The 288358-nt window shown below is 37.5% G+C and overlaps 5 protein-coding genes and 1 long non-coding RNA gene across 21 annotated transcripts in view; 3 read left to right on the plus strand and 3 right to left on the minus strand.

The window, feature by feature from the left end:
* The window catches only part of rxfp1 (relaxin family peptide receptor 1), a 230813-nt gene extending 203022 nt beyond the window's left edge, over window positions 1-27791 (plus strand). The window contains 7 exon segments of the mRNA XM_030146263.1: window positions 8984-9055; window positions 10963-11034; window positions 13176-13247; window positions 14904-15133; window positions 21300-21710; window positions 23734-23952; window positions 26378-27791. Of these exon segments, the coding sequence (XP_030002123.1) occupies window positions 8984-9055; window positions 10963-11034; window positions 13176-13247; window positions 14904-15133; window positions 21300-21710; window positions 23734-23952; window positions 26378-26778 (1477 nt within the window). The 3' untranslated portion in view covers window positions 26779-27791.
* Window positions 27792-35955: 8164 nt separating this feature from the next.
* On the plus strand, window positions 35956-59978 carry etfdh (electron transfer flavoprotein dehydrogenase). The gene is made up of 13 exons (XM_030145248.1): window positions 35956-36175; window positions 36896-37054; window positions 39102-39331; window positions 39629-39710; window positions 40123-40241; window positions 41142-41219; window positions 41370-41516; window positions 43965-44105; window positions 46259-46402; window positions 51350-51518; window positions 53599-53781; window positions 55016-55237; window positions 59227-59978. Exons 1-13 carry the CDS (start codon window positions 36145-36147, stop codon window positions 59388-59390), a joined length of 1869 nt encoding a protein of 622 aa, XP_030001108.1. The 5' UTR covers window positions 35956-36144; the 3' UTR covers window positions 59391-59978.
* Window positions 59787-69835, minus strand: ppid (peptidylprolyl isomerase D). The gene is made up of 10 exons (XM_030145249.1): window positions 69653-69835; window positions 67645-67785; window positions 67009-67115; window positions 66448-66636; window positions 64736-64858; window positions 63657-63763; window positions 62193-62334; window positions 61921-62007; window positions 61676-61718; window positions 59787-60431 (listed from the first exon to the last, which is right to left on the minus strand). Exons 1-10 carry the CDS (start codon window positions 69735-69737, stop codon window positions 60343-60345), a joined length of 1113 nt encoding a protein of 370 aa, XP_030001109.1. The 5' UTR covers window positions 69738-69835; the 3' UTR covers window positions 59787-60342.
* Window positions 69836-72988: 3153 nt separating this feature from the next.
* Window positions 72989-80614, minus strand: spmip2 (sperm microtubule inner protein 2). Its single transcript, XM_030146129.1, has 4 exons — window positions 80554-80614; window positions 78708-78937; window positions 77184-77245; window positions 72989-73049 (listed from the first exon to the last, which is right to left on the minus strand). The coding sequence occupies exons 1-4, from the start codon at window positions 80612-80614 to the stop codon at window positions 72989-72991; spliced, it is 414 nt and encodes a 137-aa protein (XP_030001989.1).
* Window positions 80615-83619: 3005 nt separating this feature from the next.
* Window positions 83620-217266, plus strand: rapgef2b (Rap guanine nucleotide exchange factor 2b). 16 transcript variants are annotated; one of them, XM_030146381.1, is made up of 31 exons: window positions 84254-84322; window positions 115255-115325; window positions 119175-119231; window positions 132509-132592; window positions 144864-144939; window positions 149256-149423; window positions 157037-157054; window positions 173894-174025; window positions 180826-181003; window positions 183008-183144; window positions 184365-184523; window positions 185432-185584; window positions 185720-185884; window positions 186589-186696; window positions 186803-187006; window positions 189220-189328; window positions 190154-190430; window positions 191411-191568; window positions 192500-192514; window positions 192991-193231; window positions 196198-196581; window positions 197829-198040; window positions 199377-199500; window positions 199950-199973; window positions 201305-201528; window positions 202470-202637; window positions 204816-204965; window positions 208893-209091; window positions 209786-210303; window positions 212135-212555; window positions 214476-217266. In XM_030146381.1, exons 1-30 carry the CDS (start codon window positions 84254-84256, stop codon window positions 212506-212508), a joined length of 4956 nt encoding a protein of 1651 aa, XP_030002241.1. In that variant the 3' UTR covers window positions 212509-212555; window positions 214476-217266. The 16 variants fall into 16 exon arrangements, with proteins under 16 accessions (XP_030002252.1, XP_030002246.1, XP_030002248.1 ...); XM_030146390.1 differs by having other exon boundaries at window positions 212135-212425; XM_030146385.1 differs by having other exon boundaries at window positions 209786-210288.
* On the minus strand, window positions 111954-135270 carry LOC115427708 (uncharacterized). Its single transcript, XR_003936534.1, has 3 exons — window positions 135009-135270; window positions 112272-112406; window positions 111954-112077 (listed from the first exon to the last, which is right to left on the minus strand). It is a non-coding gene; the product is annotated as an uncharacterized LOC115427708 (long non-coding RNA).
* Window positions 217267-288358: the final 71092 nt, after the last annotated feature.

Consider the following 288358-nt stretch of genomic DNA (forward strand, 5'->3'; position numbering starts at 1 on the left):
TTCTTCCGAACCAGGTCCAGGTGTCGGGGTCATCAGCCTCAGCAGAGGAGCCCAGACAGCCCTGTGCCCACACACATCCACCAGCTCCACAGATAGAATCCCTCCAGTGTGTCCTGGGTCGGTCTATTCCACGCACAGATCCTCCAGTTTAAATAGAACTGCATGTGGATCACTCATATTAACGTGGTCCATGCACGCACACACGACTGATGACTGTCACTGACTTACATTGGTATCACTTCTGTGGGCCCAGATACCCAGAAAAAAAAAAAAAAAAAATATATATATATATATATATATATATATATATATATATATATATATATATATATATATATATATATATATATATACAGGGTGGGAAACCAAAATTTACAATGAACATTTAGTTGTTTTTTCTCAGCAGGCACTACGTCAATTGTTTTGAAACCAAACATATATTGATGTCATAATCATACCTAACACTATTATCCATACCTTTTCAGAAACTTTTGCCCATATGAGTAATCAGGAAAGCAAACGTCAAAGAGTGTGTGATTTGCTGAATGCACTCGTCACACCAAAGGAGATTTCAAAAATAGTTGGAGTGTCCATAAAGACTGTTTATAATGGAAAGAAGAGAATGACTATGAGCAAAACTATTACAAGAAAGTCTGGAAGATACTATTAAAGAAGAATGGGAGAAGTTGTCACCCGAATATTTGAGGAACACTTGCGCAAGTTTCAGGAAGCGTGTGAAGGCAGTTATTGAGAAAGAAGGAGGACACGTAGAATAAAAACATTTTCTACTATGTAAATTTTCTTGTGGCAAACAAATTCTCATGACTTTCAATAAATTAATTGGTCATACACTGTCTTTCAATCCCTGCCTCAAAATATTGTAAATTTTGCTTCCCCACCCTGTGTGTGTGTGTGTATATATATATGTATATATATATATATATATATATATATATATATATATATATATATATATATATATATATACATACACACACACACACATATATATATATATATATATATATATATATATATATATATATATATATATAAAATTAATTTAGTCCTCTTACTTGCTAAATTTTTCATTCACAAATGTAAGTTCTGTAACACAAAACCAAATATTATTTATTTTTTGAAAGATGTTGAACTTTATTTAAAGCTGTTAGATAAATCTGGAAACAAAAAGGCTGTAAAAAAAAACCATAAGTATTTGCTCTGATTTGGACATTGTAAGATTTCGTTCTGACTCAGAATCACACCTGATGTTATTTATAGATGTATGCCTCATTTCTTCAAACCAGAAAGGAGGCCATGTTCTTTACTTCTGATGTTTTTGTCAGCCTCGTGAGGATTCAACAGTATGATCTTTCTGGAATGTTTTGCTGCAGTGACGCTTTTGTAGCAGTTAAAAGCCACCTGAATCACTTTAGTGTCTGAACAGCTTTTTTCTTAAGGTCCTCTAACTTCTATCGTTATTGACTTTTTGCTGCAGTGGGTCTCTTTTGTGAACATTGGCGTTTTGGCTTGTCTGTCAGACAACACAGACAAAACGGCTGATGAAACTATTGCTTTGTCTTTGATTTACGTAATAGAATAGACCAGAACAGGACGCAAAAGGACAGAATAGAACGTAATAGGGTAGAATAGGATACTACAGAACAGCTGGTCTCTTTCTGATGCTTTGATCAAACGTAACAAATTCAAGGGGCCCAGCATTTGTGGGGGGGGGCATAGAGCAGTGGAGGGGGTCCAGTGCATACAGGTTAGAAGTTGTGAAAATTTTGTGTAAGATCCGCTGTATAATAGAGGAATAGAACCTGGGAGATGTCTGTAAAGTTTCACTTTTGTTTCACACCAGCGTTAGTTACATTAGTTATGGACCACACCCCCATGTATATAACTACTGCCCCCAACCGAAAAAAAAAAACCCAAAAAAATACATGCCCCCCTCTGTTTTTTTGACAAATCATATATCTCTACAATCCAATACATTGCCATCTTTGGCTGAGCTTCAGAGTTGTTAACTGTAATACAACATGCAAAACAACTAATATTACTATGCTTTATGTCAGTGTTTTTCAACCTTGGGGTCACCTGAAATTTCTAGTAATTGATAAAAAAAATTCATAAATATTTAAAAAAATATTTTTAGTGGTTCAGTATATATTTCATTATAATTAAAACACCAAACACTTTTCCTAATAAGAATCAAGTTCAATAAAATGCAGGATAAAATATCTGAGCGGGCATATCTTGATTGACCCGATCATATGACCACGTGCATTACTACGCTTCAACCTGCCTGGACATAGAGACCGAACAGAGATTCAGAGAATGGAAAGATTTCTTCACCTATCTGACCCCGCTGAGACATCTCCAAGAGAAAAATGTGTCAGTTTTGAATGTCTGGGGTTGCCAGAAATTTGTGATGTTAAAATGGGAACCACTACTTCATGTAAAACAGGCTGTAATACTGCAGTAGTCATCACATAAAAGGGGAAAAGGGGATTGATTTTAGCTCAGTCTCACACACTTCACTGTGACATTTTCAATAATAAGATGCAATTCAAAGTCATTGGCAAGAACGTGATATGAACTGCTTATCAAGTTCAAAGAGCAGCATAGATTAGCATATGTGCACAGGATAGAAGGACCTGATGAGGGGTTACTGTCATGTGACAAACACTGCATTGAATTTAACGTGTTTGACACAAAAACAAAGAGAAGCAGCAGATGAGTTTTCTGCAGTATGTTAGAACCAGTGACACAAGACTTGGACCCAAATGCACAACCAACAGACAGGAATAAAGTTAAAGAGTGTTTATTAAACACGGACAAAATTAACAGTTCACAAAAAGGTTTCGTTAAGGAGTCTTCGCAGGTCAGACTGTGTGAATTCGTCACGGCGTCCGAGACCAGCAAGGGAAACTCTCTGCCCGGGTCGGGAGCACACGAGGGTAACCCGACTAGGAGGAAACAGAGGAGAGTCAGGGGACAGACCAGGTCATACACAGAGGATCCAGAAAACAGGCAACGGTACATGGGGATAAAGCAAAGCACTAACCGTGAGTCCAGGCAAAAGTCGAAAACCAGTGAGGCAGAATCAGGCAGAGGTACAGACAGGGATCAGGCAGGCTCAGAAGACGAGGAACAAACCAGGTCAGGAACGAACAGACAGGCAGACGAACAGGTTCAGAGAATCGCTGGTAAGTATACACAACACAAGGAAGGAATACGAACTGGCACAGGACAGGGGAAAACACAGGGCTTAAATACACAGAAGGGAGGGAAGACAATGAGACACAGGTGGAACAAATCAGGGCGGAGACAGGTAATCAACACAGGTGAAACAATCAGGGAGAGGAAGCAAAGACACCAGACATGACACAAGAGGAGGATTAACAAAATAAAACAGGAAATGACACACAAGACAGACAAAACATACAAGAGTCCAAGTACTGATATGACACAGTAGAACTGAAGGCTGGGGCACTGATAACGGGGGGGACATGACAAATTCATGGGGCCCAGCATTTGTGGGGGGCCCATAGAGCAGAGGAGGGGGTACAGTGGATACAGGCTAGAAGCAGTGAAAATTTTGTGTAAGATCCGCTGTATAAGAGAGGCATAGAAGTCAGGAATTGGACGTTGAAAGTATGTTAAGTTTCAGGTTCGTTTTGACATTAGCGCAAGTGACGTTATGTATGAACCGCACCCCCAACACCACCACCACCACCCCCCACCCCATCTCTGGCAGATCAACAAGATACTGAATTTTATGAAAGGGTCTACAACGTTTAGCTTTCATGGGGCTCACAATTGGTAGCGACGCCCCTGACTAGAGCTGATACTAAATGAATGTGAAATGGTGGCCTAAAATATTCTGCAGGATGTTAATAACATGCAATCAATAATCAGTCTGAAATGGAGGACTTGGAGACATTGAGGACCAAGGTTGTTGAGTAATCAATTCATTAATACAAATAAAGATAGCTTCAGTTCATGTAATCAGTGTAATTAACATGAAATTACAGATACGGAAGAGGACATTTACATTTACATTTTACATTTACATTTATGCATTTGACAGACGCTTTTTTCCAAAGCGACTTACAGGTGAACACCAATCAAATCAATCAATCAATCAAATTTTATTTATATAGCGCCAGATCACAACAAGAGTTATCTCATGACACTTTATATATAGAGTTGGTCAAAACCAGACGCTAAGCCAATTTACAGAAACCCACAGAATCCTCCAGGAGCAAACACTTGTGACTGGTGAAGTTTCATAGTATCATGTATGGCCACCATTGGAAGGAAGCAAAACACTGTTTGTACAAGGCTTAGAGCTGCAGCAGGTGACAAGAACCTGTCCTGTAAATGTTCCAGGTAGATGTGGTGGGTCTTGAATAGGTGTGGTAAAATATGGTCAGCCACTGTGAGGTCGATCTGTGATGCTTCCAGGCTGTAAAGTCTATTTAGTGTTGATATATTCTTGTGATGAGCCCCTTACTACAGCTGTGTCTGTAAATCCTGCTAGAAGCTCCTGATGGTCTGTTCATGTTGGTTTGTATTTAACCCATAAAGACCCAAACATCCACTGGCGACCAAAACCATGTACTGATATAAAAAGTTTAATGCCTGTTGATCCACTAATCCTATCAATACATGTAAATAATTGATGTAAAATACAGTTATTCATCTTGTCATGGTCATCAGATATGACCCATTTGGACGTTCAGAGGCTCCATAGTTACCATCGAAACACTGTCATCTTCTACAACGTTGATTCACCAGTAAAACCCATGAAATTTGATCAATGACAGTGGATGGAGACACTTGTTTTATGTTCAGTTGATAGATTTTACTGAAAAAGCCACTTTTTGGACTCTGAAAGATTAAAAAAAAAAAAACTGTTAATACTTTTTGCAGCAAGCACAAAGACTATCACTAGAAAATGGTTAAAGCCTGAAACACCCACAACTGAAGAATGGATTGATATCGTACGTTCTGGAGAAGCTGACATTTTGTTTTAAGGGTCAAAGGGACTCTTTGTTTTTTCACTATTTGGTCAAAATGGACAAACTATGTTAAATCTGTAATTGATATGAATTGAATACATCGGTCATGTGATAACATTTATATGACATACATTTTTGTTTAGGTTAATGCAAACATACACACCTTATTGTAGCTTAACGTGTTGATTAAGAAGCAAAGCAAACCCTCTCCTCCTGCCCACTTTTTTTTGATTTGTATTTTTATATTTGTTCTGTATTCTACTAAAAAACTTGGATTAGCATCTTCGTTCAATTTAATGTGTGGCTACTGAAATGTACCCGAAAGGGAAGTGTTTGTATGAAAAGTGACTTTTTCAGCAATTATATCTTTAAGTAAACATAAACCCAGTGTTTCCATCCACTGTCATTGATCCAACTCCATGGGTTTTACTGGTGAATCAGTGTTGTAGAAGATGACGGTGTTTCCATGTTCACTATGGAACTTCTGAACATCAAAATGGGTCATATCTGATGACCATGAAAAGATGACAAACTGCATTTTACACCAATTATTTACATGTATCGACAGGATTAATGGATCAACAGTTATTAAACATTTTAGATCAGTAGATGGTTTTTTATTGCTGTGGCTGTTTGGGTCTTTATGGGTTCAGTATGACACAGTGTGGACAACCTAGGCCAAGGTCCAACCTGTAAAGACATGTCTAGATCACCATGGTGACAATGTAAATACAGGTGAGGAGAGGCGTGATTATGATAAACCATCCACCCATCATCTCTGACAATCCCTTACAGCACTACTTTATGTTTTTATTCACATTTGTCTCATTTTTCTATAACAGTTTTTTTTTTTTTCCCATGAGTTTGCAGTGATGTATTACTTGCCTACGTACATTTTTATTTTTGTCTCTGTTTCTTTTATATAAACCTGTAATGGAAAAATGTAAGCTGTGTATTTTCTTCTGACACCCTTTTATCGTGTTCATTGAAATGTTGTGAGATGCACTAAAGTCTAGACATCAGTGTATTGCCGCTGCTTTGATAGAATCATTGAAATGATCCCTGTGTTGATTGTTTAAAGTGATGATAAAAGACTGTTTGGTTTTGACTGAAGCGTCACATGAAGAGTGAGATGTTTATTTTCAAGTGTTGTGCATTATTGAGATTGTCAAACTAGTGTGTAAGCCAGGGGTGTCAAACTCATTTTCTTTCACGGGCCACATTCAGCCCAATTTGATCTCCAGTGGGCCAGACTAGTAAAATAACATAATAGCTTATAAATAATAACAACTCCAAATTTTTACCCTGCCTCCCAAAGTGGAGGCAAGGGGTATTGTTTTTGGTTCAGTTTGTTTCTTTGTTTGTTAAGATTCTAGCAGCAAAACTATAGGTTGAATTCATACCAAATTGGGTTTATAGATTGCCAGTGACCCAGAATAGATGTGATTACATTTTGGGAAATGTAGGTCAAATTCAAATTTTTGGTGAATTTTTAAAATCTTTTTTCTTCTCCCATTTACTTACAATGGGTGAAATTTCACGTCTATAAAAACATCAATTTTGTTTCAGTTTATTTTAAACTTGGCACATATATAGAGGCAATTGATGTGCTGACATCAGCACACACATAGACATGACATCAGTTGGATCGATGCCAAAATAAGCTACAATACATGTGAGGGGCAGGGTTTGTTGTGCCTGGCACCACTTGTTGTCTTTGTTTTAGTGCAAAACAATAAGATTAAATTATGAAAATATTTATATTTGCAAATTATCCAAACAAAAAAGATGTGAATAACTTGAAAAAACTAGAAGCACTCGGAGAGCGCAGACCTCCGCCAAGGCTGATCAGTGGCCCCCCCCGTGGGCCCCCCCCACCCCCGATCACCACCAAAGTTTAATCATTTCTTCCTTATCCCATTTCCAACAAACCCTGAAAATTTCATCAAAATCTGTCCATAACTTTTTGAGTTATGTTGCACACTAACGATCAGTGCCCCCCCCCCCCCGTGGGCCCCGCCACCCCCGATCACCACCAAAATTTAATAATTTCTTCCTTATCCCATTTCCAACAAACCCTGAAAATGTCATCCAAATCTGTCCATAACTTTTTGAGTTATGTTGCACACTAACGGACAGACAAACAAACAAACAAACAAACAGACAAACAAACCCTGGCAAAAACATAACCTCCTTGGCGGAGGTAAAAATTCTTAAGAAAAATAAGTGCAGTTTTAACAATATTATGCCTCAATTTATCATTCATACATGTCAGTTATGAAATGGCTCTACAAAGGCACACAACATTTAGTAACAGACATGTGGAATCTGAACTAAAATCAGATCAACTGTTAATATCGTCAGGGTAATTTTTGCACTTTACCAATTCATGCCATGGGCCAGATTGGAACTTTTGGCGGGCTGGTTTTGGCCCGTGGGCCGCATGTTTGACACACCTGGTTTAAGCAATTGGCAAATCAGGAAAAAAATACTTTATTTAAACTGATGGTTGTATTTTATGCTTTTTTTGGAATCAGACCGTTTAACTTAATGTGCACTTGTTGAGCTTCCTCATTAGTAATAATGATATGCATCTACGCTCTTTTCAATAATGACTTTAAGTTGATATATTCAGAGAACGCCTTCCTCTGTCCTTCTAAATACATTAACATGAGTGAAGAAAACTGACCCCTCTGCCCGTAACTGTCACAGCAGGCGCAAATGGCTTTTTTTTCACCCAGCGTTAAATAATAGCAGAAGTAGAAATAAATGGACTGCTGCAAAATCCACCAAGTTTGTTCACTGAATGGGAAACAAATGCATACACAATTACACCAGTCCCTTTGTGGTCTTTTGTGTTTAGTGGTGGTTGTAAAAACCTATAATGACTAAAGAGACAACAGAAAAAAGTTGTGAAATGTGATAAATGGGACTGAACCACTTTTCTTTTGTGAAAACATTTAATGACCAAAAGTACGCTGTGTATTTGTTAGAAAGCTTTTCTTTTCTGTATTCATTGAAAAGTGATTAGATGTACTGAACACACAACAGGTAAAAGGTACAAAACAAAGGGCTAGACAGGGGTTTTATGTGAAGTACATCAGTGTGCTTTGAAAGAGACAAATGGTGCATTTGTGGATGGTTTTGACAAAGGAGCGTCAGATTTTTGTGGCAGGGTTTCATGCTGTGTTTAGCTCCAGGTCTGGGATGTATCTTATTGGACTTTGACACAATGAGACAAATTTCATAAAGCAATTGGCAAAAACTGTAATATGACAGAAGATTCAGTTATTTTAGAAGAGAAACAGCCTCCATCAAAGAGCTGTTTTTAACTTTGATTCACTTTTATTGCAGTAAAGAGTGAGTATCTGGACTTATACAAGAATAAAGAACATGACTTCAATTTTTACCCTTCAGCCAAGGAGTATTGTAATCGTTTTGTCGTCTGTCCGTCCATCTGTCTGTCTGTCCATCCATCCGTCTTTCCATCCAACGGCACAATCACATTATCTGAAGAATGCATTGAGATGTCTTCACCACATTTATACTGTGGATGCATCTTGGCATGGAGCTTAAGAATATTGAAAATAGGTGGCCTTGACCTCCTTTTTTAAGGTTAAATGGCCTTGTGCAGTTAGAATTTAATGAGTACTTTCAAATATAAATATTTATGTAATAAGTTTTGCACAAAGACAATCTAATCTAAATCATAGGGCAGCAACTTTAACAGAATCTTACACTATATTTGGCTGAGGGGGATTAAAACTGTGCAGCATGTTATGGTATACTTTTGTTACCTCTATACATCAGAAAGTTGAATAATACGTTTCTAGACATAAGGTTTACTACGTGGCTGTATTTTCCTCTGATCAGTCTGTCAGATGTCCTGTTTTCTGTGTTGGTATTTGTTTTGTACTCTTGGTAAACTGGTGTGGATTTGTCTTCCCATGCAGAGATTTGTCCAACAACAGACTGGTGTCGATCCCACCCAATCTCTTCGTCTTACTGGGGGATTTGCTCCAACTGTGAGTCCTGTTGACATAAACTATATTCAGATGTACAGTTATCCATGCAAGCTTACTTACTCCATGAATATTTAGTATGGGATTTATGACCTAATGCAGGATGGAAATAAAGATGTCATTGTCGATGATTTTATATACAGCTCCATTAAACATACAGAAAGTTGATTAAATTAAATTAACTACCTGTTGTCTCAGATATTTGAGTGCACACCATGTGATCAGATGTGAACATTCAAGTGGATTTGTGTTTCTGAAGAGCTCTCTGTAGAGATTTATCCATTATACAGTCAAGACACTCAATCTCAAATATTAACATCATAAACCTGGACGTCGCATGAATGATAATGTCTACCAGACTCTGATGTGAAAGGAAGGTGAGAGTTATATTCATGATAAAGTAAAAACATAACATGCCCGCACTTGAAAACCCTCGGCCTTCAGTCCACGCTAAAGTTTTTGCACATGCATGTGGCAAAGGCTGAGGATAACAAGAAATTTAACATTACAGGACATGGTAATAGTGGGGTAATGGTTTGGTAATACACAGGTAATAATTTGTAAATACCCAACTAATGACCTTTTAATTAACTCCTGTAATAACCAACTGAAAATCTTGGAATGAAAATTTTTATTTTACCATATTATGATGCTGATGTTCCACATAGTTCCACTTATTTGAGGGTAATACTGTGGAAATGATATGTTTGGTGCTGTGATGCATTACCTGGGAATACCAGAGACAGTTTCTGTGTAATAAGCATGAATTAATTCATAAGTTGTATGAAAAACTACCTCTGTCTATACAGAGTTAAAGTCCTGTCACTTGTTTTTATCTGTTGTACTGTGTTTTTGGTGTGTTGGGCTGTTTTTAATGCCTGGGTGTGGTTTTTAAATGGTGTCTAATACCCCTTTTCCACTAAAAAGAACCTGGTGCTAGTTTGGAGCTGGTGCTAGAGCTGGTTCCAACCTGGTGCCTCCAAAGAACCGGTTTGCTTTTCCATAGTCCAAGAGTCAAGCGGAACAGAGTCAGAGCCGCGTCATTACGTCTTCGTAAAATGTGATCACATGATTGGGTCTGCTGCAGGAGACACTCGCCCAGAAGCAAGCGCTGCTCTTGTGTTTACAAGCCTATATCTATCTAGCCTATATATCACCATTAAATAGAAACAGGTATAATAATGAAACAATGCCAAATTAATGTAACTATGTGTTTTGTAAATGTATGAATTGTAGTACTTTTATATTGGGAATGGACCCCAGGTAGAATAGTCTACACTTTGGTAGAGAGAGAGAGAGAGAGAGAGAGAGAGAGAGAGAGAGAGAGAGAGAGAGAGAGAGAGAGAGAGAGAGAGAGAGAGAGAGAGAGAGAGAGAGAGAGAGAGAGAGAGAGAGAGAGAGAGAGAGAGAGAGAGAGAGAGAGAGAGAGAGAGAGAGAGAGAGAGAGAGAGAGAGAGAGAGAGAGAGAGAGAGAGAGAGAGAGAGAAAGAAAGAAAGAAAGACTTCAAGGTAACAGCATCAAACATACTCTGTTGCCCATGAAGTTGGAATAATTTTGTTTTCAGGTACATTCCTCTTGTTATTCCTATTCATACATATCAGTAATCACCTTTGGGTGCAATGCTTACATACTGAGTCCTAGTTACATTTTATTTATCAAGGACAAATCACATTGTTCCAATCATTTCATGAAAAGAGGTGAAAATATTTTATTCCAACTTTATAGACAACAATGTATTATTTCTACAGTTACCTTCAAACTACTACCATGTTATTTCTGGGTTGTAAAATAAATCACTACATGATTTTTTTTTTATGTTATGTAGCACTGAAAGATACATAATGTGTAATAATGTTATTAAGCCTAGTGTTTGTTTTATTTATACAGTTGTCTCTCTTGTCTTTTGTAGGAATATTTCATATAATCCTATCTTGGAGCTACAGGTTGACCACTTCGACAAGCTGCATAAACTGAAATCTCTGTAGGTATACTGTACTTTGTCACACACTGTGCCAGTAATCAAAAATAAAGAATAAAAGACCAAGAAAAAGAAAACAAGAACCACAAGAGGCACCTCGAGGGTTCCTTTGTAGTCTTTATAGGTGTGGAAGATGAAAACAAACATCCCATGATGCCCATGGGTCATGGGAAAAAATAATACAAAAAAAACACTTGAGATGCTTTAGGGAGCGTGTTTTTTATTAATGTTCTGCTCAGTCAGGATATTTTCTGAATGACGGGTTTTTTGCTCTGTGTTTTCATGTTGGGTGTAAACAGTGAAGCTGCATTTATAGTGGTAAATAAATGTGTATATAGTCTAGTGTAGGGGTAGGCAACCGCTGGGGCCCTTTTCTATTGGCTCCATGTGGAATGTCAAATACATATGGAAATGAATAACACTAAGGCTTGCTTGCTTGTTTGTTTGTTTGTTTGTTTGTTTGTTTGTTTGTTTGTTTGTTTGTTTGTTTGTTTGTACACATTTTGCTATTATTGTCGGAACCATAAAGTCAATCTGATGTTATGCGGCTGTAAAAATGTAGACTATACTCCAAATAAATATAGAAGCAGTAGAAGTAGTAATAGACTACTTTTTATTTTATGACACAGATGGTTTTCATCTGTATTCTCCATTGCAAAGAAAGCATTCACATACCAGTACATTTTTCTTGCACAACAGCTTTTTCTTTAGTGCAATTCTTTAAATGTACCAAAACTTTGATTCATTCTCAACATATTCCATGAAAACTAATCCTTAAAGAGCTTCTTAAACAGTCACTACTTTGAGGTAAAATATATAGGGATATGTTTTGGCTCAAGAGAATTTAATTTTTCTATTTCTGCTCTAAAATGGCTCTTTTGATAGTAAAGGTTGCCGACCCATGGTCTAGTCTCTGAAAGCCGGTGAGGGGAACCGTGTCAAGTAAAGGCTGAAAACACAAAACACTGGTCTCCAAGTAAAATGCTTCCAAAATAAAAGGAGTTTAACTTTCCCAAATTTGAGTCACCAATAAAGAAAAGTCCAAAGTGCTAGTTGGTTGTATTTCTAAGAAACAGCCTAGGGCCAAATTGTGAAACTATGTGAATAAATGAGAAAATGGGTTTTATTCAAAGGGAATGTTTGATCAGAGCTATCAGATCTACCTCAAAACAATATCTGCACATTACAATACATTCACTTTACTGTTCTATCTAGTAGAACATTTATAAATCCATTGTATAAATGTACATAAACCAACATATACTTAACGCCATTAAAAACCCACAATCCAAACATGTGATGCAATTTCCATAAAATGATTTGCTCAGGTGCCTGTTTTGTACATGTTGTTCACAAGATGAGTACAGCTGTGTTTTTTTCACCATTCCTGACACGTGTGATGTTGGCATTTGGACTTATCCCTTAATGTGGGACATTGAGTCAAATCTCTTGTACAGAGTCTCGTTTGACTGATAACTGTAGGTGTGGTCAATAGTCTATAGTTAAAAATGCCACGACTTTTAATACAACAGAGAGAACGTGCCATTGGCAGGTTACGAGCAGGTCTGAGCTGTGGTGAAGTCGCTCGCCGTCTGCGCTGTCATCGCAGTACAATCAGTCGTCGGATTAATCGGAGTGATCGGATCCCTCAGGACAGAATCATGAGACTTAGTTCTATGCATCGACGCTGCACTGCTTGTTTGGAAGCCAGATGTTGAATGATGACACTTTTAATTTCTGAGCGTATGTATTCAGTGACTGATTAAACGTGTTAAGTTGATCACAGTTTATCCACAATTCATTCTCTAATGACCAATGCTACCCTCTTTAACATGAAGGTAACCCCAAACCAATTAATTTAATATATCTCCAAATATACATAATATTCTGACCCGTGTTTTTTTAATGGCACTAAGTATATATGTGTAAAAACACCATGATATATATTGAAAACATGAGGTAACCAGCACTTTTGTCATTTGTTTTCTGATTCATCTTATTAAAGTATGTAAGATTTAGCAGATTTAGCGTCTGAAGCAGATATTTTCTAAGAAGTTGTAGAGCAGTGAAATGAAAACGATGAATAACAGATTGATTTCATTAACAACAATACGATCTGACTTCCTTCCTTTTGTTCCCTTCAGGAGCATAGAGGGGATAGAAATCGGAAACATCCAGCGGAGGATGTTTGAGCCTCTGAAGTACTTGACTCATATGTGAGTACACGTCATCCATGTTTCTGTTGTCAGTTCCTATCATTTGCTTGTTGTGGTGCTATATGGAAGACCTGTGAAAATAAGTAAACAGGAATAAATTATCTGATTAGACGGTAAAAACTAATTAATAAACATGGGGAGAGTAAATAGGGCAGCTAAATTAATAGTAACAGCAATAGAACAATCAGGTACATTGACATGCATCAGGAATACAGAGCTCCCCTTTGAAAGACCTGATTGAAAACTATATTGTTAATTTATTTATGAATTCAGGTATTTATTTCTATTGTAAAACTCCTTGTTCAAATACAGTAGCAAACATTAATGCCACATATAAAAAAAAAAGATTGAATTATTGTCTGCATTGTGTTGTGGTTATATAATCAAATCCCTTTTTATTCACCATTAAAATTCCAACTAATTAAATACTATTTAACCCTCAAAAGTCGAGACCGTATATATCTGACACTATAAAATAACTGCTGAACCTTGAATCATATTAATGTGGAGTTTCTCTGCTTTTTGTGTCATTTGGACAATCAAAGTTTCCATAATTTATGCAAACATATGTTTGACTGTTGGCATTAGTATAGTCAATATTTTTTTTTTTTTTTTTTAATATTTACATAGTCAGTTAATTAAATATGATAAATACCTCAAAAAACACCCATAACATTAAAGTGAAGGACCGTAATTTGTTAAGTAAAGATTGGATGTGGAGAAAAAAAAATCATCTGGAAGCTAAAAACAGTGACTTTATTTAGTGTGCACTGTAAAAACATAATTTATTTAAATTAATTTGTTTCAGTTTCAGTACAGTGGCACATTCTCAGACAAAGAAAATGTTAAATCTGGACTTAGAAAGAATCAGATGAAACTTTGGGTTCTTCTAAATCAAAAACAGCTACTAACGACTGATAGAAAATGACAGAAAAACAGAATAAATACAGAAGAAGTTGAGATCTGAAACACTGCTGTGGTCCTTTGAGGGTTAAATGTAGCACAGTGATGTAGAAATAAAACATAAAATGTAAAAATATTGTCAAATAATTTATTATATCTGTGTTTATACTACATTTTCATTTATTCTTAGATATCATTTCTGTATATTTTATTATCTCAGTCTTTTTTTAATCATTTGTATTTCTTGGTATTGCATCTTTTACCTGGAACAGAGTAACTCATTTCATTCCCCATATGTATAATGTATTTGTACAGAATGGAAATAATGTCTCCATGAATCCTTGAATCCTAATGATTTTAATTATTGTTGTGGAATTAAAATTTCAACATCAATATCTGGTGCCAATAACAATGTCATGAGCCATTTATCCTGTTCTGTTTCTAATTCTTTCAGTTATTTTGCTTCTTTTTTTGGCTTAATTCAACTTTGGATGAAATGTCAAAGTAATTTACAGACAACTCTAAAAGATTTGCGAAGAATTATCTCTTAAAAACTTTTTCAGTCTGCTTACCATTGGCCTGAATTCACTTGACCTTTTCTTATATTCATTTCTTTTAACAATCCTGCTGTTCCTGAATTTCTAAACAGACCATATGTGAGTCTTGAAGCGGAGTTTTGTGAGGGTAGAGCTTTGGATAAACTGAGCGCCTTATTCCTGACGTCATCCTCCTCTTTCTTCTTTCATCTGTCAGCTACTTTAAGAAGTTCCAGTACTGTGGCTACGCTCCTCATGTGCGCAGCTGTAAGCCCAACACCGACGGCATCTCGTCCTTTGAGGATCTTCTGGCCAACATCGTGCTGAGGGTGTTTGTGTGGGTGGTTTCTGCCACCACCTGCTTTGGAAACATCTTTGTCATCTGCATGCGCTCGTACATCCGCTCAGAAAACAAGCTCCACGCCATGTGCATCATCTCCCTCTGCTGTAAGTATTAAAAACAGCAGTGAAAAAACTATAAAACAGTGGTTGCATTGTATTAAAAACTATCAAGAGCAGCGAGCAAACATGTACCAGAATGCACTTGACCAATACCAAAACACATCCTTTACATACATCTACTTTGTGGGTTTAAGTTTTCTCCTTCTCATAAAAATTCAGCTGATACTTTACATTATAGCTCTGTTAGCTTAGCTCTGTTTTGATGGATACCCTTCACTTAGAGAGGATCAGATACACACTTGTTTTTAAGTCATTACATGGGTCAGCACATTCTTATCTCTCAGATTTTTTATTTGTGCACACTCCTTCTCGTTCACTGAAGTCAGCTGACCAGTTGATCCTGGTTGTTCCAAGGTCCAGACTGAAGCACAGAGGAGGGTGGGCCTTTTCTGTAATTGCGCCTAAACTACTGAACAGCCTACCTGTCCATATCTGGACTTCATCTACAGTTGATGCTTTTAAAACTAATTTTAAAACCCATTTTTATTCTTTGACTTTTAAACCAGACTGAGAATTGACATTTTGGTATGTTATTTATTACCCAGCCCTGTCTATAAACCAAATTTGGTATGAATTCCACCAATAGTTTTGCTACTAGAGTGTTAAGAAACTAAATAAGAAACAAACCGAACCAAAAATAATACCCCTTGCCTCCCTTCAAGGGGCGGAGTAATTAAGTTTTAACCTCTCAGCTTTCTTCTTTGATTTACATTGTGTATACTAGGGATGGGAAGATGATCCGATACGTATCAATACGCCAACACGCATGTGCACGATCCGAGTGCACCTGTAGAGAAGCTGCAAGTGAATGAAAAGTTTGGAATGACATCGCGATGCATCATTTATTGAATGTTTGTATCGATAAAATTCAATCCATTCAATAGAATATATTTTTACTTGCATTTAAAAGTGTTACTCTTTATTTGGGTAAAGTTTTTCTTTTCTGCAGACCCACATTAATGTGCGATGCAGATTCGCAGGTGTGTACACTGCACACACCAGTATGAGCTCCGTAGATGTACTGCAGCACGAGCACAACCGCTGAATATTATCATGTGCAGTATCTGAGTCTGACAGACACAGAAGGGAGGTGACGACATGTGGTTTTTTAACGTGTACTTTTTACTATGTAAGCTGTATTGAATACTGTCGTACATACCAGAGATACTTCCGTAAACAGTGACATACATATTGAAATGCACATCCCAGAATACCTTGCGCAGGTATCTCTTAAGGGGACAGAACCTTTTTCTGTATTACCTGCATTACAAACACATTACATAAAAAAAAAGAAGAAAAAAAGAAAAAAAAAAAAAAAAACATTACAAATTGATTCGGCACGGGAGCAAGAAGTTGAGTGTTAAAAACATGCAGACAAACGACTTTGGAAACAAAGTCTTAACTTTTTCATGTGATTGTATGTGAGGCACGTGTTCTGAAACTGCACAAAAGCCACTTTGTGAAAAGTCATGGTGTTATTTAGTTTAGTTTATTAGTTTATTGTATTATGGACAATCCCAAATAATTAACTGTATCAATAACAGTAAAAAGGGGCAGAGTTAGCCAAAATGGCTAGTATTGTGCTGTAGTCCATGGCCTGATGACAATACCGGTAGGCACCCAAAAAATACAATATATTACAGCACATTAATTAAAAAGAGAGTTAAGACAGCTAAGAGACCAGATAAATCAATGAAGATAAAAAAGATAAAAGAGAACAGGGAAACATCAGTACAATCATACAGAGACAGCATATATAATCCAATATATATATAATATAATCCATACAATATAATCATACACTATACATCAGCACATAATCACAGACAGGGATGTAAACAGACATCATATATGGACAGGCATAGGTTAGTGTGTAGTTGCACTGCATATTTTTTTTTACCAGAATGAATGTGTTGAATGAGAATGTGCTTAACCACTCTCTATTGTGATTTGGGTATGAATCATAGCGTATCGCATTGCGAGATGCCACAGACGTATCTGAGATGCTGTATCGAGATTCGTATGGTATCAGCCTGACAACTAAGATTCCCAACCCTAGTGTATACTGTGCCGACTATATAGTACAATTTGTATCTACATTCACATCACTTCATTTTTTTATAGACTGACTTAGTTGTAAAATATGTCTGTGATGTAATAAAGTAAAATAACAAATCCTTCAGTCCTTTTAACCTCTTGCCTCTTTAGAAATTAGTTTCTTATCGGTGACTTCCATCTCTGTTGATTTATTCTTACTCACTGTTAGACCCATATGAATAAATCTGATCTAAAAGTAATGGCATTCATCATTAGAAAGCCTGTCACCTGAATAGGAAACATTCACATAAAGACTGGCGCTATCGCCGAGTGAGAAAATGGGAAGATGATGAATTATTTGTATATACTAGATAACACAGACACGGGTAGAGCCTCAGTATTTGTGTAGAGGAAGATAGAATACCATAATTCATAATTACGATAGGAAAGTACTTTGTAGCTGAGTTTTATTGAATTTTGCATTGAACATACATTGTGGAATAGTTTCCTCCATGATGATAATAAATTTAATTTCAAGGTGTGATATGAGTTGGGGCAACTTATGCTAAAACTGGTGATGCATTTTCACTGAATCTATCGCATGTGACATCTTAGATTCTGACTGACAAATGGATCCAGACAGGCTGTTTTACATCAAATGGAAACACAACGTTCAATGCATGATGTAGCTGAGCGAGAAGAGTAAAGAGATCTAATTTATATACCTGCTGTACTCATATGCATGGAAATAGGTCGATGTAGTTTAATGAAGAATCACAACAGACAAAAGGGAAGATACTTCAGAACACATTTAGCATATGCTGACATTTCATAGCTGTAAGAACAAAGGATACTGTGCACATTCACCATAATTATCAAGGCTTCTGACATGAAACAGCTCTAAATATGCAAAAACACAAATTCATTCATGTTAGAGCATATACCTGCTCTTTGTCTGGCTCCATATAGAATGACAGCGATGCAGAGGATGTTGTTACCGTATTCGGTCACGTCGTATGCTGACCTTTTCCTACGTTATTATGAGAATGTCAGTGAGGATTGTGAGCGGTCCAACAGTAATTCCTGGTGTCTAGACCAAAACAGAGTCAAGGTAATTAAGGCAAGTGCAATATTGTACATATTATCCTTTGCTAGGTTAAGTGGATTTCTTTAATAAACAGGATTTGTCTGCTTTGTAATCCGACTATTAGAGGAATGAAACAAAGTCTGGAAAGAAAGTTGTGAGTCATAGACCAGACAAAGACTGGCAAGCAGTTAACTGATGGTTCGACATGAAAGTACAGTTGCCGAAAAAATTATTAGACCATCAAAAGTCATCAGAAACAATGGTTATGCAATCAAGTACTAACTCCTGTGTGTATCATGTGACTAAAACAGACAGAAAAGAAAACATGGAATGCCCAAAAGCACTGTTTTTGTCAGTACAATGCCCTAAATATTGATGTAAGAACCGAAGTGATTTTGGTTATTATCAAGAAAAGCACGGAAAATGGCTAGATATCAGCTCTGAAATTAAACTCTTATGAGCTATTTTTGTTGTTATTATTATATTTGTCCAAACAAATGTACTTTTAGTTGTACCAGGCATTAAAATGAACAAGAAATGGAAGAAAATAAGGGTGGTCTAATAATTTTTTCTGTGGCTGTACAACTTTATTCTAACTTAGTTTACCACAAGACTTCATTTCCATTTCAGATGTCAGTGACTCATTTTCCTTCTATTGTTTTCATGCATTCAGTGCATTCTTCAAGCATACGTGATATTTATCCCCTCTTGACACACAGCTGACATTGAATGCATGTACACATAATACACTGTAAACATCAGATATGACAAATAAAGTAATTACAGTTTTTCAATAGACACTACAAGCAACTGTGGTGTTTCTCTGTCACATATTGTCCTTGTGGAGACAGAGAATATATTTATATTGATTTTATAATTCATACCCTTGACTTGTTTGTATTTGTGTTCCATGTTCAGCTTTGAAAAGGAAAAATGTACACAGCATTATTTGAGCTCATAAGAAAAGAGTTTGTCCATGTCATGTTCCACTTACCTTCTGTAGTCAATACAAGCTTCTAACACAGGATGAATGAATGGTTGATTTCCAGTGATTATTGGCTACTGTCTACAGCTATTCATCACTTTACACAAAAAGCCTTTCACAGAGCCATTTCTGCACTTGCATCAAATATGTTCTAAAAACAAAAATGCTCAGTGTTTCCTTTGGATGTGGAGGACATGCTAATGGATTTGTGATATTTACTGTTAACCCTATAACACCAAAATGTATCATATTTGATATATGTGTTTTTCAAGCCCTCTACATGATCAGTGTGATATTTTATTTCTTGAAAAACCTGCAACACACAGATAATCCATCAGGGGGGAGGAATTCGTTCACCAGAGGCCTTTCCAATGATACTACAAGATTATCATTAATGACAAAGGAGGCAGAACTTTGCCAATTTTGAAAAGGCAATTTGTTAGACATGTTTGTTTTATATTATGTTTTTGTTTGTTCAAAAATACTAATATTTGAGCATTGAGACCCGATCTACCAAATATGATACAAAATTGAAAGTCACACATGGAAATTGACATTTGAAAAAAAATATATTTGGGTTGTTCAGAAGGACCAATAAAGGCTCCAGTTTGAAAGAACTGGAATTTTCTGTCAATGATTTAATGGTTCAGGCTTTACAGGGTTAAAGGAGTCCATCTGACATTGTGCTCACGTACAAACATTTTGTTGCTTAACCCATAAAGACCCAAACAGCCAGTGGCAATCAAAACCATCTACTGATGTAAAATATTTAATAACTTATGAACCACTAGATCTATCAATACTTCGAAATAATTGGTGTAAAATACAGTTTGTCATCTTTTCATGGTCATCAGATATGACCATTTGGACGTTCAGAGGCTCCGTAGTGAACATGGGAACACTGTCATCTTCTACAACATTGATTCACCAGTAAAACCCATAGAGTTGGATCAGTGACAGTGGATGGACACACTTGTTTTTACATTTAGTTGTTGACATCTTTGCTGAAAAAGTCAGTTTTTCCTAATTTTTCATTTTCCCACAACTTTAATCTGAGCTTTTATGAACATCCACATTTTCAGCAAATTAAATACAGAAAAATACCTGATTTTTATGGAAAAAAAAGCAAAACACAGAGGATAATATTATAATAAATGGTGATAAATCACTTAACAAAGGTTGAATATGGAGAAAAATTAATTTGGGAAGTGACATAAAAGTAGCACTGGCTCTTTATGGGTTAAGAGGGCGAATAGTTGATTTTCAGATTAGCTCTTAAAGGGGTAATATTTTTCTAAACCCACTTTTATTAGTCTTTGGTTCATTTATTTGTGCATTTGGACCCTAATAGTTCAAAAAGTTTGAATTTGAACCCTCCAGGTGCTGCAAAGCTATCTTTATATTCATTTTGCCAAAAATCGAGTGGATTTCTACAACCTGTTTTAATTCCTTCTTAATTTGTTACGTCTATACCTATTTATGTCACGACATTTGCACATGTAAGGTCAAGACTTCAGACGAATGTTTGTCTGAGTACGCCAAAACTGTTTGTCAGCAGCAGTGGTTGTAGTAAAAACTGAAAATATGTCCAAACTTGGAGCCAATTACCTAAAATGTTCAGTTGTTGGTTGTATTAACAAACTCAAGTGACTGAACGAGACAGAGCAGCACAGCCAAACACCTGGAGAGGGTGGGGCCTGAAGTAGCTCATTTTCATTTAAAGGGCCAGCGCTCAAAACGACCTTTCTGGTGTCATTACTCAGAAATAGGGTTGAAGATGGACCTGTGGAGTTGAATTAATGAAGAGTTCAGACCCAAGCATAGCATTAACAGTTTATGTAGACCACAGGGAAATGTTTGAAAATGCATAATTCCATTTAAAAAAGCAAATTATCACTCCTTTAAAATGAGTATAGGATAAATGAATGGATTCCAGTTATTCAGAGAGACAATAAACTGTATGCCTGAAAAGAAGTCTTTGGTGCTCATGGTAATAAATCTGAATAATTTTGAATGAAAATGCAGCTGATTCTATCTTCCAGGTGCAGATGGACTGATGGGAATCTACCTTTTCATGATTGGAGCATATGACCTGAAGTTCCGTGGTGAATATAACCGCCACGCTCAAGCCTGGATGGACAGCAGTCAGTGTCAGGTCATCGGCTCCCTGGCCATGTTATCCACGGAGGTGTCGGTCCTGCTTCTCACTTACCTCACCCTGGAGAAATACATCTGCATTGTTTACCCCTTCCACTACTTAACCCCTGGTTGGCGACGAACTGTAACCATCCTTCTGGGAATATGGCTGTTTGGTTTTGTTATTGCTTTCCTGCCGCTGGTTTGTAAAGGACTGTTTCGCAACTTCTACGGAACTAATGGTGTTTGTTTCCCACTGCATTCGGAGCAGCCGGAGACACTGTGGGCTCATGTTTACTCCATTGTGATTTTCCTGGGTATGGATTTACTTTTTCATATCCCTATTACTTTGAAATGGAATACGATACCAATTACCAGTTGCCATGTTAAAAATATACTGAGAAATGGAATTGTTTTAGGTGCTTTATTAATTACATATGGTTCCTTCCATGTTGTAAAATGGGCAATAAAGCTAAGAAAAGGCCAAAGACATATAGTAACTTAAGGCCGTAACAACCGCCAAAATAAATCACAAGTATTTAGATCACAACCATCAGAAAAAGAAAAAAGTATCTGTTTCCCAGAGGACTTTGCATAACTTCTACATCAGAGATGTCAAACTTAGTCGAGGAAAACAGTATTAGACCACCCTTGTATTCTTCAATTTCTTGTTCATTTTAATTCCTGGTACAACTAAAGGTACATTTGTTTGGATAAATATAATAATAACAACAAAAATAGCTCATAAGAATTTAATTTCAGAGCTGATATCTATCCATTTTGCATGGTTTTCTTGATAATAACCAAAATCACTTCAGTTCTTACATCAATATTTATGGCATTGTACTGACAAAAACAGTGCTTTTAGGCATTCCATGTTTTCTTTTCTGTCTGTTTTAGTCACATGATACACACAGGAGTTCGTACTTGATTGCATAACCATTGTTTTTGATGACCTTCTAACCGTTCTAACTTCTGACCGTCTAATAATTTTTTTGCGACTGTATTGTAGTTCGGGGGCCACATACAGCCCAATATGATCTCAAGTAGGTCAGACCAGTAAAATAATAACATAATAACCTTTAGATAATGTCAACTTGAAACTTTTGTCTCTGTTTTAGAGTGAACTAATTGAAATTACATTATGAAAATGTACAAACAATCCTTTAAAAAAGTGTGAATGACATGAACAGCCAACTATAGTATGCCTCAGTTTATCATTTACACATATACTACAACTTACAGATCATAGTGGATCTACACAGGCACCAGACATTTAATAACAAGCATAATGATGTTAAAATTGTACCTATTTTTTTTAAGACATTTACGGTTGTTTATATTTGGTCAGGTTATTCTCATTTTTTGTGAAAGGATAGTTTGTAAATGTCAACATTTTCATGTCATTTTACTTTTTTTACACTAAAACAAAGAGAAAAATTTGGAGTTGCCATTTATAGGTTATTATGTTGTTATTTTACTGATCTGACCCACCTGAGATCGAACCGGGCTGTATGTGGCCCTTGAACTGAAATGATTTTGACACCATCGACTGTTAACATCTTCAGTGTAATTTTTGCATTTCACAAGTTCATCCCATGGGCTGGATTTGACCCTTTGGTGGGCCAGATGTTTGACAGCCCTGTTCTCAAGTATTACATGATTGCAAAGCTGCAAAGCGACAGAATTAATCTTTTATTATACATATGACTTTTTTTTTTTTACCCTAAATTATATATTTAGATGCAACCTATTTCTACTCACATACATTGTGATCAGTAACTTATTTGATCCTACTTATTATAACACATTATAATTATAAAATCCTTATATTTATTTATTTGTTGTTGTAGTTGCATAATCCATCACTGGTTGTTAGTTTGGCTGTATTTTCCTAGTTTTCAAATACTGTTTCCTTTGGTTTTACTCTGTGCTTGTCATTCATGAATCTACAAGAACCATAAGATCAGTCAGACAGATCCACTATCCTTGTATTAAAATCCACTCATACAGTTCTGTCAGTTACTAGAAATTATGGACAAAAATGACCTTTGAAAAACCAAACTGAATCAGTTCATCCTTGACTTCGAGTAAATCTTCGTGCCAAATTAGAAAGAAAAGCATCCCTAAAGGTGTTTCTGAGATGTTTCATTCATAAGAATAGACAGCAACCTTGATCTTCAACTAAGATCATATTTTCAGTTCGTCCTTCAATCCAACTGAAGGTTTGTGCCAAGACATTTTGTCAAAACAATCCTGAGACATAAATGTGACAGTCAGACCTTTTTATAGAGATGCAATGGAGATGCATCAAAAAACTGACTTTATCTGTCTCCGTAGGTTTGAACTTGGTGGCGTTCCTTATCATCGTCCTGTCCTATGCCAGTATGTTCTATAACATCCAGAGAACGGGCACTCAGACCACTAAGTACAGCAACCACATCAAAAAGGAGGTGACCATCGCCAAAAGGTTCTTCTCTATCGTCATTACTGACTCCCTCTGCTGGATTCCCATATTCGTCCTCAAGATCCTGTCACTGCTGCAGGTGGAGATTCCGGGTATAGTATAATACTAGCACGTTGACCTGTGTGGATCCACAGGTTCTAGATGTGGTAGTTTTTATGCTGTTGCATATTCGTGCATGATCTACCACATTTGCCTAGCATTCACCTCCAAAATGTTCTGGCCATAGCAACGTGATTGTAAGGCTATTATATTCCAAAATTACTAATATCTCCCAAAATATTGGTTCTATCAACTTACCGTTTTCGCTAGTCTCTTCCTCGACCAAAAATACGTAAGTATGCCAAACTGCAGAAGTCAGGTCTTTCTGGATTTTGTGTGAATCCCCAGACACACACACAAACACACACATGTACATAGAGGCCACTTGGCTTTTAAAATATAGATAGTGTGACCATTTAGAGGAAGTCCAGTCTTGTACTATCCTCCGGCCATGATGCAAGACTCTGGAATCTGCCAGCTATGATTCACAGCATTTCATTCCAATTATGAGTGTAAGTGACCATAGAAATATGCTTCAAAGGGCTTTAAAATATCTGGAATTGCTGCTGCTGCTGCTGTTGATTTAATTCCCTAATAGTGTTCTTTATTCTCAGTATGTTTTCAATAACTGTTGCTTCATCACGTAATTACTAGATTTCCTGCTCTTTACAGAAAGAAGCTGAGACACTAGAAGACTGATGAAAGTTTAATTATTGGCAGATAAGTGCAATATGGTCAAAACATGGCTTGAAAAATTTCAGTTACTTTCCTCATTTGATGTACACTTCTGTAAAGCTGCCTTTATTATTTATACAAAACATTCCAGATCCATCTTTCTGCTGTACTGGGAATATTAAGTATTGATTCCTTTTTAACTAACACTGTTCATGCCTGTTAGACCATTGTGACTGCTTTCCAGTAATTTGTGCTCTCAGATGGCCTTTTGTGTCATGCAGAATCCATTAGATATATAATACAGTGAAGTGTGTCTTCCTAATTAGATCCCCTGTAGAGCTGCAAATGTATTGTCATTTCAAAAACAATTGTGAATAAGAGGCTTCTGTGTTCAAGTGTTCACAGAATCATTATCTAAACCATCAAAAACTCATAACCCATAAAGACCCAAATATCATTTAGTGACCAAAATCATCTATTGATCTAAACTGTTTAATACCTGTCGATCCTTTAATCCTATCAATCCATGTAAATAATTGGTGTAAAATACAGTTTGTCATTTTTTCATGGTCATCAGATATGACCCATTTGGACGTTCAGAGGCTCTGGAGTGAACGTGGAAAACTGTCATCTTCTGTATTGATTCACCAGTAAAACCCATGGACTTGGATCAATGACAGTGGATGGACACATTGGGTTTATGTTCAGTTAATGATACAGTTTACTGAAAAAGTAATATTGCCTTCAGTTTTCTCTGTTTCTGATATAATACCCTTTGGATTTAGGTGCTTCTATGAAACTGGTCCCTAAAAGCTTGACAGAGGGGCTAAAAATTCAGATGTAGACTGATGTTATGAAGCAAATTTGGAAGCACTTTGGGTCCCTTTTAAAAATAAATATTTCCTGAGATAAAAGAAACAATTTTTCAGATATAACACATTTTTATGTGATGCGCGCATACAAAAATCTGCATGTAACACGGTAAAAAGGACACAAAAATTATGCACTACTATTTTTTGAATATCTTTTTATTTTCTCACAGGTACATTTTGGGAATTGAAGTAAATATGCAAGGCAGAGTGTTTCACAAAAATGACCACTGTTGCAAAATCACTCTCGATTTCTTTGTGTTTAAATGGGCAGGTTCTGCATGTAACGCAAGTGGACACGATGGGTTCCATACAAAACCTGGAATGAGACTGAGATTCTTGAAAAACCTGCACGTCTGGATTAGAAAAACCACTAGAATCATCAAATTTAACACAGTGTCTTTATTTATATTGGTATATAAGATCATTTTAAGCCATGTTTTCCAGATCAAATGCACTGACACCTAGGTAGCTTTCCCTGTCCCAATTTTGGTCCCATTTTTGGCCCCAATATTTTATTAAAAATTTATTTATTTTGGGATGGCTCAGAGCAAGAGTATAATTTTTTTGCATTTATCTGAGGTCCTCATTAGTTACATCCTAGGGGGAAATATGTCAAAATTTCTGTTTTCTAAAAAGCTGGCAAAGTCTCAGATACCAAAATAAACCCAGTTTCATGGAAAGACACATTTACTCTGAGTTTTCATGAACATGTAAATTAAATATAGGAAATTAAATATAGGAAAATACATGATTTACAGAGAAAAATGTAAAATACAGAGGATAATATTTTAACAAATGATGATAAATCACTTAAAGAAGGTTAGATATAGAGAAAAATTAATTTGGGAACTGCCACAGAAGTAGTGCTAGGTCTTTATGGGTTAAACCACTGCTGCAGCTACTGAGGCTTTGTGGTCTTTTCTCTCTTCAGGTACCATCAGCTCATGGGTGGTCATATTTATCCTCCCCATTAACAGCGCCCTTAACCCCATCCTCTATACACTGACCACACGACCTTTCAAAGAGACTATTCTGCAAGTTTGGGCCAATTACCGGCAGAAGAGGCCACTGCTGAGCGGTCATCCGGCCCATCACCCATCACTTACCTGGCAGGAAATGTGGCCCCTGCAGGACAACAGCCAGGGCCTCGCCGCAGGGCAACTCCAAGAAACGAAAAACACGCAACCGAAGCTCACCCCAGTGGAAAATGCCAACGACGGATTTAACGACATTCCCACATGCACGCAACAAGAACACAAACCACCTACAGTCGTGTCCGTATGTGCACAGAGTCAAACAGTACCACACACAACCACACAGAACCACACATGAGGTCTAACGGCACATCTATCATTACCTCAACCAATTATGTGAGAATCAGGTTTATCTGGTGTATTACATGACTGTCTTTAATTTGTCTTTGTGTTGTGTTTATATTTCTCCCATGAATACTAAAGAAATGCTCTGATTGTGAAGATCAGATGATGACTTCAAATTAGTTGCCACACTGATGTCTGGGTTAGCATTTGTTCCAACAACTTTCTTTAGTCATAATATTGAACTTTTATGGTCATATTAATTTTTAATAATTTGCCAAGTTAGTGTACTGTGTCCTCAGTTGGCCACTTCATGTCCTGCATTATTAAAAGCAAATCCATGGGAGCTCTAGCCTCCTAATTAGGTTCCCTGCAGAATTTCTGATGGATATTAATTTACTAATTTTCTTCACCACCTCTGTGCTTCTGCTCATCTGTTTTGGTCTGTTTCCTGACACTTGGCCTCTAAGGGACACTCTGTTTAATCCCTTAACCATACTAGTGCCTGAATGTCAGTACACCTCACTTTTCCAGACTCAGTTGTAGAGATTCACAAGAAGAACATAAAGACATTACCAACAAATAACACTGACTACACTGTCTGGACAAATATTGCATCAGCCACAGGTAACCCAGTGTTACATCAGTCACAAGCAACTCCAAGATTCAAAGCTTTTTTTTTTTTTTTTTATTGTCAACTCACTAGATGCACAGGACATACAGAGAATTGAGATGCTGTTTTTCTCCCACTTTGTTATTAAAAAAAAAAGGGGTCAAAAATAGAACAAGAATAAATAAGAGGTATAAAGAATAAACTAATAGAATCTAAAATGTATACATCAATGGTAGGGCAAAACAGTAATGGTTATGAGGTGAATAATAGATCAAAATTGCAGCAGATATAACGGTAGCAGCAGCAGATATGACAATAGTGCAATAATTCATACATTTGAAGTGACTTTTAATAGTGTATGAGGCTCACAGGGTCATGTGTTTTTTTCTACTTCTTCTATCCTATGTATTAGAACCAAAAAAATGTCCCACAACTTTTGGTTGTCTGATGCTGGCAGCAAAACACTGTCTTACAGGCAACATTTCCAGCATTTCAATATGTGCATTAACTTTTTAGGGAATTAAGGATCAAGCCTTTTGAGATTTGGTAGCACTTTACATTACAGTTCGGTAGTAACATGGTAATAGTGAGGTGAGCGCTTGATAATTAAAGGCTCAATTTGTAAGATTTGAGTGAGCTGATGTGCTTACAGGAAGTTTATCTTTATACCACAGAGTTTTATAAAAAAAAAAAAAAAAAAGGAATGAAACCAAGATTTATTTTATTTATTTATGTATTTATTTATTAGGAACAGTGCGTATTAATAATGAACATCTACAACAATTGTAGCTGTAAATACGCCAGATTGTAGCAACAGTGCTAATTTCCCTCTGTAGTCCTTAGATGTATTGTCGTGATATGGGACCTTTTAAGTGTAATATCCCTGATGACCTGGCTCCCATACACTTATATTGCACTTGTCAAGCAGTAATTTCAGTCCGGTTTCTTTTGTTGAACTCATGAGCATTTTTTACGGTGGTCCATCTTTAAATTACAGTTGTGCTAACTGCTTACTGTAAACATTATTGCAAAATTTACCTCACAAGTCAAAACTACCAACAAGCAACATAGCATTTGGAACTAAACATTTTGCCTGTGTGACAAAGTAAAATTCCAACTACAACCAAAAATCTTTCCCCAAAAGAGTACTTCAGTAACAAAATGATCCACACCTACACTAGTTGAATGGCTCATTCAAAGCAACAGCAACATACAGTGGTGCATTCTATAAAACTGGTGTCTAGTGCATGTGTTTGGCTTTTTACTTTTGTTTTGAATTCAGCACATCAAATCATATTTCAATGAACTCAAAGGCAGAATGGATTCAGTAAAACATACAGTGTACTTTTGCTCATTTACAGGAGTTTGACAACAGAAATGAAGGACGAATGAATAATACACAAATCAATATGCTGCAACAGGCAAATTGTGCAATGGTAAATAAAAACATACAGCACTTTTATATGGGATCACAAGAGAAGACTGTAGGTGGATAGTTTTCAGATCAGCCTTCTATTAGGGTTTAACCACAGTACTACTACTACTACAGTAATGTCATCCTAGATAGGTAACAGCAAATTATCCACCCTGATATGGTAGGATGTGTGTCTTCTCCTATTGCCATCATTGTTTTCGTCCTTATGGTTCTCTTACTCCTCTCTCACTTATTCTCAGCCTTACTGCCTCCATGTTTGCATATTTCTCCTAGTAGAGGTGAGCTCAGGCCACTTCATAACACTTTGACTCACTTAGAAAATGACTGCTCTTCAGTTAGTGTAGAAATTCTTTCAAATATCTCGAGTATGCTTTCGTTCATTAATAGATGTGTTTTCTAAATGATTGTTGGGAGTTTTCAAGCACCTAATATAAGAACCAGCATGCAATGTGTATCAGAAAATTGCAACTCCTCCTTCTGGTGCAGTTATGTAAGGTACATTTACTAATTGTTAGGGTTTTTTTTCCTTTTTTCAAAGTGTTCTTGTTTGTTTGGAAGTCTTGCTCACCTGCTGAATCTGACTTGTTTTTACCTGACAGACCGCTCTACTGTAATTGTGGTTAATACATAACACTAACAAGAACATCACGACTTTGTTATGCAAATATTGGAGGAAGTTTTACTATGTCAGTAAATTAGCATTTAGCATTAACTTGCCCATCACCCTTTGCCTGTCCACAGCTGCACCCTTTGTCTAAATTGACTGTATAGAACTAGTCAATCAAAGAACCATGGAGTTTGTGATTTGACCATTGCCATGTTGGATTTTTGGAGCCAGAAAGAGCCAAATGAGATGGAATTGCAGGAGCATGATTGGGTCAGAGCTGTCTACGAAGGTGTAAAAAGTCATTTTCCAGTCTTATTTGTCAAGCCTATTAACCACAACCACAGTCAAACTGTCAGGAAAAAAACGTGTTGTTCAAGTAAAAATCTCCAGCAGTCCAGTTTCATATAGACTTGTTGATCAGAGCCTAACAGAGCAGACATTAAAGCCTTATATTCAGCCTGGGATCTGATTAAGGTAATGGTTTAAAGATGGACCACCAGATTACTTACTACAGGTTCCAAATAAAAAGGAAGAAAATGGAATGAATCCTGGAAAAAACGATTGACATAATAGAGAAGTTCAGTGTAAGTATGTGAGAGCCAGAGCTTTTTGGAGCCACATCCAGTTATAGTTTAAAGTTACTTTCACATTGGCTTTGTATTGGAGCTGAGGTTCATTGAGGTCACTTCTGGCACCAAGGAGGAAACATGGTGATGACCAAAGTAGAAGCATTTGGCTTCAAAACAGCACTTCACCAACCAACGTGTAACATCCCTGTAGCTCAGACCATGGGTCGCTGGTGTTGCAAACTGATGCCACTAAAAAGGAGCAGAGGAGCAGCACTGAAGAACTTGTGAGTGAGGATTTTTAGGGAAAGACCAACTTAAGTGGCTGTTAATGAGGGATGTAGATGACTAAAGTCACTTTTACACAGAAATCTGGGGAAAAAGGTGAGATTGTGATCCCACCTTTTTGCCACCATTGACTGATTTCCACAGCTGAGCCAAAAGACTAACAGAGGTGAGACCGGCTGGACTTTTACACAGCAGACCTGCGTTCCGAAAGTGCAGCGCAGCATATAATGTGACATACAACTTGCATGTCAGAAATACCCCGAGCATCGCGGTGTTGCTAACCACAGTCTTTCACGTTCCCACAAATGTTAGCATGGATAGAGTCCACCACCCAAAGTGACAACAGCTCGCAGATCTCAGCGTCTACCCAGTTTGACATCTTTCTGGTCGCGTTGATACGTTTGTTTAATGTACACGGCCCACACTCATTTTTAAATCCCCCCAGCCCAGGGGTCATACACTCAGTACAGCACCAAAACGACACCTTGGTTGCAGAACGAGAGGTATTCCTATTACATAGCGTTCTGGAATCATGATTCCACCTTTATCATGGTTCTGTTACTACCTTCAGGAGCGTTACAAAGCTAAAGGTGGGACCAAATGATCCCACCATTTTGTTTACCCAGATATAGTTCGGAATAAAGGTGAAATATTCCCAAAACACAGGGGTGTCAAATATGCGGCCCGGGGGCCAAATCCTGCCCACCAAAGGGTCCAGTCCAGCCCTTGGGATGAATTTGTGAAATGCAGAAATTCCACTGAAGATATTAACAATCCTTTTAGTTCAGGTTCCACATTCAGACAATTCAGTCTCAAGTGGGCAGGATTCAGTAAAATACGATCATAATAACATAGAAATAATGACAACTTCAAATGTCTCTTTTTGTAAATGTAAATATTTTCATGTATTTGCACTAAAAAAACTACAATTTTGCAAAAAAAATTTGAATAACCTGAAATGTCTTAAGAGAAGTAAGTACAATTTTAACAATATTCTGCCTGTTACTTTTGTGTGTTTATAGATCCACTGTGATCTGTAAGTTATAATATACATGTGTAAATGATCAACTGAGGCAGAATATTGTTAAAATTACACTTATTTTTTCAGTTTGTTCATGTTATTCACATTGTTTGAAAGGATAGTTTGTAAATGTAAACCTTTCATAATGTAAATTAACTTTAATCGCTCTAAAACACAGAGAAAAGTTTGGAGTTGACATTATTTATCTATTATTATATTATTATTTTACTGGTTCGGCCCACTGCAGATCAAATGTAGCTGACTCTGGCCCCTGAACTAAAATGAGTTTGACACCCCTGCCATAACAGAAGTGCTGTATAAACTTAGAGGTTTGCGAACATCAACAAATAATACCAGACTCTAATGTAAAGTGCTACCAAAATTTGAGCCGACTTCATCTTTATTTCAGGTTTACAAGTTTGTAGATAATTTTAGTTTGTTTCAGCAAATCAAATCACATAATCTAAAAAGAAAGTCAGCTATAGAAAATCTGTAAATCCAATTGATGAATTTCATTGAACTGACTAAATCATTCTGTTGATTTAAAGGCTACTTGTGGCAATGCTGAGGTTTAATGTTTGAGGCATATAAATGTGTCTTTGTTTTACTTTATGAGGCCAATGTATGAGGCATTCAGATTGATGCTATTGTCTATGATGCCCTACAGGTTTAGAGCATAACCTGTATGGAACTATATTTTTCTGTCACTTCCTAATAGTCAGTTGACCAGCATTTTAACTTCTTTTCATGCATTTCCTGACGAAATTTTGCCTCATTAATGTAAAAACTCTTGTTTGATTTTTTGGGTTTAATCTTTACAGCAGCAGCTGGTTTGGTTGATTTTGGAATAACAGAGGAGAACATTGTATTGAATATGAATGTGAATATGAATATGAATATTGAAACAGCCACTGTGGTTAAACAGACGTCGATGAAAGCAGAAGTTCAAATCACAGCAGCAGAAAATTTCAGTAACAAAGAGCATACTGTGTCTCTGATGAGAAACTCCTTAAACCAGGCACAGCACATATCGTCCCACTGCAGACGAACAATGACAGCAGCTGCACTCCCTCTGCCACTTTTTGGCAATAATAATAATCACAGTTCCCATTGAACAGGTGTACTACCCGCAGGCAGAATGGGTGACAGATGCACCTGTTTTATTTCTGTTTGTTCATTGGCTATTGTGATTTTAAAGACTGCATTTGAAATCCTCAAAAATAGGAAATGCACTGCACATTTTCACTTTTTCAGATGTTTTGAACCCTAAAATCCAACAAGTTGCATTAGTAAAAGCAGATGTAAAACAGAAATGTATCCAATCAAACACTAGAACTCATGATAGCTTTAATAAGAACATTGCTGAAGCTGGAAAAATCATCGCATCCTGTTGGTTTAAGTGTTAGATATACATCAGCTGTTCATTTTTGGTAGTAGTTTATTTGGAGATGTAGCCATGTGATGATTGCTTCTCTGAGTCTAAGCTGCTGCTGCACTTATCTCCTGGAGCTTTGATGTGGGTTGAAGGCATCAGTCTCATCCACCAGTACCTGAACAGCTCCTTCTAGTGGATAATCGGCTCACTTACCCCCCTGAGGGGTGCCACATCTGAAAATACACTTGGCATGCAACTGAAAACTAACATTGATAGGATTTTTTAAAGTAGATAATGTCTCGGAGTGCTTAATCTTCCTTTAATAGAGGTTAAACTTGTTTACTTAGTCGTAATTAGAAACAGAGCCATGCTATTTATGTTTAGTTGAACCTGTTGAGTTGCCTCTGAGGATTTTTTGTGGTTCCTATCGATAAAATCTGTATTTCATTAATGTTGTCACCTAATTGTATGTAACATTCATAGTGTCTATGTTGGCAGTCCAGACAGTTTAAGTCTGTAGCTGCTTTCCATCCACAGTCACATGATGTGAGCCAGGATGTTCAAGTACAGTACTGCTGACGTCTCTCCAACAGGATTTCTGGGAACTGCAGAGCATCACACAACAGCACTGACCTCAAGGATTTGTTAATTAGCCAATTTTCACTGGTGAAAACCAACATTGGTATCATTATACAGCTCACTTTGGATTTAAATTGCATGAAACACATTAATTACTCACCAGCCTTAGTAGTTATTCCCTTTTGTAATCCTGGCCCACAGATGAAAAGGGAAATTGCAAAAAAAAAAAAAAAAAAAAAAAGAGAGAGAAAAGGTGTAGCCAATGTTTTCAAAGGATCATCAGTCCAATAATCATAGCCATTTTGGAAAACATACTTGAAGACTGGAATGAAGTTTTTTTTTGCCTCTTTGTTGTTTCTTTGTTTGTTTTATTAATTTTTCACTGAATCAATCTCAGCTTGTGCCTTTCTGCTTCCAAGCGTGAAATGGCACGTCAGAATTCATTTCATGCTGTACTTTGCTCGTTTCATGATTAAATGCAATCATAGTGTCTGAAAAGAACACATTTCTCATCAAGGTCACCACAGGGTTTTAAGATTTATCCAGGAGTTTTAATTAAAGATAAAATACATTCTTGTGTTTTTCTGTGTTTGTTTGGCTTTCAACCCACCAAAAGGCACTGTTGTTTATCTGAGACGTTACATTAAATTTGAGAAATATCAATGTTGCTGTGTTGATATACGATCAAGAATGTATTTGTGATTAGAACAAGTGTAAATGGGCGTTTTGATGGGTTGCAGCTGAAATAGTCAGACAAAGCTAACATATTTAGAATGGTTTTTAAGGCTTAAAAGTGTCACATTTTCCATACATCCTGTCTAAAATTTCCCAGCTGGCCTGGGAAATTAAACTTGTCGCACCAACCTTTTCACCCACCAAAAACTTAGATTCAATGATTTATACAGTGAGGACATTTGTCATCTCCACTGTGAATACTTAAATCAGCAAAGCCCAGATTCATGTGGAAAATGATGACTTCAGATGTTGTTGTATAAATGTATGAATTTATTGAAAATACCACATGAAAATAAGTTATTATAATTTGTAAATACATATGTGCCATTATATACATAGGTGTATTGTTTACATTTCCATTGATGCTATAAAGACATAAAGTCATTAGTTTTTTAGATACATGCATAAGGTGTGCATACGTACATTAAATGTTTTCAATGTTTTATTGTTTAAATTGTTGTACTGACTTTGTCCTACAGTAAAATTCATTTTGAGTAAAACTGCTTTTGTGCTTTTTTTTTTCTCTTGAATTAAATATTAGGCATAAATCCTATAGTTTTTCTTTAATTTGGCTTGTAACTGTTATCACTGTTATTGGAGTTTCATACTTTTGGAGATTTTCAACAAACAAAAGACAAAAGTATTATTAAAAGTTAGTCATCTAGGTCAAAAGAATCCTGACCAGATCTGTAATTGGGTTGAATCAAAAAAGTGATACTTCAATTTTAAAAAAATCTATTAAACTTTAATGTCCCACAGAAGTAACCCAGTGCCTGAAATATTAAACAGGCTGTTCTTGGTTTTGTATGAATCTTAATTAGTGAAATAACTTCAGGGATTTGAATGCCAGAATGCATTTCAGAGAACAAAACTGCATGATTAGATCTCACTAAAAATTGTGATACGCTATGTTAATGCCTAACGAATCTGAATTAGGGCAGTACATTGGTAGTATGTTTAATTAAAGTTTTTGACACTAATAATATGATGCTACAGTTTTTAGGCCAACTTTGAATGTCAATATGAATTGGTGATCTGAATTGATTAAACATGTTCATTTCGTACTTTATCTGCATATATTTTAATCTACTTGGATTGTACAGTTTCAACATGAACAAATAAATAAACTAAGATAAAATAAAACCCGATTGTTAACATAGTGTATTTTAATCTTTATGTTATAAAGAAATCCAATTTGATTCAAATTTAGAGGGAACAGGACGTTGATCTTTCATGTCTCACTCACAAATGACACAAATTATAGTTTATTAGTCAGTTTATGTTAAAAATCAAGGTCAAGGTTACTTTATTTGTACCCGTAGGTTGATTTGTTTTGCAGTCTAGGTGATTGCTTTGGTATTACAACAATACATACGTTGAACATGTAAGACAGGTACTTGATCACGCTTACAGACAGGACAGAAAGACAGGACAAAAAGTGTTCAGTGTTCCACCATTCATCAGTATAGCAGCATGGATACGTAAAAGAATAAAATGAATAAATAAGATCAAATAAATAAAAACAAGATGCCACGGAACACAATAAAAACCAGAAAAGATAAGAACAATCCGGGATAAAAAAAAAAAAAAAAAAAAAAAAAAAAAAAAAAACAGGATAAGAACATAAAATTAAAACATTTAAAAATTCGAAGTCACAATAATAATAAATAGAGCAAATAAATTATTCTCAAGAAGATGAAAATTTGATATACAGTTGGAATACAGTATCCTTCACAAACAGTCCTGTATGTTTGTTGTTGTTGTTGTTGTTTTTAATTTAACTTTTATTGATAACAAGTAGAAAAAGTCCTCTATGTTTTTTTAGTGAAGTGGCCTGAAATGACATCCACGTCTACTGTTGGACAATGTCTGATTAATATAATCTGTTAAATATCATTTCCCCTGGTGTGGACAGTACATCCAATGTATAGATCCACTCTAACGCAGTTATCATACGCAACCGCCGCAGCTGCGCAACTTTTTGATGCTGTCTACTGCCGGTGTTATGAGACGGGTTTTGTAAGGTGCTATTTGGGTTTGTTGTTTGCAGAGCGGGAGGTTACACAAGCTTAGGCTGGCGACGAACTGACGACACTGCAGCAAACTTCACTTTGGCCGATTCTGACAGAAATTCGCTAGTGATCTTTCACTAGCAGATCCATAATGCTTCCAGCTAGCAGATATTCCACTAAGGGTATGTAAGCTAGTAGCTCATTAGCACACTGCTAACACACTGCAGACTGACTGTGCTGGACTTGTGGCAGCTATTTTTTTTGTACTTTGTCATCGGTATCACCAGCTGTTGCTAAATCGCTGACATTAAATTTTTTCAGTGCCAATCAGTTTGTTATGTGCCTTGTTAAGTTTTTCAGTGACAGACGCTAGTCCTCGTGCTAGCATTGCCAATAACAGTACAGTATGGTGTTAGCATCGAGCTAAAATATAGGGCAAAGTTGAACCAATATATAGGTCACTTGAACAGCGTCCTTGTCTTGGTTTATAGACGATTTAACACCTCTTCAGAAACAGTCCAGTATTAGTAACTTCCAATAGTAATCACCGTCATGATACATGTATTTTTGTCTGTTTACGAGGTAGCTAGCTTAAGTTAATCAAATCTGTTGGTGTGTAACTTCAGCTAGCATGGTGCTACAACCTTTCAACGGGACAGCTGCTTCTTATTCTTACTTCATTTGTTGATTAAAGTGTTTTCAAAAGTTCCTCTGTGTTTTCTCACCTTAATAAGTTTGTTAAACCTGTTTTTTGTAGTGGATTTGTGCTGAACCTAAACAGCCTTTTTTTTTTTTAATAAAAAAAAAAAAAAAGTAGGATATACTATCTATTCCTGAGGGTACAGTAACATGCCCACTAGGTTAGGCTGGTCCTGAATGGAAGCTGTTTTCTGTTCTTGCAGCCCACAGGTGTCTCAGGGCACTGAAAACGGCCCAGACAGAGCATGTGTCCCCTCAGCTGTACACAACACTACACAGACGGGCTTGTTCCTCAGTGTCAACTCCCCGCATTACAACACACTACACCATCCATCCCCGAGAGAAAGATCCACGATGGGAAGGTATGACTAAGATCCACTTTGAATTATCTGTGTTATAGAGGGAGGTGAAAGTCTAAACATTTCATTGAGCAGTAAACTTGTTTTAACAGCATCAATGAGTAATCTGAAATAACATCTTCACATGAACATGAGTATAACTGATATGAGTCAAAGTCTATTTTGTAAAAGTAAGTAAAATTTCTTTATATAGCACTTATCACAGAGAAACCTCACAAACTGCTTTACAGATTAAAAGGATACACGACAGCAACACACAAAAAATAAAAAATGCTTTACAGATTAAAAGACATAAGATAGCAACACACAAAAAGAATACAAAGCGCACAAAGATAAAATATGAAATTCTAAAATACCCAGTAAAATCAAGGAATACCCATAAAAGCAATAGAATAAAGGTGCGTCTTAAGATGCCTCTAAAAAATGTCCACTGAGGCTCCTACCTGTAGCTCAGGTGGAAGGACATTCCACCGTCTGGGAGCCACTGCTAAAAAGGCTCTGTGCTTTGGTTCACATTTAGAGTATGAAGCTCTTGTGGAACACCATGACCCTGTGTATTTACCTGTTTCTAGCTTGATGAAGCTTTCTTGACATTAGGACATGTTCACACATAAAATTAACATGTATTTTGGAGTCAATCTCAAGTACAGCTTTGCATGCACTTTAAAATTCATTAGACACTGTAGCATGTATATACTTTATTACATAAAAGAGTAAATATTGAAAAAAGCCAAAATTCTTAATAAGCTGTTTACATGGAAAATTCTGCTGACTTTGCCAATTACACATAGTCATGCAACACTTAGTTTGTGGTTTTATTTTTGTTTAAGTTTTCCATTGAATATCTCCCACTGTCTGAACACAACCTCCTTCTTTCTGTCTTCAAACATGTGTGGAAAAGATCAGCTTTTGTGATATTTGAGCATTTCTTAAAACCCACTAATATCCTCTTTAACAAGTGGTGCCAGGCACAGCACACCCCACCCCTCACATGTATTGTAGCTTATTTTGGCATCATTCCAGCTGATGTCAGCATGTCTATGCGTGTGCTGATGTCAGCATATCAGCTGCCTCTATATATGTGCCAAGATTGAAGTAAATTGAAACAAAATTGATGTTTTTATAGACATTTGACATTTCGCCCATTATAGGTGAATGGGAGGGGGGGGGGAGGGAATTTAAAAATTCATTAAAAATTTGAACTTTGACCTACTGTTCCCAAAATGTAATGAGGTCTGCTCTGGGTCACTGGCAATCTATAAACCCAATTTGGTATGAACTTGACCGATATTTTTGCTGCTGGAGTGTTCACAAACAAACAAACAAACAAACAAAATGAACCAAAGACAGTACCCCTTGCCTCCCCTTTGGGGGGCATGGTAACAATAATACATTAAAGTAGGTATATATCTCCTTCCAGTCAGAAAAGTAGACTTTTCTATAGAGCATCGCTTCCAGAGAGGATCTTTATCTCTGCTCTAGCTGACCTTAAACAGCGACTGTCACAACATGGACAGAAAATAGCTGATTAAATCACTGATGTCATTTTTTATTTTGTGTTACGTCCCTCATAGTCAGTAATAGTGGCTGCGAAGTCTTATAATAAAGAAAACTAGAGCAGCTGTATGAATATCACTTACATAATATCTTTAAATATTGAGTCTAAATGCAAAACGGTAAAGTTGGTGGAGGCTGTTGGATGCTTATTGAAGTTCCAACAATACTGAAGGTACCTCTACCTTTAAAACATGTCAAAACTAGAAATGATTAGAGGTATTTTGCTATGAATTTCCTGTAGCACAAAATGTACAAACCTTTCAACACCAGTTTTGTCTCCTTGTTTGTACTTAATCATCGTAGTACAGTACAGATAAACTTTACAAATCTATCTGTGGAAACTCAGTAGTACTGATATTGTTCCGAACACTGCTGAGTTCATACAGTTTCCACAGTTTAAAAGATGATGACATTGTTTATTTCCTGCTGTTTTCATGTCCCACTTCTTACCCAGTGCCATATAATTCTTCCTGAACCTTTGTTCCGTTCTCAGGGATCGAAATGGAAAGGTTTGCTGATGAGGCTGATGTGGTCATAGTAGGTGGAGGACCTGCTGGTCTTTCAGCAGCCATTCGCCTAAAGCAGCTTGCCAACGAACAGGAGAAGGAGTTGCGAGTGTGCCTGGTTGAAAAAGCCTCTCAGATTGGAGCCCATACGCTGTCAGGAGCCTGTTTGGAGCCCAGCTCCCTCAATGAACTCATCCCTGATTGGAAGGAGCGAGGGGTAAGATTCTTTACTTTAACGCTAATATTTAAATTGGCTTTTCCAAAATTACTTTTACCAGATGGAATTATATCTGGTATAATATTGCCTAAATGTTGTATTAAGAGTGAAACTACACAGCACAGTTTTAATAACTAATATTAGCATAAATCTACTCAGGATGTTCTCTTTGAATCAAAATTGCAGATTTTAGTGTTAATCCCAGATGATATAATTTAAAAATGTTTTTTATTCATACAAATGATTCTCATTAAAGTCAGACAGTTTATAATAGAATCGCACATTGTGCTCCTTCAGGCACCTCTGAACACTCCAGTGACTGAGGATGTTTTCAGCATTTTAACAGAAAAATACAGAATTCCTGTCCCCATATTGCCAGGTAAAATGCATCTTTTATTCTATTTTCTGCTAAGAAAGTTTACTGTTATCTTAGAAAATGTTGAATATATAAAATTTTTTTAAAAAATCTGATTTGCACTTACATTTTAAGTGAATTTTTGACGTTACATCAGATGTATCCTTATGGTTCTCTGTTTTTTCCTCTGACATGCAGATATCTTTTGACATAATTATTTACAATCTGGAGAAATTGTTCGATACACAGGCAAATGATACAGTGCTTAAGCATGCATCAAGTGTATGGGTTTGGATTGAGGTCATCCACTTAACACATGGTTCTGTGTTTTCACACCAACTTGTCACAGCTAAACACTAGAAAGTAGGTGCTGCATGATCCCTGCATGATTTTTCTCGCTGCCTGTTGCATAAATCGACTTCCTCCCTTTGACCAGGTCTGCCCATGGTAAACCATGGTAACTATATTGTGAGGCTCGGGAACTTTGTACGCTGGCTGGGGGAGCAGGCGGAGGAGCTTGGGGTGGAACTGTATCCAGGTTATGCTGCTTCTGAAGTAAGAACACCTTAAAATTCAGAATACTGTATTAGTTTTAGAAGAAATTGCTTAAAGAACCCTTTGTTAGTCTTCCATGCAGTCTACTGCAGCTAATTAAAGACTATGGTTTTATATGCTGATATGTTACACAATGTGAACATTTGCATATATTTCTTTCTTTTAAAATGGTAGTTAAGCAGTTTTCATACAAGTTGTAACTTGGATAAAAAAACTTTTCAAGAGTTCACATCAAACCTGTAAACAGAAATAGCTGCAAGTATCACACCACCTGAGAGAAAGACTGATTATTCAACCAAGTAAAGCTAAAGAGGTCATAATAATGATCTAATCAATATGCACTGTGTCCTGTAGAGACATTATATGACTCTATCAGAAAGTGAGAACAGAAGTATAAGTGGGCCCTTTGCTTACAGGGAGTTGTTCACTTCAACTTTCCAATCAGATGTATGAGTCACTGGTCTCATATGTATTGTACAGCGGATATTCTCATGTAAAAGTGCTATTGAAAGCAACACAATGATGCATTATCCAGACAAATGTATAAAAATCATGGCAACAAAACAGTACATACTGTTTGTTGGTGACAGTTTTGGCCAAACATGAAAATTTAGAGGTTGAGACGTTAAGATATTCAAGTACAAAATGTATTCACTTGTGTGAGCTGCTGTGCAGTACACATGGGTCATAATATGGTCCTTGAATTTTTAATGTGAGCCAACACCTGATTCGTAATAAGTGTATCTCTGCTCAAACACATGTTAATTTTTCTTTTCTTTCCAAAAGCAGTGTCTTCCACAAATTAAACTTACAGTTTTCCTGTTAAGCCCATAAAGTTACAACACAACTGCAGTTCGTTCCCTCTCACTTTAGGTATATATTATTTTTTATTGCCTCTAGGTTTTGTTTCATGAAGATGGAAGTGTGAAAGGAGTTGCTACTAATGACGTGGGCATCGCCAAGGACGGCTCGCCCAAGGTACTGTATTGGTACAAATGTATGTTAATTGTTATAATAGTTTTGTTTGATAATATCATATAAAAGCAATAATTGTTACCATGCTACTATAAATATACCCTGTGTTCAGTCGGTTGTCATTTGTATTAACACGTCTTTCCTCTGCTTCAGGATGTTTTTGAAAGGGGAATGGAGCTTCATGCCAAAGTCACCATATTTGGAGAGGGCTGTCATGGCCATTTGGCCAAGCAGCTTTACAAACATTTCAACTTGCGGGAGAACTGTGAACCCCAGACCTATGCCATTGGCCTGAAGGAGGTAGATAACACACACCAGGCAGAATGCTTATGACCTACATTCAGTCTATAATCTGGTTTGACACAAATGTAACGTCTTTTGCTCTTCAGTCTTGTTTATTTAGTTTTTGTTTCTGTGGTGTTTCTTTAGATTCTGGTGGGTTCATATTATATCATGAGTTCGGCTGTTTTTTTCTTGTTATTTATTTTGAACTGGTTCTTTATATGGGTTTGTGACTTGCACTGTTATTGAGTGATTGATTGATGTATTTATTTTTGAATATGAATGTCAAAAAAGAAGAACAATAAATAAACAAACAAAAAATTTACACATAAGACATAATATATATTCGAAAAGGAGTAAGAAGTACAACTTATAAACTCCCACTCCTTCTCTTTAAATAGATAATAACAATAATAAGCTTCCTAGTCTAAACATATCTATACTCTAACATCTGATACTTACTGTTAAATAATTTTGTTTCTGGCTTCATATTATTACAAATAAATATAATATAATTTATATAAACACATAATACAATAACACATATGTATGTACATACATATATGTACACAGGTATATATACATATACATGCATAAACATATACACAAACCACATGCTTGCACATCTTTACACCTCCCTCATCCCTGTACCTCTGAAAAATTGCATCTTTGTGCCTCCTTTTAAATTGTTTCATGCTTTTAAATTGTTAAATAAGTTAAATAAATATGTTAAATTGTTAGGAATTTGTTTCAATTTCAGTTGAATTCAATTCAATTTCATCATGTCTATTGAAGGCTTAATTTTGCTTAGCCTCACAAAATAGTACCACATCTAAAGTAGGCATTTATCAATCAACTGATCAATCTGTGTCAATAGGACATTTTACAAAGCATTTATATGAGCATGACTTATTTCTGTTCGTAGCCAATGGATGATATTAATTTTCTCAACTTGAGTGACGGATTTTGGAGGAAAATAATAGCTAAAGATGCAGCTTGAATCACACAGGTCCTTTTTACAGTTAGATTGATTTTCATTTCAGGATTATTCTTTCACTACTTTGAATTTTTTGATTATTCATTCAGGTATTTATTATTTTTAACTTTATCAGAGAATAATGACTCAACTGAACATCCGTGTCAAAAATAGTAAATTCCAAATCATGATCAGTTTTCATCAGGGTGTGGTGATATTCAGCATTTAATCTGTCATTGTTTTCTTTCTGGTATTATATCAGCCCTTTAACAGAGTGTCTGTTGAGCCTAGAGTGATTTTCCTAAATTAATTATCCTTAAAGTTGAAAATCTGTCACTGTACGGTCTCAAGAATTCCACAGACGCAATAAATGATATTGCTGTTTGGAAATCTTTGTAAATAATTTATCAAATATGTAATTAGTGTTGATCATTTTATCCTAATGGGCATGGGAATGAGTGGAGCATCAAACAATCATTCATGGGTGGAGGGGTTCAGGTATGAGCTTTAGCAGCTTGAGCATCACTAACGGAAACATTAGTTACAGACAAATGGAAATGTAACCTTAGCTGGACTGAAACATGGTTAAGCCTGGTTGAAGGAAATGTTGAAAAATGTCTTGAATGTCAAAATTTTGGCTTCCTCAAACTTTCAGATACATTGTATAAAAGTCCACTACTGTTCCACCTTTTTATGTCAAGGAACATGAAATGTGAAAGTTTTTCCTGCACAAACTGCAGCATAGTAAAAAAAAAAAAAAAAATCTAACAATTTTGGTGTGATTTTTGATTTGTTCTTGATGTGAAGTTGGAGCATGTTCTTGTGTGGGTGGATCATTACTGCGTTTGTAATGACACAAACTGGACAGTTGTGTTGTGAAGAAATTCATGCAGTATGGAGAATTATAACTGATATACTGTTATACTACTATTTAGTAACAGGCACAATCTTGTAAAATTTCCACTTATTTTATTAAAATAAAATAAACTAGAAATGAAAAATTTCAGGTTGTTCCCAGTTGTTTAGATAATTTCCATTTTTTGTGAAAGGATAGTGTGTAAATGTAAACATCTTCATTATGTAATTTTGCTTTTATTAACACTAAACCCCCCCAAAAAAGAGAAAATATTGGAGTTGCACGTTCAGGCTGTATGAAACACATTCTAACATAAGTCCTCTGTGCATTGTCATTGATAACCAAGTAAATAAAAACACAATCTTTATCACAAAAATCACAAATTGACTTAATCATCACATCATGCAGCTGTAGTAGCAGCTGTAGTAAACAGCTGAACCTACTGTCATCCTTCCTGTTGAGAGCTTTGAAACTAAAATAATGTATAATGATTAAATATTTATTAAGGCAGAGCATTTCCATACTAACTAAAAACAAGCTCACAGTGTCATAATACTGAATGCAGTTGTCATATATGAATATGAGTTTGCCTTGGGGTGTTTTATTCATTCTTTTTTTTCCCTCCATTGTGAAGGTGTGGATGATCGATGAGAAGAAGTGGCGTCCCGGTCGAGTGGAGCATTCTGTTGGCTGGCCGCTGAACAGGAACACATACGGAGGCTCTTTCCTGTATCACCTGAATGAGGGCGAGCCATTGGTGGCCCTGGGTTTAGTGGTAAACATCTTTGTATACATTCTGACAGTGATGTGAACAGACTTGACAGCAGTATCTCATGTGGGTGGTAAATAACCCAAGGACAGCCTTGGGCAGTTTTCTGTTGTTCAATATTCTGTGTCCCACAGAAGAAATACTAATACAACTTGAATATATTAAATGCATTTATTTATTTATTTATTTTGCACATTCATAAAAAGCATCTTCCCATCTTTAGATTTCTATCTGTAGGATTAGTGTTGTGTAGGATGAGTTCAGTTCAGTGTAGTTTATTTTGAATATGCAACATAAACAAATAATCTTACCTACCTTGAAAACTTATAATGATTTTATTGAACAGGAGTGTTTAGATGTAATCTGTGTGGAGTCTGCATGTTCTGTCTAGCTGGGTTTCCATTACAGTTTTCTGCAGAAGAAAAGCGATATTTCTACAATTTCGACAAAGTATAATTACTTCTTGTAGGTGTTTCCATTGAAGAGTGTTTGGCTTCTGATGCGTGATTCTAGTAATGTCTCGTCTACCCGTTTTGCGATATGCCGTAGTTTTTGCAAGGGGTGGTGGTGGGGGGGTGTCTGCGCGTACCTCACAACTTCACTCTACAGGCGCACCTGATGGTCTCAAGGCAAAGTCCTTTTCTATGGCAGCAGCCACGCACAATGGATTTCTGGGAGTCAGTTGTACAGAATTCACCAACGACTTGTGAATCCAGAATTTCCAAATTACCCGGGTAACATTAAATGAACTGTTATGTTATTGAACCTCTCGTGGCACCGGACTTGTCATGCCCATGACGAGTGAAAATGCGTAGAATGTGTTTCCATCACACTTTTGTGCAATACTTCTATATCGAAACATCTCAAAAACCGCCTCATGAGAGCGTAAAAACTTTTTTGCAATCTTGGACAGTTTTTGCAACATTTCTGTGTTTCCATTACCAGTTTTCTACTGCGCTTCTACATTTTACGCATTTCTGAGGGTCATGGAAACCCAGCTACTGTGTCTGGAGTGTTTTGTTTTGTTGAATTTACCCCCTTTCGTTGCTTGGAAAACAAAAAATCTCCATGATTTGAAAAAAAAAAAGCTGTAAAAGTGTTTATACTTCTTCCTACTCCTTTTTGACCATGCAAGTTTCGACTTGTTTGTACTTGAAGACAGATTCTGTTCATTTAAATGTTATTTTGTGTTTGTTTTATTTTGTTTCTTTGCATGTTTGAAATAAATAAAATAAATGCCTCCATAGCTGAAGATAAGATAATATAATCTTTTATTAGTCCCACATTGGGGAGGTTTGTAGTATGAAGGATAGCAAGAATAAATGAAAAATTAAAGTAAAAGAGTGTAGAAAATCAAAAAATACATAAAGTGTAATTATAAATAAGTACAGGAAAATATGTAAAAGAGCATCTCTGATATCCAGAAATGCACACGTCTGACCAAAGGATTTCTGACCGGAGGAGTCCTGTTGGTTTCCATTTTGACATTCCATCTCTTAGCAGTGCTTTATGAAGTAAGGCTACCTCTGGCTTTCACTGTGACATTATCATTCCCAGAAGGAAATCTCTCCCTAGCATACCTCTACGGTCCGTGACATTTCATAAAATAAACTTAATACCGACAAGCACCTATATCTGTACCATATAAAGCCACATTTATCCCTTTCATGTTTATGACTTTCAAGACTTATTCCCTAGAGAGCAAAGATGTTACTTACCATTGCTCACCAAAGTGTGTATAGAGGTCCAATAAACAGGTCAAGGACTTGAAATATTTCCAAAGCCAGTTATGAACCCAGTCTTTACATCTATGTTTTCTAGTTTGTTTACTTTTTGATGCTCTGCTAAAGGCCTTGTATTGTTACCATGAATGGATGGAGGTCTTGGCTGATTTGTATACTGGGTCATGACACCAATCTGCAGAAACGGCCAGGATGTTGAATGACAGAAAACATGGTATAAATTCAATAAAAAACTGAATTCTATCTATTCTGAAAGTTTATATCTAAATCCACACATTGAGGGAAAATTGAAAATGGTGAAAATAAAGCTTTTTAAAGTCATAGTGGCTTCAGAGAATTGCACACAGCAGTCCTTTTTTTTCACTTCACTCAAAAAGTTTTGGGCCGACTCAGTTAATCCTTTCACTCTCTCTCCAGGTTGGTCTCGACTACACCAACCCTTATCTGAGCCCGTTCAGAGAGTTTCAGCGTTGGAAGCACCATCCCTTTGTAGCTCCCACCCTGGAGGGAGGCCACCGGATCGCATACGGAGCCAGAGCCCTGAATGAAGGAGGATTACAGGTATGTGTGCAGCAACCGCAAAGCACTCTGGGAACATTTACACTCCAAACATCAGCTGTATTAATAATTAACTTTTAACCTAATTCAAGCTTATCAGATGTATGGTATGTATACAATATTAGGAGTCGACCAGTAGGTTTTTTGGGTTTTTTTTCCCAGAGCACTTATTAGTAATCAAGTTAAGAGTAACTAGCATGTCAAACTGAATATTTGCAGTAAAAAAACATTAAAATACCTTCAAGAATATATTACAAACAAGATTTGTAGGGAGCTCACAGTGGCATTTCTTTTTTCTTTTTTTTTTTGTTGTTTTTTTTTTGGTTTCTTTTTATTATTTTTTTCAGTAAACATAATCTTATCAGCATTTTACATCATGTACATAACTTCTATGTATGTATCACACTGGCATTTCTGATCAAATAAACTAGAAATTTTTATAAATATTCAAAATATCCCCCCAAGGTTTCATAAAGGAACACTAAAACTACCAACCCTTGTATTTAATCTGAAATTTTTGTTTGGTTCATGGTTTATGGGTAAAAGATTTGTAGAAAACCTGTGACATTCAAGTGGAAATGGAGTTAATTTTGCTACTTATCATGTGATTGGAATGGGAGAGGACAGGAGGAGTAATTAGATAGATAGATAGATAGATAGATAGATAGATAGATAGATAGATAGATAGATAGATAGATAGATAGATAGATAAGCTTTATTACAGACTCATGGTTCACATTAAAAAGCAAAGAGAGAAATACAGATACAATTTTAAAAAAAATAATAAAGAGCAAGATGTCAGCTTTTTATTTCTTCTTCTTATTATTATTATTATTATTATTATTATTATTATTATTATTAAACATGTAGTTCTAATATGAACAATAGAAAAGGAGTGAATAACACTTAAATTATGTAGAACTTTCCAAAACAAACAAAAACAAAGCAGATTACACTCATAACTTATTTATGTTTGTAGTTATTATATCTACCATATAATTTATTTAATTTACCTCTGTCTTACTGCTTTTACCTTCCATTACTTCTAGTTTATTGGTTACTTCCTCTTTTTACTGCCGTTGTCACTGTAATGTAATTTTTTGGGATTGGGTGTTGATCTTACAGATTTTTTATTTCATTTTTGCTTAATTGTTTAAAGTAAGTAATTCTATTTTTACCTGTATAATTTTCCTTTGTGACAGTTCTTTCCCAGTTTTTATCTAAATCTTGTTCATTCTCTACTGTTCGGTTATTTAGTAACGCTGTTGCACTTACTTTTCTGATTGTCCCGTTTGCTGTCAAAGCACTTTGTAAACTGTTGTTTTATTATAGGATAATTCATCACACAAAAGAAAAGAAAAACAATTAATAACCTAACACTAAAAATATCAGAATAGTCATAATCAGAATGCAGCTGCTGCTCAAACATGCCAGTCCCTCTGAAAACATTGTCAATGCATAAAATCTGATTGAATAAATAAAATACCTATATAAAAAGCAATTGTAATCATAAAACTAGTACAGTATAAAGGGGGGTAACCTGCCTGATTTCTTTTTTTTTCTCCACTTAAGTTTTTAAAGAAATTTTCAACACACATATTTAACAAAAACAACAAAAAAAACCAAACAAACCAGCATTGCTTGGGTACATTACACACATTTCATTATATTTGCATTATCCAGTCTTTCCACCATTCCGAGCTCTTTAAACAGTCCATTTATTCCACTTTTTGTCCATTTGAGCTTCCTGTAGTTGCAGTAACCTGCCTGATTTCTAGTGATAATACATTCCACATTTTTAGAGCAGGTGGGTTGATGTTAGAATACTTGAACTAGTTTTTTGGAGAATATGAAGTGACTGTTAACACTATTCAGCAATAACAGTTCAGTTTTATAATCTGGGCCTTTCCCATTAAATGCTTTAAATGTATGGAATTTTAAAAACTACATAGTACTTAACAGGAATCCAGTGATCAGCAGCTACAACTAGACTGATGTGCTATACATTCAGTCTCTGTTAGAAGGTGAGAAGCTGCATTTTGATGTAGCCGTGCAATGGAAGCTTGGCTCAGACAGTTATGCAGTACATCCGAAAAGATACAAAGCCATTTACCAGGACTCTGCATAATATTCCTTGCTGAATAATATGTAGTGCAGCAGAACATCACCTCTCTTGCTAAATGTAAGGTGTCAGAGGTGTTCCAAAAGCATCACATTGCCTAAAGGCGAGTGCCCTGCTTAGAAAAACCGACAATAACATGGAAACAGGACAGGACAGGGGTCATTATTCTGGGATTGGAAGCAGACTGGATGTTTTTTTATGCTGTGATAGGACTGGGACAGGGTAGGGGTATTTTATGTGGGAGTGGGATGGGACAGGAGTGGTGTGTCACGCTCTAATTGTCGTGCAGAGAAGAGTTTCAGAGTTACTGCAGGCAGAAAGGATCAGCTGGTTCACCCCCAGAATAGAACATGTTGAAATTCACATATTGGAGGAAATCTTTATCTGTTTGTAACAACGCTGAATATTGATCCAATTCATGTTATAAAGTAATCAGTAAAACAACCCTGGAGCATTTCATGTCATGGAACTGGAATGACATAAAATTAATCCTTCCTTAAATTAAAAGACAAAGTTAGAATGTAGTCATGTCACAGGGGATGTTACGTGATGTTCTCCTAAATTTTGCATAATACGGATCAGGCTGCTGTGCCTGACTACATTTAAAAGGCCAGTGTCCCCACAGGCAAAGTATTAATTTATTCCAACTCCTATAATTAATTGAAGTTATCAGCTTTACTCTATTTTTAGCATCTGTTTTACTCAGTGAACACGTCAGTACTGTTACATTTCCCACTGAAATGAGCTACTATTTAGCCACATTTAAACCAGTTCTTTCAGTGCTGCTGATGCATAATGGTATGCTGTAATTTCTTTCCTCAAGGAAAGATAATGGGAGATCTGTTCATAAAGACAGACAAAATGGAACATGACAAAAATGTACAGAATCCAACATACTAAAACAGACAAGCAAGGACTTAAACTCATAACGATATATTTTTTAAATGGGATTTTGAATTGACTGAGGAAAACAAAACTATTAACCCTTAGGAGTCTGAGCCTATTTTGGTCATTTTTGAGTCCTTTTGATTTTGCCTTTACATACTACATAAAGAAATGTTTACTATACCCATGTTTGGTATGCTTTTTTTTCCGGCGCAACTTCATTTATCTCATCTGCCTATTATTTTTTCACTTTAAACTACTATATCAACACAAAAGGCCAAAAAACACACAAAAAATATAAAATCAGATTTGAAAAATGTATATAATTTATTGCATAAGTAACACAAAGATGCTTAACGAACCTTGTCAAAGACTTTAAAAGTGAATATTGGTTCCAAATATTAGGTATATAAAATCCAAATTGCAATAAATTAAAACTGTACTCAAATATTTGATATGAAAGCATATCTTTACATCGGCATTTTCTCCGTTTTTCTCATCATTCAAGTCCATACTTTCAAATGCAGTTGTCTCCAGTGGTCTACGTAACCGACTTCCGACGCTACGACGTGTTGAAAATGTCATGTGATTCAGTCACAGGGCCGTGACCATGGACCCCTAAGGGTTAAGTTACTGTGTGTTCTGGAGGTTAAGATAAGGCAAGATACACTTCATTGATCCCGCAAGAAAGAAATTCAAATGTACAGCAGCACAAGATGGTAAACATCAAATACAGTAGAAAAACTAGAAGCACTCGGAGAGCGCAGACCTCCGCCAAGGCTGATCAGTGGCGCCCCCCGTGGGCCCCCCCACCCCCGATCACCACCAAAATTTAATCATTTCTTCCTTATCCCATTTCCAACAAACCCTGAAAATTTCATCCAAATCTGTTCATAACTTTTTGAGTTATGTTGCACACTAACGGACAGACAAACAAACAGACAAACAAACCCTGGCAAAAACATAACCTCCTTGGCAGAGGTAATAAAGAGAAGATAAGAAAGAATAACAAACAAATTTGTGAAAGTGGCTGAATGACACAAATGGTAATAATAATAGTAAAACTAGAAGTGCTCGTAGAGCGCAGACCTCCGCCAAGGCAGATCAGTGCCCCCCCCCCCCCCCCCCCCCCCCCCCCCCCCCCGTCAGTCACCACCAAAATTGAATCATTTGTTCCTTGTGCCAGTGTCAACATTTCCTGAAATTTTCATCCAAATCCATCCATAACTTTTTGAGTTATCTTGCACACAGACAAACCAGCGCCGACAAAAACATAACCTCCTTGGCGGAGGTAAAAATAAAGTAACGTGTGCAGTAGGTGAGTCTTTTGAGTAGTTTGAGGTTGGCTGGGCATCAGTCGGTTCCACATTTGTCACTATTCACCTCCATCTCAGCCTATTTCTGACTTTGTAGTAACGTTCAGAGTCATGCAGTAGGTAGAGTAGAACAAGGGTAAAATCACACTTAAATGCTTCATTGTCTACGGTGAAGATTTTCCCTTATTTTTCTGATAAACCTATGGGGGTTGGGCACTTTCTGTACATGGCAGTCAGTAAAGGAATCAATCAAGTGTCAAAACTGGGAGGAGGACCTGTGGCAGACTGTATGGATCAACAGGCCCTTCTCAGCTGAAAGCTCTTTAGGTTCCCCCAGGGTGAGCTGGAGGATGGACACATTTGAGCGTCCACAGCCTGTTGTTAGTATGAGGCGCCACATCAAGAGGAAGCAGGAAAATGACAACTTAAGCCAGTCCACACAGAGCACATTCTCATTCAGGCAGTGCAGTATAATTTCACAGGATTAAATTTGCATTGAGGTTGATGATACCCAGAATATATGTATCCGACATAAGTCTACTGATGTGTTCACATACAGTCAGAGGTTTATGGTGAAAGTGGAACATGCGGTTTAGTCCTGACGTGAACTCTCCTGTTTCTCCTCAGTCCATCCCAAAGCTGACATTCCCTGGGGGGCTACTGATTGGCTGCAGCCCCGGTTTCATGAATGTCCCTAAGATCAAAGGGACTCACACGGCCATGAAGAGCGGCATGTTGGCCGCCGAGACCATCTTCGCCAAGGTCACTGCAGAGGACGTGGAATCAGAAACAGCAGGTGTGCTATTTACCTACCATTAATGCAATTCAATTTCCTCCTAAAAAGTCAGAGCGCGGTTGATTTCCAAAACCAAGGCTTAGGTCTAAGGGAATACAGAATAATAATCACACCTCATGGAGAAATTATTTAATTTACACAAGCACAGACTAGAAAGTCAGGTCATATCAGGTTAAATGTCAGCTTGTAACATTTGGCAGGTGGAAAAGGTCAGTGGATAAGCTTTTTCATTGAAATTTTCAAAGTTGTGTCAGAAAGTCCAAAGGGATTCAGATCAATCAAACGATTGCTGAGAGTTCAAGCACCAGCGGGGACAGGTTTAAAAGTCATGAAAGAGTTTCTGTAAGAAATGGGCTGCTCAAAGAGGGATCAGTGTCTGAAAGAAGAAGTAATGTTCTGTAGTAATGTGGTGACCTCACGACTAACCGGGTGCAGTAATGTTTATTTAATGTGTTAAGTTATTTAATTTCACTTGAATTTGAAGAATAGGAATTTACTATTAATTAAATGTTGAGTTTAACTCACTTTATTATTAGGGAAATTCAGTCTTTTTTACAGTCTTTTTGCATTTTACCCATCCTAACACATACAGCATTAGCACATTATGAGCAGTGAGCTCCCACTGAAGGCTCTCAGGGACCAACTCCAGATGTTCATCAGTACTTTGGTCGAGTGAAAGGACAATTAACCAATATGTACATGTTTTTAATGGTGGGGGAGACCAGAGGACCCAGAGTATCCCCATGTGGTGCAGAGAAAACAGGCCAACTCAACATGTCCCAGATGATCACCTCAAGATTCAAGAAGTTTAATGTCATACACACAGTAGAAAAACAGTGGTTACACAGAGTAATGAAAGTCTTACTTTGCAGGCTCCCTCCACAAAACTGGATAACAACTTAATAAGACTAAATAAAGTTGTAAAACTTAACTCTAAATTAAATAAATTACAAATGGCATGATGTAACAGTTTTTTCAGGTATTTTTTAATGTCTTTTGTAGTGGACAGTTTTTTTTTTATTTTTATTTAAATAAAGCTGTGAAACTTTAGTCCCCTACAGAGGACAAAAGTGCATTACTGGTTCTTAAGAAGATATAAAATTGAAAGACTCTATTGTGCAAAAATACTGTCACAGTCTAGTCTATAGAGTAGATGACAGAAAAGACAAACCTATATTAATGGATCATTCACCAACATTACTTAGGTCTTGTTTGTTCTGCCACCTCAACTCTGTTGTAGCTTAGCTTAAGTTAAATTAGAATCAGTTTTATTGTCACTGCAAAGTACAACAATGAAATGCATCTTAGTGTTCAATCCACAGAGAAAGCTTGGTTAAACCTTTAATTTAATGGATTATCCAAGCTACATCAGATTTCTAAGTTTCTTTTGTAACACTTGTAATACTGCACTCAACAATGTCAACTTTGGCATGATAGGAGAGATGAACAGAGTCCAAACTGCTACCAACTAAAGTGTTTAACAGTCATGGCAGACACTACAGTTAATCGTCCTCCAGCACTTAGGAAAAGGGACAAAATAAAACAGAAATAAGACAATCATGTAAATCTGCATCACTGTCATTATTTACACCTGTGTTCTTACCACAGCAGCTGATGCAGATAAATTGTCAAAGCCTGTACATATAAATCCAATCTGATTGTGTAGATTGGATTTTTGTCTGTCTCAAAAGATCTGATTTGACAAACAAAACTAATACAACCAATTTGTCTGCAGTCTGAAGATAACTGTAGTCATACTGACATGATGCCATGTACATATTTGAACATTTTCCTTCAAAAAGTCTGGCCTAATTCCACTCCAGTTCAATTCAGAACAGCAATGAGTTTAATCAGAAGAAATATTGAAGCTACTACAGCTAGTCCCCAGACCTTTCAGTGCACCAATTTTTATAAAGAGGTTCCTCTTAATCCTCTTAAATATTCTTTTTAAATAAAACTACATGAAATTGCTTGGAATAACCCATTTGGATGAAGTGAACAGCAAATCAAATGTATAGGAAATTAAACAACAGCATGGCAGCAAAGAATCACCTGTCTTCTTGAATGTGAATCCTCCCAGGGCTTCATGTACCTGAATATGCCGAGGCGTTGAAGAGTTCATGGGTGTGGAAAGAGCTGCACGCTGTGAGAAACATCCGGCCATCCTTCCACAATTACTTTGGCTTGTACGGAGGAATGATCTACACCGGCATTTTCTACTGGATCTTCAGAGGAAAGGAGCCATGGACGCTTAAACACTGTGGTGAGTAACAGTGTGTGGAGTTTAGATGACAGTGGTACAAAGCACAGGATGAGATGTGATGAGGGTTGTTTACATTAGCCTCTCAGATTCTGCATTAAGAGATAACAGACTTTACTGTCTTTGTGTTTCCATACAATGAAGTTTGGGTGCACCTTCATAAGCCTTTAAACCAGTGGTTCCCAACCTTTTTTGGCTCGTGACCCCATTTTAACATCACAAATTTCTGGCAACCCCAGACATTCAAAACAGGCATTTTTTTTGCTAAGATTAATTTGTTTTTGATCATGTAATAGTTTGCTATACTATGTTGTAAATAAATGTTAATTTTAGACAACAGTTAGGCTATATAATGTACATTATTAAGGACAGAGGCAGAAAAGCCAGGTGGATATTACTGCACAAAGTGAGAATTTTATTTAAATGTCTGATACTTAATATCAATAATTTATTTTTTTTTTATTAGATTACATTAATACATATTTACATTAATTAAATGCATGTTGACTGTTATTTCTGCTCCTTTTAATTCATAATGTGGGCAGTCTGCTGAAATGTAAAAGCAAATTTTCTTTTTATTTGTATGAATGAAATAAGTACACTTAGATAAAATAAAAATCTAGAACTAGTTCTTGCTATAAATCTGTTAGTTGGAGGGGGTTAGTGTTTGATAAAAGTAACTTATGTGTACTTATACTACTCTTATTACAATACATTGGTTATTGTGATATTCTTGGATGTGTAAAGTCAGTTAATAAAGTAGGGTTTTCCACATATCCTCCAGCAGAGTGGAGGAAAATGGGGAAAAAAGGGGAATCGCACCAACCGCTTCAGAGCCTTTTTAATAATCCAAACACACTGATCTTTCCTGTTCCATCTTCAAAGAAACTGAGTTCATTTCCATTCCCAGAATCATTTTGTGTGATACATACAGTCAGCCACCTGAGATGTCCATCTGTGTTAATATCAGAGGACAGTTTCCATCGCCTACTTCTTTATCTATGGATGAACCATGTCACAGCTGTGTGTTGCCTTATACACATGTTTGCATTTGTACAATGTAATGTCTGTGTGTATAAGAGTATTTGATATGCAGTGAGGCAGTATGGGTGGTTAATGCAGGACACCAATCACACAACGCCAGAGGTTTTACTTTAGGTGAGCTCATCTTATCTCGACAGAAAAATCAATATTTGGTAACTGCAATGTTCTCTGTCCGTCCGTCTGTCTGTCTCAGGCCTTGACGCACACCAGCTGAAACCGGCTAAAGATTGTACACCTATCGAGTATCCCAAGCCTGACGGGAAGATAAGCTTTGACCTGCTCTCCTCTGTGGCCCTGAGCGGCACCAACCACGAGGGGGACCAGCCCCCACATCTGACCCTCAAAGATGACAGTGTCCCTGTCAACAGGAACCTGGCTGTGTTCGATGGCCCCGAACAACGCTTCTGCCCTGCAGGTAATGCCACGAGGCTCTCAGCAGAGCTCAAAACACACCATCGATCAGATAACAGCAAGTCATTTCCCTCCATTCTACTGTGAGAAAGAGATTGTGGAGAGCACAGGTGTCAAACATGCAGTCCGATGGCCAAATCTCACCCACCAAAGGGTCCAATCCGGCCCATAGGATGAATTTGTGAAATGCAAATATTACACTGAAGAAATTAACAATCAGTGGCATAAAATCAGTTTAATTCAAGTTCCACATACAGACCAATTAGATCTAAAGTGGGTCAGACCAGTAAAATATTATCATAATGACAACTGCAGATTTTATCTTTTAGTGTAAAAAAAAAAAAAAAAAAAAAAAAAAAGAAAGTAAAATCACATGAAAATGTTTACATTAACAAACTATCCTTTTCCAAAAAATGTGAATAACCTGAACAAAAATGAACATGAAATGTCTTAATAGAAGTACCCTCTGCTGTTGAGAGTTTGGAGTATTTTAGATTTCTCCAGGTAAGGTCAATTCTAATTAAACTCCTGTGTTTCAGAATGTGCAAAATAGTTTGTCTTTTGCATAATTTAATACTAGTTCAGCGAAGATACAAATAATTTAAATTATTATCAACAATTTTCCAGTTATATAAATGGCAAAATGATAGTTTTATGGAAAAACTTCATTAATACTAAATTGGGATACCAAAAGACATCTTTTAAATAATTGAATATCTCATTTTTTTCTGTTCAGTCAATGTCTAATTAACGGTCAAAACTAAAATTATAGACACAAGAAGTAAGAAATGTCTGACATCAAGTTATTATTTATGTTTTAACTAAATTGCTGTACATCAGCAGATCAATGCCAATTATGAAGTTATTCCTAAAATGAAAGTCATACTCCAATTTTCTTTTTGACAGATATTGCTTTTCTAATATGTGACAGTTTTAATGGAAATGTTTGTTTTTAATTTCATGGTCACTCAAAAAATATAGAAATTATTTTGGTTTAAGTGCGAACATGTCATGTTTCTTCATCTATAATCCTGCTTGTATATTTTCAGACCCAGGCTAAGTAACAAATGTGTTAACACTCACACACACTTATCACTGTCTGTCAAAATAAAACACAGTACTTTGAGGACACAGTAAATGACAGATATTGCAGCGTGTATCTCATAGCCTTAAATTACCAGATGGAACAGCTTTAGATTCTGCACAGAGGAAACTGGCTGTATGTTTGTAGCTGCTGACTTGGATTGCTGCCACAATATTTGTTTGAAACAGCCATTTTCTTTCAGTTTTACAGAAAATATGGTGACACTTTGATCAGCACTGTGTTTATGATAAGTTGATGTATTCTTGTCCGGGTTATTATCGTTAACGAAAACTAACAATGATGAAAACTAGAAAAAACATTTTCGTTAACTGAAATAAATTAAAACTATAATTAAAAGAAAAAATGATAACTAACTGAAACTGTATTGCATGCTTACAAAACAAAGTAAAATGTATAAAAAATTGTGGATAAGATTCCCTTTGTTTTCGTCTTTGTCGGACTGATATGAAGATTTATTTCACTCGAGCAATTATAGCTCGTGGCACCATATGGTACTTCATGGTCCATCACTTGTCGTCACTTGTGGTTTAGAGTTGTCTTCTGGCCCCCACTCTACCTGGAAACATGGAGACTAAATCTGGGAAAACGCAGCAGAGTACTGTATGGGATTTAAAGATATGGAAGCTAAAAGATATGATAAAACTAATACTAAAACTAAGCATTTAGAAAAAAAACAAAACTAATATAAACTAGCAAACCCACTCTAAAAACTAATTAAAACTAACTTAATTACAGAAAAAAGTCTAAACTAAATAAAACAAAACTATAATGAAAAATCCAAAACTATTATAACGTTGATTTTTTTTGCTGGATGAGCTGCCATTGGTGGTGAAACGGTGACAGATAACCACAAAGGTTGAACGAAACAGGACCACAATTACAGCAGAAACTCCTCTTCCACAGCAGCTCTGGGTTAGAAGGTTAATCACTTTTATAATTTGTTACGGGGTTGGCGTCGTCGGCTGAAAAGGTTTATTTTCCAACATTTTAGAAGGGATTCCAGTGGCAGAGAGGTGCGGCTGGTTGTGGCAGTCGGGACATGATAAATCTTTAAGACATTCTATTAACCCCGACCCCCTTAACCTGTCACGTGCTGTATACTGTGATCAAAAGACTAATCCACAGAGTCACTGCAAGTAACCGAGATTACTGTAGCTTTTCCTTTTGTAAATCGCTCTCCAACACTGAATAGAAATTACTTTTCAAAAGCTTAGAAAGCTGTAAAATAACCACTCAGTCCTTTAAAAGTACCTATTAGTCGTTTTATTAGTGGCTTTACCGTTAAAAAAAAAAACCTAACTATGCAGAAAACAAAACCTGACAAACACAGAATAGGTATTTAGAGAGAAGGAGCTAATGCAAGATATTTATTGACAAAATATGAAAGCAGTGCATTTATACAAACCTGTTAGTCGCAATGAAACCATGTGAAGGAAAGCATGCTTTTAGAACAAACAGAGCATCCAGTTAATTAAACCGATGAAATGTTTTTGTTTTTTTTTGTTTTGTTTTTTTTACAGTTTACCATACGCAGTAGGTGAGTTTATGTATAAATGAATCAAAAGTTTAGAAAATCTGTCAAATAAAATGCTCACGATGCCATTAGTGGGCATTTGTTCCAAAAAGGTTGAGAACACTGCTCTAATTACTAGCCACTCTCCTACTATTCATCATATAGAAATACTATGTAACTGGTCTATGAATAAAAAAAAAATCTCAACAGCTTAAGTCACTAATAAAGAAAAATTAAGTCAAAATGCTAGTTCATTGTAGTTTCCAAGATACAGTTTTGGGTCAAAATGTAAAATTGTGAGAATTGATGAGAATGTGTTTTTCTCCAAAGTAATGTTTGTGTCAGAGCTACCAGATCTACTCCAAAACACTGGCTGCACATTACATTATATTCACTTTACAGGTTGTTTCCAGTGAAAGATCATGAATCAGTATATATGTGTTTACAGATCTACTTTATCATGTACATTGAAAACATCTCACCAGCACGTTTCCCATTTGTGTTCCAATTCATCTTATTAAAGTATGTAAGATTTAGTAGATTTAATCACTGAGGCAGATAATGTTTTAAAAAAAAAAAAAAAAAGAAAAAAAGTAGACCGATGATATCAGTGACAATATTTGGTAGTTTTGAGCAAAGTTGAAGTGACTTAAGCAGGAAAAAAAACACATATATTAATGTATGACGATTTTATAACAGGTTTTTGTGCATACATTTCTGGCTCAAGGATCACCGGAGGGTAATAAATTAGAAGGATTCACTTGAAACTTGTTCCTCAAACCAAACTGTAGATCTAGATCTTGGTTCGGCAACCTTTGCATGACAAAAAAAATCTGTCTGGAGCCAAAAGACATCTTTATGTGTTTTACCAAAATGAAAATTTCAGTGCATTTCCAGAACTACAAATAAATTACAGAACTAAACTAAAGAAAACTGTGAAATTTGTCATTGTGTTGAGTATACAAATGAATACCTTCAGTATCTCAGAATAAGAAGTAGTCTTGTTTTACTATTACTTTTTGATTCATTTGGAGTGTCGTCTACATTTTTACAACTGCATAACATCAGAATAACTTTACGGCTGCGAAAATAATATCAAAATGTGTTAAAGAAAAAGAAAGAATTGCTTCCATGCTTTTGACAAAGCTACATGGAGCCAAATGTGGCCCGGGAGCCATAGGTTGCCCACCCCTCATCTAGATCATGGGACGTTGTATTAAACCCTTTGTCAAAGCCTTTTGTAACATTTGTTTCTGTAGCTCCTCATCCACTCTGGGCTTTAAATGTGAACATCTACAAACATCTAATCTTACCGTTACTGCTACGCTGATTGCTCAAATCCTTTTTACAGTGTCTCTTTTTTTCTAACCAACAGGCGTGTACGAGTATGTTCCTCTGGAAAGTGGGGATGGGATGCGGTTACAGATCAACGCTCAGAACTGTGTCCACTGTAAGACGTGCGATATCAAGGACCCGAGCCAGAATATCAACTGGGTCGTACCCGAGGGCGGCGGCGGACCAGCGTACAATGGAATGTAAATGTCTGACTTTGGTTTTTTTATTGTAAAAAGATGAATTCAGGGTTTAAAATGTCTGCCGGCGAGTGGCAGTGTGCCTAAATGCGGAACTGAAAATAACTTGTGGAGTGTATGAAAAACATTTAATCTGCTTAAAGTTAAGTTTTCAGAAATAAGCCAATGCACGCATAATCTTGGACCATGTACGAGTTGAGATTAAGCAGGAGGCGGTACTTCCTGTTCAGTAGTTTTTACATTACTGCCTTATTGTCCACGGGCATTCGACACAGATTTTATTACTTGACAAACTGTAATAGTTAATATATGTCTTTCAAAAATCTGTAACTGAACAAAGAAAACAAGCTGATGTTACGTCAAAGTTCGTTTCATGTGTGTTTATTGCAGGTAAACATTTTTCATCTGCACAGTTTTGTACATAATGTCATTAGAGGGTAACTTTTTTTAACATGGTATATTTCTAATAAATGTGGCTCTACCTCTGTAAAGGTTGCGACTTCACGTAAAACATCTGGCCAATATGCACATCTCTGGTCTCAACCTTAAGAGCCATAAAAGCTACATTTAACGGAAATACTCTGTTAAAAAAAAACAACAGCCTCTTTCAAGTAATATCACAGTATTGAGTAAATTACAGTTGACGTTTTTTTGATTTGGTGACCTCTGTAAAAAAAAAAACATAAATAAAAAATTGATCTACTGAATGTTTTCTAGACAATTGTATCAAAATCCCTAAGATAAGACAGGATGTGATAAGACAACTCCACAACAAACAGCCAAGTGTTCATTTCACTGAAAAAACAGGTCACGGCGTGTAAATACAGGAAAATGAGGTGTGACGTGTGCCCGACTAAAACAACTGAACTGTGCAGCTTTACCTGGTTACAAAGTCCCAACCTGGACGAATACAGCTTCATACGCAGAGACGTGTATTTGACGTGATTAACCGTTCACTTTCATGCAAACATTTTGGCATAGATTTTCTTCTCTTTCTCCTTCTCCTCCTGGATTTTAAGCTGCACCCTCTTCATCTCGTTGCTGATCGCTGTCGAAAGAAAACGGTTTAATTTAGTTTGTTACGTGATCATCTGTAGGGTTTATATCCTCGTGTCTGTGGTGCCGTATTGAAATTTTAACATTGTTTTTGATCCCCATGTGTCCACTCGGGGATGCATTTCGTGTCTTTCTGTAAACTGTCGATAAACTTTAAAGACACCACAGTCCTGGAGGTACAGGGAAAGCGTGAGGCGCACCGATAGCGGTTATCTTCTAGCCTCCAGCCAATAAACTGCAGCTTAAAATATCAAAAGCGCAGTCAAATCCTGTCAGGAGTTTCCAGATTTGTAGAAAGGCCAACTTGCACCGCGCCAGCTTTTACTCACTGGGGGTTGCATTGATCCAACAGTCAGACACTGAACTTCTAATACTGATGTTACAACACAAAGACACACTGAAGACATAAAAGGAAAACGCACATGGAAATCAGGTTTACAAGATAAATTAATATCTGATATTAAATATTCATCCTTCAATTTGAACTTTCTATTACGAGTTTCCGCAGTTTTACGGAACAAATTTCAGAACTTTCCGACAACATTTCAAAGACCAACAATCCAGTATGTCTATGACTAGTCTGGAAAAATAAAATGTCCTTTCTCTGATTCTCAGAAATTTTCATATTCCCTTAACTGAACAGAAACTAAAAAAAAAAAAAAAAAGCAATGTTTTAGTCAGCTGACCTCAAGGATACTTTTTGGTCGTCACCATTTTTAAACTGCTCTTCAGTGTCCCTGTTCGAATCGGCCTTTTTTGTGAATTTTATTACAGACAAGGTTTGGGAGTTAATGAAAGTATCAGCTTTAAAATGGATTTACAATGAAGAAAAATGTAAGCTATTAAGTTTCACGACTGTTACAAATATTTTCAATCTTTTTGTTAATTTCAGCATTACTACTTATTTACAAACTTGGGTTTTATTGTTATTATTTTTACTCAAGCTTATTTCTTCATTAAAGTGGCAAAGTATTTCATCTGCCTTTTGTCAGACTGCTGACTCGTATACAAGAAACCCTGAAGTCACAAATCATAGAGGTCCAGCAATTATTTCCCAAGCTGTATCCTGACGGTTCCTCCAGATAAATCTGAATAATGTATATGAATGTGTGTGAAATGTAAAACGAAATAATTAACATGCAATTGTGGAAGACGAGACGTTATTTGCTGAATTTGTGCCATGATTACAAATCATATGGCAGGTTTGGGTGAACAGTGAATAGATGAATGTCTCACCTTTGTCTTCCGGAGTTATTTCCTGAGCTTTCTTCAGATCAACCTGTAAATTAAAAAAAAATAAGTCTGTTCAGTAGTGGATATCATCTAATGAAAAACAAGTGAATTTAAGTTTTAAATACATTTACATCTACTGTACTCAGAAAATCTGTTCAACAGACAAAACTGCACAGAAGAAAATAGTAAATAAAGCACAAGATCCTGATGTTGTGGTGACATTTAAAAGATGTTTTTCTGGATGTTACCATTGCTTTGCTGTACTCCTTCATCCCCTGCCACGCCTGAGCCCGACGGAAAAGTGCCTTAGTGTTCGTCTGATTCAACTCTAGAGCCTGGAAGACACAAGGCAAGTTGGACTTGGATGACACCAGAAACACAACTATGTTCAACATATTAAATGAGAACACAAAATTTATACTATATATAATGGGATCAGTGTAAAAATTCTATCTAATCTCAGTTTCATTCCGTGCAGGACAATCTAACTGACAGTATAAAATGTGACTGGACTTGTCACCTCGCTGCAGCTCTCCAGAGCGTCCTGCCACAGCTGCATCTTCAGGTTGCAAGCTGCCGTGTTAAGGAAGCAGCTCAGGGCTGTGGGCTCCAGCTTCTTCTGCTGTTCCTCCTCTACCACCTCTCCACTCACCTGCAAGTACCTGCACAAGTAACAACCAGGGTCAGTGGTGAATGATGTCAAAACATGGTCATCCTCTGCCAGATCACAGGTGAATCACAGGTGGATTGAACTGTCTCTGCACCAGGATATGACCAATCTGTAGTGTAAAAGCCAAGTGGCCTCTGTGTGCGTGTGTCTGGGGATTCACACAAAATCCGGAAAGAGCTGACTGCTGCAGTTTGGCATATTTATGTATTTTTGTTCAAGGAACAGACTAGTGAAAACAGCAAGTTGATAGGACCAATATTTTAGGAGATGTTAGTAATTTTGGAATACAATAGCCTTACAATCACGTTGCTATGGCCAGAACGGTTTAGCGCCAACTCCTGGACAAATGTAGTACAGCGTGCACGAATACACAACACCATAAAAACTACCATGGGTCAACACACCAGTATATGTTGTCACCATATGTGCATTTCTATGCCATGGTACTGGCATATATCACAATATATTATTTGATCTCTAAATTCTATTAAGATTTTCAAACAACCACACTGTAATTCATCATGTGATTTTTTTTTTTTTTTTATTCTATTATTTGGAAACTCATACAAAGAACTCAGAATTCACCCATTCTGTATCGCTTAAATATTATTCAATGATGATTCAACCATAGTTATTTGTTTTGCCGTTGTGCAACTTTTCTACCTGCGATTGTACCATGTGAAGGAATGTGAAGCATCCAGCTGCTAAAACATGAACATAATATGAAATCATACACATATTTCTGTAGTCGCAATCATTCGGTCACCCTTCCTGATCTCCAACAGTTATTGCCTGTTAACGTGGTTGACTGCATTTACACACACATCGTCCTTTTTGCCAAAATGTAGCGTAACACGAACCTGATCATGATTTAATTGGATTGTTTTACTCAGTAACTCACTCAACAATGCGTGTTTTTAAATCTATTTCGATCAAAAGTACAAGGAAAGGTTAAAGGCTGAGTCACTTTATTATGCCTGTAGGGACATTTGGTCCCCGCATTTTACCCACAGTACCTAGCATTAGCATGAGCATTAGCAAGTAGTGCATTAGGGGCAGTGAGCTGGCACTGAAGGCTCTCGGGGTCTAACTCTGATCTTCATCAGGACCGTGGGTAAGGCACTGACGGAAGAATTAACCTATTTACAGGTTTTTTTATATTTCAATCATTATTGATCAAATCCATGACAAAGTAGAACATTACGGTGCTGCTGTGAATCCAAACCCAGAGGAGATATGATCCTGTTTCTATCAAAGCGTGCTTCTCCAATTCAAACTCACTGTAGCTGATAAATGCTCAGATTAAATGCTTACCTGAGGGCTTTGTTGTACTTCTTGACTGCAGCATTCCAGTCTTGCCCCTTGAAAAGGTTGTTTCCAATATTCTTCACATCCTCAGCAACAGCCAGAACTTTGTCAACCTGAAACCATGTACGGAGGAGAAAAAAAAGTCACACTGGAGACCTCAGCACAACTTCTCTCATTCTGAAAACATGAAGGTAAGTCAGTCATTTTAGAAACAAGTCCTTGAATTTATTTATTTTCACATTTCCACTGATTAAGGTACATTTATTAATTTTTTTTTAATAATTTTTATTTTTACTTACAAAATCACAACAAAAAACTACAAGTCACCAGAAATAATAAAAAAAAAAAGGAGCAAAAACCAAAACAAACAAAATTAGAAGCACTCGGAGAGCGCAGACCTCCGCCAAGGCTGATCAGTGGCCCCCCCCATGGGCCCCCCCACCCCCGATCACCACCAAAATTTAATCATTTCTTCCTCATCCCATTTCCAACAAACCCTGAAAATTTCATCCAAATCTGTCCATAACTTTTTGAGTTATGTTGCACACTAACGGACAGACAAACAAACAAACCCTGGCAAAAACATAACCTCCTTGGCGGAGGTAACAAACAAACAAACAGAAAAACAAACAAACCCTGGCAAAAACATAACCTCCTTGGCGGAGGTAATAAAGAAAATCGCCATGAGGGAAAAAAAAAAAAAAAAAAAAACCTAATAGATGACAATAGACAAAAATCACAAAAAAAAGACAATTGGCAAAATATACACACACTAACATACAATAGACAAAAAAACTGATCAAAAACGATGAAAGACAAAAGCACCTTGGAGTCCTAAAAATACCCTCACAACATTTTACGTAAAAATAAATAAATTCAAGGACTTGTTGAATTTATTTAGTAGCTGCTTTACCCTTGTACCAAATGTTTCCAAGGCTTAACACATCCCACAACTCAATATCGATGGCACTTTTTTCCCCAAAATGTCAGAGCGGCTACTTCAGCCAAGCCCAGCAGTGCAGTCTGATGTTATCTGACAAACTTCACCCGTGTCCTTGACGATCAAAGTGTTTGCTGATACTTACATCTTTGAAGTCAATGTCGGAGTCCTCAGGAAATTCTGGGTGGGTATCCCCTGATCCGTCGATTGGTGCAGGCCCCCAGCTGTCCCCGTCCTTATGCTCACCGCAGTCTGCGATGACACATGGCTGCGATGGGAGGCATTAGAGGAGAGATTAAATGAGAAAAATCGAGCACAAACTATGTTATGATGGGAAGGAGGAGCGGGGGGGGGGCATTTCGACTGCTTCCCAAGATAAGATGAGGGGTCAAATCTTCTCTTACACATAAACAAATATTAACTTTAGCCGTATTTTAACCCTAGTTTTACTGTGAAGCCGTTACATCTTTTACAAATTAAGTATCCTGACATCGTGGTTGACCTGTTTAAATGTTTCCTGTTGACTGACCTTATATGAACACAGAGACACAACAAGGAAAACACTGTTTAACCCTTGTGTGGTGTTAATATTTTTGTTATTCAGCCAGTGTTCATGGGTCTGGTGGACCCGCTGCATTTGTGGGTTTTTAATTCAACATAATCAAACTATTTTATGTTAAAATACTCAACAGATGTTTACTTCATCACAATTACAAGCAATCTAAAGAGCACATATGTTTAATATTTGCCTTTTGCCTTTGTTAGATCTACTACTCATTTTTAGTTGCTGCATTTCATTTTCAATAGCTATATACTCCAAATGTCTTACTGTGCTTTCATTGAAATGTTCTTCTGTATCATCACTTAGTCTGCACTGCTACTGGCTCAGAAAAACAATATTAGAACTGCCAGTAAACTGTTATGGATTAGCTCACAAAGTATGGATTGTATCTACAAGAACAGAATGAACAATAGAGAAAATAGCATTGCAGGTGGTAACAGATGTCATCTTTTCTCTTGATTTGAGTTACTGCCATCTGGATGATGACAATGCTCTCTTCTATTCACCAAAACAGACCTTTATTTTTCCTTTTGTTCTTATAGAGGCCACTAAGGTCAGTGCATGAAGGATGTCCAGCAAGTCTGTATCATACTTGTGTGAGTATCTATATGAAAGATATTATGAGGAGTTTTATGAATGTTCAACAAACCAATTTCACTGCAGCGTCACAAAGTTTCTATCATTTTAGTCTTCTTTTATATCAGTGACTGTTATTTTCATGTACATAAAAACAGGATAATCATTTTGTCTGTCACATCATGGTTATAAGAACCCTTCAGTTTTTGCAGAGCTATAAAAATAACTGCATTATTATTATAATCAACCACATAAGGTCTGGTCATTTTTAATCCATGCTAATTATTAATATTCAATATCTAAGCCCTGACCAATATCAGCCTATTATAGATATATCAATATCGGTCAATGTTTTCATTCATGAACTTATATTAAAGCAACATTACAAAGCGAATGATGCAGAAAAAGATGATTTTCTTAATTCAGGTTATATCTTTTGCTGTATTTTCTTATAGTTATGTTTCATAAGTAAAGTTTAATGTTGAGTTCACAGATGTCAGTATTGTTCTGAATAACGTGTATTGTTAAATTATAGAATATCCTTCATCCCTTATATTTCTTTGTCATGCAGGGTATAAATCAGCAGAAACCTTTCACTTGCTAATATCAGAATTGGACCAAAAATCCAGTAAGAGCATGTGACTGTTTTTTCCAATTAAATCATTCCTTATCATAGAAGGAAGTGGTTCAGTTTAAACTGTATTTAATGCATTATTTACCTCTACAGGTGCATCCTCTTTCGTGTCAATCGATTCTAGCATTTTTACGACTCCCATCCCTTTCAGCACTTGTCCAAACACCACATGTTTGCCATCTAAATGTGGCGTAGGGACGGTAGTGATGAAGAATTGTGAACCGTTGGTGTTTGGCCCAGCGTTGGCCATGCTCAGCAGACCCACTCTGTCATGCTGCACAAAAAGAACACAAAAATACAGTATTAGTCTGTGGAAGTTCTCTTTTGTCCGAGTCATCGTTCATTCATAGTTGATTTCAAAGTTTAACTGGAATTAATTTCTTCTTGAAAACAATTTCAAAGACAAATCCAGTCCAGTTGAACTTCAAAAACAACAAAGGATGCAGCATTAGTACACGACATGAACAGAATATAAAACACACAGGCTTAGGACACAGTAAAGGGTTTTGCCTGTTAAGGTACTGAAGTGCAACACTAACGCTTGTATTTCAAACCGAGTCACATCCTGTTTCCGTAAAAAAATAATGATTACATGTAAACTCTAAAGCAATGGAACCTGACCAGGAGATGGTTAGATGTCCTTTACCTTGTAGTGGAAGTTTTCGTCCTCAAACTTCTCACCGTAGATGCTCTCACCCCCAGTGCCATTATGGTTGGAGAAGTCACCTCCTTGGATCATGAACTTCTTAATAACTGAAAGAAACACATTTACAGTCAAATTATTTCACTGCCTGTCAGCAGTAACTGACCACCTGTTTGGTGTGATTAACAGTCATTTCACCATATGTGGTGACACAGTCTTTGACATAATGTAACTATGTCCTCAAGCCTTCGATGCAGTAAGAGGGTCTATAAAAGAGACAGGTAAACAACTTCTACAGTAATCTTCACTAGGAATGAATAAGTCCGTGCAGCTACAGAACAGTTCCTCATTAGAAATGTGATATTAATCATCTTAAGCAAGTGTTCTTTTAAATATGTTCCTGGCTCCTACCTTGGCTTATTCCCTTTCTTTCACTAATCAGATTAACATAAAATTGTCTTCATTTCTTTGATATTTTGAGAATCTGGATGAACTAATTGTTAAAACAGACACACTTGTTTACAAAGCCTTGAGGATACAGGCTTTGTGTGTCCTTTCACTTCTTAATCTACATACAGGCGTGTGTATGTAGTGAAACTTTTCAAGTGTCCTTTCTATGTAGATATGAACACTATTTACTTCTGTGAAACGGGCATCCTTTGAAGTGCAGTGGTTTCCCGGTGGATTTGCCGGTGCCTTTCTCTCCGGTGCAGAGCGCCCGGAAGTTTTCAGCAGTCTTGGGGGTGATATCGGCAAACAGCTCCAAAACAATTCGGCCGACTGCAGACAAGTCAGAGTAATGTTAGTACACAAAATGCCATATTCAAAAGAAATAACCAGTGTTTATGAAAAAGGTCTGGCCAAAGACATCAAATTGCTTTTCAACAGAACTAAATTATTGATGTGGAATGTAGCACTATTCATCTCCCTTTGTATTGACCACAGTCACATTTACCTAAGTATGTCTATGCACTAGTCCTAAATACCATTAATTGTTCTTCATCAGGCAGATGTACTGTATGTGTATTAATAAACTATTATTAGGATAATACTATGTTAGGGGTTGTAGAAGCCAATAATGTAATAACAGCCGATGATGTAATAATGGCCGATAACGTAATAAATTTGCCATTTTTAAAATGTAATAAGCCAATAATGTAATATCTGGCCAACAACGTACTAAAAGTCCTGAACCGATGACGTAATAACTTTTGGCCAGTACCGTTATAACTTATTGGCTGGTTATTACGTTATTGGCCTGGTAAAAAAAAATTCTTGCAAATGTAATAACTGAGCCAATAACGTAATAAGTTATAACATTATTGGCCAAAAGCTAGTACGTTATCGGTTCAGGACTTTTTTTACATTATTGGCCAGATATTACGTTATTGGCCTATTACATTTTAAAAATGGCAAATTTATTACATTATCGGTCATTATTACATTATTGGCTTCTACACAGGTACAAAATTAGCAATTATACCATTAATCCTATTCACTGCTGTGATAATTAACCATCTACTACAGTGACACTATTAATACTACAAACATATGTGTTTTTGTTAATGTTATTTATTGATATTGCATATATTCGGCGTGCTTTTTTTTTTTTTTTTAAAAAGCAACTTATTTTTAATAATGTCTTGTCTTGAGTTTATACAGAAAGAAAATGTATGTGTAAAACTATAAACTGTATTGTAAAACTGAAAATCAGTACTAATTTTTGTAATTTTGCTCAGCTTGACTATGAGTGTCTGTTTTCCCAGGAAGAACTGACAAATTTTCCCAGAAGAAAGTGTTTCTTAAAAAACATTTGGAGACATGGAGAAGAGTTTTAGGATTTTCCAAGGCAGTATGAGCGCATTACAAGTTTTAATGTGAGACTTTTTCTCCCAAGAAATGACAATCATGAAGTGAGTGGTTCATATGGTATGGCCTATATATAAACCCAATCAGTGGAAAGGTAAAAGCAAAAACTGAGTTACATCAGTGATTTAGAGGTGCATAAAATAGAGAAGCAGCACCATCTACGTGCAGCACTTTATATATCTCTATTTATAGCCTAGTGGTTCCATTGAGATAATAAAAACGGGGACATAAGAGCAAGACATTATCTGTACAGACACAAAAATAACAAAAATGCTGCAGAACATACAAAAATATGAATAAACGACAGTACAGAATAACATAGCGACTTGCAAGCCAGGGAGAATAGGTGCGCCTCATGTTAATATTCACTGATTTAGTTGTTATAAGTTAATACTCTATCTATGAGTATAATAGAAAATTGTTGGCGCAATAGATTATATTAATAAGTAGGATTTATTATTTTACTGGTTTGACTGATCGAAACACACGTGGTTCATTCATTGAGAAGACGGGAGGCGAGCTCTGTAAATGTCAACGTTCTTGTCTCAAAGCTAGACAAGGTTTAACTGATTAAATGAAATGGCAGACAACTATGAATGTGCGTCTGTGTCCTTTAAAACTAGCCCGTTATTTAAATGTAATTTTTCCAGCAGCGTATAGACGAGTAAGTTTTTAGAAGTTACTAGAATGAGCCAGAATGTTGCTAAGCTAACAGGGCTAACGGCTAAACTGGCCTGAAATAACGGGCAGCGGAGGTGACAATTAAAAATATCCTGACCTCTTTCTCCGGCAATGTCTACATCGAAGAAGACACGAGGGTTTGCAGCATTTGAAGGCTTGTCGGAGGATGTTGGGTGAGACATTTTAAGCACAAGGAGGTTTGAAGCACTTCTGTCAGCTAACGGAACCTAGCAAAACCCAACCGGTGGATTCAGGACGGAAGTCACACGGAACTTCCGGTTTCCGGTTAAAATAAAGGTCCATGAATTCCGTATGGAAAAAAATTTAAATCTCTGAAAACAAACTGGTGAATTTGCGACAAAAAATGTAAAGTTAGTAATTTCTGAAATTATAAAGGTATAATTTGGTACAAATATAAGTAAATCTTACAAAGTTTATCAATGAAGTTTGACTGGGTTATATAGTTATAGTTTAGTTTATTTGAAAGGGGACAATGCAGTTTCATAAAACACATGGTTACACATGGTTTAAAAAAAAAAAAAGCCAGAATTAGCCAGAAGGCTAGTTTTCATTTGTAGTCCCCTGGCCAAGTTTTAAAAAGGCAGTTAAAAAAAAAAAAAAAAAACATTTACAGGAGAAAGACATGGTTAGACACTTGATAGGGCACTAATGTAACAAATAACATATACTTAACAGACTGTTGAGGAAGCACAAAACACACAATACCTGTACAATATTATACAAGATACATATTCGAACACTTACTATACAATTAAAAGAGAATAAGACATCACAACATATCAGAACATTTGATCACAACATCAAGACATCACAACAGGCTTGTGTTTTATGTCACGATGGCAGCAGTCTCAGTGACAAGAATGCATATGATTGTATCCTCTTGAATGCCTCTTTCAAAGCATAGATCTTGAGACAGCTGCTTCTATCATTTTAAGGACTAAACCTTCTACCACTTCCATAATACCCTTTCAGCCTATTGGAATTTAAGTGGTCTGGGATCTATTTGGAGTCTGCTAAGAAAGATCACAACTGTTGTTCAAACTAAACTCATTTTAACAGTCGGTCAAAATAACACTGTCTTATAATCTGTATGTGCTGCATCAGCTGATAGTTTACATTATAGCGGTTTAGCTCTGTTTTTAGACAGAAAACAGCCACAGTAAAACCACAAATCACCTCTGTTTTCTGTGCGGTTTGTGTTGTAAATAACTGAACTAAAGATCTGTTTGGAATCGAACAAACAAGGTCAGAACCGTCACAGTTTACTCTGAACCATAGCTCAACAAATGACAAAAGAGCAAAGATATTAATGTCACATAATAACTATATACATGTATAAGTCATATAATCAAACTCACCTGTGTAGAAGAAACGCTGCTATTTCAGCATCAAACTCCATTCTTTTCATCTAGAGCTGTGTCCAGTGGTGAAAATAACAACAGTGTTTCTAGATTTTATCACTTTGTCACTTTCCTTGGCTGTAAATATTGTTTTTTAGAGGTTCTCATCCCATCTGATCACTTTTGATGCTTTGGTCACAGGCCTCATGGTGTTAGTTTTCCTCACCATGGGAGAGTGACAGAGCGACTCACTACTCCCTCTAGTGGTCACATAAATCCCCAGATTCTTCTGAGTGGCTATATTTAGTTAACTATTTAAGCACCAAAGTTGCAATATTGCGACAATCAACATAACTGAATGAAACTGACCATAACTCCAAATAGAGTTGCCAAATCTTATTACCACCTCCCACCAACAGGTGACGGACATGTGCCCCTTCAATCCTAACATCATTTCAGGGCATGTTTTTCTATTCAAAGTCAAGAAGAAAATCCAGTTTGAAAGGCTGGTCCTGAGCTGGTTTAGTAAGTAAGTATGTAAAGTTTATTTAGTTTTCATAGAAAAGGACAGATTTGGCTACTCTGCTACTTGGCTAAAAAGCTACTAAAACTTTCTGCATTTTACTTTTGACTAATGTTTAAGTTTATTTATTTGGATGATAAAAATGACAACAAAACAAAATCACAAAGAAAACATCCATGTAAATATGTTCAAAATTCTATTTTACTAAAAGTTACAAAATCCAACATGGCTGCCACACTGTGACGACACAATGTGTAAATTAAATGAGTACATTTACTCCTATCATAAACTTTGGGTTATACCCAGTATTTTTTTCTCATTTACAGTATGACTTTATCACTCACTACTTCCAAGCTACAGCTTTTTGAAATCTTGATATCAAAATTTTTATATATTTCGGGTGAAAAAACTCCTGCGCCTGAAGGGTTAATATCTCTGCAATGCAACACATTGGCGTCTTTGGCATAACTTCATAGCGCTTAATTCTAAATTCTCTAATAATAATTTTAGTTCATTTTTTAATATTTGAAAGTAGAATTACTGCATATAACCTCTTAAAGATGATCCACTGGTGGTTTATGAGCTTTGAGGGGATTGTATTCAGACTGAAAATGCATACAAATCTTTTGTTTTTTCATATTTTAATCTCATTGTGCTTTAGGATGGATGTCAGGATGAGGGCTGCTGGAGGGGCTTTTCATTTATATTTATCATTGAGTTTGATTACATTAAAAATTGTTCGAATCATGTGCATCTGTTGGGTTACTTAACATTGCCTTTGTCTTGTAGATATATACAATGTTTTTTCGGACAATATACACCTTTGGTATGCCTCAGGGTGGATGCCAGATTGAGTACAGGCAATTGCAGAGACACTGTTCCCAGGAAATTGCAACTGACCTCCAACAAATGATGGTCTGTGTGACTCATTACATGAAAATGGGTGGTTTCTCTTGAGGTAAACAACCTTTATTGTTATCTTCACCACACGTAAGTGGATGTGATTGCTGTAGCCCAAGGGGTGGATTACAGGTGCTTCTCATCTGGGAAACAAACGGCTATATCTATCGATTCTGTGAGAGGGATAGAGAGGCCTTCTCGTAGTAAACACCAACTTGGTTATTATTGTCAGATTATTTTGGGAGAGGATCTTCAGTCTGAGGAATCAACACCACATATGACAACTTAATATGAGCCATAACTCCTCAAGAACTTGTCAAAACTTTGACAAACAGATTAGGCCATCACTTTTTCCCATGGTTGATAAAGCCAAAGCTGTGCAATTTCCAATTCCATTGTGTAGAAAAATAAACTCAAGTTACATACTTTGAAAGGCCATGAACTTTAACAACTTCATTTTGTAAAAGATTGACCTGAGAATGTTTTTTTTTAATTCATATCTTTTGCCTGTTGAACCATGCAGGCTGTAGAGTATTAGAAATGGAACTGTTGAAACATCATGGTGCAGATAGACTGAAAAATGTTTAATTAAACTTCACACATCTCATTGAGTGTCAGATCATAGTGGGAGGGAAAATGCCATCAGCTGTTATCTCCGACTGTTTCTGTGAACTTTGGTGTCGACTTGTGAGTCATCTGTCATGTTCTTTCTAGAAAAAAAAAAAGACAAGTTATCAGAGCTCATGTAGAGAGGGTGACAGGAATGAATCAGGCGTGAATCAGCTGACATAACTGGACTACATGCATATACTGTACATACAGAAGGAGATGTTCTGAAAGGAGTCATTTCTCACATATCCCAATATTACACAACCTACAGAGATTGCAAGAACCGGTCACTAATGAGGCTGATGATGTGCAGTGACTCATTTTGGGGGGGGGGTTGTTCAGTAATAAGAGTGGGGTTTAACCCTCAAAGACCTAAACAGACACCAGTGAACAAATACATCTAATGATCTATGCTTAACCCATATAGTCCCAATGCTACTTTTGTGGCACTTCCCGAATGAATTTTTCTCTATAACCTTTCTTAAGTGATTTATCACCATTGATTGTAATATTATCTAAGTTATTTTGTGTTTTTTCAGTGTAAATCATGTATTTTCCTATATTTAATTCACTGATCATGTAGATGTTCATAAAAGCTTCGATTACATTTGCAGGTTATTATATCAGAAACAGAGAAAATCGAAGAAAAAGTGACTTTTTCAGGACAGATCATAACCGAACATACTAGAAGCACTCGGAGAGCACAGACCTCCGCCAAGGCAGATCAGTAGCCCCCCCCCCCCCCCCCCCCCCCCCCGATCACCACCAAAATGTAATCACTTGTTCCTTGTACCAGTATCAATCAGGTATCTTGTATCAGTATCAAAACACTGTCTGCACATTAGAATACATTCACTTTACAGGTTCTATTTAGTGGAAGATTTATGAAACTATCATATAAATGTACATAAACCAATATATATGTGTAATAACACTTAATCATATACCTTGAAAACATCAGCAAACGGGCACTTTTGTCATTTATTTTCCAATTAATCTTATTAAAATATGTAACATTTAGCACATTTAATGTCTGAAGCAAATCATTTCTAAAAAATTGTAGACCCAGTGTAACTTCTGATCCACTAATCCTATCAAAACATGTACATAATTTAGGTAAAATGCAGTTTCTCATCTTTTCATGATCATCAGATGGGACCCATTTGGATGTTAAGGGGCTGTGTAGTGGACATGGAAACACTGTCATCTTCATCTATAGCAATAATACATCAGTAAAACCCATGTAGTTTGGTATGTTAGTGGTTGAAAATGCTTTTTTTATGTTAAATTAATGATATATTTTGCTCAGTCTATTTTTCTTCAGTTTTCTCTGTTTTCATATAATAATCTTAAAATTTTCTCTGAGCTTTTATGAATATCTACATGATCAGGAAATTAAATAGAAGAAAATGTCTGATTTTCACTGAACAATGCAAAATGTAGATGTTACTATTATCACAACTAGGGATAAATCATGTAGGGGTGGTTAAAAGTAACCACAAAAGTACTTCAAGGCTTATTATTGTCAAACTGTTGATCTCCTGTTTGTGTCCACCGTTAAGAACGAGGTTAGAGATCATTTAGTTGGACAGCTTCAGTCAGTTTTTATGGTTAGATGATTTTACTCTTTCATTCACAAGCCATTTTCATTTGTCAGTATACCGTTCAGTGTTATCATGACAGATATGGAACTGCGCCTCCTTCTTCCAGCCTTGAGAAAAACATTATTCTTGAGTGAGATTTAATGCAGGTTCCTTGTTCTCTTCCACCCCTGAATAATGTTTTTCCAAGTGATCATATAACCTCACTCCTTAAGCCTCAGCACGGGATACCTGGTTTTAAAGTTATTTTACTTGTTAAGTAAACCTTAAATTACCTTGCTTTTTCATGCATTATATATGTTTTATTTGATGCTGTGGCCAGAACATTTCAAAGCTCTTCTTCATCATCATCATCATCATCATCATCATCATCATCATCATCATCATCATCATCATCATCATCATCATCATCATCATCATCTTCTTCTTCTTCTTCTTCTTCTTCTTCTTCTTCTTCTTCTTCTTCTTCTTCTTCTTCTTCTTCTTCTTCTTCTTCTTCTTCTTCTTCTTCTTCTTCTTCTTCTTCTTCTTCTTCTTCTTCTTCTTCTTCTTCTTCTTCTTCTTCTTCTTCTTCATTTATTTTTCAGGTAATGTTGAAGCTGCCTTCAGTTTTATGCCCCTAAACTGGTGAACATATCACCTCTGAATATTACAATACTAGCCTCTACTGATATATTTTGAAAGGAAATGTAATCTAATCTCTTTAATCTGGCTTTTGGCTAATTGCTCTAGATTTACAATTCTAATCACAAATGAAAATTAAAAAGCTAATCATTTTAATGCAGAGGAGGAACCTGTCATATTCAATTACTCTAAAGGCTTTCACCTGGTTTTCCCTCCTTGTATCCACATCTTGTCATGAACTGGGTTGTCACTGTACACTTGTACCATTAATGGACTCTACCTCCATCGTGTGTCTGTGTTTCAGTAAGATCACACAAAAGTACCTGTGGTAAGTTTGTCTTCGTATGAGGTTAATGCATCTGCAAAGAATGAATACTTTACTTTTTGGAGCATATCTTTTTAACCCATAAAGACCCAAACAGCCACTGGTGACCAAAATCATCTCCTGATGTAAAATGTTTAATAACTTCAGCCCCACTAATCCTATCAACCCATGTAAATAATTGGTGTAAAATACAGTTTGTCATCTTTTCAGGGTCATCAGATATGACCCATTTGGACGTTGAGAGGCTCCGTAGTGAATGTGGAAACACCGTCATCTTCTTCAACATTGATTTACGACTAAAACCCATGGAGACTGATAACTAACAGTGGATGGAGACACTTGGTTTATGTTTAGTTATATATATTTTTACTGCAAATGTTACATTTTCTTCAGTTTCCTGTATTTTTTGATATAATAACCCTCAACTTTGAACTGAGCTTTTATGGACATCTACATGATCAGTAAATTAAAAATATAAAAATACCAGATTTTTTTTTACTTAAAATTGGTAAAAACTGAGCATAGTATTAGAATAAAATGTGAGAAATCACTTAGGACAGGTTAAAAATAGAGAAATTTTCATATGGGAACTGACACCGAAGTAGCACTGGGTCTTTATGGGTTAAAGAAAAAACAAAAACAAAGAGGCATTCTGACTATCTGAAAGTGACTCGTGCAGTTATTTGCTTACATCACCTCTTTTAATACTGAAATAGTTCTCTATAAGTTAAACTTATAGAGCACCTCAGCTCATAAATGTATTTATTTTTTTTTTTTGCATTCTTATCCCTGGTACACAAATTGCACTTGAAAACTACTAGACAGTTTATTAATATTTGAGTCCATTTACACACTAGCACTGCAGTATACATATTTTTCGATATATGTTGTGTGTCTGTTTCCTGTATGTGATTGCTTACAGTTGCCTTTTTAAACATAAATGGTCATCTGTGATGCAAACCCTCTCCTTGAGATTGTCTTCATTTTGCGTGTTCTCTATTTCCTCATCACTGGAGAAATTACTGCTGATGTGTTTCCTTCTCAAGAACTATCTAATCATTTATCAAGTGTCTATACTTGACAGTCATCGTGTTAAATTTCCACAGATTGTGCATGAACTCTTAATGTATGTGTCTCTGCTTTATATGTTCAAAGTAGTGTACAAAAACACCCCACAAAATTTCTATTAATATTCTCTAATTTTATTGTCCATATTTGGAATTATGTGCCTCTGTGTTGCTTGTTTTAAGTACCTGATAGTATTAATATTGGGGTATTTTTAACATCAGTATTCTTCTATTTCTTTTCATTTTTTTTTACACATATCTTTGTACTAAGAAATAGATACATATGGTACTTATAACGTTGCTGAATCAACAAACCATAGTTGTCACCAAAGATTTGTATCCTGTTCATAAACTCAGTAAAGCGATAAAGTGCTTGTTTTTATATACATTTTGTTTCCCTGTTCTGATGTCTTATTTTAAACCATCTGTCAGTGTGTTCCTGTAAAAGTGTAAGTGTTGCATTATGGATGGAGGAAGCGGATAACCTTCAGACACTCAACACTACACAGCCCTCTCACTTATCCATTTGACTCAACACACACCTGTAACATGATTCTGAGTGAAGGCAACACAAGACAGTCAACAAATACAAACTAAGCGTCGCAAAAGCTGTCTTACTGTTTGTTTGTTTGGAACATGTGAGATATTCTGTCTTCCACCGCTGCACGTATGTCAGTTTTCTGTGAGGAAAGAGCATTTTGGTCAGTTTTATTTATCTGATTTGACAACATGTTATAATAATAATGATTAAAAAAAAAAAACACAAGAAAAATAAAAATGTGAGATAGATACGCTTTATTTATCCCCTCAGGCGCTGGTGCAGGTTTTGTTTTTACTTCTCTAGGTGATATATTGGGGTTGTAAGAGGGTCAGATAGTGCTCCTCAGGGGAAATTTGGAGCATTTAATATTTAATTTCCTTCGTTCTGGTGAAATGTTATTAATCTAATTTGTGCCTTTTTTATGATGGAAAAATGTTATTTAGGTTAAAGCAGGGGTTCTCAAATTTACAACCCAAAAGATAATAACCCAAACTGACAAAAATACATCATGGACAGACATAATATCTACATTTATAAACTATGGGGGAAAAACACAGTAAATAATTAATTTAAAATGTATAAGAAATTTAATGAATAACAGAAGTGAACTGGTAGATAAACATGTACCATAGTATAGTATAGTATAGTATAGTATAGTATAGTATAGTATAGTATAGTATAGCATAGTATAGTATAGTATAGTATAGTATAGTACAGTATAGTATAGTGTAGCATATTATAGTATGGTATAGCATAACATAGTATAGTATAGTATAGTATAGTATAGTATAATATAGTATAGTATAGTATAACATAGCATTGCACAGTATAGTATAGTATAGTATAATGTAGTATAGTATAGCATAGTAAAGTATAGCATAGTATAGTATAGCATAGCCTTGCATAGTATAGCATAGTGAAGTATAGTATAGTATAGCATAGCATAGCATAGCATAGCATAGCCTAGTCTAGCCTAGCCTAGCCTAGCCTAGCCTAGCCTAGTATTTTACTTATTTCATGTTTTCTCAGGAAGGGCAAATGCATATTTTCTTTATATTAAGGGGGATGTACAAAAAAGAGAAGAAAATTTTTTAAAAAGTAAAAAAAATAATAATAATGATAATAATAAAGAAAATGAGATGATAATGTAGAGAAAAGAACAGAAAAGAAAAGACATCATTAATTCCTTAAGTACAAGCAATAAATGTGGTAAATCATAGTAGCAGTAAAATAATTTGTGAGATATTAAACTCTAGTTCAAGGTTTTTCCATAAATCCATATTAATGCTGCCAACTTATAACTTTATCTACAACATTATCTAAAAACTATGTCTACAGGTATGAAACTATCCATCATAATGACATGAACAAAGTTTTCTAGACTAAATATTAAAAAGTTCAAGACAAAAATTAAAAGTAAGACAGCTCTTAATCTGATCCAGACTTGTCTAATTCTCCATATATTGGTATTTTCAGTCAAAATTGATGAAATTCCTGTTCTCTGTCACATCCAGCGACTTGTAAAAGCCCATCCTCCATTTACCTACACTGGTCTGTTGGTGTGTTCTTATTTGCTTATGCTGCTCAGTGGACAAACGTACCTTTATTTGCATGTTACTGAGCAGCGTCCCTCCGTTCAGCTGCTGGTTATACCGCCAACCCCAGCCTATTTCCCCCACGTAGCTCTGCTTGGGCGTCGACAGAGGGGCGAGAGGTGCAGCCCGGAACAAATAACTGAGGTCACCTGTGGCCTCAGGTGATCCAGAACCCTCACTGATGTACTGGGGGAAATAATTTGATCTAGGCCTGTAGTCTCCGATCCCATCTGGGCCTAAAACCAATGAGCGGTGACCAAAAAAAGAGGAAATTAATAATAACCAAAAGGACTTTCTTAGACTTTTGGCACATTTATTTAATAGAGCATGAAAATGTGCTGCACAATGAGTTTATAGCACTTACTCTTTTACTTTGGATGGTTTTACATACATAGGTTTAGGTAAACATTTCAAAAACATACAGATTTCAGTTTTATAAAGCTCCAGATATGGATGTAGAAATACACTGAAATTCTTATAATAAAATGAATAGATTTTATACCCACAATATAGAGAAATAAGCATGACAATCATTAAGAAAAATATGAAATATATTTTACAAATATTCAGCAGTGTATCATGAACAGCTGTTGAAATAACCAGCTGGAAAATCAATAAAATGACATACCTTGCACAAGTCTTGGGCAAATGTAGGTGTTTTAGAAAAATTATGTCAACACATGCAAATTTCCATAACCCTGAAACACCAAGATCTATTTTTGTAGCAACTTTCATCAATTAATTAACTGTTGTCTACATAATTAAACCTTTCCCAAGTGATTTATACCCAATTATTATAATATTATCATCTGCATTTTGGATTTTTCAGTGAAAATTACATATTTTCCCATGTATAATTTAATGATCATGAAGATGTTCACAAAGGAACACAGAAAACTGGAGGGGAAAAAATGTTCGGCAAAATATATAAATATATGTATAAATCAAATTAAACAAGCACCTACAACTATTATTTCTCAAACTCCATGGGTTTTACTGGTGAATCAGTATTGCAGAGGATGATGGTGTTTCCACATTCACTATAAAGTCTCTGAACGTCCAAATGGGTCATATCTGATGACTATGAGAAACTGAGAAACTGGATTTTACTTGAATTATTTACATGTATTGATAGAATTAGTGGTTCCACAGTTATTAAACATTTTAGATTATGCTTTTTGTCACCAGCTTCTGTTTAGGTCTTTGAATGTGAAGATACAACCAGAAAACACCGGAGATATATACAGCACTAAAAACAATACTTTCAGGATAAGAACAGCTTTTACAAACCCAAAGTGGAAAGTACTAGTCTGATGTCCTTTTATACTTAACTTGTGTTAACTGCACTAATACTCTGCTGTTTTCATCAAGTATCCACTGTGTTGGCTGATACGCAACTAAAACAACAAAACCCATGAATATATAAGAGAACAGGTGTAGAATAGCTGTCCACTGTAGTGACCGCTATGCATGATAGGGTTAAAGTCACTTTTAGGTTCAGTTTAGGTGACAAACTTACGCAAATCCACATTTATTTACACAGTTAAAGGCAAAAATAATGCAGGGCAGTAATTTAAAAAAAAATAATTTATTCATTATAATCTTAAAGAATGCATTATAATTTGCATTTAAAGATAAGTGTTCTGTAATCTCAAGGGAAAAACATTGTTCTAAGTAAACCTCCAAACACTTGAAGTATCATAATACAGTACATTCCATCACTGTGTTATCAGCTTTAGTTTGTTAGCTACTTAAGTGGTAACTGAGATAAAATATAAGCTGTTTGACTCTATAAGATGAATCCACTGTGCACAGATAACGTAAAAGCCTTCTCTCGACACACTTGACATACCTGTAAAAATCATTCTTTGTCCGTACTGTGGCTTTTCCACAGCTGCGTCACTGGTGGGCATTGTTCCTCTGACTTCTGCTGATATATGTGCAGTCGTCACTGGATAGATAACCCTATATAATGGGCACCCTTGGGTGATAACATGAGCCCGGCGGTCGGCTCTGTCCATGGGGTCATGCTCAGTTGTCATGCAACCACTGGTTGTCATGGCGGCAGTGCTCTTGGCCTAGTTACATTCTAAAACTATGGGATGGTTCACCTGTGGAACCAACATCTCACACTGATCTCAGTTCATTCAAAGACAAGAAGTTAACAGGAAAGTAGAATATCCTGATGATTTTATTTCATCATAGAGTATTATTTTATCTCTATATGGAATCGAACATGTCTGGGAATCAGATACTTTGTCCTGTTGCTCATCACGGTCCTCACTTTTTTTTTCTCTCTCTAATTCGGCTGCAGTTATAGATATTTATATGTATTTATATTATTACTAGATTAGATTACTGAGCTGCACTCTCCAACTTCTCAGGGACTGCGACTCTTTTGCACATTAGTCTCTGTCTCTAGAGGGGACTGTGAGGTGCCATCCAGACGAACTGAAACAGGTCAAAATACCATCTCTGTTATAGGCAAGAAAAGCTGGAGTAGTCTCCCAACAACTATTCATGAAATCTACACCTTTTCTCCATTTAAAAAAGAGCTAAAAAAAAAAAAAAGTTTCAAATCAGATCAAACCTGTGAACACCTGTGATGTCTGAACAGCATTTCATTTCCATTTCAGTAGTTATTCTTCTTGGCAGTTTTGTATTGTATTTATTGTATTAATAATGTATTGTATGATGCACACTTTTATGTAGTAATGTGTTGTATACATTGTATTGTCTTGTTTGTATGTTTAGTCTGCTTTCAGATGTTGAGGACTACGGGTGGAAAATAGTTCCCAGCTAAATCCGGCATATTTACACAAAATAATGGTTTTTTTTGTACTGAGCGTTCATTAATATGCACTGTCCTCATCAAATAAACAGAGAAAGAAAGAAAGTACCTTATTGCACGCAACATTGCACACATTTGCATCCTAACAGCACATATTGTTTGCACTGTTACTGCACTGGACTGCACATACTGTATTTTAAATTTCTTTCTATATACATTGATTGGAGCCTTTCTGGATACATTCATTCTTTATTGTTTCTCATGTTTATGTACATATTCTTGAGTGTTTTTATATTTTATATATATATATATATATATATATATATATATATATATATATATATATATATATATATATATATATATATATATATATAATAAATTATTTTTATCTAGCCGAGAACTGCCTCTAAGAAAAATGTTGTTATGTGCACATAATGACAATAAACATTCTTGAATCTTGAATTACATTAGATTAGATATGTGTTCACTGTATGTACACATCTAAAGAAGAATTAGAAGATAAAAAGGAGCAGAAAATAATAATAGCAATAACTATAAAAACAGTTGTAAAAACACACATGCGCAGTAGAAGTACTTGTAGTAATAACCAACAAAGGCAGTAATTAATAATACTGATCTACCAGACACCTCACATGCCTTGGTTTTGTCACTAGGTGGTGCCAAAGCATCATCCAGCCACGTCGCGCCCCCCTCCCCACACCCAAGGGTTTTTTCCTTTTTTGTTTTTTTTTTTTTGTTAAATGGACTCGCCCATGAGCCGTCCCCTTGTGACTAAATCTGTGTCAAGTCAAACGGAGATAACAACAGCGACACAGGAAATACAATGACCTTCCCTTCTAAATAAGGTGAGAACATGTCAAGAAAAAATGTCAAATATATTTTGTGTCACATTTGTATTTATCATATGTTTATGTTTTTGTGTGTTTTATCTTCTTCGTTGCATTGTGATGGATAAATATTTGCACAGGGCCAAAGACAAATTTCTAACAAAGAGTTGACATTCTAATATTCTAGAATATTCTACTCAATAATGGAATTCTAGAATAATTTGTTCTAGATTTAATATAGTCTATTCTATTCTATTCTATTCTATTCTATTCTATTCTATTCTATTCTAGAATTTACTTCATACTTTTTTCTGTACTTAGATACTTGATATATATTTTTTTTATATTTTTGAAGTACTTTTTATATTTCTTATTTAAATGTTTATTTTTTTATATTCCTATTCATATGCTGCTGTAATACTGAAAATTTCCTCTAATCTTCTTTCTTTATTTCTTTTTTTTTTTTTTTTTTTTTTAATCTATGGCATATCTGTATATAAATTGCATTGTTCTGTGTTTTTCAATTTTCGTAACGCTACTTACATAACACTAAATTGTATTCTATTCTATTCTACTCTAGTCTGTTCTATTCTATTCTATTCTATTCTAGTCTAGTCTAGTCTAGTCTAGTCGGTTCTATTCTATTCTATTCTATTCTATTCTAGTCTGTTCTATTGTATTGTATTGTATTGTATTCTTTTCTATTCTATTCTATTCTATTCTATTCTATTCTATTCTAGTCTAATCTAGTCTAGTCTAATCTAATCTAGTCTATTCTAGTCTAGTTTAGTTGATTCTATTCTATTCTATTCTAGTCTATTCTATTCTAGTCTATTCTATTCTAGTCTGTTCTATTCTATTCTATTTTATTCTATTCTATTCTATTCTAGTTGATTCTATTCTATTCTAGTCGAGTCGAGTTGATTCTATTCTATTCTAGTCTAGTCTAGTCTAGTTTAGTTTTATCTAGTCTATTCTTCAGTGTTTTTGTATATTTCTTTTTGTATATTGTTGTGACATCGGTTTCTTCAGACCTTTAAGTATTACTTATCCATATAACACATATGCATTGGGATGTCCAGTTATTTTATCTGGGTATTTAGGTATTTTAAGATTTTTGGGAGTATTTTCAAGATTTTGTGGCTGTTTCACGGTCTGTTGTTACATTTTGACTTCTTATGTTAAACCCAGACGAACCAAATTGAACATCGTTATAATTGTCGTATCTTATTATGAAAGTGTGTCCCGGAAGTGCCGGTTGTGTCGCGTGCGTCTGACCGTGGCGTGTCAGTCACCATGGTGGCATACAACAGAGTACAGCGGCGGACCTCTCCTCACTGTTAGACCCGTTAAAAAATGCTCATTTAAGGCGTTTTCTAAGTGAGCGGACCGGGGTCTGCCTCTGGTAATGGGCTCCAGGCTGCCGTGGACCGGTTAACCATTAGCTGCTAGCTTACTTTGTGTGTTTCGGCGGTTCTCCATGGGATTTCTTTTCGTCGCTAGCAGAATGCTGAAGAGACAAGGAATAGCTTTGATGAACGCTGTGTTGAATAGAGGGACAGTTTTACATTTAAGAGAATAATTCTAACAGCGTGTTTGTGGGACGGCTTTTTTTTTTTTTTTTTTTTTGACAGAAGTTGGGACCGGTGCTAGCGGCGGTGGCACTCCCCGTCTCGGGCCGGGCGTTAAGAAAGAGACACCCCGAGTAGACTCCTCGGCTGTCGGGCTCAAGTCGTGGCCTGGCTCCGGGCACTCCCAGCTCATCCGTTAGCCTCGGAACACAGCCGACAACAAAACACCAAGACAGCAGAGGACTTCTTTTGTATTTATCTCCACTTGTGGATATTTATAACTGAGTATTTTGTAGGTTAACGGGTCCAGTATCCCTTCAGGCGGCGTCTTCCAAAACAATGGCGTCTTATGTGGATAACAGCTTTCGACAGGCTGTGATGATGAATCCGGCTGAGAGGACGCAACAGGTCAGAGAACATCATTTATTCTGTCGAACTAGCCATTGCATCTTCTTGTTTGGGTTTTTTTTTTCCCCTGTGCACTCAGTTGCTGCCTTCGATACTTGCAGGGTTGCAACATCCCCTGCAAGTATTTCTGTGCAACTGTTGCCATTGAGCTTGTCCCAGTGTACGTGTGGCTACATCCCGCTAAGCCTCTATCAGCACAGATAATCATGAACACTTAACATAACAGGACCTACGGCAGTGGTGGGAGCAGGAACACGACGAAATCTGTGCGTTGTGGGTTCTCATTTAGAGCTTGTTCAGTCAGGACTAACCAGGGAGAAGCATCATTTCAGTTTCATGCAGCTTGAATCTGGAATAGTCTCTGTGATGATGATGTTGAGGTGCAAGCTGAAAGCACCTGAAATGGTTTTGTCTGCACTCTTCTCTTTTTTATCTTAACCATTTTATTTATTTATTTATTTATTTATTTATTTATTTCCTAATACTCTATTTAAAATTCTCTCTTTTATTGTTTTTTAATCTTTTGTCTTACGTATGTGTTTAGAACTTGTCTTGCATTTTTATGAAGCACTTTGAGTATGAATTGTGCTATTGCTACAAATAAAATAAAGAAAAAACAGCCTACACGATATCCCATATACTTCTGAGAGCCTGCAGTGCATTTTTGCTCTGTATAGTGGACAAGTGTTACATCTTTATTAAAAAAAACAAAAACATTATTCACTGCAAACAACATTCTATAAAAAATGCATCTGAAATAATATTGCATCATGTTGTTTCTAATCAATGCAGGTATTTATTGTTAAAAAAAAAAAAAGGCAGAATTTGTACTTTCCTGTCTCTCAGGAGGATATGAGGCTAATTTCCACATTAAGACATACCATTTCTGACTGGCGCATGTTTCCTGCTATTGCTCTTTTATCTATGGCATCACCCATTGTCTTAGCACATGCCAGCTCATCTGATCCATGCAGTAGCTTCCCCTAGTTAGACAGCTTCTCATCATGCAAATCCAATGGGCTGTGGTTATTACGCTTGCTGTACTAACACACCAAATCTTGCATGCATGGGTTTAGTAGCCATGCTTTGCAAGTGCACTTACTAAATCCATTCTGGTTGCAAAAATGGCATCAATCATTTGAGCTATGCTTCCACTTTGGGTGGATGCTGCAAAGGCTGTGCACACAATGGGGGATCAATAGACCACTTAAATCTGTGGGCTACAGTTGGTGGCATGGTAGTCCACTGGTCTATATGGCATTGAGTTAACAATTATTCTGTCACTGAATGCTTGTTAGGCTCATGGTCTTTGCAGCTTTGTGCTGGCTGTAATTTCTATGGATGACAGGTGCCTTCATGGCTGTGGCAACAAATACCAGGATCTGTCTGGCAGCTGTAGCAGCAGTCCTCATCCAAGACAGGACTAAGCATTAACAGGGACTTTTAATAGTCAGTCAACAAGTCAGAATGCTTTTGGTGATTTAACCTGTAGACTTGTTTCCCAAAGCACTCTGTGTTCTCCTCAAATTTGCTTGTCATTACATCCACCGAGGAAGTAATGTGATCACTCCCGTTTGTCTATCCGTCTTTCAGCAGGATGCAGCAATTTCCATGAAATTCGTAGGAAAGGGAGGGCATGGGAAAAACTCAAACCCCTTAAGTTTTGGAGCAGATCCATAAAAAGGGGTGGAGGCTGGGTTTGTTTTTTAGTCGCTTTAACACGCGAGAGTCCCAGGCAAATGTAGAATGGTATTAAAAAATTAAAAAATCATGACCAGGGACTATTACTGACAAATTACAGCATCTGTTACCATGGTTACAGTCAGTTAAAATAACCAGTGGCGCCAACTGACAAAAATGAGGGAAACTGGGGTCGTAATTTGTGGTTTGTTTGGACATGAGTAATATTGTGGAACGAGAGAGTGGACTCTGATTTGTAAGTGTTAGTAGCCTAAGTGGAGAATCATATGTATTGTTGCTAGTTGCAGCTTCTGAGGTTCTTAAAAGCTTACAGAATTGGAAAATGAAAAAAACCCAAAACAAAACATGAAATTCATGAGCTGCAAACCAGTCAGATGAAAAGATACTGAGGTGTGGATGAGATGTACTAAAATGTAATCGCTGGCATGATTGTGGTTCCTCAAAAGACTGGAGTAGTGGTATGAACGCATGCTGTGTACATATGCATACATGACTTTTAAAAGTCATTTAAAATAAAAAAGACAGAATAAATGGAGTAGAGGGAAATGTAGGTCTCGCTGTGGCTAAATGAAATGTTTAACAATTGATTTATCATGTGACTGTGCTTTGATTGGCCTTTTCTCTGAATAACAGCACCTTTCCCAGTCTTCCTTTCAAATGTCTTAAGACTGCAGTGGCTGACACAGTTTATCCTAATGGTGTTGGCATGGCCTCTCTGTCAGGATTAGCTAACGGTTAAAGGGATCTGTCTTTATCGCTCAAGACTGACCACAGTGGGATTTGACCCTCTGCTTCACCCTATTGTCACATGACAGGTTAAATAACTGACCACTTGACAGCTTCTGACCTCACTGCCTTTGTCAGCCTCCCTTGCATGATTTTTTTTTTTTTTTTTTTTTTTACAGTATCTAGCAGAGTCCCGGCTAATTGAACATGGACAAAAGACATTCACTGCTTGCAGACGCAGTAGGAGGAGGATACAGTTTTGTCTGTGAAACGCTGCTCCACATTATTGCAGTTGTGATAAGAATTAAGATGACATGGCTATTTTTCATTTGCAGTTGAAATTCTTATATTCCAGAAAAAATGCTGCAGTGTTAGTCACGATATAATCCGTTTGAGTTGGAATAAAAGCATAGTTTCAATATCTTTCAGTAGTTTGCAATAGCAGCAGAACACAAATATCCTCTATTTTACATGCTGAATCTGAACTTACACAGAAAACTGGTTGATGGGTTTTATCCTTTTACCTTCATGAAGGTTGATGGACTTTTAACTGAGAGGAGCTTCTCCTCTGCTGTCTCCTTTCAGTGATGCCCTTTTATTTTCTCTACAGATAACTGCAGGGGACAGCCATATTATCAGTTTTGCAGATGACATGGTGACAGTGAGCCTCCCTCAGGAGGGACAACTTGTGGTTGTATTCAGCCCAATGAAATGTTGCAGAAGGTAGTTCAGGGTTTTAGGTGCTATGATAGCTATTTGCTGTTGTTCTTCTTGTTGTTATTTACTAAAAACAGTGCATTTTTGCATTTGCACTTGTATTATAACAGTATTTAGAGATCCGCTCAAAGCAATGCAAACAATCTTCTAATTGAAGCCAATTTCACCCTCCCAATTCAAGAAATAATAGATATCCCATAAAACAGTCTCTTTTGAGCTTATATTTCTGTTGCTTCAGTTTTGGCACTATACCAAAAACACTTAGGTACACTACCGTAAATTTCTGATAGACTGCTTAGATTATTTTTTTGCCTTGTGAATAGGTGTTTTTTATTTATCTAATATCAATACCTGTTGGCCAGATAAACTCAACTGTTTATATTGTTATTTTAAAATCAGGCAGTTGAGACTGTTTTTCAACATTTTATTCCTATATTTTATTGAAACTACCAGTGTAAACTCCATCTTTATGTTTAGGATTATAGCATTGGCATCTTTGACATCCAATTTGAAAATGTAGGTGTTGAGTGTGAATTAACATTGTTGTTTCAGCTGATGCTAGTGAATATTCTTTCTGTCCTTTGTGTCATGAAGTCAATACACCAGCCTTTTTGTACCTTTTGGTGCAGATGTCAATACTAGGGACTGCATTAAGGAAGACATACAACACCAACTGACAGGAGGTAATGTGTGAAATCACTCAGACAAACAAAAACCTGACTCCCTGGCCATCCAGCTTAATAAGTCTGCTTTCATTTGCACAGGCATTTTTCTGCAGTAAGTAGCTGGATTCAAGATGAACATGTCATCTTCTTTAGCCAGGTGGCAAAGCTGAAGTTCACGAGCACCAGCCCCTCAGTGTTATGACCCTGCTTCATAGTCACATATCTGGAAGGACATGCAGTCCACTTTGTTTCAACATATCCTACACTAGACTCAGTACTGGGTTGTTATTAGAGTTCACACAAACAAGGGAGAAATATGTGCATTTTGGGCATTTGTTGGACTTTTAACGAGTGAGATAAGAAAATGATGAGAGTCCAACTAAAATACTAAAACCAAAAAATACTAACATATTCCTTTGTCTGCAGAATGGCCATGGCATTGCAGAGACGAAATGGGGTAAAGAAAATCACTGAAATGCCAACACAGCAGGACTGTGCCCTTTCATTGTATAATAATACAATCAGAGATGCATTAGCTCTTAAAATTATTTTAAAAAGAACAACATTTACTTGCAAATGAAGTGGAAACTGGACATCCAATTAGCATAGATGTGTGTGATAGAAAATAAGAGCTCTGTAAAAGCCATTGTTTTACTCATTACATTAAAACATCAAGCAATATTCGATGATTAATCCAGCAAGCATGTGTACATTCCTAACAATGCAACAGTAAACCTGAAGGGGAAATGGTTTCAGTGAATGATGAGCACAAAGCTGCCGGTCTCTCAGCATCCTGCTGTGTCCAAGCAGGAAGAGGAAAGGCGTCAAGATGCTGTTTGAACTGAAGCAGGAAGAGTGGGCTGACAACAGCACCCCTTTCCCCTCCGAAGTGGTGTTTTTATTTTCTGAAGCTGGGTGTTGTTTTGTGACTGCCTTCCTATTTTTGTCATGGCGTCAGGAGCATGTGGACATCTATTTAAAAGCCCTGCGAATCACTGGCTCAAAAAGTAGGACGGACTTCTGCAGCAAGTGTCTTCTGGAGTTGTAATGGTGTAATTTTCCCAGGAAACGGAGGGTTTTGTCCAAAACTCCCATGCATCCTGTAAATATAGGCGCTGGTTGCCTTTTCCTTGCAGGCTGCCGCTCTTGCTCCTGGAGAAGTGATGTCACATGTTATTCTTGTATTGAAAGTAGAGGCTGAAGCGGTTACACACACCGTGGTCACAGTGACGTATTCCTCCTGGTTTAAATACAGGGAATGATTTCAGGAGGGAAAAAAGAAACAAATGCACCAGTGTAAGATGCCTACACAAGCAGCGTCTCTGCACAACATCAGCTTTTTCATTCACAAAACTTCCAAAAGGTATTGACTCTCCTATTGAACTTTGTCATTGCTAAGGCTGCAAAAACTGAAGAGAAGGGCTAATCTCAAATATGTGACCTGAGTGCAGGAATATGACATTTATAGCTGATTTATGGTTAAATTGTTCTACTAAATGCCTGATATCATTATCGTTGTTGACTGGAAGCCAAAAAAACATTTACATTCCAGACGCTGTTGCGTACTACAAAAACAAGGATATTTTTGTAGCCCAGGCGCCTGGTGGCTCCTGAAAATCTAATAACGAAAAGACCAATCCAGTGTAGTTTATGTTTAAATGCACCACCAAGATTGTAGAAAGTTAAATGCACAGTGGCCTTTTCACTGTGTGAATCATGAAGGGAAACACTGGTGGAGCACAGAACCAGGCTAAAGCTCTTGATTTGTGACTAATGTTGGTGTATTTCTACTTTTCTCATTGGCTGGTTATCTCTATTTTTAAGCGCATGGCCACGGTAGGTGTATATATGCATTACTTCACATTGAGTTTTGTTGATTTGTGTAGACATAAATATTTCATAAAATGAGCATCATCTTCTATCAAGTAGTTTACCTTTTAATGCCTTGACAATTTTTTATGCTTTTGCTTGTGAAGTAACGATAAGAAGGATTTATTTTCAGTAAGAATGTGTGAGTGAATGAATAATGGATCCATTGTATGCACTTTGAGGATGCGTTAATAGAAAAGCGCTATATAAATCTAATACATTATTATTGTTATTATTATTTTCCCATTTTTTATTTCCACTATTACCTATGTTATACTCTTGAAGACGGATGCGCAAAGACCTTGGCTTGAAAATGAAGCTAATGCAGAAGTATCTTAAAGTTGTTGTACAGTTTACAGCCACAGGGTGTGGCTTCCAAACATTCTGTGCCATGTAGACTTGTAATGAACTTCTCTCCAAAACTACTAAGTGAGCAGTTGTTCTTTGCAGGAGTCATTCTGGTCTCATCAATTTGAACTGAAACCTCTAATAAATGATCTAGTGGTCTGTGTTTATAGTTTTCCTCCATTAATTAAATCTCTGGGCAAATAGTAGCTTTGATATGTCGATATGACTGCTCATTGGCCAAATTGGGCTTTTGCAGTTTCGGTTTATTTGATAAAGCATATTTTTTTCTTGACCGACAACTTGACTAGTTGTTTTTAACAGGCTGCACTAACAAGATGGTACAGTGACTCTCAACCAACGCTTGATGTAATTTACTGTTTAACCACCTCGTTAAACTAGCTTTAGCATTAGCTTCCCTCTGACCCCTCGCGCGCTTATAGTTGCGCCCTTTTTGTCCATATATGGTAATTTCTAGCTTCTGGTAAAATCACAAACTACTGGCTTGAAAACTGTGGGTCAGAAACTAATGTGTGACATCACATTTACGTCATTCACTAATTACATTCAGTCTATGGTAAAGACACACTAGACTTCTCGTGTTATTGTCCGATGAATGGGACTATACAGAGGAATATAGGAATAAACAGACTGACTGTTAAATCACATTGAACGTGTTGTCTCTTAATCTTCATTGCTTATTTACAATATTTTCCCTCCGTTACAGTGGTGATGTGCAGCAACGAAGCTGAAAGAAAACAAATGAATGTATGGATACTTGTGCTCACTTCTTTAGAAACTTTTTATTTTTTTATTTTTTATGTTTATTATCTGTTCCAGTTTTTCCTCAATTTTTCACAAGTATGGTAAAAGTAAGACCCCAGAAACTGGGGAAAACCCAGATGGTTATTGTTGTTGCACTAAAATGTTTGTGTGCAGCGTTTCAAACGAATATAAAAAAACATTATCAGTAGTACATTACCAGTACGACATTTGTCCTTAGGAGGTACATGAAAAAACTGTACGTTTTGCTAAGTGTGCAGAAGTATCCTAGATATCCTTTAGCAGAATCACACCAGTGTTCCTTTTACAGCATCAGAGGGTGAGGAGAAGTTGAACTAGCACAATTTCAAAAATGTTTATCAAGAGACCACAAGCTGAGGTGCTTATTTTGCAGTTTTTTCTCTCTACTGTACGTTCCTGTTTTGGTCTTTTTATTTTCCTTAAAGTGTGCTGAGAACTCACTCCAGGTTATGCCATTTATTCGGCACTTGCTTTGATGTATTCTATTATTCAACAAATCTTGAGAAAAATAACAGAATCTTTTACCTCCTTTTGTTTCCATGTCCATAGCTCAGTGGACCCCTCAGTCCACCCCTCTGTAATTTTAATTATCATATGCCTTGCTGAGGTTGCGTCGCTTCTCGCCTTTTGTCTTGTCAGATGGCCTGTTATGTTGCAGTCAGGGTCACAATGTACATTACTTGCTGCTGAATGACACACAGTATAATGCAGAAGACATATTTCTTTTCCTTATGTTCGCATTCCATGAGATATTTTTAAGACAAAGAAAAACAACTCTGGAGTCAAGGCTCCACAAATTCCATTGGCCTTCACAGCAGAACGCAACAGACCTCATGCCACTGAGAGACCACAATCTTTACATAACTGAGCCGGAGACCCACTTGGCTGCACAGTGAGCTTAGAGAATAAACCATTCCTGACGTGCACTATTTACATGACTGCTATTGAGTTACGCTTCTTGCTACGTCTGTCATTAAGAGCTTCATTCCAGAAGGAGATTTTGGAAATTTCAGCATGTGGAAAAAGTGACACCTCCATTAACAGGAGAGACTGAAACAAATGATGGTACTTTTTGAAGGAAACCTCTAAATCCCTCAGTGACATAACCACAGCCGCAACAGCTAAATTATTAGTTGAGTAATAAAATGGGCAGCTACGTTGATAATTGAGATAATTCACTGGGTTTTCAAGCAAAAATGGCAAACATTTGCTTCTGAAATGTGATGATTTTACCAGTTTTCTGCATTTTTTGTTTTACTTGGGTAACACAAGAGCAAGGTAGGCAGAAAAAATATAATGAAATCACTGTGGATGTAAAGAAAATTATCATTGAATAGTCGTTGTTATTGGGAGTTTAAGATTTTGTTTTTGCTTTATTTTATATGCACATAAACATAAATTTTCATTGGAAGCACAAGATATGAAACTGTAATTTTACTTATTTGAAGATACAGTAATGTAATACAAAATTAACATACAGAACTTTAACCTCAAAGTATTAATCCCATAATACTAACATTGTCAATAAAAATGAAGGATTCTTGTATTAATTAACCTTTTTATGTGTTACTGTTACAGTTAGGTTATCAAGATAGACATCGAGCAAACCACTTCGAGTGAATTTGTGTTTCAGTCTCGGTCCCACATAGTACAAGCTCAGTGTGGTGTATAATCTGGTGCATAATCCTCCCTCTTGGTGAACAGCTCAGACATGACGTGGATCAGATGGAGAGCTGATTAATTTGTGTGATTAGAGATCTCTAAATCTAAGTATACGGGTTCACCATGCAGCTTATGCTTGTTTACACTGCTCATAACAATGGCACTTAAAGATGGCTGCTGTTATGTGAAAAGGGTCAAGATCAGGGCAAGGGTTTTTTGGCAGAGCTGGATATAAACAAAATCGAAATGTTATTGTCCGTGAGGGTCCTTATTTGGAGATTATTATATAAACTGTGCTACGCAAGAGTCAGTGGTCAATCTTAGTAGTAATTGAAATTCTATGTTTTATTTAATTAATTTTCATAGACATGAAATGTTGCTGCATTGCATACATTTCAGTTGAAGACAGAAATAATTTTGCATTTTGACATTGTATAAGTCACAGGTGCTAAATATCCTGGTCTTTATTGTAGCCTGGCTTATTATCTGTAAGGTTTATGTATCTGTAGAGCCAGTTTCATTAACACTATTCATCCACTGAGTCGCCTGCTTAAGTTAACGTGTTGAAATATTCATAAGGCACTGATAGTCTTTCTCTCTGCCCTGAAATGCTTCCTGCTATGAACCCCGTTAGGAAATGATGCAGCGACTACAATAGTTTTCATGTCTACAGTACTCTGCAAAAGTCCTAGTCTGACACTAGGTTTTGTGTTTTAGTAAAGTTCTAATGGCCACACATGCATTTGTCAGTCTCTGTATTAAAATCCAACATGGATATAAGTGAAGGATGTACAGCAGTAAAAACAAAAGTTTCAGGGAAAAGAATTCTATAAACCAAAGTGGTAGTATTTAGGATTTAACATGTCTTTAACCCTTTTGTTCAGATAAAATGAGATTTACTCCATTAATTGTCTAATGTTTTATACCATGTTTCATTCAATACATGTCAGATGTGTAGTGACTTTAACCTTTACAACCCATTTAGTTCAGTTTTTTTGTGTCTTTTAAGGCTGTGCACGTATTTCCTGTACTTTTTTTTTTTTCATCTGAAGAAAACGGAATGAGAAATCATTTCAACTCTGCAAAAATGACAAAATTAAGGCAGCTCAAGATTTTTGCACAGTACTGTAAATATTCCAGTTTTTGTCCTCATTCACAAAAACACATGGGTATCATGCAAGAACATTTTAGTATTTAGTGTGCTTTATTTTTGTTTAGCACGATGAGCTTGTATGATCTGCGTCAGATTCAGGAAATGCTTGTATGTTTAGAAAACCTTGTAAAGGATTTGCATTAACATGATGTCTGGCTGTGTCAAACAGAACAGCAAAAAACTACAAAGTGTGTAGGGGTTTCACAGTCAAAGTTGCTTCTATGTAATGAAACAGTATTATAGTGGGGAATATATTACAACAAAGTAATTCCTACAACAGGACCAGATCACTTGCCAATTGTGTGTCAAAATCCAGAAAAAGAGATAACAGTGAATTCAGCATGTTCTCATCACTTGTCATGTATACAAATCACTCATATGTGGCATTTAGGAATGCATAATTTAGTACACATGGTTCCTGTATGAAGCCCATTGTTCCCACTAAGCTGTATTTGAAATAAGCATTCCACTAATATTCCTGTTTACGTTCATGCTTGCATAACATAGCGTTGTTACCATGAGGCCTGATAAAGCTTTTACCATTAAAGACTTACTCTTTCATTCCTTCATCAGCATTACTTGATATCATGTCAGTGGTGTTGATATCTTAGACCCTAAAAATGTTTAACACGGTGGCTTGGGGGGACGGTACTTGGGAATCCCTGTATGTGTCAATGATTCAACAAAATATTTATACTGTTATTCATCTTTTATTTATTGTATTTATCATGCCCTTTATAAAAACATCACCCAAGTGTTCCTAATGCATAACAGGAAGAAAACAGTGTTCAAACAAAACTGGGCAGCCGTAAAAGATATTTATAGTAACAGAAAATGTTTAATTAAAAGTAGAGTTCTGTGTAAACAAGTACAATAATTTCCTGTAAGACATTGTGGAGTAGAAGAATATTATACTTCTTAAATCCACTTTGGTCAATTTATTGTTTGTCTCAATGCTTTAAAAAGCATGTAGACATAGTTTTGTGGTTCAGTGGTTTCTATTTACAAGTACACTTTTTTAAGAACATAAAAGTTAGAGGGGGCAACTGCCCTTCCTTGCCCCATTGTAGACCCATCCCTGGAAATATGATGAGAAATGTGGGTTTTCCTTTGGACTTACATGTGCACTCAATTCTGAAAAATGCTTGGCTGGTCAGTTTGGATGTTACACGTTGACCTGACCATAAGGCTGTAAGTCACAAACTGCAGGAAAATGCTGAACTGACACTAGTCGCTGTTCCATTGACCCTCAAATTCTGCAAATATAACTTGTGCATAAAAATTTACCTAATGGAAAAAGAACAATTTTGCCAAAACTCTTGTTTTTCGGTTAAACATTTTCGTGCGCTGGCAAGAGGTGGTTTTTTGGGCGCAGCACAAATGGTATATCACGCAAAACTGCAATGGAAAGACCTTTTTCCGCAACTAGAATCATGTGAATAAAAAAAAACGGAGGTTGACAGATGTTACAAGAACTGAAGAAGAAGAGTCTTAAAAGAAACATGGCACTGTATGTGTGGACACACCAAGAAACTGAATCATTTTTTAATTTAGTACGGGATAGAGGGGTAATATGTTATAATAATGAATAAATCTGTAAATCAACACAATATTTATGTTCATCGCCATGTTTATGGAATGACTTCTCGTCATCTCACATTAATAAATAAACAAATCATCGCATTTGTGATTTAATGGGAAAACAGACATCACGCACTTCTGTTTTTTCGACATTTAGTAAATAACGGTAAAGTTTTGCGCATATGTCCAATGGAAAAGCGACTACTGAATGTATGCATGTCTACAAAATTATCCTAAATCCACCTTAATAATATTAGATCGTCCCATGTTTGATCTGGAGAATGTATTAGGCTTAATTGAACATACAAGATGAATATAATCTATATCAGATTTGGTACATTATCACAGAGCAGCAGCTGGTTATTCGTGATCATGTAAACACAGTGAATGTGTCAGTTGTTTTTAATTTCTCTTTTACTTGGCTTACACCTTGTGGTAATGTATTTAGCTGTTATATCTTTTAGCCTAATTCATGTCGTTCCTCTTTGATCATTGTACAGTGCTGGTTAATTATGGTAATAATTATCATAATAATTATCTTGGTGGAAAATACAACGTAATTACTCTGCTCTTCAGTGCCAGAGGGCAAGTGTCATCTTTACAGCCAATCAAATCCCAGTAATACGTTTAACCCAATTCTAACAGCCAGTTGTGTGCTCTTATGTGAAGGAAATCCTCCCCGTTCCAGTGTAAACAAATACACACAAGGGGGCAAGGGGACTGGAAAGTGAGAGTGTGTGTTGATGACAGATTGGTGAGTAGTTTTCAGACACATTAATGGTTCCTCTGTGTGTAACTGCACATTTTTCGAGGTGATACTCATCACTCTGATATCCGCTTCATGTCGAATTAAATACATATTTTTGACCTGATGGAGTGTTTTACATTCTTTTACGGAGGCCTTCTAGTAGATGTCATACTGTAATGTTGAGTCATAAGGCTGTTTTTTTGGATCTGCCACTGAACCTGATGCAGCTTGTCATGCTTCATGCAAACTGTGGTTTATTAACATCTGCGGTGGGAGGCAGGTGATTACTTGCCATGTCAGCCAATGGAGGTGATTTATTTCGGCGCTAACGTGAACAAAACAGCTGTCTTTGTTAATGGATGTTGTTGTCAAGAGTGAAAACTGCTGCAGAAGCAGTCCTTCAGCAGTGCCAGAAGGGAGAGCCGGAAGAATCGGGCAGCCTTAAAAATAAAAGGAGAAAAAAAAAAAAGAAAAAAAGAAGAAACCTACACACATTTTCCCCTTTTATATCAATCAGTGATTAAGAATACTGTTGTTCCACTTCCTGTGTGCAGTGGAGCGGATTGGTGTACGATATCTGACTTGCTGAAATCTTATCTTTGTAATTGGTCCCTCAGGGGTTGTCTAACCTGTAGCTGGTCACGTTTCCAACTCTGCAGCCCTCAGTCCCACCGTTACCCATCAGGGGAAAATGTCCATTCGCTGGTGAAGCCTGAACATAATCTGATTCTCCCTGGAATGTTTGACAGTTTCTCCCTGCTTCCTGCTTTCAGTAAGAAGACGGATAATTATCTTTAGCTTCTCTGAACTGAAACACAACGATTATGTTCTCTTTCTAAGGCCAATGAGTCCAGATTACTTGGTGCCAGTGGAGATTATCAGATCACTCTGTCGTTCTCTTAAACCAGAAAGTTTGTGTGTGTTCAGACTTGTACAGATTTCACCTCTGGGACAATGAATGTTTTATTGCGGTGATGCAACATTTCTTTTTGTAGCCCAGTTGGCATTGATTTCAGTCTAATCGTGACTTTGTATTAAGCTTGTCTTGCACCATCAGAGCTCATACTTTTGCACTAAATGCCACAAGGGCACTTGCAGCTGAGCACTATTTATTGAATAGCATTAGCTCATCAGCTCCTTGGACTTTGCCCTGGCTAATTGACACTTGCCTTGGCTGACCTCAAACAGCCATCCACTGCCAGACGTTTTTCCCATATGGCCATATATTTCACTTACACTTCAACCATTCTTCCTCAGGCCAAACCCTTCACATTAATCATTTCAACCATGATTACCATGCAGATCTGCTTATGTGTTATGTAGCCTTGATGGAGTAACAAACAAGTCTCTAAAATAAACTTGCATAATGTCACATTGGCAGTTGCTTTTATAAGCTAATTCTTGATCTTCTTATAGCATTGTTTTTTATTTGTGGTTGAGAAATTTGTAAGCAATGTAAAAAGCTTCAGGGGAATGTAAATTAGAGAGAGGGACCTGAGTTTGGGCAACAATTAATCACAGCAACTAAGCAGTCATAAAGATGAAGTGGTTTTGAAAGTTTATTTACTGTAAAACCTGTTGTGTTCTCCATTTTCATAATAGCATCATACCATTCTTGTGACTCTGTGTCAAAAGCGAATAGTTGTACAAAGCAACTCGTCAGTTTCTGCTGCCGTTTGAAGTGAACTAAAGATGATTCAACTCAAGTGAGTAACCACTGATACTGGACTCTTTTATTGTGTACCACTTGAAATCCACTTCCACAAAGGAAGTCTTTGAAAATATACATTTTCTAAATGATTGCATCTTTTTTTAATTGTAAGAATTTGACTTTTTTTTTTTTTTATTTATTGAGATCTTTTTCCTTTTTATTATCAACTGAAAGATTTTCTAATGAAGTTTTTTTTCCTGACTATTGTCAAATTGTTCACCCTTTGTACAGTGTAGCAGCATAGTTTCACAGATCAAGACTGAAATCAAGTTTGCAGTCAGTGGTAGAGAAAAGCAAATACCACTACCACATTGTAAAACAAACATGTGTCACTATGACCCAAGTGGTGCTCAAAAGGTTCTCTTGTTCCTGGTATGCATTTGTTTTGGAAACTAAATGTTTTGTCATCCATGGAATTTCACCAGTGTGCTTAACTGTCAAAAAGGAAGGACTGATTTGGACATTTAAACAAATCTAAACAGCTTGAGAAATAAATTTTATATGAAAGATTTGTTTCTTATACAACATCAGTATGTCTATTTTCAGAGCAGATTTAACTGTAAATAGCTTACTTGCTGGTGTGAAAAGTGCCATGAAGTCTTTGCCTCTGAGTGTGGCTGTGTTCTCTTAGGATCATTTTATTGTCCTGCCTCACTGTGTAAGTTTGACTGCCTGTGGCTATGTTATTATTGGACTTAATGAAGACTGTATTTGATTATAATTGGAGGGAAAGATGCAGGCTATTCATGCATGCTTCCCTAAAGGTCTGAGTGCTTTGAATCCACCAGTAAGTGGTGTGGACCCAGTACAATGACTCCCTATTAGACCCAGCTTCTGCTTGTCAAAATGGTTTAAATCACAGCAATTATATTGTCGCTGCACTGGAAATAGCTGTTTTAGTTAAATTGTACTGACTGCAGTCATACACATTCCAAACTGACTCAAACAAAGAGTTGTATTATAAGCCTATAACCCGCTAGTGCATTTATTATTGGGCCTTACTTTAGATATTGTACAAAAATGAAAGAAAAAAAAAAAAAAAAAAAAAGAATCTTGTTGGATAATGGGAATTAAAGAACCAAGCGGTACTCATATAGGCTTTGTTCTAGACACTGTATGTACAGGAGCATGAGCAGTAAAATGATAGAAACAGTTTAATAAAATGTATATATTAAAAGTTGTATTACAACAAAGATGTTAAGTGCCACAAAAACGTGAGGGGATAGCAAAAAAATTTAAATGGGTTTAGCAAATGTCTGAGATGCTAAAAGAATGAAATGAAGATTAACTTTTTGTTTTACTTCGTCCTATGAAATGCTACAGAAGGCAAAAAGCACCTAAGTTGTGGCCTACAAAGTCACAATGGCATGGTTCTGCATGCTTCTTTTGTAAAACATCCTCAGGATATAGCCCTAAATCCCTGTCCGTCTGGAACTGAGGCCTATTTTAGTCTGAGTCAAGTGAAAGGCCTTGGGTGGGATCATAAGGCAATTCTGTAAACAGGAAATTTCCATTGAGGACTAAGCGAGCCGGGCACTCCAGTGTGGTCTACAAAAGAAATTTAGGTAATTCTTTTTTTGGGTTGCAGGTAGGGTTGGGCACTGTGGCCAGTAGTCATACTTAGAGTATTTTGTCGATAGCAATTACAGTTTGATAACACTACACTAATTCTTCTGATAATGCCTGAAGAAAAAAGGTTCACTGGCAAAACTTTTCAACACATTTGCATTTTCATCACCTCATTGTAAAGACAGATGTATTTTCGGGTATTTAAACAAAGCAAAATAAGAAAAAAAAATATGTACAGTTTAGTCTTGTAAGGGGTGCGGTTACATAAGTACAGATTTCTGAATTCTTGGTGTACTTGAATGCAACATCACACCTGTTTTACAGGACAAAACAAAGGAGATTTCATATTTCACAAGATGCAGTGAATACCGCCTTACATTCTTTGCTCAAGTAAAAATGTCCAAAGGTTAAATAGATTACATAAAGGTTATTGTGATCCTATTTTTTGTGTCATTGCCCAACCCTTGTTTCAAGGCGGCTGCAGAATAGTGCTGAATTGGATCAGCGTAATGTTTAAGATTGCACTCAGAATTATTAGACGCGATCTTCACAAAGGACGTCTTAGTTGGCTTTATACACCTAAGTGGCTGTCATTGTACTGCTATGTCTTTGTAGCTGTTGTGATCTTACTTGGCAGCCCACCAAAAACATCATTTAGAAACAACAGTGTCATTGTCTGCTTTGGAAGGTTTACAGTGTGACTATCACAGCCTTTGAGAGGAAAAGGTGAGGAGTCACACCTAACACGGGCAGGCGCTAGACCTTGTCACATTGTGATGGCAAACCATGAAAAGCATAAATTACAACGTCATTTAGCTGCTAACAAAGACAATGCTGCTGGCTCGCTCCCAGCTCTCAGAGAACATGCTGTTCATGTGCTGATACTGCATCACCGAGAGCCTCTGGAAACACTCCAGACATGCGACCAGCCGACCACTGGATTGTGCTTGAAATTAATTTAGGAATTTAGTGGACCAGATTGTCAGATTTAGAGCAAATCACATTTACCAAAGCCAGTTTGGTTTTAGCTTTATGAAGAGTCATGCATGCCATGTATGCTCCGTTTAGATTTTATTACTTTACAAGCTCTCTAATCTGTTCTGTCTGACAGGAATTATTTTTGTGCCATTTATAGCAGCTAATAATTTTTAATACAAGTATTGGCTGTTTATGGCTTTTCTGCTTAAAAGGTTGGGTGCACTTCCTTTTTATCATTATTTGCTTAAAGCTTTGGTCAATGGTCGCTCTTGTTCTCACACTAAAAGTTAAAAACAAAACAGGTTAAGCACAACAAGAGGGAAAAATGCAGTTTATTTGATTAAAAACATGTTTTTTGAAATATTAAAAGATTTGGGAAGAATATTATTAATAGTTCTTTTAATAGCACAGCATGAGGTTTTACAGGTTGAGGTTTTACATAAGATTTCTCACAAATTCCAAACTCCCTCTGATGATGACCGGGGACTGTTTGTGGCCTTGGGTCCTAAAAAGAAAATTCTGGCTTGTGTGAAAGCCTTTCTCATCGTGAAAGAGTTTCTCGGGTTGTTTCCTAGCAACCGGCAGTCAGAGTAGCATTGTAATGCAGGAATTACTTTATGCACAAGGCCATAGGAGATGCAGCAGCGATTTCAAAGATTGATTACTGAATTCAATAAATATTTCAAATGCACCAGGGGGAGGTTTGGGATTAATGGCTGCACAGTTTCGGAAACAAACCAAATGGATATGGTCACAATATTGAACCTAAGCAGTGGGGATTCAGTGTTATTTTTCTCCCATTGTGGATCTCAGGGGGGATTTCATTAGTAACCCTCCTCAAGCTTTTGGCTTCTATTTGTATCAAGTTAATTGAACAGAATAAAGCTGGAACCAAGTGTTTTTGGATCATTTAGGCCACCAAGCAAGCCATTTGCTTTGGGAAGATTAAAGCATACCCCCACCCCTATTTTATCCAGCCTACCCTTTTCTCCTTGTTGTTGCTTTGAGCTCTCCCATGAATTGATCTTTATATGTTGCGTAACGTTGTGATGATTGCGCTGCTCCTCTTTGAGGCCTTTGTTTGAGCGAGATGGAGCGGGTTTCATTTGGCCGGACAGTTGGCTTTGTTCCCGGGTACGGACCTGCGATGATGAGGTTCAATGACAGAGCAGAGAGATCCCTTTGTGTCCAGTATTGGTCAAAGTCCATCATTGAATCCACAGGGCTATTGTTGTGGTTAGCGCTGCATGTATTTAAAGCAACAGGATTAATAGTAACACAATGATTTTTGATTCTGCGCTAATGATTTTATTATGAGTATTTGTAGCTGAAAAGTGACAGTGATTATACAAAACAGGACTTGACAACTATGGCAGCCATGTGTGGTACAGTACTGTTTACAAATCTATGTAATGTTCCTCTTGTTAAATTGAGGTTTCCCCAAATTAAAACACTATTCATTGTGTTGTTGTTGATGCAGTTGATGTACTAAGCTGTCTGTAGTGGTTGACTGACTGAGGTTGTGGTCTGTCATTGTGGTTACATGGAGGCAATTGATTGGTGGTGGTTACTTAAATGCAGTCTACATTAATGCAGATGGCTCTGATTTCAGTGGAGAATCATGACTAGTGTTAAGTAAGAATGAAGTTATCAGTCATATCAGGTCTGACTGGTGATAAAAGATAAGCCAGACCATATTAGGTGGTAAAAAGCAGCTGGGGAAAACGCATTCAAACATGAGGTATATGTATCAAATAATATAAAAAAAGAAACACAATAGCTGAACTGTTTACTTCATGACTTCTGGAGGGTGGATCCGGAAAGTCTCCATATTCTGACAGAGGTTTTCCTTAAGTTTTTAGAGGTTGCGTCTGGGTTCCAGCATTTTTCAATACAAAATATAAACAATCAAAGACGTCAGACCCTCCTTTTATCATATGCACCATGCTGACTTCCAGGATTTGGATTCATGTTTCTGTGATCCATTGTTCTGAAGTTACTTGGGGTGGAGTGGATGCAATTTCACTGTCAATATTGTCAGTTCTATTTAGAGCTGAGTTTGAACAGCCCTGGTTCAATGACAAAAAATGAATACACTTCGTGAGCTTATGTAATAAATCTGAAGTTCAAGTGTTCAACTAAAAACTGAGGTCAGGAAAGCCAGATTAAGAAATAAAATGAAAATATGATCTCAGTTCTGGACCTTCTGGATCAGGATTCCTGGATTACTCTTTTTTTTTTTTTTTTTTTTTTTTACAGAGGAATAAGTGCCTTAACATCAGAGGCTATCACAAAAAAAATCTCCCATTGATGAAAAATTACTCAATAGAATTGCCAGTATCTTCTGGGGGCGGGGTTGAGATATGTAAATGGGGCAATTTTAAAGGCAAATTGTTTCAAGGCGGCTGCAGAATAGTGTTATTTAGTTTTTGAGCTACAAGTGCAGGCAGACCTGATTGCGATATCCTCATGGGAACAAGAATATTAAGTTTATTTTAACATCACTTTTACACCATTATTAATCCATCTGTATAGAAATGTTGAAAATCTGCAGCAGATAATAATAACAAATGCCCAAAAGGCTTAAAAACTGAACTTACATAAGTCCACCAGGGACCAACTGCAACCATTAGACTTGGGTAAAGCCATTTAGTACATTTTGATGCACTCCACATTGATTTTTACATTCATTTGGCTTAGGTGGTGCTTAGGGAAAACCCTGACTGTTGACTCAGATTTACTCATCAGCGGCACTGCTCCATTAAATGTAGTGGCAGTTAGATTGTTTATCTGGACTATTAATGGGCGGTAAAGTCCAATCTGAGGTCTTTAATTTACTTCCAATTTATGACGTTGGCTGTACGGTGACAGCTTTGACTCTTCGCCCTGTGTGACAGTTATAGGGCATTATGGGGCAAAACTGAATCAGCAGTTAACATTCAGTGTTAATTAGCTAGCTGCGAGTTCCTGCATCAGTATCTGTGTGGATGAGTAATGCTGAGTGGAAGATATAAATAAAGCAGCACCACTTTGATGCAGACAAGTTTATAAATACTTTGTACAACTTCAGTGTGAGCAATGCAGTTGGTACCTAAATGCTGAACATAGGTTTCCTTTCGTTATTCTCAAACTATTTCCTACCTAAGGTTTTAGACTTGATTCTTGCAAAAGTTTCTTTACTGTCATTTGTAGAAGTGGTTCCAGGTCCTCTAATTACAGCAGGAAGGGAACTGTCAGTTGCTACAGGCAGGTCAGGATTTTATCACAAATTCTACTTTTATTCATGAGGAGCATATATTACAGGAGCTGCAACAGCTACATCTTATGGTTGGTATATTCAGCGTTAAATCAGAATATATCAAAATCCAATTTGACTAAAAGCAAAAAGGTAGTAAAGTTTTTTCTTGGAAGGGTTTTATTCTTACAGTTAGTGCTCTCACAGCCATCAAGCTGCAGTTCTAACATTTCTTTCAGCCATTTGTCATTCTGTAAGCTGCATTTTGACATGGCATAAATGAGGCTCTTTATTTAACACAATCTTTCGCTGTAGAAGAGGTTGATGAAGGTTTGGCTGCACTCTTCTTTTTTGGGAAATGGTTGGCGAAAGATACATGCACACACTTCCAAACTTTCAAACATCTGTGTCAGCTGGCTTTAGTACTGATCAAAGCAGATTGGTTGGAGAGGTTAGTTACCCCTAAGCATTCATATATTACATGCTGAAATCAAGACAGATCTGCTGCTTTTAGTGAAACGTGCACATACTATTTATTTATTTATTTTCTTTCTTACAAATATTGCTTGAGTTTCTCCACTTTCTTAAAACCTCACTGATTTGTCGGTGTTGATAACTGGGCAGGCATCTTGATTTGCATGCCACAAGAGACTGAGTGCTTTTTAGTTCTTGGAGGGTTTATACTGGCAGCTCAAGTAGGTGCTGTTAAGCTCATTCACATGCCTCCCTGATTCCTGTTCCAGCCAGTCACCATGTCCACCAGCTGCCCGACCATGGTGGGAAATAAACAGCAGCTCCCAAGCACTTTTAAATTGTGTCTGTGACTGCTTTCCCATCCACTTCAGCCACCCACTGTCGTTCAGAGGTTTAAGTCTATTCAATAAATGCCGGCACACTGGTGCAGTAGTGAGAGTGGCTGGTGGTTAGAAATATTAAACGCCTTTGTGCCGAGTAGAAAAAGCATTTTCTGTCTTCTTACATGTCTGAACAGGTGGCAGTAGAAGTGGAAGTGTTTGTCCGGCACTTAATGCAGCATCAAAAGGGAGAAAGCATGGAGAAGGCCATGTGCTTTGCTAGCTTAACCTGTTGAGTTAACACCAAGCGCTTAATGTTAATCAGACCGTTAATTAGCTTTGTGTAGTATGTGCCAACTTCATTCAGGTGGCAAATGGTTTAAATGTAGCACTAAAACATGAAGGACATCCTCATGAATTTGCAAAGTATTCCTTGTCCATTAAGCCTTAATTTGGAAAATATATGTTAAGCTGCATAAAATAGATTCAAAGAAGCTCAGTTACATGGTGGAAATCTTAAACCCTATCCGGATCTTTTTGTTTTCAGAGGTTCTTTACATGACTAAGCTTTCAGTATCCTCAGTTCTCCCAGTGTCGCCCCTTGCCGTCCCTGCATGCTGTGTCTTTGTAACACAGACACTCAGATCTCAGCGTTTGTCCAAAGCGGCCACAGATAGCGGTGCAGCGTTGCTTGTTGCTGTGTGACCTTGTTGGAGCCCACAAAGCCTCCACCTGCTCTCTCACACAGACTAATGGATAAAAATACCCAGCAGATCCCACACTCTCTGTCAATAGAGATTCAAGGACAGCTGCTGGCCACCCTGTTAACACGGGGAATGTACAAACAAAGGCAAGGGAGTATACACATACACACATACACTAAGACAAACAGAGACAGACATGTTCACAGTGGCACCCACTGAAGCATCGTAGTGCAGCCCCAGAGGCGCACGATGAACATGGAGCACATTTTAAAATAAACTGCCATCGCTGCTGTTTTGTCTGCTTCAGGGGGGCGGTCCTCCTCAGTCCCACTTGGCATACTGACACAGACATGCTGCGGCATTTGTGCTGCGCAGACAATATAATGCAATATATTGCCATTAGCAGATACTGCACCGTAGGCAACATGACCTTCCAACCTTCAGCACTGGCTGTCTGACTCCCAGTGGTCTGTTTACCTCGTTACACTGCTACAGGCTGTTTATCTCCTCATACACCCACTCTGTCTGCCTCATTATGCTCAAACACTTGCCTTAAATTGTTATTGGGGGATATATCACTGATGGGTAGGCATATGCTCTTTATTAGACAGCCCGACTGCCTAAATGCTTTGACCGCCTTTGTGTTGTTTGTAATGAATATGACATTTAGCTGTTAAACTAATGAATCTCTTCTGTAATGAGGTGGCATGTAAGCTCTATAATATCCAAGCCTATGTCTGTCTTTTGTCTTGAGCATTATGAACGAATACAATGTAAAGTCATTTGTTTTATCTATTCATTATTTCACTTTATTAGATAAAAGAAAGATAGTAAGTCTTAATGTTTATATATATATCCAGATATTTATTATTAATTTTAAATGTACTGGTTGGAAATGTATCACTCTACTTGAATATTTTCATTAAACTGGGTAGTACTGTGATATCAGACTTTAATCCATAAAGACCCAAACAACCACTGGCGACCAAAATCATCTACCAATATAAAATGTTTAAGAACTTCTGATCCATTAAACCTATCAATCCATGTAAATAATTAGTGCAAAATGCAGTTTGTCGTCTTTTCATGGTCCTCAGATATGACCCATTTGGACGTTCAGAGCCTCCGTTGTGAACATAGAAACACTGTCATCTTCTACAACATTGATTCACCAGTGAATCCATTGGAGTTGGATCAATGACAGTGGATGGAGACACTTAGTTTATGTTCAGTTAATGATACATTTTGTTGAAAAAGTTAGATTTTTGTCATTTATTTCTTTTTCTGATATGACAGTTAATTTTAATTTGAGCTTTTATGAACATCTACATGATCAGTAAATTAAATTTGGGAAAATACCAGATTTTTATTGAAGAAATGCAAAATACAGAGGATAATATTATAATAAATGGTAATAAATCACTTAAGAATGGTTAAATAGAGGGAAAAATTCATTTGGGAACTGCCGGAAAAGTAAGACTGGGTCTTTATGGGTTAAAACATTTTTTCCATTATTTTTTAGGGCAGTATTTTTTAGGCCAGCAAGATATCATGGCTTGACACACTAGAGTCGTATTTATCATGACTCCTCACCTCGTAGTGTAACATGATAAAAACTAAAGTATGTCAGTGTGATGCAAAATGCCATCGGTGGTTCTCCTGTTAGATTACAAATCCCTACAGCTACTACAGCTCGGTTTGGTTATACTAGTCTGTAATGCATACTGCCAACATTCATAAATTGGCTGATCTTCTTAAAGGCCAGTGTCCTCTGGGTTCTGCCTGTATAAGTCCCATAAAGCTTCTACAGACGGAGCATCCATTTTTCAGGTTGTAGTGGTATTTGACACCTGAGAGAGACTGCACGCTCCCTGTGATTGGGCATGGTTTCAGCACCTTCAGCGAACATGTGCCCAGCATTTCAGACCTGCAAGCCATTTCAGGCACAGCTTTTCAGATCTAGAGAATACTAGATGATTTTGAAACCAGATTTTATATACTTGGCATTTTTCTTCTCGCGCTCCAGTTTGTCTGGGTGGTGGTGTGACAAATCCAGAACACATTTATTACAGCTTTACATGGACTTTAAATAACCTTGCAGACGTGAAGCAGTCGTTGGGTGCAGAAGGTTCTCCTAATAGCTGACCCAGATGGTTCCTGGGCTCGGTATGCCATATAGTACCTCGCATAGGTTAACAAGCAGCAGGGGGTGCAAGGCATGACTAAGATGGCCTCTTTAGGCTTCATGTCAGTGTGTGTCTGCTGGCAGCGTGGACACTGAGACATAATCTAACCAGTGTCATCTGAGGAATGCAAGCCTCACCCCTGCCTGACACACAAGACGGCCCGCCGCTGTCACGGTAACGGGATCCAGGAATACCGACGCATCACTGAGTGAGGGGTCGCAGGCAGAGAGGGGCTAACCTGGAAAAGGTCACAGCTTCAAGGCAGTTTTCTGTCCAATTATGTGTAACTGCACAAAAATGTGAAGTAAGTAATGAGTATGAATAATTAAATGAAAATGTGATACACTTTTCTGCAAATGTCAAGCAATTTCTTTATGACAATAGAAGACCATTAGAGTTTGCTTTTGAAATTTGTAAAATGAGGTGTCATTGGCATTTCTAACCTGAAAAGCAAGCAACCATTTATTTTCACAGCACTTTTCTAAAATGAACAAAGGCACTTCACATCATTAAAAAATACAGAATTTGTAAAAACAGATTGCAAGACAGAAATCACAATATTATAAAAGAAAGAGGAGAATACATGAATAAGAGTCAGTAGAGTGGTAATAAAATCAAGTCACTCTTAGAAAAGAGGATTTTACCTGGTTAAATATGTAATAAAAAAAAAATACGCTCAGGCCACATGAAAATGACAACAAATAAAATGCATAGTCACATACACGTAAGAGACGTAATTTAGAAACATTATCTTAAAAATGTTATTATATAATAGAATATTTTGAGAGGATTCTAATGATTTTATGTCGACGTGCCTATTTTAACAGGAGTTTTTAGTGAGTTTGCTCAAGTTAAACGTTTTAAGCAACTCCATCCTATTTGATTCCAACCTTGTCACAGCCACAGGACGGTTCAGAGGGTGAAGGTTTGGAGTGAAAGCTCACCCCACAGTGACAAGTGAGCAATTGTTATAAAAGTAGGTCGTCCTCTCTCCTGAGTCGCGGGGGATTAATTTGTGCTTTTCGCAGCTATTTTCTGAAACAGAACGACAACAAATCCTCCGTTGCACAAAGTGCTGTGATTAGAACGGCCATTCCCTTCTTTGGCTGCCAAGGATCAAGGTCGTAAGCATCTTAGACGGGGATGGTGTAATGAGCAGGCTGGGAAAAAGATGCAGCTTGTCTACTGAATGCAAACTCGACTACATGAGTCAGTACTGAGGGTTTAATTGCATCACTGTTTTTTGATTCAAAGCCCATGAATTCACTGAAGTTTGATGTGCTTTGTCAGCAACACTCTTCACACTCATGTACTTGTTGACCTGGAAAAAACTTTCGGGTTGTCTTCTTTTCATTGCCTCAGGAGGATCCAAAGTGGAGCTGATGATAGAGAGGCTTCTGTGCTCCACAGTTAGTTCCAGATCGTTAGATTGTAACCTGCAGCCCTCTGAGCCCATGGCTGCTCATCTGACTGCCACCACGGACAGACGGAGTGATTATAATTTGCCAAATTTCGCGATTTGCCAGTGAGATGTTATTCGGTGTGAAAGCTCATTCAGACAACGTCTTTACAAATTCCCTGGCATTGCTGATGGAAGTACATATGCCTCACAGTAGGCGGTTGCTTTCTCTTTCACTCTGCTTCTGTCTGTTCCTGTCTCTGCTGGCGTGATAAGAATAGCTGTCTTCTCATCCACTGTTGGCAGAGACTCTGTGGTTTTGGGAGAAAAAGTTCTTCATCTTAGGAATTTCATACTCATTTCTCACATTAAAGTCTGAAGATTAATTACTGCAAAAAAGAGAACTTCGTGCTAAAAATAATAGACCGAATTTAATTAAATCAGCCTTTTATTGCTGAGGGCTATATAGTATTCTCAGTGAAACTGCAGAGAAACAACACTAAATCTGATCTGTGAGGCAAAGAACAAACACATTTCTTCCAACTTCATTTTTGAAAACTAGAGAAGCCAGTTGCATTCATTATGAGTAACATTTGATGATACAACACTGCAGGGTGATACCACAAATACATGCCAGCACCTGAAACCTCACCACAATAATATCTTATGAGGAAGCAATCAAAGCCACAAAAAATTCTCTTTTCTGGAACTTAACAAAAGTCATACACAGAATTGCACTCTCATGTAAGCATTTATTCTGCACCCGTAACCACTGTGCATTTAAGAAGCATCAACAATACTCAGAATAGTCCAGATGGAGATACAGGCAAATGAATTAGTGTAGGGCGTGTCAGGTGAATGTCAGAAAATGCTTTGCAGATTGACCAGAATGCACCAAACACTGAAACACTTCGTGGAGGGATTTCCTCAACAGCAGTGAGATAACAGGCAGGCTTGCTCTCACAAAGGCAGACCGGCTGGAGATGTTAATGTTGTCAACAAAGGAGACACGATCATTGATTTACTCTACCGGGTGCGCCAGTAAGGGCAGCCTATCGCTGAAACAGCCATCATGTGTCTGGTTTTATGAGGCCATATCACTTAATTGGTCGTTTAGACATGATATGAAAACATAACATCACCACTCCCAGTTTGCAGCATCGGTCCCTTGACACGGATTAACAGGTCTGTCTTTCTTTGAGATACTGCCCTGGTGTCTGTTTGCATTACACAGAATGTGGAGCTGAATTAATTATGACTAGACCTGTCATGATTACACGTAATGGTCTTATTATTTTAGCTAACGGCAATTTGTTTTTATAGTTGTCAAAATCATCTCCATTTACCTATAAAAACACTGAGAAGTAGCTTACATGTAATATTTTCACATATTTTTCAATTATATGAGATTCAAGTGGCATTTAATGTCATCATCATGTGCCATTTATTACTCTGTATCAGAAATAGAATCAGATTGTTTAAATTACTTGCTTTTATGCTTACAAAACCTAAAAACACACAAAAAAATGCTATTTCTATGTATGTTGTTCAGTGTTTAATGCTACTTGGAGCTGCTGATTAATCAATTAATTGATTAATTGATAATCAAGTAATTTAAAAAATGTTTAAAATTCTCTGATTACATACTCTTTAATAGAAATATTTTGTGGTTTCTTTTCACTTCTTTCACAACTGCATATCTTTGGCCTTTTGACCAAACTATGACACTAAAAACTAAAACATTTAATTTACAAAGTAATCATTAGCTGCAGCTCCAACAGAAATACACAGCTTTGTCCTCTTAGGTGTTTCCTGTGTTGTGTAAACCAAGTATTGTTAGATTTATACTGTACCAAGTGCATAACATGAACAGAAAAAGACATATTTCACGACAATCATCAACTACAATTTCATTTTCGTGATAGCCCCAGTAAGAGTCATGGATAATTTTAGATGAAAAACAGGTGATTGTCGGCTCTCACACATGCTGAAAATTGGTCTTTTCACATCCAGCAGATACAAAGGCAGTGTAGATTGTCCTCTCCCCCTCTGCTATCTCTCCCACAGTGCACCATTGTTTTTGAGAGGCTGCAGTCCTTTTCTTTGATGCTTGTCTACAATGGGTGATAGATGCATGCAGAGGTCTGCTATCTAAACTCAACCAGAGCCAAATGAATAAATGGATTGACCATTTGTGCCTTTGAGAAAGCTTCCTATCAGGCTAACAGTCACTGTGGTGTAAAGAGATAAGAAAAGCAGAGTCATTTTCTAACCCGACTTCAGAATGACCCTGAGCCGTTGAATTCATTACAGTATTGACTCTTGCAGTGAAACATTGGATTTGCATCTCTTTTTGTCTGTTGTCATGGAGTTTATAGCAGCAGCCGTTAACGGGAGTGTTCACGACGATTTCCAAATCATGTTTACATGTCATGCAAGATTTACTCTGTTGGACCTAATTATATCACTCCCCGTTTTTATTTAAATCAGTGCCAAGCCAATCCTTTTACATCTCTGCTTGTAACCACAGCTTTGAGCATTTTTAATCCTACACGAAATCCAGCCTCTCCATTTTGTCATTACTGTAAGAAGCAAAACAACCAGCATTTTCTCATGTCAGGTTACCGATGTGGATCATTGCAGTGATATCATTTCACAGAAGACTGGATTTTCTTTCAGTGAAACCTGAGATTCTTTATTTTCATAGGAGTCTCAACTTATACAATGCAGGAAAAACATCACAACTTCCTTGACCTCTCCTTACCCACTGAGTGCTTTGCCACTCAAATGGCTGGCAGCGGGCCCAACACAGCACCCTTTTCCTCTGGGCCTTGCATAATAGATGGAAAATAGAGGACGCCTTGGTCAGTACGTGTTTTAGGGCCCAAACAGGGAACACAAGGCACGCTATTGTTTAATTTGTATTCTTGAGAGGAAATGCCTCTGCTTGTTTGGCTGCATTGTACTGCTACCATGTGTCTTAAAAAATGAAGGTGTAAAGTGATGTCATATTGTGTGTCATCAAGGAAATAACTGGAGATGTTTCCAAAGAAGTTCAGTTGACACTATTTAAGTGGTATGTGAGGAATGTTTGTGTCACCAGCTTTGAAGTATTGTTTTTTTTTTCTTTCCTTGTTTTTTTTTTTTTTTTTTTTATCAAGAACAGCATCTTGGTATGTTTTTCCTCTTGCAGGGGCCACCTGTATTCCTGGAAGGATTAGTGTAGAAAAGGAAGGGGGAAGGATTAGAATTAGATGGCGTCACTGGTGTGGCCTGGGAGTTTGAGCTCCCAAAAAGCCCAAAAGCCAGGTAGTTTATTTAAAAAAAAAACAAAAAACAAAAACGGACTAGCTTTGTCTTAATTCAGTGCACACAATAAGCAGAATTTGGCTGGATGCAGACCTCATCAGGATGTCCTAGTTTTAGCTACTCTTGGTCAGATTGCCTTCCTTCTTTCCTTCCTTCCTTCCTTCCTTCCTCCCTCTATCACTTCTGAGCCCCAGCTTGAAGGAAACAGACTGCTGGTTCTTGGTTCAGCTGTCGATGTGAAAGAACATGACACAGACATCACCTAATGTTGATATCAAACACCTTATGTATTAGAATAACTGACATCACACAAGTCTGTTGTTGTTTTATGCTCAACTGAAGTAAAGCAACTCGGTCACTTTCATAGAAAAGGTTGTGGGTTTAATCATTAGACTCGTATAATAAAATGTTCCTGTATCTTTACAAGACAGAATTTAGCAAATTATTTGTGGTAATGCAGTTTGGCTCTTACTAAAAGGAGATCGGAGAAAAGGAAAGAAACTCAGACCGGAAAATGTAGGGCCTAGGGAGTGGAAAAGATGGGGTCCTTTACATTCTTTCCATACAGTCAATCTGAAATATTTGAGACTGAAGCCACAATTGATGGTTTTGCATATTTCTCCCTGTGAGGCTGCTGTTTGAGTGGCGCTGTTTTATTCACTGTGATGTCACTGTGGAAGTGGAAAAAAAAGTCTACAAGGCTGACACCTAGTGGCCACTTTGTGTATGGATAATTGGTTGATAGTTTTACATAAATAAGTTGTTTCTCGTCAGCACACTATTGGAAAACACGATCTGATCTGTCCGTTTGTAGTGCAGTGTACTGCCCTTGAAAACGTTTTTTTTTTTAATTTGCCGGTACAGAACAGGACAAAAGTAGGTGAAGGTGATGACATCCAGATCATGTGGTTACAGAGTTACAAGACAGGAGGGTGCAGTTACATGGTTGTGTCTTTGACCACAAAGTCAACAGAGACAAAGTGGTGACGGGATTTCACTTCAGCCTCTCTCTTAGTATAAATAACTTTTTTTATTATTTATGGACTTTCCGTGTGAGAAACAATGCACAAAAATCTTCTTATGTCGAGTTCAGAAGATGGTTAAACAGAGTTGGACCATTTATTTATATAGCACCATTCACACATAAGGCAGTACATTATGAAAAAATAGCATTTCAAAACAAATACAAAAATAAATTATTGAATAGCATGTCAATAAATAGGTGCAGATTAGGAACACACTTTGTATGTAAAGTCTGTGAACACTAAAGAGGGTGTTGTCAGAGTTCAAGTACTCAGGAAGCTTGTGTATAGGAAGGAACCATAGAAACTTAGAGCTACTTCACCATTGTGATCCTTGGACCCTGAGTCTATGACCTGAAGGATCTGGATGCCTTGTAATATACAAGTAAATTTGAGACGCATTTAGACTGGAGAACATCAATGGTTTAGGACAGAATCATATTTTGCAGAAGCCACGGCATCAGGATGGTGTTAAAAATACAACATATTCTACACATACTCTACTGATTTTTTCCATGTATTACAGATCTGTTTCTTTGGATTGATAGAATAATGTCACTTTACTGCATACAACCCATTTTGACCTAATATATGAAGGAGATTGTATGTTACCACAATCCTGCCGGTCACTGTGTGTGTTCATAATGTACCAGGTCTGTTGAGACTGCAGTTAGAAGTGCGACCAGTAGGTGGCAGTAAATGTCTAAAGATTGCTTCTCTGTAACAACAGCTCCTGTGGACAGTGTTTGTGACCACAGACACTTTGAACATAAGGATCTGGTTAGTGAGGATATAACTGTATGATGTAACCGAAGCCATTCAGCCCCGAGGAGTGTGGGTTTTTTCACTTTGTTGTTTTTTATTGGAAAATGAATTTTCCCTTGACCATGTTTTAGCAAAGTTGCGCCTCGTGCTGCGACTTGAGTTGATTTAACATCGAAAGCGACATCATAAATACGCTCTTCTATTTGTTGAATTCTAATGTGCATAATTTCTTCCATATAAGCCATAGCTGATCATAGAAAGGTCCCAGATTCAGACACTGGACACCAAATCTGCACAAATAAAATGTTATTTAACTTTTTGTGGTGAGCATTTCATATATAAGGTGGTGATTATTGCTGTCAGAAACATAACCCAGAGACTGTGTGGCCGGTCTGGGTGGTTTCTTTGAATGTTTGTGTGTTTTTTGTGTATGTCTGGCGGGTCTCACACAGAGTCTGTGTTGTCCCTCCACTCTGCTGTCGCCACATCTACCTCCAGTCGCGGCTCACAAAGGCATCCCAGTTGCTGTGACCAGTGCACTCACACACACAGTCAGAGCTCCAGTGTGCACCAATAGACAGTGGAGTAGCTGTGCTGGCTGCCAGCTCTCAGAGAGGGCCACTTTGTTTCACCTCTGACGTGGACTTATGCCAAACAATCTGAGAGTCGCTCACTGGGTCACTTGATGAAGTAATTGAATGGGGAATTTATAGTTGTGCAGTGGAGTTCCTTTATTTTTTCACTGTGAGGTGCTTTATTGCTTTCAATTCCGATACTTAGTCACATAAATCAGTGTCATTGTCCTTGTAAAATGTATTTTGTCGTATGAGTAGCCAGTGTGTCCACTGCAGAATGAATAATAAGCATTTAAGGGATCAATGCGAGTACAGTCCAGCATGTTTCATCCTGGTTTGGATGGCATTTCTTTGCTATTTCTGTAACTTATTGATTGCTTAGATCAGATTTTATGATTTGCTGCTTTTCTCAGTTTTGTGCCAATACTTAACAATTCTTGGTGGTGAATGTCTTAACCTGTCCAAAACCCAGAATATAATCACTGACTGTTAAAATGTGCCAAACACGGACACTGGACAAGCTGAAATCAGACAGTGTTGAGAATGTTCTGCTTTAAAAACTGACTGAAACAACCAACCATATAAGAAGGCAGTTAGTGGTTCTGTTTGTTAAAGAGGTAACATTCCCAGCTCTGGTTAAAAGTACAGTCTTTGCTTGGATTCTTGCTTCTAATCTGGTATTCTGTGTCTAAACAGCTTGTTCTTCTTCCGCAGGACCTGGAGATTGTCTACTCTTATCTCCATGGAATGGAGGCCTTGTCCAACCTCAGAGAGCACCAGCTGAGGTGAATGTCTGCACACACTCATACTCCTTGATTAATACAATTTACAGCTTGATATTCCAGTCACATTAATTTGTAAATACTGTTGGAAAGGGAGAGTCACTCCAGGAATTGTAGTAATAGTTCTTTCCTGGACACTAACATTCTCTGCAGCTGGTTATACAATTTTTTTAAGCTTGACCCAAGTTAAAGACCTGTTTTGTCGCATTGAATTTATTATATTTAAAGTGTCTGACCTTTATGTTAAAGTTTTGTTTTTTTTTGCTCATCTAATCCTCAAACTGAATCAGCTATACAGCTCTGGAAATAAGTAAGAGACCACAGCAAAATTATCACTTTCTCTGATTTTACCATTTATCGGTAGGTGTTTGAGTACAATGAACATTTTTGTTTTATTCTCTAAACTACCGACAACATTTCTCCCAAATTCCAATTTAAAATTTTGTTATTTAGAGCATGTATTTGCAGAACATGACACATGGTCAAAATAACAAAAACATGCAGTGTTTTCAGACCTCAAATAATGCAAAGAAAACAAGTTTATATTCATTTCTAAACAACTGATTTTCAGTGACAGCTTTCATGTGTCTTGGCTCTCCACCTTTGCTGTTGGATGACTATACAGCTCCTGGCATAGAAATTCAAGAAGCTCAGCGATGTCCCATGGCTTGTGACTATCCATCTTCCTCTTGATTATATTCCAGAAGTTTTCAGTGTCGGTTCAGTTTGGGAGAATGGGCTGGCCATGACAGGGTCTTCATCTGGTGGTCCGTCATCCACACCTTTATTGACCTATCTCAGGCGAGGAGCATTGTCCTGATAGAAAAACCAGTCCTCAGAGTTTGGGAACATTGGCAGAGCAGAAGTCGAGTAGTTTTCAGTAGTTATTTTTGGATTCCAATTACTTTTGCGGTGCTAATAGCACTGTTTTGCCACCCAGCTTGTCCTATTGCAAAAAGATAATGATGGCCACAGTAGTGGTTTTTACTTCTTAAATCAGACATGGATCCGGTGTTTATTCAGTAGAATAAGGTGTGCTTGTGTTGGAATTCAACAGACACAGGAATGGACTGGCTGTCGTACATGCACACATGCTGATTTCTGAGGAAATTGCAGTGGTCTCTTAATTTTTTCCAGAGCTGTATATTTCCACCCTATTTCTCTATCATTGTAACAGCAATGTAAGTTTATTGACTAGTACTGTGTAATTAACATTTAAAGATGCTACATTTGGCTTTGAGAAATTGTGAAGGCTCTTTAGAATAATGGATTTGTTTTGTTTGTTTTTTTTATAGACCAGATGAATAAAGTATGGCAGATTAAATGAATAATAGAAATAATAATCTGTTGCAGCCCCAGTTTCTGCCCTCACTCTCCGTCTGGTTCTGTTCATAGTAACAACAAAGAGCAAATTTTTCGGATCTCTGTATTATGTAACAGTTTTCCCCTGTCGGAGCACTGTTTTTAGATTTTAGCTGAGAAGTGTTTTTTCTCCTTAAAAGTTTCGGGACTTCAGACCAAACTCCCAAACCTGCACTGATGAGAACATCCGGCCCTTCTGTTCGTACACGACTGTACTTTTTTCTCTCCTGTCACCGTGCTGGCCCACCCGTCTTTCCAAACAGTGCATGTCAGAAGTCTGTTCCCAGCATGCCTCGTGTCCATACATGTGGATTATACTGGCGAGGGAACAATGTAGCAGTACATGACCCACGAACTGGAACATTCCACTGAGTGACCCCTCAGAGGCCTCCCACCCCACAGTAACCCCAGTCCCTCCTCCCTGTGTGGATCCTGAGGAATGTCCCCGTGGTCTCACAGACCAATGCACCACTCCTGCCAGCTTTTTTTTTTCCCCCCAATGTAAAAAAAAAAAAAAAAAAAAGAGAAAACACCTCCCAGCCAGCCAGACATCCCACTAACTACAGGATTATACCATCCTTCTTTTTTCTCATCATTTTGTTTGGGAGGAATGTGTTGTTTTTCTTTTTCACATCAACTTGTTTTTTTTTTTTAACCCATATTGTTTTGCAGCGCTTGTGCAACAGGGCTACAACACAATGACTGCCCCCCAGCTATTTTTGAAGCCCTCAGTGTTTTCAGCTACTGTTTACTACAGTTGCTGCCTTTTGTCTGTAATGTCCCTCTGAATTGAGAAAGCCTGACATGGATCAATTTTTCAAACCTGGGGTGGAGTACGGGGCTTTATTTCCAAATTCAGAGGTTGAATTGATGAAAGATGTGGCTGCAAAAAGCAATAAAAAAAAGAACAGGTGGTGATTTTGGCTGAATGCTAAGTGTATTTTCTAGTTGCTTATTTAAAATTAGAGCTACTATTTGTAATTGTTTTCTCTTTTTGTTTTTGGACACTTATTTTTTATTAGTTAGTTACCATTTTGTCATATAGAACATAACAAACGACAATTGGCAACAGATATTAGTCACAATTGAATAGTAATGATAATTTAGGGTACAGTTATGAAATAGCAATCAAGTTACCTAATTAATTACATTTTTGGAGCAGCATTTTATATAGCATTTCACAGGACTATCAGACAAATCATGCATTAATTGTATTTAAAGAAACTAATCCATTTGCCCCATCTTATAATCTAAAGTTTAGCTTGCAGCCACAGCATTAATGTTAATCTCTCCATTTTGTGAAATAATTGTTTTCATTGTTGATTATTTTCACTGTTAATCACTTGATCTTGAATTGTAGTTCCCAAGCTCGAGATCCAAAAAATAAATGAAATCCTGTTTCCTGTTTCTACATTTCTGAAAATAATCCATGTATTATCAGAATATTTTACTTACTGTTCCACCGTCAAAACAGTGCGGAGTAAATGCACATTGCTGTTGGAATCATTGATCGAAAAATAACATAATAACAAGTGTAAAAGAGGCAACAGAAATTATGTTGCCTCTTTTACACTCATCTCATTTTATTATGTTGTGACTCTTAATTAACATCTCATTATGTCTTTTACAACTGTTTCACACTGGCTCTGATGAGGTCAACATTTATGAACACATTTTCCATCCTAATTGAAACTGTTTCAATTATTGTTTTATTATCATTTTCACTCTGTTGGTCATCAACCCAGTTTAACAAAACAACTCCTTTTGTGTCCCTACGTTATGTTTTGGAAAGGCAGTTCTTTAAAATTGTGAAGTATGTTGATCAGTGTTTCCCCAAATGTTTCATTTGATCCACAATCTATGTATGTTCATCAGTTATTGTTATAGTTAAATAAAGAAACCAGAAAAATATTAACATCTTAGATGGTAGAATCAGAGAATTTAGACCATATTTAGTTACAGACTGATTAAAGAGTTGACACGATTAATCATTGCAGCTCTACCAAAGGTTTTCTGTGGTTCATAGTAAACACTATTTCACCACTGAAGGGTTTGTACATACAAATTGAACATACATATGATCCTTTGGAGGTGAAACTGTTAGAATAAATGCTAGTACATGTCTGACACTTGTTTGTGATTTGGAGGCAGAGGCAGATTTGTGACTCTGTTATTATTTGTTCAAATCCTGAGAGGATCTTCATAAATCAAAATGCATTTTATGACATTTCACAATAAGACGTTAAACCATCAGCTGCCACAATTAGTGGCTGAATCTTTTGGGCGCCATGCAAACAACATAAAATGTTGTTGCGTCAAACTGTTCTCAAGTACCTTGACAGTAACACACATTGGTATTGTAATAATTTCCCACTTTGTAACTTATGCATAGAGGTAAATATTAATGTTTATACAGTATCAGTACTTGTGTGTTACTTTTATTTTTTCTTTATTAGAGCTGTTACAGTCTGTACTTTTCTGTCCCTGCAGGATAATGTGTGAGACGGTGCGCTACGAAAGACACGAGGCCAACGAAGTGCTTTACTAGTAAGTACCACAAAGTCTGGGTGTGAGCGTGGGCGTCTTTACAGGAATTGATATTGATGGCACTTTCTCACATACTTGCAGTGCTACCAGTGTATTACCACATAAAAACCATCATGGCGTTTAGTATATTATTGTTATATACAATAATATTTCAGTTCAGTTTGACCGAAACACACTTTACCTTCAGAGTTGTTGATGATCCGCAGCATGTCAGCTCAGCACGGTACAACGACCTGAGCAATGTGGATTAAATCAAATGTCCATGAAGCACAGATAGAGCTCGATGACGCAGTTGTAAAGGCGTGTACATATGTGTGTTTTATTGCTACAGCACTGTTGCACCTGCAAATGATTTTTGGTAATTTCATTTTAATTGGATAAGTAACGGTGTACTGACTTGACAAATGTAAACTGTAGCCATAATAGCTCTAAAAGCATTTCTTTCTCTGGGGGCAAATTAGCAAGTGATGATGCCTTCGCCTCCATTGAGCCATTTGTTGTGGTTAGTGACAGTTTGATTGGATAGTTGTATTGACAGCGTCCAGACAGAGTGTTTGCATGCGCGTTTAGACCCGCTCTGAAAGGCTGCCACAACCACAATAAGCAAAGAGCACTGTTTGACTGCTGTCACATGATGACGGCCTCCAAACACCCATGGTGAGAATTAAGACAGTTAATTAACTCTATCAGCATCTCAAGGGGCTGGAGAGGGTGGATTGTCCCCTCTCTACCTCCTGATCCCCTGTGTGTGTGTGTTTGTGTGTGTGAGAGGGAGAGGGAGAGGCACAGAAAGAGTTGGGGGATGAAGACGAAGAGTCAACACCTCATTAGAAGCCTACTTGGCTCTGTGGGAGCTGATTAAACAATAGGAATGCAGATTAAGCGGTGGTCGTATAATAGACTCCAGTTTCAGCAAGATTCCCTCAGGTCCCCCACGCGAGACACCACACACACACACACACACACACACACACACACATACACAGACACAGAAATAGAAATATAGACTGCCTTTGCATATTTGTTGTTAATAAGCAGTCTCAGATATCCTCACCAGATTCCTGTATGAAATTGGGTTTTTTTTTCGTTAAATGGCATATCCACAATCTTCATATTTTTAGAAAAGGTCAACACTGAATCTGGAAACATCTTTGCCAGCATTAAGCCAGCATGCTTAAACTGCAGGGTTTTCCTCAGACTGTGCAGTGAAGATGACTTTGTAGTACAGTCATTTTTTTTTTTTTGGCTAGGTCAGATGTGGACAGAGATTTTAGTGTACGCACAAAACTATTAATCTTTGTCTGGTTAATGCATACTATAGCATCTGCAGTCTTGGAAAATTACTAGATCACTGTAACCAAGTAGTGATAAGTCAACTTTTGTCCTGAATGTGACTTTTAAAGTCACTGGGATTTTCTTGTGTGCAGATGTCTACAAATCTGCTACTGGAGAAAAAAAAAAAAGATCTGATCTTGACTAAATCCAGTATGCTGATCAGAATCTGAATTTCTCCAGCAGGCCAGGATTTTGAGTGATGTGAAAATACAAGAAAAGACCGATTTTCAAATCTTGCATCAACCTCTTTTGTTTTGTAGAAGACAGTATGTGTAATTTGGTCAAACTGACTTGTAGATATGAACATCAAGCCCAGTGAAGAATAAACCACAGTATCAGAGCCATTCAGCTTGGCTCCACATTATTGTCGTTCTTTTGGTTGTGACGGTCTCCTGCTGTAGAAGCCACAATATTCACCATCATGTTAATGTTGAATCCCCTTTGTACCAGGTTTCTGTTTCAGAAATATCTGGATGAAACTGGTAAATATGCTCATCACTTACATCATCCAAACAGGGAGTACATGATCCCCAGTGAGTTCTATAAATTGGAGTCCAAAATTCCATTTTTCAGCTTTGCATCACTCTGGACTGTACCAAACTTTTCTTTCTGGTCTTAAAAGCCATCTGAATTGTGATGAAGTAGAATCTATACAACTAAAACTCTAGTATACTACATTGCCAATAGCTGTGTATTGACAGATAGCACAGTCATTGCTGATTATTTGATTATAAAAATCCAATTATCCTAATAAATGACATATAATTTAACTCATAAAGACCCAAACCCCCACCAGCGACCAAAACCATCCACTACTGTAAACTGTTTAATACCTGTTGATCCACTAAACCTATTGATGCATGTAAATAATTGGTGTAAAATGCAGTTTGTCATCTTTTCAGGGTCATCAGATATGACCCATTTGGACGTTCAAAGGCTCCATAGTTACTGTGGAAAGACCGTCATCTTCTACAAAATGGATTCACCAGTAAAACCCATGGAGTTTGATCAATGACAGTGGATGGACACACTTGGTTTATGTTCAGTTAATGGCATATTTGTCAAAAATGTTGCTTTTTCTTCAGTTTTCTTTGTTTCTGATTCAATAACCTTAGAATTTACTCTGAGCTTGATGAACATCTACATGATCAACCAATTAGATATGGGAAAATACCTAATTCATACTAAAAAAAAAAAAAAACGTTAAATGCAGGGGATCATATTTTAATAAAAGGTGATAAATCACTTAAAGGTTAAGTAGAGAGAAAATGTAATTTGGGAACTGACATGAAAGTAGCACTGGGTCTTTATGGGTTAAGAATATTCTATCTAAAACCAAGAACATAAAAAAAAAAAAAAAAAAACAAAAGAAGAAAATTTGGTCTCTTATATTGAATTTTTTTAGAAACTCACAGGAGATCCAATAATTATTTCCAAAGCTTTATAAGCCACAGTCAGTTACAACATTATACACAGTGAGTACAGACTGAGAACAGGTAAGTCGTGCATTGTGTGTAGGTGATAACACAGAGCAGTGTGGGTACCGGCATGGATTGGACATATCCTCGGGAGACCCAGGTCATTTGCATTCATCCTAAAGACTGGAGCTTATGAGAGTAGAGAAATGCATAACAGTTAAAAGTTCTTTGAGTTTTGCCTCGGGCTACAGCTTCAAAACAGCAGGTTGTTTTCATTTGCTTCATTTAAGTTCTTACGTCGTCGCTAGATGTCTTTTGTACAACTATTTGCATGCATTTGTGTGTATGTGTGAGCCTATAAAAAAGCAGCTGTGACACTCCTCAATAAGAGCTGGGTGTTTAACAGCAGTAGATCAGATTGAGTTTCCTCTTCTGCAGGATCTTAATCAGCGTTCTCTTCAAAAAATAAGGGCTTTAACAACCTGTCTTCATTTCGTTGTCGGTTTATAACAATGGCAGTAATCTGAGGGGAATTATAGTGCTCTAAAACTCAATGGTGGAGTGTAATTGTGATCATATCTCTTAGAAGCTGTAAAAACTGCATTTGAGATTTCATAATACTTCATTTTCTTTGAGCTGCAGGGGCTGAAATTAGTGAAACAAAAACACCAAAACTGGAAAGCGCATCTTCCTCATGCAGCTCTTTTCTCTCTGTCCAAATTGAAAGACTAAATATACACATATGTCATGATCTGAGGCAGTTTCAGGCCACTGTGGAAAAGTGAAGACACTATTCTAACCCCCATATCTGTCTGAAAACACCTTTAACCAGAGTCAGTATCATGTGGTAGAAGTGAGGAATGCATGAAAAATAAAAAGGGCAAAAAATGACTGTTGTATATAAAAAAAAAAAAAACATTAATCATCAATGTTCAGAAAGTAAATAATGCAAAAAATACAATAGCCAGAAACAAGTCCAAGGTACTCTGGTACATAAATAAAAGTAGTATCACCTTTGGGATACCATTCACCATGTGTTTCAACTCCACAGAGTTTTCATCAGGGCATGAAACAGAAGACAAGCTCAATTTTAAAACCCCAGTGCATTACAAGATGCTAATCAATTTGATCGTGTGACAAGACATGCTTTTAAGGATGAATTAATAAGTGGTAAAGGAAAAAAAAACTGTAAAAAAAAAAAAAAAAAAAAAAAGGGGGTGGAGGTGATACTAATAAAATAAATGAAATATAGGGTGGAAAGACAAAGGTTAAAAAAAGAGAATTCTGATTGCCTTTCTGACCACTGAGATTATAATATGGTCAAAGGTAATTATAGGATTTTTATGTGCAGTAATACCAAAAAACTGTTAAGCACTGCATCTTTAAATCATAAAAGGGGAAGATGAGGTGCATATAATATAATATATAATAGTAAACCCTGAGAAGATTTGTTTACAGGGTATTTTTCTAACAGTCATCACGTCAAGTCTGTAGCAAGCATTTTTGTCACTTTTCATCACGAGAATAGGATGGATTGACATGTGTATGTTTATAATTAAAATGTAATGTAATGAATGGACATCCCAGCTGATGATTGTAAAGAGCATTATGTGACTTTATTGTACATTTCTTTGATAGACTTTTTTTTTTTTTTTTCTAGATGTTTCACCCCAAATGTTAAACCAAATCCACTTGAAAACAGAGTGGGCCGATTGTGTATTCAGTTGTTTTATTTTAAAAACACTAGCAACTTGAATTCACACAAATGGCAGACTTAATGACCCGTTTGCTCACAATCTCACTCCACCTATCTCCGACAGCTGTGCCAGGGAGATGAGGATAGGATAAGGGTAATAGTTGGTAAAGCACTCATTTTTTCCCTGCCGGCGGCTTTAGACTTTGCACAAGTGCTAACACTACATGTATGCTCTCTCGCTCTTTCTCACACACACACACACACACACACACACACACACACACACACACACACACACACACACACATACGTAACACACACATACAATATCTTCTGAAAACATCCCTTGCAGAGTAAGGATGAACCTCTCAGGATTTACCATCCAGAGATTACGGCGTTAAAGCCCTCCTGAGATGGAAGCTGACCCAGCACATTTACACTGGATGCTAGAGAGGGTTAGCATCTTTGGTCAGCTTTTAACCTCTTCCATGTCCATTGGTGTAAAATAAATAAATAAAGGTTTATTTATAACCTTTATAAATAAAGGTTGATTGAAGGTTGATGTCAGCTCCATCTAAGCCACCCGTGACCTATGACCCACACTAAAATGTAATTTTACTCTGAGTATTATTTAGAAGCATATCGATCCAGTAACCCTGCGTCTAATCAACAGTAAAACTGATAATTGATAAAAGCATGCAGTTTTTAAAGACTGTGTTAGATACATCGACAGAACATTGGCCGATATTTGCAGGTATCGGCTGTTATTAGTTTCAGCTTATATGATGCATTTCACCAGTGGCAGTGACCAATGCTTATCTGCTATTTTAACTTAAAGGTTTATTTTTCATGACTTTATACAATTGAATCATTCTAAGATAATTGGGTCCCCTATCTGTGGGCACTCTTGCTTCTTTGGGGTTCCCTTTTATGTACATCTGTTGTAAACTGCTCATGTATAAAATATTTTTCTTTCTCAGTGCATGAATAAAATATCTGAATCTGATAATTTAATGAAAGACTTAAGACTTAAATAAGTTCCTCTATTTTTTTTTTTTGTAATGGTAAAAATTTCTTTGAGTTTCTGGCACAAAAGAGGGGTCAAATAATGAATAAAGAAACTAAAGAAAAAGAAATAACATTGGTATTGGCTTTTGGCCCAGAAACAGTGCATCCCTACCTAATATGCTTCCAAATTACCTTCTTATTAATCAAAGTGTCTTCTGCAACAGTAAACTGATTGTGATTACCCTTATCTTTGGAACTGTTGTCGTATAACAGAACAAATTTGAGATGCATCAGTGTTTACCCGTGGAAATCCTACCATTTTTGGCCAGTCATTGAATTCAGAAAAGAATCGAGTTGTAATAATGACAATGTTGTTTGCAGCACATTTTATGTTGCTTCTCATTTTACTTTAACTATTATGTGCTGATTGTAGTTGGCTTATTTTCTCTGTTAACTGAAGGTAAAAACAGGTGCATAGTTTCTCTTTATTTGCTGAAAGCTTAGTTTTTCCAAGGGCAATACATCGAATTAACTTGATCAATCAAGGTTTCGCTCTCTGAAAATTATGAAAAATTACTAAATCACAAAATCGACATTGTTCTCCTCGAATCTTTTCGTGCTCAACAAAATTCTAAATGCTGATGTTTGCTTCTTGCAAAATGTTAACTGTGAATGTGTTTTCCCAGTTATATATGGCTTTGGTTTAGTAAAAAGAGTAGTTTTGAATCAGGTCATGTCTTCACTTCCCGTAGCCATACAAACAATCCAGTTTTGCTTTTTACTCATGCTGATATCTAGTTTCACCATCAACCTCAGGATGTTTTAGTGACATTGTTGATTTGTAAGGATACAAGTCACAGTGTGAAAAAGTCATGAACCAAATCTCAGGTCACTAAACAAACAATTGACTAAACCCAGATTCAGATCTGACAGACAGATCAAGAAACCGGAGTGACAGTTAGGCATGGCAGCCTGCCTTTCATTTACTGTATACCATACTTCCTTGTTGGCCTGGACTTTTTTTTTTTAGCTATTGGCCTAGATTAGTGTTAATGTATCATGACAATACTAAATAAGACCAGTTTGCTGACGGTGATATTTTAACCCCCGACTGAGGTTTAAATCCCATGCAGCTGTCGGAAAATCGTCTCCCTCACTCTGCTCCAAGTCCACGTGACACTGTGAAGCTGTTGGCCTCTGCAGACCTCAGAGCAGGGTTGATGAATAAAAAGCACTGGGAGATGAAACTGAAAAAGTCATCACATACCGAGGAGTGTGTATAATTATACTGCCCATACTGTACAGCGTGTACCCTACACGTTAGAGACCTGTAGTTATGTGACAGGACCTGGTACAGCTCTGTTCAGTTGGAAGTAAAGAAAGCATGAAATGACAGAAATGCATTGGACTGTCCCTGTCATAGAAGAAGGAAACTTTCCAAGTGTTTCAGTATTGTGCAAAATCCACAAATTGCTGGTCATATTTTTCAATGTGTGCAAATAGTTCATATTAAATAGAAGAATCTCTGTCATCTTCCACCCACTCATTGGCTTTTATTTTAGCTTGTGTTCGTGAACAATTGAAAGTGAATGCTTCATTTCACAATGTCACCACCACAATGTAACACTGAGAGCCTCTAGAGAGTTTCATGGTGAAAGCACAACAATAACAACTTAAAATACTTTTATTTTGGGGAGGTTGTTTATATTGAGGCACTCTTTTCTCAACATCTCAATGGAGAAATCCTTTTTGTGTTAGAATAGACATCCCAACATCCTGTCAATCCAAACACAACAACCCATTTAGCAACAGTTCACTTGATCACTTATGGATAGTGTTGTGGTTTACAAATCAATAAATGGCAGTAAAAAGTTATACATTTTTAAGGTGAACATTTTATGCTAGTTAGAGCTGACCAAACACAGCCAAACAGCCACAAATGTTCTGATGATGAACATTTTCATACCAGTCAATATCACTACCTTTCACAAAAAATATTAAATCATTGTTTTGTTTTGTTTTGTTTTGTTTTTATTACTAATTTAAAGAATAATTTTTGGCTCTGAGTCAAAGTTGATGAAACCAGAAATGTATTTGTTGTTGTAAATTATTTGTAAAAGATCCAACAAGGCAAAAATGATGTGGAAGATGAAATTACTTAATGAGCAGTAACACAAAAATGCACGTATACTCTGATTTCCTTATTTGCTGCTTATTTTGTTCATTTTTTTATTGAATGTACAGTGGTTTTAACAACTTGGACCATTAAAGATCTAAAATGTTTAATAACTTTTTAACCGCTTATCCCATCAATACATTTTAACAATCCATGTACAGTTTCATAGCTTTTCATGGTCATCAGATATGACCCATTTGGACCCATTCAGAGGCACCAAGAAAACTAATAAAATGGTCAAATGTAGCTTTACAAATAACAGTGGTTGTAGAGGCTTGTTTTTATGTACAGTTAATGATATATTTGTTTACAAAGTCACCTTTTTCCACTTTTCTCTGTTCTGTTATAATAACCTTTTAATTAACTGAGCTTTTAAAACCATGTACTGTACATGACAAGTAATAAGAAAATTAAATATAGGGAAATACCTGGTTTCCTCTGAAAAATGCAGAGCATAACTGTAAATACTGATAAATCTCTTGGGAAAGGTTAGATGCAGAGAAATTACAATAAAAATTGTTGTAAGTCTTTAAAGGGGTCTTATTTTGATAAACCCACTTTTATTAGTCTTTGTCACATTTATTTGTGTATTTGGGGACGCTAACAGTTCAAAAAGTTTGAATTTGAACCCTCCAGGCGCTGCAAAGCTATCTTTATATCCATTCCAACAAAAAACGAATAGATATCTGCTACCCACTTCAGTTCCTGTTTAACTTGTTACATTTTATAACTAGTTCCGTCACAACATTTGCACATTTAGGTCAAGACTTCCAACAAACATTTCTCAGAGTACGACATAATTGTTTATCAGCAGCAGCGGTTGAAGTAAAAACTGGAAATAGTAAAATTATAAATAAATATATATTATAAATTCCATTAATAAAAGCAAAATATCACTCCATTAAGACCATGTACATGATAAGTAATAAGAAAATTAAATATAGGGAAAGACCTGGTTTCCACTGAAAAATGCAGAGCATAACATTGTAAATACTGATAAATCACTTAGGAAAGGTTAGATGCAGAGAAGTTACAATAAAAAATGTTGTAAGTCTTTAAGGGTTAAAACAAAACAAATACTGAGCGCAATTGATGTTTTACTCACTTAATTGAAAACATTGAAACAGTCGGTGATTTAGCTGACAGTGTAAACAAAATAAACCCCAAGAAGACAAAAAAAGACACATCTCACAATAAAGTATCTGATGCAAAACTAAATCACAATAATGACAGTGATAATGACATCACCTTACCCTAAAATGAATTCACAGGCGGCCAAATTTCATTCGTAAATACTCCATTTCTAAAGAATCAAACCTCTTAATGCTGTAATTACCGTTTCTCTGCCCATGAAACCCCGTCCATCACCTCGATGACACTCGTATAACCCTATTTCCTGCTGTTAAAAGCTTCCGTGGGGGTTTTGGTTGATGGTGTTTAGCGTTTGACGAGTACACCTGACCCAGTTCAGTCAAGCTGTCGTGGCACAGAAAAGCCTCCGATCTCCAATTTTTTTTTTTTTTTTTCTTTTCTGGTGTTGCATCTTTTTCTCCCCCATATGCGGGGCTCCCCTCGCTCAATGCATCTGTGTGCCAGTAATTAATAATTGAACATTTCAGTCGTGTCGTCTCGGGATACAAGGAAGAGAGGATGGAGCGAGGGTGGTGGGCGTCAGATGAATCAGTACAGAGGGGGAAGGATGCTTCTGGGTGCAGAGGAGGGGGTTTGCACTGTGTCAGTAGGGTGTGCTCTCTACAGCCTCATTAGCTCCGCAGGGAAAGTGTGCAGAGAAGGAGGAAGGAGGGGTGAGACTTTGTTCTTAAAAAACTCCGTCAGCACATGTGATGTTAGGTGTGAATATATGTGTCTGAGTGTAGGCGGTATCTTATTTGTGCACCCATCCTTGACGTTCCTGTAAGCAAAAACCAGGCCCACCTTGCTTATGTCAGGATAGTCATTAATTCCCCCTGTTATTCCCCCCCCCCCCCCCACATCACTAGGGTTTCAATTAGACATCTCACTCAGACCAAGTGAAAGCGCTCGCCGATAATCACACAAACTGCTGCCTTATCAACAGCAGAGCACCTTCAAGTGCAGGGTCTAATTTCAGCTTGATGAGTAAGCTTCTGATGTTTTTCATTCACGCTTAATTATATCAGAATTAGAGCTTTTGTGTCTTCATGTGAGGTTTGTCAGTGTTGCCTATGGTGACACTGGCTGATAATTCACCTTTTCGAAGTGTTTTACAATTTACTACTGCAGAGTATATGAGATAACAATGAAACATAATATGTGATGATGGAAAAATTTATATATTTTCATCTCATGTGCTTGTTGTTAATGTAATTACGTAGCAAAGAACGCTGTTTTTCATCCGATTGACTTTAGCTGGAGCGTCTAACACATTTGAAAAGACGTGGACTCCTTTACTGATCTATGTTAATAGTACAATCTGTCACGTTTCTCTTGACTGAGAGTTGTATTATACAGTATTGGTGTGCCTTAGCAGATTTGATTTATCATTACTATCATTATTATTATTATTATTTTTATTTATTTATTTGGTAACATTTAAAGTGGGAATTTTGTACTTCTGTTTTTTTATTTATTTATTTATTTATTTATTTATTTATTTATTCCTTTATTTATTTATTTATTTATTTCTGTCTTTCCTGTGATCTGGAGGGGATGTGTGCCAGGGGAGGGGGGTTTGTTCCGCATGTTGTTTGTTTGTTTGACTTTTGGATCAGACAACAGACAACGGAACTATGCTCTTTGCTTTTACATGTGAAAAAAAGAAAAACAATAAACAGAATGTTAAAAAAAAAAAAAAAATCATCATTTGAGTGACCATTTTCTTCAACTGAATATACGGAACAGTTCTAGTGGTATATAATATTACAATGGTGCAATGTACGGTAACATATACTGTGAGCAATGATTTTAGACATATCAATCACACCAATCATGTCATATTAAAGCATGTAATAGTCAGGTGATACATACTTTATTAATCATGCTCAGTTGTAGTCTAGGCATGGATTTAATTGAAATCACTGAACTCTAAATATCCAGTAGCAGGAGCTGCAATGTTTTGATAAAATATGTCACAACATGCCATTATAAATGAATAATTGTGGTGCTACATAGACGCCCCAGCTCTACCAGTCTTAATCTCCAGCTATAAGGGAACTTGAATGTTTAGTACACATCACATCATTGTCAGTTTAATGTTTTTTTCCAGTGAGAATAAAATGCGAAAATGACCATCCCCATCAAAATCATATCTGTCAGAATACCCTCAAGGTGATTTTTGCATAATATTCAGCCGCAATCGGGAGTCTGGAGTAAGAAATTAAGGTACTAAACTGAGGCAATAATGCGTAATATTTATTTAAAAATAGAGCAAAATGAACACCATATGCCATATTCCATCCCACTCCTGAACCAGAGAAAGATCACATGAACACTAGGTTTTCACATGAATGCTGAATGTTAAATGTTGGTTGTCTACGTTATGTTTTTGTGTATATCTTGGGCTGTCTTTCAGATATGTAGGTCAAATCTCTGTTTTTTTGCAGACAATAAAGGTCTGTCTTATCCTATCTTTTCTTAACACGGTTGTCTTTACTGACTGGTGTTTTTTGTGTCCACTGCCAAAACATGAAAGTGTCATGTTCTTGTCAAATTCCCAGCACAGGAGAGAGATGCTATCAGTGTTACATGTCATGAGAATACTTCCTTTATTTGATTTATGCTTCCTCTTTACTGTCAGAAGGCTGTATTTAATATTAAATCGTATGTTAAACTTGAGAGCATACACTGGCACTGTTTTATTTTCAGAAAAATACACGCAGAGGTCTTTATTTACATAAATCTTGGTAAAAGTCAGACTTAACAGTTGAACTTTCATACAGTTTAATACAACAGCTGTTTTCTCAGAGCTGTATGACCTGACCTGCTCGAAGATTATGTACATTACTGTGTCCTTCAAGCCTTCTGGCCAGCTGCCTGGGTATGAAACCCAGTATTAATGCTCTTATCCCTCTTTTCTGCATTTGTTTACATACTCTGTAGGTTAACATGCATGGCCTCTTCAATAATCCTGCATGTACCGAACACAGAAGATTCAGTGTATCTCAGCCTTGAGAGATTATCTCTGCAATCCTATGAGTAACCATGAAGAGCCAAGGATAAGCGATGTGGACGAGGAGGCAAAATAATGCAACAAGAAAATGTGCAGTACGACTTAAATTAACTGCACTGCTTGTTAAAACTGCCCGCTGTAGTTAAATCTAAAATGTATTCAGTGAGTTATTCATCCGAAGACTTAATCCTCCTCTGTTTTTGATGTTTCCTAATAAGGCCCTGACTCTCTTGATTTACTTCTTATTTCTTTTAAAAACCTGGGAAAAAAAACATCTAAATGAAATTGCCAAAAGTGTAATTTGCGTGGTGTGTTTGTTTACCAGTCATGTTGTAAAGACTTGACAGCCTGCTGCATCATCCAGGGGTCACTTTGAGTTTACTTCGTCTTACAATGCCCGATTTCCATGTCTGTGTTTCAGAGTGTGGGAGGATGAGAAATGATTCCTCGGTTCATTCATAGTTCTCTCTCTCTCTCCACAGCGCGATACTACTTTTTATCTCTTCTCTTTCTTTTCTTTTTTTTTTAGAGCTCTGATCTTTATTTAGCACAGAGAGCTGTCTCTTAGTGCTTTAGTACAATTCAAAACAACATGGAGAAAAAAGCATCAATATAGAAGCATCTTAAAATCGAACTTCTGCATGTTCATCCATTTTTTTTCTGTTGTTGAGCAGTGGAATTTTTGGTTATGGATTGTATTTGTTGGCATCATCTTAACCTATAAAGGCCCAGTGCGACTTTTGTGGCAGTTCCCAAGTGATTTTTTTTTTTTAAGTTTTCTTAAGTGATTTATCACGTTTTATACTAATGATATGGTCAGTATTTTGCATTCTTAAGTGAAAATTTGGTATTTTTCTACATTTAATTCACTGATTATGATTAATGTCCATAAAAGCTCAAATGAAAATTGAGGGGTAATATGTCAAAAACTGAGAAAATGGAGGAAAAAGTGACTTTTTCAGTGAAATATATCATTAACTGAGCATAAAAACTAGTGTCTCCATACACTGTTATTGATCCAACTCCATGGGTTTTACTGGTGAATCAATGTTGTAGAAGATGACGGTGTTTCCATGTTCACTACGGAGCCTCTGAACGTCCAAATGCATCATATCTGATGACCATAAAAAGATGAAAAACTGTATTTTACACCAATTGTTTACATGTATTAATAGGATTAGTGGATCAACTGCTATTTAACTTTTTATATCAGTAGATGATTTTGGTTGCCCTGGTGTTTGGGTCTTTATGGGTTAATCTATATTTTTCACTATTTGCTGATATTTTGCAAAACAGTGAACTACCCGAATAATCAAAGAAATAGTCAATAGCAATTGATATTTGGTATCTTAATAAACAAGTCATGTGTTGATGAATTGATAAAACTGAGCAATCATTAGTTGTAGCCATAATGATATGATATTTAATTTTTTCCTTACTCGCACATCAGCACGTGTTAATTTCTGATCATTGTTCTCTTTCTATCTTTTTCCTCAGCCCTGACGACATCGGAAGCTGTTGGTACATCCTGTTGTCCGGCTCCGTCTTCATTAAGGAATCCATGTTTCTGCCCAGAAGCAGGTATGGTTCATCCGCCACTGTGGTTCAAGACACTTTGAGATCAATTCAGAACAACCAAAATGAAGATAAATGCTAATCCTCGACTACCAGGAGAGAGTTAAATTTACTTTTTGGTCCTTATTACAGATGCTTACCCTCTTATCAGGATTGTAAATGGTAGTGGTTCCTTTCAGTCCTCTCCACTGTGATTATTGAAAGTTAAAAGGGTGGCACCAGCTTTTTTTCCTTGCACAAAAGAGTAGTTTCCTTTCATATAAATACTCTATTTAATGCTGAAATCGCTCAACATTTGTTGCAGAAGTCTTCAAGACAGATTTATTCAAAGTATTCGCCATTCATCCAATGTTCCAACCACTGGACAAAATGTGAGCGCATTGAATTCTCATGTTTCTGGTCGCAACTCGGTACGACTGATGTCATTTTTCAATTACATGGTATTGTAATCGAAAGTCCTGATATTTCAAGCCTTTTGTGGCTGCTTCTCTAAGCTAAAAGACTTGCCATGTAGTGAACAAACACACACAGTTTGGATTAACTCTATATTGGACAAGATCCACACCTCCCAGGATGGTCTTTAAGTGTTCAACTGCAAGACACCAGACATGGCATCAGCAACTCCCCTGCAGTTATAAAGAAACAAAGCTGTCACAGGGACGAGTCTGGAATGAAACGGCCAGGGGCGGAAGGCTGACGAGATGAAAAAGTAGAATCCTGTATGTAAAAATGTTCACCGGTGTGGCAAAAATTGTGGATTAGGTCATGTGCAAGTGCCCAAACAACTCTACACAAATATATGGTGCTGTGTGCAACATTATATGAAATAAACAACATGATGGCCTGAATACAAAGTGTGAGAGTCCATCACCTTCCATTGAAATCAACAATATAACAGTCTTTTGTCACCCTTTAGTCACCCTAAATCTTATACATGTAATTTAGTCTCCTATTTGACAGTTTAGTTTTTGCTGTGACAAAAATATGGGTTTTCCAAGAGTAAAGAGAGGAAGACCACGTTTTTCATCAGGGCTATAATCAGTGATGGAGAAAATATATATACAGTTTATTCTTTATTTAACCAATATATATATATGTATATATATATATATATATATATATATTTTTTTTTTTTTTTTTTTACTTATATTTTGTTGTTTCATTTTTGAGATTTTACAACTCAGACATTTCAAACATAGTGTCAGTTGTCGTCCTGTATATTGTCCACTTTTTCCTATCGATCTTCGCATGTTGCTTGCTGTAGTCTTATGGTATGAGCAAGTCTCTCCATATTGTGAATTTCTTCCACAATGTCTCTCCAGTTATTTAGGGTAGGGGGTTCTTCTTTACACCATTTTCATGAGATGGCTTTTTTAGATGCTACCAAGAGGATTTCAATCAAATATTTATCCTTTGTTGGTATGTCTTTTCCTGTTAAATGACCCAAAATGTAGCACACAACATGTTCTTCGTAGTCCGTGTCCCAATATTCTTCGCCAATATTGGGATAATTTTGTGAACCAAGAGAGATTCTACTTGAGATTAAAAATTTGTTTTCTATGAGAGACTGACCAACAAAACAGCATAGATATTGTTAGAATACTAAAGACAGAACAAACAAGCCGTTACATGTTACAATTAAAGACTGCAGGATCTTATTATATACAATAAGATAAAATGAAAAATTTAACAGCGATTAAAGTAACAAGTCATTATATGAGATGCTTTTGAGGATGTTTTTGAAGATATACATTTCCCCTCTCAAGCACTCAGCCATTAGCTCACAGCAGTGATCACCACCTCTACAGCCAAGATCCAAATGTTAAAAAGCTGCAATTTCACAAGTGGATCTGTTACATGAACCATCTCTGTGGGGGCGTCCTGAAAACAATGAGCTTTTTATCCATTATAGTTGTGTAACGCACACCTACGACCACTGAGAGCTCTGGGCCATCGCTGTAGCCCGTGGAGCAGAACTGTCCCCACAGAGCAGCGGGGGTCGCACTCGGCCATTCTTGGGATTCACACGGACGCCGGAGGCATTTAAAGCAGAAATCGGAAACATGCCAAAAACCTCACCCCTCTTAAATGTAACCTTTTCGGTATTGCCAAGGTGAAAGTGTGTGTCGGTGTGTGTGGGACGCTGTAGTGGGATTTGCAGGTATTGGCAGATTAAAGTTAATGCCCGACCGCAGTCGCAGGGGAGGAGAGGGCTCTGAAAATGTTTAGTAAGCATATGTTGTAAGGAAGCCTGTGAAGGGATTCACTCGTGTGGATGATGCCGTATAGGGTTTATAATTAGCTCCATCGTTTACAGTGATACCACCCATGCCATGGAAGACTGTCATGTTTCTGTCAAGTGCACTGCATTTTACAGAAGGTGCAAACTACACATAGAGCAGTGATAATCTGAATTACTGACCTCTCTAAAAACTTCATCAGTAATTCGTCTTGCCACTGCTATGAAAATATAAACAGCTTAATCAACCACAAAACAACCAGCAATAACAGAGGAAGACAACGGCATCCCACGGTGTTTTCTCCACCAGTGCACGTGTAGAAAATGTCTGGACAAGTGGACTCGGACATTATCCCGTCCTCACTGTAATCCGGCGTCTTGGCAGGCGACGAATGGAAAGATGCAAAGACACTCGACCATCAGTCAGCCTGAGTTCACCGACAGACAAAACAAAGCTCGCACCAAAGCGGGCTTGTTGTCATGTGCCTTCTTCTTGTTTCCTCGATTTCACCCATGTGATCTGTTTGGATAAAAGGCTGTATACAGAGATGGAAAAATGAACCAATATCCAGGGGTCACAGGAGTTTCCATGTTGCCAAAGTGATGCGACCTTGGAATTAGGAGACATATGGAAGTCATGTGCACTGGTTGGCTTTTTGCCTGATTGATCCCTGGCTGAATGTCTGAAGGTTTCTGGACTGTGATTGATGATTCCAGCTGTCAATCACCTGTTTTAATCACATCAGATACCTTAATGACAAAGCAGAAACTCAAATCTACATAATGAAATCTACCCAAAATGTCCAAAATCAGCAGGGGAGGGGAATAGATTAGATTAGATTACTTTACATTACATTAGATTAGACTTTATTGATCCCACAATGGGGAAATTCAATGGTCAAGGCAACAACAGAATAAAGTGCAAGAAAAAGAAGTCTACATGCATAAATATGGTGCAAAAAGCAAGATACTGAAAAAAAAAAAAAGTAATAAAAAAAAAAAAAGCACTATACAGACTATATACATATATATATGAATGTGTAGCTTGACTTTGACCGAAGTCTTATTGAATAAGTTGGGCCAGGCACAACAAACCCTGCCGCTCGCACATATTGTAGCTTATTTTGGCATTGATTTTTAAAATTTTTTTTATTTAACCTTTATTTAACCAGGAAAAAAACATCCCATTGAGATTAAGAACCTCTTTTTCAAGGGAGTCCTGGCCCTCGATCCAGCTGATGTCATCATGCCTATGCATGTGCTGATGTCAGTGTAGACATAGATAGCATAGGCAAATTTTGGCCATTATAAGTAAATGGGGGAAAAATAAATACATTTAAAATTCATAAAAAACTGGAACTTTGACCTTTTTTTCCCAAAATGTAATGACATCTATGCTGAATCACTGCCAATCTATAAACCCAATTCGATATGAATTCAACCAATAGTTTTGCAGATAAAGTGTTAACAAACAAACAAACAAACAGACCGAACCAAAAACAATAACCCTTGCCTCCCCTTTGGTGAAGGGGTAGTAACATCTACTGCCAGTCAGGGGGAGGTTGAGCCATTTTGACTTCATTTTGGCTTTGAATTGCTCCATCTTTGCATACAATCAGTTCATTTGTAGCTGTTGTCAACTAAACTCACACAGACAATGTGGTCTGCTTCATATGTGAAGTACTGTATAACTCAGAGCACACTCCAAGTATTTTCCCAGGGTTCTTATAGGAAAGGGGACCTGGTGGGTGGTGGATTGTGGTTTTTTATCATTTATTTCACATTAGCTGTTTTCGTTAAATCATGACTAACTTTAAACCATGCAGACTTAAACCAACACCACATGATTAGCGTCATGCTGTTTTATCTCCAGTGTTGCTTAATCAACTTCTCATGAGAAATAATTGTTTTCAGTATTTGTGATTGAATTACAGAATTACTGAAACATGTATGATAAAAATATTATAATAACTAATTTGATAAAGTACATGACTGCTTGGTGAAAGGCATGACTTTTAGGGAACTTAAGTTATTTCCCAAGTGACAGGAAGACATTTTAAAATGACATGTTTTTTTCCACGTTTCAAGGACTTCTGGGTTACTCAGAAAGTGAACAATAGTGAAACTTCGTCATTCCTCAAAAGAAAACAAGGAGAAATGGTTTCTATAGCAATAATATAACAACTGTATGCCTGTTATCAGGAGATTTCTGCATTTTAATACCTAAAGGTTGTTTATTTTTAGGCTTTTTTGCTCTTGCAAACATTTAAAACCCAATGTATTATTTTATCACTTCAGAGTGAGTTTTTTTGTTTTTGTTTTTGTTTTTTTAGACTTCCACCTTGTATACAAAGAGGACAAATGTTGAGGGTTAAATAGCTCGAAGGGGAAATTGATTGTGACACGAGGAAATGAATGAAGTCCAGCGGGACTTCCTGAAGCTTTTAAAGATGTGGTGAATTGGGTTTCAGACAGACCCTGCCCAGAAATGGCTCTCTATATCTACCCTGGCAGCAAGGTTGAAAACTTGATACGCCTCCATCATTCCCCCAGTGTTTGTCTCTCCACTCCCTGGTAGCTGTAGTGAGATGTGATCCAGAGGAAGATGAATGACTCAGTCATTAAGTGAAGAATCTGCTGCTCTGTGCCTCTCAGTCTTTAACACAGGGCAGCAGGAAATCAAATACAGCATGACATACAACATGTTAAATGGGTTACACAGATTTCAGACATGCAAATGCTGTATATCACATCTATTTAAAACACCTCAATTATACGGTGATTATTTTTTATGTTTGTGGGTGGGGATACTATTTCTAATTGAGTTAATAGCTGTCATATGAATGAAATATTTTTAGATACAGTTTCAACAATATCTCACAGACTGAAACCACCTACTTCCACTTTTATATACACTTGAATGACCCTGGTTAGTTCCACTTCCTTTGCTGCATTAGGCTGCTTACTATCAATACCAGTTGAATCCTATTACAAGTTACTTCTGGTCATGCACAACTGTTTTCTCACACGGGGTGCTCAAACCACAATTCTAAAAGAATCAGAGCAGTATCAGCACAGAGGAGTGTCAGCCTCTTCATTTTTGTACGTGTGAACCGCTGTGGAAAAAGGTCAGTAAAGCTCATATCATTTCTTTGACAGTCAGCAGCAACAGAGACAGACTCATGACTGTAAATGACAAACTGACTCACTGGTCATTTATTTTGTACTTGCGTAAATACAGATTATATTTTCTGGAAAAATTACTCATTCAAATTTTGTGAAACCCGATGACAGTGATGTGTCTAAAAGTTGATTTATACTCCTGTCATGAACATTTACTGAAAAGTGTTATTTCAAGAACAAAAACTTACATGGGAACTGCATGACTTATCCGATTCAGGATGAAATGTAAACAAGTAGGATCATTTTAGCAGATTCTGCAAACACCAAGAGTTATTTTCTTTTTTTTTTTTCTTTTAACTAATCCTTAGGTATTACAATAAGTATTAGTATAAGTAGTAGCAATAAATCAATTAACACTGAGTACTCTAAACAACCAGGCATCAGGTGATTTTTTACATCAAAATACCAAAATGTAATTAACCATTAACTATTGATTGTATTTCACTAGCTGTAAAAATGAGACATTCAGAGAAAACTAGATTTCGGCACACAATAATTTATCCATTAGTAATTGTTTACTAGTCACAGGTAGTGTACACAGTCTGTTAAAATGGAGAAAATGCATGTGCTTTAGTTGACAGTCATTACAAACAAATACTGAGTTGCATTATGGTACTGTTAGATTCCCGTTTTTGTGATCTAGCTATATTTGTAGCCTAAAATTGAAAGTTCAGTTTGACCATCCATTTTTAGGTCTTTTTCTCCCAAATCCTCTAGTTTGTGGACACTAATTCTGTCTAAGAATGAGGTGGTTATGCTCAGGAAGTTTAACAACTTATGCAATTAAATATTGGCATTGCTGGTTCTGTGTGGTTTTTTTTTTTTTTTTAATGTTTGTTTTTTTGTCAAATCCTCCATATTCCACCGTCCACATTAGCTGTGCATTACAGCTTTATATTCGGACCAGGACCAGAGCTGATTTCTGAAGCTGTCAATTAACCTAATATTAATTTTCCAAGTGTTTCAGGTTTTGCTGAGTCCTGAAATATATTAATATATAATATTGTGGATTGTGTTTAAGCTGAAGTTTTTAGTTTTAGGACGTTTCTGCTTTATTGAGTTATTAGAGAAGAAACAAAAAAATAATTAAAATGTAAAAAGTAATTTTTTGAATAATTGAAACAGGTTATTACAGTTTTAGCAGTGTAACTTCTAATCTGTAGCCTATTACATGCCAATACTGTGTGCCTCTGTCCATAGGAACTTACAATAACTGTATTTAACATCAGTAGGAACATGGTGTTAAATTGTTTAATAACAATTTACATGGTTCATTGAATACATATGTAAATAAACATATAGCAAACCTCTGTTATGTAACTTCCAAAAAACATACTAGAAGTCTAAGTAACAATCAACAGCTCAATTTTTTTTACCCATTAAATTAACCCATTAAAGTAATTATGGCTGTTGAATGAATTTAAATTCTCGAACTTACTTATTGAAGACTGATTTTTAATTGAGTGTAATATTTAGCGAACTCTGTCCGCACCTCACCAGCCCTCCATAATATATGCACACACACCCCACCCTTTCAGTTAGTTGTAACTGTGTAGCAGGAAGTGAGTCGTACGCTGGAATGCTGGCTGTAGTCACCACACCGCATTAGAGGGAGGGAGACGGAGAGAAAGGGGCAGAGCCATTGGACAGAGGCTGATCCACGCGCACTTTCACAACCACACAGACTCATTCTGACACACAGATCTCAGACAGAAGCACTGGGCTGTGTTTGCAGGACAATATACCGCAGTCAAACCAAAATGTCTGGACTTGGAACATGCTTGGACGTACTGTGGACTAACAGTGGAGGGATATTTTAGAGGGAGTATCGTCTTATCTTATCAGGTGGCAGTGTCACTCTAGGAGCAGTTTGGAGTACTAGCGGTAAGTGTCCAGAGTTTATCAGCACTTAACTCCTTCCACCTAAAAAAAGAGACAAATATGTTACAGGCACAGACACTCCAGTGTTTTTGGTTGGAATTGAAAAAGCTGTCTTGCCTCCAACTCAGGAGCTGGTTTGAGTAAAAACTTCAAGTCTGGAATGTGAAGCATGACTTTGATGTTATTTTGGATTGTCAGTGTGTGGCGTGTGCTGCCAGTAAAAGGGGTGTGTGAGCTTCATGTTCAGGGGCTAGACACAAGTTTGGCAACTTTGAAACCGAAACAAAGATGGAGTCCCTGCTGTGCAAAGAAAATGTTAGAATTGGATGATAGAGACGCGGATGATTGACTGATGCTTTTAGAAAAGTTGAAGAGGCTAGTCTATTCTGTTTCTTAAAGTCTGCCTCAGTACCCTTTACTCTTCACCATTACAGTGTCGGTAAAGTTGTATTTTAGGAAGCAAAAGTCACGAGTCAATCGCAAATTCTTGGCTGCCATTTCAGCTTCTATTTCAGAAGTGGCAGGGCAAAGGTTCGGGGTATGTGTGTGGTGCAGCCATGCTGTTACTCTGAGGAATTCTGTTTATGTTTGCAAGGTGAGAGGTGGTCAGCTGCAGCTCTGAGGGGATGTTGGTAAACCGTTCAAGCCTGGATGCTGTTTTTATTGACTTAACAGTCATGGCCAATCATTCCTTAGACTCCCACTCTCCTCCCTCCTCCTGTCTGCCGGGTCTCAAGTCTTGCATAACCAGGGGGTTTAATCTTTGTCCTTCCTAAGAGTCTGGTGTGTTAAGAAAACCGGTGCGCCCTCTTACCGCTTACTCAGTTAAATGGCTTAACAGAGAGGAGACCCCACCACCACACACAGACGTCCACCCTCCTCCGGCTCACACCAAGGCTGCAGATTAGGGATTGCATTGGTTCAGTCAGACGGCACAGTGGATCTGAGGCTTTGGCGGTGGGCTGCCAGGCTCACAGAGTGAAAGGCTGGTGATGCATGTGGAATGACATTCCAGACACTCAGACTCGTTGTATAACGGGGGGAATGCGAGGCCACTGAGGCAGGGGAGATGTCAGTCAGTCAACTGAGAGAGGACTTGAGGGTTTAATTTGAAAATGAGATACAAGCGGACTGTCTGAAACCCACAGCTCAGAAAGTCTGGGAACTTGTTTCCGGTATAGAGTTAATTATACAGACACTCTACTTCTAAAATTAAATGTTTTAATGAAAACAGTAAAGCACTGGCCTTTACTTTCATCACTTGGTTATCTGCGTGTAGTTGTTCATCAAATCCCAGTTCAGTAAAAAGTGAGTTGTAGATCTTTTAGTTCCAACCCAAATTTAGCTTGGATGTGAGAGACATTCTCAGCGAAATAAAGTTGTACAATATATAAAGTAAAGTTAATGGTAATGCTTGTGAGTGAATGGTGTTTTGCATTAGGACTTCTCTAATACAGGAGACGAGAAATTTGTATCAGGAAATATATTTGTTTTCAATCCACCCTGTACCTTGACTTTGGCAGCGTCACCCATGTGTTGAATGGTTTACAGGTTATTTTTATTATTAAGCACCAAGATTTACATATCTGAGCTTTCAAACTGTTTCCTCATTAAAGATTGCTGTTATGGCTCCTGGTTATACTTACCTTGAATGTTGAAGAGTTAAAAGTTGACATGTGACCTGAAAGCTATTTTAATGTCTGAAATTCCCTTTGTACATCACCATAATTTAATGTTTTTTGCTGCTATTTAAAAATCTACTTTGTTTTCTTGTTAGTGACTAGATACGTGCCCCCCGGTCTGTTGTATTTTTCCTAAAGGGATAATCGAGTAGAGTTATTTTATTTTATTGACTACTTATATAAGACAACTCAGTAACATATTATGTAAGCAGAGTTTGACAGTAATGTTCTGTTCGGTTATAAATGAGTTCCATACCTGCCCAAACATCTGTCACCTATTTATCTTTTTTTATCATCAAATCTGGTTTTGTAGGTTTGTCAGTCAATGCTCTGTATTTCTCAGGAAGTAGGCTAGAACTGAAACAGTACAAGAATGGGGGATTTCTCTGAGCTGAATTATTCATAGTGAGTAGATTGTGTACGCATTTTGGCATCAGTAGTTGAGGTAATAAAAACATTATTTGCGTGGGTCAAACTTCAAAGTGTGAGGATGTTGACTGCTGCAGAGATACTCACATCCCGTTCCAACTGAGCATCTGTTGGCAGAACTAAATGTTTATCCAAAACATTAGATTTATTGTTTAATATATGTTCACCCACACAACAGGTCTGGTACTTTAATACTTGTTCAGGACTAGTCATAGTGAAATAGATGCTTTAATCTCCGAACAGTGCACTTTTGTGTTTGTGAGGAAAAAAAAACCCTACCCCCTCACTCTCCACTTCCATAATCCCTTCTTTAATATCTCACATTGCCAGTGGCATTTGCCTCCTGCAAAATGGAGGATTGGATTACTAGTGTCAGGAATGTAATGGAGGAACATGATTGAACATGTCACTTTCTTGTGCTTTTGGTAGCCTGACGTGTTTTGCGGCGGGTTTACGGGTGGAATCACTAGTCCCTTTTCCACAGCAGAGGGAGGCTCAACTGGATCATAGCTGGTACCGGCTCCAAATGTCTGTAAAACCAGATCAAAAGGGCCCGTTCAGTTCTATGAAGCTGCTACCCAGCTGATAAATCTTTTCTGTAAAAAAATAAAGAAGTTGTGAAAGAATTACAGTACTTGTCTTCATGTGAGACTTAAAGCATGACTACTAAATAAGCTCCCCATGCTGTAGCTATTTAGACCTATGGTGGAATTCAGGCTGCTGTACATCTGGAATACAAGCGGAGTTAAAACGCATTAAACTAAAGCTCCAGCAAAGCAAACAGCAACCATCAGCATTAACCCCTCACTGCCTTTGTTCAATCAGCGCGCTGTGGACGGGCCACTCAGTCGTGCTTTCTTTGATTTCAGTTTACGCTTTTCAGCACCTAACTCAGACTCACGTGGAGTTATTTGTCAAACTGTTGTTCTAAAGGTATCAGAAAGTTGACAGAGGAGTCAAGTAAAATTGCCACACGAGCACGGAAACAACAGAACAGCTGACAAAAGAGGTAAAAAACACAAAACCCGACAAAGCCTGTCTGTGAAAGAAGACAGAAAGAGAACGGCAATGCCAGCTAAATCGACTTTTAGAACATAAAAGGCCCCAGAAAAATCATTATTTTCTCTTTGGTGAAATGGCAGGTCGAGTATCTCACTAGCCTCAGTCAAAATTCATCAGGTCTTTGCAGCTGGCTGTTATTTATTTTCCACACTGGCCACCGCTGTACCCACAACATGTAGCCACAAGCCCAGGGCTCTAAAGCATTTAGACCATGCTGAGCCAGAGGTCTGCACCTGTCTGGGTGATTGATGAACACTGCCCTCTCCTCAGCCTCCATGCAGGTAGCCACACAACACCACTCCCCGCTCACTTCACAGCAAGCGCTCAGGAACTTTTACCCTGGGAGGTATTCACTTCATCTCAGTCATCGTGAACCCCGAGGCCCTGTTCTCATTCCACAATATTATTAGACCACCGACAAACCACAGATTATGACCCATGTTTTCCTCCTTTCTGTCATTGGTGCCACTGGTTATTCACAGTTACAGTGGTCTTACTTCTAATTAGTCTGTTATTGAGAGCATTAGTCTTATATTCTGCTGTTTACACATACATTTTGGTTTTAAAGTATGAAATATACGTTAAGTTTACATTATCCACACTAACAAACCATCAGCCTTGACTATCAGGCAATTCTGTCAAGGTCTCTGGCTGTTATTCAACTATTTGTGATAATTCCCGTGTCAGGTAACATTATGAGGCTCCCTGGTCATGTGATATGAATTACAGGCATGTTAGAATGGACACAGACGAGTTTAAAAACACTCCTGTGGTCAAAGAGGTGTGGATTCACCTAAGTCCTACATTATCTTGGGGCTTTCCACTGTTGAAGATAGTGAAAAACAATTCCAGGCTCTGTTCCTTTTTATGGATCTGTTCCAAAATGTACAGGATTTGTCCTTGGCTCATGCTGTACCCTTCCAAGTGTCATGAAAAGGATTGCTGTAGATGGGCAAACTGGAGCACATGAACTTAGCTTATAGTAGAAATATCGAAATAGAAATCATTAATCAGATGATGTTAAGTTATGAGTATATGTACTACTACTTGTCCTGCATGAAAAATTAAAAAGTAATGTCTCCTTCTGGTATAACTTCCCAGCTACTGGATCTAAATAATGCAAACATTCAGGCGGGCACACAAACTCAACAGCAGTCTGTGCTTTCAGAGTCTCGTGAGTTTATCTTACAAAACAATCAGAAAGCGAAGTAGATGTGGGTCACATTCTCAATCAAACCATGTTAAAAATAACAAACAAGGACGTCCTTGTGTCTCTGCATTGAGATCGAATTCTGGACAAAGGCTGCATTCTTCACCAAACCCACAAGTTGGATCTCCTCATGCTCAGAGTTTCCATGGCTGCTACCCTCCTTTAAGACATTTTGGTCTGTGCTGCTGCTGCTTTTTATATTCCCTGGTTCCCCCCTCCGTAGGAACGAGGCATACTGTATGAACTGTGACGTCATGAGAGTGGACTTTTCCAGGAGCGGGTGTTTCCTATCAGGTGGGAGGGTTCATAGCTGAATGGAAGAACTGTCCCTTCAGTGCTGCTCTGTAGAGCGTTTTAATACAGGGATTCCACACTGAATATTTAAAATGTGCAGCAGAGAGTTTCATATCAGCTCACATAGACACACAAACCAACTTTCTGCACTTTCTTTACATCACTGTCGAAACTGAGACGGTAGATACAAAAGAAACAGACGAATCAGAACCAGCGTAAACAGGACAATAACTCCACCTGCTCAGCTATTGTTAGATGCACTACGTCTACATTTATTTGTTATTCCTTTTGTTTCAGTTTTGGGAAGCGATCGGCAGGCAGCCTACGACGCGGATGTGAGTGTATTGTCCTGGAACCTTCAGAGATGATTGTGGTGAGTCCCATTTTTCAGACTTTTTGCATGAAAGTGGCAAAAGGATTATCTGCCTCTCAAACATACAAGTACACACATACTAACTCATTCACACAACCTGGAAAATTGGTTGAGTGGCAGATGATTTCCTGTTTAATCATAGAGAAACAGGGGAATTAGAGGGTACAGCATCACTCAGATTGTTAATTTGCAGCTACATACTCGTCATATTATCTTCTGTTGACATGTATTCCTTAACATATGGTTTCATGACTTTTCATTTAATATGAAACTCTTTACATTGATTATATTTTTTCATACAATAGCTATGATTTACAGTGGAGCCAGGATTTGTTCTGTACTTGTTTGTGTCAATAGTGAAAAGCAATATTTATTGAAAGAAATCATTTGTAGCAGCACTGAATGCATAGAAATTGATCTCGTATCAATTCAATCAAATCACCCATGTTATGTTTCTCTAAACCTGCTTTAATATCACTTACACATTAATTTCTTTTGCAGAATTGCTGACTGAAGTTATGACCAAATGATCAGTATTAAAATAATGTGCTGATTCAGTGTAAAACCGCTACACTTCTGTACACTTAAAACTTCTTTAGTTGTGTCTAATGTTAGTTTGGTAGAAATATATCACAATTATTCATTTTTTATTTTCTTTTTATGAAACCATAAAGTAAGAGATAGGTGTACCCACATGAACTGCAAGTAGATTTAAGGTCTGGTGATGCTTAAGACTAATCTGTGTAAGTGCCTCCCATTGATATTTCATCACAGCCTTAAAGCGTCGTCGTATTTAATGCTGTGTCTTTGCTGGAGTCCTTCCAACGAACACGGTTGTTCGAGTCCAAGGCTGGTGGAGACGCTGACCCAGTTTCATATCCAGTCAACTGCTGGCTCACAGTAGAAGTTGTTTAAGACAAATAATTTCTGTCTCTGCGGGACACGAGCAGAGGTAGCAGCACAATGCAATCGTGTGTTCAACAGAAGCCCTCTGAGGCCAGAAGATATGAACAGATGCAGTTTGGTGGTTTTTTTTCTTCTTAAAAAGGCCACAGTAAATACACTCAACTTTGTGTGGATCCGAACAGCTGTTGATGACAATCATAAATGAATACTTGCATGACATCGCTTATAATCAAGTTCAGATCATTTAAGACATTTATGCCATTAATTACCCATCCCCTAGATTTAGTAATAATTCTTATACATTAGGGCTGCAACTCACAATAATTTTAATGATTGATTAATCTGTAGATTATTTTAATAACTAATCAATCAATCGAATAAACACAAAAGACTCAATTCACAAAAATCAGTATTTAACCAAAGCAATGTAGGCTGCAGACTAGTCACTAATGATTATATCCCTGCAATGGCTTCTGGTATAGTTACCAAGCACTAGCCTGCTACCTAGACTTGTTATGGCTAGAGACTAGCAAGATATAGTCTTCAACCAGCTCTGGTGGGTAATGTTAGGCTGGTGGCCTGATAAACGGAGATGGATGAAAACATTATAATTATGATGATAGTGTTTAACTAGCTAGTGGGCTAAAGTAATCACGACACGTAAGCTATCTTAAGATAGGTCTATGTTCCCGCTGGCCACGACAGCCCCATTTGCCCAAATGTAGTGCGCCGGGGGATTTTGGCCATTTTTTCTCCATATTCAAGTTTTGTTACATTAACGGCACACTTTGTTTTGAGCAAACAGCTGCCGTGGCCTCTGGGAACATAATGTAAACCTAGCTTTAAAAATCTAGCCCGGTATCCAAAGCCTCAGCCATGCTGCTCTGTGTTTTCCTCTATTGCACCACACAGTGTGTGGGTATGCCTCAATATTAACATGCTCAAGACCCAACAAATCGACTGCTGAATTTGTTGCCAACACTTTTAAGAATCAATTTGGATCGATTTTATCAATTTGTTGTTGCTGCACTATTATACTACATTGATGACAAGACTGGACATACATGAAAACCGTAATTAAACATCAGCAGAAACTGTGTTTTACGAACATTTTACTCCTCTTTTTACTTTATTTCTGTAGCAAGTTACACGGCATTTCACAAAATAATCTTATCAGATTATGGTCCAAAAATAGCAAATCATCAAGAAATAAAACAGGGATGTTCAAAAGTAGTAAAACAACAATGAAATAGAGATAAATTGAGGGAAATATTATAATATCAGTGTTGGTTTGGAAGGTATTTCTAAACTGTGGTACTGACTCAGCTGGTCTGATGTTTAGGGTGAGTTTATCTGACATCTTCTGAGTCAGAACATTAAAAGTTTCAAGGCTGGACTGTGGAACTTCTAACAACATTTTGATTAGTTCATCTGAGGAGTCTCAGAACTGAATGAGGGGTTGGGGAGTTGTGAAATGTACAGCTGAGCCCAGACTATGGAGGGATTTAAAAATAGTCAATAAAATCTGTAAGAGATAGAGAGTACTTCAGAGCACTTTAAGAACTGATGGACTGATATGATACAATGATCAAAGCTGTGCAAATGTTTTTGGTTTTTTTTTTTAACGCTGGTGATGTAGTCAGTAAATGCTGCATTCAATGGCAAAAAGAAACCTGCTTGACAGACCATTTTGTTTTCAAATTGGCAATTTGTACTTGTATCAAGATGCCAGCTTTGATTAGGCTTCCTCTATTGGATTCTGCAACTTAGAAATCAAGTGTATGCATAGTGTACTGACATTACACACATACAAATGGACCATCTTTAAACTCATATTGCCCATCAGATTAGCAGCGAGTCAGTTAAGGGCTTTTTAATGTTACATTTGAGCCACGTTGATGCGGATTGTGTTTTAGCCTAATGCTAAACACATAAAATGCACACTGTTCCCATTCAATCGAACACATGTACTTTGACATTAAACCTCTTCTGTTGTGAGGATCATGAAAGTTTGCTTTTAGTTGGGGTTAAAGGAAGACATCAAACCTTGCCTGCATCTTGCCAGAATAAAATAATAACCGGTTGGCTCAGCTGCAGCCACAGCATGTCTCAGTTATCTCCCTGTTGCATGCTGTAATTGCTGTGTGTCCATGAATGTGTGTCCTAGATGTGGGGGCTCGATCAGCTCCACACAAACCCCCAGTAATAACAGCCTCTGCCACTGCTACTGCTGCTGCTGCTGTTGCTCCTTCTGCTTCTGTGAGACACTTCTGGTCTCACTATTTCACTGTAATATACAAAAATAAGCTGCAGCGTGCCTTGTAATTATTGAGAATGATTTTGTACTCCTGGAATATTGATACATATAGATTAAATCTCCCTGCCTGTCATTTTCAGAGGCACACACAAAAAAAAAAAAACTGAGTCGTGCAGATTCACACTTAATCAAGCAGAGGTGAACTTCAAATAAATAAATGAATAAATAAATAAGCTGCTCACGTGGTTCCACTGTATGCACACACTTGCATGCACAGAGATTTGCAATTAGACACACAATCACACTTATGCTCTCACTCACACACAGCTCCCCTGCTGTTGTCATGGCAGCAGTTGGTACGGCAGAGAGAGATTTTAGTGGTGTAATCCCAAAGGCTGAGGGCTGTGAAATGTGAAGCTGCAGCGAAAGTGAGAGAAGAGGAGAAATGGGCCAAAATAAAGAGGAGAAAACTTAAATATGTCATACCATCATGACCCAAAGCCTGCAGACAAGAACGGAGTGCTCCCAACGTGAGCAGCATTTAACCAGAAATACTTCAGAAAATGCTCTTGAATATGACTTCACTGATTGCTATGCTGAAGTGGCATTTTGTGCCAGTTTCCACATGGAGAATGTTTTCTTTCCCTCCTCCCACTTCATTAAAAATGGAAACATGGATTTTATCTTGTGTTAACGTGTAATTTTATCGTGGTTAATTCATTTAACAGAGGCAGAGTGCAGTGTGTCTATTTCTGTGAGTTCCTTTGACTCCATCAGGCTCAGTTGCTGTTTATCTCAGTCAATCAATCTATTTATTCCCAGTTTTTCTACAACCTCTCCCTGTGCCTGTCTTCACTCAGCCCTGTGTTTCTCTCTACCTTTCGCTGTCTTTTTCTTTTTTGTACCACGAGCACCCTTTGACGTAGGTGTGCAGCATCGTGCAGCCCACACACACTTCTATTTTTACGCAACGAGCGGGGCAGGAGACAGGGAGGAGGTGTAGGAGGAATCAGAGATGGAGTGTAGCAGGGTGGGCTGATGGGACCGTGTTGTATGTGTGTGTTTTTTCGGAGGGAGTTAGGAAGGGCGTGAATGAAGATGAAGACACTCACTCCCCACTCTGTCTCCCTTCCTCCCTCCCCGTCATTTCCAGGTGGACTATATGGATGAAAATGAGGAGTACTTTCAGCGGCAAGCCTCGCACAGACAGTCCCGCCGGCGCTTTCGGAAGATCAACCAGAAAGGGGAGAGGCAGACAATCATCGACACCGTGGATCCGTACCCCACCGGAAAGCCGCCTATAGGTCGGGGATACCACACGGTGAGTTGGCAGCGCCGCGCTACAGTTTTGTGTTTACCCTCGCTGCGGTGGATCGCTGTGCGCTCCAGAGGAGGCTCAGTGTTGCGCTGTTGCCATGTTGTGCTCTGTTTCTGTGTCGTTTCCCTTCAGAACCTGTTGTAGTCCCGTTTGAGAACTTAGGTGAATATTTGTGTTCTTTCTCACACTTACTTGGTGTTGTCTCCCTCTGTGCGGTGCCCTAACTGACACTGGCTGCTGTAGGTTGTTGTGTTGTGATGTTTTGTGTCCTCAGGAAGGATGCCCTTGTTCCACACAGGTGCCCTTCGAGTATGTTTTTGTAATCTCCCCACCCTTGAGCTTTCCTCCCTGTTGTGCACAATTGTTGTTCTGGACTGTGGTTGCTACACTTTTCCGTGATGTTCAAAGCTGCTGCTGGCTTGAGTGTGTCCCTGTGCTGTCTCTTTAATAAATGTTTAGATTTTTGTTGAGCACCCAGAGCACTTTGTCTGCGCTATATCTGCCTCTTGTCTTTTTTTTCTGATGATTAGAACAGTCTTGCAATGTGATACTTCACAGTTTTTGCCCTTTTGTGATCAGTGCATGCACATCAGCACACTACTACGCACAGAAACATCACTTGCAATCATCTACAAACCGCCTACTCCTCAACAAACTTCACAGAACGCTGATACATTTTGATGCCTTTAGAGGTAGCGTCCTGCTTGTTTTGAGCCTTCTATAGTTCTGTCTTCATTTCAGTTGGGTCTGTCGATGCATCTCAGTGCTGATAACATTCAGCTGATAGAAGAAACTATTGTTAATTGCAAGTTCTTGAGCTGTGTTTGGAGAAAACGCAGAGGAATACTCTAACTGTGGGTCAGATGGCTGCTTTCCTGACTGTTACAGCTCGTATATTCTTATAATCTCTTCTCATAAACTCATTTACATAATCACGCCGGTGTTAGTTAACTCAGAAACCACTGCTGATGCTTCGTATTTGATGCAGTTTTTAACATATTTTTTCCTGATATGCAGTATGAATGAGTGAACGCCAGAAAGACTAGGTGAGTGCACTGTTCGGTCCAGTTCAAGTGCCATATTTGTAAAAGAACACGCAGTTATTTCCTCAACTACACTAGGCAAAGCTTCTATACAGCTTCTCTTTGACAGCACTGACATGACTTTGGTGTTGACTTTGACTCTTTAAGGTGATTTAACTCCAGCAGAGGAAGAGTTAGTTGCCCTTCCTCCCCTCTGTGCTTTCTTTTCCTGGGAATGGGGAGCAAAGCATTTTCACACTAATGATGCCTAATACTGAGCGTGCAGACGGTGCACTGTTTTTCCTGTTCTGCACAATTTCACTGCATTCCCTTCATTCCTGATGCTCCTTTGGGAGGTTCTGTCAGTGTAGTTCTTCTTGGGACAGTAAAACAATCGCACTAAAAAAAAAAGGGAAATGCGGCAAACGTCATCTTCCTCCTGCCTACATCCAGCCCCACCCGCTTTACTAAATATAGACTGTTTTTGATTCAGGAGACTGCACTGAACTTTCTCATGGCCCGACATCTTCTGTCACAGAATCAACTCTTCTCGCTCTAGTAGCGTTCCTGTGGGAAGGATGGAACGGGCGCCATGGCAACCAGCAGTCCCAAATGGGCTCTGCTCGAGTGCACTTAGAAGTACAGTAGAGAAGGGAGCTAACTAAGAAAGAATGCAGCACATCGCGGCTGCTGAGTAGCTGAGAGACGGAGGGGTGGAGGGGAGGAGAGTGACAGAAGCTGAATCTGGGTGGATGCTAAGCTGACATGGCAAGCTAATCTCCCAACATTTAGAATGCTAGCCGCTGCTCACATACTCTCCTCTCCTTCTCTGAGGCATATTTAGGAAGTGAGAAATGCTCTGCAGAGAAATTTGGGTTGGAAGAGAGGAAAGCTCTCCAGAAGGGAAGATTTTTCTTCAGCTTAGTCACTCCTATGAAGGCAAATATGAGCTCAGGTAATGAGACAACAGAGGGCCAACCGATTCACAGGCATCAAAGCTTGTTTATTTCACTAGTAGTTTAGATAAATCAGTTTTATTTAAAGTAGCAGGAGTTACTTTAGTTATCAATACATCATTTCAGTGTTAGGACTTGTAAAGTTTTTTCCTGGCAGTTTATAACTAGCCATCACATCTACCAGGGGCAACTCATTTACCCACCAATGAAAATGTGACATGCATACAGAGCCTTTCAGTGTTTAACCTCCACACTAAAGCTGTGTCCATATGAAGACGGTTTTGGTTGTATCCGCAAAAGTTTTGTATCAGATAGGCCTTTCGTCCACACGAAACCGTCATTTTCAGTCACTGAAACTGCAACTTTTTGAAACCAGTTCCCAGAGTGTATAACTCTGAAATCGCCGGTTTTGCGTCTTCATCTGTATGACCAAACTGCAACTTTTCTAACACGATGATGTCATAGCCCCACCTCTCTAACCTTTCATCCTGGAAGCAAGACGCCTCTTCAAAACAACAACAGCCGACTACGGAGTTGTGCTCATGCTACAACAGCTATTGAGCTTATTGGAAATATTGAATCAAAATCTTCGGCTAGTCTTTCATTACAATCAGCAACAAACAACCATAGGTAACAATATTCACTACATGCTCTTTGATCTACCGCAGAGAGGGGCAACCAGGAGGAAATATCGGATCAGACCCGGTAGAACCACGCAAGGTTTATGCACATGTTCCACGTCTTCGTCTCCATTTGTTGCAAGGGTGTCACAACGCCACATACAGGCCTGGCATTTGTACGACATCGTTTTCAGGTATTTTCAGTGGTTTCGTGTGGATGCACATATTTCCTGAAACGACTCCCATGTTTACTGAGCACTTTTTTGAAAATGACGAAGAAAATCGGATAGGAAAAGATGCTGTTTTGTGTGGACACGGTCTAAAACACCAATTTCACTTGAAAATCAGTATAATATGAAGTATGACTAAGTAATTACTTGTAAGTGAGACATGTTACACCTTTAAATTTATAATGTATATTTACCAAAGTATTTAAACCATTTCCATTGGGCAAACCTTAAATCAAAAGATATTCTGAATGATTGAATACAATTTTGTCAGTTTTGTGCTTTATATAACCAACAGTTCATGACTCAAATGTACATTTACAGTTGTTCTATAAAGAGACATTTGGCATATCCTCACATTTAAGACGATGAAACCAGTAAATGTATGGCATCTCATTTGTGGCTCATAGAAGCTCATCAACTTAGTATTTTGTTTGGATAGTTTTATTTTTATCTCATCTGAGACGCTTTGATTCCAAAATGGCACCTTCGTTGTTGAGAAAAAAAGTGATTTCTGTTCTAATAGACTCAAGGAAGCCACTTCACAGGGAAATTAATGATATGTGACGGACCGACGCCAGCCTTTATCCTCATGGCGGTGTTAAGTCCCAGAGCCTTCTCCTTGTGCCAACACAGTCTTCACAGTGAGCAAGATGTGTCGTAACAATAAGGTCACGGGTTCAAGCCCTGCACTGGCCCGAGTGTCTTTGAACAGATGTGTCGGCGTCTGTCGTCCCTGAACACACTGAACACGTTCAGTCAGAATAAGTTACACAAGAGACTACAGGCTTAATACCTAAAATATAAATGTAATGCTAACCTAACAGTGGAAGCCCCATTGGGAGTGCACACACACAACTACCCCCAGCCCCCACTCTCCATGATGATCTAAGCAGAGCTATTATCTCTATGAAGTGAGGATTATGCAGCTCCTCAGGGTTCAAATATATTACACTTTAGTCCTCGTGTCTGGTCAATAAGTAGGTAACATTAAAAACTTTTCATTAACTTCTGATTTCTTCTTGTTAATCTTACTTTACTTAATCATAATGAGCTATGATATACTACTTTCTTTCTCTTTGTTCCAGCTTAAATGTATGCAAAATTCAAAGATAATAACAATTAAAAAATTGGGATGGATTGGTAAAAATAAATGCGTGTCCTGAATAAATGAGGGCAGTAAAGGAGGACAGTGTTTATAATTCAACACAAGTCTCCTGTGTGCTCCGAGCAGTGGGTTAACACTCGGGTGCCTTGTTCAGAATGGACACCAGTTATTTTGAGCATCATTTTTTCAGAGCCAGTCCAACCCCCACCCCAAGTACACACCCACACATGGTACAGTTTCTTGCTTTAAAGGGACTTCCCATAGGTTTACATTAGGGCTGCACAGTATATCGGAAAAATATCATTATTGTGATAATGGAGTGTATATCGCAAAGACATGCAATAATTTCTCTTCTTTTTTTCTTTTTTTTAAATTTGTGTTTTACACGCCATGGGGTACCAGAGTGGTTTTCTCTATCACTCTAACATGCTAGTTTTTCTGCCAAAAAACTGAAGTGTTCATGTTATTAATGTTGAAAAGATGTGAATATTTCCAGAGCACAACTTTGGGCAAGGCCTGAACAATTATATTTAAAGATTTTATTTTTATTTGCAGTATTTACTAAACAAGGCAAGCAGTGGAATAGTGTTTTGTTAAAGCTCTTACATGGCGGTACTCTGGCACTTTTGTTATTATGAAATACATCCATGACATTTACACATTCTTATATGTGAATAAAATGACAAAATATTTGACTGTTTGTGTCTGAAGGTCTATGATAGCAACATCACCAGGTTCTTGGACAGAATTGTGTAATTGGTTGTAGTAGTACAATATTTTGTCTTAAATTATAAATAATTGAGTCAGCATACAAACAATTGGCTCATGTTAACATTGTTAAGGAACATTTTTCTGAGTAGATGAAATTGGTATTTCCTCAGGTGAATGAGAAATATCACAATATTATCATTACTGCAATGCTGTACACCCATATCACAAGTTTTGCCACTATCGTGCAGCCCTAGTTTACATTCATTTTGAGGAGACCTACCTCAGTCGTAACCATAACCACATCATGTTTAAACCAAGCTCTTAACATAATCATAAATGAAATCAGTCTTAATGTTCAGATTGTATTGTGACGACCAGCTTTACATCCCCTCAAAGTGACTACATAATCAGGTTTATGTCTCTAGTCTCCCTCGCTAAGGCCTGTAATGTCCATTTCTAAGCCTCTCTCCATTTTGCACTGTATCTCACACTCACTATCTCTTCTCCCAGTATCAGCCATTTGCGCTGTCAACCTGCCACAAGCGCACACACACACAGCTTTTCTCTGATCTCCCTTTCAGCCACTTAGTTTTGGTCTCCGTGCAGATTCTGTCTATCAGCTGTCAGGCCGCATGTTTACCCAATCCTCCACTCCTGATTGTATCAGTAACAAATTCTGATAATTCCCACTATCTCCACTTCCCATTTTCCCTCTTCTTCCTTGCTTAAAGTCCTCCTGGACACCTCCTCCCGGCGCCCCAAACACTCCATACTCTCTGAGCAGATGAGTAATATTTCTCCTCTGGGTTTTACTCCATAGCCAGTAGGGCATCCAAAGCCCCAAACAGCTGTTCTATAATTATACAAGCAGCAGGAGGCAGACAATCAATATTCCTTTTGCTCTTTCCTCCACCCGGGTGGCCTGGTGGTTAGCGAGGCTGCCCTGTAATCAGAAGGTCGCAGGTTTAATCCCTATAAGAGCCAATGTGTCCATTAGCAATCATGGGCTCGGTTGGAGTGTCCTTGGAAATGACATTACTCACTCATATATGAACTACTTATAATTACTTCAGATCATATGTGCATATGGAAAATCACATCATGGTAGTATTTCATCGGTTTATCTGACAAGTATGATCAAGAAGTTTAGCAGTAGTGCACAATACATTCAGGTCCTTTTCTTCAACTAGAGTATAATCATTGTGCATTAAAATGGTTTATGTCAGTGTTGTACTATATATAATACCTCTGGATTCATATTACTGCTGCATTAATGTGTATGTTGCGTTTTACTGCTGTATATGTTTATGGTTGAGCTCATTTCAACTACACTATACACTATTGGTAATTTAATCTTTAGCAACGCATCATATTCTACAAGATCATCATATGCTTATGGCATCGTTGCCCAATGTTGACAACAGTGTAGCTCCAAAAATGTTAAAAAAAAAAAAAAAAAAAAAAAGGGCCTTTTTTCAGCTTTGTAGCAATAACATTTCCACCTAAAACAAGAGCAGCTTCTAACAATTTATTTAACTTATGAAGGAGGAGAATTTTCTGAACCCTTAAAGGCTTCATTTTATCTCAAATATTCAAGATCAAGACATTGGGAGATGGTTTTTAGTTCAGGGAAGAGTATGAAAAACTGTCTGAAAAGGAACTAAAGCTGTCAGGGAAAAGCACTGGAGCAAAGAGATGTAGTGGAGTAGACAAGTACAGTCTCACGAATTGGAAAAACAACTACTTTAAATTTGTACTGAAGTAAAAGTGAATTTTATAATAATTCACTTGACAAACGTGAATGCCACAATTACCTGTTGCCTAAAAGAAAAAATGTTTGTCCAGTCGTCGTCTGAAAGGGGCATTAATCCGAACAGTTGAAATGTTTACTTCACTTCCAAATCCTGCACACTGGACTTTTATCGAGGTCGCTGTGAAGCTTGCATTAGCTTAAGTGGATAAAGTGCAAAGCTTTAAATCACTGATTTACTGTTTCACTACATGTGAGCTAAAATTCTTGCATTTATCCGTTGTCGACATTCTCTGGAAATCTGAAAAGAAAGAACCAGTGTCTCCCTCTTAAAGCAGCACCTGAAGGACCAACTGTTTTGTTTTTTTTTTTTATTCCTATACAGCTCAGAAATCTTAAACTGCAATTATATATTAAGTGAAGGTCTGCAGAGGCTCCTAAATTTGTTATTTTGTTTGAGGAAACTGTAGCACATGTTTCCAAGCATTTGTTAATTTGCAAAAGATACTGATTTTATTAAAAATATCACATCCAGAACCTTGTAATTACACTTTTATTGTCTGCTGTGAGGTGAAAAGTATCCTCCAGGAGGTTTACAAGTTAAAGTGATCTGCTCAGTAATCTGCAGACATGCTCAGAAAGTAAGGATGTGCATGAAAGTCAGAATAATAATGTGCATGTCTGTGTGTTTCCTACCTGTCCTTGGTAAACTGAGCTGTTCACCTTGAAAATTCATTTATCTGAGTCCTGGAACAATGGTGTTATTAAAGAAAGTAAAGTATTTTTTCTGCCAAAGTGAGATAATGTTTGTTTTCAGCACTGAGGATTTCTTAACCTTGTGTTATTTTAAACAACGTACGTCTGTCTGTGGAGGGAGGGCTATTGTCGCCCGTCAAATAGATAGTCTTGATATAGAAATAACAGGAAAATGACTGAAACTCATTCAATTATTTTCCCGTTTTGTGGAAAGTATGTTTCAGGATTGGGTATAAAAGTTAAAGAGGTTTTTATTAAGGTTTGAGGAAACAGTCTCTCACAGCGGTGCTTAATCTCTGTCTACCACGGCTGTTTTTTCTCATTCTGGTGCAGAACGCTTCATTTTAACAAGTCAGTGAAGGTTCACTCGCAGTTTTTCACATCCTCGACTGACAAGTGGCATGTTTGATAACTTTCATCTCCTCTCTGCTTCCTTTCATGGCTCTCTCCTTAACCTGGCTCCCAGGAATGCAATAAACGTCAGGTACTGTATCTATTAACAGTGTTTGTGTGTGTGTGTGTGTGTATATATATATATATATATATATATATATATATATATATATATATATATATATATATATATATATATATATATATATATATTTGTGCGTGTGTTCTGCTTTCTGTTCCCTAGCTGTCTGTTGCTGTGCTTCTGCCCCTGTTTTATCTGCGTCTGTTCCGCATTTGTTGTATCTGCAGCTTTTGGTAGACTTCCTTAATAAATATCCTCCGTTTGCCAGCACTGAAACTGATAAAGGCGCACACCATGCTCCACTTCTGTTACAGCATCAACATGAAAATGAAGCGAAACGAGAACGAACACTCCGACTTCTGCTCATGTGCATTTTATCCTACTTTGGATCTTTGCATAGGTTGAAAAATAAGCATGCCTGGTTTAGAATGGACCCTGTCACATCATCAGGCGGTGACAGAAAAATGATAAACATCACTCTGCTGCAGCTTATGGGCCTGTAAACTGAGATAATGGCAACAATTTAGCTGATTGAGGTGCACTGAATCTCCAACCCTGCCTCTTTGCTGATGTGCTTGATAATGGTATTGACTGTCTCTGGGCTCTTTGGATTATTATTATCCCAGCTGGTGGGTGTGGTTCTGTTGGGTCTTACCTCAGCGTTGGCCTACTGATGCTAAGTGTTTGATTATGTGGCTTTCAAAGGTACTCATCCGTGCGTAACGTGGCTATTTAAAGAGGCGCCTTCTATTTAAGGCGTGCATTCTACATATCAACGTTCCCTTGTAGACGTGAAACAAGTGTTCATCATATCTGATGTGTTTCATCGCGGAGTCCTGTGGTGTCCAAGCAGACGTGGCTTGCAAGGGAGAGAGGTTGAAGAGATCAGAGCTCAAGGTGTTGAGCAGTCAGACCTGCTGAGAAATGTAAGAGGAGAGAGAACAAACCTGCCACTCTCGTCCGCAGAAAAGCCGAGCTCCTATTTTTAGAGCTGTCCTTTGTGACAACCTGCTCTGCTTCAGCTGTGCAGAGATACAAAAGCCTCAGTTTTGAATAGATATTGTGTAGGAACCACAGTGATGTGAGCGAGAACGGCTCATTGTACACATTTTTTTACCAGCTGCATTCCTTTATTCATGGGTGTTCGGGCTAAAAATGATTGCGTTAAATGTAAAGTTAATAAAGATCGCTGCAGGAAGAAGGTGTAGCTAATGTATATTGTGTTGTGTGTAATGCAACAAATGTGTTTTTCATTTTATTTATTTATTTATTTTCCCATTTGCAACCAAACATCTCCGTCTAGACAGTCATATCTGTATTATTAACAGTCAAATGTCAAACTCAGTGTTACGATGGAAATGCAGTGGATGTTTTTGGGAGATTTCATACTATATAAAGGAAATGAGCTATTAATTCACTGGTTGTGGTTTATTTCACAGCTTGCGTTAAAGAACACTCTTACTGACATTTGATGTGCTTTTCATGTCAGTTTTGACATTCAAAGACCTTTTTGAGAGCTGAGTATTTTTCAAACAGGCTGACAGATGACATTTATTTCAATGGTAATGAGCGTGCATGGTGGATGCAATGTCTTTGTTGTTTTGGAGTTGCTAAAATCTGATCAAAACTACTATAAACAATTGATGGCAGAATTATTTGATCTGCTGGGTTTTGAGCTGATGTTGGGTGCTATAGATGATACTTGAGATATTAATAACAGCAGATGGTCTACTTGTCTGTTCAGATAAGGGTTAAAATGTGTTTTGAGTGAGTCTAAAAATAAAAATTTGTGAGCTGTCTTGCTTAATTATGTTAGCACGTTGCTGGTGTGCGTGGTTTAGAAACGTAGTAACATGATGAAAAACCGTGATCTGTGGTTCTGTGATTTTAGGACAAAAACAGACTCAATCATCACATAATTTGTAGCACCACCTTCTAGCCGTAAAAGTAGAATAAAAGTGGCTTGAGGTAATATTATTTCACACAAGTTACTCACCATGAACTATTAAAGCTGTAAAACACATCAATTAGCACAGTTTAGTCCACATGAGTAGTTATTGCTCACCTCGAGGTCCATTTGTATCCAGCTCATCATAACGTCTGATAAATTACACTGTAAAAGCCATTTAAATCGGCTGTAATGACTTCTTTCTTATTGAAGGAGAATTCACACTTCGATTTATCACTCACACACCTTTATGATAAAACTGCATAAACTCCTCAAAGATCCTCTTCTTAGTAGAAAAATAGAGAAAAGAAAAGAAAAACTTGCTTTCTTTGCTTGGGCTGTTATCATGCGACACTGTTGTGTATGTTTTTTTCAGGCCTGACAATAATTATCAATAATAAAGAAGGTTATAACCCAATGTTTCTGTACTGATATTTGCAGAAAAAATGAAAATTAAGTGTCAAAATGTAGATTCATACAAATCCCAACACAAAGCATCATTGGAATGCCTTTAAGATGGCTATAAAATGAAGCAAAAACAGTATAATTCAGTAATATTTCAGCAGTATTTATTGTCGGTTTGTGTATTGACCTGCAAGGATTATAAATAATAACTATCAATAAATCCATGTTCTTTTCTCATTTCAAGCTCACAAAATGCAGCAATTAGAGGTAAAATACAGAGATTTATACAGTGCTTTTTAAAAATGGATTAAAATTGACCCTGTTAGAGCGAAAGTAGCACATATATAAGTAAATTAACAATCATATAATAAAATAATGATTACTCTACACAATATCATTTAACAATTTATTCAAACAAATGAGCTTTCACAAAGAAAAGACATGCATTTTAATATTATTTTAACTGAATTTATTGAAATGACATTTAATAATTTGATAGTTTAAATCATTTTTTCAGCATTTAGCTTATTTTACATTCACCTGACCCTCTGTAGTTAAATATTGTCTTTGCCTTTCCATTTCTTTCCAATATGAAATCAGTGGAAGTGGGAAAATTGAGCAAGAAAACCAAAGGTGAACCATGTTCTCTACAACCCACTGCAGACACTAAAAGCACTCCTTCCCCTCATTTTTAAGTTAAAGACTTCCACTTCATAACCTTCCATAGTTACGTAATAACCACCGTCCGGAAACTTGTAGTTACTGATCGACCCCGGACAAACATACCTGAGTCGTCTTTATGATTCATACACCTTGTAGCAAACACATGGGCACAACAGATGTTTTTCTCTGGCGAATCTACATGTGTAATCTCCTAAACGTGCCTGGCTGCTTGTTTCAGCAACATTATTTTCAGAGCAGGTGATAACAGCTTGATAAATGAAGAATCCCCCGGGCTCTAGCAGCTATGAAAATGTAGTCATCTTATTAGATCATCGTTCTCGATTTAGTAATGCTATTTAGACGCGTTGTAATGGGCCTGACATCAAGGCTTCCTGGCAGTCGGGAGCACTGTGTTGTCTCTGCATGTGGCCTTCTGTCGACTCACAGTAAATTCAGTGAACAAGATTAGACACCAATCGATAAATATGACTATTCAAGGTATAATGTGTATTAGCTTGTGTGTGTCCATGAGTATGAAGACACTGTGTATTGACTCTGGGATGTATGGACTGAAAATGTGACTGTTGATGATACACATCTAAATGGTTGACCCTCAGATGTTGTGAGATGAAGGTTTAGTACTTTTTATTTAATATATTTGTTTATTTTTATGTATAGCTATGTTTGATTTTTATTGCCATGTTGTACCTTAACCCTATAGTGCTTAACGTATTATATTTTATATGTGAGTTTTGAAGCCCTCTAAATGATCAGTGTGATTTTTTTTTTTTCTTGAAAAACCTGATGTATACAATTAGATACATGCAATACACTGATAATCCACCAGGGGGAGGAATTCGTTCACCAGAGGCCATTCCAGTGACACTACAAGATTGTCATTAATGAGGAAGGAGGCAGAACTTTGCCAATTTTGAAAAGAAATGACCAATTTGCTAGACATGTTTGTGTTTTTGTTTGTTCAAAAATAATAGTGTTTCAGCATTGAGACCCGATGTATCAGATATGATGCAAAATTGAAATTCATACATGGAAACCTACATGTGAAAAAACATTTTTGGGTTGTTCAGAAGGACCAATAAAGACTCCAGTTTCAAAGAACTGGAATTTTCTTTCGATTTAATGGTTCAGGTTTTACAGGGTTAAAGATGATTGCATTTTAAATTCTGTTGTACAATGACGATAAATATTCTATTCTCTTCAGTAGTTCACAAAAATGTATTTCATCTGTCGTCGTCCTTGATTTGTTGTTAGTAACAATAGGCATTGTTGTTGAGGCAAATGAGGAACTGTCTGCATCATTCTTTGGATTTTTGCTCAAATATCCCAGGTCTTCCAACCAACAGTGGTGTTGTTTTCCCTGTTAAACCGTGGGTCATTTCTGTCTGGTCTGAATCGTTTCAATGTAACACAAAACAATGGATTAGCTGACATTCATATAAAACCAATTTATGATCAGAAAACAGCAAAGGTAAGACAATATTCATAATCATTTTCTCACAATGTGACCTTTATTTTGGCTCTTCTTTGTCTCGTTCAGTGAGTTTTAATTGCAGAGAAATAATATTTGTACTGTTGGATCTGCTTAGTGTTAGCTTAGCGCTGCAAAGTTTGCTGTATCAGTCTGTTTTATTAAATTATTCATGACATATGCTGGTTTCAGACTGATAGCTTGTTTTAGATATTTGCCCATTTAAGTGCTTGTTGTTTGGATTGTGTGCTGTTTTCTCAAAATTAGTTTTATACAGCTTTTATCTGATCTTCTTCTGGGCATGTGGATGTATAGAATGTATATTGCTACAAGCGTTGTATAGCATTACCATGGCAACACAGACAGAACAGCTGGTGGTTAATGTGGTCATTTTTCAGTATATCTTTTTATTCACATATGGAAATAAGCAAGCAATTTATACATGTGTATTTTTTCACATATTGCACCTTTAAAGCTCAATATCATCTATAGACTCTGTCCTATAATCATCCCCCCTTCAGCATTTCTGTTATCACCTTGAATTTTAACCCCTCTTTGCACTGGCTACTGTGTGTATGTGTGTGCATGCATGTGCATATCGTGTGTTAGTGCACATGTGTGCCATCCCGCGGGGTAATGAGGTTTTTATGGCTCTAATGCTACGCATCAGCAAACAAAACACCATCACATGGCCCTTCCCTGTAATGCATCGAAGACTTGCAGCCATGCCGGGTTCACAGACTGTTTACAAATGGCAGCTGAGCCACCGCCTCCACTTCTCAACCATTTAGCACACACTGCAATTTGGCGAGAGTGCATTAATGTTATTCTCAAGTGGCGTTTTTCACGTCACTGTCACAATCCTTTAAGATCGATGCTCCCTTGCCTCCTTCCCTTTACATTTAGCTTGTGATTAGTCAGTAAAAAAAATGATTAATAGGCTTGTTTGCTCCTAGAAAGCTGGAGGGGGGAACGGGGGGAGGGGGGGAGGGGTGAAATGCCTGATATTCCCCAGACATGACCCCGTTGCCGCGGTGATGTAATGATGCCCGGGTCTTCTCCCCCCTGGCAATTGTTGGAGACATTAATGACTGGCCTGCGCGTCGACGCACCTGAGCTTTTCTTGTTGTTTTGATGCATTACATCATTGCTCGGGGCAGGAGAGGTGATGTCATACCGGGTCTCCAGCTCCCTCGCCCCGCCTTCTCCACCCCCTCACCTCCCCACTGCTTTGACTGGGAGCAGCTCCAAACCAGTATGAGGTGGTGGAGGTGGTGGTGCTTCCCAGGCATTGTCTGAGGCAGAGCAGCCTTTATTTACTATAACAAAAAGCTCCACCCTCAGCTGTCCCAGTACAACAAATGATTCCCATGATTGATTTGTTTTATTGGATTAGATGGCGTGTTCATATTGCAATAACAAGGTTTCATTGATTAATTTTATTTATGAATTATAAGACGGAGAAAACAAGAGAAAATAACATGTCAAAGTGCAAATGTTTACGTCCAATATGATCCAAAGATGAAAATGACAAAGAGGCAAAAGATATTTGACATAAAACTCATGGAATCAAAAAACACAGTTTTGAATCAATAGAAAGTTATATTATTTTGATGATGTGACAAGGATCAATATAGTTTTTACACAATTTATCATGAACTTTGACTGTCTTTATTTAATTAATACAATAATCGTTGGTCATATCAACTGTTATGGCCAAAAGGTTAAATCTAGACTCATCAAGATTTTTATAGTTTTCTGTGTACATGGGCTCCAAATAAAATGAGTTTGAACATTGTTAGAATATAAAATAGTACAGTATATAATGCATGTGTATATTGTCAACAAATAACAAAAAAAGTACATTAATTGTTTAAAGATAACATAATTGGAGAAAATTAAGCACTACTATTTGATAATGACTGGATAACGATATTCACAATAAACATATTAAAACAATTTCCCTAAAAGAAGCCATTATTTCAGTTTACCAGGATAATTCTAAAGCAAACACTCAATTAATCGGGTTAATTTGTTATATTTTCCTCGTCCGGGCTTAGTCCACCTACCCCCAAAGCAGAAAAAAAGATGTCGAGTTTACTACAAACATGACTCCCCTCACTCCTGCTTTTCAGAGCATGAAAAATGACAAGAAAATAACAGCAATGAAACAAGACAACAAAAAATGATTGACGCTGACAAAAATGACAACAAAATGACAAACAGCAGAAATAAAAAAATAAACGTCGTATCTTTTGATGCTCGGCCTCATTTTCATCTCGTGCAGAAACAAAGATCAACAGTGACGGCTCTGGTTGTTTATATTAGCTCTTTTGTGCTCTGATTATGAGCTGTATTATCATATATTTCTTTCTTTGTGGTGTGGATATGAGCTGTTGAAGGTCTGTTGTTTATTGTCATCGCTGGCCTTTAAGTCTCATTGTTCCCTTTTTTCTTTCTTGTCATTTAAATTGCCAGCCTCCTCATGTCTGTGTCAAGAGACCTTCATATATGGGACCTTCAGTGTATCTAATATCCACAGTCTCTAGAGACAAAGCCTTAACACACACACACACACACAACTCTCTCTTTTGCCCTTTCCTTCTCACAAAGCAAAGAGGAGTGTGTGTGCTCGTGTTGTTTATTTGTCATTCGGAGCTGTGTTAGTGACGCTGCTGCTCTTTGTAGTACAGCTGAGTGAAGGTGAAGTGGATGCCACTTTTTTCCATCTCTTTCTCTTTTTACACACACTCCTCTTCCTCCCGTTCCCCTCCCTCCTCCTCCTCCTCCTCCTCCTCCTCCGTTTCGCCATGTCTCTGCTTCTGTCGCCACAGCAACTGAAGGCCCTAGAGGGTGTGTAGGGGGCTGGGGTGGGTGCAGAAGGGGGGTAGCGGTGGTGGTGGCGGGGGGGTGGATGGTGCTCGTGCAGTTGCCATGGCTTTTCCAGCTGAGTGACAGTGACAGAGTGACATCATTGCTGCCAGTCTCAGTCTCAGTCTCTGGCCCTTTTCGGAACACTTTCCCCTCCATACACGACGCTCACCGTCCTCTCTCCCTGCCTCTTCTACTCGCTGTCTAAAAAGGAAGTGCTGCTGTCTCCCGTTTTCTGTCTCCCAACCCAGGAAATGGCTTTCCTCTTTCCTTCATTGCGTTACTATGCCAACCGTCTCCAGCCTGGTCTTGTACTGAAGTGAGCGTGATAATAACATTACTCTCACTCGTCTCCCTTTCTCTCTGGCCTTCTATCTTCCTTTTACTTTTTTTTTTTTTTGCTTTGTATTCCTCCTCCTCCCTCCACTCCACTGTGTATCAGTTCCTGTCTGCTGTTTCTGTTTTGATGTCACTTCATTTCTCTCTCTTTCTTGGCTGTCACTCTCTCTCTCATCCGCCCTGCTTCTCTTTTCCATCTCTATCTGCTGCTGGATGTGTTGTGAGACCATAGCGGCGGCTCTTACAGCATCACTGTCAGGCACAGAGGAGGGGAGGAGGTCCTTACTCGCCCACCTCCCCTCCTCCACCCCTGACACACATACACACATCCCCCCCCCCCTCCCTTGCTCCGGTTACAAACAAACCACTGGGTTTAACGTACAGTAGCACGGCGGACGCTGCAGGCGTCTCGGTCCTGAAACAATTTAATGGTGCATAAAGACGCGTGTGTGTCTCAGTGTGTGGATGCGTTTGCTTGTGCGTAGCGTTACTTTCGGGAGAGGGAGGGCAGGGCAGGCTAGAAAGAGAGCGATAGAGAGAAAAAGGCGGAGGGAGCAAACGTGAGTGAAAGTGTTGTCAGCCATGTTTCTCATTTTTCGCAGTTTTTTTTGCTGTATTATCGGCACGCCGCTGTTCTCCGGGTGGAGATGTGATTGTCAAGTGAGGGGAGAGGAGAAGCTGGCACGTCCTCGCTTTGGATAAAAGGATTTTTTTTTACCTCCCTCTCTCTCTCTTCTTCTTCTTCCTGCTTCACATTCTCTGTGGTTTTAAGATATTTCTCCGGGAAACAGCGGGGAGGCCGGAATAAAACGCAGGAGCTGCTGTTGGCTTTTGGAGAGTCTAATCAGGCCAAGGAACAGCGGATACTCCCAGAACTGTCAAGCAGCCGCCACCTCCTTGCAGAGACTGTGCAGCCGAGGGAGGGGAGAGGGCAGGCGGGCAGGCAGGCGGCTTGGATGGAGATGGGGGTCTGTGCCGTAGCATAGAGCAGGTCCGGGATGTTAGATTTTAGCCCGGCGCACATTTTTTCATTATGAAACCATTAGCAGCATCAGACAGCAATGGAGTCCCGAGCCAGCAAGATAAAACCCCGGTAAGTAGCCTATCGACGTGCAGCGTTTCTCTCCATCCCCCCCCCCCCCCCCCCCTTTTTTTTTTTTTCTCCCTCGTTTATGACCAGCTAGATATGATTACCGGCCGTATAATGGATGTGCATCGGATTTCTATCGAGCCTGTGCAAGATGAATGAACGCAAGGCAGGCCAAAGGACGCGGACGGCTCGGTCACAGTATGATTATTGCCCGTCGAGCCTCCGATGTGTGTCAGTGTGTTGTACTAGAAACGGCCGCCATGTGCTCGCTGTCACAGTTGCGCGCATGCAGACGCACGCACATTTGCGTGAATTTTTAAGGGGCTTCATTGATCCTTGCGGGCCCGCTGTATATAGCAGGTGCACAAAAAAATCGCCCAAAAATGTATACATCCGCGAGAAAAGCATTAATATAAGACTGTGAGAGTTAAAGATCCAGCGGTGCAGATGCACAGTATGAGTTAGACCGACATCTGCGCCCTCATTATTTTTTTTACGACGCACCGGGGTGACGGTATTTGATTGCAGGTCCATAAGACAGGGCCATAAAATTATCTCATGTGTCATTTGCATCGGAGGAAAAAAAAATACGCTACAAGCAATAGATCAGGGTGATTTAATGGGAGGTGTCATCAGCCCAGGGATGAATCTGCCCCCGAAATTTAGAGCATCTGATAAAAATGTGTTTATTCTAACGCGTAGGGAGGGTTTCACCGTCGGGCCCTCATAGAACCCCAGGTGTCTTCCTCGGTTAGATGGTGCCTCCTTCCCCCCCTCTCCTCCGGCTCCAGTGGCTCCAGACCCTCCGGTTGTCAGTGCTGCTGGTGGCGCTGTCCGTGGTGCTGGAGGCAGCCGGCAGCCCCAGCTCTCCGAGGCCCGGGCAGGTCTGCACTTGAACGGCTCCCGGATTGATCGTCTGTCGGCGCCTCTGGCATCGCTCACACAACGGGACCACACGTACACACACACACACACACACGTATACGCACACGTAGACAGGGCTGTAAATCACAATGATGGACGCACCCTGGATTGCAGAGCACAGATGCCAAACGAAAAATCACCTTAATATTCCTATAATAGTCATAGACGCGTCAGTGCTGATGACATATTTCGTGGTATTTCCTCAGTGTTTGTGCAGCATCCCTCAGGCCCCATAAGAATCTCTATGGAAGGTCTTTTGCACCAATAGCCCACATTTTAACACCTGTAACTTCATTTTTGTAAATTTTGGTTTGTTCCGGCGTGCATTTATCACTTTGCAATTAAGAGAATATATTATCTTCTGTAACGACCATGTGATTTTGAGGAGCTTTTCAGGCTTAAAGTGTATGTCACAAACTTAACAGACACATTTATGTTAGTGCTGGTTGTACCCTCATACTTGAGTGTTACAAGACTAACCAGTAGATTGAAACACATGCTGTGTCATTTAAGTAAAGCAATCATTAAAACAGATCTTTTAACATTGACTTGACTGGTTTTTAGATCTTGCAAAAGCACACAGCTAAGTGTTTAACTACCAATATCTGCACTTCAAATATGACATACATTATTGTGTCAAAATAGTTTCTTATCGCAATAGAGGACATAATGTGCCTTGATAGCACATCATCTAATTCCAGTAGCATTATTGGCAGGAGACAATCCATTCTACAGCCAAAACATAATTAAAGCCCAGAGCACGTGCACCTCGAGTTAGATTAAATAAGCAGACAATCCAGGAAGGTAACACAAATGGCAATTATGTAAAACATAGAGAAACATGAGTGCAATAATCATACTTTGGCTATTTTAAGTTGGCTGTCTTTCAGCATATGGAAATCAGAAATAACTTCTGCTGTAAGGGTAGATATGAGCACTTTGATTTTCTTTTTTTTTTTTTTTACTGTCTGGTTCAAAACATTGTAGTAGAACAAGTAGAAATTAAGTTCTTGTAAAAATGTCTTTCTGCAAAAACATGGTAAACATTATTTGAGGAAGGTTTGTGTTTTAACTTGTCTCTTGTTCCATTTATTCCAGTATCTTTTGCCTTCTTCTGGTTTTATTTATTTATTTATTACATTTTAGCATACAAGTGGTGGCTTGTGTAAACACTCATTTAGCCCAGCAGGAAACCCACCATGGGCAAAGTCAGTAACAGCCTGTAGATCTTATTACAGTAATGACATCACCACCATGGTCGACTCATAACCGTTGACTGTTAGATTTTCCATCCGAGGACGCTTATCTTCCTCTGCAAATCTATGATTTCTCATGGATGCATCTTATCTTTATTACTACAAGACACACATTAAGTTACAGCATCAAAGTGCTCTTCATGTTGATTTATCGAGTCTTTATGGAACTCCAAGCCTTTATCTTTGGTCATAGCTTGGACATAAATTCTTTTTTTCTTATCTTTCTGCCATTTTATGGAGTGGAAGCACTGAAGATCAGAGCCCAAGTGCTTAAGCCTGAGTGTTGCTTGTATAATAAAGTAGGTAGAAATTTTAATCAGAGATTTGACACTGAAAGCCCTTTTTTACAGTGCAAATAATAATTCAAATATAATCTTATAATCAAATATAAAACTCTAACTAATCATACTTTGTGGAAGTTTTTTGATAAACTGCACATTCAGTGACATGTTTTTTTTTTTTTTTAGTGTAAGAGGAGTTCATAGTTATTAATAGATGACATGTAGAACATTACAGACTGTAACTGCTGAAAGTGGACAGTTTTGTTTATTGTTGTCAATTCTATCCCATGTAGAACTGCTGGGTTTTGTGGCGCTGACTGGTGGAGCTGTAGGTGCGGGAGGGGAATCACAGAGAACATATCAGACCCATTTAATCGGACATCCCGTCGAAAGGGCTTTAATCTTTTGATCCGCCGCGCTCAGGGAAGCGAGAAGCTTCCACCATGGTCAGAGAAACTCCGAGATGAGCCTGTTCACTTAGCCTGCCAACACTGGCTGTTTTTCCTTCTATAACAAGCAGACAAAGTTAAGAAACACATGTTAAATGTTTAAAGGAGTAGTACAGCTTCAGGCAGTTTTAGCTGCTGAAATTCTGGAGAACTTTTGCTGTTTAATAATTCAAACCTCCTAAATGTAATGTTTAAATTTGGTCTGAACAGTGAAACTATGGTGGCCTTCATGGTGCTTTATAGATGGATGCATTTCTGAGCTGCTTCTGAGCTTGGCCACCCACAGTAATTGACTTCTAATGTAGTAGCAGCAGCACAGATTCACCCCCAGCACATAAAGGCGGTAAAGAGATTGAGAGCCAGCCAACGCTTCCACCCAGGGCTTCCACCCGGCAATCTAGGTCATTAGGTCTACAGTGTAATTTAAGGAGTACCACATCTGCTCACATGTAGGCAGAACTGAGTGTTGTGGCTCGAGCATTAGAGCGATGTTTAATCCTCCTGTGACAGCTGATTGTACGTAGTATCGGTCGGGGGTTCTGAAGAGTTCGGTTCATTTTTGAGCAAGAGAAAACTGAATTTGGAGCACGAGAGCACAGAGAGGCCTGTATAAGGTAGGAGATAAACTGCATCACGATACAGTCGATGAATTTGTTGATGAACGTCTTGTCAACAAAAGTCAGCATTGGCAGGCTAATGCAGATTGTGCGGATCAATTATGGCTAACAGTGCACTTAACATGTATCGCTGTGCCGTGCCACTGATTGGAAAATGACTGCGTGTCATTAATGTTGTGCTGGCATCCGTCTCTGCCTCGACTCTTGCATGCCATCAGGCCGGAGAGGTCAATGGACCACATGCTTATAGACTGAATGGACCCGGGCTTATTGACCAACAGACGGATGACCTAAATGAGTGGAGAGAAAGGATTAAGTGTTTTTTATCCCTCCCTTTATCCCTCTCCTCTCCTCTCTTTCCAGGAGGAGGGGCTTATGGGACGGTGGGAGGGGGTGTTTCTAACTGGTTGTGAAAACCAGTTGGGATATTGTTATTGACATGTAGACCACTCCAGTGCCTGGTTGGAAGGCCATATTGACAAAGTCTACAAGAACAGCCTGTACTCTCAATAATGAGAACATTCAATTAGTCTTACCTCTGTGCTCTTCAGTTTCCCAAATAGGAAACATCTGGTTTTTGGCATTTTCATGACATCAGAGTACTTTTGATTTCTATGTCTGTAGTATTTATGGTGCTAATTTTTACAAAAGGATCGAATCCACCATACTCTAGTTTCTTAATATCAACAACAAGACTAAGAGTACGTCACACATAGTGCTGTTTTTTCCAAACCTGTCTGAGGTCATTTCTTTAAGCCCTTTTATTCATATCCAAGTCTGAAATAGGTCAGGGTTATAACATTTAATTTTGAGATTTTGCTGTGGACCTGTTGCCGAATTATTTCCAGAAACTGGCTGGTGCACGGGGGATTAACACCAAATAAAGTACAGTTACAACTGCTGCACGGTTTCATCATAAATATTGCAATAGGTCCTTGCCAAAAAAATGAGCTCTGTGGTACACCATTACACGGGCATTGTTGGCTCTAAAATATTGAATATTGCCAGAATAGAACCTTTGTGAGTTTTAGATTTTGATTTGTTTTTGACTAGTTCGTTGTTGTTCCTGTTGCACCAGTGTATGTTCGATCCCTGGCTGCAAACTGAATTTCCTCTGGTATAAGTGTAGTTTTTAGCCTTGAAGCCACAGCACTCTGACAGCAGATGTCCTGTCATAAATATAAACGCAAAAGCTGAAGCCCCGACATTACTTCACTTCTGTGGTTTTTATTCCATGAGAGTGATATACTGGACTGTAATAACCTCCTGTCCCGAAAGTCATCAGCAGGAAATTTGATGAGGCTTTGTCTCTGCAGTTACATACAGAGAGGAAAGATGCATCTCGCTAACACAATAGTAGCAGCCATAATAATAACATGAAGTCAGCTGGAGGCATTTAGAGCGGCTTCAACCAGAGGAGGCGATAGGAAGTAGTAGCCTGAGGGAGGGGGTTAGTGATTGGCCCCTCCGGTCGACCATTTTGGTTCGTGCAGCCAGCCAGATAATTAAACGTGATGGCAATCTTTGACACAGTGGAATCACATCACACCTCAGTGGCACAGAAGCTGCACTGTCTGGCTCTCACCCTCTTTTTTTTCCCAACACATAAAAGCACTCAACGAACAGATATATCACTTATTCAAATTATCCCCCACCAAACGCCGAAAAGTTAAGGAGGGTCGTGAAAATAACTCGCCACACCTCCTGCCAAATTAATGCAGCGCCACAACACCTTCCAGCTCTTTTTTTTCTGTTTCCCATCATGCAGATTTCGCATCTGGAGAAGTCTCTTAGTCAAAACTAGTTTCTCGTATTGCACAGTATTAACTCTGGTAGCAAAACACTTCTACTCCCATTTCCAAAACTCTTTAATTAAGCTGTAATGCAGATGAGTGTTTCAAAAGCTGTGGCGGTGGACGTTTTCCTAGAGTGCGTTGTAGAGCAGATGACAGCTCAGACCCATTTACTTGCAAATGAACCTCTCCAAGATGTATTTCTATCCAATCTATTCCATTTGTCATCCAAGTGAGACTTCAGCATCGCCACGTTTGAGCCGGATATCCAAACCTGTACTCTGTGTAGTTATTTACAAACCAAAGTGTATTTTTGAAGGTGGATGACACTGATATCCAGACTGCAGCTTCACAGAGCATTTTATCTTTTATAGCACAGATAAGAGGAGCTAAAGCCTGGCTAGTCACAGCTCAGTCACTGTTACCATCAGGATTTATTGGAGCTATGTATTTTTTCCTCTAAAATTCACAGTCTGGGATGTTTTATTAATGATTGATCTCACTTTAATGGTCAGAGCTGGTTTTACTATCCAATGAAAAATAAATAAATAAATGAATGAATGAGAAAAGCCTCCAAAGGTTGTTTACTGTCGACATTTAAAATGATAAACTGTGCAACAATCTGTAAACCTCACTCCAAAGATGCTCTGACATAATTTTGATATTACACGATGAACAGAGAAGCCTAGTTAAATCAGCCACATTTGACTTTTAGGTGTAAAATTTTAATATTGATGATGTGCCACAGCTAGAAGCAGAGTTGAAAGGGACCCAGAGCATTTCCCCCGCTGAGGATCAAATATATATTGGTAAATAAAACATTTTGCTATAAAATATTCACATCTATAGACCCAGTGAACCAGTTTACAGTTTGATTAAATTCATAATTCACCCCTTTAGCTTTTCCTGACATGATGGATTTTATTAAATCTAACACATAGTGAATACACTAAAATGTTATTTTGTAAAGTAGATTTGCAAAATAGGCAAAGTAAGAAAATTTTAAGAAATATTTTGTAATAAGAATATTCATTTATAGGTCTAGTGACTTATTGAGTATATATACCTCAGTGTAAGTGTTAATATATTCAGTAGTAGTAGTAATTATTAATTTTTTTCTACTCCCTGTAACTTTTCGTGGGGGGTTGTTTCTGGTGTATTTATATTTTAGGGTCATCGCCATAGAAAACTGGGTTGCCTCATTTACATTACAGCTAATTACAGCGGGGGTTTCTGCTACTTTATACAGTATAAATGACTCACTGGGGTTTCCCCCTATTACCGCCTGTAGTTCATTTACCTTTTGCAAGTGCATGACTTAATTAGGGTGTTTCCTTGATGTTTGTCTGCTCAGTTCTTGAAAACACCATTAACCAATGTTGGCTAATATATTTACCTTGAACGCCCCCGCCGGATATCCTTCGTATGATCGCGATAACTAGGACAGATTTGGCAGGATTTCTTATCCCTGGATAACTAACAGTGGGGACCCATAGTGGAAGAACCTTATCGATTTCAGCTTCACTATCAGTATTATAAGTCATCCAAATGGGGGCACTTTAGTTGAGAATCATTTTTTTGGACATAAATCAAGCAATAATAGGCAGATTGAGATCAAATTTGGTTGATATTGATCGTCTTAAAAATGTCCATTTTCTCGCTACCATCCAGAGTTCATATAGTGTCATTTTCGTATACTAGGTGGAGTTTTGTGGGGAAAAATTGGTTCTCTGACCATTATTTTGCCACTATCAGGTCGATGTAGCTCAAATTGAGTTCATATCAGTTGTCTAACAATTATCATGAATAGATTTATATATAGCAGAGGACTGGGGGGATTTCGGGGATATACCCTTGCTGTCAGCCTCGACAGTGTAAGCCTCATTTTTAGTGTTTTTTCCTTTAAAAGTACCATGCACACTGTGACGTCCAAGTGGGTCAGTTGTGCATCATTTAATATTTGGGATTTGGCTGTGAATGTACTGTAGTATTTCCAATTTAACAGTAAATAAAGTACAGCTACTGCAACTACTGTAAATTTCTACCATTAAAGACACATTGTGGCTCATTGTTTAGTTATTTAAACACAAACCAAGCTCTGTGTTGTACACTAACGTCAAGGGGGATGTTGACTCTAATATCATCAGAATTAAACCCTAATTATTTGGCTTTTTTTTTTTTTTTTTTTTGACTACAGATTGTTGCTGTTCTATGTATATACAACCTAGAGATAAAGTCAGGTTTAATTCTTATAACTGGTTGTACCCAAGAAGATGTTTACCTTGTCTTTCAATGGACATAAAAAGGAGGACATTTCGTTATTGATCTCTGTTTTATTTGTGTTACATGTGAAATTGCATTTACTTAAATTACGTTATTTTTTTTGCTTAAGTCTTCATGAAGTGACTCATGGAGTACTATTTTCATTTGCATGTTTAGAAGTTTCCTGTAAAAGCAAGAGCACATCGCAAAACATATCACATAAAAACACTTAAACATCATATTTGATTTCATGGGGGCTTTAAATAATAGATTAACAAGAATGTGAAACTAAACCAAACTGAAAACTACAAAGTAAAAGGGAGGAGTTTGTTCTTTGCCGCTACAAGCTGCTCAGTGTGTTGTCAAGCGCCCGGCGGTCAGCGCGTTAGTGTGAGTGTCCACCGGTGGCCAAGCCGTTCGTACTGACCATCTGTGTGTGTGTTGTGTGTGTGTACGTGCAGCTCCCCGCAGACTTCAGCAGACTTCACCTGGCCGACGGCTTGCACCCACAGGTGACCCACGTGTCCTCCAGCCACTCAGGATGTAGTATCACCAGCGACTCTGGAAGCAGCAGCCTGTCAGACATTTACCAGGTAAGGCCCCCCCCCACCTAACCCCGCTGCCGGGACCCCAGCCTGGACTCACCTGGAGAGTTCCATCAGGAGGTGTGACATTAACCCCTTCCTAAAGTAACTGGATTCATTTACGAGACATTTGTTGGTCCAGTTTGCATTTCAGTCTAATCCTTCCTGTGTTAAATGCAAAAAAAAAAGCAGTTTCTGCTGCTAATGGGCTTGAATAACACAATAATAAAAGACGTAGTGGCGGATTTACACAGAAATCATGTTTTCAAATGAGGTAGTGTATTAAAGTTTTATCATACCAGTGATATTTAGCTGTAATGAAACAGCCACACATGATTTTAACCGTAAAAGACCGAAACATCCACCGGTGACCAAAAACATCTACTGCTGCATAACGATTAATAACTGTAGAACCACTAATCCTATCAAAACATGTAAATAATTGAAGTAAAATGTAGTTTCTCAGCTTTTCATCATCATCAGATATGACCCATTGGGACGTTCAGAGGCTCCATATTGAACGTCATAACACCGACATCTTCTGCAACATTGATTCACCAGTAAAACCCATGTAGTTTGACAAATGACAGTGGTTGTAGACGCTTGTTTTCTAAGTTGATATATTTTGAAAAAAAAAAAAAAAAAAATTTCTTCAGTTTTCTCTGTTTTGACATAATAACTTCTGAATTTACTCTAAGCTTTAATGGACATCTACATGATCAGGAAATGAAATATGGAAAATAACAGATTTTCCCTGAAAAATGTTGAAGATAATAATATAATAATGGTGATAAATCACTTTAAATGTAGAGGAAATTTATGTGGAAGTCACCACAAAAATAGTTTTGTGTCTTCAAGGGTTATTATTATTAAAGGGAATATGACATAGGTCTGTGTGATATGGACAAAAATATCAGTCAGCTGATACTGATAAGTATCACCATTGATGTCTGGTATTTGTAAGACTTTTTCTGGTCTTGAGTGAAAGCTGAGGAAGCCTGATTATTATTTCTGGTTTGACATTATTTATAAAAAGCAGCAACAGGATGAAAAAAGACAAAAAGACATGAGACAAACATGACATAGAGGATAAAACAATATAAAAACAATGTAGAAGAGGAAGCAAGACAAGAACAAAAGAATAAATAAGACTCATTAAAACAGGAACACACTTGCAGTCTCTTATTCCATGGTGTAGGGCTAATTTTGTTGACTTTTTCCATTGCCTTCACTTTGATTTAATGTTGTTATTGCCGGTATACAAAATAAGACAAAATGAGTAAAATATAAGCCTCTTTTCATGATGAAAGTGACATAAAAGATAGTTATTTGTGGTTTTATACTCCTTTTTAGGGTCAGATCTATCATAATACTGAAAAACTGTTTGTTGAACATCAAAACCCAAGTAAAATAAGTAAAAGTACAAAATTATGAAATGTTTTGTAAGTGTTTTAGTTAACATTGCAAACAAAATAAACCCTCAACACAAAAGAAACTTGTACACATGTCCCAATAATGATATTTATTGTGATACAAAATATATCAAAGATGGGCCATTTTATGTAATAAAATAGTGATGTAACATAACATGATAAAACTTTAATGAATGCCTAAGTAGTATTCTTTTTAAACGCTATAAAATGTGTTTGTTTTTGTTGACATCAATATAATTGCTTTTAATGCTGGGTAATTGAAACAAGTGGGGAGTAAGAACAAGCATTTTCACTGACATTTTATAGACATAATATAACCTGACTAGTTCATAAAATATTCTGCAGATTAATTTATGATGACACTAACTGTTGTCGTTGCAGCACTAAAAGTCTGCGTGGAGAAACTAGGGGTTGAACTAAAGTGGAAAAACTCCTCCTTGGAGAGATGACAAGCACAAACACACCACTGAGAATTAGTCTTAAAAAGTAGGACAAGCATTTTTGGGAAACGGTGTAAACACTTGGCAGCCAAATGGGCTCTAAGACACTAATAGGACACTGTCACTGCTCAGCAGGAGGCGAGGCGACAGGCTGCTGGATGTAAGCAGGTGGTCCAGCCCACATCCAGTCTCCAGCTCTGTCTCTTATCACTTTAAAGCAGGAGAACTGAACATGCAGAGAGATGTGACGTACAACCTCGTATGGCAACCACTAAGAGCCTTATGAGCTGTGTTTTTGAAAATACACCTATTAGGTATTTTATCTCACTGAAATAATAAATGGAGCAAAGTTAGGCTGAAGATTTGCAGTGCTACAGTACAAAGTTGGTTGGTTTGCAGCTGGTTTTTTGTGGTGTTCTCTTAGGATTTAGTGAGTTGAATTCTTGCCTCCCAGTTTACTTACAACACTGTTTTGCGAACGCATTCTCGCTGCATCTGTGTTTTAGCACCACCCAAAGTTGTGATTGTTTTACCTCATAAAGACCTAAAGAACCACGAGCGACCAAAAGCATGTACTGATCTGAAGCTGTTGATCCACTAATCCTATCAATACATGTGAATCCTTCGAGGTAAAATGCAGTTTCTCAGCTTTTCATGGTCATCAGATATGACCCATTTGGACGTTCAGAATATATGAACATGCAAACACTGTCATCTTCTACAACATTAATTCACCAGTAAAACCATGGAGTTTGACAAATGACAGTGGTTGTAGACAGTTGTTTTTATGTTTTTGTTATGTTTTCACACCTTTTTTTAACTGATTTAAAGTGAAAAATGCAAAATACAGAGAATATTATTGTAATAAATGGTAATAATTCGCTTAAGAATGATTATATTTCGAGAAAAATTCACGTTGAAGTCAACACAAAAGTACTTCTGGGTCTTTAAGGGTTAAAGAAGCACTCATTATTCCAGAATGGTGATGAATTCAGGTTGAGACAGATTTCCAAAAACGAAGTGTAGAGATTGATCTTCCGATGTGAGACTAATCCAAGGTTGTGGTTAGCTGACTTAAGAAGTTAAAAAAAAAAAAAAGCATCACAAACTTATTTACCCAGAGGTAAATAAAACACAAAGAACACACTCAGTGAGTCTCGTGACTGTGGCCGTGCCCCAAACCCTGACACTAATCCTCTTAACGCAGCACACCCTAATACTGTCACCTGCTGTGTGCCTATTTGTGCTTGTATGTTTGTTTGTGACTGCACCGCACAGCATCAGTCACAATCACTTTGTTTTGTTCCGAGCTGTTTCCGGCTTGGGTTTGTGTGCACAGGGGTGTCGGATCGCGTCAGCCTGTGTGCGCGCGTGCCGCTCCGCGGATGTGTGCGTGTGTTGTCGGAGTGTGCGTTTTTGTGTTTTGGCCGTGCTGAGGCTGGCTGGGGCAGGTTGAACAGGCTCTACTGTCCCCAGTCTGTGATCCTGGTCTTAGAGCCATCTGCTATCGGCTCTGCGGCGGTCTCTTGATTTCCCTCTCTCTGAAACACACCGTCCTGTTCTCTGTGTTCCTTCTAGCCTCTCCATCCTCCTCTGCTGGCTCTTAATTCTCGACGCTAATGGCTTTCAAGCTGCTCTCTCCTGTCTGTGAATGCTGTATCTCTTTAAACACCTTGACACGACTAAATGTGCAGTCTTAATCTTTTTATGTCTCTGTCTTTTTCTCTCCTCACTGACTTGTCAAATGTGATCAAATGTATCTTCTCAGCTCACTGGTTTTCTCCTTATTTGTGTTTTGTGCTATCTCTGTTATTGAATGAAGATATTTTATTAATCAATAATTCTTGCTGCTTTTCCAGCTCCTCTGCTCAATAGCAGTTCTTTTTTTCCTTCTAATCTTTGAGGTTGTCTGTGTCAAGCTTTTATCTGATCCAGTACCTGAAGAGAGTTTCTGTATTCTCATAAAATCTGATTTTAAGGTTTAGATCTATGTGTTTCCATGTGAACAACACCAAATCACTGTACATTCACGGGCTTTACTGGATGAGGAAGGTGTAAGACATGTTGGTTATTATTCAGCGATGAGTGTTGTGTTATGTGTGTCATGATTATCAATTTATAGCTTACATGATGTTTTAATCAGTCGGATGAACCACTGAGAAGTAACTGGAGCTTTGTTTTGTTTGACATGCTTTCCCAAACTCTTTAAAGGGGTCGTATTTAGCTAAACCCACTTTTATTAGTCTCTGGTACATTTGTTTGTGTATTTGGGGACCCTAACAGTTCCAAAAGTTTGAATTTGAACCCTCCATGTGCTGCAAAGCTATCTTTAGATTAATTCTGGCAAAAATTGAGTGGATTTCTACAACCCGTTTCAATTTCTTCTTAATTTGTTACATCTATAACTAGTTTCATCGTGACATTTGCACATATAAGGTCAAGCATAGCATTTATAGTTTATGTAGACCACAGGGAAATGTTTTAAAATGCATAATTCCATTTTTTTTTTAAAAAGCAAAATATCACTCCTTTAAGACAAACCTATATGACTCTCCTGCTACAAAATTAGTTAGAGATCATTTTATTGGCAAAATGATTACTCTGTCTCTTGTATTTGGCAAATAAATGCCTCCTCAAAGTGATCATCAGTTGCAGTCTTAGTCAAACCCACCAACATTACAAGAACACAGTCTTGCCTAAGCTTCAGAGGTGACTGGGTTAAATTAAGTGATGAATTTGACTCTGTGCTTAGTTTAATAATCTCCTGACTCCCATGTATTTCTGTTAAAATGGGGTTTCCACTGTACTAGTACTGTAACAAGATTAAGTGGCAGATGTTGAATAAAACACAGAGGTCGTCCTTTGCTTCGAACACATAATAAACATGCATAGTTGAAGAAGATTTATCTCTCTAGCTCTCTTAGCTCCCCAAATGACTCCTCAAACTGTGTGTTTTAGGCAACATTACTGTTTCACTGTCAGCTTAAGTCACACCCTGCAGATTTCAGATTAAATACTTTGCTACAGTCGATTATTATAGTTTTTTGCAGTGCTCACCGGGGCTGTTTGAGTAAATGGATCAGGGAAAGTCTGGCTCTTTGCACCCAAGACCACACAGAAAGTTGATGTTACAAAGAAATATGGTGGTGTTGAAATGTAATAAGTCCACATGTTAACATTTAACGGATGCCAAGCAGCTGTTGGTACACATATCTAATGGAGAATATTGAGGAGTTTAACCTCTAGCCTGCCCAGCTGCCTCCTCTGCCCTCTATGATGCATGCATCATCTCACGTCACTGCCAACATGGCACTCTGTTTTGTGTCTGAATAAATCATGAAATTGGTCCTTCAGAAGGACTTTGAAAGCATTGATCCAAGAATAGCTCTGATGAAATATTAACAACACCTGAGTTGCCCACTGACTTTTAATGCTTACCGCACGTTTATGGATTTTTGATGTATACATGACACAGAAACAAGCATGTGCATGAATACAAAGCTCCTTGTGTTAAAGTATCTTGGCTCTCAGACTTTGTGTTTCATGTAAAATTACACCTCTTTGGGGTCAAACAAAGGCACTTTAACATTCACCGTAGATTGTGTTAGCAATCTCTCTTTATGTATACTGATAAATGTATGTTTTCTAATGTACAGTCTGCAGAAAACTAACTTATTTGTCTTCGGTCCATTTATAGAAAGTGATTTAACAATGAGACAGTTGGTGTCAAATTGAATTAATGCCGGACGTCCTTGTTGTTTTGTTCAGCTTTGTGAAAAATGTACGTCGACATATGTTGTTGTATATTAATTTTAGTTTCAGATAAAATTTATTACCACTTGTGCCTAAACCAATCTGTGACTTTCCATTGTCTGACCCTTTAAGACCCGCCCTAGCTCCGCCCACCTGGGTGTGCACTGTTGATGCCTAAATGGCCACTCAGACACTGGCCTGAATCATTGATGAACCTTTTGCACATGGCGTTTGAGGAGAAATGACATTGGGCTTCTGTGAGGGACCGGGCACAGGGACTGAGCCCTGAAAAATTAAAAGCAGACTGACAGTCTGGGAGGTGAAGATGCGTCTGGCTCTGGGATTTTGCGAACAGTTTGCAAAGGCAACCTTTTCTTCATTTTCTATTAAGAAGCTAGAAGTTGGGCACCATATTGAGGTAAGGGGGTTTGTAGTTGGATTGTGAGGTAGCAGGCCCAGTGCTTTGTAGTCGTTTTCTGATGACTTTGGTTTTCTTTGAGAAGGTTTCATGTTGTGTGAGTAGAAAAACAGGCAATATGGCCTCTCTGTCATTTATAGCAATATTTTCTTTGATGATAGCAGAAGAATTGTGTTAGTATCGCTCTTGCACAAGTAATTGCATGCCTTCGCTCCTCATCTTAGTTCATTTTCCTGCCTTCACACATATTTCATCTTGTGCTTTCAAAGAACAGGCTGGCTGCAAGGCAGGCGGCGGAGTTTGCTGAGAGGAAGAGGAAAGTTGGGAGTTAATTAGCTTGTTACTATGCATAGCAGACTGTTTGGTATGCAGTGTTGACGCCTGTCTTTCTTATACTGTACTCAATACCTCTAATCCATTTCATAAAATGGGTCAGTTTTACAGAGTCTCTTTTATATGGATTTTAGTTGGAAATGCCCTCTCTTTGTGTAGTGATGTTGGTGTCTGAACATGAGCTTGTTCTTTATCATGATCAGCAGCTCTGAACGTTTGACTTGGCTTTGTTGTATTTAATCGCCAGTTTTGTTTGCACTGTTTGCCGGTTGCTGTAGATGGACACAGCAGACATTGCAAAGATCCAGCTTTATGTGACAACCAGCTGTCGTTTGACAACTGCTGAGGTTGGACGCAGACTTCAAATCCCTTCCAAATGTTTCTGTAACCGCAGATAACTCGACTCATTTCTCATCTGTTTACTCTTCGCAGGCCACAGAAAACGAGCCAGGTGACATGGACCTGAGTGGCCTACCAGAGACCGCGGTCGACTCCGAGGAGGACGACGATGAGGAGGACATTGAGCGAGCGTCGGACCCCCTCATGAGCCGGGACATTGTACGGGACTGTCTGGAGAAGGACCCGATGGACAGGACTGACGATGACATAGGTGAGCATCAAGTCGCAGCTGCACTGCAGCTTAGGCATCTCCTGCTGCAAATAAAGCTCCTTGGCCATGAAATGTTTATCTTTTGGGATAAATAATATTTTTTGCAAATGTTTGAGCATAGCCTCCCTCTTCAGAGAATAGATTCTGTTGAATTAAAAAAAAAGTTCTGTCCCAATTTTAGATTATCCACTGCTCTATAAATGCCACACCCTCCTTTCTTATTTAAATCAGACGCAGTAAATTTACATTCGTCTGAAGCCATGTTTGCTGTACTGCTCTGATTTACAATCTCAGCTTTTGAGTAATTCTCCGAGCCGCATAAGGCCTGCGGTATCATATCCTTTAAAGCTATGACTCAACTGCAATGATAATGATAGGCATGTTTTAAAAAAAAAAATAAGTACACAGAGCCAGAGCTTAGCTACAGATGTGGACTAGGGGAGGATGAAGCATTGGATGTAGAGTAGAAGCCAGCCACATTTCCCCTCCCCCTCCACTGCTGATCTTCCAGCCATACACCCCTCCCTCCGCCGGCAGGCTTTTCTAGGTCACTCTGGCACATCCTCTCGCCTCACCTCTCCCAGCACATTAAACTTTCAGTGCTTCCGCAGCTTCACACACAATGCTGTTGCCATGCCAAGCACAGGTCAGAGAGTACACCATGCTGCTGCCAACCAGTCGAAGCAGCAGAGGCGATCTGTAGAGAGGTGAAGGATCCTGTGGTGAAGGATGGAGTGTCCTATTGTACTGAACATAGGGACACACCCATAAAAATCCATCATTAAAGCTTTGATTCATTCATACAATAAAGTAACTCAGAGTTTCTTAGACAGACAGTAATTTAAGTTTTATGTGCTTCAGTTTTCACCATGGTCCCAAAGATAATTAAAAAGCCATCTAGAATAAGGCCTTAATTGGTTTTAAATCGTCCTCAATCAGTGTTAAAAAAGTCTTATGAATTGAAGGGTTTTGTGGTTTTTCTGATATCGAAGTTTATACTCTCAAATAATTGCCATTTTTTAAACAAAATTTTCTCATGTTAATCTCACGTAGATCAGGAAAGAGGAAAAACCCCTCATATAACCAACAAAGTCAGTGTTATGTTACAATAAATCTTGCCCCAGTTATCCCTAAGCCTAAGTAATTCATGTCACACTTTCTGTAATTTGTTTATTGCAACGTTTGTCTTTGTTTTAATTCCATGTGGCATTAACACGTCTTAAATCTAACGTCCTTTAAGCTCTGGGAACTGTATTTGGGATCTGCTTCTGATGCCATCCTAATATAATACAGATGAATGAAAGACTAATCTCAGTGCGTTGCTCAAAACAATAAAATATCACAAATGGGAGGGGGGGCAATGGCAACTTGTCTTGTCAGAAACGATGACATGTTTAATCTCGGCTCCCTCTGGACAGTTTTTGCTCATTCTATGTCCTATTGAACACAAAGCTGTTGACAGTTTGTTGTTTTTGAGCTGTAAATTGGGAATAGATTCTAAAAGGGCTCTTGAGTGTAATTTTTAACGCTACATGCAGCACAAAGAATGTTCTATACAACTACGTGCACCAGTGGAGATAAATGAGGAAATTCTTCGGTAATTTGACTGAAGTGAGCGTTTAAAATGGATCATGGCTGACATGATTTATTATGCTGCCTACTTCATTTTATATGCACGGGTTTATGAGTTATTAATGTAAATTTGGTCTTGGTTCAATGCACGTCTTTAACTCACAAAGGTCACTGAGTGAAGAGTTGGGCATTAATCTTGCCATGAAAGTGTAGAATTGATATTGGCTGAATGTTCTCCACATAGTGACTCATCTGTTGGCTTTTCATTACAGTCGTGGTCCATTTTGATGCAGCCCTGCAGCTCCTGCCTTCTTGGCGGGTTTGCAGATAGCGCTGCCCTTCCACGCTCTCCCCTCTGGTTGTAACAATTCTTTGCTCTTTTTCTCCACCTCCTCCACTTCCTCTGCTGTCTCCTCTCCATCCCTCTCACAGAGCAATTACTGGAGTTCATGCATCAACTGCCAGCATTTGCCAACATGACCATGTCAGTGAGGAGGGAACTCTGTGCTGTCATGGTTTTCGCTGTGGTCGAGCGCGCTGGCACCATCGTTCTCAACGATGGAGAAGAGGTGTGTGTTTGTGCATATTCATGCGCACATAAGCCCTGTCTTGTGACTTTCTCTTGCCAGTAATTGTATTTTTATATGTGTGTGTTGTGAACTTTAGCCTCACCCCTTCACACCAATGAATCTTTCATCTTCCATTTGATGTTTTTTCTGCTCTATTAAACCTGAATAGTCGACATCCCTTATCGTTGGACCTCTCCAGGATCCCTCAGGCAACTAAAGCAGGCGTCATTTATTCTCTTTCTCTCTCAGGTCAAGGCATGACACAGTTTTCAATGAAGACAATTTAGGAGAGTTTTTTGCTATTGTGCTTCCACACAATCAAGAGCAGAATTTTCCTTTAAGACCTTGTCACTTTCTTAAATATCCAGGCATAAAGAATTCAGGGTTCACTGAGCATATTGCTGCCGTCTGAAATGAAAGACATGAATCTGTCATGAAATGCTGGCTTTTCAGGAAATCTTGAAGATATCCTTTTATTTTCAGCGGATGAAAATGATTTTTAAATCAATAAGCCATAAACTGTAATGAACACTTAAAGTGTTTTATTTATTATCTTATATTTATTGTACAAATAAATTAATAAAATAAGATAGCACAAGTCAGTTATCACTTATTTGTTTCGCTCACATCAAACAAAAAGTCTAGCTGTGCATTTCAGCACCACCTCCATCTCAGCTGTGTTTTGTGGGCAGGTTTAATAATCCTATGCTATTATCACTCTGAATGTAGTAAGAAACCATCTGTTAGCTTCCTCCTTTTTACTTCATGTCCTTCTTTCCAATGAATAATTTGAAGTCATTACGATAGAGCAGCTGTTGGAATAAAACTAGACAGAGTTCAGTCCGATTTACGTAGTGTTTGTGTTGTCTCTTCCTTCTTTTACTGTTTAGTTAGCTTGTATTAGAGCTGACATTTTAGTGTGTCTTTTAGCTATACACTGTAAATGTGCAATATCAGCAAACAACAATGGTATTATTAACAACAGCACCAAGGTTCATGGTGTGTAGTATTTGTGAAAAGATAAGCAGAACTTGTCGCAACAAACAGGTTTTATTTCCAATTTTTTTGAGCAAGAAAAGTCACTAGTTGAAGAAGTACTGTTGATATTGTAATTCAGGCATTTTTTTGGAGTGTTCATAAACAGGTTTTTCAAATGGCATCAAAATGTTGTCAGTCTCTTCTAACGGCTCTAACTGCTATGATCAAATGTTCGTCTCCAGTTGGACTCCTGGTCTGTGATCCTCAACGGGTCGGTGGAGGTGACGTACCCTGACAGCCGGACAGAGATCCTGTGTATGGGGAACAGTTTTGGGGTGTCACCAACTATGGAAAAGGAATACATGAAGGGAGTGATGAAGACCAAGGTGGACGACTGCCAGGTAGGATGCTTGTTGTGTTTGGTTAATCTCCTCTTAGGTTAACAGGTTCATTTCCTTTAATGTGAGTGTGAAAAACATGACACAGTGTCAACGTGATTCACTCATGATGAAAATAAAAGCACACATGACACTGAAAGCAGCTCGAAGTAGAAACAAGTCTGAAGCGGAGGATGTCAGCTCATGTAAAACGTTCATCATGTGCTGAACAGGAGTAAAGTGCGAAAACAATGAGAGTAAAGAAACTGATATGCTTTTAGCGCTTCAAGTACACAGAATCGAGATCCTGAGGCTCAGCAGCTGGGAATTCTGCAAACTGGCAGTTTTGTGAAAATCTTTGTTCTTAATTAGTGAAAGCCCTTTTCATTATTCATCAGTGGGAATAGTGATTTAGTTGCAATGCTGGATTTCTCTCTCGTCAGCTGATATCTTCCCCTATTAATTTTTCTTTCAACCCCGTTTATGTAGAAGCTCCAATCAGCTGCCTTGTTGTTAGTGTCTGTCTGTGATCAAGAGGCTGCCCCAACATGTCTCGGCTTAAAAGGATCCAATAACAAAACAATCATGTATTTCCCAAATGTACTTAGAAATTTGCATTATACAGAAGAGTGATAAATGGAAGACAAATCCTGATCCTGACAGTGCCCTCATTCATATGGTGTGAGATAATATGAATGATTTGACGTGTAAGTGAAGTGAAAATGAAGTGAATCATATGTTACGGCCTTCATGGTCACTAGATCTAAACCCTAGAACCAATGTTTTACACTTCATCGAAACACAAAATGAGGGAATATCATTAGTAGCAGTGCTAATTAAACTCTTTGGTTTAATTTTAATGTATTATCATCTGTATATATTTATGAGAATATACTATATCTTGTGGTAATGTTTCACTCTGTTTTGTGTAGTTTGTGTGTATAGCCCAGCAGGACTACTGCTGCATCCTCAACCAGGTGGAGAAGAACATGCAGAAGGTGGAGGAGGAAGGAGAAATTGTTATGGTGAAGGAACACCGTGAGCTCGACCGCACGGGAACCAGGAAAGGACACATCGTCATCAAGGTGAAACATGCAAACTCGAACCTCAGACAAACCTGGGGACATTTAGTCACTCATTAATCTGCCAGTTGTAACTTAAATCTGATCTTTTAGCATGAAAATTTATGTCAGAAAAGTAACTCCTGTCTTAAACCTCAGGGCACACCAGAGCGTCTCACCATGCACCTTGTGGAGGAGCACTCAGTTGTGGATCCCACCTACATCGAGGACTTCCTGTTGACCTACAGGACCTTCCTCTCCAGCCCCATGGTCGTGGGCAAGAAGCTCCTGGAGTGGTTCCACGACCCCAGTCTCAGGGACAAGGTGGGGGCAGCAGAACTCTACACAGCCTCTCGTCCATGTATTGAACTTCAGACTTGCGCACACGCTAGATAATCATTAACTCCTGCATGCATTCTAGGTCATGGGGTTGTTAATGTTAGTCTTTCAAACCTTGCAAATAACCAAATTTTGCTCAATAATACTGATGAGTGTAACACAAGTAGCACTAGTCTTATGCAATGATTGAGTAAACCCTGCACAGAACATCTAATCTAAAGGGAATGAAGACTTCATGCAACAATTAGACACACCTAAGTGAAGAAATAAGCAGTTTGTGTTAACCTAGATTGCATAACACATGTTTTATCTAACTATATATTAGAGCAGAATAAACAGTTACACTGTGATTGGTGGTCACTTTTACTGAAGAAATATAAAGATGACTGTGCATTTTTCTGCCAACCAAACAAGCACATTCCCTGCTGATCTGTGTCACGACAATCCTGGGTTTATAAGGGTGTGCTGTGAGGGATTTTAGTTTTATCAAATCATTTCAGTTTCTGCAGCTTGGATTGATCATTCTAATATAATCAGTGTTATGTTAATTGATGGGTCAGCACTAAAGTCAATGAAAGAGAGTAGAGACTATCCTTGACATTTTTCATCTGTATGTAACCTACATTTACACATATATAGTCAGCCAGTAACTGGTCTGTTAACCCGTACTGATCATGTGACTCCTCCAGGTTACACGGGTAGTCTTGCTGTGGGTAAACAATCACTTCAATGACTTTGAGGGTGACCCTGCCATGACTCACTTTCTGGAAGAGTTTGAAAACAATCTGGAGAAAGAAGTAAGTGCAATCACTACAGTCACATTTACACATTAAAAAAGAAATATATGAATAATTAAAGCACTGACCTTCCTCTCATCCTTGTATTTCTTTTTTTCTTGTGCAGAAAATGTGTGGGCACCTCAGACTGTTAAATATTGCATGTGCTGCTAAAGCCAAGCCACGGCTGGTGACACTGACCAAGCCGTCCAGGGAGGCTCCGCTGGCCTTCAGCCTTCTCGGAGGTCAGGAGAAAGGCTTCCGCATCTTCATCGATGCCGTGGAGTCGGGGAGCAAGGCAGCAGAGGCTGGCCTTAAACGAGGAGATCAGGTACGAGACTTTCATTTTCATTCATGTCAATCTTGTCTCCACATTGTCCTTATCTCTGATTCTTGCCCAGACAGCATACAGAGCTACTGTTTTAAACAGGGTTCCCATGGGGTCTTAAAAGTCCTAAAAGTCTTGAACACCTTAAAAAAAGTCTTTTAAAGGTATTAAATTTGATATGGTAGGTCTTAATTTATATTGCCATAAACCTGTTCACGGTATTGTGTTTAAAAGTGTTTGGGAAATGTCCAAGCTGCAAAGTAACATTTGTCGACTCAGTTCCACCATTCCAACCCGACAACTTATACTGAAATTAGGAACCAATTATCATGAACTTTGCAACCCACGGTGAGAAATGACATGGAACAGTGGGAACCAAGTCGTTGGAGTAAATGAATACGTTTTCCTGAATTCTAGGAGTCACAAATTTTTGCTAGTATGGCTGTGAAATGGGTATTAACTTCTATTCTAAGTAGTCTTAAAAAGGTCTTAAAAAGTCTTAAATTTAATTTGTAGAAACCTGTAGGAGCCCTGTTTAAAGTAAAGAGTGTCAACAGTTTGTTAAAAGGGATTCTTACAAAAAGGAAAAGGGGATCTCAGGGTTTCCTCTTGAATTTAGAGCTAAGAACTGTAAAAGCAGCTGCATTTACATCCCGGAGCTTCACAACTGTAGCTATGTTAGACATGCCTTTTTCTGTCGACTGAGACAAATCATTCCGGTCACACACACCACTATTTGAACTGATTTGTCATTGTTGAAATAGGTTTTATATTTCGCTCTGACTAGCATTAAAAGGTCCTTTTGAAAAGTCTTGAACCAAACTTGCCAGTAGCCGCAGGCTCCCTGTATTGGCTTCCTCCTCACAACTTGACTTCTCAACGGTTTTCACACTTTGCAGTCCTCAGGGCTTTAAGCAAAGTCCCTTAATCCTTGAAACCATCTTGAGAGCGTCTGAATGCGAGTTAAGCTCTCTTGACTCCAAACATCCTGCAGCTGTTTCCCCAAAAGCGAGGAAGCAAGGAAGCTGACATCTATGGAAGCATTGACTCTCTCATATCAACTGTTTTTTCTTAAATCTTCGACAACTATCATCATTCACTCAGAGCGTGTCATCTCAGAGCTTTAGTATTAATCACACTTGTTTTGTCATCGGGCCATTAGCAGCAGTCCCTCAGCGGCGAACTGCAAGGAGCGTCTCACTAATCGTTACTGATAGAACAGATGTTTAGCGATGGCAGTCACTATTTTCAACAGCAGAGCCTCTGTTCGTAGCACTGTCAAAGGTGACTTCCTCTTACTCTGAAAAGGAAATGGCAGAAGCTGATGCGCTGATTGTACCTGAATGCAAATATCCTGCCACCTATAGGAAGGTCAAACTGTAAAGACAAAGACACAGCCTGCGTCAATGCCAGAACCATATGTTGGACTTAATGTCATGATGTACAACATGGTTAGCTGCTACCTCATTTTCACAGCTTTTTTTTTTTTTTTTTGCATAGTTTCAACATGGCCTGCAGTTTTATGTGACATGTTAATAAATCAGACTGAGAGGTAATTACATTTTCTGACTGGCAGGTAATGCTCGCAGACCAATTCTGCAGTCAGATTTTTTATAAGCATGTGTGATCATTTGTCAGAAAGCTGCAGATTTAGACTGGATTTATTTTTATTAAGAAACGTAAGCAGTCCAGTCACCTCAGTATTTTTACTTTAAATGAGACAAAAACATAAATGTGGCAGATCTGCAGAGATCTGCATAGGAATACGGGGATTTTAACAGTTACAGCTTTCATTCTGCTTCATTAAGTACAATATTTAAAAAAAGAAACTATTATGGATGTTTGGAGCAAGCTAATCAGCTAAATCTGACTGATGAAATCTTTAAAAACCGAAAAAATACAAATATAACACAATACTGCGAAGCTTGACAACAGAGATAAGAGTCAGATAATACAATTTACCATCAATGACATTTTTAAAAAAGGTCTACATGGCGTTTGTTACTCAAATTACAGGGATAATGGGTTTTACAAGTAGATAAATATAACTGCAACAGAGAAAATTCACTTTCACAACCTGAAGAAGCCAGAATACATGATGCTTTGTGGAGGATTTGGATGTTCCAGGCAGATTTAACCATGCCATTTCTGCGAGGCTGCAAAACCCACATTACCATCGGTTGACTTGATATTTCTGGGGGGGGGGTTTTCTGCAGATCTTGGAGGTGAATGGGCAGAACTTCGAAAATGTCCAGCTCAGCAAAGCCAATGAGATACTGAAGAACAACACTCACTTGTCCATAACTGTGAAAACAAATCTTTTAGGTAAGATTTTAAAGCGTTTCGAAGGCAAACATTTCTAAGCTCATGGTCCTTAAGAAGTCAGAAATCCACTCATTTTGATTAAGAGGTTAAAACTGATAAGATTTAGTGTTTGGATGAAGACTCTGAATAAGGAATTTGAAACCTGCTGCACTTTAGATGAGGAACTTTGAATATACAGTCGCGGAAAAAATTATTACACCATCAAAACTCATCAAAAACAATGGTTATGCAATCAAGTACTGATTCCTGTATGTATCATGTGACTAAAACAGACAGAAAAGAAAACATGGAATGCCTAAAAGCACTGTTTTTGACAGTACAATACCATAGATATTGATGCAAGAAGTTAAGTGAGTTTGGTTATTATCAAGTAAACCATGGAAAATGTCTAGATATCAGCTCTTAAATTAAACTCTTATGAGCTATTTTTGTTGTTGTCATTATATTTGTCCAAACAAATGTACCTTGAGTTGTACCAGGCATTAAAATGAACAAGAAATGGAAGAAAACAAGGGTGGTCTAATAATTTTTTCCGCAACTGTAGAGTGATTAAAGCTGCACAGGAAGTCAGAAAAACATAACACTAGCAAATAGCTACCATCACCCAATATTGTTCTATATGCACAGCAGGAGTTGGTGCACAACACAACCTGAATCAAAGATCTTTAAAGAGTATTAAGTTTAGCATGTTAACACCTGCAGAAACTACTAAAGAGGGTGCATTACGTTCTTTGTCATTTGCCATTGAACATGAGATTACCTATGATATTAAACAAAGGGAATCACTACATAAACAAACTAAGTCTGTTTTGCACTTCTGTCCAGTGTTCAAAGAGCTGCTAACCAGGCCAGAACATGACCACGACATGGACGGCGAGGAGGAACACGACAGAAAGAATGGAGCGCCGCACCTTCCCAAGATCGGAGACATCAAAAAGGCCAGCCGATACTCCATCCCTGACCTGGCAGTGGACGTGGAGCAGGTGATGGGCCTGGAGAAGGTCAGCAAGAAGGCAAAGACCAACACAGTGGGAGGACGCAACAAGCTGAAGAAGATATTCGACAAGACGCTCACCAGCATCCTGCCTCCGAAACCATACAAGTAAAGCCATACACCACAACAGATTCATGCATGGAGAGTTTAATATTGTTCTTCTTCAGACATGGAGAATATATTAGCTTGTCATTTCAATTCTGTTGCGCCAGATGCAGGGCTTAGATCAGGGGTGTCACATGCAATATGGTCTCAAGTGTGTTGGACCAATAAAATCATAATATTATAACCTATAAATAATGTCAGCAGCCTTCTGTTTTTGAGTGAAGGAAGGAAAATTACATAATGAAAATGTTTGTACCTACAACCTGTCCTTTAAACATGCGAATAAGCTGAACAACCTGAAATTTCTTAACAAAAATAAGCACAATTTAACAATATTATGCCTCAGCTTCTCTTTTACACATCTACATTACAACTTTCTTACTTAATCATAGGTCTAATATTGTTAAAATCACACTTACTTCTCTTAAGAAATCTGATGTTCATTTTTGTTCCGGTTATTCACATTTTGTTGTGACAGGATAGTTTGTAAATGCAAACATTTTCATGTAGTTTTACTTTTTTACACTAAAACACAGATAAAAATTGGGAGTTTTCTTCATTTATGTTATCATGATAGTATTTTATTGGTCCAAACCACTTGACATCAAATTGGTCTGTACGTTGTCCCTGAACTATGGTTCTGAACAAGGATTTTGACACCCTTGACTGTTAATATATTCAGTGTAAGTTTTGCATTTCACAGATTCATCCCACGAGCTGGACTGGACCTCTTGGCAGGCCGGTTTTGGCCCGCGGACCATATGTTTGACCCCCCTGGCTTAGACTGATATTTCTGTTGGTGCAGTAACACTAATCAGTCAGTATTAGCTGTGAAATGTGGGTTTATTTCATGTGGAATGTATTACTAGGGATTGCAGAGCCAGAGATGTCCACAGTTGCCAACACAAACATCGCCCTCTGCCTTTTGTTGATAGAACTGCCTCCATCTCATTCCTCTCATGCTCTCCCTCTTGTTTCCATAGTGACGTCTGCGTGGGCCAATCGCAGGACGACAGCATAGTGGGGATGAAGCAGTCGAAACAGATCCCACCAGCCCTGCCTGTCAGTGGCAACCTGTCCTCATCAAACCCAGACCTTTTACAGTCGCACCACCGTATCCTCGACTTCAACAACCAGCCTGGTGTGTATTATTATCATTATTATTATTAGTAGTGGTATTATTTTGAGGTGAAGGAGCTTTCCATAGATAGTTTTAAGGCGCAGTATTTGCAGAGTAGAAAAGGGTATTCTCTGTCAGAAGTCAAATCTTTCGAATAAAAGGCTGGTTTACAAAAACACTGAACATCAAGCACATTTGAACAAGAAGGCACCAGAATTCAGAAACAAGTACATGAAGCAATAAAGAACACGAAAGCAGTTACTCAAAGTATTAAAATAAACTTGAAATTAGATTTATGCAGAGATTTATTTATGGTTCTGTTTGTAATTTACAGTATATGAAGTATAAAAGTACATTTTAGCAACACATTTTCTCACAATGAGTTGAAATTTTTTTGCCTTATTAACAGAATTGATGCTTTTTCTCATTTTAACTTCAAAGAGAAATGAGAATCGGGTACATCAGCCACTCAGCACATACTAAAAATGAAGTTTTATGTCTCAATTAATCTTGTAAAATGTCATATATTTGGATATTCTGAAGTTTTAATGAGGTCACTGAACAATCTTGCAGAAAAATACATACCAGACACAAATAATTCACCCGTTTAGAGTATTTTTATAAAATTTTACAACATGATTGAAGTCTTTACTTGATGGAACTGTCTGGTTTTTGTCCATTTCATTTAAATTAAGTCTTCAGCAACATATTACACCAATAAAACTGCTCTGATGAATCCAAAAACTAAAAGGTCATTCATTTACATTCCCAGTCTTGGCAGGAATCATCTGTAATAAAATAATATTGACTCGACAAGTATATTTGAATCTCATTTATTCATTTTCATGTTATCTATCATCTTGTCAACCATCTGTACCAGTAGAAATGTGGTCTCAGAATGCTGGACCCTTCATTAACTCCTCTGTATCACATGTTCTTTATGTTCTTTCAGTCCCGTTCATTCTGAGTAAGTATGTTCTCCACCCGTGATCCCGCTTCTCGCTGCACAGTCATGTGTTTTAAAACTGGCAGCTGCTTTCAGACTGCTTTCAGCCGCTGTAGTCTGCAGACGTAACACAGACTCAGAACTGAATGTCTGGAACAGGATCGATATTATGCTAATTAAATAAAGCTAACAGCACTGCACTGACTGTTGAACTTCTGATTTTCTGTGAGCACACTGGTGGGAGTTTCATCTTATGATCTGTGTGTTTACTGGGTGTTGCTGATCAAACCAATGACTCATGGGAAATGTGGTTTGTGGGTGAAGGAATAAGGTGATTTTGCTGAGAGTATGGAATGACTGCTACAGAATCATAAACACCAGAATTGTCACAAAATCATCGCTGTGACTAAAACAAATCAAGATTAACATCACATAAAAAAAAAATGTATGCACTGAATGTATGTGTTTTTTGACTCGTATATTTCTGTTATTCCCAGATATGTCAGACCAGGTATTACGAGTTTTCAAGGCGGACCAGCAGTCTCGATATATCATGATCGGGAAGGACACGACGGCGAAGGAGGTGGTGGTTCAGGCAATCCGGGAGTTCGCGCTGACCGCAGCAGCCGAGGCTTATTCTCTGTGCGAGGTGTCCGTCACACCAGAGGGCGTCATCAAACAGAGGCGGTTACCAGACCAGCTTTCTAAACTCGCCGACAGGATTCAACTGAGCGGCAGGTAACGGCATCTTCAGCTGAATCCAAAAACGTATAGTACCCATGACGTAGTTTAATTAAGTTGATGTTTCCCATTCATTTTCTGTAATCTTATGCTCTTGCAAATTACAGTTACAATCTAATGAGACCATCCTGATTAGTAAAAATAATACATTAGGGATACATGATTATTATTTTTTAAATTATTATTGATTATCCTCAGCTGGTTCTTTTGGCCTTTAAATGTCACAATCAATCACATTTTCCAGCCTGACATAATACATTTCCTTGAGTGCTGCTAAGAAATCTGAACATTTCATAATACTAGTGGCATGCTATGTATTTCAGTGGCCTTCAGTGGGGTTCTTCCTGACTTAATCCACTTTTTAATATCAGTATGATTTCATCAATACTGTATACAATAACAGGGCGTTGCAGCACAGACAAGTGCCTGATGTAATGAGAATGAATGTCATTACTAAAGCAAGAAATCCCAATGAACACAACTCCACAGGTCAGGCCTTTAGATTACACCTTGGCTGGGCCGACTAACGGTGTGCCCAAATTAAATGTCCCCAAATTAGTGTCCCCAAATTAAAAATAAAAAAAGGCCAGAGCAGAGTGTAAACGAAAGTATTGACTCACTCGCCCCTGCTTTTTTCCTCCCGTAAAACACATCGGTTATAATATACAAGGCTTGTTCATAACGACAGAGAAAACATTAACAACACATATGTACCGAACAGGAAAGCACAAGTATTCATGCTTCCCGCAGAAGTCATATTTTGTGATAACGTTAGCACAAACACAGAATCCAAATGCAGAACTCCGACAACAAAAGTTAGTTCCAAAAGGTTTATTGTTCACACACAGGTGAAAAAATATAATGAGTGACAGAATCTTGAGGATAATGGTTGGGGATTTTCTCCTCAGATTCGTCCTCCGGATCGTGGGCAGCAGCCCGTCTCCCCGAGCGGTGTTAGGATTCTTTTCCCCGACTGGGGAAAAGCAAAGGGAGGTCAGGGACGGAAACAGGTCATACACAGGCAGGCTAACAATCGAGCAACAGGACATAAGGACTAGGCAAACTCACGTACCGGTAGTCAGGGCGAGAAGGTCAAAACCAGATCAGATGAGGCAGACAAAAACCGACAGGGATCAGGCAGAAGACGAAAAACCGAGGAATCCAAAACAGGTCAAAAAACAGGCAGGCAAACGAACAAACGAGGTCAAGTACGCTGGTCTGAACTACTGGAGTTACAAACTGGCGACTGACAAGGGGAAAAGACAGGGTTTAAATACACAAAAGGGAGGGAAGACAACTAGACACAGGTGAAGCAAATTAGGGCGGAGACAGGTAATCAGGACAGAGGTCAGGATGAGCGGGGAACAGGAAGTAAATACGACAGACAAGACACATGAGGGAAAACTTAACAAAATAAAACAGGAAGTGACACACGAAACATAAAAGACAGACAAGACCAGACTATTGTCTGGCAGCAGGTATGACATATTTGCGCCGTTTGATTGGTCTAAATCACCCGTTTCGGCCAATGAGAGGTGATGAGAGCTTGGAGATTGACTCGTACGTTGTACGCCAAAGGTTTTCTCTCAACAACCATGCCTCGTGGGCGACCTATAAGTTCAGGCCGCTCACATAACAAACGCAGTGAAACATATGACATATGAATTATCTGCCTGCATGCAGTCCTGTGATTTTGGAATTAAAATCAGCTGGCCATATGCTGATCAATACTTCTGGAAATTAGACTTGTGGAATCCATGCCTTCATACTCTTGAATATATCTGAAATAGTCTGAGAAAACAGGAATTACTGTTGAAAAATCTAATCCCGCACCCACCCCCTCCGCCGATTCCAGCATCTGATGTGCCCAAATTAAGGTAATCTAAAGCCCTGCAGGTCTCCTTTCACTACAGCCACATCGTTTCGAGCACAATCACTAATATTTACAGGATAAAATAACAAAGACATACAAATGTTCATAAAACATTCTACTCACCAAAACTAGCCCTTATTTTTTAGTATGTCTTTATGGGAAAACCGCTATTGAATCTAAGCCAGTGTACTTTATCTCTACACATCTGGTTTGTAGCTGAGTTTGTTCTGACTAGTCGCTCTTTGATCGTCCAATCAAATGACATGAAAATGCAGATATTATCGTACACCTGCTAGATCACCCCCATGTGGGAAACACGAAATCTGATTGGTTAAAGTAACAAGCTCTTTTCCATTTATTTGAAGCTTCAGAGGCTGCACTGTTGATTCTGAGCCTCAAGGCAGATTTATTTTACCCGGCAACACGTGATGGTGAAATATACAGTCGCGGAAAAAATCAATAGACCACCCTTGTTTTCTTCAATTTCTTGTTCATTTTAATGCCTGATACAACTAAAGGTACATTTGTCTAGACAAATATAATGATACCCACAAAAATAGCTCATAAGAGTTTAATTTCAGAGCTGATATCTAACCATTTTCCATGTTTTTCTTGATAATAACCAAAATCCCTTACGTTCTTACATCAATAGCTATGATATTGTGCTGACAAAAACAGTCCTCTTAGGCATTCCATGTTTTCTTTTCTCTTCTTTAGTAACATGGTACACACAGGAGTTAGTACTTGGTTGTTTTTGATGACTTTTGATGGTCTAATCATTTTTTATGCAACTGTACTTGGTCAAATGCTCTAATATACACATACACTACTGGAAACATTGAGACCAAGAGAAAAGAGAAATAAAGAGAATAGAATATTTGGACTAATAATACATCTTGATGGAACAAATATAAAAATGTTGGGTGTAAATGTAGGTCAGTGATTCTGATTGTTTAGGCAGAGAAAACACAGAAAAGTGGTACATTTTTAGTCTGAAATCAGTACATGTTTGGCTTTTGTATATCATTTAAACTATTAGTATCTTCTCAGACTGCTGACATGTTTCATTCACATTCTCCTTTATCCTCAGATACTACCTAAAAAGCAACATGGAGACGGAGACGTTATGTTCAGACGAGGACGCCCAGGACCTGCTGCGAGAAGGACAGATCTCCCTGTTGCAGCTGAGCACCGTGGAGGTGGCCACCCAGCTCTCCATGAGGGCCTTCGAACTGTTCTGCGCCATCGAGCCCACTGAATACATCGACGACCTGTTCAAGCTGCGCTCCAAGACGGGCTCGGCCAGCCTCAAGCGCTTCGAGGAGGCCATCAACCACGAGACCTTCTGGGTGGCCACGGAGGTGACGCGGGAACCCAACCAGCTCAAACGCATGAAGACCATCAAGCACTTCATCAAGATCGCACTGCACTGCCGCGAGTGCAAGAACTTCAACTCCATGTTCGCCATCATCAGGTGAGACAGAATAATGAGCACTGATTTTATAGTATTCCAATTTCAGTTTTCACATTTCTACATATTTTAGTTGTAGCACATTAATTGTCTCAATTAGGCTTAAAGTTTATTGTTTAATTGAATCGACTTCTGCTCACTTTTGTTCACAGAGGCTTTCTTTTAGATTTTATTCTTTATTAAATTCATTTTTTTATCTAATCTCTTCTCCACGCTGCAAAAATCAAAATCTTACCAAGTGTATTTTTCTCATTTCTAGTCAAAATATTTCATCACACTTAAAATAAGACATAATCACCTAAAGAGTAACTTGTAAGTGAATCTTATTTCAAGAAATCTTACCAAGATCATTTTCACTTGTTCCATTGGCTGATTTGTTTGTTTGAATTAAGCAAAAAAAATATTGAATTACACAAAAAAATATTCAGTTAAGCAAAAAAATATTGAATTAATCAAAAAAATCTGCCAATGGAACAAGTGAAAATTATCTTAGTAAGATTTCTTGAAATAAGATTTTCAAGATCTATTGTCTAAAAATAAGTTCTTATATTTCACTTACAAGTTATTCTTTAGGCGATTATGTCCTATTTTAAGTGTGATGAGATATTTTGACTAGAAATGAGAAAAATACACTTGGTAAGATTTAGATTTTTGCAGTGTGTTGTGTTGTGGATGAAGCCTTTACCTCATTTCATTCTAATATTAAAAACAATTTGATAATTTTATTTGGGAAATGTCTGGCTCTTACTATCAAATCTAGTTGTGACTTTGCCTCCAACTTTTTTTCAGTGTATTATTTAACTTTTAACCAGGAAAGACTCGGAGATAAAGAACATCTTCAGTAAGAGTGTCTTGGCCAGGATGGGCAGAAGATAAACAAACAAGATGAATATGAAGGAATTAATTGCCCCATAATTAAACATTTCAAGAGCAATTCAACAAATCCATCAATATTAATATTAATATGAATCAGGCAGAACATCTACAGCCAGACACGCCTGCCTCCAAGTCATTTAACAACTTAGAATGCATCCAATGAAAGCAGCTGCTGAAGTTTAAGGTCAATTTAGAACCGATTTCAGACGAAAGGAAGCAGCACGTTTACAGATGAAGATCTATGAAGAACTCCTGGGGCGCTCGTCATTTATTTTATTATATTTTGGCATCTATGAAAAGAAGCGATAATAAATTCATAAACGACTTTGAAGCCCCACAAACCATCCTCATTCTCATTCTCCCTCTGCCTTTAGCGGTCTGAACCTCGCCCCGGTGTCGAGGCTACGAGGAACGTGGGAGAAGCTGCCGAGCAAATATGAGAAGCTCTTCGGGGACCTGCAGGACCTGTTCGACCCCTCCAGAAACATGGCCAAGTACAGAAATGTCCTTAACAATCAGAACCTCCAGCCCCCAATCATCCCTCTGTTCCCCGTCATCAAGAAGGACCTCACCTTCCTACATGAAGGTAAACACCACCGACGCCTTACTCTAAACAAAAACACAATTATCCTGACTCCATTAAAGGGAGATAGTCAGGAAAAAGTACACATATTCATTCTAAATTAGTTACTTTTTAGCACATTGGCTTTTTAAATAAGTAAAGGGCGCTTAATACTTTATTTTGCATGAAGCTATTCTGCATCTACCAGGCTGTTAAGTGACATTTTTCCGTCAATCATCTGATTATTGCTCATAAGTAGTACATAAGGACATGTAACACTGAGGCACTACCACTGTATGAGGCAAAACGTGTTTTTTAATGGATTCTGAAGAGCAAAAATGCCACTTCTATGTACTCAATAAGCAAGTACTTAACGGCAGATCTAAATAAAACACTAAATCTTGACGTTTGTCTTAGTCTCCACTTGTAATGTGTACTTAAGGAGGATTTTTATGGTACCTCTAAATGTTTTCTTCATAATTAACTACATATGGTCATATAATAAGTCTTCATTAAATTCCTTTGATGTGTTTGCTTATTTTTAGGTCGTTTCCCTTTTTTCCGCAAGTGTTTTGTGGCACGGCATAGCAGACAAAATCAGAAACTGTTCTTAATGTCTTGCCTCGTGTCAAGTTTAGGTTTTTTCTCTATTATACTGCAGCAGCTCTTACTGTGGTGCAGAAGAAAATCATGCAATAAAATCACAAGCTAACAAGCCCCTGATAATTCAGTAATGGCTTTATTTATGGAGCGTATCAGCCACACTTTTAATTACTTTCCTTTATATTCATGTGTTTTAATTTAAATTGTTACCAAAATCCAACACACATGTTTTTTTATACCTCATTTCTCATATGTACAGTACTGTGCAAGAGTCCCCGTCCAACATTAGGTTTGTTGGTTTAGTGAAGTTCTAATGACCACACATATGCATTTATCAGTATTCAGATACAATCTGAATATGGTGGTAGTATTTAGTGTGACCTCCCTTTGCACTTAACATGGCTTTAACCCTTTTGTTCTGACACGATGAGATTTATTGCACTAATTTTCTGTTGTTTTATACCAGGTTTCATTCAACATGTCAGATGTTTCTAATCGTTTATCCTGCTTCTTGTCACGGGGTCAGGGGTCACAGTAAATACTGACTTTAACCTTTACACCTCATTTAGTTCAGTTATTTGTGTGTCTTTTAAGGTTCTGCACATACGGGAATGAAAAACAAATATGTATGCTCATTTCAACCTCGAAAAAACAACAAAGTTAAAGGCAAATTAAGACTTCTGCACAGTACTGTAAGTGCTGTAATGATCAATGTTACTTTAATGAACGTGTCATTTGTGTTCAATTTATTTTCCAGGTAATGATTCTAAAGTGGACGGCCTGGTGAACTTTGAAAAGCTGAGGATGATTGCCAAAGAAATCCGCCATGTCGGTCGCATGGCCTCCGTCAACATGGACCCAGCCCTCATGTTCCGGACGAGGTAAGGAACCGTAGATGAAACAAACCCAGATCCCAGATGGTTAAACACCCGTAACCTTGCAGTCAGCTCCATAGTGACTAACTCCTCGGGGTTAGTCGGTTCACGTAACATCAGTAGGATTTTTTGCACCACGCTTTTTTTTTTTCCCAAGCAGCTGTTCCCTCTGGCAACTGTTTCCTCTGGCGACTGTTTCCCTACACACATTGTTGGCCTAAATTGTGCACAGTGCTCCTGTGAAAGTGTGTCTTTGTCTAATGATGTCTCTTCCTGGTGGCGTTACCATTTGATTTCCTCTCCTCTGACTTTCATGTGGGACTTTGGTGAAATTACTTCTCTTTTGGTGATCTTGGTGTTCTTTTCCCGTCTTAAGCTTTGTCTCCTCTCTTTTCTCTCTCTACTCATCCACCCTTTGCCCCCATGCTTCTATGTTCATGGCACCCACCCTGTAGGAAGAAGAAATGGAGAAGTTTAGGGTAAGTGTGGTGACCCTCCAACATTTTGCCCTCCTTGCACCCAAATCCTTTTTTATTTATTTTTTCTGACAATTTGCGTGGTTATTTTCTCCTTTCCTGGCACGTTGTCTTCATTAACCGGTTTGAGTTGAATCCTCCCACTAACACCCTCTGATCCTCGACTAAAGGGGTTAAAAGATAAAGGCCACTTATGCTAATATTAAGTTCTGCATCTGCAAAAGCAGGTGCAGCTCCTGATACAAAGCAGACATATTTGGACTGGCTTACTGCCTCTTTTTCCTCAATTCCGAAACAGATACAAATATTTCTTCACAAAAGAACAATATTATCAAAAGTGACCTTTATTTGATATGTTGTGTTATCTAATAACACGCATGCGGCTTTGGTTTCAGACTTATCTTTGAGGTTTTATCCGTATGCGAAGCTTCCAAGAGAAACGCAGTTATTATTTTTTATCATACTTTACATTCTTGTGGTCGAATAACTTTGCTCACAGAACATTTAACAAGAAACATATGGAAGCGCATTCCATTTGCCGGAGTTAAAATAACACTGTGACTTCTTCTGTAATTATGACTTTGCATTTTGTAATTGTGAAAAATTATCCGATAATTACAAGACGCTTTTTCCCAAAAGTACTACAGTTTCCTTGTAATCATGACATCCTTATCTCTTCATTACGAGACACCTATTTGTAACTATGGCACATATAGAAGTCTGCACATCCTGTGTTTATTGATTTACAGCACATAAGTATATGTAATATCCCTAAACCCCCTCCTTATATAAATACGACTGAAGATAAAATACTGATGAAATAAACAGAAAGAGTCTTTGACACTGATGATACGTCAGATAAAAAAACACGAGGAAATGAATTCTGATAAAGGTCTGTCCACAGATGAAGACAAACACAGCTTCTCATTGACTTAAGTTTATCATCCGCATAGTATTTGGCTGAGACTGTGTGCAGATAGTGCCTTTACTACGACTACTACCAGCTCTGACTCAGGCCACAGAAATGTAAACTATGACTGAGTTACACCAGTAGAACTCCTACTTTCAACTCCCCTGTTGTTTGACTGCAGCCATCATCCCTCACCCCCCTCTGCTGTCTGGAATGCCTGGAATGTTTTGGAGTTGAGAAGAATATCTAAAGCTACTCTCTGCATGTCTTAACTTTAAATACCTCGCCCCCCGTGTGGCCTTTACTACAGTTACATTGAATAAAGGTGCATTTACATAAACTCTGCACTAATAAGTCTCACCCTCCTGTCGTCTGTTTTTTTTTTTTGTTTGTTTGTTTTTTTGTGTGTGTTTGTCCGTTCCAGGTCCCTAAGCCAGGGCAGCGCCAATGCGGCAGTCCTCGACGTCACCCAGACAGGTGGGCACAAGAAGAGGGTGCGACGCAGCTCCTTCCTGAACGCCAAAAAGCTTTACGAGGACGCCCAGATGGCCAGGAAGGTCAAACAGTACCTGTCCAACCTCAGCCTGGAAACGAACGAGGAGAGTTTGCAAACACTCTCGTTACAGTGTGAACCCTCCATTAACACATGTGAGTAGAGCTCCAAGTAACGGCCCCTGCTGGTGTTGTTATCTGCTGGTTATTTTCCTGATTAATTTATTTATATGGCCTTTTAAAATGTTTCCCAAAGCTCAAGGCAGCATCCTGAAATAGCTCTGTTTGGCCAGAACCCAAAGAAATTAGACAGTATTAAAGATTAAGACACTACAATCAGAGAAAACTTCAAAAAAACCAAACTGTGAATCAATTAGATTATTGTATTAATCAAAATATGATGGCGATTAACAAGTACTAACGACTGTGAGACTTTTTTGTACCTTTTATTCTCTTTTTTTACCATCCTAATCTTGTTAATTTCTTGTTTCCTGTTTAGTCAGGCTTTTCCCAGCTCTCTGTGTTGTTTTAACAGTTGATTTTACTCCACTTACTATTTTATTCTGAGGTTTTTACCATCGATCATCAATCAGTTCCTTAGTTATTGTGAGGTTTTTTTTATTTCTCTGTTGCACTTTGAGATTTTCTAAATGAAAAGTGCTTCATAAATTAAATTACTGTTATTAATATTAATTTCTCTCATTCCTGCCACAGGGACTTGAGATGGAAATTAGCTAGAAAGCAGTAATCTAGTACAGAGCATCTTTACTCTGTGTGTAATGTTTTCTGTACGCGGTCGCTGAGAAATAAATGAAAAAATGTCTAAAAAGAAAGCAGTAAACCTTTCTGTCATCTCCCAGTTCAGAGAAATCCTAAGCATTAAGTACATAATGTTCAGGAATGGGTTGGATACCCGAGGAATAAAAAGACACTCAATCTTTATTAATAATAAAAACTCACCGAGGAATAAAAACGACAAAACCACTTGGCCAGTTTTACAAACCAGACCGTGGTTTCCTGCATATTAGTTTTTCCTTTAGATACATGAGTCCATATGAAGCATAAACTCTAAATCGAACATGTTTCACCACATTCAGTGCCCAAGAATGCCGGTGGGAAGCGACCAGACACTTCTCCAGTGGTGTCCAGAGCTGCCAGCCAACAGAGGGGCCAGCTGGCCAAAGGAAACCAGGCCCTCCAGGTCCCAGCTGTGGCCCTCTACCCATCCCGCAAGAAAGTGCCAGTGAAGGATCTGCCGCCTTTTGGTAAAATAAAGTTTTACACATTTAAAAGAAAACAAGAATATAGTTATTGTACCATATGTCTGTGACTGCCAACCTGAGCTGAATTTATCCAAGGGGAGCAAAGGGATCATAGGGCAGCTTTAACCAAACCTAAAGGACCTCAAATGGGTCGCAGAGGTGTTTTTTTTTTTTTTTTTACCAACCGTCAAAGTAAAATGCATAAAAATAATTTGACTTGTGGATTAATTTTCACATTTAAATGTTAGCTCTCTTTAATTCATAAAGATGTAGCAAGAAAGATGGAAATATCAGAAAAAACACAGACAAAATTATATCTGGAGCATGAGAAAAACTATATAAAATTATAATAAGATAAAAACAAATGTAAATACACAAATGTTGAAAATGGCATATGATGGAACAAGATGAAAACATTGTAAAATAATAGCAGTAGGACAGTAATCCATGTTGTAATATTGTAAATTTGGATCTCGAAGCAACAGTTACCTTTTGGGTTTTACATGACAAATATAGAGCATTAATGCACATTCATTTATTAACGGGAAAAATGGATTACCAACTAGTGTCAAGCTGATCTAAAGCAAATATTCTCTAAGTAGTTAGTTAATTATTGACATGAGGTAGTTGAAACGTGTGCAGTTGAAAATAAAAACATTAGCTGACGGAGAAAAGATGGAATAGTTAAATGTAAAGTATAATATAATGCATAATCATGTAATCAGCTACAAATAACCAATAAATGATCTAAGCGGTCAAACTGATAGCTGGAAGATAGAAGCGTAAGTCAACATCAACAGTAAAATCACTAAATATGTTAAAGAATGCATAAAGAAGCTAAAGTTCCTTTGCATTACGTTAAAGTATTTAATCTGGTTTTCGTCTCCTTCGTTACTCCTGTTTTCTAAAATATGAAACTCAGAACGTCTAGAAATAAACTCATCAGAGGACGCTCTATTCCTGGAGCATCGAGTTGTTGTTCTAATGAGCTCCAGTCTGCAGGCGGTCCATAGTCACAATGTAACATAAATTATAACAGCCGGATTTGGAGATACTCTACATTGAGCTGCATGTTCTAGATGAAAAATGCACAGAGACGTCTAAGTATTAAAGGGTGGGAAGCAAAATTTACAATGAACATTTAGTTGTTTTTTCTCAGCAGGCACTACGTCAATTGTTTTGAAACCAAACATATATTGATGTCATAATCATACCTAACACTATTATCCATACCTTTTCAGAAACTTTTGCCCATATGAGTAATCAGGAAAGCAAACGTCAAAGAGTGTGTGATTTGCTGAATGCACTCGTCACACCAAAGGAGATTTCAAAAATAGTTGGAGTGTCCATAAAGACTGTTTATAAAGGAAAGAAGAGAATGACTATGAGCAAAAGTATTACGAGAAAGTCTGGAAGATACTATTAAAGAAGAATGGGAGAAGTTGTCACCCGAATATTTGAGGAACACTTGCGCAAGTTTCAGGAAGTGTGTGAAGGCAGTTATTGAGAAAGAAGGAGGACACATAGAATAAAAATATTTTCTATTATGTAAATTTTCTTGTGGCAAATAAATTCTCATGACTTTCAATAAACTAATTGGTCATACACTGTCTTTCAATCCCTGCCTCAAAATATTGTAAATTTTGCTTCCCCACCCTGTACATGTCAGGAAATGTGTATTTACTGGTTAGGAGAGGATGCAGGTTAGGAGTCAATTTGTGTGAAAAATACAGTGAACAACCTGTCACATGGTGTTGGCAGCGCATTGATAAAGACATAAGACAGTTTTAGAATTGGTACAAAGGCGTAAATCATCCATATGATTTGTGTTGTAGAGGATGAATCCCAAAGTGGACGTGCATCTGTTTCAGTTACTTCACTGTGTGTATAGTCTGGGTGTGAGTCTGTATAAATGTCCTGTTCACTCATCTTTCTAAATGCCAGCCCTGCCTTGTTGTCTCTTCCTCCTCCTGTTATTTGCAGACAATAGATGAGCTAAACATCCCCGTCTTCTGTGTTGACGGTGCTGCCTCCTACAGGCCGTCTGGCACCAAACCCGTACACAGATCCCAGACGGTGCAGCTTAGCATCCCCGGCCCCTCGAGGGGGTGGGGGGGGGGGGGGGGGGGTGGCAGTGTTCCTCGTGCTAATTCGGCTTCGTCTTCTTGCAAATGTCCACAGGCACCAGTTCCCCCCAGTCGCTGAAGAAGATTCTGTCTCTGTCAGAGGAGGGGAGCGACAGGCACCGGAGGCAGCCAGAGGACACCGTGTCCAACGCCTCCTCCCAGCTCTCCTCCCCTCCCACCTCCCCCCAGAGCTCGCCCAAGAAGGGTAAGCCAATAATCCTCCCTTCTACATGCGCTTCACTGCTCCCCTCTGTCAGGATGTGGCACCAATGCCACCTGCTGGTCGACAAATGAACTGCAGTGTACATTAAAATCAGCTTATGTATGCGTTTTATTCCATATCATTAATATGCCCCCTGAGACCCAGCAATGCACGATAAGAGTTTCACAGCTTTGCATAAAACAAAAGAAAAACAAAGACACTGTTTGCTGCAAAGGACGTATAGAAAAAAAAAAGTACGAAAACATGTATCTGAAAAAAGTGTTGCATCATGCTGTTTCTAATCAAGGCAATTATTTAATCTAAAAAGTTAAAATCTTGACTTTTCTGGGTCTCAGTAGGTTAAAGAAGAGGTAACTTATCTTTAATTCTTATTTTGGAGAGAACAACAATAGATGAAGTTGGAGGACTGAGGCAGAGTTGACGAAACACTAACCTTTTTTTTTTTTTTTAATTAAATTTTTTTTTTAAAACACTTTTACAGCACAGTAACAACAATTACATTGGACAAAACTACAAGGGGGGATGGTGCTCCATATGCACTCATCTGCTTTTCCCCATCAGATCTGGTGACAAGCATTAGTGTCCTTGAATATGGTCCATTTTTCCCATCTCCATTTAAAAGTTCCCACCTTAATCCTCAGATGAAATGTTAATTTTTCCATGGCATATATTTCCTCTATAATGTTCAGCCATTGCTGTAGTTGAAGAGGGTTGCTGTTTTGACTAAAAAATAATCTTTACCCTCTAAACTCAATTGATGACATCTGTCACATCTTGATCCCGAGTTATCATAGTTTTGATATTTTCAGTTTTTATTTTTCAGTTGTTTTAGCTTGGTGTTTATTTTACTGTAGTTGTAGTTACAAGACTGGATTTGGTAGTTCTATTTTTGAAAAACTGATTAATTAAAAGGGTTAAAAAGGTAGGATGAGAACAGAATGGAATAGCTGTAACACTTGTAATTAAGTGAATGTGGGCCAATGTGTGCAAGGGGGGGATGACTACTTTTCACCTTTTTTTTCTTTTTTCTTTTTTTTTAGTTGAAGTTTTTGTTTGTTGTTAGTTGGTTTTTGGAGAGCTGGACTTGTTTATACTTGTGCTGAGAGGGTATGTATACTGAGAATGTGTCCTACTATAAAAATTATTGAAAAAAAAAGATAGGATGAAAGATTTACAAATATCCAATATTGTGCATTTCTACTTGATTTTAGTCGCTCTGTTGTTTGTGGGGAGCTGCAGTTGTTCTTTCACTGCTCCTGCTAATTTTAGTCTTTTTTTTTTTTTTTTTACTATAATAATAATAATCCTGCCTTGACCTCAGGGCTGCTGACATTATCAGGCCACAGTCAGGATTATGTGTTCCCTTGTTGAACCACTACAGCCACAGGTAAACCAGTACTGGTCCGGTGGTGAGTCCCATAGGCCTGAAAACACTGGCACTAATGAGTCTGGAGGCTGTTACGTAAATGGTTTTTAACTGCGATAAACATGACGGTTGCTTCGGAGATTTCGGCAGCTTTACTTGGGACAAACACTTCTCTCTGGGCTTTTTGTTTTTGTTGTTCATCCATGGTGACTCCCAGTGGTCACGTTATTTTTACAACACTGCAGTATTACTGTGTTGCATTAAGCACGTCAATGAACAGACCTAATTAAGTCATTCATAGACTAACAGCAGAATTTGGTTTAGATTAATTAATGAAACAGTCAAAGTGGCTCAATTGTCGTAATCCAACTGGTTCTGGTTTTACTGTCGAAGCATCTTTACTGGTGTAGCTGCAGACCACAGGACTCTGCGTCTAAATCTCCTGGCTCTGTAAAAGACCACTGCTGTGTATTTTTAGTTCTTTAAAGGAGCTAAAATTTCATTCGAGGCTGTTTGTCATTGCTGGAACCCTCTGAGCTCCTGTGAGGCCTCTTAGTTGTTTTTCATGGTTGATAATCCTGATCAGTCAGCGCTTTGTGTTCTACTCCACTTGTACAGTGTTTTACGCCGCAGTTTAGTCGTGTAATCATTTCCTACTTTGTCGAGTCTTACAATATGGACGTCAGAGGTTACTGGGGCTATCAGAGTTGATAGGAGCAGGGAAATACGACCACCAGGCCGTTAAATGGAGTTGAGCTACAGTTAAATGCCACAGTGACAGTCGCCTATAACTATAAAATACCTCCTTCCATGTGTCAGCACCAGTAATTTCACCGTTGTTGTGCACGTCCCAGTCCCTTTGCTCCTATTATCTAGACTTTTCCACACTCTTCAGCGTTGTGTCGAACCCCAGAACGCTGCAGTAAAATGCTGTTTCGGTAGGAATCTTTGCATTCATCCCAACAGAGCTGTTTGGTTTCCTTGGACGCCGGCCTCTACAATTATCCCCGCAGTACGTGTGTGATGCCTCGTTGAAATGAAAAAAGACGGACCAGGAAGAAATATGTGAATGAGACGTGATTTATGACGCATGTTAAAGAGGAAAACTTCAGCTGCCAGACGCTGTTTTGATGTTTTACTCTTGTGGGTCGAAGCTGTAAGACAAACTCAGCATGTACATAAGGTTTACTGAAGGAGATTTTACTGTAGGAATGTCCACGTCCACATGTGCGATATGACACTTTATATGGGAAAGCATTTCTTTATGTGTTCAGTCGATCATAACCGCAATATTAGCAAGTATATAATCACAAAAGACTGTGATTGAAAGCAGGATTTAGGTTGATCTAATCACAGGAATATAAAAGAACATGGTTTCATTTTGTATTTAATGACACTAAGCAGAGTGGTTCAGTGTAAAATATGCAAAATAAAAAGCCAGAAAGTTATTTTTAAGGTTTTTTTTTTTTGTTTGTTTGTTAAGTTTGTATCTGAATTTACATTTCTAAACCCATATTTTCCACGATAACAACACAAATACGGTCGTGGAAAAAATTATTAGACCATCAAAAGTCATCAAAGACAATGCTAATGCAATAAGTACTAACTGTGTGTATCATGTGACTAAAACAGACAGAAAAGAAAACATGGAATGCTTAAAAGCACTGTTTTTGTCAGTACAATGTCACAAATATTGATGGAAGAACCTATGTGATTTTGGTTATTATAAAAAAAAAAAAATGTGGAAAATGGATAGATATCAGCTCTGAAATGAAACTCTTATGAGCTATTTTTGTTGTTATCATTATATTTGCCCAAACAAATGTACCTTTAGTTGTACCAGGCATTAAAATGAACAAGAAATTGAAGAAAACAAGGAGTGGTCTAATAATTTTTTCTGCGACTATAGACTCACAGAAATTCATGACTTGAGTAGTCCTACTTCAGATGACGCTTTGTTTTTGTTTTTTACACCGATACAGACATGTTTGTTTACTTTTTCCGTTTTATACATTTACATTGCGAGCCTTATTTTTGCTTCTCAAGTTTTAAAGTGTTCAGTGTTGACTTTTGAGTATTTCTCGTATCACTATTTATTCTAGACCTCTGTTAAGTTTTGTTTGCTTCAGATATTTCTTACGTTTGGTTTTCGTATTCAGACATGCCATGTGTTTACCTTTTGGAAAATTTGCTTAAGCTGAAGGAGAGAAATACTCAGATGTGAGAAAGCACCTTTTATTTGCCATGTATATAATTTAAAATATCATAAGAAATAGCCTTTTGGATTGTGGTTATGTTATTTATAGTATTTATTAATAGAAACTGTGCTGTAAATTGCTATTTACATATGAAGAAATAAGGATGGAAGGTTTGTGTCATAATGCACAGCCCTATTTCCACATTGAAAGGTTTGTTTTGGAAAGTAAATACTAAATAGATCCTGGTGACTTCTGTCAGATGTACCGGTACATTAGATAATTCCAAGTCTCTCTCTGTCATAGTCGTCATGTTGCTTAAACCTCCCCCTCTCTCTCTTCCTCCAGGTTACAGTAGAATGGGAGACGCCTACTCCGACTCCGGTCACAGCGAGATCTCCTCTCGCTCCAGTCTAGTCAGTAACTCTTCGTTCGACATGGCCCAGGAGGAGAGGAGACTTCGGCACTCCGGGGTCGGGGACTCCCACCTCGGGGGTCCGCGGCTGGAACGACGAGCCACCACCGACCCCGACCAGTACAGCATCGGGTAGGGGCTCACACAGCGCAAACACAGAGGCACCAGGCAGAATACCAGGGGAATACTAGACCAAAAACATACTCAGACTTTATTCCTGTACTCTTGTAGATTTTTCAGGTGTTTATACTCTAATTTAATGTTTATTTTTATGTAAATATCTACTTTTTGCTCTTTATATTTTTATTTTTAACTTTAATTTTGAGAGTTGAATTCTTAGTTATTATTCTGCTTTATTTTAGGCTTCACAAAGATTAGTTTCAGCTTTAAAGATGGCCCTGTTACACTTAAAAAAGACAATTCCTCCACGTTTCTGTCTGGATATCACACACATCATATGCAACAAGATGAAATATGCATTAGACTTAACCATGTGCCATAGTGTTTGGAATTCTGTTGCTGACAATGAAATATGACTGATTTTACAGTTTGATATTTTCAATGTATTGGGTTTGGTGGGGGGTTTTTTCCACTTGAGATTAGAACGATTTAATGTCCTTTCGTTATATTAATATGAAATGAGGTTCAATTATCTTTTCATACATTCAGTAGAAATGTTCTTTAAATGTCTACTTTATACTTGGAGTACATTTTATCTTAGTTTTGTAGTACTTGTCTGTACTCATCTTTAGTAAAAAAAAAAAAAAAAAAAAGTCAGTGTTTTTACTACATTTGTGAAATAATCTTGTTTTTATTTGTCTCATAGATCATATTCATCGATGCAGGACTGTCGGGGCATTTACGCCGGCTGCCCTACAGTTCTCTCCTCGCCAAGTTCAGAAGAGTTGACCCAAGACCAGGGCGACCGCGTGTCCCTGGACGCTGCCGACAGCGGCCGTGGCTCCTGGACGTCCTGCTCCTCCGGTTCCCACGACAACATCCAGACCATGCAGCAGGGACGCAGCTGGGAGACGCTGGCGTTCGGAGGAGGTGGAGGCGGCAGCATCCCCCCCGGCGGACCGGAGGCCTTACTGGGAGGACCCGCCGCACTGTGGGCGGCCCAGGCCAGGGGCAGCTGGGCGTCGGCCAGCTCCTCCTCATCCTCGGCCGCGTACTGGGGGGAGGACTCCGAGGGAGACACTGGCACCATCAAGAGGAGAGGGGGGAAGGACGTAAATGCCGACCCAGAGACAAGTAGCATCACATCCACCGGGTCGGAGGAGGCCAAGCATCTCGGCAGACCCTCGCCGTCGCCGATCACCGCTGGGGGTAAAGGCCTCATCTGTGAGTGGCAGCGAAACATTGACCTGTCACTTCCAGTTCTGATCAGTCAAATCTCACAGAAATCATACACTGCAACTTATTTGGTTCTTACCAAGATAAAAAAAAAAAAAAAGATTTAGAAGTGGTAGATAATTGATCTTGTTTTATGAGTGACTTTCTTATTTTAAGCGGTCATACATCTGTAGACATACTTATTAATTCAAGAATCTTGTCAAGTGAAATTATCTTGTTGCATGGACAGGTAATTCCACTTGTTTTGAGAACCTTTTTCCTCAGATTTAGTGTTTTTATCTTGTTTTTAGACACCCCTTTTTTTCAGTGTACAGCCTTTAGTCGAACCTCAGAAATAATCCAGTCCCGTCTCATTTAGAATGGTGTTGAGATACAAACAGGAGGACAGTCTTCTAGGGGTTAATGAGGTTAAGTTAAAAGGTTAACTCACTTTATTATCCCCATAGAGAAATCCAGTTAGCATTTTCCCCATCCTAATACACACACACACACACACACAGTACCTAGCATTAGCATTAGCATAAGCACACACAAATTAGGAGCAGTGAGCTGCCATTGAAGACACTCAGGGACCAGCTCCACATCTTCATCATCACTGTGGTCAGGGACACAGACCTAACCTTGGAGAATTAACCTAAATGCACCGTTTTTGATGGCGAGGGAAACCAAATGAGGGTTGTCTAATAGACTAAACTAAAGGCACGTTTTCTTAGTTCAGAATAAAACCTTGGGACTTGAACTGTAACAGTTAAAGTTGAGTTTGGTAGAGTTCTGTCATCTGGTCCGGCATTGATACAATATAGACGCTGAACATAGACTGATTTATATACAGGAAGTTTGTGTATCATCATCATATGGATCAGGGTCAAATCTGAGGACTGAACTGAGTCTAGGAGTTTGAGAGTAGATGCATTTCTGCAGATCATATCAGACAGAAAGACGGCCCTGACTACTCTGAGCTATGATTCACTTTGAAAAGCTTTTCCATCAACAGTTTAGCGATAAGATTTCCATTATGAAACTCTTTCAGTGTTGCTGCCATCTATTGCGGCTGGGTATAGACTACAAAGTATTATTGCCTAAGGGTTTTTTTGTTTGCATTAAATAATCATTTATGGTTGACAAGAGCATCTTAAAGAGCAATAAAAGAAAATTGTAGGTTTTCAGCCACAAGTCATACATATGCTGTTAAGATGGACATCACAGGGAAGAGACATTATTATTTTTAATGTATTATGTTAAGCTCATGTTGGACAGTTTTAATACAAGAAAGACGAGCTGATGTGAGATTTTAGATGTTGTCTGATCAAAAGAAAAGCTCCGAACATTATGTAAGATTTCCACAGCTTTGCAACAATCCATTATGTAATAAGACGTAATAAAATATTAATAAACTTTTACACTGATTAGACACAGTATTTTCCTGTGTTTTGAAATAAATTAGAACAAGTTGTGATGGTTAGATTTGTAAAATGTAATAAAACAATACATTATGTAATAATTTACCAGAATATTTATTTTTAATATTTAAGCTTTAACTTAGAATTAGACCAGTTTTATCATCTCCAGGTTATGGTCTATATGTTTTTTTTTTGTCTGACAGGGCCCCAGGAAAAAAAACATGAAAAACCCAAATGCAACTGCTATAAGTGTGATTATTATAAACACTACTGTAAAATAAATGATGATGAATGATGGGGGATTGAGTACATATGACCTTCAGGCTGAATCTGAGTGGAACTAAATAATGAAGCGACCGTTTCAGCTGCTTCTCCTGTTGCTTTGTTTCTAATGTTTCTTGTCATCCGTTTTCCTTCAGCTCGGAAAGAGGGCCGTTACCGCGAGCCCCCTCCGACTCCGCCCGGCTACACGGCGCTGACCATCTCGGACCTCGCCGAAGGACAGCACCCCAGCCCGTCTGTTCCCACGTCCACGGCCGGCCACTCAGGCCGCCGGCCACCGGACTACACCACGGCCCTGCAGCGCTCTCGCATGGTCACACAGTCGCCCGACTCGCACCAGGCCCACCAGAGCGCCAAGCAACGGGCGGGTGGGCTCCACCGCACCCGCTCGCCGGCCGAGGAACAAGAGGCCGAGGAGGAAGAGGAGGGTGAGTCCTTGTCTTCCAAACTAGTCGCTCTGAGGAAGCCAAAGCCAGTGGCACAGCACACACCCGAGACTCCCAGACCATGAGAGTGTGTGTACGGGGGTTAACAGGCAGGGCCCCTCTCCCGAGGCAGGTAAAAACTACTTTATCAGGTCGTCCCCCCCCACCTCCACTTCAATGAACCTGCATGTGAACGGGAACACACACTTGGACTGAAACTGACCATTCTTTCACACAGCTTTCCACAGCACCAGTAGAATCGCTCCCATTCCAACTCACAGTTCTCTGATCGTTAAGTTTTTTCCGAAAACCATAAAATTTAGCTCCAGACAGAGAACTGTTGATTTGGTGTGGGACCCTCACCTTTAACCCCACAAAACACCATCATGCATGCGTCATCCTGGTTGGAACAGACACTCTCACCACTTCTCTGCCTCCATACATCCTGCTCCTGTCTCCCACTGTGCTCAGTTAGCTTCCATCAGTAAACACAGTGGTGCTAGGATCCTCTTTCACCCATGCACTCAGACTTGATGCCTGAAAACATGCACCTCCATCCTCCTGCACCGCCGCAAACACACCTGACTCACCTACAGGGACGGTGTTGATGTAAAGCCTGTGTTCATCACAAAGACAGAAGCATTATATGTGACAGGTTTATGGAAGGGTTGAGTTAAGATTCTAATTCAGGCTCATACACTGACATTTTAATGTATTCCAGTTAATCAGACATTGATTTCTGAATTCATCAGAGCTTCTGTGGTTCCTTAAAAAGTCTAAAATACAAAAAGCTGAGATGTAGGCCTAAAAATAGTATTGATCATTTCTTTACTGCTACTTTTTATTCTACTTGCACAACAGTTTCCCCTGGGATTAATAAAGTATTCGGATTCTGAAAATGATTTTGATAGACCTTAAAATTTAAATCCCATCACAAATCCAAAACCTTTACTTCTGACCGTACAGTTTAGATTCTGATGAACACACAACTGTGTCTTTTCACTTTGTTAGAAAACTGCATCTTAATTTAATTAACCTTCAGGGCTCCGAGCCAATTTTGCCATCTTTGCTGCCTTTATAGACCACATAAACAAATGTTTACCAATATATATATTGGATATTTTTCCACACAGCTTCACCTATATGATCTGATAATTATTTTTAGACTTTTAACCTACTTTATTAACATTTTAGACCTAAAAATATACTGCAATCATTAAAACTAAAATGAAAAATATTCTATTTATTACAGTAAAAACCACAAACAGGCTTAATGAACTGTTTTGGAACTTGAAAAAGTAAATATAAGTTGCAAATATGAACATGTAAAGGTAGAATTTAATAGTTTTTATTGTCAAATTAAAACTTTATTTCCATTTTTACATGGTCTATTAACATTAGATAAAACTAGTGGAAAGTTACACATCTGCACTTTTGAGTGAAGGTGCAGCAGCGCTACAGATAAACAATTTTTTTTTAATTTATTTTTTTTTATTACAGTGCTTTGAAAATATCACATCTTCTAATCACACTGACGTAATCATAAATAGATCCTGTAGGGTTTTCACAAATCTGACTTATCTGAATTATCTCTTTCTACGGTGCTTTAGGACAAAAACAGGCCTCAGTTCCCATAATACTGAGCCCGTCAGTACAGTGTGTTATGTGCAAGTACATTAAAAAGGCGAATAAAAGAAAATATGTCTAAATCGTGAAAATCCCCTTGGAGCTCTGAAAGTTAAATCACATTCACATCTTAAAGTTTACCTGTTGAAACCTGCAGAACAGTCAGTAAATACTCCTCAGAAGGTGTCTCAGTCAGTCTAAATGCAGGTTTTCGTATCTGCCACTACGCTGACAGATAAGTGCACAGCATCACCCAGTGTTTGTTAGTGAAGTGACAGTTTCCACATTGACTCCCACTCCACCGTCGCCAAGTTTCAGGTGATTTTAAAGGAGTTGCTTCTCTTTTAACTCTACAGCCTCGTTTCTACTTCAGAGTCAGACTGCCTGAACCAGTTGTAACCTCTGGCTGTGTTGTGTCTTTCCACAGAGGACGAACAGGTGTCTGCGGTCTGAGGGACACCGGTGGACGCCCTTTTTGCAGTAACTTGAAGTCCCCCTCCGTCAGGGTGGGCGGGATTAAAGAGACTGACTGACAGACAGACAGACCAATAGATCATCATCAGTTACATACGTGCCTGCCTCCTCCACTCGGCTCTCCCTCGTGTTCAGTGGATTTACTGCTCATCTCCCTCCCCTGCCTTAAAGCATCATGGGAGGTTGAATGACCCTGCATTAAAAAAAAAAGCAAAACAGAAAAAAAATACTGTGAAGAAGACGAGACGGAGAGAAGGTCAAAGACGATGATAAAATACCTGGCACTTTGGACAAAAAAAACAAACAAAAAAAAAGACTACAGAGACGAATCCTGCGTCGTGGGCTCGGAAACGGAAAACACACAAAAACCACAAAGATGTCGCTGTTAGGAAACAGGATGGACTCCTGGCACCCGCAAACATGCGGTGACAAAACCCACCTTTTCACACAGCGGTGTCATGACGTGTTGAGCTTCATCTGCACTTTCTCATTTTTCTAAAAAAGAAAAAACCGAACAAAATAAAAACAGACTTTTGTTTGAAGACGGAGAGAAACCACGGTTGACTTGACTCTTAATTTTCAACTTCCCACTAGATTTCTTTTTGTCGTTGCTCTTTATTTTTTTATTTTTAATGTTTTTGTTTTTGTTTTGTTTTTTTTGTTTTGTTTGTTTTTGTTTTTTGTTTTTTCGACTGATTGCACTCTGGGGGCCGAAAAGAGAAACCAAGTCAGCCCATTTCTCTGCCTGGACTGAAGCTAACAGTGGTTGAACTCTAAATCCAGTATTATCTCGTGTGTCACATGTGAAAGCTTATCGAGAGTTGGTTCGAGTCGAAGCTAAAGCGGGATTCGAGTCAGTAGAACCAACACGCACAATGTACTGACACACACATACACAGTACATGTTATGTACTAGCTCATACACAAGTCATTTCTTTAAAAAAAAAAAAAAATAGCACTTTCAGCACAATCCTCGATGTTACCAGGCATTTGAATAGCAGGGTATGAGTTGAGCATATCTTCCCGTCAGAGCCCGTCTGGTTTATATCGCAGTCATCGTACCTGTTGTTCGCTGTTAGATTGAGAGCATAAGGTTTTGTCACTGGCCTGTTTTTTAGGCGATTATCAAAAAGCACAGAGGTGATTGAGCCCCTTCCGCCAAGAATCCGAGGTTCACCAAGTCACAAAAACAACGCAGCCGCAGAAGACGCAGTTCCATCCTCCCACCCTAAACTTACAATCTCATGTCAGGTATGGAATCGAATCAGACGAGTTTAGTAATCAGACTGTTTTCTAATCAGCAGTGTTCGGAGGAAAATCCCAGAAATGTTGCCTCTCGTCCCTTTCGTTTTCGATCCGAAGGGGTTCCAGACTGAGCAGGACGCCAAACATCAGCAGACGCCCCGTCAGATTTCACTTTTCTTTCCGCTGCCAATGTGTAAATTGTGAGTGTGCTGTTAAATATCTACCTTGACGAGTGATCTTGTACAGAGTCTTAAAATCCACATTTTCCCCTTATATTAAAAAAAAAACAAAAAAAAACAAACAAACAAAACATCCAGATGTCGATTCGGCTCCTTACCCAAACCCGACCACATTTCGTGAATGTCCAAAGCGCCTTACGATGCCATGATTGCGTACGTTTTTGTATGTTGGGTTCCCTCTTGCAATAGCAGAATGAAATGCCTTATTGTGAAGACACTTCCCCTGATTTTGTAACACGTTAAGACTCAGTACAAGATGATTTCCTTTCGTACTTTCTTTCTTTCTGTGTGTTGACTTAAAGTGGCTTCAGGCTGCAGTGTAGTAGATCATCTGTTTGTCGATATTCGGAGCACCTCTTCTTCTGCTTTTGTGCGACTAGATTCATCGTCGACTTTTTAAAGGACAGAAGTGTTTCTCACCGTCGCAGACATCAGTTCAGTGGATGCCGTATGTATATTTACTGCTAACGCCTGCATCCACCATATCATGCCATCAGTGGAAGTGACTGAGGACCATGTTTTCATTGTTTTTTCTTTGACTCCGGTGGGGAAGTTGACATATGAAGAAACCTAATTTTTTTTTTTTTTCGAGGCTGCCAATCAGAGTCAAAAATCAATTGTGAAAAATGAACTTGTTTTTTTTTTCTCTGTTTTTTGCTTCGATCACTGAGTCACACTGATCACATTGATCAGTCTTGGAAACTAAAGACTGAGGAAAAAGAGGAATGAGTGCAGTGTTTTCCACTGTGTTCTGTGACTACACACTAATAATTTCCTGTTTTTTCTTTTTGTTTTGTTTTTTTTTAATTGTAATTTTTTGTAATGGCTGCAGATAGATTGTTTATAATTTGTTTGTAATACAGTGGTGACATGCATCATTCACTTTCATTCAACTCTGAAGATAATGTGCATATTAGCGGGCCGAGTCGTCTTTTCGAAAAACAAAACGTTGCACAAAAATGTACAAGCGTAAAGATAAGTGTAGTAGGTAGAACTGCTACTCCGTTTGATGTGTGATGTCAGTGAGAAATGTACATTTAGCTGGTGATGACCTTCTTTTCTTCTTCATTCTTTCTTGTACTACTTTGACCTGTATGTCTTTTAAAAAGACAATTGGTGGAGTATGTATCAGTTGTTTTTGTATTTTTAATACAATAATTGTAAATATTGGTTATATTTTTGTTCAAATGTACTATGTTTATGCCTCAACATCCAGTTTATATGAAGCTGGGAATCAATAAATACTGCATAAAGAATCAACACCTAGGTTTAAATGCACTTATTCATGTCTTCTGCATTTGGATGTCTTTCTTTTCACTTCAGCTTTCTTTCATTTTTTTTGTTTTTTCTTTCTCCCAGATACCGTCTAGTGTTTGCACAAGTCATGGAAGCAACTTGAAAAGTGTAACTCGCATTCTTTTCTATCTGACCGCAGTGTGTCAGAGTTAATAAAAAAGAGATATTGAAGTCTCCACTTGCTTTAGTTTTGTATTGTCTTGTCATCCGGTGCAACAAGAATAGGAATAAGCCAAACATTCAGTTAATATTGAAGATTTTTTTCTTTCTTTTTTTATTGCATTTTGTTTCTTGCATCATCTCTTTAATATACAGCAGTAAAATCCCCATCTTCATTTCCTATTCACTTTTTTAATAAGAAAAACTACACTTATTTTCTCTTATTTTCTCTTTGGGGGTACTTGGAGTGTAGTATATGGAACATAGTATTTTCTCCTTCAGGTGATGAGTTGCATTTGTCTTATTTCACATATCTACCTTCAGGTGGATCATTACAATGTGAACAAATGACACAAACATCCTGACATTCATTTAATATTTAGGTTCATTCTGTCTCCTTTTGTTTCTTACTCTAGCTGTTTTAATAAACTAAATTCCAAACTTAAATTCCTTTAATAGAGTTTTGGGAATGTTGGATTTGTAGCATTTTCCTCCAAGAAATATGTTGAATTTATCTTATTTGACATAATTTGCTTATAATACCTTCAGTTATATTAATGTTATGTCAAATAACACAAATTCAACATATTACTTAGTGGAAAAAAACACTAACAATGAAGTATTTCCAAAATTCTAGATAGGGAATATAAAACTGGTGATCAGTATGTTAAAAAGAGTTAATAAAAGAAGCAAAATGGATACAAAAAACCCCTAAATATTAAGTGAAAGCTGGGATGTTCTGTCATTCCTTCACGTTTTGCATATACAGTACATTGTAATACATTCAATTAGATTAATACTGTCTGCAGAAATGACATAAAACAGGATTTATTGAATATTTTAGTTTGTAGTATTCCCTTGTATTAGCTCTTGTCAAAATATTAAATACCAAACTAATATTGCCTCAATTAAGTTTTGGGAATGGTTGGTTTTGTAGTGTTTTCCTCAAAGCAATGTTGAATTTGGCTTATTTGACGTATTTTGCGTCAGTTATATTAGTGTGTTGTGAAGAAATGACACAGAACATCCCCGAATCCTTTAAATATTTTGGTTTGTAGTATTTCCTCGTATTAGCCCCTTTTTAATATATTAAATAACACATTAATATTCCCTCAAAGTTTTGGGAATGGTTGGTTTTGTAGTGTTTTCCTCAAAGAAATGACTGGTTTATTTGACATACTTTGATTTTATTAAATTAGTTTAGATTAACAATGTGTGAACAAAACATAAGTAAATTTTTTTTTTTAAATGCTGCAGTTCAAAGTGATATATGTATAATTTTTATTTACAGCTAAAACATTTTGACATTTTCCAACCTATTCAATGACTTAAACTTAGCATGAGGTTCAATACCACTAGAGGGCGCTGTTTCTCTGCAAATGTCAAACATCTAAACTATTGGTAAGTTTCATACAGTTTATCATGTTATAAATGTTCAGAATAATACATGGATTTCTTCTTGTATAAGTATAAACAATATAAAGAACAGTTTTATTCTTCTTGAAGTTACTATACTGTGAATATAATGAATGTGTGTCATTAATGTACCAAGTGAAACTAAGTGTGTGTTGTGGCTTCAGGTTTATCAGCATCAGGTTCAACTACCTGAGATGGTACAGATTGAAATTCAGCCTGTAGCTTGTTACAGCAGCAGACTCCGTATCACAGCTCCACATTCCCACTCATGAATAATTCACCAAGGACGGTCCTAGTCCCCTCTATCACGGAGCCCAGGGCCCCAATTTGTCACAGTCTCCCCAAACAGATACTGACTCATACCACGAGAAACCAGAAGCCTCCATGACACACACCAACTTTAACACTAGTAAACAATGGTGGAATGTTTACTTCATTGTCTTATGCACCTTTACAGACAGAAACAGGAGGAGGATTAAGTAGAAATGTTGTTGGAAGCTGCAGGGAAATAGTGGGAATGGTTGAAAGGATTTGTCCCGTGAGACCAAACGAACAGACGCTCCTCTGGTATTTTTTGTCTCTTCCTACAAAGTCAAAGTCGACTAAATGTTCCTGCTCAGACTCCTCAGACGGCTCCAGTTCAGAGATTTGAGAAATATTATCATTATGAGAAGAGATGATGTCATTATCTGATTTATTTATTTGTTTATTTACCAGGAAAACATAGCATTAGTTTCACCTGAATTTGTTATAATCTGTCACGGAAAATTTAAGTGTTTAGATTAGATTAGATTAGATTAGATTAGATTGAATTTTACTGACATCTTGGGCAGAGCTTCCAGGAAATTAAGTCTCCAGTAACAGGACAGCACTGAATTTACAGATATTAGAAGATAAAAAGAAAAGAACAGTAATTATGAAAACAGTTGTATAAACAAGCAATTGGACATAAAAAATAATAATTGTAATGATAATAATAATAATAATAATAATAATAATAGTGATAGTAATAGATAATAATAACAGAAATGATAATAAAGTAATTGTTGTAATAGTAGTAACAACAATGTATAAGTAATGTAAGTATGTTAGTACTGCTATTAATAATACGCAGTAAAAAAAAAAAAAAACACTTAACAACAACAAACTTTGCACACATTTTCCTCTTCTTTGTACTTATACTTTAGAACAGGGGTGTCAAACTGGCGGACACTATTCTTTTTTTTTTTTGTTGTTGTCATGAGAGATTTTTTTTGAACAGGCACAGCGAAGCCGACCATGTAATCCTACTGGGGGGGGGGGGGTCCTAAACTGGCGGATGGATACCTGTATGTAAATGAAGGTGATGCGGTCCTTAACGGTCAATTAACTTATATCCCTGCGCTCCAGTAACGAGTTCTGCTGGTGGTTTTGTTTCCGGTCTTCGTGAACTCACCTGAAGTCACCTGTGTTGACGTGTGACAGGTCACCCCCACACCCACTCACACTCCACACCTGTCACAGTTCACGGGGAAGGTCCACACCGGAAACAGAGAGCGCACGCGCAGCTCCTCCGCCGCCACACGGTGAGAAGAAAGTTCCATCCTTTCAATTAAATGAAGATGATGTTAAAACATTATGTTTTACTTGGATAATGAGTGTTTTTTTCTGTAATAATGATTATTATTCAGTTAATGTGAGGCCCACTGACTTAACCTCCTGAGACCCAGCAGTTTGTTTGTTTGTTTGTTTGTTTGTTTGTTTGTTTGTTTGTTTGTTTTTTGTCTGTATTTGTGGACTAGAAAAAAAAAATTGCAAAGGACATTCAAAGAAAAAACAAATGAAAATGTATCTGGGAAAAAATGCACCAGTGTTATGCTGTTTTCAGTCTAGACAGTTTTTTTCATTAAAAATTCAGAAATTTGTGTTCTCCTCCTAAAAACCATAATTAAAAAAAAAAAATAAATAAAATAAAAAAACGCGACAGAATGGTGTTAAATTAAAAAGAAAAATAAATAAATAAAAGTAAAAAACAATTAAATTTAAAAAAAAAAAAAAAAAGCCAACAGAATGGTGTTCAATTAAAAATTAAATTAAAAAAAAATAATAATAATAAAAAAATAATAATAAAAAAATTAAAATAAAATAAACCAAAAAAATAAATAAAAATCTAAGACTCTGAAATAAAACATTGTCACTTCTGGCCCATGTGAAGTACATGGAAAACACCAGTTTAGAGCAACTAGTAGATGTTCTAGATATCCAACTGAATTATTGTCTGATCTTTATTAAAGTTACAGCCATTTATTGGATCAGATTCAGATCTTACACTGGATCAAAACAGCTTAATGTTAGGGTCTTAACACGTTGACTATGGAGTGCACAAACATCCAAATAAAACCTGTGTAGTGTTTCTGCAAAGCCAAAACTCCACTTTACTTGACTATTTTCAGTATAGGGTAGTATTAAAGTGTCAAAACTTATTTAGCATTTGTGAAAAACAGCCATTGTAGCCACAGATGGTCTCAGACTTGGACTGTTAATGAATTAAAATAAAATATGTGCAATTTTATTTTAATTTAGGAGAAAGTGAAGATCTTTCAGCTTCACTTTCATATCTATTATGATCCTGATACTTTTGAGTAGTTATAGTTTATTGCTTGCCACAAGGTGTTTTAGCATCAGAATAGTGAATTAAATTAAATTTATGATCCGAGTCTTTCTGACTATAATATTGATTTCTCATAAATTTTCACTGGAGGGAAAATAAGTTATTTTCTAACATCACCTTAGGTGCCATCTTAACATTGACAAATAATGTGTTCAGTATGATAGTGTGTATCCCAAAAAAAAAATATTGAGCATTCGCCTGCGTGGAAAATATCTTATATATAATGTGAAAGTTTCGAACAAAGAGTAGTTGTTTTAGACATCCAATGGAATTATTGTCTAATATTTCCCAAACTAGTTACAGCCATTTATTGGATCAAATTCAGATCTTGTGAGGGATCAAAACTGCCCAATGTTAGGGTCTTAACATGTTAACTATGGAGTGCACAAACATCCAAATGAAACCTACAGTGTATAGTGTCTCTGAAAAGCTGAGAACTCCACTTCACTTTATTATCAGTACAGGGTGGTATTAAAGTGTAAAAACTTATTTGACATTTGTGAAAAACAGCCATTGCAGCCACAGATGGTCTCAGACTTTGAGGGTTAATGAATTAAAATAAAAATATATATGCATTATTTTTGTTTAATTTAGGAGGGGGTGAAGATTTTTCATTTCCACCTTCATATCTATTATGATCCAGATACTTTTGCGTAGTTATAGTTTATTGCTTGCCACAGGGTATTTTAGCATCATAATAGTGAATTAAATTAAATTTATGATCCGAGTCCTTCTTCCACCTCTGACTATCATGTTGATTTCTCATAAATTTTCATAGGACGGAAAATAAGTTATTTTCTAACATCAACTTAGGTGCCGTCCTAACACTGACAAATCTTGTGTTCAATATGATAGTGTGCATCCAGAAAAAAAATATTGAGCAGTCGCCTGGTTTACCAAGATAACTGTGACTGTCACAGGGATGGATGCGGAACCAAATCAACAAAAAACACCCCGAGCTCTGCTGCTGCATGAAATTAGAGAGGAAACACTGCTGTAATGTGTGTCTGACAGTGAAACCATGCACTCACGGCTTCATGCATTTACCAGCGGCTTTGGCTGTGTGACTGTGCCGTGGCCTCTGAAGCACCAGGGGGCACTCTTCACTATGAAATGCCGCCAGATGGACCTGTCCACTCCATCCCTGGGCAATGGGCCTTATCAAGTGGTAGCAGACGGGCAGTGGTCCTCTGTAGATAGCCGGTTGGTTATGTGTGTAAAGCCCAAGCCCAGAGTTGTCAACCGTGTTCAATCGAAGCAGCCGTGGGTCATATTATGGGACTGTCTGGATTCCTTTCATGGTAAATTGGATGAAGGCAGCGGCACTAGAGCTGAGGGGAGTGGAGATGTCACAGCCTTCCTGTGTCTGGACTCTACTGTGCAGCTCAGGCCCGGCCAGACAATTCAGTTAAAAGCTGTCAGAGTCAAAGAATTGAGAAAAAGAAAGATTAATAAAAGCTGTACCCTCCTCTGTCCAGGTGCTTTCCTGTGCAATTTGCTGTGGAAAATCCAGTAAAGGTTTGGAGGTGAAGAGCGGTTTAGAGCACATTTCATACCTTTTTGTTTGAGCTGTAACTGTTCTGAATCCGTTTTAATTCTCACAAACGCTAATGTGATATCAGAATGACTTTCTTTCATGCAGATAGGGCAGAGTTTTGTGACACCAGCTGAATAGTTTAGATCAGGGGCATCAAATCTACGTACCCCAAAGGATTGGGTCCAGTCCGGCCCGTGGGTTGAATTTGTGAAATGCAAAAATTACACTAAGATATTAACAATCAAGTGTCAGGGGCCACATACAGACCAATTCAGTCTGAGGTGGGTCAGACCAGTAAAATAATAACATCATAACCTATAAGTAATGACAACTCCAATTTCTTCCTCTGTGTTTTAATGTAAAAAAAAAAAAAAAGTAAAATTACATGAAAATATTTACATTTACAAACTACTTTCACAAAAAATATGAACAACCTTAACAAATATTAACCTGAAATGTCTTAAAATGAGAAGTGGAATTATTTTATTTATTTTATTCACATTTTTATTCAAAAAAGTCTCAGAGCATATTCCACAGGATGTCATTGATACAAAGTTCAATGTTCTTTTTTTTGTTTGTTTGAAAAACGAAAAAAAGGGTGTCAGTATTGCTCAGAAAGAAAGGGAAAAAAATAACCAAGAAAAAAATAACAAAAAGGTGAGAAGTGTAATTTTACCAATATTCTGCCTGTTAGTAAATGTTTTGTGTGTTTGTAGATCCACTGTGATCTGTTAGTTGTGATGCACTTGTGTAAATGATGAACTGAGGCATAATATTGTTAAAATTGCATTTATTTTTCTTAATGAATTTCAGGTTCATGGTTGTTAATGTTATTCATATTTTTTATAAAGGATAGTTTATAGACATAAACATTTTCCTTGATGTAGTTTTACTTTTTTCTCTCAAAAACATAGATAAAAGTTTGGAGTTTACAGTATTTATAGGTTTTTATGTTATTTTACTCCTGTTTCAGATCATATTGAGCTGAATTTGGCCCCTGAACTAAAATGACTTTGGCAGCCCTGGTTTATATACTCTGTAGTAAAAGTAAATATCTGGTTGCTCCAGGTATGCAGCAGTCGTATTTGCTGATTTTCTCCTTTTTAACAGCCTATAGGGTAAATAAATTGACAGTGACAGCAGGCGGTGTCCAGTGTTTGTTGTTATACAAGCTCCTCGTCTGATTGCAGCTCCGAAACTGTATGTGACTGCAGCTGCACTCAGATCAGTTCAGTTTCAGTAGTGTTCAGTCCAGTTCAATACGCAGCCAAACTGGTGTTTAAGTGTCTTGTCTGAATCTTAAGTGGGCGCTGATGTGCTGCAGTGCATCTCTGACCATGAGCCAGGCTGGACACTATGTTGTGGTTCATTGATGTAATGACTGACTGATACATGCACAGACTGCACAAACAGATGGATGTTGTATTGTTGTGTCCTCCTGTTGTATGACAATGAGGCTGAGATCCTACAGTCATGGGCGCTGCTGTGTTGCATGAGCTGGAGTCTGTCCAATAGAGACACTAGGACAGTGGTTCCAAACCTTTTGTTTGGTGAAATTTCTGGTGACCTCAGACATTCAAAACGGAGACTTTTTTTTTTTTTTTTTGCTAAAATGAATTTGTGCTTGATCTTGTAATAGTTTGCTATACCATGTTACAAATAAACGTTAATTTTAGACGACATTTAGGTTATATAATTTATATAATGCACCTTTTTGGGGTCTGCTTCTCAGTTTCTCTTGGAGATGTCTTAGTGGGACCAAGTGGGCGAAGAAATCTTTCCATTCTCTTTTGGGTCCGGTTTTCTGACTGCGACTGTGTCCGGGCAGGTTGAAGCGTAGTAACGCACGCGGTCACATGATCTGGTCAATCAAGATATGCCCTCTCAGATATTATATCCTGCATTTTATTGAACTTGATTTTTGTTGCAAAAAGTGTGTGGTGATTTCATTATAATGGAATATATATTGAATCATTAAAAAAAATATTTAAGTAATTTTCTTTTTTTTTTTTTTTTTTAATTATCCATCTATCCATCCATCCATCCATCCATCCATCCATCCATCCATTATCCTCTGCTTCTTCCGGGGCCGGGTCACAGGGGTAACAGTCTAAGCAGGGACTAAATCAATTACTAGAAATTCCAGGTGACCCCAAGGTTGAAAAACACTGCACTAGGACCTCATATCCCACCATTGTGATAAATTCAGCACCACAGTGGGTCATTTCAGATGTGTTTTGTTTGTTTGTTTGTTTTCAGTATCAAATTCATAAAAGCTTAAAAGCCCCAAATCGCCTCTGGGAAAATTCTTAGTCATGCACTGAGTTTTTAGTTTCGTCTAAATCCACTAGTCATATGGACGAGGTGGGATTTATGACACGTACTGCCATCACCAGGGGCAGATAAGGATGTTTTGGCCTCAAATATGAAATGTTTTCATGTTGACCATTGTATTCATAGTTTGATGGAAGTGGAACAGCAACACAGGTCCAAAATGAAGTTGTAATACCACTGATGACCACCAGGGTCCTGTTTCTAAACTAAAATTAGTAATAATTTCCCCCAAGAGTCCTTTTAGTCTTGATTATTTTATTTTATTGTATTTTATTTTCTCAGGTCAGTATTCATACAATGACTCCATTAATTCCATCTCCGATAGAAGATCTTGGTGTGTCTTGTATTGGACTGTGATTGACAGGTGTGATTGACATCCCTGGTGGGTTGGATTTCCCGACGAGACTGTGACATGACTGTTATACAGTGCTTCATGAAGTCTTCTGTTTTACAGTCAGTAAACCGCGAGCTCCGACCACTCACACTCCTGTCATCCTACCCCTTTTGTCCAAATATAGTCATTGGCTTCAGAAGTTCTGACACCAATGGATGACGTCCTAGTTCCTCCATCCAATGATAATACACAGTCCATGGTCTGATGTAAACTGTGATTTTAGCATGCTAGCATTTATGTGACAAAAAACCCCAAATGAATAATCAGTAAAGGATGTTGGTATCAGCGTCGATTCAACTGCCACTCTAACCATCAAAATCTGCTCAGAAGTTTAGGATTGACCCCGATTTGGTACCAAATTTAAAATCTAAGGAGTGAATCTCAGCTGAACCAAAGCATTTAACAAACACACAGCTTTCTTACTTTATTATTACTGATATTATATTAATAACAAAGTTGCCTTCTTAGTATAAGAATACAAATACAATGGAAACTAAAAGATTTATATTGTGATATGTAATGTATTGTGAGTATTATCAGTATTGGCACCAGTAGGTCTGAATGATAACTCCTGTTTATTTTATGTCACGATTCCTTCCAATATTTTGCAACTATTTTTCGATTGCAATTTTTTAAGCGACAATAGCAGCACTTGGATACCTTACTAAAACATCCAACAATCGATACAAGAAATAATTATAACATGTATTTTAAACATAAGCAGCTGAGAACCATTTATATCTGTTATCATCCGGCATTGATTGCTCTTTTTTTTGGCAGAGGAGGGGAAGCGTTTTGTTCTGCTCTGCCTTCGGTGCTGTTCGCTCTGCGCAGCTGCTTTGGTAGTAGATTAGGCGATAGTGAGGTCTGCATCTGACGGAGCACCTGCAAATGTACAGAGATAAGAGCAGGAAGCACATGGATAAAGAGACGACACAACCATCCACGCACTGAAGCAGCTACAACACTTTCACCACATCTATCTATCTATCTATCTATCTATCTATCTATCTATCTATCTATCTATCTATCTATCTATCTATCTATCTATCTATCTATCTATCTATCTATCTATCTATCTATCTATCTATCTATCTATCTATCAGTAGAAACTTCCTACTCCTTGCAGTGTCTCAAACCCACAGTTACCCATAGATCAGTGTGTTCCTGCTTCCTGTTGCCTCTGAGAAGTGACTTGCTGGAACTTGTCTCCTCATGCAGTAATGACTCTCTTGTCATTCATGCTGATCACAGACGAAATCACAGAGCGGGTGAAACATCCTCTCAGCATCTGCCGCAGAGCAGAATAAAGGTGTGGAATTATTATGGTGAGGGAAGCAGAAACAGAGCTATGAACTCCTATCCCCACACAGCACATAGAGGAGTTCAGTCTCGGAGAGTCTGCAGAAAAATAAGGATTGGAGGTAGAGCGTGTAAGATGATCATCTTCATGGACCGATTGCGTTTGTGCACAATTCTGGAATGATAATGAAAATCTTCAGAACAACATATGCCAAATTCCAAATTGCTATGCACTGGTTCACAACAGAATGGAATTGAACTTTTTCAGTATAGTATGCCACTCTGCAAAACATTTATGAATTCCTTACCACATGCAAAATACTCAATTCAGTTCCTGTAATCTGTCAGCTGTACACTGTTGCCCATGAAGTTGGAATAAAATATTAAAATTTTGCGTCTTCTCATGAAATAATTGTGCCAATGTGACTTATTCTTGATAAAGTGTAATTGGGAACTCAGTATGTAATCATTGTACCTGGTCAAAGGTGATACTGATGTGTAGAAATAGGAACAAAAACAGGAATGTGTCTGAAAACAAAATTATTCCAACTTTAAGGGCAACAGTGTATAAGTATGTTTTATATATATATACAGTTGTGCTCATAAGTTTACATACCCTAGCAGAATTTGTGATTGGCCATTTTTCAGACAATATGAATGAAAGTACAAAAACTTTTCTTTCACTCATGGCTGGTGGTTGGGTGAAGCCATTTATTGTCAAACAAATGTGTTTGCTCTTTTTAAATCATACTGAGAACAGAAACTATCCAAATGACCCTCATCAAAAGTTTACATCCCCTAGTTCTTAATCCTCTGTATTGGTCCCTTTAACGTCAATGACAGTTTGAAGTCTTCTGTGGTAGTTGTGGATGAGGCACTTTATTTTCTCAGATGGTAAAGCTGCCCATTCTTCTTGGCAAAACACCTTCAGTTCCTTGAAGATTTTGGGTTTTCTTGCAAGAACTGTATGTTTGAGACCTCCCCAAAGTGGCTCAATGATATTGAGGTCAGGAGACAGAGATGGCCACTCCTTCACCTTCACTTCTTTCTGCTGTAGCCAATGACAGGTGGACTTGGCCTTGTGTTTTGGGTCATTGTCATGTTGGAACATCCAAGACCGTCCCATGCGCATTCTGTCAGGGTATGTAAACTTATGAGCACAGCTGTGTGTGTGTGTGTGTGTGTGTGTGTGTGTGTGTGTATATACACACACACACACAATGAATGGGGTTTGTCACATTTTTCATCAACCACTGACACATTTTGTCATATTACCTATGTAGGTTTGTGTTCTATTGCAGTGTAGATCACTTATTTTATACAAATCAGTGTGTAATGTATTGTGTAATGTACAGTAAGACCATGAACTGAAAACTACATCTGAACCGTATTCAGTTTGATACACAATAGCATTCAGTTAACTGGTTTAAAATAACATTGTACAGTAATCATTCAGAGTCAGTGGATACTGAATGTGGATTCATTAAATATTTCCAGGGTCAAAAACCCTAAAATATGGAAATATCTGAACCACTGTTTACACAAAGAAGTTCCATTAAAGGTTTTGGGTGAAGTATCATCACAATTCCCAGGTACGAGTAGAAATAATGTTTAAACTCTTTGTAAAACAAATTCTATAGTTGATAAAAAGATGAAAAGAATATGAGGAGTTAAGACTCTTTCATGCTTCCTTCAGGGACATTAAAAAGACTTCCATTTCAGGTGATTTAATTGTCACTATTCATATACAGTTCAGTTTCTATAAATGAAATACATTTCTTTTGACTGAAATAACTTAAATTTATGGTGGGGAAATTACCATATTGATAACTGATATTTAAGACAGGTTTTTTACCCTCGTGGAGAAACAAACAGGAGTACTGACCAGGAAGCTAAGCAATGTAGCGTACTGCTCTGAACAACATAAAAAGGGATTTAAACTACCTGTTAAAGTCTCAACATAAATAAAAAAATCAATATCTGTCTAACTGTTTAACTGCTAAATCTATATTTATAATATTTTCCATGCTTTGCTTTGTGTCAGACAGTCATTTCTGGCCGATTGTGTGTTTTTTGTGAGTTAAAATGTTTTTGTTTTGTTTTTTTTACAAAGGGAGTCGATCTATAAAACAGCTTAATTGCTAATTTCTTTCTGCTACCAAGGTGTAGTAGTGAAAATGTTCTAAATACAGCTAGCTTATGAACAGATATTGATGTTTTATGTGCCAAGAATTCAAATTATATTTCTTTAGCTACACAGCAGTAGTTATATTATTTGTCTGCTTCCCCATCTTCAGTGTACAAACCTACATGAAACCAAATTTGATGTATTTCTGGGTTTTTTGGACATTGAAATTTGGCTGGACGATAATGACAAATGTTCTGAGGTGCATGTGGTGATATGAGTTACATTACAACTGGTCGATTTCAGAGATAGTGCAGGTAGACTGTGTCCTATTCAACAAATATATTTTAGACGTTAGCCTGGCATCTATTCTGTATATAGTGTTTGACGTACAGGGCGTCTAGTCTCTTCTAACACAGGGGTCAGAGGTCAGCCATGTGATCTACTGCAAAACGCCATTGAGTTAAGTGAACTAGTTACCCTTCCAGTAGGGCTGCATGATTAATCAATTTTAAATCGAAATCATATTATTTAATTAGAACGATGTTTAAAAAAGGGTAATCATCAAATTGAATTTCATCTCTCTTGTGTCTCTCAGCCATGCCTCCAAGGTATCGTAGGCTCCTCCTCCTAAGTGTGAGAGCGGTCTCCACTCACCAGTACAAAAATGCCGTTTGCTAAGGAGATTGAGAAGTTGGCTCACAAGAGCAAGTCGGTTGTGTGGAATTGGTACGGCTTCGGTGTCTCAGATGAAGACCAAACCATTCCTCGCTGCAAACCCTGCCTGAAGGTGGTATCTGTCAAAGACAGCAGCACAACCAACTTATTTCAGCACCTCAAACACCATCACATGCCAGAGTGATAGCAGTGCGTTGTATTGCAGGCTGCACACGAAAACACCATGCTGGTGAAAACGCCACCACCAGCCCAAATCGAAAAATCGACCTTTTGGAGGAAAAATCTGGATTTTATTTTTTGCCAAAATCGTGCAGCTCTACCTTTCAGTTTATATCTACTAAAGAAGGGCTGTAAAAATGAATGGGAGAGCTGTATCTCTTACATGTGGAATGGAAGGACTTTTTTTTCACCATCTGTCAATCAATCATTGCTATTTCAAAGAAGGGAAATGTGCCGAGGCACTTTGGAACCATTCATAAAAACTACGACACTGACTTCTGAAAAGCTGAGAAAAAGAAAGGTGAGGGAACTAAAATCACAGTTAATCGAAGAACAGTCATTTTTCTGACATGAAGATTATTAAGTCCACACAGTGTTCCACCGTGACTGATGATCATGTGGAAGTCTGTCTGACTCCATATAGAGTACAGTACTGACCTGAAATGTACTGAATTTGTCTAATACACAGTTAGACTCAACCCGACCATAACAGCTATCACCTCACTTATCACACACACACACACACACACACACACACATATATATATACATATATAGATAGATAGATAGATAGATAGATAGATAGATAGATAGATAGATAGATAGATAGATAGATAGATAGGTGTGTGTGTGTGTGTGTGTGTGTGTGTGTGTGTGTGTGTGTGTGTGTGTGTATTTATGTATGTATGTATATAAAATTCTCCTTTTTCAAAACAAAACAAAACAAAACTTCTCAGCACCACAGTCGAAACAAACATAGAGGCTTAGAGTTAGCATAGAGACAGATTCCTGTCACATTCATATCTGTTTAATATAATAAGAGTCCATTTTAGAGCAGAAGAATGCTGGAGACAGAATTGAGGACACGTTTCCTTCAGTATATAGTCCAAGAAGGGTTTCCAAATGCGGTTGAATATGTCATTCTTAGAAGTGCCGAGCATGTCAAAAAGTCAAATGGAATGTGCTCCAATATTAACTGATCATATTTAATATTAACAAAAAAGCTTTACATTCAGTGAAATGCTGAACATTTTTTTTTTTGTAATGAAAAATGTGTAGGAAGCGTGAAACTCAATAAGCCACTCATTCCCTTGTGCATTTTCACATGCTGTGTTCTGCTCCTTTTCACCGACCCTGAAAGATCCCATTTGATCGCTATCCAAGCTGTAAATATAGCTGAGAGCCATGCTTTGAGACGCTTTGAATTGAAATGGTTCTTTAAGGGGAACAACCACCCATGGATTCACCAAGAAACCTGACTCACAATAAGCTAGTTGGCATGCAGACAGTAGAGGCTGGCCTTCCATTTCAATAGTTTGATTCAACTGAGGATGTTAGCATATGATCAAAAGGCCTCAACCTACTGAAGGGTTAGGTTTTAGAATGCAGGTCAAAGTGGTTTACACAGTCTATTATAAGGTAATAAGCCATGATTTACTGCTTTGCACTGTCTAGTGAATCATGGATTTACAACTTCCTGTTCCTGGGCATGTTTTATTCTGTTTAAAATATATGAGTATTTAGGAAACCTCGTGAATCATTGCAGAAGATGGTAAAAGTAAAACTGCTAACGTCCCATAATTCCACAGCTTCGAATGGATTTTTAAAACTCCATTAGTTCCTCTTGAAATGTTACTGCAGTGAAAGCAGAAAAATCCTTAACTTATTAACACCTTCAGTGATGATCTACAATGAACCTGATATTTTCTGACTTTGGAGACAGCAGGAGTCGAGAAAAACAAAAAGAAATGAAAAGTTTGAGAGATGTTTTAGGTGCAGGGAAAGCTTGAGACTGTCATTATATGTACAGTTTTTGAGATGAAATTAGTCTTTCAGTGTTTCATCTCAATATTGTAAAAATACCTACATCTCTGTTTGCTAAATTGTTTTGTCCTGAGAAAATGGAGGAACTGGCCATTTCAACTGGTTTATGGAGGCAGTATTAGCTAAAGATATTTTATTCTGTCAGTCATTTAAAGGTGCCCTGCCACACATATTTCATTACTTTTGTGGTAATGTCTGAAGTTCTATCATGGAAAAATGCCTTGGTTGCCAAGTTTCAAGCCATTTTAACGTGGTATAGAAAGGGTCTGAAGTCTACATTAATTCAACTCCACCGGTCCATCTTCAACCCTATTTCTGAGTACTGACACCAGAAAGGTCGTTTTGAGTGCTGGCCCTTTAAATGCACATGAGCCACTTCACGCCCCACCCCTTCCAGGTTGTTGACTGTGCTGCTCTGTCCTGTTCAACCAACAACTGAACATTTTAGGTAATCGGCTCAAAGTTTGGACATATTTTCAGTATGGACTACAACCGCTGCTGCTGACAGTTACAGCGTACTCATAGAAATGTCTGTTGGAAGTCTTGACCTTATATGTGCAAATGTCATGACGTAACTCGTTATAGACGTAACAAATCAAGCAGGAATTAAAACAGGCTGTAAAAATCCCCTCAATTTTTGCCAAAATGAATATAAAGATAGCTTTGCAGCACCTGGAGGGTTCAAATGCAAACTTTTTGAACTATTAGGGTCCAAATACACAAATAAATGAACCAGAGACTAATAAAAGTGGGTTTACCAAAATATGACCCCTTTAAAATCCAGGCCAAGTGCCAGGAAGTGAAGGCATGAGGCAGCATCATTAGGCAGTGTAACAAAGCAACATTATACTGTATATGTTATGTTATATAAGTGGTGTTATGTTATATAAGTAATGCCACAAACTGATGTCCAACAGTGTAGTCATAAAGCGATTACATAAAGTGACATCATGAGGAGACTCTTGTTAGAATTCTATTCTGTGAATACGTTTTATGCAACAGATGTGTTTTTATGATGTCACAGATGTCCTTTCAATGCCATAGATGTGCTTTTGTATTGCATTTGATTGTACAGCACATCAACTGAGAAAAATTGTTATCTCGTTTCATGAAAATATTTGGCAGCAAATCATGTGGCAATTTCCTGTAGTCCCTTGCATCAGCTTGTCTGGCCTCCAGCACACATATCTTTTGAGGCCATTTGTTCCAAAATTTCTTGAGCTGAGGAATGACTGAAATATATATTTGGATGTAGTACATCGTGCAGATAGTTCAAGTGGTTGGTGCACTTGACAATAATTTGGCTAATGTACTATGAACTGGAAATGTTCCAGTTCGTCCCATGGTTCTTCCTACTTTTGGTGAAAATCTGTATGCAGTGGTAGATAGTATGTCTTCTGAACAGAGCCTCTTTTCCATTACATCTCTCAAAAGTGGAAAATTAATTCTTTAACTCCTTGCCTGTGATGTCCTTCTGTGAATGATCATGACATGTCCCAGATCATGGCTTGATCTGAGTGTTAAGTGTATAAATCAGGTGTCTGTCAGTTTAATTGCAGACACCTGAGCCTGGGCAGATGTCATGACTGAAATCTGGTGATCAGTGTTCCTCCCTCAGACTAAAATAGTGTATTATCCACCTGCTGTGACAGTCATCAAAACAATGAGCTGGCAGGGACCTCTGTCTGAACACCTAATTGGCTATTAGGTCAAACTGGGTCTGAAGGGCCTCAGATACTTCGCTGTCACATCACGTCTGACCTCTGATAGGTCCACTCGCCTCCACACTGTCTTGCAGTTTTGCCAAAAGGAGTGTGTCTGTGTGTGTGTGTGTGTGTGTGTGTGTGTGTGTGTGTGGTGGTGGTGGTGGGGGGGTGTCACTGATGCAGGTCAATATCTGGAGGAGGTCCTTTGGGGTTAAATTAGAGTTGCACGATTTCGGCAAAAAAAAAAAAAAAAATCCCAATTTTTTTTCCTCTAAAAACTCGATTTTTGATTTCGATTTTTGGGTAAAACTACAAAAGACTACAGAAGTCAGCATGTCGTTTCCGTGAGCAGCCCACAATGCAAGGCACTGCTCTGACCTCAAATCTGTGATGGGATCACGTGATGAACCCACAGAAGTTTATTTTTTCTTAATTAAATCTTTATTGAATGAAGTAGAGTATACAAACAATGTATACAGCAAGAAAATAACATAAGTTTGCCAGGGGGAATACACTATAATACAATGTCCAAATCAGAGCAAATACTTATGTTTTTTATAGCCTTTTTGTTTCCAGATTTATCTAACAGCTTTAAATAAAGTTCAACATCTTTCAAAAAATAAATAATATTTGGTTTTGTGTTACAGAACTTACCTTTGTGACTGAAAAATTAAGCAAGCAAGAGGACTAAATTAATTATTTAATTTTTAATTTTTTTTTTTTTTTCTTTTTGGGGTATCTGGGCCACAGAAGTGATACCACTGTAAGTCAGTGACAGGCATCAGTCATGCGTGCGTGGACCACATTAATATGAGTGATCCCCATGCGGTTCTATTTAAACTGGGGAATCTGTGCGTGGAACAGACCGACCCAGGACACGCTGGAGGGATTCTGTCCCCAGAGCTGGTGGATGTGTGTGGGCACAGGGCTGTCTGGGCTCCTCTGCTGAGGCTGATAACCCCGAGACCTGGACCAGGTTTGGAAGAAGACAGTCCGGTACAGATCCGGGCCAACGTAAGATGAATGATCCGCATGCAGTTATATTTCAGTTGCGGGATCCGTGCGTGAAGCCACGGCTTACATTGCTGTAAGTACTGCAGGCTCATTAACACATTTAAAGTCCGGTCATTACACGGACTTCTGTGACAGACCGCTGTCACTGATAGGAGGAAGAGCCTACGGTAGCACGCAAGCGCGAGGCCTGGAGGCACGAGAGAGATGAAATCGATTTTATGATTTCCCTTTTTTAAAAATCGTTCTAATTAAAAAATCTGATTTCGATTTAAAATCGATTAATCGTGTAGCCCTAGGATAAATGGATGACCATTATTATAAAGGCTCAGCTGATTTTATGTTGTTTTGTGGCTACACATGATTTACCAGTTAGTGTTGGATTCTCACACTTTTAACAGTGTGTTGATTATGCCTATGATTTGTGTTACTGTAAATCTGAATATCTGACCAGACAAAACATGCAAAATGCTGGTATCACTTTGGCCATTGGGAAATTATGACTGATGAATTTTTCACAAGTGGAACACGTATTAAGGCCTTAACTTGATTAAAAAAGCCATTACCACATGATGAAAATCCTGAAATGAGGGAAAATGGTCTTAAAATAGTAATTGATCACAAAAAATAAAAAGATGTACAGGGTATCTCTAGGGCAGTGGTTCCTAATAGGGATGCAAATTATCAATAAATTCATTAATCATTAGTTGATTGACCTTGTCAGTTGATTAATGATTAATTGATAAGCGGTGATTTTTCTGTGAACCCAAATTTCTCTTTCAATAGGGTCTGTAAGAATAAGAGCTAAATATTGTTCATATGTTTCATGAAAAAAGCATGTCATATTCCTTAATGATTGATTCATTGTACCATTAGAGATACAGTACAGGCAATGACATTTATGTAGCATAACAAAATAAATCCTGCAGAGAAATTAAATAAATGGATCCAAAGAGGGGCAGTTTAGAACAAATGGGCATCTCTGACTTTGTATCACCTGACACGATGGAGCAAGATTTCAGCGGGAGGTTCACGCGGGAGATGCTATTATTGTAATTTAATCGAGCAAATTCTTATTGACAGTTAATTGATAGTTTATTAATTGTTTACATCCCTAGTTCCTAACCTTTTTCCTTGTAGCCCCCTCAGGGGTCAAGAGTGCTACCACTGCTCTAGTGCTGCTTTTTCGTCTAGTCAGTGCCATGGTTACAGTTTGGTTTGGGAAAAAGAGCTGGGGGGATGCTTACAATAAGAAAGGCAACAGGAAAAATTAAAAACACATGAGCACAGTATGAAACTGACCATAAACCCTGGTTTCCTGTGAGTCCACAAACAACGAACTGTGGTTCTCTGTCATGACCATCTTAAACTACCCTCAGAACTAAACATGGAGAATCAGCGTTCAGTTTCTGTGCTCCGTATATTTAGAGCAAACTACCAGAAAATATCAGGTCTGCTGAGAGTCTGAGTTCTTTTAAGTCAAGGTTGAAGACTCACCTGTTCACTGCTGCTTTTGACTAAAAGGCTTTTTACTTTTTAAATTTTATATTCTCCTTCGAAACTGTGCTGCAACTCTTACTTTAATATGTGTGTGCTTTTATATTTTTGGGTTTTATGTGTTATTTTCTTACTTGCTCTTTTTAATCACCTTTTACATGTTTCTTTTATTGTTTTAAGTCTGTTTCTTTTTCCCTTGTCGTTGTATTTCAATGTCCTGTGTGAAGCACCTTGAATTGCCTTGTTGCTGAAATGCGTCATCAGTTTCTGACATCTAAGGATTTACTCTGACATCCTATTTAGTACCCTGCACACTCAAATATGATGCTAGAATGGTACCCTGGGTGCTAATGCTAAAAAGAACATAATGATTTATGGGTAAAAATTGGCTCTGTTTTCAGACCAATACTGTCAGTGTGATATCATGACATATGTAAATATACATGCCATTTTTATTTGGAGTGTTATCTATACGCATTACAAGCTTTCCGCATGTATGTCCACGCCCCCTGTCCAACCTGATTCGATGCATCAAATACCGCACACTGAGGGTTAGGGTTAGAGATCTTGGCGTAAATTGACACGCGATCAAATGGCGTTGAATGACATGCAAATGGTCACAAATGTGTATGTATAGCACACTAGATGCCATAAGAAGTGGTGTGACATACAACGTCATTTCATGAGTTCAGTCTCCTGCTGTTGCTTTATGGCAGGGGTGTCAAACTCATTTTAGTTCAGGGGCCAGATTCAGCTAAATTAGATCTGCAGAACTAGTAAAATAATAACAAAATAATATATAATGTCAACTCCAAACTTTTCTCTATGTTTTAGAGCGAAAAAAGTTAATTTACATTATGAAAAGGTTTACATCTACAAACTATCCTTTCAAACAATGTGAATAACATGAACAAACTGAAAAAATAAGTATAATCTTAGCAATATTATGCTTCAGTTTATCATTCCACGTGTACATTATAACTTACAGATCACATTAGACCGACAAACACACAAAACATTAAGTAACAGGCATGCTATTGTTAAAATTGTACTTACTTCTCTTAAGACATTTCAGGTTATTCACATTTTTTGCAAAATTATACTTTGTTTTAGTGTAAATGCATGAAAATATTTACATTTACAAAGAAAAACATTTGAAGTTGTCATTATTTATATGTTATTATGATAGTATTTTACTTGTCCTACCAACCTGAGTTTGAATTGTTCTGAATGTGGAACCTGAACTAAAAGGATTGTTAATATTTTAGTGTAATTTTTGCATTTCACAAATTCATCCTATGGGCCAGATTAGATCCTTTGGTGGGCCGGATTTGGCCCTCGGGCCGCATGTTTGACACCTGTGCTTTATGGTGTTCTCTCACTGGCCACTTCATTAGATACACTTTCCTAGTACCTGGTTTCCTCAATAACACGGCTGACTGTATATGCCCCTGGCTGCTGTAGCCCATTGGCTTCAGGGTTTGGTGTGTTGTGTGTTCATCGATGCTCTTCTGCAGACTTCAAGTTGTAACCAGTGGTTTTTAAAAGTTACTGCTGCCTTTTTATCAGCTCAAACCAGTCTGGCAACTCTCCTCTGACCTCTGGCATCAACAAGACATTCCAACCACGGAACTACTGCTCGCTGGATTTTTTTTCTTATTTGGATCAAACTGTAAACTCTAGACATGGTTGTGTGTGAAAATCCAAGTAGATCAGCAGCTTGTGAAATACCCAGACCAACCAGTCTGGAACCAACAACTATGTCATGTTCAGTGTTGCTTACATCATCTTTCTTACTTGTTCTAATGCTCGGTTCAATCTGCAACAGATGTCCTCATGTCTACATGCATTGAGTTGCTGCCTTATAATTGGCTGATTAGATATTTATACTGATCAGCTGTGATATTCTGACCACTGACAGGAGACGTGTTAATAATATTGATTATCTCATTTAAGGATGCACCGATTCCAGTATCGGGTATCGATTCGACACTGAGTATGTGTACTTCTGTTTGTACTTGTAAAAGTGCTCTGATACAAACACACCGATACCACTTTATGTCAGTGTGATGTTCCCCTCATAGTGCAGCAGGTATGTGATGGAGGAGAAACGTCAGCAGTGTGGAGATTTTTCAAAATAAATGATGGTGACAAAAGTAACGGTGACTGCAAGTTACGTTAAAGACACAGACGGATACGAATGGAGTGTTCTGTCCGTCCTCTGTGTACATTCCTTTCATGATTCTGTCCGTTTTCCAGGAACCTGCGGATGCGTATCCAGAGCCATATAAAGATCATCATATTATCTTATATATAAGACTCTGTGCGTACCCAGATGGGAGAAGCAGTACCACCAGGAACCGTGGAGGTAGCAGATATTTTCAAAGAGCGACTGTGTGAGTTAGTGAAAAAGTACTGGCATATTTATGACAACTACCCTCATCAATATCAACATTAGTATCCACATTAGTGTTACCTCCTCTGTCGTCGCCATGTTTGTTATGACTGACTTTGTTCTTCTTCTCAAAAAACTTTACTCTTCTTCGTGGTATTTGTCCAGTATGGTTAATTAAGAGCAGCGCCCTCTGGTGGATTGATTCAGAAACGCTCATTCCACCGCATTAAATGTCAGTAGCAGCACTTTGTTCCAGTCAGACTAATGACAATGACAGTAAAGCACATTTACAAAAGGAACTAAGAACTGTAATGGTATTATTAAGTACTCATATCGGTACTCTGTATCGGCAAGTAATCAAATGTAAGCACTTGTACCTGGAAAAAAAAGTGGTATCGGTGCATGCCTAGTCCTATCAACTTGCCGATTTCGCTAGTCTCTTCCTTGACCAAAAATACATAAGTATGACAAACTGCAGCAGTCAGGTCTTTACAGATTTTGTGTGATGCCCGAGACACACAGATAGAGTCCACTTCCCTTTTATAATACAGATAATATTGGTGTGAAAATGTTTTAGATTTTTTTATTAAACTCCAGAGGGAGGGACAAATTCGGCTGCTGCAATTCAAGTAATTTAAGAAAACACTGTAATAGGTGTTCATTCAATCTAGACTGTGTCAAAATATTGTAATAATTTTGGCCCAAAAATAATGCAGAAATGTAGTTTCTAGTCAAAAAACAACAAAAAGCATCACACACAGACCATGCCTCCAGAAACCACAGAAAACTAGAGGAGAGCTGATAGTGTAACTACATTTTAAAAGAAGTTGTAAAGTTATAAAAGTTATTCAGATGGTGGATTGTGATTCTACCTCAAAAGATTGTTACTGATATGATCTTTCGGCCAAATCGTCCAACCTTAGTGAAAAACATGTATGTCTAAAAAAAAAAAGATTCTAATTTTCATGAGCTGAGAGAAGCAGGCCTGTTTTCAACTTTGTAACATAATTTTCCAGTGAATCCATGAATGTTTTAAATAGTTTATTTAACTTAAGAAAGAGGAGAGTTTTCTCAAACCAAAAATAAACACTTGGATTAAAGCGTGTTAACACTAGGAGCAGAATTTTCTCAAAAAGAACGTTTAATCTTCCCGTTCACAAACATGCCAAAGTAACACATTTGTAGATGAAATGGGACAAATGTAAAAAGAACAGTATTTGCCTGTGAGATGTAGTGTAGTTATATTAAACAGAACTTGATCAAGACATACACACATACCTCAAACCTGAACTGGAGTACAGATACAGTCGACCATCGAGATTTGTTTCAGTTTTTATAGGTTTGATGAATAATGGGTGAATCTGAACACACAGGCTTTCATCAGTGTTCACTACACAAATGTAATATTCATAAATTATTTATTACTGTTACAAGGTTATTGCAATCGAATCTGTCTGAACTTGTAGCTCCAAATCTACAATGTACTTTTGCTTGAAAGTTTTATGTCAGATTTTGATCCTCCTCAAACGTAGTCTTGACGAGGAATTCAGCTCCACATTGTAGAATTTATTAAAGGGTTCTCCACCTTCTTCATACTGCCCCCTAAGAGAACACACCACCTTCTGGTATTATTCAGTGTGGCAGATATATATGATCTAAAGCAGGGGTCACCAACCCTGGTCCTGGAGAGCTACTATCCTGCGTGTTTTAGATGTTTCCCTTTTCCAGCACACCTCATGGGTCATTATCAGGCTTCTGCAGAGCTTGATGATAGCCTTATCATTTGAATCAGGTGTGTTGGAAAAGGGATACATCTAAAACATGCAGGATTTTAGATCTGGAGGACCAGGGTTGGTGACCCCTGATCTAAAGGGACAAAGGTCTGCGGTGCATTTTTACACTAAACTTTATTATTATTATTATTTTTTTTTTTTTTAATTCACATTTTTACAATATAAACCACTAAAAACAGTAGAGGACAACATGAATTGAACCCATAAAGACCCAGACATCCACTGGTGGCCAAAACCATCTACTGATCTAAACTGTTTAATACCTGATGATCCACTAATCCTAATAATTGGTGTAAAACGCAGTTTGTCATCTTTTCATGGTCATCAGATATGACCTGTTTGGATGTTCAGAGGCTCTGTAGTGAACGTGGAAACACTGTCATCTTCTACAACATTGATTCACTAGTAAAACCCATGGAGTTGGATCAATGACAGTGGATGGAGACACTTGATTTATGTTCAGTTAATTATATATGTTGGAGAAAAATTCCCTTTTTCTTCAGTTTTCTCTGTTTTGATATAATAATCTTTGAATTTACTTTGAGTTTTTGTGAACATCTAAATTAAATATAGGAAAATACATGATTTACAGTGAAACATGCAGAACACATAAGGATAATATTATAATAAATGGTGATAAATCACTTCAGAAATATTAAATAGAAAGAAAAATTCATTTGGGAACTGCCACAAAAGTAGCACTGGGTCTTTATGGGTTAAATAGTCACAATAAATCACTTCAGATCTCCTTTAACAAAGTTTTATCCCTTTAACTGTTTCCATCCATTACTTGAGGCTGGAGGTTGAGGGTTGTGCTAGTTTTTGGTAATAACCTTCTTACATATGTCTTTACACAAATACCAGTGGGGTTTTTTTTAAACACATTCTCTCTCATTACACCAGTATGGAGGAACTAAACATCATGGGGAGTTTCATATCCTAACCTAGACATATTTGTATCCAGAACATTGAATTTTTTGGACATGTGTAAAAGATATGGGGATGGTTGGCATCCATGTGTCCACATTGTCTCCATCACTGTTAATGTGTGTGAATGTGTGTTGGGGGTTTTTTCACTGAGGTTTAATAAAGAAACTAATCAGACTCTTCCAGCCAAATTTCATCTACGTCCAGGATTTGTGTTTTTTTTCCTGGTTATCTGTCTGTGTGTAGTTGTTTTTCCCATTTTATTTTAGTGGTAGTGCTATGTGTTATTTCCTTCTTTTTCTGGAGACCCTGATATAAATCAGAAATTAGTGTTTTATTCTATTTATAAGCTTCAGTATTAATATTTATCATTATTGCCCCCTTCATACATTTCTGGTTTTATCTTTTTTGTAGGTCTTGGGAAAAAGGTTCTTTATGTTCTGATTTAAACTTGTTTTTCGAATCTTTAAAAATTTTCAGTATTTCCTCATGACTTAGTGTTAGACCCGTATAATTCCATTATCCATCGTCTAAATCCAATATTACTGGTTCCTGGATTAAATATCCAGGATAGGCCAAGTTACAATTGTAATAACCTACTCTACAATAGACTCTTTCGCAGTTTTACTCCAAAAACTAAATGTTTGCGTGATAAGTGTATGTTATTATCAATTGAATTGATAAAGCACTTTGTGACTCTGTCTGTGAAAAGTGCTCTATAAATAAAATTTACTTACTTACTTAAATTTACTTATTAAACTCCTCCTTTAATTTCTTCCCTTTATTGCTAATGTTATGTGGATTTGGTCATTTGATGTATTGTTATGTGAAGTTCAACATACACATCCTAAAAATCTCAGCTGAGCAACAATGACCATCATTTTAAAGCAATTTTAATGTTTACTGTCCTTAGTTTCCCTGCTTTTATTGTAACAGGCATGTTTTAATCAAGAAACAGAGTTGCTCTGAGCTATCCCAAAATTAATTAATTTTTAATAAAATACTGGGGCCAAATACAAGAGTAAAATTGGGATATGAAAAGCTACCTAGGTGTCAGTGCATTTGATCTGGAAAACATGGCTTGAAATGGTCTCATATACCGCTATAAATAAAGACACTGTGTTAAATTTGATGATCCTAGTGGTTTTTCTAATCCAGACATGGGTTTTTCATGAATCGGCAGTCTCATTCCAGGTTTTGTGTGTAACCCATCATGTCCACTTGTATTACATGCGGAACCTGCCCATTGAAACACAAATAAATTGCAAGTGATTTTGCAACAGTGGTCATTTTTGTGAAACACTCTCCCTTGCATAATTACCTCGATTCCCAAAATGGACCTGTGAGAGAGTAAAAAGCACGTCATTTTTCTGTCCTTTTTACTGCGTTACATGCAAATTTTTGCATAAAAATGATAGAAAAATTTGTTTTATCTGAAAACAGATTCACTTTTATCTCAGTAAATATTTATTTTTAAAATAGACCCAAAGTGCTTCCAAACTTGCTTCATAACATTAATCTACATCTGGTTTGACTTTTTGGCCCCTGTGTCCTGCTTTTAGGGACCAGTTTTATAGAAGCACCCATATGTATACAACAAAAAGAGATAAAATATAGCACTGAAACAGAGATGAAAAACTTCGCAAAAAATTCAAAATTTAAACAGTAAATAAGTAAAACTTATTTATATATATATATATATATATATATATATATATATATATATATATATATATATATATATATATATCTCCTGTAGCTTCTACATCCTGGTCTAGTTGCTGTCAAATTAAGTTCTTTTTGGTTCAAAGAACAAAGGTTACGAAAATAGATCAAAACGGGGGAAAATCAAATAAGAGCAGGATGATGATGGAGGTACAGTGCAATCATTTTTCATGGTCAGATTCACTGAAAGCCTACATTGAAGCAGCACACAGTTCAACATGAACAAAAGGTAAACTCACAGGTCAGAACATCAGACAGTGCTTTCATGTCCATCTCAGAAAGCGCTCAGTCCAGAACGAGGGACGGCTCCATGGCCCAGCTGTCGCTACATCTTACACAACCAGCCCAACGAATCCAGGCCTTCGTCTGGGTGAAATAAAACTGACATTAGTTCTGCTACTATTTCTGTGTCTCTCCACGGACACTAAAAACCCACTGCAGCCAGGTTTAATTACAGGCTTATTATCTCAGTGGGCCTCTGAGGTGGAAAGCACAGAGCTGAGAACAAATACATGTACCAGCTAATGAGTAAAATGATAAATCACATCATGTGAAATATTTATAGATGATGGATACGCCATAGACGGAGTAATAATTTAACATGTACTATACACTTCTGAGGGGATTTTCACTGAATACTAACACATAAATCTACTGGTGTAAGGTAAAGCAAACACAATACTGACAGAAAAAATAAAATATGGACCAATTTTATGGGAAAATATTGAATGTTTATCGTTATTACAAGATATTTTCATGCTTTGACAACTATAAACGTATCATCTGAAAACAACCTGCTATTTTAAGAAAATTAAATGTAAAGTTAAATGTTAAAACTTATTGTGAAGTCTCTTAGGCTACATTCAGACTGCAGGCAAACGTGGCCCAAATCTGATTTTTTTTTTTTTTTTTTTTTTTGCCCATTTGACATTTATTCAATCTGTTAAAGACACTTTGAACAGCACAAATCCGATTTTTTCAAATCTGACCAAGGCCACTTTCATATGTGGTCCTAAATCTGATACATATCTGGTATTTTGCTATGTGACTTCAGTCTGAACAGTCAGGTTACATTTTTCCAACCTTCACATCATTGAAATGCGACAAACGTCACACACGAAAAAATCGGATTTCACAAACAAATCCGAATTGTGCATTAAGACCTGCTGTCTGAATGTAGCCTTTGTATAACTTGACATTTATATGACAGAAAATAAAATCTCTGTCAGAACATGAAGAAATTTTGTTACAATGTGAATTGTATGCGTTGATATAAAGTAAATATGTCGTGTAAACTTGAAGCTTTTGTGTTACGATATGAAAATGTTTTGTTTTAAGGCAAAAATTTACAACAAAAAAAAAAAAGAAAAGCTTTATTATTAGGTGAAATATCGTGTTACAAAATGAAAATATCTTGCTATAAGGGGAAAATATCTTGTTATAGGGTGAAAATGTTTTGTTAAAAGGTGAAAGAATGTGGTTGTTACATGAAAATGTTATGATCAAAAGTATGTTCTTACAAAGTATTTCATTGCTCATTATGACAGAAAAGGGGAAAACATGATAAAAGGTGAAAATATTTTGCTACGAGATTAAAGTATCCTGTTTTGATGTAAAACATATTGTTATAAAGTACACTTATGTCATTTTAGCATGAAAATAAGGCAAATATATTGTTATAAACTGAAAATATGTCACTATAGGGTGAAATATCTTGTTAAAAAGTGAAAATGTGTTGCTACAAGTTGAAAATATCATGTTATAATGTGAAAATATCTGTCATAATATGAAACTATCTTATTTATGTTGTTATTTTTATTTATTGTTTTATCTCTTTTTTTTTAAAAAATTATTTATGATTTTTATTTATACTTGGTATTTATATTGCTATTATTTATCTTATCTTATTATCTTGGTGAAATTATCTTATGTTGTGAAAATATATTTGTATTATGTGACGTATGTTGGTGTATCTCATTGTAACATGAAAATAACTTGTATATCTGATTCATCATTAAGAACCTGTTGTTATAATACTAACCTTTTTGCATTATAACATGATTGTACTCTGTTTTTCTTCTTGTAGCTGCAATAGTTTTTATAAAATACCTGTCTACTTAAGCACATGGATACACATTATATCCAGCAGATCATTGTGTGTCAGTGCCTGAAATGAAAAAAAAAAAAAAAAAGAAAAGAAAAAAACCTTTAGCTCAACTCCTGCAAAGCTGATTAAATCTCTAATGTCATTTAAAAGTCTTTGCATAATCAATATTCAACATGTAATCATCTAAGGCTGAGGTGGAGCTGAGAGTGCCTCCAAACCAAATTCTCATTATGCACCAATTTTATACTTCAAAAGCCTCTGGTACAGATGGTCAATAATTCATCATTAACAGCGAGCAGTGACAGAGCACATCCGAATTTTCATAAACTTATCAAATTTACATAATGCACATTAATTTTCAAAAGTGCCGACTCATTGCACAATAGACAGACTAAAAGTTGGCTATAAAGGTCAGAGAGCTGCAGCTGGTTTGATATGCACAACCAGTCCAATGCTTAAAAAATAATTTGGAGCAATATATACTGTAGAGAGCAGCTTGTATAGTCTGCCCACTGGCAATCTGAGCAGCTGATATCACCTGTTTAAAATGTTTCGCTACGTTACGTCTGCTTCTGCAAAACAAATTCCTTTCAGTCAGTCGGTCTTTCAGATAAAAAAAAAGATTAAATGTCTGTGAAGTAATAATTAAAGTAAGAGCCCCCATACTGCGTGTCCTTCTTTAATTTTGACTGAAATTATCAATCCTCTCTTTGCAGAATGAAGCAGCCGCTGTTTCGTGCAGTGTTGTGCCTGGGAATCAACAGCGCAGCGGGGGAGGAAAGCAGGATAAACAAACTGGTGTAAAAAGGCTCTGGACAGCCTGGAGGCAGCAGCAGAAGGGAGGATGAAGTCTAAACTAAACTATATCTTAAGCATCTCCCACCCCCTCTGTGGTGGGCTGAGCGATACAGACCGTCTTCAGCCTCTGCTTTAGCATCACAAGGTGCAAGACGGAGTGTCATAACTGGTCTTGTGTAACAAAAGCAAACTGTTACAGTACATTGGGTCCTGTAAAGAAAGCATCGTGAAGCCTGGACTCGAGGGAGGGAGGGGGTAAATCACAAGTTTTGCCGACAAATAGTTATTCTGGTAATGGCAAAAGTAGAGTTACAGACACTTGTGTAAAGAAAGACCCCGGTAAAGTAGAATAACTAATGGTTTACTCAAGAAAAAGAGCAAAGCACGAGGTGTAATGTGTAATCAGAAAGTACTTCTTTGTGCAAAAGTAACTAAACAACATGTTATTTGTTTTCCAGGTCATGGAAATGTCATGAAATGCACCCCATGTTTTCTCACTCTTGTGTTTGTTAGTTTGTTTTTTTAATTGATTTAAATCTTTATTTCAAACATGTAGACAGTTAAATCAAAACAGAACCAACCAACAAAATATCAGTAATGATTACATAAAAGGTTGATAAGTAAACAAAAGAAAAAAAGACTACACTTTAAGTTGTTAGTCTGTTATGTTGCATGTCACATAAGATAACATAGCTACAACAAATAATGGGGTATGACATTCCCATGTGCAGTGATGTACTGTATTTGTGTAACTTGTCTGATATAAATGTAGTGGGAAACGATATATACTTGGTTAAGTTACTTTTCGTAGCTTGCAAAAAAGCTATTACAAGGAATTTGGGAAAGACAGAACCACCAACAAAGGACCAATGGATCGCAATTATTGAAGAGAGAGAGAGAGAGAGAGAGAGATAGATAGATAGATAGATAGATAGATAGATAGATAGATAGATAGATAGATAGATAGATAGATAGATAGATAGATAGATAGATAGATAGATAGATAGATAGACAATAGTGCAAATAAGGATAAAATGGTAGCACAAGAAAGGACGGAGAAAAAAAAAGATGTCAGAGTTAAGTATAAAGAATAAGAAAAATAATATTAAGAATAAAAGTGACTATAGGCATAAAAATAAATAGCTAGCTTATACAATAAAAAACACAATAAAAACGCACGAGGTAGTCAGACTAGAGGCACTAGCCTATATACAATGGAAAAAATAACTCAAAAACTGCGACTACAAGAAGCAAAAATGGACAAAAAATGGAATAAGCAGACTTCTTATGGAACCCGGAATGGTGGAAGGACTGAATAGAGTGACTGTAGTGTCGTGTAGTGTACCCAAGCAAGGTTTGTTTGTTTGTTTGTGGTGACTGTGTTTATAAAATTTCAATAAAAACCTAAGTGGAAAAAAAAAGGTAAGAAAATAGGACTTTATTCATCCTACTGTGGGGAAGAACAAACAACAATAAAGAAAGTAAATCCATGAACATAACCATGCACAATCAACAAATCTTCATATTACACTGAACTGATGAACCAGTCTATGGTCTCGACTCCAAAGTAGAGTTTTCCATGAACATCCTCCTCAGTGCAGTGTCTTGTGTCTTGGTAGATTGGAATGACCTCCTTATGGTTCATCACCATGCCTTGCTTTAAAATGTAAAATTAGACGTGGAAATTGGGAGTGTGTCATGTGAAAATAGTACTTATCTTGTCAAGGGCAGGTCTTTGAGTTCCTGTCTGTACGTGTGCCTGCAGTGGTGTTCTTTATTCAGAACTGCTCTAATGCAGGCGTTCCTATGGTAGAATATAATGCATATACGTATTTGTGTCATATCAAATGTAGGTTAATATAATAGATGATGTATTGGCAGGTTGTGGTGAATTATTGCGCCCATAATTACAAATTTAGCACGTATCACATAGTAACAGTCATTCTTGATGTCTCTGTGTGCTCGATATATAGCAAGTGACAGAAGTTACTTAACCCATAAAGACCCAAACACCCACTGGTAACCAAATCATCTATTGATCTAAAGTGTTTAATAACTTCTGATCCATTAATTCTGTCAATAAGTGAAATAATTGGTGTAAAATACAGTTTGCTGTCTTTTCATGGTGATTGGATATGACCCATTTGGACGTTCAGTGGCTCCATAGTTACCATGGAAACACCCCGATCTTCTACAACATTGATTCACCAGTAAAACCCATGGAGTTGGATCAATGACAGTGGATGGAGATGCCTGTTTTTACATTCAGTTAATGATATATTTTACTGAAAAAGTCACTTTTTCTCAAGTTTTCTCTGTTTTTGGTATAAGAACCCTCAAACGTAATCTCAGTGTGATGATTAAAAGTACGTGATCTGTAAATTAAATATAGGAAAATACCTGATTTTCACTGAAAAGATGCAAAATATAGAAGATAATATGATAAACTAGAAGCACTCGGAGAGCGCAGACCTCTGCCAAGGCAGATCAGTGGCCCCCCCCCGTGGGCCCCCCCACCCCCGATCACCACCAAAATTTAATAATTTCTTCCTTATCCCATTTCCAACAAACCCTGAAAATTTCATCCAAATCTGTCCATAACTTTTTGAGTTATGTTGCACACTAACGGACAGACAAACAAACAAACAAACAAACAAACAAACAGACAAACAAACAAACAAACCCTGGCAAAAACATAACCTCCTTGGCGGAGGTAATGATAATAACTCACAAATGGTTAAATAGAGTGAAAAATTTATTTGGGAACTGCCACATTGGGTCTTTATGGGTTAATGATAGATTTGACTGAAATAGTCACTTTGTACAGTTTTATCGGTTTTGATATAATAATTTTTTTATTTACTTTGAGCTTTCATGAGCATTTAAATAAATTATAGGAGATTAAATATAGGAAAATACATGATTCACAGGAAAAATGCAAAAATACAGATGATAATATTACAATAAATGGTGATAAATCCCTTAAAAAAAGGTCAAATATTGGACTGAAACTTTAGGGACTTAAAAGATAATCTAAAATTATTTTATTCAATTTAGATTACTTTAATATTAAGTAAGTACCCCCCATTACCTCCACCAGGAGGTATTGTGATCACTTTGCTTTGTGTGTTTGTGTGTTTGCATACATGTTTGTTTGATTGTTAGCAAGATAACTCAGAAAGATATGGACAGATTGTCATGAAATTTTCAGGGAATGTTGATACTGGCACAAGGAAGAAATGATTAAATTTTGGTGGTGATCGGGGGGGGGGCAGATCTGTCTTGGCGAAGGTCTGCGCTCTCCCAGTGCTATTCTTGTTTTTTATATGTGTACATGTGGGTGCAGGTGAAGTGTTCTTGTTCTGACATTACATAAATTGGATACTGTGTATGACTTTTTTATATTGTCATTGTTCTAATTTCAATAAAAAGAGTAAAAAAAAAAAAAGGTGAAATATAAAGAAAAAAATTGTTGTGAACTACCGCAAAAGTAGCATTGTATCTTTATGGGTTAGAGATATCAACCCATGATGTAACATTACCTTAGACATTGCCTTCAATAAAAAATAAACTTATCTTTGACTTCAGTACAACTGTATATATATTCTACAGTCTCTGATGTGAAGGATTCATTCCTGAGCTTCACCTTAAACATGTGCAGCAGTGAAATGTAACACACACACTAACCCTCAAAAGCCCAGAGCAGTGTTTCACACCTCTGCCTCGACTGTGTTTAATCTGTTTTTTCTATCATTTTATATCAGCTGAAGAACCCAACGTTTCATCTGAGTCATTTAAAGTCCAGATTTTACATTTTCTTTGTCTGAGAATTGGTCATTTTACTGAAAATAAAATTATTAATCATATTTTTACTGTATACACTCACTAAAGTCAGCTTCCAGATGATTTTTTTTTTTCCTCTATCTAATCTTGCCAAGCATGTTAAAGTCATTCATTTTAATGTTGTAGGGGTTTTTCAGGGTATTTCTTTATATTTAATGAAATGACCATGTGGACTAGTCTGAAATTAATTGTGGTTTTTGAGATTTACTGTTTGCTGCGTGTTTACAGAATGGTGAAAAAATTATTGGACACACCGATTAATCCAGGTGTGCCCAATTCATCAGTAGTCACAACTAGAAGTAACAGACACACCTGGATTAATCAGTGTGTCCAATAATGAAAGACAGGAAATAGAGGACCTACCTGAAGTTCAGAAAGTAGTGAGGGTGTGCACAGAGTCAGCACGTGCACAGACATGATGACATCAGCTGGATCCATACCTACAATAGTGTGAGGGGCAGTTTTTTATTCCATACAACATATTTAAAAATGTTGGAGGTCTACATTTTTTATTATCTTGTAATTACAATATCACCAGACTCCCTTTGAAACTTTCTAAATTCTATCAATAAGCTGTACTTTCTTGGAAACTTTGCTCTATACACAATTTTTCTCCACACAAAGCTATTATTAGGAATAATGAAAACATTATTGTTAGAAAGAAAACATTTTTTTTTTTTACAGGGCTTGATTGACAAAGACATTTTCATTAACAACCTCTTTGACAAAGATAGGAACTTATTAAGATATGAAAAATTTATGACACTAAATTCGTTTCCAATTCCAAATAAAGAATATAACTACGTATTCAAAGCGATCCCTAATGGTATTGTCTTACTTATGAAAAATCATCTTAGTTATCTAACATCACAGACAAATAAATCTTGTTTATTGATTAATGGCATTAGTAGTTTTAGTTCGAGCTGTAATAACAAACATATTCGTAATGCATTGAATGAAAAGAAGAAAATTTCCCCCAGAGGTAAAGCAGTATGGAATTCAACTTCTTCTAAAATTGAGTGGTCAAAAGCATGGTCATTACCGTATAAATACTGTGTTACAAACAAAATTATAATTTTACATCTCAAAATTTTACATAACATATATCCCTCCAACGCTATTTTGTGTCAATTTTATGATGTGAAGAAATATGCAACTTTTTTTCAATCTGAATCTGAAACTACTCTACACTTATTCTTTTTATGTGAACATTCTTCTAAATTTTGGTCCAAAATTGAAAATTATATCATATCTAAAGTAACAATAAAATAAATATAACATCCCAAAATGTAATTACTTATTTTAAACATGATACTAACAATCTAGATTTTGTTGTAAATTTGTTCATATTCTTTGGAAAATTTCATATACATAAAAACAAATATACTAAAACACACCCAAATTTTAAAATCTTCCTATTAGAATTTGAAAATTATATTAAATCTTTAGAATTAATTTATAATAATAAAAAAAAGCACTAACACACTGGCTATTTATAAACATTTTTTTTTAAATACTGACTGAACTCTCTGTTGCATTTATTTATTTATGTTTGTCAGATTTATTATTTATTTACTTATTTACTTAAAAAAATATTATTATTTGTGTATTATGCTTTGTATTTTAAAATCTATGCATTATTTTCTTAAATTTATATGTTCAAATGCTTTTTCTCTTTTGACATCTTGATGTTTGTTTAAAATTTTGTACTGTATACTTAAATGTTGTTAACCCTCCGGTATCCAGGTGTACCTTTTAGGCACACTGTGCACTTTGTTCTAAAAAACTTCATATTATTTTTCACAATTTAAATAAGGTTAGAATTCAAAAGTTGTTCATTTTTGCATGATCTTTAAAATTCTGGCCACCAACTAAAATGTGCACATTGTAAACAAAAGAAAATTACAAGACTAGCATCTGTCTCCCAAGTGTGCCTAAAATGCACTATTTCTTCCATTTGATCTGTATGATTAGGGTTGACCTTGAGTTACAAAAATAAAATCAAATTAGAGCAGAAAAATAAATCAATATGTAATATTTAATAGTTTGATTTTTAGGTGTGCCTTTTTGGCACACTTGGTGAAGGATGCTAGTATTTTTGAACATTTGACCAAGCGCCAAAAATAATCATGCAAATTAACCAGTGTTGGAGTTTATCATTGACATATGCCAGGCTGCAAAAATCAAATAATATTTGATCCACTTTTTATGTAGTAAATTGAAAAAAAAAAAAAAAAAAAAAAAAAAAGTGTGTTTTTTGCATCCAAAAAAATGGTTTGTTTACATTACCAACACAGCATTTAAAGGGTTAAAAAATGTGACAATTATTGAGTATTTGGTATTTTTATTTACAGCTCAAGTTGATGAAATAGAAAAAAGTGTAAAAGAATTAAAAACAAACTGTATGAACATTTTTTTTTTTGGCATTATTCCACCCTTAGTAATTATTATTATTATTCCGGCCTTAGTAAGGGCCTTGGTGGACGGGATACTGGAGGGTTAAAAAAGTTGTAAAAAAAAAAAAAAAAAAAAAAAAAAAATAGTGTGAGGGGCGGGGTTTGTTGTGCCTGGTACCACTTGTTTGATAAAAGTCCTTAGAGGGGTCTGAAAAATGGTTCAATCTAACAACATAAGTACTAAGTTGGCATCAATGAGGAAGGCCAAACCTGCACTAATATCCGGGACACTCAGGAGGCAGAGCACGTGACCAGGAAGAACTTATTAAGCTTTAGGTGCAGCAGGAGTTGGAGCCTTGTTTTTATGTCATATTTTGGCACAAGATTAAAAAATACAACACTTTGAGGACTTAAGGATCTCCATAAAATCATGTCTGGAAAAGGTAACTTATTTTCCTCGTTCTAGTTTTCCTATTATTTATTAGAAACTGCCGGATTTCAGTGGAGGACTTAGCTTTTTCAGCTAATCAGTTAATTAATGAGTTACACCTGTTAGCACGTGCATCCTAACCCCAAAAATAACGGTAAAATAATCTCTAAAAATGTAATGTAAATTGCAAGTATACTCCAAAAACAGTAGTTATATGTCTTTAAAATGTATAACTTTTACTGTAATTGAAATTAAGCCTTTAGAGCTCTTCTGTTAGCCTCAAACTTGCTAGTTGAATATCAAATTACCTAATGAGCTAAATGAGCTAGCTAATTGCTAAATGACAAAAGCTAATTTAGCTAAACCAGGTTAGTTCAGGTAAACAGTCAAATGCAGAGCTCTGTTTGATTAAAAAAAGGACAAACGACATACTTTAGCACATTTTGCAGTGAGTAAAGTGGTTTATTTCAACTTTCAGCCTTAACATTTGTAAGTTAGCTTATGTTAGCTAACTCACCTGTCAATCAACCTGTTTGCAGCCACCTGCACTTTGGTATCAACATGAAACTGACACCACAATGGACAATTCCACAATTCACCTGGACTTCTGGATTCTCCTGTCTCGGACATCATCATATATCCATCTTTGCATCATCAAGCTAAGTTGCTGCTGGTTTTTTCCCATTTGCTGTCTGTTGATGTCTCGGCTGTGTTTAATTTTCTTATGAGGCTTCCTGCTATCAGCTTGTCATCTGTTTATGTTTGGACACCGCTGCTTTTGCTATTTGTGCGTGTTTGCCTTGGCATTAATTTATGATTCATCCTTTGTTGTTGTGCCTAAGCTCTTTGTTCATTTTTGGTTGTTTTGGCAGGTGCATTATGATGCTTTCATGCTGTTTGTTTACATAGTAGTCAGCTGTAAATACTCATATTTGTGTGGGACTGATGCAGTTGTCTTTGTATGTTTTTACCCAAGTTGATAACATTGAGCCTGATGCCTTGGGCTGCTATTGTTGTTCTTTGCTGGAGGATCCTTCTTATGTTGCACGATATTTTAGTTCTACAAGGGAAAAGACTTGTTTTAAAAGCTGGCTTTACACTTTTGCATATTAATATCTAAAACACTGAGCTTCTGTTGGTTTCTTACCCCTGGCACGGCCTTATTATTTTAAAAGGGTGCTTGTCATGTCATTTTTGTGGTTTTTAATAGGCTATTATTAATCTGGCTTATGATGTGTTGTATTTTACTGGTCGACCGTGGCTCAGTTGCTAGAGGGAATTGTCTACAATCTATAAGGATGATGGTTCGATCCTTGACCCATGTCCACATGTCAAAGTGTCTCTGAGCAAGACGCTCAACCCCAGATTGTTACTAGTTCCTGTTTTGCTGGTGTGGTGTGAGTGTTTGTGTGTGCAAATGGGTGAGTGTGATGCAGAATGAACCGCTCAGAGAACCATAAATGTTCCCATTTACATATTAACTTACTTGTATCTGGCTGATCACTGGTTGTGCCGAAGGGTTGGGCAATCTCACAATCTCAGTGATCATGTAATTAAAAAAATAAAATAAATAACCAGCAACAGCACAAATCAAACAAACAAACAAACAGACAAATAAATAAATAAATAAATAAATAAATAAATAAATAAATAATCAAATCGTAACAAAAGTTATCTCGTGACATCTGATAAGCCAATTTACAGACACCCAATAGAATCCTCCAGGAACAAGCACTTGGCGACAGACTACTTGTCTGCAATTATTGACTGAAAGCAAATGTTATAAAGCACCACATTTGGTCCCTTTATTGCAATATGTGTTTTTACTCTTTCCTATGATCATACATCTTATATTGATTAGAAATGAAACCTAATTTTTGTGAAAGAGCAGCCGCAGTTCATGCATATCCACTGTTTTAAATTTACAGCTGTTGTCAAAAACACTTCTGCTTCTGTGCTCTTTGCTATGGGTTTGTACTGAGTCGTTATAAGATGCTTGGGTATTTCTGTTTATTTTGTAGTGTTTCTCTGCAGTGATGTGTTTAGTTTGATTCCTTGTTGACCTCAGTGTGTGTAATGTGCTGTTTGCTGCTACTGAAGACGTAATGACGACTCCATGCATCGAAGAGCTGCCATAAGGCTGTGAGCCACAGCTTTTGAACTCTGACTTGCAGTGAGTGTGATTTACACAGATGCTTTAGAATTACATCCAAGTGTAAAAAAACAAACAAAAAACAACCCATTTTGAGTCATTACAAACTCTGTTGGGACGAATTAGGCTGCCAGATTCTGGGTAATTCATGAAAACACTCCAAGAAAAATGTGTTTACTTGATCTGTATTGTCAAAATATTGTAATAATTTAGTTCCAAAATGATTCCATATGTGTTTCTAATCATAATAAGGCAAGAAAAAGCCATCAAACACAAAATAAGCCTCCAAAACAGAGAGAAAACTAAAAGAAAAATCTTTATAGTTTGGTTGTGCCTCACCTGCAGCTGAGAAAATTGTTATTCGGACTGTGGATTGTCATGATCCTTTGGTCAGGCTGCCCAGCCCGAATGTGGAGACTCCTTGAACTCCTGATGGGGTGTTGTTCTGGTGGATTCCACGTAAGATCCTCAGACTCTGTGGATGTTAATTATTGTTGCTGCCTCTTTCTGTGTGGGTAAGAATGGCAAAGTCAGAGCCTACATCTGTAGTATATGTTTGTTTTCACAAGCCAATACAGACATCTTCATCTGCAAATATCAGCTGAAAAAGTACAGTAGGCTTAAAAATGTTAAACTCATTCATAAATCTCAGCTCATGCAGATTTCTGACATTTAAGTAACGGTTGCATGTAAATTGCCTGTGTATGTACAAAGAAAGCTTATTTTCTTTGCCTTTTTTTGAAGCATAGGTTAGAGGACTTGTATGTGTATTTGAAATATTCGTTTTGCTTATGGCATTTTGTTACAAGAACATAATAATAATAATAATAATAATAATAATAATAATAATAATAATAATAATAATAATAATAATAAGTAATTAATCATCATCCTCATGATGTCTCCTATGCTTACCACTTTGACAAGTCAATGGTTTATGCATATCCCTGTCATAATTAAAGTTTTATCTGTTACTGTTACTGAAGGAGAAAAAAATGATACATAAATTTCTAACCAAAATGTTGGTGATTACAGAGGTGTTGAATCCAGCACCGAAAGCAAAAAGCACCAAAAGGAACACATAAAGCATAGTTGTAATTTTTTTTTATTTTTTTTTGTTCTGGTTTGAATTGAAATCAAAACATTATGATCTGAATTCTAATTTATATTGAAGAACTTTGAATTTAACATCATCAAAGCAGTTATTTTTCTTACATGTTTACAGGTTAACCAGCCTGAAACCTGTGACAGTACATTTTCAGAAGTAACCTTTACAACACTTGATTTTCATTATATTTGTCTATTTTACTGACCTTTAATAAGTTTCATACTACTACTGCTGGGGTGCATTGATAGATAGATTTTTTTATTTATCCCCTCAGTGAAATTTGGAGCTCACTACAACTTGCAGTTGATTCACTGAAGTGGTTTTTCACACATACTTGAATCCATAATTTCCCTCTAATAAGCCTAGTAGTTTTCTGAAATTACAGGCTGAGCATGTTTCACAGGCCTCATTCTCTGCTCTTTAGTTTCTTGCCTCTTCCTTGAACCTTCCTCACTTCTTTCTCAGTATCCCAAAAGGAATTCTCAAGGTTTCAGCTTAAATGTAATATTATCATATCAGCGGTGCACACCACATTTCTTTGCTTCGGGTGATTATTACACTGACAAGCACACATGGTTGTCTTCAAGGCATTTCAGAGGAAGGGGGCTTCAAGCTGAACCTGAACCACTGTGGGCTGTAATTGCCTGATTTAGGTTGTACATGGTTATGGATACAGTCAGGGTTGTCTTAACTCATATTTCCATATGGGCCTGGCCAAATGAATAACGGAGTGAGAAAGCACTGTGCAGCAATACTAATCATTCCATATCTGTTTTTGAAGATTAACTTAGCAGCAACCATAATAGCTCAAATTGTAGGTCTAAGCAAGTACTTTAACATACCATTAAAGAATAATAACCAAGTATTTAATAAAAACAAATGTATCATCATTGACAAAGTAACAGAGTGAAGAAAAATATACAGCAGTTATTCAAGGTTTGGAAAAAATACCGGAAAGTGCAAATATTTAGCATACCACACTTTTATTCATATATGAGAGTACATTATATCCAAAAATGAAACTGATATAATTTTATTTTGTTATTTTAGTTTTAAAAGACATGAATTCATGTTAACGGAGTGAGGTGTTTGTTCAGTGTGATACGCCATAATAAGTATCAAAGATTTTAAGATATTGATAAAATGATCAGTCTTTGGCCACATATGTTTCATTACTATATTTAATGCACATCTTTCTGCTGTTTTTTTTTTTTTGTTTGTTTGTTTTTTTAAACAATAAATAACATTCAAAATCATTATTGCATTTGATTACGATGAAATATAAGATTAGACACAGGGATATATTTTGAACATATTAATTTACACATCACTATTTACATCTTGAATTTATGTTGTGTATATTCATTTACAACCTTTACTGTTCTTAATTTACACTGTATTCTACTAACATAGAATTTACATTTTTCTTAATTATCCAGTTGGAATTCAGGTACAAATTAAATAAACACTTTTAGAAACTAGATATGTCTTTCATGCTGAGTAATCAAAAAATAGTGTTTCAGAGAAAAAAGTAATTGACCCTGGTGTTCACTTTCGCTTGGCCAGGCCCTTATGTATGTTTAGCTAATCACTACACAAATGTCATGTGATTTCTCGTGCAGCAGGGGGTACTGGAAGGCTGATGACAGCATCCAGAACACAAGGCGTTCATTTCCCCTGTTCTGTCTCTGGAGAGCAACCAATCAGCTCCCTGATATTAGTATTCCTGTATCCTGCCTTGTGTTATTTTCACCAGCTGCCCACCAAATATCTGAGCCGACGTGTGCATTTAAATGGTGTCCACTTGAGTTATCTTGAGCCATTAGAAACTAGACGGTAGCTTTCACACAACATTAAGCCAAATTCAGAAAATACCACATTCACAGCGTGATCATCAGAATTAGTTATGTCTGAGTTTCTGATGTGAGCTTCTGAAATATTGAAGAGGAGCGAAAAGTTGGCCTCCCGTGATATACGGCTGCAGAGTTTATAGTGTAATATAGCAGAAAGAGAGGGGATAAAAAAAGGGAAGATTGAAATGCCTTTATTCTGTACATCCTCTAGCCATAGTTAATTAAGTACCTACATACCTACTGTGTCTATTTCTACATGAGAATATAAAAGGGGCCTGAAGTAGCTCTAAGGCTGACAAATGGATCAGAACAAAAGCATTTTACATGAAAAGCGTTGTCGTCAAATCTTTGAAGCGAGTCAGCAGGTAGCTGTGATTTTCAATAATTGCTGGCATTTACTTAGCAATGCTATATTCACTTAAAGAAGAAAAAAAAAACTAAAGCATGAGGCTAGGGTCCGTGTATATACTGTGGGGTATTTCTATTGTGGGAAGTGTTTTTTTTTTTTTTTTTTTTTTTTTTTTTTTCAATGTTGTAGAAAAATGCAGGCTTTGAAGCACCCCACAATGCTGCGTTGGGATTGAACAAATAAGTAAAACTGCAGTGACTCCTGAAGTAATCCTGCCACTGAGGAGTCTTAAAACTTGCAAAAACATTTACAATTTTTAATGGCATTGTATGAGCTTCTTCAGCAACCAACACCCTGCAGCTCTTAGAATAACGAGGCAAACAGCTGTTTACGAAACTGCAGTGTCTTTCACTCTAACAGTAGAAATGAAAATGAATACATGCATAATCATCAAAGATTACACAAAACAGAGCATCCCCAGGACAAATTATGGCAATGCAACCAGTACGTAATTGCAAAGATGACTTAGTTCACGTTCATCTGTTGATTGATTCTGGTATTTCTGTGGGGATTGTGGTTAGAATGACTCGAAACACTTCACATCATTGAGTTTGGATGTGGCATTTGTATGAGTCTGAGATGTGACATTAATAGAAAACAAGTTGAATAATGTTAGTTATGGCATTATTAGTCTCTAAGCCTTTCCTTGGGTTCTCTGTGTGATGTAGTTTTGAGTTAAATATTTATTTTTTATCTTGATGTCAAGGATTATGTTTGGTCTGTAACTGCACTTGTGTATTTATTTTAGAAATTGAGTCTAATTGCAGATATGTTGCTATTTTCTATTTATTTGACACAAAAAAGTACAATTGAGCTAAAAAAAGGCTAATGGTCCTTGGTACTTTTAAAATTTAATTAAAGCTAAATGAAAAGATAAGAGAAACTAAAGCATGTTTGCACTCATTTTTAATATTAGCCAAACTTGTAAAATGACTCTCTTGTACTGCTATCTTGTACGTAGTGACACACAATGACACAGTGTCCTCTTCACCATGGTAGGTCTGCTTGTGTTTAATTATGTTCTGTCACTGTCACTCTCCCATTATCTGTTCTGCTGGAAATTGCCAAGAGAATCTGTTGTGCGTTTTATGCACAGGGACGCACAGGATGTACACACAGGTGTATATTGTAAAATGTAGTTTCAGTGGTTACTTTCAATGTCATTGCCATGCATTAGATAACAGCACTTCAGCATCATCCCCAAATTACATTCAACATTAACAACATGTTCAAGTACGACTCTTTTTTTAGACTTCTGAAGTGACACTATATAAACTATGGCAGGTCTGTATCATGAATGGGAAACTGTGAAGGACAACACATTGCCAAATGACAAGACTATTAGGATATCATTAAATAATATATTAGGTTGTTCTTAAAGGAGTGATATTTTGCTTTTTAAAAAAAAAAAAAAGGAATGATGCATTTTAAAACATTTCCCTGTGGTCTACATAAACTGTTAATGCTATGCTTGGGTCTGAATTCTTTATTAATTCAACTCCACAGGTCCATCTTCAACCCTATTTCTGAGTAATGACACCAGAAAGGTGGTTTTGAGCGCTGGCCCTTTAAATGCACATGAGCCACTTCATGTCCCAGCCCCTTTAGGTTGTTGGCTGTGCTGGTCTGTCCCGTTCAACCAACAACTGAACATTTTAGGTAATCGGCTCAAAGTTTGGACATATTTTCAGTATGGACTACAACCGCTGCTGCTGATAGACAGTGATGGCGTACTTGTAGAAATGTCTGTTGGAAGTCTTGACCTTACATGTGCAAATGTCGTGACGTAACTAGTTATAGATGTAACAAATCAAGCAGTAATTAAAACGGGTTGTAAAAATCCCCTCAATTTTTGCCAAAATAAATATAAAGATAGCTTTGCAGCACCTGGAGGGTTCAAATGCAAACTTCTGGAACTATTAGGGTCCAAATACACAAATAAATGTACCAAAGACTAATAAAAGTGGATTTAGCAAAATATGACTCCTTTAACAACAAAATGCAGTATTTCCACATTATTTAGCATGTCAACACCTGTTCTGAGTGTGTCTTTGTGTTTGTTACTGAAAATTATCTCTTTCATTCTGTGTAGTATCTCAGTGAATATAACACAGGGCTGCCAATACTTGGATATCTCGTATGTCTGTTTTCTTATTCAGTAATAAAAAAGCTTTAGGGTAGTGTATGATACATTCATAAGTGTGTCTGTTAAAATGCCTCTTCAAAATCATGAATACCTGAAGCAATGAGGTTTGAAATTGAGTAATATAGGTAACATTGCACAGGGTTTCAAACATGAGCTAATCTCTCATCTGTAATTTTTCCCTCTAATTCAAAGAAAAGGTTAAACAAAAAGTTCCAAGATGTTGATGCTCTATTTATCCAGGACACTTTGAATGATTTTAACCAGTATTTATAGAGAAACCTGGTAGACTTTGCAGAACACATTCATTTCAACCCCCCAAAACATGTACATTGTACATAATTCAGAGCTGTAGAAGAGAAAAGTGAGCAAATTACCTACATGACAGTTTATACTAAACGTCAGTGATATTGTCATTTAATATACATCCCATATAAAGAAGCCTGACAGATAAACACACCCGTCACTTCAGAGAATGTGTTAATGCAGTAAATAAGCTTATAAGAACACTTTAATAAAAGTACTATTTGTTTTCGTGCTGTATACAGTGACCTGGGAGACATTTCAATTATATTTGATGTTTTACAGCTTGTTTTGTATTAACAGTGACTGGGATGCAGCTGTTTAAATACACAGTATTGACAGAAGTGATATGATTCTCCATCTCTCCATCAGACAATATAATGGATAAAAAACCAACTGATGACAATAATGAAACATGACTGAAGCCTTGCAGGCTGTTGTCAGAACCATTTTATTCAAACTGTCGCATTTCATACTGAAAACTTTTGGCATGTGATTTTTTTTTTTTTCCCCCTCTTTTTTTAGGGACTACTTTCTAACATTTTATGGACCAGATGCTAAAAAGAAGAGTGTGTGGTCTTGTTTGTCTGAAGCAGTGGCTTGTAGAAGCCAGCATGTAATCCTGCCACCACCCTTGGAAAGACGGGCAATCCTGAATATGATTTGGTGCCTCTCCAGGATCCGTCATACCCCTACTGAGCCTAACAATGTACAGAAAACAATAGAAAAACACACCGCATTCTTGCAGTGTGGGTGCAAAGATGTGGGAAAAAAGCATATCCAATCTTTACTGCTGTTGTCAGCTGTGACCATTATAAGAGAGGTAAATTACACAGGAAGGGAGAGTGCGTAAAAGAGCCCATTAGTTCTTATTAAGTGATTTCTTTGCATTTACCTCAGTCTGACCAGCTGACAGCTCCCTGTGGCTATAACTTCCATGTTTTTCTCCCGTTGGTTTGTTTTTCTAGATAAAGGAGAACACTCGTGCTTCATTAGTAAAAAGTCGAGGAAACTCCCATGGCAGGTTGCTTTCCTACTATTTCATAGTACAATCAAAGTTCTGTGGCAAGAGCTGAGTGCCGCCTGAGAAAGTGAATAGAGTAAAAACCATTGTTTTATCGTAAGTTTAAAATGTTGGAGAAATATGACACTGCAGGACTCCAGACTAACTTTTTGCTTTGGTTGCACAGATGCACCAAACTTTAATTTAGATGCATAACCACAAAGTTTAGTTACTGTGTTGTAAGAAACACCAGCTGTGAAAAAGTTCCACGTTATTAATTGGTTACCTTCTTTTCTAAACTGCTTTGACAATGATCAGAATGTAGTGAAAGTGTTCATAAACAGACACTAGATGTGCATTTTCTGAGCTGCGAACTGATGAAACTGTGCAGATGCATACAACTGTATACTTCTTGGTGCTGAAATGCTGTGGTGAGGCTGGATGCTGTGCCAACCATGCGCCTGTCACAACACTGGAGTTATTTCTCACAGACACTGTACTTTCTTAACGTTTAAATACTAAATGCCAACTCTGTAACAGCAAAATCTTTTTCCAGCTTTGGCTGCTTTCTTTGCAATAAATACAGTACTTGATATTTACCATTTTATCATATCCGAGCTATGGAAAGTGTGAAAAGTGGATACTTTGTAGGTGGTATTTCACATCAAGTCAACTGGGGCAGAGTCCACTCCCCTGTGGCCTTAGAAAGGATTCAGTAGTCACTGAAAATGAGAGAATGACTTAATAAATTAATGTACCTGTATGTGGTAGGCTTTATATATAGTCATCCTTTTTGTTAGTGCCAAAGCTCTGTAGATGTGGATCTTTTTGCTAGCAGTAGGCTCTGTATATTTTATCGTATTTGATAGTAGTAGGTTGAAGTTTTGGCTTGGAATTAGGTGAGAACATCTCAGCAGAAGATGATGGTTCAGGGTTACATATGTTTGTGGAAACTAAAGGTCTATTTATCTTTGTTTCTGCAGTCAAATCACTATAAATCCTCATATTGCTGGACATTTAAAATTGTTTTGCTTTGTGATTACAGAATTGTAGAGGCTGATATTGGGATTACAATGGCATTTTGATAAACTGCGTATCCCTAGTCTGTCTGTGTGTGTGTATATCTATCTATCTATCTATCTATCTATCTATCTATCTATCTATCTATCTATCTATCTATCTATCCATCTATCCATCTATCCATCTATCCATCTATCTATCTATCTATCTATCTATCTATCATCCATCCATCCATCCATCCATCCATCCACCCACATCCATCCTCTTGTTATCTTTTGTCGACAGAGAGCAAATTATTATTTTTTTTTTATTCTCCCGTTACTCCAAAATTTTGATGTGATCAGATTGGTTCTCTGCGTTCCCTTTGGTTGTGTCTATGCGTCTCCTTGCTATAATGCCTGCAGCCACTTTTGTGCGAAGCTGTGCCAGTTAAAACATGCCTTTCAGACGCGCTAAATATAGACACATAATCAGCCACCGCAATCAGTTTCAGGTTTGGAAATCACATTGCAAGCGCTAAATATTTGCATTTACTCCTCCCAATAATTTTGCGCGTTCTGGGAGAAATGCCCATATTGCATATTCATCAGGGCAAACACGCTAAATGGGTTGCACAAGCTATTTTGCCCATTTGAGAGGTGCAAACCTCGGTGCACCCTGTTAGTAGATAAGCTTCAGCGTGTTTTTGCGTGCGCAGTCAAGTTTGCGCATGATGTTACACGTGCAAACATTTAGTAAATCAGGCCCATAGTGTGGTGCAGTTCTGTCTGAGAGACCAAAGTGAGTCACTTCCTAACTGTATAATTGTTCCTGTGCAAATATGATGCTGTTATACATTGGCTGAAAGTTTCTGAAACCTCATGAACATAGAGAAGCAAAAGGGAAATAAAACAATACAGGCAGACTTCACATAGTCAAGTCATAAATGATGATTAGTATCACTACTGTATGAGTATGTTTTTTTTTTTAAAACACATTTGCCAACAGTTTAGTTTCATTTTAGTTTCAAGGCAAGATATTTTAAAGATGCAGTTACATCCGATACTTAATCATGTAGTTATACTATAATGAACCTCTATATTTTAATAACTTGCTTGCTGCAGGCTGTACTGAATTTGCCTCAGCAGGCTTTCACAGAAATATTAAACTATGAATCTTAAAGTGAATTATGTCCATAGAATGGAAACAGAATTCTCTATTTGTTACAGGACTCTCAGGTAATGTTTCATTTGAAATTAATCTCGCACTGTTAATGTATCACAGACATATGATAATGTTTTGTGTCATGTCTTATTTTGTCATCATTAGTAAAAATAACCCTCTGCTGTTTGCTGCTTTAAATATCAACTACAGCATTAAACCTTATAGTTAAATCAGTTCCACAGCAAACTTATTTGTCATTCACAGTGATGATTAAAATGCAATGGATCCAGGCACTTCCATTTCAAAGCTGCTTCAAAGACTGAAAAAACATCTTCAGAAAGACAGACGATACATTGATGTTTATCAGGTTGTGATTGAAGGGCTTTCAAGGTGTGAATACACCTGCATTGATGATGACAAACTTAAAACTTTGGTATTTAATATGGTTCAGTGTGAGTAGACTTTTGATTTTTTTTATGCAAATTATGAGTTTTGTTCGCGTGTTAGTGAATTTAAATTTAATTTGAGCAGGAAGTCAAACTACTAGGAACATTAGCTAAATGATATATGGTTTATAATTGACTTCTTAAAAAAAAAACTGTGAAATTAAAACACTAACAAGTTCTCAACATTTTTACACTGCATACATTGGATATTAAAAGTCTACACACCCCTGTTAAAATGCAAAGTTTTTTTGTTGGCAAACCACCCCCCCCCAAAAAAAACAACAAAAAAACAACTTCATTCATGTAAGAACTTTTTCCACATTTTTAATGTGACCTAAACACAGTCCAACAGATTTGGAGCATTTATGCAAAGAAAGGTGGGTAAATATTGCAAAGACCAGTTTTGCCATGCTGATAGACTCCTACCTAAATAAATAAAATCAAAGGTGCTTTAATGAAATATTAGTTAAGGGTGTGCACACTCATGCAACCTTATTATTTTAGTTTTATTTTTACTTCCAAAAATATTTCAGTTTAATTTTCATTTGAGTTGTACAGGCTATAGGTCTTAATTAAAGTTGGAACAACTTCTTAAATTATTTATCTTGATGTCATGATTTAGGTCACAAATACATGGCATTTTAACAGGGGTGTGTAGACTTTTTATATCCACTGAATATATGCATGCTGCAACAGGCATGAATCATAAAGCACACTGAGAATTGTAAATATTCTTCTAAATTTCACTTGATACAGACCGAATTAAAGGAGCGTTATTTGTATTGATCAGTAACTGCTTACCAGTGTGTTCACACTCACATTGTTCTATAGAGCTGGAAAAATGAATGAGTAAAATTTAATTGAATACTCGACTTCATTCATGAAAGTGTTCTTAAAAGCATTTTGTTGAGACTCCAATAAAAATAAAATAAATAAGCAGTTAAACCAAAGTACAGAATATGAAAGAAGTGTTAATTTTATTTGAAATAGTAAATGTTGGAGGCTTCTTGGTCAGGGGTCTAAATGTTGGTATTAGCAAAATCCAACAATAACAACTTCCTAGAGGCTTGGAATTACTTTCTTCATTCATAATACCCATAACTCATGGGTTTGGTTTGCATTGTGGTGCGCAGGAGTCCGTCAGATGAGGAGTCTGGGTAATTAGCCACCGGGGCATGAGCTGAAAGTCACGGTCTCCCTCAAAGCTGTCATCTGTTGCATGCTGATAACATTGACATGTCCTCCTCTTGCACCACATACTGCTACATGTCAGACAATGGGAGAGAAGATGAACCCAATAGAAAACTGTGAGGAAGAGGGGATGGTGAGGTTGACAGTGATGGATGAAGAGAGGGTCTGACCTTCGCTCATTAGAGAGGCGACCTTCTATAATCGATGAGTGCTGCCATTGATGGCTGGGACCCCCAGCTGACCACACTCTGGCTGTGACTCCCATACACTGTGAAGTGGACAGCTTGGAGAATTTTTATAAGACGCTTTGATCGCCACATTTAACTCGATGAAGAACATTTTTACTGAGGCAAAGCTGCACCTATGAATCACCTTGAATGGGCTGATGCAAGTGCAGTCACTAGAGAAAAACCTTAAAATTAGGAGTGGGTGATCTGGCCAAAAGATCCCCATGTTTTAAATCACCATCATGTTAACATTTACTTGATGCCTTAAGTCTCCTTTTTTGCGACTTAAAGGTACCATTTCCAACACCTGCTTGTTTTCAACAAATCTTTGCCAACAGTAGTCCAGTGCAATTTGTTCTATGTAACATATTTATTAGTGGACGGTGTCATCTCTCGGTTAAATGGTGCATGAAGATGAGTATCAATATTCAGCTTGTCATTATCATTTTGTTCATTGTATTCTTTGTTCTGGGCTCTGTGAGGACAGTGGAACCAGACTACAGTGTTGTCTGACCTTGGCAGAATGCTGAGGGCAAGATTCCACATCTGAATGTTGTGAGATTGACTGTCAGGAAGAGATGGAAGAAGCACTTTGATCTATAAGTAAAAACTCCACCGTTTAACAATGTTCACTACAAATAAAAGGCTTGGATTAAAAATTTGACCTAAGGAAAAGCATGTAACTGTTATTTTCCAAATGTTCTTAAACAAAAGCATTCATAGCATGCAGAATTTTATTTATTTATTTATTTACTAATGAATACTTGTAAAGGCACTGACGTAATTCAACAATATAGAGCTGATTTTACAAACACCATTCCCAGAAAAATTTGGACATTTAAAATAACAAAAAATTTAGTATATCATTTATTGATTTATTTTAGTCATTAAAAACAAATGATCCTCACTGATTTCACTGACCAACTTTAAATGTAGTGTGTAAATGTAAACACAAGTTGAAACAGATTCATGTTTACCAGTTTGGTATTTGCTTTTCATTCCTTTAGTACATGTTGTAATCGTTTGCGATCTTTGGCCACCGAGTGTACAAGTGTAGTTTTTGCCTGTTCTTACTGTTACTGTACAAAACTTGTGCTGCTCAGCCATTTGATGGTCATGGTCTGATTCTCATGATCGTGAACAAATATGGTTTTTCCTGAAAAGAAGATGCATACAATTAACACTGCACTTCCTCCTCAAATAACAGAGTTCCAGGTCGGATTTCTGGATGCAGCGGAGTGACTGGTGTTCCGAAATACTCCTGTCCATGTGGCGTTACTCATCATGGTCATGTAACAGTTGCTCATACAGTGCTCTTTTTAATGTAATAGAGATCAACTGACAAACATTCTTACAGAACTATGTGGTTGCATCTAAAAAGTACAATGTTTCTGAGATGTTTGTAGTATCAGTGTTAAGTATCAAGTGGAAATACTTTGAAATTTAAATTAAAATTACACTTGAGAAAAAGCACTTTTTACACTGTGAAATGTAAGCCTGTGAAATTCAAGTGATTTGTTTCATATTACGTGTTCATTTTCTCTCAGTAAAGTCAGACCCAGTGGTTAGAGGCTTCAAATAAATTTTTTTGGGAAATCTGTAGAAGAGTTTTCTATCCAAGGTTAAATAAGATGACCCTCTTCATATCTGTAGGGTAAAAACTACCTCATTTCTTCTGAAATGAACTGGACTGCTTCATTCAGCCTGACTTCAAAAGATGAAACTGCTGGACCCAGGTCTATTACTGCTATTGATCAGTGTCTGCATTGAAGATTTTACTCTGCATGTCTTCAGGTGTAGTTTTAAATGTCTTTAATTCAACAGTCTACATATCCTCTACATTAGGGGTGTAATGGTGCACTGGTTTGTACCAAACTGTTTTGGTTTGGGGCCTTTGATACAATACGGAAGTGTACCCAACTAACACATGCAGCCTATGTAAGAATGTTAACACTTCTCAGAAAAAAACCCAAAAAACACTTTATTCTGAGGCTGGGGCGCTGATAAGGGGGGGAGGGTAAACATGACAACAGAATATAACAGAGGCACAGAAGCCGGGTCGGATGTTTGAAGCTTGTTAAGTTTCACTTGTGGTTTTTGGTAGTTACAGAGCACACTCCTGTATACATCCTCCCCTTTTCACTGGTTTTCCTTCACTGTACTGAAAACATATCTCAAATGTATCAAACTGAAGACCCCTGTGCTGAAAACATACTGAACCGATATTTTTCTGTACCGTTACAGCCTTACTCTACATATGTATTTGCAACTCTGAAACACAAAGACAAACTCAAATATAGACTGTACAGAATGAACTTGCCTCTGAAGTTGCAATCAAAGGACTGGCAACATGACAGTTTAATGAAGCCAACTCTCATGGCCTAGGAGTAAATGTGGGTCTTTATTCTTTTTAACACAAAGAAAAGCATGAATACCGATTCAGCGCCCATGCAGGATGCCAGCCCAACACAAGGACTTTTTCATAATCCATGTCATAGTGATGATTGCCAAGGTTAGAGAGTGACTCACGTTTTTATGACTTGATGTAATCTTGGGTACAGGCTGCTTTTTCTAAAATCTCTTTGGTATATTACAGCATGAATATCACATGATGTAAAGTAGTAAAGAAATATTTTTGTCCTTTTTAACAGTATTAATTCATGAATGGCTCCAGGGCTGCTGCTGCTACTATTAGTTTCATAATTGATTAGTTTTACCATTATTAAAATGTCACAAAGACATAAAATCCAATTCATGCATACATGGTTCTTGATTAACTACTAAATTCATCGGTTAATTGTTTCAGCACCAGTATGTTTCAAGTTATTTTCAGTCCCATCAGATGAGTGTTTCATACCTGACCTCCATCAGCTCCGATCCTGTGTATATTAAAACAATATTTCACAGGAGGAAAAACATGTTTGAGGTATAGCTGGGTGATGTAGCTGAAAAATGTAACATGCTTCATTTCAGTCTATTGAGAATTATTGATAGTTTTAAATGACCTCTTTAAAACCAGGAGAAACAGAGTTGAATTTAATCACTTCATTTATCAGGGCGGACAGGTAAATACAGTACAACATATAGCGAAAGACCAATCAATACCGTCTTTGTACCACTTTAAGTCATATTTATTTAGTCTGACATTTTCTACTCTCATAGACCTGTGGAAGTACAATAGTTCAGGGTTGGTGTGTTTAATCATTGGTTACAATGATGTTCAGCCCACAAAGCAGCTGATGCATGCCACTTTCTTCTGTTTTTCTAGGTCGAGATACATTGTTGATGATTTTTTTTTCTTTGTAGCTGCAGTCGTTTTACCAGCTTATGGCATTTAATAATCGTAAGTCATGTTGCTGTCCATATACTGTGGGCTAGCTGCCTTAGTGATAACTCAGCAAGACTTTGTGAAAATCTTTGAGTGAAGATGACACGTGCTGCAGCTTTATGTTTCTTATAAGCCGTTTGTCACTCATGTTTGACCTCCACAGTACATTTCATTGTGATGGTGACACTGAAGTGACTGTGTTTGTGTGCATGTCACTCATAGCACGTTCCAGTAATAAAAGATAGGATAATATGTTTATGAGAAAGAGCTGGCCTGGTGTTTGTTGATTCAACTGGTCTATGTCTATTTATTATATGTTGACATTACAGTTTCCCTTTAAGAGAAATGATTGAATATTCCATTGATCAGTTTTTTTATTGTGATTAGTGAAGTGTCTATTGCACAGGTGTCAAATATACATCCCCTGGGCCAAAACGGGCCCACCAAAGGGTCCAATCAGGTCCATGGGCTGAATTTGTGAAATGCAAAAATTACACTGAACTGAAGATATTAACAATGAAGGATGTTAAATCGTTTTAGGCCAATTCAACCTAAAATGGGTCAGACCAGTAAAATGCGATCATAATGACCTATAAATAATGAAAACCGCAATTTTTTCTTTTTCAGTTTAAAAAAAGTAAAATTACACAAATGTTTGCATTTACAGACTAGCCCTGTACAAAAAATGTGAATAACCAGAGCAAATATGAAGAACCTCAAATGTCTTAAGAGTCGTATGGCTAATTTTACAAATATTCTGCCTGCTACTAAATACTGTCTGTATTTGTAGACCCACTGTGATCTGGAAGTTGTGATGCACATGTATAAATTATAAACTAAGGCGTACGGGTCAGGTATTGGTAAACATAATGACCGCTCACCGGTGCCTCTGCTGCATGTCTTCATGTCACTCCGCAAGTAGTCCATTCATTTTTCACTGCGGGCCGATTATAGCGTATCACCACTTAATCAACATCGGTCAGTATCGGTCACATCGGTCAGTCGGAGAGTTAGAGGAATAGTAAAGCATGTTGAGTTTTACTTTCCACAGGTGGCACATACTAGTCTAATATAAGACTATTGCAGACTATTGCACAGCATTTTAAAGTTGTGTAAATTATCTTTGTGAGATAATCAGACGCAACTGTTAATCTACATGTCCACCATTATCTAATGTAAGACTATTATATCCTGTGTATATCAATAGTGTTATTTCATATATAGGCCGATATATTGGACATCGGCTTTTTTTAGCCCCCAATATCAGTATCAGCATTGGCCCCAAAAATCCCGTATCTGCCGGGCTCTAGTTTATATCTCTACAATCCAATACATTGGCATCTTTGGCAAAACTTCAACTTGTTATTGTGAACACTAATGATAATTTCAGCATGGATTGCTTTTATATATGGAAGTCATTTAATCGTGAGCCTGCATCTTTAGATGTAGTCAGGCTAATCAAATAGCTTGAGTGTGCTTCATGCATCTACTTCATACATGTAAAATAATATACTGGACACAGGTCTGATGGAATCCTGCTGAAATGGAGGGAAAAAAGTTAATAAATGCAGCAGTATATGCCTCTCCCAGAAAACTCTTCTTGATGTCAAGTGATTGTTCAATAATTGGCTCAACAATCACCAGTAAATTACATTGGTTTTTTGCCTCAAGCTTGTGAGACATGTTTGAGGTGAAGCCCTGAATAAATAAAATTGCCTTTAATTTAAATGGCAATATAAGTATGAGGGCTTTCTGCTTTCAGATAAAAAAAAAAAAAAAAAATCAGCAGGAAAGACATGAGCTTCATATCCTTTGTGCAACATTAGAGCAACTAATCATAGCATCATTTGGGGGTTGTGAGGAGCAGAAAAGGACATATTTTCACAGCATGCACAGTGGTGTAGGGCGACCAGACTTGTGAGATGAAATTATATGCAGCTGGGTAGGGGACCTAGAGTCTGATCTTTAGTGATTCAGTGTGTACCAGTAATACGCTGGGAATTGCATGGACTTTTTAAATTGCCTTGGAGGATGTCTTCAAGGGGTATTTTCACATAATGGTGCCTTGGGTGCAGAAAATGCCTGGGCTGCCACTGACCAAAGCTGTGTGCCATTGAAAACATTACCTACAGAAGGAGACGCAGATAATGAGCAACTGATCAATCCATTCAGGCTGTGATGTGTGGAATATCAACCAAGTATGTCTACAGGAAGTACATTAATGAGGTCTGAAAAACTGACTGAAGGAAGCATTACACACATACTTGTGACCTATTAGATTTCTGAATTCTGTTGGTGTTTGTGTTGGAGGCAGCGGTGTTTAGATGGAGATGTGATTTGAGATTTGGGACTGGAATCTATTGACCTCATCTGGTCAAGGCATTGACATAACTATTCAAAGATGTGCTACAATGAAAGTATGTTGTTTACAATACTTGGGGAATTTTACTTGGTCATTTTATGTACCCACACACAAATGTTTCCTCTCACTTGCTGTGGCCTTGTCTAGTATCTTTTTATGCATCAGAGGGGGGCTGAAACTGAAAAAAACAAAACAAAACGGAAAATAGCACCATGATAGTGATTTACAGGAACAGCAGTCATGGAAACATTATATCTCTTCTCCAAGTTTACTGTCCACGATAATGGCTCTTAAATGAACTGCTCATTTACAGTGCATCTCTTTGTCTGCTTGTGTCTTGCTTTCAGGACTATGCTTTGTGTCTTTGCATTTTATTCTCACTTTTTTTCATGCACAAACAAATGAACACAATATACACTTGATGAACAGCAACATCTCAGAACAGACAAAACTGGTGCTAATTTACCTGAACTTGTTTAACCTTAGCCTTAAACTTGTTATTTAATGACAAATGTTTTCTTTAACAATGTTCAGACATAACTGTAGCCATAGCCTATAGGTCGATGTTTACATTGTACATCCAGACTGTATACATTATAAATTGGACAGGGCTGGAGACCAGGCAGTAGAGATCAGTGTTTAAACTGTGCTCAGCCTTAGAGATTAAAAAAAGTGGTTGCACAAAGGTCGGGAATCAATAAGAGAATTGATAGAGGATCCGGCCGATAAGCGGAGTTGATAATGGCACTGATATCAGAAAAATCTTATCCATTCCCATCTTTAGTCCAGCAATGAAAAAGGTTTTAGAAAACCACTGGGTACATTCAGATAGGAGAAGCAGGCCGGCAGGTGCGGTGGACAGGCGGACCGACAGGGCAGCTGGGAGTTTGTGGATCATGACAGTTATGACCAGAGCAGGGCATTATGGGAAACCAGCTGCTTTTCACCACCTGCCACCTTCCACAAACGAACAGAGAACTACAAAGCAGTGTGTGTTCCTCTGTGTGTCTCTCTGTGCCCTAACAAATGTAAGCTAATAATCCAATTACAGCACTAATTGGAGGATGCAGTCATGTTCTACTCGGAGAACTCGCATCTTTACACGATGAATATGAAATGGCACAGTGTGAAATTTGCTCACATTAGGGGCGAAGTTAGACCACCTGCTAAGAAAGTGTAGTGTTTCAGCTTATTAATTTAAAACAAATGTAACTTGTCTTTGATAAACTAAGAAAATGGACAAACTATTAAATTATAGTAATTAGCAATAACATGTTATAATTCACAGATACCGATTCTCTTTATTAAACCCTAGGTGGAAATTCACAGTAAATATGTATTAATTTATAGCTTGGACCTGATGGAGAGCATTATTCAGAACTAGATCTGAGGTCCGTGGAGGTGCGGCCTGGTCTCCCAGTTCACTGTGGTTTATGGCCCCTCCAAGCCCCACGGGAGCCAGGGCTTTGAGGGCGCTAAGCGGGGCTTGGAGGTCTGAGCGTGGCTTGGTTGTGAGTTCACGATCCTTAAACGGAACCAGTTCCGAGAACGGAACTGGAACGCGACTGGATCCAGTGCAGTGTCACAGTAGTGTTCGCTGGAGCCACCCACCCTTCTCTGGAACTTAAAAGTATCCCTCATATTAGATTTACTCCTTTTTCTGACAGTCGAAGCGCTGAGTTTTACTATCTGTTCATTCCCCTGCTGTTGTGACTGGAGCAGGATGTTAGCTACACACTGAGTTGCCTTCACTGTGCTATGTGGAAATCGGAAATATCATGTATTGAATGTGTGGCTGTTATCTGCACAATCTGGCATAATTATTACTCTTATACTGCAAATGGTGCTCATTACTGTCTAAAACAGCTTTTTAAATGTAGATTTGTCACTGGCATGAGTTTTTTTTTCCACTAGCAGTGACGTGAATATAGTGTATATAAAGTGTTGTCTGAATTGTTTCAGTTCCTACGTTCCATGAAGGCAACAAGAGCGGGGAAGGTCACTTAGATTTTTGTCATGCTGTCATTCATGATTCCACGCCCCTCTCAGTTGAGGCCACGCCCTCCACGCCACATCAGGGCCAAAAGTTGAACGAGTGAAACAAACAGAACTGAAAGCGAAAAAAAGAGATCTTAAACTGAAAAAAAGATTTGAAAGCGAAAAAAAAGATCTGAAAGTGAAAAAATAAGATTTGAAACCGTAAAAAATATGTGAATCTGAAAAGATAAAACATGCAACTAAAAAAAAATAAAACCTCAAGTATTAAAATATATATGAAAGTGAAAAATGAAAATAAATAATTTATTCAAAAGAATTACCGAAGTGAATCAAAATTATATTTAACCTGAAAAAAACTTTTCATACACTTATTTTGAATTGGAATACATTGTTGTATTTTTCAGAATTTAAGATCAAAAGTTCAATTTTCAGTTTCAAATTTTATATTTTCATATACAAAATTAATGGCCCTAAATCGGCTCCATAGAAAACCAAATGGAATCCAGTGTTGGGCAAAAAAGCCACATTAAGGGCATGTGAGTTTGAGTCATGATTCAACTACCTGACAGACTATAGAGCTGCCATAAATGGACCTTGCCTCTTGCAAAGCCTCAAGCTGTCATTTGTCTCCATAAAGAGTTCAGTAAATTTAGATTTTGTTAGACGTTAATAGGTTAAATTGCTTTATTGTCCCCATAGGGAAATTTGGTCTCTGCATTTTACTTATTGTAATACACATACAGTTCCTAGCATTAGTATTAGCACATAGCACTCATTATGAACAGTTGGCTGCCATTAAAGACACTTGGGGACCAACTCCAGATGTTGATCAGCACTGTAGTCAGGGGCACCGGCGGAAGAATGAACCTGTATGTACCTGTTTTTTCAATGGTTGGGGGAGCCCATATGATGTGGATAGAACAGATAAATTTAACACAGAAAGGCCTAGAACATTCTGACTGAGGTGACACCTTGCTGCCTCAGGTTTATATAATTTTTAACTCTATGGATAAGATTTTAACCATCCTTAAAGATTCCATTGGACTTCATGCAAAAAGAACAAACTCTGGTCTCCCTACGAAGACCACAAGACTGTGATGTGGTTCCACCTGGAGACTGAAATCCTTTGTTTTTAGTCAGAATAAGGTTGAAAATCTTCACACAAAACTTAAAATGGTGTCATTGGACAGAGGGAGTAGATGGTAATAGAAATCAGACATCAGCAGTTTTTGATAGACCTCTTCAAAATTTCCTAGCTTGGTCAGATCACTCTATAAACACCTGTAACAATTCCCACAGAAATGAAACATACAGTAGCATAATAAATGATTAGACCACCCTTGTTTTCTTCAATTTCTTGTTTATTTTAAATCCTGGTACAACTAAAGGTACATTTGTTTGGACAAATATAATAACAACAAAAATGGCTCATAAGAGTGCAATTTCAGAGCTGATATCTATCCATTTTCCATGTTTTTCTTGATGATCAAAATCACTTCAGTTCTTACATCAATAGCTGTGGTATTGTACTGCCAAAAACAGTGCTTTTGGGCATTCCATGTTTTCTTTTCTGTCTGTTTTAGTCACATGGTACACACAGGAGTTAGTACTTGATTGCATAACCATTGCTTTTCATGACTTTTGATGGTCTAATACTTTTTTCTGCAACTGTAGTTCATAGTTTTTAAAAACTTTTCAAATGCTTCATATTGTTTTGTATAAATCCATTAGTCATTATTTAAACAGTTCCTTCTGGGTCCTTGCATCCTATAGTGAGTAGTGAGGGTACCTGTGTGGGTAGTTTGTACCAGGGCACATGTACAGGCATTAAACAATAGAGCCACCATCTGGTTCCTGGGCCATTGGGTTTACATTCCCAGTAAAAAAAAAACACCCACACCTCAACAAGCTTACTGCATTTATTCAATGTTACAACATATTAATCGCCTCCTCTCTGTAACCCTTTAGGGAAGAAAAGTATTTGCATTTACAAATGTATTTGCCCCTTTTGCTCATTTTTGTATTTTGGAAGACCTGAGTGATATAATGCACAGCTGTGAAATGACTAAATCTAAATGTAATCTGTGGCACTGCTCAGTAGTTCTCTCAGCACTCGCAAAGAACTTTATTTAAAATGTCAAACGTGGATTCGGTAAAGAATAAAAAGGTCAAGTTTAGAATTCATTGTCTGTGCTGCTTTAGACAAAGAGGGCATGCACAAGTAAGAAAATGGGAACTCACTCATAGTTTTTACACTGTACTCAGACCTTTTATAGCTCTAAGGGCAGAAAATATTTCCATACTTGATAAAGCAAGTTTTATTTACATATGGTAAACTCCGGCAGGCAGAGAAATTTGCATGCAGATGTGATCAAAAACATTTCCATGTTGCCCAGGTATTATTTTATATTTAGCCATCTTAGAAATCTTCTTGCCACCACATTATTGGCTGTAATGACTCTAAGGTCAAATTCCTAAATTAAAAAAAAAATATAAGAAGCTGACATAATGTTTCAATGAACTATTGGCTTTGCACTGTGAAGAATTTAGTCATTTATTGCTTTCACAATGAATGGGTGCAGGTTAAAAATAATAAGAATAAAAAAAGTAAAATAAATCACTTAAAAATTAACAAAATGCAATTGTAGCGGAGTGATTTGTGTCATTCCACATTATAGTTTGAATTATGATGCTGCTTGTTTGATTCTGACACTTTTAGAGGTGAAGGTTAAAAGCATTTTTTAAAATGAATAGTGGAGAAAAGCCAACCATGTGAGCAAGTTCTGTGAGTGGCTTGTTTATGAGAGGGTAGTGTTCTGTTCAGTATGTTTTCAACATGCTTCAGGGCCAAGAAACCTAATAGTTAAAGTGGAGGAGGGTTTTTTTTAATTAAATGTAGTCTCCAACAGTTGACAGTTTGACCAGACTCCAGAGTGTCAGCATTTTCCTTCAAAGCACCATCATGTGGTTAGTAGAGCACAGTTTTGATTTTGCATATTTTAATTGAAGACCATTCACAAACAAAACAATCCAGTGGGCAATTCGTTTTTACCGCCCAGTCAACTTCAGGATGAAGGGGTATGTCATGGTTTTGTCGTCTGTCTGTCTGTCCATTCAACAGTGTAATCACATTATCTGAAGAATGCATTGACATATCTGCACCACATTTATACTGTGGATGCATCTTGCCATGGAGCAGAAGAATATTGAAATAGATCACCTTGACCTACTTTTTCAAGGTTAAAAAGGCCTTGTGCAGTTAGAATATCTGTGTACTTTCAAATATAAATATGTATGTAATATGTTTTCCACAAAGGACCAGTCTAATCTAATGATAGGTCAGTAACTTTCAACGGAATCTTACACTATATTTGGCCAAGGGGGTTAAAAGTGGGCAGCACGTTATGTTCTGTCTCTGTCTCTTCCCTGTATGAGAATAGTAGCAGTTCCTTTGTATTCTTTCCAATGGGAAATGTGAACATGATCACACATTACAACGGATTCTTTCACCCTGTACTTAAAACTGGCTCCATTTTCACAAGCTGCATTATCTGCAGGACTTTCAGACATTAAAATGATATTTTTCAGAAAAACAAATTAGAAGAAAATGAACCTTGTTTGTGGCCTGTCTAAGCAACAAGACAAATCTTGTCTAAATGGAGGTAATCATGAGCGTAATATAAAGTGATTAATAAAATGATGCTAGAGGCCAGTTAAACAAAACAAACAAACAAAAAAAAATCATCTTAATGTGTTACATTTTAATTTAGTAATATTAATCTTCATCCATCCATCCATATGATATTCTCAAGACTTCGCCCACTTAGGAGAGTACAGGTATACAGGTGAAACTGCACTGTTGTGTTTTCTACAGGATCTTAGTTACTTTAGACCCTATAGACCACCCCATAACAGGGTATTGACCTCAACAGAGCTGCAGTGGACAAACAAAAACAAACAAAAAAACCCACAGAAATGGCTTTTATTGGAAAACAGTCCCAGTCCTTGTTTCAGCTTTGATACCACAGTTTACATCAATATTTCTTATTTATAGTGTTTTACATATGTAACATGAACAATATGAGACAGTAAGCAGCAGTTTAATTCTTCTATTTGATGTCATGTTTCTTCTTTCATCCCCTCTTTGTCAGCTTCCATAAAAACTGGGCTTCATCATAATAATACTAAATCTAGCACTAAAACCACCACCTTAATTGGTTACTCTAAATCACCCGTAGATGTGAATGGCTGTTCATTTGTACATGTCAGCCTTGGGATGAACACATCCAGGGTGTACCCCACCTTTTCCTGTTGGTAGCTGGGATTGGCTCCAGGATCCCCATGACCCTCCTGATGAGTAACTGGTTCCAAAGCACACATGGGTCATGGGTTGAGTAATGATTTCAGGACTGATGAGAACATTATAGATCCATGAGATGAAGCTCTGCAAAAGTGAAACTAATTCATCATGGTAACCAACATGCTGCATCTGTCTGTTAATATGCTTGTACAAAGTCATGAATATGTCTGTAGTGAAATGTAATGGGTTTTGGTTTATGTCATAACAATAAACAAGTTGTAAGCATTTGTTAATTTGTTATTAATTTCAATTCACTAATAAAAGTAATTATAGAGAGAGTTGGCCGCATAGATTGTGTAGGACTGAAGGGAAGTACTGTAATCTGTGTGTTGTTATCTTAGGGCATTAATTATTTACCGCTTTATAGGGCTGCACAATTTTGGCAAAAAATTAAATCCCAATTTTTTTTTTGTTTTCTTCCTCTAAAACTCAATTTTCGACTTCAGGGTAAAACTACAAAAGACAGCAGAAGTCAGCATGTCATTTTCATGTGCAGCCCACAATGCAATGCACTGCTGCCACTGTAGTGTATGATGATGTTTGAGGTGCTGAAATTTGTTGGTTGTGCCGCTGTCTTTGACAGATACTGCCTTCAGGTAGAGTTTGCAGCGAGGAATTGTTTGGTCTTCTTCGCCGTACCAATTTCACAGAACCGACTTGCTCTTGGCTTTTTTAGCCATGAACTTCTCACTCTCCTTAGCAAACGCCATTTGTGTACTGGTGTGTGGGACCGCCTCTGACAGTTAGGAGGAGGAGCCTACAGTAGCCCAGAGGCATGCGGCCTGGAGACACAAGGGATGAAATTCGATTGGATGATTACCCTTTTTAAAACATCTTTCTAATTAAATAATCAGATTTTGATTTAAAATCGATTGGCTCTGTAAAATCGATTAGCTCTGTCGAGCCCAGATTGGCTCTTTGGAGCCCAGAACATAAACAGACATGCAGTCTTTGTAGACATTGTAAGCTTCAACTACAACATCTGGATTGAATCGCATATTTGGTTTGTATGAACAGACCACCAAGCCGCTTGATGTGTTTCAGTTTCTTCATTTTGTGCCTCATTTTGGTGTCTTACATGTACTTTTGGCTGCCAGGGAACAGTAGTATTGGAGTCACTTACCCTGAAGAAAACAAAATGAAATCAAATGAAAAATGAGGGATTTTTTTTCACTACAGAAACATCAAGTTGGATGTATTGGATAAGTGTTCAACTGAGTGCATTTAAATCTTTTTCTTGGCAACCTCCCTTTACCCAGCTGCTTTGATAATTCATTTAAAATCCATCGTGTGTGTGAGATTTACTGTAATGTATGAAATTTAGGATTAGGTAGAAACGAGGAGAGGAGAAGTAATTGATTTGCAAAATGGCATGCAGTAATGCATGTAATTTAAGAAAGACGCATATGAAAAAGGTTATTAGTCTGGCAGAAATGAGCATCTATACTCATTATTTTTCTTTTCATAAAAATGAATAGCAGGGTCAAAGTGTTTTTAGTTGACTACGTTTTGTGAGCATTGAGCAAAGTAATGGCCCCAGTCCAGCTCCTTGAGTTACTCACACATGGATGGTTTTTTCACTAAAATGAACTAAAGTAGAGTTTTCTTAAAAACACTATGCATCATTTGTGCAGCACATTGTTTGAGAAATAATTCTCCCTTCACTTCACAGAATTAAAGCCTGGCTGTCTCATTTTCAAGCAACTCAGTAAGTGAAGCCTTTGCAATTCATCACACTAGCCATTAGAGGCTTGAGCCTATTTTTCAGCTACATATTCTGAGTGTTGTTTTTGGCAAAGTAGCAACTAGACCTCAGGCAGGATCGGAGAGTAAATAATTAAAAAGCACTCTAACGATATGCTGAAATTCCGGGTATTGGGGTCAAATAACATTACAACAGTATGAGCCTTCTGCACCTTCTGCAGCTAGTCAACATGGAACAGTTCACATTTTTTAATTATCTGTGCATCAAAGCTGAATATCAACTCATACCATTAAGATATCATGATGCCTGAAACAGAAAGAGCAGAAAGGGACTTGTCATTTTCAAAAATATGTTCATCCTCTAAGCTTAGTGACAAACATGTTTTATATTGATCCAAAAATGTAATCATTGAAGACAAAGACAGCAGGAAAACGTTTCAGGATTAGGTGTGAATAAGTAGTCATGTAATTCACAAAGCTGATCATAGCGCTGTTCACAGCCTTAAAGGGAAATGCTTTTCATTGATGGTCACACAAGATATGATGAAAATGCAGCACCATGCAAAAGTGTTTGGCCGCCAGTAGGTTTGTTGTTTTGATAAAATAGCAGTTGCTAATGAGATCCTCCTTTAACATCTGATTATTAAATATTATGTTTGCTTGAAATGCCATTCTCTACTAATTATTCCTGCTGGCAGAAGCCTGAACCTGCTGCATTCAAATGTACACTGTGCTGATTATATGTGAAGGTGCAGAAGTAAAGTGACCTGTCAACTCTGTAGATACAAATAAGGAGGAAGCTCAGTTTTTCATTCTGAGTTCATCCCTGTTTGATTGTTAAATGTTGACACTAAAATGCTGTGTATGAGGAGTAGCCTTTGCTCTGCTCCTCACTGATACATTATATAACTTAAATATTTTAAAGCTATTAAACTCTACTTTGGCTTTGCTGAAATGCCCTCCATGGCATCTGAATTTGACTAATTAACAGCATCACCAAAAAAGCTACTAGCATTAAGTAATCAAAGAACATCAATTTGCATAACACGCTGTTGAGTAATAGAACTGTATTTTTCTGCCTGATTTTGACACACACTTTGGAAAATGGTAATTAAAAACAGAATTCAATGACTTGCTAATCTCATGAACACATGTTTGTAATAGAACATAGAAAAGGTGTAAAGTGAGTAAATAGATGTAATGTTGACTTTGATGGAAGCAGTGTTTCCTGTAGAGTTGAATTGGGGTGTGCTTGGGTTGGTCGGTTTCTGTTCTACATTTTTAAGGAAAGAAAATAACTACATTGCAACAGTTTTTAATAATTTAATAACGAAAATAGTATTAATTGTTGAGTCATGATGCAGTCAGTGACATAGTCATCTGCAGCACAGTGACTCTGAGTGTCTCTGGCAACCCATTTCAGCCCATTTGTCCAAGTAGAGTTACCATCACAAACCAACCAATAAAGATGGAAGATGCTACCACTGCAACCACTATTCTGTGCTGTAAAACCTTGAAATTTTAAATAATTCAAAACTTTAATATGCATAGCCTAATGTGTAGGCCTAGTATTGATTTTTTTTTTTTTTTTTTTTTATCAAATGTATGGTGTGGCGGCAAGGATTTTGCTGTGGTGGTGCACCATGGAAAAACCTTACCAGTGGAAACACTGGATGGAAGCAACATGTTGCCAAAATTTGGGCCACATTTACCACAGAGTACCATCCCCTTCTCTTTTTCCAACAGTCTGTAAACCTCAGGAAACTGAGGAGACAAGTTGGTGGAGTTTTTGTAGAGAGGTGTTGTGCCATTGTGGTCTGATAGAGGATTGTAGCTGCTCAAGTCCTGGGTCGTCTTTGTCATATTTTTCATTTCATGATGTACTGAACAGTTTCAGTTAATGAAAGATGTGGACTGCAGATGGGCCCCTTCAGGACCAGCACCATACGATTTAGCATCGTCTTAATGAAATATTCAAGACCTTCCCAGAAAAAACACCTTGTCTAAATCGGAGCATGTGCTACCTTTTAGGGTGACAATGTAACATCTGTCCGGGAAATGCAGATGAAAAATAGTCATTAGGTTAACTCTGGTGCATTTACAGCAATGTGAATTAATGCACAATGTCCCTGTTAAATAAACCAATAAAATGCATAAAGTATGTTCCACCAAAACATTTATATACCTTTCAGCATTGTTACTGCCTCTCCACATGTGCCAACAGCTCATATCATGAGCACTAATGCACCCCCATACCATCACAGAAGAAGGCATTTGAACAGAGCCCTGGTAACAAGCCAGATGGTCCTCTTTCGACATGGTGTTCAAAACTAATTTCACATTTCAATTTGTCTGGCCACAGAACAGTTTTTGTCTTTGTCTCAGTACATTTTAAAGGATCACTGGCCCAGAGAAGACTGCAGCATATGCCTTCCTTTCCTTTGCATGGTAGAGTTTTAACCTACATTCGTGGTGAGCTGTTTAGATATCGATTTCTAGAATCATATCTGGTTTTAATGCAGTGAGGGACAGAAGATCACAGCCACCCAATATTGATTTTCAGCCATCTGCCCTACAGACAGAGATTTATCTAGAATACTTTTGATTGCATTATGTATGGTAGATGATGAAATATTCAAAGTGTTCAAAATGTCTGACATTGTTCCACAATTTCTAGATGCAGTTATTTTGCAGGTTGGTCCTCTTTACTGCATCCCATGACAGCACAGAGGGTCTTCAGAGTCCAGAGGTCTGTTGAGAAAGTGTTTAATCGAATCTTCAGGTACAGATGTTAGTGAGGCAGAAAGCAATGCCAAGATCTGACAACAAATAGTTTGATGAGAAACCTTCTTATCGTAACCGTCATGCACACATACCCCTTGAGGTACAGAACAGCTGTTAGAATGCCCTTCCTTATATATCAGTCTTGTCAGCAGTACTTAAAGGAGTGTATTTCAAGTCGAAGATCTATGATGAGCCCAAATACATACCAGAGACTTAAAGACTGAAGGTGATCACTTCTATAAGGAGTGAGGGTCATTCTGAGGTTTGAAATGAGCCCCAGAAATACAAGGTTATTTTGTGGATATCCATGTACCACTCATGATGGGATTCTGTGCATATTTACTTTTTAGACACTGTGGCTCTTAGATTTTTTTTTCCTTATTATTCCCAGTCATATTACATCATGTCACATCATGTTGCCAATTAACCTGATTAGTTGGCAAATTTTCCTCCAGCTGTTTCGTTTTAGTAGCACTTATTTTCTAGGTTTTTGTTGCTCCCATTCCAACTTTATGGATACATGTTACTGTCATTAAAAAAAATACCGTTTTTTTTTTCTCTTTAGAATGATTTTTCACCATTTAAACATTTATGTTTTCTGTGTTCTATTGTGATTAAATATTGGGTTATGAGATTTGCAAGTCACTGCATTCAGTTTTTATTTCAACTTTAAGCAGCATCCCAATATTTTTAGAATTGGTGTTGTATTATGTGAATGTTGTTTTTGCTCTACTCAATCTGTGATTTGTAACAGAAGTGTGTGTTATAGAGGAGTATCAGTCAAAACGTTCACCTACTATACTGATACTTATGCCATGGCTTCTGTATTTATTCTTAAATTGTATTATTTTCCATACCAATTCTCCATTTAAAAAAAGAAAAAAGGACATTGTACATTATATATCTAGCTCATCACCTTGTTAATAGACTCAGAGCCGTTTCCTACTAAAACTTACTGACTATATTGTTGTTTAACTACAGTTTCATCTCTTTAGTTTTATGGTTCGATACCGTAGCGTTTTCCACTCAAAGTAATTTTACAGTGTAAAAAATAAAACAATTTGTTGTTATTATTACTTTACCAGTTTGAACTTCAGTAGGTAACAGAATGGGGAAATGTACATTTAATGTTGGCTGGATGGATAATCTTTCATTTGCAGCATGGTTGAGACTGTTCAAGGCCTGTTGTACTTTTTACTATTTTGTGAATGTATTGTCTTATATTTGATCGAAATGGCCTTGAAAAAGGTCCTAGGATGTCTTAAATGTGGCTTCCTCAAGCCCACAGAGCCTGAATTGACCATGCCATGAAATGGTTTGGCATCTTTACCTGCTACATACACTGATACTAGTCAGATTTACCTCTTAGGTACTGAAATTTGGAGGCAAATATTGAAGCATTTTTGATACCCAGTAGTATTCAATTGGTTCTATAAAATTCTCAAAGTGGTGCATATCAGTAGTTCTTGACTCATGACCTTCCTACAATCATCAGGTTGCTCCATAATCCTCCTTCCCTAAATCTTGCTAGTTGTGTTTCATTTCCAGGTGTTTCTTAAGTTTAACTCATTAAAAGCTTTCATGTGTGAAATCCATACTACTTGCAGTATGGTTGCAGAAACTTGTGAGGAGTTGTGAGACGTGCTGGATCTGGTGCTGGTGTATTTCTCAGCTGATGGTGCTGCTGTCAAACCTGCAGTTGTGACCTGTCTTAAGATAGCTCCTGTTGGCCAAGTCTTGAGCAGAATTACTTTTTCTAGCACAAAACCATCAAATTGAAAAAGTTTTTTGTTAACTCATGCACATTTAAAATTTGACTGTCACAAACTCTAAATAAAACCAGTTCAACAGCAGGCACTGCAGGTATCATTGGCACCGGTAATGTCATATAAAAAACACTTTCTGGCCTTTATTAATATGCTGTTTTACTTTTTAACATGTTACTTTTTTCTCCCCAACCATCTGCCGAACCCTAGAAATGATCTCATTCCCCTAGCCACTCATCAAATAACAAAACAAAACAGAATAGGAACAAGACAATATTTGTGATTTCCTTTATTCAGGAGTGTATTTTGTTTTCAACTACCACTCATATCCAAGTCATTGCCACCCTGTCATAGACAAAAACAACAGGCTTGAGAAGCTGCCAGCTGCTCATGCTTCCTTGTAGGTAATGAAATTCAGGACCCAGTGTCCTGCTGTCTAAATAGCCAAAGGCTAGATGGCATGTGGGCAAGGGGTGTAGGCGTGTGTGTTTCTGAGCGTGTATGTGATCACGAATTTGGGGTGGTGGTATTAAAAAAAAAAAAAAAAAAATAGACAGTTCAGCTTTAGTTGTGGGGATTTTTGCCTTTGCCTCTGGTCAAGAGAAGCTGTAACTCATTGCACTGTCTAACTGAAGCAATCAGTGGCTGCAGACTTTCCAAAACTCCTGGGGACCCACTTACAGTAGCACAGACCTAATCCTCACAGGATATGCCTGCTCTACACTCTGCTGTAGAGGTGTGCACAGGCTGAAAGGGTTAGCACTGTCCGGAGGGATTTATATGCAAACGAGACCACCCCTGCTGTCATCTGTGTGGTTACTGATGTAGATTTTCTTTTGCTTTTTCTTAGAATATGTGTATAAATATACAGTATATTCTGATATTTTTCTTCTGCATCAGTGCCAGGTTTCATGCTTGGAAGCATAAATTCTCTGTTGTATCCCTTGCCCAGTATGACTTATGGATTTACTCTTTTATACTGGACACAGCTGTGCACACCCACACACCATGTCTGAAAGCTCATACAGCCATTACACAAGAGAATGCATCCTGTGTACGGCACTAACATCATTTAACATAACTGCCCGGTTACTCGTTATCGCTGTTAGTGCTTACCAATATTACATTATTTTATCATCATCACAATATGAACAGGCTGCTTAGACATATCACATCAGAGATAATTTTATTTACATACATCTTGGTCTATCACAATTACTACATCATGTCTGTATCGCATTTATGTGACCTAAATATGTGCAGTTGTGAAGACCCAGGACACGTTGGAGAGACTATGTCTCTTGGCTGGCCTGGGAACGCCTCGGGGTCCCCCCGGAAGAGCTGGAGGAAGTGTCTGGGGAGAGGGAAGTCTGAGTATCCCTGCTTAGACTATTACCCCCGCGACCCGGCCCCGGATAAGCGGAAGAAAAAAATGGATGGATGGATGTGCAGTTGTGATAATTGTCATAGCTGTATAAAAGCAGCATATGGTTAACTTGGTTTTCAATCTTTTTGAGATTTAACTGGTACTCTTATTTCTTTCTTGCTTATTTTCTATTGGTTTGATAAGTAATTTCTTTGCATATTTCAGTCATATGCTTTGTATTGGATATGGGCAATATATTCAGTTCTTTTGATTAAGTGACATTTTGCTTTTCTAAAAATGGTGAGAAGTTTCTACATTGCAAAATTGATGATGATTCCTGTGGAGACCATTCTTGCTTTGTGTAATATCTTCAGTTTGATTGTATTTGTCCAATCAGATATGGTGCATAGTTATGTTGAAGAAAGCATAGTTTTTAATGAAGTTCTGTCTACACTTCATTTAGTCAAAAATTAAGAGATTAAATTGTCCAGAGAGTTGGAAAAAAATTAAGATTTAATTTTCTGGCCATATCACACAGCTCTAGTTTCTCTTTAAAGTGATAAATGATTACATTCACAGTGTTCAACCAGTCAAAATGTGACAGAATCATGGCTATACAAATGCTCTTAAAATAATTCTCTTCTAGAAGTCACCTTTGCTACTCTGAAACTTTGCACTTTGAAATCATCCTCTCAAATGTTCACCTGTGGTTGAAGCCATGCCATTAAGCGGATCAATAAACTGTACATGTGGTGAAAACTCCTACCTTTTCACCATTTGGCAACAAGCCTGAGAGAGGATACTTTAATAGTTCCCATAACTGTTTTGTGTTTAAGAGACTGTAGATGAAGGTCGTTGGAGGAAATGATCAGGCTAATGCTGTCATATCCTCTTAGCCATTACCATGAGAGACTGAATGGGAGAATCTTGTGCCATGTGTAATTCTGTGCACATCAAGTATTTATGAGTTTTAAAAACACACATGTGTAACAGGTACTAAAAAATCAATATATCTGTCTGTGTTTACCACTATTACCAGTGTAAGGTAAATTAACCTCAATAAAACATATCAGACTATCAGACGGCTGACCATTTAACAGACTGCTTATAGTAATCATCCGCTCACAATGATCAATTTGACCTGGACAGACCCTACATGTGCCATGCATTCACAATCAGCACTGTTTGGCGAACCAGATGAAGCCCTGGTGAGTTTTCAAGTAATTGGTGTCAATTCGATGGCAAAGTTCAGGTTCATCTGTTTATCACAACTGTCAGCATCACTGTCACTGAAATAGTCCGAAAAACCTAATCAGTGATATTAACCCATAAAGACCCAAACCGCGCCTGTCGACCAAAATTATTTATTTATTATTATTTATTTAGTGGGAAGAAACAAAATAAAACAAAACAAAGCAAAATAAGACAAAAACAAAATAACATTTAAATGAACAGGATCTATCTTAAAGTGTGTGCAATCAAATCATGTACTGATCTAAACTGTTTAATTACCTGTTGATCCACTCATCTGATCAATACATATAAATAATTGGTGAAAAATACAGTTGGTCGTCTTTTCATGGTCATCAGATATGACACATTTGGATTTTCAGAAGCTCTGTAGTGAACAGGAAAACATAATCTTCTACAGCATTAATTCACCAGTAAAATCCTCTGAGTTGGATCAATGACAGTGGATGGAGATGCTTGTTTTTATGTTCAGTTAATGATATATTTTACTGAAAAAGTCCCTTTGTTCAGTTTTTTGTGTTTTTGATATAATGACTCTCAGCTTTAATTTGAGCTGTTATCAACGTCTACATGATCAGTGACTTAGACAGGAAAATAGCAGATTTTGACAGAAATAAACACAAAATAAAGAAGATAATGTTGCAATAAATGGTGATAAATCACTCAAGAAAGGTTAAACTGAGAGAAAAAAATCATTTGGGAACTTCCACAAAAGTAGCACTGGGTCTTTATGGGTTAATGTTGTCATTTCACCCAGTCCTCTCAGAGAAAAAGAAATCTTGCGTTATAATCCAGTTTTACTTGATTGAGTAAACTGGCTCTTTTTAGTCTGCATGATTATTTTCATTTTTCCTAATTCATTGATTTTACACATAACAATTAATGCTGATATTACCTGAAAAAGTAGCAAAGTTTTGCTAATTGCTAATTTCTGTCAATCCTTCACTTTGGCAGTATTGTTTCCGTACATTTATACAACTGTTTTCTGATACAGTTTTGTAAGAGCGTTTATGTAAGCAGTTCTGTTTCTGAAAGCTGCACTTACAAACTCCCACACATCAAAAGATTATCAAGAATGGAAACTGACCCTTAAATAATTGAGTGAAAGTCCCAGCTCCCAGCATCAGTTTTCGTCTTTCCCAGAAGAAACTGGTTATTCTGGAAAGATTCATGATCCCATTTGCTTGTTTGAAGTTTGACAAATGACCCGCTTCGGGGAGTGCGAACGTCTACACACACATACTACGCATGTCTGTGTTTTTAATGGCTATTGATCCACTTTAATCCTCTAAAAATAAATCTCCCCACGGTTTATGCAGTTATGTCACTATTCTGGCTCAGAGATGTGTTTACGATAATCTGTTGGCTGTGTTTAAACGCTGCACCACTGCTGCCAGTTCCCCAGATGTGCCACTAATAAGACATGTCAAACTGTTGCCAGCCAAGCACAGGCCAGGCACACAGGGACACAGTGACTCCCTCATTGATGCATTCATACCTAAATGCTAGTTGGCAGCTACTGCTATGGTCATTATCAGACATGCAAAAACCACTCAGATTCATTATTCTCTAAAAGGTTACATTAGCTCTTCTTTGTTACTGTTCTGGTTTGCCTGCAGTTTAGCAATTGAACAATTTTAACTGCCATCCTGAAAGCTGCTAGAAAACTATAAATGTGTTGTACAAAAAGTGCACACAATTGCTGGTTTTCTCCCACACAAACACCAACATAATTGCAGCTAGCATTTCATCTCCTCTGTCAGACAACAGTATTCTTCAAGACAGTCTGTAATAAAAAGATTGAAATTGTAAAATGCATGAGTGAATAGTTGACCTAAAGCCAAAAATCCATACCTTTATGCAGAGGCTGTTA

The sequence above is a fragment of the Sphaeramia orbicularis genome, chromosome 10 (genome assembly GCF_902148855.1).
Source record: "Sphaeramia orbicularis chromosome 10, fSphaOr1.1, whole genome shotgun sequence".
Classification (NCBI taxonomy): Eukaryota; Metazoa; Chordata; class Actinopteri; order Kurtiformes; family Apogonidae; genus Sphaeramia; species Sphaeramia orbicularis.

Excerpts from the sequence above, each read along its gene's own strand:
- ppid (XM_030145249.1), bottom strand. The coding sequence starts at position 69,737 with ATGTCTCACCCAACATCCTCCGACAAGCCTTCAAATGCTGCAAACCCT. Across the intron at positions 62,335-63,656 it reads AAGTACAACAAAGCCCTCAG|GTACTTGCAGGTGAGTGGAG; the intron begins GTAAGCATTTAA and ends TTACTTGTGCAG. Across the intron at positions 62,008-62,192 it reads CTCTGGAGAGCTGCAGCGAG|GCTCTAGAGTTGAATCAGAC; the intron begins GTGACAAGTCCA and ends TGTGTCTTCCAG.
- rapgef2b (XM_030146381.1), top strand. The coding sequence starts at position 84,254 with ATGGCGTCTTATGTGGATAACAGCTTTCGACAGGCTGTGATGATGAAT. Across the intron at positions 199,501-199,949 it reads GCCCTCATGTTCCGGACGAG|GAAGAAGAAATGGAGAAGTT; the intron begins GTAAGGAACCGT and ends CCCACCCTGTAG. Across the intron at positions 204,966-208,892 it reads CCAGAGCTCGCCCAAGAAGG|GTTACAGTAGAATGGGAGAC; the intron begins GTAAGCCAATAA and ends CTCTTCCTCCAG.
- etfdh (XM_030145248.1), top strand. The coding sequence starts at position 36,145 with ATGCTTCCAGCTAGCAGATATTCCACTAAGG. Across the intron at positions 46,403-51,349 it reads TGAATGAAGGAGGATTACAG|TCCATCCCAAAGCTGACATT; the intron begins GTATGTGTGCAG and ends GTTTCTCCTCAG. Across the intron at positions 53,782-55,015 it reads ATGGACGCTTAAACACTGTG|GCCTTGACGCACACCAGCTG; the intron begins GTGAGTAACAGT and ends TGTCTGTCTCAG.
- spmip2 (XM_030146129.1), bottom strand. The coding sequence starts at position 80,614 with ATGCCCACCAGTGACGCAGCTGTGGAAAAGCCACAGTACGGACAAAGA. Across the intron at positions 78,938-80,553 it reads ACAAAGAATGATTTTTACAG|GCCCAGATGGGATCGGAGAC; the intron begins GTATGTCAAGTG and ends CATTGGTTTTAG. Across the intron at positions 77,246-78,707 it reads TCAGTAACATGCAAATAAAG|AAAACTGACATACGTGCAGC; the intron begins GTACGTTTGTCC and ends CTTTCCTCACAG.